This window comes from Schistocerca cancellata, chromosome 5 (genome assembly GCF_023864275.1).
Source record: "Schistocerca cancellata isolate TAMUIC-IGC-003103 chromosome 5, iqSchCanc2.1, whole genome shotgun sequence".
Classification (NCBI taxonomy): Eukaryota; Metazoa; Arthropoda; class Insecta; order Orthoptera; family Acrididae; genus Schistocerca; species Schistocerca cancellata.
In genome coordinates, this window is record NC_064630.1 from 356,948,525 (window position 1) to 357,192,317 (window position 243,793).

Consider the following 243,793-nt stretch of genomic DNA (forward strand, 5'->3'; position numbering starts at 1 on the left):
GCTGTGTCAGATTTTCGTGTGCGATAGCATTGGGGATCTTCTTGTCGGCGAGAATTGTTGCTCGGACTCGGAAGTTCCAAGATTGTACAAATTAGTGTTAACTGCATTACGCCCAAAACTTCTCAAAGATACGTGGAAACACTTCCCAGGGGCTGTTGCGTGCTACTATTGGCTGTTATTCCAGGTGCACAGAAAATATTTAGGCGATTATCTCGGAATGATTGTTCCTACGGCGTTAATTATGACAGATGACTTCATTCCAGAAAATGCCGTGACAGGCATAAAATGTATTGCTTATATCGCAGAACATTCTACTAAAGCAGATTTATACTGCCATGCAGAAGTTATGTATTCAGCAGTAAAGCAGTCTTTGGTTCACAAGAATCCACAAGTCGTTAAAATTGCTGTCCCATGCCTTGTTAATTTATTGGATAAAATTGAAAGAAACTATTTGAAAGATGAATGTATTACAGAGTGGTGTAAGTACGACGAAACTTTCGAAATCATACTTGAAAATCTTGAACTGTGGCAAAAAACAGACATTAGGGAAGCCTACTTGGAAACTTTACCTTTATTTCTTGAAAATATGCCATTAAGTCTTGTTAATTGGTCGTCTCGCCTTTTGGAATTATTCAGTAACAATATGGAAATGGGAGGCCATTCTAGTCCAAGTTTTTTGAAATATACTGTGTTGTCTCTTAAGGTTTATTTACAAAAAGTGTGGCCAAGAATCCAGCATCATTGTAACAGGCTGCTGAGGATGCTTTTTAGATTCCTCATAGATGTGACAGACATACTACACAGTCCAGATGATACAAAGTTGTCTGTCTGTACTGTAGCTATTTATAATGAAGCTCTGAAGGAGGCTAAAGAATGTTTGTTCATAGTTGGGTATTGTGCCCCTGAACAAGTGAAGACCACATGTTCCATACTGTTGGAAAAAGATTCATTCAGTGAAGACTTCCATAAAGTTATTCAAAAGATTGTTACATCTCTTTAATTGATTATCTTCTGTTAGAAAGTAATGATAAATGTATCTTGATATTTCCATACAAGAGGCAGGCAGATTGTTTCTGCTATCCCTTGTGGGAAGATACCACAGTAATGCTACTTGAACTGATCATCTTCAGCCTTTATTTCTTTATTTGTCAAACTTGGCAGTTAGAATACATACATCCTTAACATCTAGAAATGTTTGCTTTATGACTTGTGTCTTTTAAGTATGTATTTCTAATGCTATATCTGACGTGCTTCACACCACAATGAATAGCTATTCTTTTATATTTGCACTTATGTAATGTATATTGTATATAAGTTGTCTTTAGTGGACTTTACACTGAAACCATTTGCTGCAGTTGTGATTTGTCTGTTAAATATGTTTTGTTGTAATAAAGTAATGAGGTACATGTGATTCCTTAAACTTGAAAATCTTATGTGTTGTTGTTATGTTCTTTACTGTGCACATCAACCAGAGAAATACATTGTATTAAGTAGTACGGTGACAGAAAAAAATGGGAAAATGTTGACCTACATACTAACTAATCCCACTGTACCAAATATTAGCTGCCCCTTTAAAAAAGCACACTGGTCTCTTTGAAGCACTGCAAGCGATGTAGAACTTATACTAGGTAGTCATTTGATCATCCACAGTTGTTTTAACACATAGCACTGAAGAGGTGCATATGTGCCATTCGGTTGTATGGAACCAGCAGAGCAAGATGGACATGGGGACATGACAGAAAGGAACTATTGTGTTTGGATATGTCCAGTTTATTAGTGTGTCAAAGCACTCTCTCCAGTGTGTCTGTAAGAAATGGTGTACAGCTCACACCCAAGTAACAAGGTCTAATAACAGTCATTGTAAAAGTGTCATAAGTGTTAGGGACTGGAGAGTACTGCTGTTGTTGTTGTTGTGGTCTTCAGTCCAGAGACTGGTTTGATGCAGGCTTCCACGCTACTCTATCCTGCGCAAGCTTCTTCATCTCTAAGTAACTACTGCAACCTGCATCCTTCTGAATCTGCTTTGTGTATTCATCTCTTGGTCTCCCTCTGTGATTTTTACCCTCCACACTGCCCTCCACTACTAAATTCGCAATCCCTTGATGCCTCACAACATATCCTACAAACCTATCCCTTTTTCTAGTCAAGTTGTGCCATAAATTCTTCTTCTCCCCGAGTCTATTCAGTAACACCTCATTAGTTATGTGATCTACCCATCGAATCTTCAGCATTCTTCTGTTACACCACATTTAGAAATCTTCTATTCTGTTCTTGTCTAAACTAGTTATTGTCCATGTTTCATTTCCATAAATGGCTACACTCCATCTAGATACTCTCAGAAAAGGCTTTCTGACACTTAAATTGCAATACTCTGTGTTAGCAAATTTCTCTTCTTCAGAAACTCTCCCCTTGCCATTGTCAGTCTAGATTTATTTTTCTCTCTACTTCAACCATCATCAGTTATTTTGCTCCCCAAATAGAAAAACTCATCTACTACTTTAAGTTCTTTATTTCCTAATCTAATTCCCTCAGCATCACCTGATATAATTTGACTACATTCCACTATCCTCCTTTTGATTTTGTTGATGTTCATCTTGTATCCTCCTTTCAAGACTGTCCATTCTGTTCAACTGCTCTTCCAGGTCCTTTGCTGTCTCTGACAAAATTACAATGTCATCCACAAACCACTAATTTTTTATTTCTTCTCCATGGATTTTAATTCCTGCTCTAAACTTTCTTTTATTTCCTGTACTTCTTGCTCAATACACGGATTGAATAACATTGGCGATAGGCTACAATCCTGTCTCACTCCATTCACAGCCACTGCTTCCCTTTCATGACCCTCAACTCTTAAACTGCCTTTGGTTTTTGTACAGATTGTAAATAGCCTTCATTCCCCGTATTTGACCCCTGAAACCTTCAGAATTTGAAAGAGAGTATTCCAGTCAACATTTTCAAAAGCCTTCTCGAAGTCTACAAATGCTAGAAACATAGGTTTGCGTTTCCTTAATCTATCTTCTAAGATACGTCGTAGGGTCAGTATTGCCTCACGTATTCCAACATTTCTATGGAATCCAAACTGATCTTCACCAAGGTTGGCTTCTAACAGTTTTTCCATTCGTCTGTAAAGAATTTGTCTTATATTTTGCATCAGTGACTTATTAAACTGATTGTTCCGTAATTTTCACACCTGTCAACACCTGCTTTCTTGGGATTGGGATTATTATATTTTTCTTGAAGTCGGAGGGTATTTCACCTATCTCATACATCTTGCTCTCCAGATGGTTGAGTTTGTCAGGGCTGGCTCTCCCAAGGCTATCAGTAGTTCTAATGGAATGTTTTCTACTCCTGGGGCCTTGTTTTGACAAGTCTTTCAGTTCTCTTTCAAATTCTTTGCACAATACCATTCTCCCATTTCATCTTTCTCTACGTCCTCTTCATTTCCATAATATTGCCTTCAAGGACATCACCCTTGTGTAGACCCTTTATATATTCCTTCCACCTTTCTACTTTCCCTTATTTGCTTAGAACTGGTTTTCCATCAGAGCTCTTGATATTCATACAAGTGGGTCTCTTTTCTCCAAAGGTCTCTTTAATTTTTCTATGTGCATTATCTATCTTACCCCTAGTGCTATATGCCTCTACATCCTTACATTTGTCCTCTAGCCATCCTTGCTTAGCCACTTTGCACTCCCTGTCGATCTCTTTTTTGAGACATTTGTATTCCTTTTTGCATACTTCATTTATTGTATTTTTATATTTTCTCTTTTCTTCAATTAAGTTCAGTACCTCTTCTGTTACCTAAGAATTTCTGCTAGCCCTCATCTTTTTACTTACTTACTTGATCCTCTGCTGCCTTTACTATTTCTCCCCTCGAAGCTACCCATTGTTGCTCACTGTATTTCTTTACCCCGTTCTTAGCAATTGTTCCCTAATGCTCTCTCTCAAACTCTCTACAACATCAGGTTCTTTCAGCTCCCATCTCCTTAAATACCCACCTTTTCGCAATTTCTACAGTTTATAACCAATAGATTGTGGTCAGAGTCCACATCTGCCCTTGGAAATGTCTTACAATTAAAAACCTGGTTCCTAAATCTCTGTCTTACCATTATATAATCTGTCTGAAACCTTCCAGTGTCTCCAGGCCTCTTCCACGTATACAACTTTCTTTCATGATTTTTAAACCAAGTGTTAACTATGAGTAAGTTATGCTCTGTGCAGAATTCTACCATGCAGCTTCCTCTTTCATTCCTTACCCCCATTCCATATTAACCTACAACTTTTCTTTCTCTTCCTTTTCCTACTATCAAATTCCAGTCCTCCATGATTATTAAATTTTGTCTCCCTTCACTGTCTGAATAATTTCTTTTATCTCATTGTACATTTCTTCATTATCTTCATCGTCTGCTGAGCTAGTTGGTATATAAACTTGTACTACTGTGGTAGGCCCAGAGATCCGAATGGGGGAGTATTTTACCTCTGGATTATTTTACCCAAGAGAACGTGATCACCATTCAACCATACAGTAAAGCTGCATGCCCTCAGGAAAAATTACAGCTGTAGTTTCCCCTTGCTTTCAGCTGTTTGCAGTACAAGCACAGCAAGGCCGTTTTGGTTAATATTACAAGGCCAGATCAGACAATAATCCAGACTGTTGCCCCTGCAACTACTGATAAGGCTGCTGCCCCTTTTCAGGAACCACACATGTGTCTGGCCTCTCAGCAGATACCCCTCCATTGTGGTTGCAACTACGGTATGGATATCTGTGTCACTGAGGCACGCAAGCCTCCCCACCAGTGGCAATGTCCATGGTTCCTGGGGAGAGATGAATGTTTTACCCTTTCAATAGAAATCTGTTTCAAACTAGATTGACGTTGCTGTTGTCAGTGAATGTTGGTCCATTTCAACCAGATCCTGAGCACATATTGTGTGTGCAATGCATATTTGGAGTTGGATACCTCCCAAAAGACAGTTGCTCGCAGCAGCATGTACAACTTCTCCACACTAAGGCGATGATTTGCGCAGTTGCTGTCAGGAGCAGCAGGAGGCGTGCTTTTCCCCACATAAGGACTATCAAGGAGAGAGGAGCAGTGGCGGGAAAGTAGCGTCAGCTGCTTCCTGTGGTGCTGGCTCCATTACTCTTAACAATATGTATAGTAATACTTAACGTGTAGGGGCAGCTCAAGGTTGGCGGCTCTTTTATGTTTCTGGCTATTTGAGTAAAATCAGCAACTTCTCATGGACAAACTGTAAAGCTGGATGTTTTCAGTGGGCAAATTAAACAGTAGTTGAATGGAGACATATAGTGTGGTCTACTGATTCGCTGGTTTGCCTCTCTTTAAATGATGCAAGATTGTGAGTGCGTTATAGTTTCCATGAGGAATTTAACCTGCAATGTGTGGATGCTGTAGTTCAGGCCAGATATGATTCTTTTGGGGGTGTTTTTTGTATGATGACTTCAATGCACTCATTCTGGTTGCCATGAACTTGAAACAGGATAGTGATTTCAGCATTCTCAGTGCCTAAGTATTGCCCTTTCTTTCAAATTTGCATTGTGAGTACACTGTGGACACTACAATCTTGTGTAATGACAACATTCATGTTCACAGGGCTCCAAACATACATTCCTGGTTTGATGAAATCTCAGGGACTTTATCACATGTCAAGTGGTCCCTAAATCTGCCAACCTTGGCCCCATAGAAAATGTTTCAGATTATTTTTTACAGCATGTAAAAAAATAGCAGTCAACGCCCCTGGAATTTGGTAGTTCTAAGGGATCTGTCATCAGTGAGTGGTCTCAGCTGGACATTGCATATCTGGAGAAACTTTTGGACTCTTCTTCATGTTGGAGAGAGGCCATAATCAAAGCTAGAGGCAGTTTTATATGGTATTGATGTCTGCTGGGGTTGATTAATTTTTGTTCAGTTTGCTTATAATGCAGTCTGTTTAATAAGTTCCAGTCATGGTTGTAGCTGTGTATTTGCAGGGAATGTATATGGAAAGGAGGTGGGGGTGTAGCAGGATGGATGGTATCTTAAATATGGCTGTATGAAATTTCTTTTTGTTCTGTGCACATTTCACAAAACACTGTTAGCACTAATAGAAAAGGCATCATTATTGATCTCCTTGTAAAATATAAACTGACAACTCTATAAAATGTAGCATTCAATGTTTTCATTGCTCGCTTACAAGCGGTATTATTTTCAGAGTTGCCGTTGAGGACTGGCCATGTGTTAAATTGTACTGAATCTTAGAGGGGGGTCCAACAAAGGACTCCTTGATTTTAAAATTAAGTAACATGAAAATTAAGGTCAACAGAAGAATGCAACAAATGGTAAATTTATTATGAAAGCTATAAGAATCTTATACAGACATTCAAAATAGTAGTTACAAAAGCTGCTAACAGGTGGTTCTGTACAGCTCATACCAGCATGCATAAATAAATTTGTCCTCTGCAGGCAGTCTTTACAATCACATCACAGTCTTTTCAAAACGTCTACTATTCATATTATATAGGCGGTGCAAATGAACTATGAATTTTGCAACTTGAAGTGTCTCAACAAAAATGGATTCATTTGACACACAGACACTATTCTAGCTCATCCAGTGGCTTTAAATTCACCCCACAAAAAGTCGACACACGGAGTTAGATCATGTCAGTATGGTGGCCATCCCATTCTGGCATTTGTAAATTTGGAACAGTAGTGACTCTATTCTCATATTATTCATCATGAAAGTGAATTGCCTGTTCGTTGCAATGTGATTGGACCCCATCTTGGATGAATGATTTAATGTCTAGTTGATCCTTCAATATTTGCTGCATGGCACCAAAGTGTTCCAGAATAGGAATTTAATGTTCATTAATTATCAATTCTCGCATGAAAAAAAGGTCCAGCAGTGCCTCTGATGCATATCTTAGGCCCAAACAGTAACTTTGAGAGAATGCAGTGGTTTTGTTTCACAGAAATGGGGATTTCCAGAACCCCAAAATTGCCACTTTTGTTTATTCACAAATCCCTCCACATGGAAATGTGCTGCAGCTGTGAAGCAGATGGAGCCAGTGTCAAATCCTTCATTTTCCATAACTGCGAGAAACAGCTTTGCAATGTCAGCCCTTTGTCACACATGGCTTCAGGCATCACAATGTGATTTTGGAGTTTGAATGAAACTGTGCAGACTGTGTCTCAGTATTGTACGCATGCTACAACATTTCAAAACAGTTTCTGCAGCAATTTTTTCAATGAATATCCTCGGATTTTGCTGAATATGTCTACAAAAAGGTAGCTGCATTTTCAAGAATAACTACAGCTGGTCTGGGGCCAACATTCCCCGTTAGATAGTCAGCCACACTGCCTGCCCATTCAAATTTGGTGACGAACTTACAAATGTTTTCGCAGTAGGTCCTCTTGTAACTTTAAATCACATTTGAAATCTGTGCCTTGTTGCCGAATTTTGTGTTCTAACTAGTAATATTATAGTACCAGAAACACATGTTTTTCAATGGAATACATGATTTCAGCCTCTTCGGTGAGTACGCTAATCTCCTTTCACATTTCAGCAATGGAAATGCTTGCTCTGGACTTTGGAATATTATTTATAGGCACTGTGTATTGTGATTACAGCACAATCTGTTAGAAGGTTTTGTTAGTACTGCTTTGAAACACCTGTATATAATTCTTATAACTTTGACAGCAAATTTAAAGATTTCTGCAGTCTTCTATTGATCTTTGTTTTCATATAACTTAATTTTAAAGTTGTTTTAAGCTACTTCCGCTATTTGTTTTGTTAAATAATTAACAATTCTTCATTTTATCTGCAACAAATGTCAATACAGTTACAACTAACTTATGTTAATGTATATTAAATAGTGGCATCTCTGCAAAGACTATTAAAACTGTAGTTTTGTTCTGGTATCCTACACTAGTAAAATGTGTGCATAGCAGTACCTACACAACCATGTTTATTCTCAGTGTAAGCCTTTATAAGTGTATAAGCTCATATAACTTTAAGGATTGAATTATTAGTTATATTCATTTGAGCTGATTCATCATCTCATTCTGTTCCTCACTGTATGGAAGGTGCAGATAGACTTTTTCTGATAGCTTCTAGACATTCTTCATCCATCTAGTTACTTCTTTTGTCAGTGGTGTTAACTTAGTGACTGTATTCACAAATATTCATCACAGTCTTGAGAACAATTGCCATCACCTCTCTTGGCATTGTTTTGCCCTTAAACCTCAGAAATACTTCTTAGTGCAATTTTTTCACTGCTGTTTTGAATCTGCCTCAATTGAAGCTTATGTAGGACTAAACTGACTGCAAAATATACCATTGCAGTTATGATAACTTTTTGTGAGCTCTTACTCAGTGTGGTAATAGGCTATGAAGTTACTTGTTTCTTCTGGCAAAATGGACAGACACCTCTTCTACTCTCCATAAAGTGGAGCCATTTGATAATTGTGTTTTAGACCTTCACAATTTTCTTATTATTGTGATATATACTCTTTAATTTGCTAACACCTCACATTTCATTTGGGTGTGAAAATACCCTGTGGTTCATTACATTTATGTTCCAAATGTGCTCTGCATTTTACTATTAGCATTTATTCTTGTTATTGTGAAACGTTAATAGCTGTATACTTGAAATTGGCTGTAACAGTGCTGCATTCCTAGAGTGTTAAGTACAGCACTATGCAAAATTATGTGTATTTTATTCCAGTAATTAATTCTATCTAAATAAATGGCCACCTTTTCCACGAAGTAGGCAATTTGCAGCCCTATCACAGAAGCACTACTACAAGTAGTTATTACTAAACCGTCTACTACATTATATAATCTACTACCAATTTAAATTTACTGCACAACAGTGTGTTACAACATCCTCTGCAGTCATTGTTACAGTGACTGTGAACTTCACCCTCAAAGCTTGTATTTTCCATACTCATGTCTAGCCTGCTGGCAGTAGTTTATATGGCTGTTTGGTTAAGGGGTGCAGCATTTTATTTAAATTGCTCTAATACAGGAATTATTAAGTACAAGTAATCATTTTTTAAAGGAATTGTTAACATTAGACCTTTATTATACTTGAAACAAAATAAACTTTCAGAGATTATACTTTGAAGCAATCTTGGAAACAAAGTACTGCAGCACAGTCTCTTCAGTTTCTAGTAGTTCTATATAGAACTTTAAACATTTTTTTTCTTTCATGAAAAAAGGTTGTAGTTTCTGATTAATCTTGATTCTCTACTTTCTAACAAATATCTAAATATTGCATCAACATAGATATACCTCCATTTATCTGACAAAAGTTGTGTTGCTCTTCATCAACAGATGGCAAAGAAATATAGTTATTACCTGCAACACTACAGGTGGCAAGCTCACGATCAGGCTACTGCCAGTGCAAACAATTACAGAGTATGAGTGCATGTTCGAGATCCCCGACTTGATATGTTAACACTCTTTGTGCCTTATTGTACCAGCATTCATATAGTTTGGAGGTTCCAGGTTGACAGTCAGTGATTTTTGCCATCGTATCCCTCCACTGGCCAGAGTTTAATGGGTGACCTGTAGCAGCCATACACTTTCAGCTAGTGTCATTTATTTGTACTTATTTTCAATGCTTTGCAAAGTCATCCAATACCTTTCTAGGCATTGACTCTGTTAGGCTAGTACTGTATAGGCCATATTTCCATATCTTTAACTGTTTCGATTATATTTTTATTTGGCACTGCCTGTCTTCACCAGAGGCCAACTGGATATATATACATAGAGCACGCATATATTATATAAACATGATTTCTTTTGGCAGCACTATGCCTGAGGAAGACTGTTTTTCTGTCCTACAATTATATGGCTAGGGGCCATGGCCTCTAAGTAAGTGCACCTTTTCACATGTTAGCTTGGCTCTTAAATAAATTAGAATATTATGGTGTGACCGGCAATGCTGCGAAATGGTTTGAGTCTTATCTATCTAACAGGAAACAAAGGGTGTTGTTGAAAAATATCTGTGCAGTAAGCAGTCAGTCTTCATCTGATTGGGAATTAATTACATGTAGTGTTCCTCAAGGTCCCATCTTGGGTCCATTGTTTTTTTTTTTTTTTTTTTTTTTTTTTTTTTTTTTTTTTTTTTTTTTTTTTTTTTTAAATGACCTGTCGTCTGTGTCTGTTACATTGCCAGATGCTAAGTTTGTTTTGTTTGCAGATGATACAAACATTGCAGTAAGTAGCAAGTCAAGTACAGATTCAGAAATAGCTGCTAATCAAATTTTCACTGATGTTAATAAATCGTTTAAAGCTAATTCCCTGTAATTAAACTTTAAGAAGACCACTATATTCAATTCACATCCGGTAGGAGATTTCCTTCCAGCATACATATAATATATGAAGACATGCAGATCGACGAGGTTGACAGTGTTGAATCTGTGGGATTACAACCTGATAGTAAATTCAGTTCGGAAGGGCATACCACAGAATTGCTGAAACGCCTAAACAAGTCCGTATTTGCAGTGAGACTGATGTCAGATATGGGAGATATAAATATAAAAAAAACTTTCATACATTGCTTACTTTCATTCTGTTATATCGTACAGGGCAATATTCAAAGGTAATTCTTCAAACTGAGCAAAAGTTTTTAGGGTGCAAAAGCATGTGATAAGAATCATTGTGGTGTAAATTAAAGAACATCATGTAGAAACCTGTTCAAGGAACTTTGTATTCTAACCACTGCTTCTCAGTATATTATATATTGTTGAAAGTAATATCTCTCTATTTCCAAACAATAGCTCAATACATAGTATCAATACTAGGAATAAGTAAAAATATATGTTAGATTTCAATTTTGATAGCACTTGGTCATAACAGTCAAGATTAGGTATTTTGTGTATGACGAATTTATTAATAGTGCATTACTATATTTCATTCTGACAGCGTATTAATTCTGTAAGTATGAGGCGTGTTTTTTAAGTAAGTACCATTTTGAAATTAAAAAAAGACATGCTAAGATATCTCAATCATTTTATTTTTACGTGAAAGCCTGTACCTTAATCTACTTTTCTACATAATTTCCGTCAATATTGAGGCACTTGTCATAACGTTGTACCAGTTTTTGAATATCCTCCTCATAGAAGTCTGCCACCTGACTTGTTAACCACTGTATCACCACTGTTTTGACTTCGTCATCGTCTTGAAGACTCTGACCGCCCAGGTGTTTCTTCAAGTGCAGGAACAGATGGTAGTCACTGGGTGCAAGATCAAGGCTGTACAGAGGATGATCTAGAGTTTCCCATCAAAAAGATGTGATGAGATCTTTGGTCTGATTTGCCACATACGGACGGACATTGTCTTGCAGCAAAATGATGCCCTTGCTCAACTTCCATGGACTGTTGCTTTGATTCTGGTGCGATGTAGGCCACCCATGTTTCATCGCCCGTAGCAATTTGGCTTAAGAAATCATCACCATAGTTGTACCGCTCAAGGAAAGTCAATGCACTGTCTAAACGTTTGGTTTTGTGCACATCAGTTAACATTTTTGGTACCCAATGTGCACACAATTTTCAGTAATTCAAGTGCTCAGTCACAATGCCATACAAAACACTGTGGGAAACATTAGGAAAGTCATCCTGCAAGAAGGAAATTGTAAAGCGTCTGTTTTCTCTCACCTTATTGTCCACTTCCTGCACCAAACTTTCATTAACGACCGAAGGACGCCCACTCCGTTGTTCATCATGCACATTTGTGTGGCCATCTTTAAATGCTCTCACCCACTTTCTTAGCATTCCATCACTCATAATGTTTTCTCCGTAAACTGCACAGCTCTCACAATGATATTGATCGCTTTTAGGCCTTTAGCACTAAGAAATCTTATAACAGCCCGTACTTCACAGTCGATGGGACTCACCATTATTGGAGGCATCTTAAACACTCAGTGCACAACGCAAACAAGGAAGAATCAGACTGTAATGGCGTCAGTACGTAGATTAAGGTACAGGCTTTCATGTAAAAATAAAATTATTGAGATATCTTAGCACATCTTTTTTTAATTTCAAAACGGTACTTACTTAAAAAACACGCCTCGTATTAGCTATTCCAGTTTACTGCATTGTATTCACCTATTTTGACAAATGATCAGGGTATTAAGTATTATATTAAAATGTTTTATGTTATACTTTCTGACATGTAACACACCCACGAGAATCATCTCATTTTTTGGGTCTGTGTAACAAAAACTGAATCTATCTATCTATCTTGGAAAGTTATAATTTTAGTCTTTCTCGTACAATGCAAGAAATTATAAAAGTTCTTTAGAATGCATGAGAGATTGCTCATGGACTCTGCTGTAAATATAATATGTCACTTTCAATTTCTTGTGTCCTAAATGCTGGTTGAAAAATTATCTATTTAATTTTGTCAGAATTCCCATTATTTAAGCTGTAACATGGAGCTCACTGTAGAGAGTACTAATAATTACTGAAGGGATTCTGTATTTCCCTGTAACAATAAGCATCTCATTAATAAAGGAAATAAGTTTCTTTAATGAGTCTGTGAATGTGTTAATAAAGCTGTCTGGATTGCTTAACATTTTTTGTTATTATTATTACAGTATTTTGTCTACTGCCATCAACAGATCAAAACTTAGAACTTACCAAATTCCAGTGTCAACTGCAAATGAAACAAGCCCTGGTCTATTTATGCACATGTTTTATTGCAAGTGTCACTGAGCTTAATTTGACATGTCCGAAGGCCTGATCTGATGATGACAGTAACGAAAACCTCATAAAAAATGAAAATATAATGAGTGATCCGAACAACATTATTCCCAAAAATAAGCATTCTGAGAATGGATCTGTGACTGTGGCTTTGAATATTATCCCAGAGGAAGAAATCTGTGGAGTGAATATACTCTGCTGACAATATCTTAATCTCTGTTAGTACCGTTTTGTCTTTCCGGTAGTTCATGGAACAATGGTATATGGCCATTATGAGGATGCCAAGGTTTTATGAGTATGTATCGCTATTTTGATGTTTACTGCATCATATTCATCACAATTGTCATAATACTATTGGCCTAACTAAAGGGATTATTTAGTACTGTCTTGTCTTTTCTAAGACCATACCAATTTGGATTCAGTTCGTCTATCCTTTTGTAAGCCAGTAGTAGATTGCATAAGAGATTTTTAATATTTGACCTAAAGTATGTAACAAACACATTGGTCAGTATGATTTTACTACTGGTGGCCTTTTTTCCATTTCTTTATTATGATGCATTTGAATTCCATGTGCACAAAATTTCTGCCTTGGACAATTGACTTAAAATTCTGCCTTGGACAATTGACTTATGTTAAAATTCTTCCTGAGAAATTGTTTGCTCCCTTGCTTTATGGAGCACTTCTGTACAGATTCTATTTCAGTTCAATTTCTTCCACCTTATCAACACCACAATAATCATCGATATCCTTAGTGTGTGAAGAATACACCAATGTGCTCCGAACATTGTGGTCATTAGTTGAATTTAGCTCCATAAAGTGAGAGAGCAGCCTATTTCATCAAAACTTCAAGCTCACTTTCAAGCTAACACCTTTCCTATATAGGTTTGACAGATGTAGTAGAGTCTATCTGATCCCCTCCAGTAAAATTCTTATAGTATTGCATTCACATTTAATTTTACTTTATCAGTATTACCACCAACAGTGCTCCTTTCTTGAGTTTTGTGCCTTCCCCTGATAATTGCTCTTGATTGTTAATTCAGTGGCATGCATTTAAACCATTTCTCTGCCTGGACGTGATTTCTGATTTCCTATTTGTGTTGACTCTGTGTTTAGCAAACAGATTGCTACAGTCGTGCATTTAACCGAACCTGATGATGAGGATTCTGATGCAGAGACATGTTCCTCAGTGACATGCTTTGTTCTGAAAGATTCCTTACTCACCCACAAGATCATAAACAATTTATAAGCGTCCAGTGATGTTTGCAGCTCAATCTTCAACTCCTCTAGATAAGCTGTCGTCAGTATTGAATAATTCTGTATCCATCTGTATGAATGTGATAAGTTACTCATCGATGTTATTATCTTGTCCCGCACAACATGGCTGTAATTAAAGATCCGATATTGTCTTGTTAATGACCAACAGATTCATTTCATCTATTACCTTTTACAGTTCTCCATTGTTATTCTATTCTATTCTACAGAATGGGATTACAGGTTCGCACATTTATAGGAAGTTAACTTGGTGAACATACTCTGACATTATCTGTCAAACACTGCAATGATTTTCTTTTTGTCCCATTACAGGGGCTGTCATGAGCATGCTGATGGCAGACATTACTTAATACACAACTCTTCAGTATTCACTAACATAGTCTATGGCTTCTACCTCCCTATCACTGTCCAGTGGCCATTTAAATAATTCTGATTCAGAATCATTGCATCATGGGGATATAAAATCTCTCCATCCCCATCCATTTATTCATTCAGTAATCTACTTTACACGATATTCTTAGTGTTCCTTTCTGCTGAACAAACATTTTATGTACTTTAAGTTCACTGCCCCCAGGAGATAATTCCATTTGACCACAAAGTGAAAATATGCAAAATGAGCCAACACACTTGTCTTTAGGTCAACACAGTGACAGATGTTTCTACGGGAATAACATGCTCAACCGAGCTTCTTGGTTAGTTTCTGTGTCTTGGCTCCATTTTAATTTGTTATCCAGCCGGACCCCAAGAAATTTTACAAATTGTGCTTTGTTCAATGTATGACCATTAATTTCTACTTCCAGTGCTAAAAGGACATTATTGCTTGTCTGAAACTGCTTAATGTGAGTCTTTGTGAGACTGAGACAGAAACTGTTGGCTGTGAATCACCTGTTCAGCTATTACCTGAGCTGTGTGTGATAAGTCTGAGTTTCGAACTATGGTGTGTATGCTTGTGGCATCAGGAAACATTGCAATTTTTGAGCTGTCCTTTAAAGTCAGTGGAAGAACATTGGTATTGTTGATTCTCCTGCCCAGGATATTTATGGAATATTTTGAAACTGTCTTGATTTTGCTTAAAAATAACATTGGAATCTTACGCATGTTCCACGTACAGAAATAGAAATGGATACAGATCAAGGTCGACAGTGCGAAATCGGTTTGTAGTATCCGGATACCTAGCTGAAAATGACTTACAAGTTCATGGCGCCCTGCATCGGTAATGCTGGAATTCAATATGTTGGCCCCCCCTTAGCTGTGATGACAGCTTCCACTCTTGCAGGCATACATTCAGTCAGGTGCTGGAAGGTTTCTAGGGGAACGGCAGCCCATTCTTCACGGGGTGCTGCACTGAGGAGAGGTATCGATGTGAGTCAGTGAGGCCTGGCACAAACTCGGCATTCCAAAACATCCCAAAGGTATTCTGTAGGATTCAGGTCAGGACTCTGTGCAGGCCAGTCCATTACAGGGATGTTATTGTTATGTAACCACTCTGCCACACACCGTGCATTATGAACAGGTGCTCGATCGTGTTGTAAGATGCAGTCGCCATCCCTGAAATGTTCTTCAACAGTGGGAAGCAAGAAAGTGCTTCAAACATCAATGTGGGCCTGTGCTGTGATAGTGCCATGCAAAGCAACAAGGGTTACTAGCCCCCTCTATGAAAAACACGACCACACCATGACAGCACCACCTCCAAATTTTACTGTTGGCACTAAATACGCTGGCAGATGACATTCACCGGGCATTCGCCATACCCACACCCTGCCATCACATCACCACATTGTGTACCGTGATTCGTCACTCCACACAACGTTTTTCCACTGTTCCATCATCCAATGTTTATGCTCCTTACACCAAGCGAGGCATTGTTTGGCATTTACTGGCGTGGTGTGTGGCTTATGAAGAGCCACTCGACAATGAAATCCAAGTTTTTCTCCCCTCCCGCCTAACAGAGTACTTGCAGTGGATCCTGATGCAGTTTGGAATTCCTGTGTGATGGCCTGGATAGATGTCTGACTATTACACATTACGACCCTCTTCAGCTGTCAGCAGTCTCTGTTCGTCAACAGACGAGGGCGGCCTGTACGCTTTCGTGCTGTATGTGTCCCTTCACGTTTCCACTTCACTATCACATCAGAAATAGTGGACCTAGAAATGTTCAGGAGTGTGGAAATCTCGCATACAGACATATGACGCAAGTGACACCCAATCCCCTGACCACGTTCAAAGTCCGTGAGTTCTGTGGAGTGCCCCATTCGGCTCTCTCATGATGTCTAATACTGCTGAGGTCATTGATATGGAGTACCTGGCAATAGGTGGCAGCACAATGCACCTAATATGAAAAACATATGTTTTTTTGGGTGTCCAGATACTTCTAATCACATAGTTTTATGTAGAGTATTTAACAGTCAGTTTCTGAGCATTGCTGGTGAATTAAATAAAAACATGATATCATTTTATTTCATATAATTTGCTATCAAATGTACAGTTCAGTTTGAGAAGTGGCTTAACAGCTGAAAATGCTATATTCTCTTTTCTCTGTGAGGTACTAGATGGATTAAACAGAAGGCTTTGAACACTCGGCATCTTCTTTTTATTTTACTATAGCATTTGATTGTGTTGATCACAAAATATTGCTCCAGAGTTCGGACAATTATGGAATATGGGGAGTAACTCTCAACTGGTTCACCTCTTACTATACATGGGGTCTGAGTGGAGCGTGGTTAAATGGGGGGATGGAGGGGGGGTGGGGGTGGGAGGGGTACCCAAAGGATCAGTGCTGGGGCAATTCCTGTTTCTTATTTATATGAATGATATGCCCTCTAGTATTACAGGTGACTCTAAAATATTTCTGTCTGCTGATGACATTAGCTTGGTAGTAAAGGCTGTTGTGTGCAATGTTGGCACTGTTTCAAATTGTGCAGTTCGTGACATAAGTTCATGGCTTGTAGAAAATAAACTAATGTTAAATCACAGTAAGACTCAGTTTCTAACACACAGTTCAACAAAACACTGTGTTTTAACTTCATACAATGGGTCTATGATTAGTGAAACTAAACAGTTTAAATTTCTAGTTGTTCAGACAGACAGTGAACTGTCATGTAAAGCCCACATTCAGGATGTTATTCAGAGGCTTAATGTTGCCATTCATCTGAAGTAAGCGATAGTTCGACATGAAAAGTAGTCATTCGCTTATGACGTATGGTATTATATTTTGGGGTAACTCTTCCCTTTCTCAGAGGATATTTTTGGCTCAGAAATGGGCAGTTCAGACAATAAGTGGTGTAAGTTTGCAAACCTCTTGTTGACTCCTGTTCATTAGTCCGGGTATTCAGACATCGTCCTCTCTCTCTCTCTCTCTCTCTCTCTCTCTCTCTCTACCGTTTTTCTTGTTAACAAGATCAGCTTATTCCCAAGAATTAGCAGTTTTCACTCAGTTAATATTAGGCAGAAATCCAGTGTGCATTTGGATCACACTTCCTTGCAAAAAGGTAGTAGATTGCATAAGAGATTTTTAATATTTGACCTAAAGTATGTAACAAACACATTGGACAGTATGATTTTACTACTGGTGGCCTTTTTTCCATTTCTTTATTATGATGCATTTGACTTCCATGTGCACAAAAATTCTGCCTTGGACAATTGACTTAAAATTCTGCCTTGGACAATTGACTTATGTTAAAATTCTTCCTGAGAAATTGTTTGCTCCCTTGCTTTATGGAGCACTTCTGTGCAGATTCTATTTCAGTATACTGCTGCAGCCATTTTCAATAAGTTACCACAAGAAATCAAAAATATTAGCAGCAATTCACATGCTTTCAAATCGAAACTGAAGTGTTTTCTCATGGGTCACTGCTTCTGTTCCATTAAGGAGTTCCTTGAAAAATTAAACTGATTCCTGTGTTATACTGTTGACTGTGTTTACATAAACTTGTGTGTTGTCATTTTTTGGATTTATAAACATTTCAGTTAATCTGTTATTACTTTTATGTTGTAATTTCATGTATTGACACATTCCATGACTGTAGAAATTTGCTACTCAGTTTGGTCTTACAGAACTAGATGTGTAAAATACAAATAACTAAGTAATGGTTATGAAGATACTTGCACAGGATAGACTATTGTGGAGAGCCACATCAAATGAATCTTTGCACTGAAGACCACAGCAACAACATCAGAAATTAGGAACAGCACAACAACATCCGAAATTAGGAACAGCATCAACTACTAACAGTCACATTGTCTCTGAACAGCCATGAAAAATCAGTGTGCACCCATTTCCAAGGGTGTTCTGGTGTGGGTCACAGTGAAAACTATTGTGTGGTGGAGGACTGGTTTCATGAACATGCATGGCAAACTTTTTGTTTCATTTCATTGTCAATCAATAACCTGTTCCTGAAATATTGCCTTCATTCTGCTCACACCACTTCTGCTGCCACCACCACCATTACACATTCCCCACTAGGTCTGCATCTGTAAAGCCAGTCTCTGTGAATTATTGTCGTATCGCTAATTTCATGAATACCTGTCCTGCTGTGGTATGGGGCATTGGTCTCAGTCCAACTGGGTGTTGGCAGTTGCCTTAAAATTGCCACATATTCCTATAGCTGTGCTTGGTTTCTTTATCACTATAGCATGTAGCCCACTAACACATTAATATAAGAGTAATTATTATAATCAATTAAGATCTGCTTTTACTGTATCTTTCAATGTACTGGCTGTGCTCTATAAAAAAGCTGTTTTGCCAATGTTTCAAGTGTCAATTGCACATGAAGACTACTTGTTCAAACTAACACGGTTCAAGTAACGCTTGGTAATCATTCTACAGTTTTTCTAAATCCATGTATGGAATGCCCATTGGTACTAGGTCGCTTTGGTTTTCATTTTTGAACCCGTGTAATGTAATATCACCAAAGCCAAATTTGTTACTAGTCATAGGGGAATTAATGAAGAATAGATTAAAAGCTACTTGTAGTGTGATTTGGCTCGCATTGGGATCATCTGTTTATTGCAGGTGATCACTGACCACTGCAGTTGCTGTAACAACAGTGTGTCATTACATTGGTATATTTACATGTTTATGAGTAACACAGAGATCTGCAACATATCAACTGCCATTTTTTTTTTTTTTTTTAAGGAATGATGATCTAACCATTCTGGTAGTGCCAGATTGACAATTTTCTGTCTGCTCCTACATTAGAGTATCTCATGATGCTGTAGGAGTTACTAATATAACTACTTTACTGGCTTCTGTGCAAATCATTGCCTTGTGAAAGTGAGTCTGGTAATGATGATTATGATGATGATATAATTTCATCAGATGACAAATAACTGCAAAATTGTCAGTTCATGAAATACACTCAGTCAAATGTTTTATGCAGAAAAATAATTATTTCCATAGATTGGGCAATTTTGCATTTATTTTTACACTAGGATTGGAAGCACCTAATGCCCTGGCATGTACTTTATAATCAGAAGCAAATCGGTTGATGATTTCCCATTTAAGAAAATTCACATAGGAAACGTTGAGGAAAACAGATGAAGACAGAAAGAAAGAAACACCTGCCATTTAAGGTTGTGACTGGACTGTAGCCAACCAGTAAAATGCATTTTTGCTATCAAAAATATTTAAAAAAAATTATATACTGCTAGGTTCTACTTACCAGTGCAGTTTTTGGGCCACTTCTTATGGAGCGGCATTCAAAGAAAGCAGCTTAATTTGTTGCTGACTCAGCTCATTAATATTATTTACCTCTCAAAGCACGAAGTGATGAAGGTAAGTTGTAAGCATCTCAACAGATCATTATGCTGCTGCTCTGTCTGTCACTAATGTTTTAGTGTCATCTGCTGGTGTAGCTCGTGCTAGTGTTGTTGCAGCATTAACTCCTGCTCGCCCTACTCCCAGAACTTTGTACTCATAATGCATTGAAGACTGATTTGATGCAGCCTTCAATGCTAGTCTATCATATGGAAGCCTCTTCATCCCCGCATAGCCACAGGGACCTACATGCATTTACTGCTTACTGTAGTCAAGCTTAGGTGTCCCTCTACAATTTTTACGCCCCTCTCCCCCACCCACACATTACACTCCTTTACCAAATTGATTCCCTGCTGCCTCAGGATGTGTTAAGTCAGTTCAGAACCTCCACATTAGTTAAGTGATCTATCCATCTAATCTTCACCATTATTCACTAGCACCAATTTTCAAAAGCTTCTGTTCTCTTCTTGTCTAAACTATTTATCATCCACGTTTCCCTTCTGTACCAGGCTACACTCCAGACGAATAACTTCATACTAGACTTCCTAACATTTAAATTTATATTTGATGTTAATGAAGTTTTCTCTTTTAGAATTGCTTTTCTTGTTATCACCAATGTGCAGTACTCTACTTTGGCAATAGTCAGTTATTTTGCTGTTCTAATAACAAAACTCAACAATTAATTTTAGTGTCCTTTTTCAATTTAATTCCCTCAGCATCACCTGATTTAATTAGACTACATTTCATTATCTTTGTTTTATTTTTGTTGTTTTTCGTGTTATGTCTCTTTCTAAGACACTACCAATTTCATTCATCTGTCCTTCCAAGCCCTTTGTTGTCATTTTCAGAACTGCAGTGTTATCAGTAAATGTCTGAACTCCAATTCATTTTCCAAATTTCTTCTTTCTTTCCTTTGCCTGTTTCTCAGTGTACACATTGAACAACATGGGGAATAGGCTATGACACTGTTACTCCCTCTCCTCATCTACTGGTTTTCTTTCATGTTGTTTGACTATTATCACTGCAGTTTAGTGTCTGTACAAGTAGCAGATAATATTTTGCTCCTCATACGAGGGCAGTTCAATAAGTAATGCAACACATTTTTTTTCTCGGCCAATTTTGGTTGAAAAAACCGGAAATTTCTTGTGGAATATTTTCAAACATTCCCGCTTCGTCTCGTATAGTTTCATTGACTTCCGACAGGTGGCAGCGCTGTACGAAGCTGTTAAAATGGCGTCTGTAACGGATGTGCGTTGCAAACAACGGGCAGTGATTGAGTTTCTTTTGGCGGAAAAACAGGGCATCTCAGATATTCATAGGCGCTTGCAGAATGTCTACGGTGATCTAGCAGTGGACAAAAGCACGGTGAGTCGTTGGGCAAACCGTGTGTCATCATCGCCGCAAGGTCAAGCAAGACTGTCTGATCTCCCGCGTGCGGGCCGGACGTGCACAGCTGTGACTCCTGCAATGGCGGAGCGTGCGAACACACTCGTTCGAGATGATCGACGGATCACCATCAAACAACTCAGTGCTCAACTTGACATCTCTGTTGGTAGTGCTGTGACGATTGTTCACCGGTTGGGATATTCAAAGGTTTGTTCCCGCTGGGTCCCTCGTTGTCTAACCGAACACCATAAAGAGCAAAGGAGAACCATCTGTGCGGAATTGCTTGCTCGTCATGTGGCTGAGGGTGACAATTTCTTGTCAAAGATTGTTACAGGCGATGAAACATGGATTCATCACTTCGAACCTGAAACAAAACGGCAATCAATGGAGTGGCGCCATACCCACTCCCCTACCAAGAAAAAGTTTAAAGCCATACCCTCAGCCGGTAAAGTCATGGTTACAGTCTTCTGGGATGCTGAAGGGGTTATTCTGTTCGATGTCCTTCCCCATGGTCAAACGATCAACTCTGAAGTGTATTGTGCTACTCTTCAGAAATTGAAAAAACGACTTCAGCGTGTTCATAGGCACAAAAATCTGAACGAACTTCTCCTTCTTCATGACAACGCAAGACCTCACACAAGTCTTCGCACCCAAGAGGAGCTAACAAAACTTCAGTGGACTGTTCTCCCTCATGCACCCTACAGCCCCGATCTCGCACCGTCGGATTTCCATATGTTTGGCCCAATGAAGGACGCAATCCGTGGGAGGCACTACGCGGATGATGAAGAAGTTATTGATGAAGTACGACGTTGGCTCCTACATCGACCAGTGGAATGGTAGCGTGCAGGCATACAGGCCCTCATTTCAAGGTGGCGTAAGGCCGCAGCATTGAATGGAGATTACATTGAAAAATAGTGTTGTGTAGCTAAAAGATTGGGGAATAACCTGGTGTATTTCAATGCTGAATAAAACCACTCCTGTTTCAGAAAAAAAAAATGTGTTGCATTACTTATTGAACTGTCCTCGTATTTGAGGCTATCAGCACATAGTGGCCTAACCCCAAGCACAGTGGTTTGTGGGAATGGTCACTGGAAGATACCGACGTTTGCAGAATTGATGTGTAGTGATTGCGGCGTATAGCAATGATTGTGGCATACATAACGTGGTATGGTGTCCGGTAATTGGCTGTACGTGGAGTTAACCGTAATAGCATTTTTAGACCATTTTTTGTGCGGGTAGGGCCACTACTGTTTTGGCGCACTTGGCTGTAATACACGAAACATGTGGGATAGGTCATTATTGCTTTACAAACTGTAGTCGAACATTGGACAAGATACCCACGACGACGGCGTCCTCTTGGGTGAAATATTCCGGAGGTAAAATAGTCACCCATTCGGATCTCCGGGCGGGGACTACTCAAGAGGACGTTGTTATCAGGAGAAAGAAAACTGGCGTTCTACAGATCGGAGCGTGGAATGTGAGGTCCCTTAATCGAGCAGGTAGGTTAGAAAATTTAAAAGGGAAATGGATAGGTTAAATTTAGATATAGTGGGAATTAGTGAAATTCGGTGGCAGGAGGAACAAGACTTCTGGTCAGGTGAATACAGGGTTATAAATACAAAATCAAATAGGGGTAATGCAGGAGTAGGTTTAATAATGAATAAAAAAATAGGTGTACGGGTAAGCTACTACAAACAGCATAATGAACACATTATTGTGGCCAAGATAGACACGAAGCCCACGCCTACTACAGTAGTACAAGTTTATATGCCAACTAGCTCTGCAGATGACGAAGAAATTGATGAAAAGTATGATGAGATAAAAGAAATTATTCAGGTAGTGAAGGGAGACGAAAATTTAATAGTCATGGGTGACTGGAATTCGTCAGTAGGAAAAGGGAGAGAAGGAAACATAGTAGGTGAATATGGTTTGGGGCTAAGAAATGAAAGAGGAAGCTGCCTGGCAGAGCATAACTTAATCATAGCTAATACTTGGTTTAAGAATCATGAAAGAAGGTTGTATACATGGAAGAACCCTGGAGATACTAAAAGGTATCAGATAGATTATATAATGGTGAGACAGAGATTTAGGAACCAGGTTTTAAATTGTAAGACATTTCCAGGGGCAGATGTGGACTCTGACCACAATCTATTGGTTATGAACTGTAGATTAAAACTGAAGAAACTGCAAAAAGGCGGGAATTTAAGGAGATGAGACCTGGATAAACTGAAAGAACCAGAGATTGTACAGAGTTTCAGGGAGAGCATAAGGGAACAATTGACAGGAATGGGGGAAAGAAATACAGTAGAAGAAGAATGGGTAGCTTTGAGGGATGAAATAGTGAAGGCAGCAGAGGATCAAATAGGTAAAAAGACGAGGGCTAGTAGAAACCCTTGGGTAACAAAAGAAATATTGGATTTAATTGATGAAAGGAGAAAATATAAAAATGCAGTTAATGAAGCAGGTAAAAAGGAATACAAACGTCTCAAAAATGAGATCGACAGGAAGTGCAAAATGGCTAAGCAGGGATGGCTAGAGGAAAAATGTAAGGATGTAGAGGCTTATCTCACTAGGGGTAAGACAGATACTGCCTACAGGAAAATTAAAGACACCTTTGGAGAATGGAGAACCACTTGCATGAATATCAAGAGCTTTGATGGAAACCCAGTTCTAAGCAAAGAAGGGAAAGCAGAAAGGTGGAAGGAGTATATAGAGGGCCTATACAAGGGCGATGTACTTGAGGACAATATTATGGAAATGGAAGAGGATGTAGATGAAGCTGAAATGGGAGATATGATATTGCGTGAAGAGTTTGACAGAGCACTGAAAGACCTGAGTCGAAACAAGGCCCCCGGAGTAGACAACATTCCATTAGAACTACTGACAACCTTGGGAGAGCCGGTCCTGACAAAACTCTACCATCTGGTGAGCAAGATGTATGAGACAGGCGAAATACCCTCAGACTTAAAGAAGAATATAATAGTCCCAATCCCAAAGAAAGCAGGTGTTGACAGATGTGAAAATTACGGAACTATCAGTTTAATAACTCACAGCTGCAAAATAGTAACGCGAATTCTTTACAGACGAATCGAAAAACTGATAGAAGCCAACCTCAGGGAACATCAGTTTGGATTCCGTAGAAATGTTGGAACACTTGAGGCAATACTGACCCTACGACTTATCTTAGAAGAAAGATTAAGGAAAGGCAAACCTACGTTTCTAGCATTTGTAGACTTAGAGAAAACTTTTGACAATGTTGATTGGAATACTCTCTTTCAAATTCTGAAGGTGGCAGGGGTAAAATACAGAGAGTGAAAGGCTATCTACAATTTATACAGAAAGCAGATGGCAGTTATAAGAGTCGAGGGGTATGAAAGGGAAGCAGTGGTTGGGAAGGGAGTGAGACAGTGTTGTAGCCTATCCCCGAAGTTATTCAATCTGTATATTGAGCAAGCAATAAAGGAAACAAAAGAAAAGTTTGGAGTAGGTATTAAAATCGAGGGAGAAGAAATAAAAACTTTGAGGTTCACCGATGACATTGTAATTCTGTCAGTGACGGCAAAGGACTTGGAAGAGCAGTTGAACGGAACGGACAGTGTCTTGAAAGGAGGGTATAAGATGAACATCAACAAAAGCAAAACGAGGATAATGGGATGTAGTCGAATTAAGTCAGGTGATGCTAAGGGAAATAGATTAGGAAATGAGACACTTAAAGTAGTACAGGAGTTTTGCTATTTGGGGAGCAAAATAACTGATGATGGACGAAGTAGAGAGGATATAAAATGTAGACTGGCAATGGCAAGGAAAGCGTTTCTGAAGAAGAGAAATTTGTTAACATCGAGTATTGATTTAAGTGTCAGGAAGTCTTTTCTCACAGTATTTGTATGGAGTGTAGCCATGTATGGAAGTGAAACGTGGATGATAAATAGCTTACACAAGAAGAGAATAGAAGCTTTCGAAATGTGGTGCTACAGAAGAATGCTGAAGATTAGATGGGTTGATCACATAACTAATGAGGAGGTATTGAATAGAATTGGGGAGAAGAGGAGCCTGTGGCACAACTTGACTAGAAGAAGGGATTGGTTGGTAGGACATGTTCTGAGACATTGAGGGATCACCAATTTAGTATTGGAGGGCAGCGTGGAGGGTAAAAATCGTAGAGGGAGACCAAGAGATGAATACACTAAGCAGATTCAGAAGGATGTTGGTTGCAGTAGGTACTGGGAGATGAAGAAGCTTGCACAGGATAGAGTGGCATGGAGGGCTGCATCAAACTAGTCTCAGGACTGAAGACCACAACAACAACAACCCATGAGGTGTTAATGTTCACCATCCGTACCATCATTTACAGGGATGGTGTCGCCACGCAACTGTGCAGATGTCTTCAAGTTACAGTAATAGCCACAGTGCATTGGGGGTATGAATTGCAGCAAGGTCATTAAAGCGGTCTTTTTCAATGCACTGATAGCATGTCCATTGGGATGTAGTACATCCAGAGTCTCAATTACTTTTGACCCTGGTTTACCAAAACTGACGTCGGTTATTGGGACATATGGCTCATTGGAGTACTTATAAAGCATGATATGGGGATAGGATGCTTTATACTGAAGCCACTGAATATGGAAGCATTGCACCCTGGTATTTTGTGTCGACACTTTATGGTTGCAGTGGTAATGACATTCATCCAGTCAGAGGGTGTGTATATGTTCAGATGAAATTTCCTGTTCTTCGCTGTGATACTGAAGTCCTGGTCACATGGTAGGTATGAATGCCCACTGACTAGGAATTTATGGTGGATTACTTCCGATGTGAATTGTGCATGCAGAACCATGAATTGACACAGTAAGGCCATTTTTATATTCTGATTTTGCCCACAACATTGATCCAAGTACATAATCAGTTGCTTTGTTTGGACATTATGTTTAATGTAATGCATGAGACACAATCCAATTTCTTGCGATCCTCGGGATGCTTTGTCCTCACTCCATACATACATGGTAGGTTTCTTGGTATGTAGATCGTGTATTCCAAGGCAGGATGTCCACAATTGCCGCTTGTAGTAACAGATACCTGTCGTAAATACAAGTGTTGTTAAAGTCCTTATCAAATCAGAAGCAATCTCATTCGTATCATTGTTCTGATGCCTCCCTTCTGCTGCATCGTGATGCATTCCTGTCCACGCGGTCTCAGCCTTTCATCAATGTAACTCTCTTTCATGTTCCCATTTACCCTTCTCTTCCACAATGTTGGCTGCAGCATGTTTGATTTTATAGAGGTCACATTACGGCAGGAATCAGTTACAGGGGATAGGGGGATGAAAGGACAAATTAAATCTTGTATTAAATATCTGACCAAACATGTAGTATGAGACCGGATCAACATGCTTGTCTTTATGTAAATGGTATAACTTCCCCATGCTCAGGTCTAGTGACGAATACTTCCGACCACTGCTTCATTCATTTATGCATAACGGCTCCGATATTCTGGAAACCATTATATGAAGTTCTCTACCGCAACCATCTTTGCTATTGGTGTTTTGTTTTTAGCAGGACATGCACCTTGCTTATTGATGGGTGCAGTCTGGTGCTGCATTTTGTGCGAAAGAACCCTTGTAATCCTACCATCTGTTATTTGCAAAATGTTGTTAAAGAACGTCTTACACACCTTCATGTCCATTTCCTCTTCATTCTGGAAATGGTATAGGCGTGTTGTTACTCATGACTATGTAGTCCCAGAGGAATATAAGCATGCCGTAGGGACTATCTTCACCATAGCAAAAATATATGCCAACTGCAATTCGAAACTACCTAATGCATAGAATGAGTCAGAGAGATGTTGCCAGTGTTCCTTCTGACGCGCGTATGCTCTGAGGATGGGACATTTCTTTGGCACTATATTTCCCTTCACATTAATGTATTCTTCCCCTTTCGATCGATTTTCTTTTTGAATGTTCGGTGTCCACAGGTGTGCATTATGGACCCATTTTCTTCTTTGTTGCAGTGCAATTATGGTACCAGTACTACGATCCCCCTCCGATACGTCCATGGTTGACGTAGTGGGTGTGGTGTCCTTCGATGTATTGGCTAGATAGGGCTCTGCCAGCAAGACACGTAACTCATCCACTGTACCACTTGCACGCTGGCTGAATTGGCCAGGTGCACATTCCACATCTGAGGCATCGGTAGTAGTGTCCAGTCCAAATAGGTCTGAACTGGAAATGTTTCTTATCTGCACCGGTATCCATATCAAATCATATGAGTCCAATAAGGGAACGTAACACCATCCTTACCTCGCAATGCGGCTTCGACATCGTCATCAGAGCTACTCCACACACTAATGACCATTCAGCAGTATGTTGACCACAATACTGTGAGTTTATGCTTCAGCTGTGTCCTCCGCTGCCCGTCACGTGCTGTATGACGTATAGCACGCTGTACCACCGGCCTATTCGCTATGCATACATGGTACAATAGTGGCCTGTGTGGCATAGGCCACTGTTGCGTCCCGTTTCATATGGCACTGCACGGTGCATAAACAACATCTGACGCTGCCACATTGTCCATGGTGTCCGAATACATGTCCAGCGATTGTAGGATGTAATAGTAGGGTGTAAAGTGATGTTCTGTGTGAATATCTGATTTTTTCCAAAAATGTGGTTAAGGCCACTATTGCACTGGTAGCCTCTTTTAACCCTGCTACCTTTAGAATTTCATTGAGAGTATCCAGTCAACATTGTCAAAAGCTTTCTCAACATCTACAAATCCTATAAATGTCGGTTTGCCTTTCTTCAATCTACATACTAAGATACGGATCAGACTTCCTTGAGTGTTCCAATATTTTTACGGAATCCAGACTAATCTTACTTGAAGCTGGCTTCTACAAGTCTTTCCATTTCTCTTTTCTTTCTTTTTTTTAATTAATTTTTGTTAATACATGCAACCATGATTTTTTAATGACAGGTAAATGATATGGTCACCTGTCAATACCCACCTTATTTGGAATTGAAATTCTTACTTTTTTCTTGAAGTCTTAGGCTATTTTTCCTGTCTCATATATCTTGCACATCTGGTAAAATAGTTTTTTCATGGCTGACTCTTCCATAGATCTCAATAATTCTCAGGGAATGTTGTCCCGCTCCAGGTGCCTTGTCAAATATAGGTAAGATTCTTATTGCTCATTTTTACACAATAAATTCTTATTGATTCAGCTTCAATGCATTACAAAATTGTTCTGTAAGATATCAGCAGCTGACAGTGTGCAAAATATGTTAGCATTTTTGTGTGCAGTTCAAGACAGCAAGATGCACTTCTAATTGCTAGTCAGGCTGAACTGTGTTTTATGATCAGCATGTTCAAGTGCTGATCCCATCTCAGTTATCTGTCCATCCAAATGCCATGAGGGAGGAAGATTAGGTTTTAGCATGAAGTCGATGGTAAGGTCATGAGAGTTCGAGGACAAGTCTGAATGGGTCAAGGATGGTGAAGAAAATTTGCCACACCTTTTTTCAAGGAAACATACTGGCAATATCATAATCAATTTAGGGAAACCACAGAAACTTAAAACAGTATCGTCAGGCACGAAATTTTAAAATTTGTCGCCCCAAATATGAGTCTTCATGAAATGGTAAATGTCAAAAAATAACAGTCCTGAGTGGTTGAAGAGTTACTGGAGACAATGAATGAATGAGATTTTGACTTGCACAATTCGGAACTATCAGAAATTTCTGGTGAAGAAGATTCCTTACAAGATACAGCTAATAATGACAGCAAGTTGCAGTGATGACTTTGATGGTGGTAACAAAAAATGACATGATTTTATGACAAAATTAATTAAAAATTTGTAGGAAATAAAAGTAGTTCATGACAAGGAATCAAAACCAGAAACTGGTTCCAGGAAAGCCATTTTCAAATAATCTATAAAAAGACAGACAGTGGATAGAACCATACTGCCCAATTGACTATGTCACTGTGCTATTTGTGTGCCCGTCTTTCAAAGGTGAATCAGTTATATCAAAATGATTAAGTGAGGAGGCAAAAGTTTTCATATGAATGACAGCTTTGGTTGAGGAAATGATCAGTGCAGATAGTTGGTGTAATGAAGGAATGTTGGTAAAGCTTTAGTTTCAGTCAATGAAGAAACATTTTAAGTTGATAGCATTTGTTGAGGAAATGTTGAGTAGCAGACAGTTGGAGACCCTACAGGTGCTGGTAAAGGATGCAATTTCAGACAGTCAAGAAACATTAAAGACAATTTCAACAAGTAACATATATTTATGAACAAAGATGGCATACCAAAACAAGGCACAAAACTGCATGACAAATACTTCAATTTTTTTCTGCAAACAATTTGTATGCTTCCATTCCAGTGATGTGCAGCTGCACTGCTGGCAAAAGCTCTCAAACACAATATCTTCCACAAGTTTCTATTATTTTAGAAACCACTTGTATGATTTGCAATATTATCTACAGTAGAGTGTGGAGTCTGTATTCTTGAATGAACATGCCTAAGAAGCTATAATAAAATCTGATACATGAAACAGAGCACACACATATGTTTAAAAAAAGTTAAAAACATCTTCCATAGTTAGTTACACCTCCACTGCTTTTATTTTAGTGACCAAAAAAAAAAAAAAAAAAAAAAAAAAAAAAAAAAAAAAAAAAAAAAAAATCAGCTAAACACAGTGGAAAGCTCAGATGTTAATAAGATGATCAAATATGTTGTGAAGGAAATTTTCTATAGAATGTATAGCAGTTGCACAAATCATACGAATTGCTTGTTTTAGTCACATCATGCATAAACATGGAAAATACATTGTCAATCTCTGTAACTGCTATGACATCTCTCACAGGCATTGCAAGCCACGTGGCATGAGGTTTATGGCCTCATACTGTGTGAGCTGGTTGCCTGGACTGTTGTAAGCCATTTTGGTGTTCATGTATGTCCACAGATTAAAGTGACATCTGTATCCTCTTTATAACACATCCTGCAATCTTCAGGACAGTGTTTATTTTGGTTTTTGGACTTTCCTATATCTGCTACACTAAACTCATGTCTGGATGTGTACTGTGATAGGGTTTCTTCTCATGACTTGCCTGCCTGAGTCTATGGTGAATTTACCTGTTTCTTGTTTTATGAAGCCACATTTATTCCATGTATTTGTACAGAGTTTTATATGGAAATAAATGTTCAGTGATGTCTACAGAATCCAAAAGATCAGCTCGTGATCAGACATATGTACTGGTATTTTCAACTACAAAGTATGCTTGCAAAGTGCTGTGATGTACCATTGGAATGGCATCAAGTGAACTTTCATTTAGGAAGGCTAAGTCATTCAATGGTTACTCAAATAACAGCAGCAGCAGACAACGTTAGTATTAGGCTCCTAAGAGCAACTGCAGAAAGCAGTAACGTATGTCTCAGTTTGTCTCAAACAATGCAGAGGCATTGTATCAGTCTCATTATTTGTGACGTACCTAAATGTAAAATCTTTTCATAATGCAACAAATTTTATCTAGTTATTCACCAAAAACCTTTTTGGGCCAAACTCCAAAATGCCTAATCATACTTCACAAAGGCTCCTCGTACTGGGCAGTTACTTGTCAAATTTTCAATATTCAGTTTACAAGAGCATATTGAAAAGTAAAGCTTCTGAATTTTTTATGTGAAAACTCTTAAATCTTCTCAAGCAAAACAAATGTTATTAACATTCTACACTTTTATTTTTTATGTCTGCATATTCTCACCCTGATGACGAAACATTTCTCCCAACAAGAGAGGAGTTTTTTGATACTGGTGCTGTAGAATATTTGACTTTGTTGACAGTCACAATCTTATCTCTGCTTGCGCTGCTTCATCGCTATCAGAATGAAGTTCTTGTAGATGTTCTTTAAATCTTGGAAACAGTTGGAAATCGGAGGGGGGCCAAGTTGGGGCTGTATGAAGGATGATCGATGACAGTAAACCCAAGGTGTCAGATTGTTGCTGCAGTCATGTGTGTGTTCTGACATTGTCATGCTGAAGGAGAGGATGTTCCATGCAAGGACAAACTCTTCAAATTTTCGCCGTTTCTCATGCACCGACACAGTTACATTACACATCTCTATGTTATATGCTACAATTTGGAGCCATCTAGTGGTACAGGGCTGCAAATGTGTAGACATGAAGAATAAAGGTGTAGAATGTCAATAATGTTTGTTTTATTTAAAAAAACTTTAAGAATTTTCATGTAAAAAAATTGGAGGTGTTACTTTTCAGCATGCAAACTCATTGCAACGATGTTCCAAAGCAGATGCACTGTCTGTTTTGGCTATGGAACATGATCCAAACTTTCATAACCAGGAAACTTTGTTGTTGCAAATAAACCATCACATTGTCCAACCCTCAGAGAAGTTCCCTCTCCCGCGTTGGGATGCGCCCCTGTGATAAGGCAAGCTCCTACTCTCAGCCAAGTACTGTCTTATATGCAACAAGGTTGGTGAACCACACTATTGACAGCATAACAGACCAGCCTTCATATATTTGACGAAACAACACCAACCCCATGATTTCAAAGGAGTTACCCTCTTAACACCTGGAAATGAAGTGTAATTAATGTGGACACTACAATGTGGCAGTCAGCCACAAGTGTGAACAAATGAGAACTTAGACCACATAAAGGGTGGAAAAAAAAAAAAAGCCCCAGCTCTCTATTGCAGGCATGGCAGTCTACATGCACATTCTTTGCTTCTGGTAAAGCAAAACTGATACATGGTCGCAGGTGTTGCTGAACTGTTCTATGGTAAAAAATATAATGAACTGTGTAACTGCTGTGGTTGTACTTAGCCTGGGAGTTTATAAGCAGATTGTGTTATGTGAGAAAGTCATTATCCTGACACAGGTTAATTCTTTTGAATATCTTCCTAAACATGGGAATTAATAATATTGGCCTATAGTTAAAGACATCTTTCTTACTTCACTTTTCATACACTGGTTTCACAACACTCATTACATTTATGTAATGTTGCAATTACTCATGTAGGTAAGAGGTTTTGAGATTACTTTTGGGCACATCTTAGTAATTGCACTGGGTATGTCATACCATACAGATGAATTTTTTTTCTTTACCATTTGTGTTACCTTGCCAACTTCCTGCTCATTCACCTCCACAAATTCACATTCGGCACCTTGGGTGAGGTGATATGGGGTCTCAACCTGTGTATTTATAATAAGGGTTGGTTCAGTTACTCCCAGGATGCTATACTTATATTATCAGAGTGCTCCAGTGCTTTGTTGTTAATCTGCTTCCCTAAAGATTAGTAGTTTCAGTTTTAAAAGTTTCCTTTTTCTGGTTATACTTTTTCCTTAAAAATCAGTAGATTAATAGCTTCACGAAGCAGGTTTAGATTGTGTATACTGTACCTGAGCCTAATAAGACTTGGTGGGAGCTTCAGTCTAGGGTTACTTCCATGTTGACAATGCTTAACTACCTTTTGGGTTTCTGTGACAGAGCAGCAATAAACGTAATGTCTCAACAGGCTGGAATAGAACTCTTTCCATACATCATTGGACCATTTCACCTGGTACATAGAATGCTAGTTTATAATTAGGAACATTCAAATTTGATCAGTTCAGAGCCTGTTTCTGGAGAACAACCGTCACCATTTTTGGCACAAATGAATTTAGGTACTCTGACAAAAAACGGCCAGAGTAATGAAAATTAAGATAACTATAATCATCTTATCTATAGTATTTCTGCTGATTACAGCTTAAGGTATTTGTCTGGAGTATAGCCTTGTACAAAAGTGCAGTTCAGACAAGAAGAGAGTAGATGCTTATGAAATGTGGTGGTATAGAAGAAATACTGATGATAGAGAGAGAGAGAGAGAGAGAATGCAGTAACCAGGTTCAAATGGATGTATGTATGTAGCAGCAGTTATTCACAGGTGATGATACAGTAGCATTGAGAACCACACCTAACCATTCTTCACATTGATGACAATGACAATGGCAAGTTATGAGTTAATATGCAGAAGCAGCCATTGCAGGCTACTATCAACTGATGAGGAAATTTTTTGATGTGTGCTTTGAGGTTCTTGCAGTTGTGATTACATTCTTTTATTCTGCACTTTCTTAACTTTAGTAGCAGATACAGAAGACAGTACCACATAATACATACCTTGTATCATGAAGCAACATGCTCTTTTATCTGGTGCCCAATTTGTTTGTGTTACTCTACAGTAATTGAAACAATACTGAACAGCACTTTTTAAACAGAGAATCGTAAAATACTTACATTCGTTCACCTGATGGAAGTAACTAAATTTTTGCAGCTTTTTTTAATAATTAGTTGTAGAACAGTTATGATGGTTTCACTCACAAATAAAACTCAAGGAGAAACTGTTATGAACTTTTGTTTCTTATATGACATAATCCATTATAAACAGACACTTCTTTCCCACATGTCTCATGCTGGATAATTTCAGTGGTATCAGAAAATAGCACTATAATGTATTTATGTTTTGTGGCACAAAAATATCATGTAACAGTTATTCTTAAAATTGCCATACATTAGAAAACTCTAAAACAAGTCATGCATATTTTCCTTCATGCTGTTCAGTAGCATTAATACTTGAGAATTTCTCCTGAGTGCGTAAGTTCTTAAATGCAAGCCTATATCCAACAGACTGTTGTGTGTGATATACACCTCTGTAGCACTGATAATGAAACACACATGAAATGAAAAATAGTCAACTCAGATTAGTTCATTTATTTTATTTTTATTTATTATTTATTTATTTACAAACCTCCTCATACAAAAATTTGTCCTGTTTCTTAAATACCATCGAGGTATTGGACAAAGAAGTTATTTAAAGTAACCATTCTGTCCCAGAACCAACAGCAAACTCAATGTGAATCTTTGCAATATGTCATTTATACCAAAATAAAATTACCAATAAAACTGCAGCATAACAAATTAGCTTATTATGTTTTAAAAACTGACAAATCTGACTGACCACATTCTCCCCTCTCCACCCCTCCCCCCCCACACGAATGAAAATGGAAACTATATGATTAGAAGCAAATTTATTGCTATGTAACACATTAGTGTGCAACACTTGGGCGTTTCCCTTAAAGTTCCAAAAACTGATAGTATCACATGAAATGTTTTAAATCACTAGATGAACCAAAGATGTACAGAAATTACGAAGCCCCTTCATAATTTTGCATTACCATAAACATTTTAAAAGGTGTAAAACATCCGCTGGGTCAACAGAAGCGTCCGATCTTACCCGTCGGCTTTGACCCGTGACGTAAGCGTGTTGTGGTGTGTGACGTCATTACGGCGCGGAGTTTGATTTGCGATTGTGGCGTGTTTGTAGATGTCTTGTTTTTGTTTGTCGTGCTCTCTGGTGGTGTGTTCATGGTTTTCGTTTGTTTCGTTTGTTTCGTGTGGTGGGGTCAGTTTTCTGTTGCTCAGGTGTTGGATTTGAAGCGGAATTTCTATTAGTGAGTTAATGGTTAATTTAATGCTCATTGCTGTACGTACATGTACATGTACATGTATACGTAATATGAAGCAATTTGATGAACATATTGATCTGTAGCGTAGCCCACTTGAGGTTAGGTTGGGAGTTTTTTTTTGGAATGCGGCCGCGGCAGCGGCCGCCTATGATTCGAAAATATTGATTTGACACTAATGAACATGTATACGTAATATGAAGCAATTTGATGAACATATTGATCTGTAGCGTAGCCCACTTGAGGTTAGGTTGGGAGTTTTTTTTTGGAATGCGGCCGCGGCAGCGGCCGCCTATGATTCGAAAATATTGATTTGACACTAATGAAGCCTGTGGGGGGATGGGGGGGCACTGCAGACTCCCCCCACCGCATAACGACACATGATGATCAAATTTTGAAAAAAAATGAAAAATTTTTTCCGTACCTGCTAAACTGCATAAGTGCCGATGTATGTAGGTGTAAGGGAAGCTTTCGTTTCTTAGTTTTCTATTGGGGGATGTGATCGGTAGGTTCTGTTGAGCTATATAGGTTAAGGGAAGTGTTCCATTATGGATAGGAATGTGTTTTTTGGTATTTGGTCAGTTTTGTGATGTTGATTTATTTCGTTGTTTTGCGTGGTTTTGAATGGCGGTCGGTGGCTACATTTCTGTATATTTAGTTTCTCCGCACCCAAAAACCCCTAATTTCCCACGCTTGTCCCGTTACAGTCATTAGGCTTTTTGTGAAACTTGTGTATTTCAGTGTTTACAATACGTATGCGATGTTTTTATATCCGCCATATTGGAATTGTTTATAGTCGTTTCCGCGGTATTTGTGACGTCATGGGTCAAAGCCGACGGGTAAGATCGGACGCTTCTGTATTTCCCATCCGCTAAAATACTGTGCTGCTAAACTGTTTATGGGAAATCTCTCTTTTGGCATCATTCATACAATACTACTATGCCTTTTACACAACATTAGGCATATCGTGTATATAATTGTTCGGTGGACATTAAAGTATCCCTTTATCCGCGATGAAGTTATTCTATTGACGGTGAGAGAAAAGCAGATCCCAAAACGTAACAATCACGTACGGCACCTATAATTTTGGACGTTTTGTTCGTTTTCCTACGATATTTTAAGACAACGTTTAATGTTTGTAGTTATGGATAAATCGATGCAAATAAACTTATATGAAGAAAGAAGGGAGGGAAAATATTACCGACACACTGCAATCCTGCACTAGAACTCCCACATACCCACGCCTTCCTCATTACAAAATTCCTCATTACCGCGTCTCTAATCGCTCTTCGATACATGTATCTATGGTCAAAGATGTTATCACCTGTCTATATTACCAACATTAGCCTAGACTGGAAGGTTAATACATATCTTCATAAGCAACATTTGAACCACCGTTAAAAACCTCTTTTATGCCACTCTAATTTAACATGTAAGTACACTGCGTTATGTAGGAGTTTCTTTTTTGTAATGTTGGTATCACAACACTTTGCTGTCAAGCTCAGCAACGAACCTCTCTGATATAGCAGAATATAGTTGTTCTAGTCGATGAAGGTGCGAAATGTGCGGTGGTTGTTTGGGAGTCTAGGTGCTAAGTATACAGCTGACTTCGCATTGATGCAACTGTGTGCTTTAAATAAAGCCTCATGAGTGAAAACGCGTGTATACAGACCGAATTCCACATCAGAAGCCTCTTGAATGAGTGTCGCTGAAAGCTGACATGACCCTTGAAGATCCATTCTTTGTAGTCAAAGAGTGAGTAAATACAATTAACTATATCTTTTCCGTAGGTTACCTGCACTCACACTAATATGCATTGTTTAACAAAAATATTTGTTGTCTTCTAATTTCTTATTACTAATACAACATAAATTAATTATTGCATTGAGCCGGTGCTGCGGGAAAAAGTTTTCGAAATCCAGGGAAGAATCAGAATTTTGAAACTTCTCTGGTCTCTGTAGCGATCTAAAGCATTTCAGACGATAAAATTCTTTCCTTTTAGTAAATGTGCCTACGTGTTTAAATATTTATCCCAACGCAGTCGGTTCTTTACGAATCACTGAAGTTGAAAAGTTTCAGCGACAAAGCAATATACCTTACGGTATTTTACATTTCTGTCTGTCACATGTATATATGCAAGGAAGAAATAGATGCTTCTGAATTATTCTTCTTCTCCTCCCAATAGTTATTGTGCCATGCGTATAACAGTGCCCATCAAATTTTTTCGTTCTGTTTTCGACAATTTTTGTTTGCTAAGTCAAAAAGCGCACATCAGACATTTACAAAGACCTTTTTATGATTCAGATCGAAGTACTGAGAGTTTTTCTTCTATGGTATTCGTAAGGCAAAGTGAGTGTTATATCTGCATTGTTCCAGTAATTAAATATTGTGGATCTTCCAAGACAACGTAAAGTTCACTTTTGTACTTTTCCACTAAAACAATACAACACTTTACAATTTGTGTATTGTGTTAACACAGCATTGAAGAAGCCCAGGCACTTCTTTTTTCAAGTGTAAAACATTCATTACGAAGTCGTCGCTTATACTGAAGGTTTTTTTCCACCTTGGCACCCGAAAAAGATTTACTCTCACATTCCAGCCGCTATGCACCGGCTCGAACCCCGCGGCTTTGTCATTTATGCCCTGACAGTCAACAATGAGACGGATTCTTATCGTTTATTTTCTGTTTAAATGAGTCGCCTGACGTTAATCAGACGCCGAAGCATCTTGTCTATGCGCGACTGATAATGAGTGCGCCGAAGTTTGTGCTTTAAAAATACGGATAGTGACGTTCTGGAATTTCTTTTCACACTGATTCGAGAACAAGGCAGCGTCTTGTGTAAATAGCGTATGTTTAAATTCCTGAAAAATGTATGTTATTCGATTTAAAATGGGCAAAATAATGCACAGTGGAATTATGTGAAGCTTCTGCGACAAAGCAATTTCTGCCGTGTCAAAATGTCAGATAATAACCTGTCAGACAAAAAGAGCGAGCTAAATGTAGTAGTTGCGTAGAAGCAAAAGTGAAACAGGTATGTTCGATCAATATGACTCACGTGAACGCCTGCTTTCGTTGTACATGCTTCGATGTCAACGAATAAATGAACCATTGCATGTTATTTCACTGTTGCGAGTTTTAAATTAGACTAAACACGAGAAAGAAAAGCAACAGCTGTATGTAGATCTAACAATCGAATTTGTAATACCAGTGCTGAAGCCAACAGGCAAAAACAGTAACTTACCTCATTATATATATTAGAACTGAAAAATATTGAAGTGAATACGTCTGATAAAACTAGGAAAACCTTAACAGACGGAACGGAAAATTGAGATGCAAAAATAGTTTCCAAAATCTGTAAAGAAATACAAGGATCACGCATTTCTTTAATTGCCAGAGGTTATGTCTCACCGCCTTATTAGCGTGCGAAGACCAGCGACGTGTTGGCGATACGAGACAGTTTCTCACGAACCGGGGAGATGTTCGTGTACCTCATCCTGGTTCAGCTGATGGAGAAAAAATGTCATATGAAATGCAGACTGTCCATTTTTCCTCTGAGAGGAAAAAGTGCAGAAGAATTTTCTGGACCTAGCTTAGTTCCATTGTGAAACCCCTCGCTTTTCATGTCAGTGCTCCAGCAGACACACAAGCAAACATAGAGGCAACGACAGAACTACTTTGGGCGGAAAGGCTTCTTTAAAACTACTTTGGTGTGTAGGTAGTTGCTAAAATCAAAAGGGGGGCGGGGGGGGGGGGGCGAAAGATTCAGGCATCAAGAGTGTCTGATGTCGCAGGTCAATGAAATCTGTTATGAACGTCGATAACTATTAGAGAACTAAGCAGTCCAACTCTTTCTTCGCCAACCATTGAGAGAAACTCTTTCCCCTCCTTGTTTTCGGTGAACGTAAATGATGAGGGATAAGGAAGAAAGGAAAAACATGACTATTTATATGGCTTCCTTATGACAACGGGACATAATTGGACTCAGAACACATGTGGAGTTACAGAAGCTCTAGGAACAAGAAACCATTTTGCATGTGCTTACCAGAACCCATTTAAAAGCCATTGACACATCTAAGAGACTACTACCGTAGGCAAGATGAACTTACTAGAGAAGAGATTAAAGGCGGAGTGGATATGTTTGTCAGTGAAAGGTATCACTGTTTCCTAGGTCTTGCACTGGCTTTCAGCTGTTGAGGTTCCTGCACAAATAAAGATCACAGTGTGTTCTTTATACCTGCTACGATGTGATCCACTGGATGAAAAAGTACTTAAAGCGGTCGCGGAACTCCTAGTGGAAGACTTCATCGCGTTCTGTGTGGTATGAGGCTCAGTAACCGCCTGCCTCTGGAGTCGAATGACTGAAAAATCGTTCATGTAGGATCGCTTTTGGCCATTGATCTCTGTTCGTCAACCCCCACAGACACTACACATGGGAAAGTGACCAAAGGTTTGTATTCCAGTGACAATATCCCAACAGTGTCCAAAAGGAGTCAGCAAAAATGGAACATCTGAAAGGCAAATTTAACATCATAATGCTAGATGACTATTTTAAACGATACAGTAGTGTCCGGCAGATGGCAGATAATAATGGTAGTGCGGTTCAACAAACCACAGAAGAATCTATAAGTAAGACGGTCTTTCGACTGGTAAAGTGAAAAATAACACTTCGCAGTTGGTGATAGGTGTGCTTTTATGCAGAGCTTTAAATTTAATCAATCGGCTGAAAATGCTGCAGGCTTTCGAAATGTGGGATCAAATGCATGATGTATGGTGTGTGAGAAAAGAACTGAGACTGATTTATCTACCAAAGTTTAATTTTTCGAACGGTAGTTCCCCTTCCAAGTGTTGCCCTTTAGCAGCTATACACCAATGACGCTGAAAAGCTTAAGTTGCTGGTGGGGCCTTTTACATGTCGGTCACATTCTTTTTTATGTTCTCCAGAGTCCCAAAATGACGTCGTTTTAAGACATGTTTCAATTTCGGGAAAAGAGAAAAGGCCCAATGACTCAGATGAAGTGAGTAGGGGACCTGTGGAACATCAGGAATGCCTTTTGAGGTCAAAAATTCCGTAATGGAAATGGCCGTGTGACCTGGAGCGTACAGCCCACTTGTCAGCGGTGGCCAGTCATACTCGATTCACCCATTTCCTCAGCCTTTCAAGAACATCTTTGTAAAACGCTTGATTAGTTGGTGAAACAAATTGTTTCGACGCGATACCCCTACTATCAAAATAGTAATGATAACAATAAAAATTTAAGAACAGAAAACTAATCAGCATTGTTTTGATCTGCTCATTCGAGCTTTTTCGGTTGAGGAAATGTCTCTGTGTGCCACTGCTTCTCACTTTGCTGCTTTGTCTCAGGATCGTACTAAAAAATCCAGAATTCATCATCTGTGATCACACCACTCAACCATTCGTGGTCATTGGAAATCCTGTCAAGAAGAACAATGTACATGTTTCTTAAACTGCCCTTTTTCTCGGCTTTGAGATTTTTTCGGGATCAATTTGGCACAAACCTTTCGCATGTGCAAAATTCCGGTAAAAATTTGATATATGGTGAAAGTGTTTAACAGGTCACCCATAATCATTATTGTTAAACAACGGTCTGATGTCACAAGAGAACGCACACTTTCGACGTCTTCGTCGATTTCTGAAGTTGAAAGTCTCCCTGAGCGAGGTTCATCTTCAACATGTTCTCGGCTTTCCAAAAAAGTTGCGCTCTTGATAAGGAATGTTTCCCATAGGCCTATTTCAACTTTTCATAGGTGACACTCGTGGATTCCCCAAGTTTAACACAAAATTTGATGGGATAGCGTTGCTTTAAATTCCGCTTTTCTAGTTTCGGAACACACAACATAAACACAGCTTCACTGATGGCGCTATCAAAAATCACGTGATGGCTATAAGTAGCTGAAACTCGGACCGAACATTTGGAAAGAATGAATGCACCTATCTACCCAAGTAGAACAAAACAGCGTGCCAGATTTCTCGCAATGTTGTCAGTCAAATTACTTTTCTCACACCCCTCATATGTCTCTACACATAGAGCAAGGAAAGATCTTGGAATGAGTTTCTGAATTACATTAACTATTCCACAATGCAACTATTTGGAAGGTAGTAAGGACGATTTTGAGCAAGACATTGTATCTAGTCATATTGTCTTGATGAAATTGCCTTGAGATTGATTCATACATTGAGGGAGCAATTTTTTCAACTACAAAGTCTAACATTGCAAGCCATCGAAAGGTCTGTGGGGCTTGAGAGGTTAAGCTTCTTTCCCAGCAACGAAGAAACATTGTTTTGAGCATCGGAAATGGATCCTGCGCACTGTGGCTCCAAATTCAGTATACCATGGCTACTTATCTTTGTCTGGTAGCTGAAATCTGGTCTGTTAGTCAATGTACTGGCACAGAGATTGAAGCAATAATGAATCTTTATCGAATCTAGTAAGAATTACACCAGTCCATGCAATTACCAGTCTATTGCCCCCTCCTACGGATAATTACCCAGTACCTCGTATGGGTTCTCGAATCCTAAAACCGGTGGAGACGTATCCGCTCCTGATCGTTGTATCACTGATAACTTAATACTAGCGGGAGCGGGCATGTAAAAGTTTTTCTTACGTGTAAATCATTCATATGGTGTCAGTGTTCAAAAATTAGTTTTGCAAAGAATCCGACAACTATTCAAACTTTCTATACCTTCAGTACACGTTTGTTAACGTGTTAAGTGACTATTTGTAATAGACATAAATTGCATTGCATTCACAGTAAGGAATTCTTTTAAATGTTGGCTGTATGTGGGAAATTTTTTAATTTTTGACTATTCGTTTATCTCAACAATTGAGATTCAGAGCGGCAACTGACAAATGAGAAGGCTGGAAAAATGCACAGGAAGGCTGATTTTAGGGTTTAATTTTTTTTTTAAACAGTCATATCTCAAAATGGAGACAATACATCATGTTATGAGGAATTTGCACGGTTTGCAGGCGATATCAGTAACAAGAAATGAACCTGGTTACCACACCTGAAAGACCTACAAACAAGTGCGTAAAATCACAGAATATTTTAGGATTCACAACTTCTGGATGTACTACGGTGATGTTTATAGATCACCATGGGCCTACTGCGTCAAGACACTACATGTTTTCCACCATAAAGGCATTAAGGTTACGCCTGTCGGACCGGAATTGTCCTGAATCCATAAAGAGGTTTGTGAACAATTTCTGCGAATACAGACGAGAATGACACTGACAGCTTGCCGCAGTCACTGGCATTAAGTGCGGTTGACTATGGAAACTCTGAACGATACTTGATTGTCAGTCTTTATGTACTCAAGTATTGGTTCACGACAAATAGAATGCCCACATGTATAGCTGTCCAGATGAGATCGGAACAATACCTGTAAATTTACGCTGACGAAAATGGGAAAGTGTTACACATTGAAGCATCAGTCCGATATTGCTCTAACTTGTGGAGATGCTCATCACAAAACGTGTAATAAATGATTAAACTTTCATTCCATTCGGAACCGACGTCCTTCATCAACATCAATATCAGCATAGACAAGAAAACATTTTTGTATTCGTTGTGGCTTGGAAGCAAACAGCCTCAGAATGTCATCTAGAGGAGTTTCTTACCATGCCAGACACAGATGCTGTCAGTTCATGAAGATTTCTGGCTGGATGCTCGTATGGAAGTATATGTCATCTCGTCGCATCCCACTCATGATCTGTGGGTAACAAATGAGATAACTGGGAAGGCCAGCGGAGGAATCGTACGTTCTTGGAGGCGTTTGTTGTGTGATCTGCATTGTCCTGATCATTAACCTGCGGGAATGTGTACCATTTCTGCCACTTATTCATGAGCATGCAACTTCCCTTCAACAAGTACCAAATCACTCCTGTTATCATATTCTGTAGCTCTCCCCATAATTCCAGGAGTTGAAGTGGTACGCTTCTCGAGGATCTCTGCTTCCAGCCTATGGACAGGTTGGCGTCAATCTGACCACCACAAACAGAAGTTAGGCTCATCGCTGAGCACGAGAGGATGCTACTCATTGTCCCGGTTTTACTGTGGCCTTACATAAAAAAATGTTGCTGTTATCTGTGATAAGGTGTTAACGGTAAACGACCCATGGCAACTTGAGATCTCAACCCAGTTTCCAGTAATTTGTTCCTGGCGTTTCGTAGCGACTCTCTTCTACCACCCTTTACCCGTATTCCAGTTGTTGTCATCCAATAAAACAATATTCTCGTGGTATATTTCTTCTGGAAGAACCTGTCTCTGCTCTCTTTGTTCTTTGCCACACTGCTGTCGTGTGTCCATCTCGTCAGTACTCGTTTTTCAGTAATTCCAGTACAGTCAGTTGCATCTGTGGTCTGTCGGTACGATACTTCCGTGTTCCTCATGCCAATGATTCGACCTCTCTCAACGCCTGAAGCTGCTCGAACATATCCTTTCGGCATGCTGCATTGTGATTTCCGACTGAAAAGTTCCAGTAACGTTAGACACACCGAACAGCCATCATGTGCTCACACCATCCTTCATCTGTAAGAATGCCTTTTTTCTGTTCTGGAAATAAGCGCGCATACGAATGGGATTTTAATCAACAAATCCTACGCCATGAGCATAATACTGGAGTATTAGTTTGGTAGCGTCTGGTCAAGGTGATCATGGTCCAACACTTTCCATTTCCGTCAGTGCTGTTATTTCCAGGTAAAGAAACACATTTTATCTGATTATTGCGTGGATCGCATAACAGACAGGCTCTTGCATGTAGATTTTGTATCTCATTCCACGACAAAACAACTAAAATAAGGCAGTTAATGCTGTAGCTTTTATAGGTTGTAAGTTACTTGTAGCACACTGTTTCATTAATACTTTATCAATATTGAAAGCATTATTGTAATCAGACTATAAAAAAAAGGCCGAACTTAAATAGTTCTGTAATGTTCAGGCCACAAAATTTATAATACAGAAAAATATCTTAATAGCACTGTGAAACAAGAAAGTAAATGAACAGAGTAACTAAAACTGATTAACTATAGATTGACAGGAGTGAACATATTTGTCATTGCCTTAATATATATATTTTTTTACCTTAGAAGTAAATGATATATTTTCCATGTTTTGTTTAATAAAGTTATTTATTACAGTGAAGTATGCAAAGCTTTAAACAAAACGAGAGGATTGTATCGTCGTTGGCTTGAGCTACATGATGACCCAGGTAATAGTGTATCAAAAGATGAATTGGAATGGACTACAACAGAACTACGAAATGCGCTTCGCAGCATTGAATGGGATCTAGAAGATTTGGAAGATACTATTGATATCCTTTTTGAATGAATGAAGTTTTTTGGCAACGTGAAATAGTTTTAGTATACAGCCTTCCTTTTTCTTATAATTAATTTTATTGTGAGAGAATTACTAATGTCCGAATAGCGTTTTCTCTTCTGCCACAAACGTAGCATCCATGCTGTGACGAGATCTTTTGAACTAACCTCGAAAAATTCTTTTATATTGCGTCTTGCAATACAGTATATCACATTCTTTTGTGAAAGATTTGAAAAACGGTGTTTTCTCTTATTAACCGCGGTTGAGCGTAGAATATTTCAACGGAAGAATAGCGATTCCTGAAGCGATTGTTTAGACAATCATTGTGTGCAAAATTATAGTTCATTTATGGTCTTTAAATATTTTACGACTTCGTATGGTGACTAGAGACTCTGTAGTTTGCAGCTAGATTACCCTTGGTGTTTGCCAGTGTGCGGCGTTCATTTTATGTGATGACAGAAATGGAACAGAAAAAATGCTGTTGATGCATAATACCGTCATAGTGCCACAAGTTGAATGACAGTACGTAGACAGATGAATAATCGAGAAAGAGAGACAATAAATAAAGAGAATAGACTCATATCCCTCTCTCGAAGACCAAGCGAAATAGTTGAATGATAACGAGTTTTTAATATCGGCGTACTAATTTTAAGTATTCTGTCGTTTCCTCAGAGCACAGCGTGCGTTTCATCATCCAGTCCACAAAAGCCTCCTTCCAACCTTCTTGTCGTCTGATTCGCGACGACGGAACATCTAAACGAAAAACTGTAGTAAAGAGTAGAGAACAGAAGACGAGAGAAGAGGACGACCTGATGGAGATAATCTTAAGTGTAATTGTTTTTAAAAGCGTCACTTGCTTTTATTGCTTGTTTTCTTTTATCTTTGATGTGCACGGGACATAATGTAGCAGTTAACGATCCATACAGCGGACAGACCATTGTCGCCAGTTTTTAATCCAATTTATCTGACGTATATCAGGTCGTTGGAAGCTGTACGGGAAAACATTTCTAGGAGCCGCAAAGTACTCTGCAGTCATAAAATGACAAAATTTTTGCTGCATGACAGTAGGAAATACTTAATTATCCATTCTCGCTACCATAATCGATTTCGACGTTAGAGCCATTACGAATATGTTGTGAACTGAAATGAAATGCGGAAGTGGACATTATATTCCTACAGCTGAAATGTTCACCGAGCGAGGTGGCGCAGTGGTTATCACACTGGACTCGCCTCGCATTCAGGAGGACGTCGCTTCAAATCCGCGTCCGGCCATCCTGATGTAGTTTTTCCGTGATTTCCCTAAATCGATTCAGGCAAATGCCGGGATGGTTCATTTGAAAAGGGCACGGCCGACTTCCTTACCTATCGTTCCCTAATCCCATGGGACCGATGATCTCTTTGTTCGGTCCCCTCCCCTAAATCCCCCCCCCCCCCGCCCCCCACTGCTGAAATGTACGCATTTCGTTTCGCCAACCAAAGTGAAAACTGTGTGGTGTGGTGGGTACTGGATAGTTCTCGAACTTATTATATTGTTTCCCGTGTTTGCATCTTCTTAGGTGCTCTTCTTGACCATTCAGTTCCAGTCTACGTACCGAAGCACTGATTGATGATGGAAATAGTTTTGAGATTTCACGATGAATGGTTCTGAGTCCACTTGCTACGAATCATTATCCATTATATGCTCCGCCTTTCTTCGGGGTGATACGTCTACTTGTGTGGTAGAGCAGGATTAAAGTTCGAAGTATTTTTTTGTCTACGGAGGATGGGGGCAGTTGAAGTTTCGTCTCTTTTGATTCAAGGGTAAAGCAACCTGCTGCAAGCGTGATTCTTCTCTTACTGTTCCTAAAGGAACAATATGTAAGAGGTTCAAAAACATTCGTTGACTTCTATGTGGCAAGCAAACCTCGGAATTTTCGGAGTATGCTTTCATAGATATTTGGTTTATTTTTTCTTTTGAAGCGTCTGCTAGTTTAAATTTTGCAGCATTTGTTCCGTATCCTCTCGCTAGTCAAACCAGTCTGTGGTCATTCGCGGTGCTGTTCTATGTAGTTGCTCGATGCAAACTAGAGAACAGGGAAATAACGTTCCGAAACCTGAAAATTGCATTTGATGATTTGCTGACGCTTTGGGATCTCTCCTGCAGTCTCTTCACAGGGGACGGCAGTCGCGCGTGAAAATATACTTCAGCCTGTCGATCTGTTTATCGTACTTTGTAACTAGTCGTATGTCTTTTTTTTGGGGGGGGGGAGAGATTACATACTTACATATACTCACAAATTCAGAACATGGAGATGATCTTATTTAATTAATTGTATTCAAAAATTAGTACTGAGCGTTTGGGTCAGATACAGGAATCTCGCATTTCCGTCGTGGGCAAGAGTTAGTTTGAAGTTGTCTTATCACAATCAGTAATATGTAGAGTTCCTTGTGACGTGCGGTGGATGCATTGGGTGAGAGGAAGCAAAATTGTGAAACGCGGAGGCGGCACATAGCTTCGTTACTCTAGAATAACACCAAGCGTGGCCCTGAGATTAACGTTTCCATTCGAACGGATCACAATCAGCAGTGTAGCATGCTCCCACTCCATGGGACACTGCGAAGAGATTTGGCAGCCAAGAACGGTCATTGCCCCCATTTTTTAAAGATAAACAACTTTGCTGAGCCGCCACCTGTCTTACCTCTACAGGCCAAATCTGCTGAAAGTATCTTCCGCTACCATTAATAAAATTGGCTACTTCTGAGTCGAGTGCCAGCATGCTGTAGTGCGTTAACGTCCTCCGTGGGGAGGTGGGTTTGGGTTCGTAGTGTACAACACCAATAAAATATTTCTCCTAGACTTCCCTTGGTATCTTTCACAAACAAGTCAAAATAAACTTTCGTAAAATAACGTGCCAAGATTGCATTAACATGAAATTAATGTCTGTGTTTACAACTTACTATACTAAAACGTTTCAGCACGCGAGGAAACCCCAGCAATCGATGACGTTTTGTAACCTTGAAGAAAGTGTCTTTGTTAAAGATTTATGATTTATCAACACAACTAGAATCACAGAGAGTATACACGGCTAACGAAAAAAGTCAAGCACCCCGAAGACGTGGTTGGATGATAATGTAACTTCGTACACGTACATACCCTTGAAGTCTATGTAAATTATTACAGTTGCAGTTCTGTGTGACAGGTAGAACCGCCACCGGAGAACATTAGTGTTGCTCGTTTTTAGTGCTGTTACCATTCTCGTAGGGTAAGGGAGGCGCATGAAAGCGTTAGACGTTCAATGACAGTTGCGAAGGACCCAGATGCCGCGTACTCGTGTTAGACAGCATTATCAGCACCGGACAGAGTGTGGAAAATGCCGCATTGGGGGTCTCCATTTGGCCTGCTGGTCCAATTGTGCAGCAGTCATCTTTCTGGGGCATTCGGATATGTTAGTGGCCCAATGTTGGAACGCAGGGGAACGTAAGGGTCGGCATAGTCGTCGTCGATGCTCCAATCGATCATGTCTAATCTTGACGAGGTAGGATCGCCATACCGTACACGAAGCACATCATAACCTCTTGACATCTGCTCTTGCCATCCGAGAACAAGTAGTGGACTGCCAGCAACATTTTGTATTCCCGCACCATTGGTCGGGACTAGCATGTTTAGGATGCCGTTAACACCACAACACAAACGGCTGCGCTTGGAGCGATGCCGTGACCAGGATGCCGCTCCTCTCGGAAGGAGTCCACTGTTTTATGCCGTCTACGCATTGGTCATACCAGGCTCACCCATTGTTTCCTCCTGCGTAACGAACCACTCCTGCAGTGTGATTGTGGAGCCAGACTGACGGTGTCCTACATATTGGTGGAATGTCCCATTCTTTTGGCCCTTCGTGCTAAGTTTAGTCTTGCCGATATCTTATTTCTAATATTAGCAGACGATTAAGGAATGGCTGAACTGGTTCTCAGTCTCCTCTCTGAAAGTGGTTTTTATTTTCTCCTCTCTGAAAGTGGTTTTTATTTCTAGATGTAAGGTTTTGCCTTACTCCGGGAGCGGGGGCAGGGTGGTTGTGGTTGGGACCACTCTTCATGTCCTACCGGTCTGCAAACCCACGAATACTCTTCCATGGAAAGACCACCCTTTTTTCCAGTTTCTAGATTTGGTCTCACGTTTTATGCTTTTTACTGTGCGTGTTTTAACTTCATTATTTTATAATTTGACTCCCCTGATGATTAATCCACTTTTAGCGGATCCTCTTTATTCAGTAAGTACCTTCGGAATCGCGGGACTGATGACGTCGCCGTTTGGTCCCATAGACACTTTCAGTCAATCAGGAAGAGCGGCTCTGCATTATTCCGGATGACCGTCGTCAGCGAGTATGGCGGTAGCTGTGGAGAGGTCCCATCCTTCCAATGTTTCAGAGAGGCACGGCGGTAGTACTCTTGCCGTCACGGTGTGGGGTGCCATCGTGTATGATTTCAGGTCACGGCTGATAGTGACTGAGGAAACTCTGACAGCACAATGGTATGTCAGTGACGTCCTGTATCCTCATGTGTTACACGTTAATATCGTGGTGCCATTGTTAAACAGTACAGTGCTCACACTTGGCACGTGTCTTTATTAAGTGTCTGCGTGATGTTTAGGTACTACTGCAGCCAGCAAGATCCCCAGATCTGTCCCCAATAGAAAATGCGTTGGACCAGCTCGGTCGTCAACTCCGCCCTAGCGCCAGTACCCAGGATATCAAGGACCAGATACAACAGTTGCTGGCCAGCTTGCGTCAACAAAGGGTACGACAGCATTAAGACACTAGTCCCAACCTAGTCAGTGTGTGCATCTATGCCTTAGAGAGCGCACCGTCATATTGATATGTGGGATTATACTGCCGAGTTCTTTGTCAATTTGACTCGAATTTGTAATCAGAGAGATAACATAATGTACACTATGTGATCAAAAGTATCCGGACACCCCCCAAAACATACGCTTTTCATATTAGGTGCATTGTACTGTCACTTACTGCCAGGGACTCCATATCAGCGTCCTCGGTAGTCATTAGACATCGTGAGAGAGCAGAATGGGGCGCTCCGCGGAACTCACGGACTTCGAACGTGGTCAGGTGATTGCGTGTCACTTGTGTCACACGTCTGTACGCGAGATTTCCACACTCCTAAACATCCCTGGGTCCGCTGTTTCCGATATGATAGTGAAGTCGAAACGTGAAGTGACACGTACAGCACAAAGCGTACAGGCCGATCTCGTCTGTTGACTGAAAAAGACAGCAGATAGTTGAAGAGGGTCGTAATGTGTAATAGGCAGACATCTATCCAGAGTGCAACAGCATCTACTGCAAGTAGTATGACAGTTAGACAGGAGGTGACAAAACTTGGATTTCATGGTCGTGCGGCTGCTATAAGCCACTCATTACGCCGGTAAATGCCAAACAACACCTCGCTTGGTGTAAGGAACGTAAACATTGGATGATTGAACAGTGGAAAACGCTGTGTGGAGTGACGAATCACGGTACACAATGTGGCGATCCGACGGCAGGGTGTGGGCATGGCAAATGCCTGTTGAACGTCATCTGCTAGTGTTTGTAGTGCCAGCAGTAAAACTCGGAGGTGGTGGTGTAAGCGTGTGGTCGTGTTTTTAATGGAGGGGTCCTGCACCCCTTGCTGTTTCGCGTGGCACTATCACAGCACATGCCTACATTGATGTTTTAAGAACCTTCTTGCTTCCCACTGTTGAGGAGCAATTCGGAAATGGCGATTGAATCTTTCAACACAATCGAGCACCTGTTCATAATGCACGGCCTGTGGCAGTGTGGTTACATCAGAATAACATCTCTGTAATGGACTGGACTGCGCAGTGTCCTGACCTGAAGCCTATAGAACACCTTTGGGATGTTTTGGAACACCGACTTCGTGCCAGGTCTGACCGACCGACATCGATACCTTCCCTGAGTGCAGTATTCCGTGAAGAATGGGCTGCCATTCCCCAAAACACATTCCAGCACCTGATTGAACGTATGTCTGCGAGAGTGGAAGCTATCATCAAGGCTAAGGGTGGACCAACACCGTATTGACTTCCCGCATTACCGATGGAGGTGTAAGTGATTTTCAGTCAGGTGTCCGGATACAATTGATCACATCGTGTACCTCTCAACCTGTGAAGTTTCAATTCGTCACCTCCTCGTTTGGTGGGTGCTTCACTTTTTTTGTCACTATGTATCTCCAATGTAGGCTTTTCCTCTCATTTTAAAATGCAGGAAGGGATATGAAAACAGAGTGTTTCAGTGAATATTAATTTATAAGTGAAACGATAATAACTCCTTATCACAAAAATTTTGTCACAGTTTGATAGTACATGTAAATGAGCTGTGGATGGGAAGAGCTTCATTGCTAAAGACAGTCATCTTACAAAATACTGTAGCGGAAGGCGAGCAGCTGTGATGGAGATCGAAAGTAGAATTGTCGATAGCTAATTTCTAGTTTTTCATACTAGCTCTGTCTCACGGAGCTAAACTCTATACTCGTTTTTTATTCATTAAAATTTCCCCGTGTGGCTACTCCTCGTAAAATTCTTACAGCGAACTCGTACATTTACAATTCACTCTGGGTTTGTAAGATTTGTAATTAGTGGTAAAAAATTTGTGTAATTCTGCTCTGATATTACGAACTTCCTAATCTTTGAGGCATCTGTGAAACCAGGCGAGTTGTCCGTATCCGGAAAAGAGTGAGATGGTGCAGTGGTAGGACACTGGACTCGTACTCGCGAGAACGGTGGTTCGCATCCTTTTCCAGCCAGCCAGATTTAGGTTTCCGTGATTTCCCTAACCCTGTTAAGATCATTTCAAAAGCTACGGCTGACTTCCTCTTCCAATTCGAGCTTGTGCTTCGATTCTAATTACTTCTTCGTCGACAGGATATTGAACCTTAATTTTCCGTCCTTCGTTTCGTGTCCAGGAGTAGTAGTTTCCCAGAATGCATCGGGCAAAGATAGGGATGATATATTGATAACCCCGACATCTTTCTCTCGTTTCTGCTCAAATGAAATGGCACTCAGTCTTCAGTCACCTGCATATTGACAGATCTCTCTTCTAATACTCTTCCTCCATCTTGAATAAGGAATGCACCGTAGGCTATTAAGCGTATTATGTATATGCTCTTCACCTATAAGTAATTATAACCAATCTAATATTTGCAAACTTTGTCTATTCCAGGCAGCCTCCGCTAAAATATTTCTTTATGACAAATAGTTTCAAGAATTCGACTGTCACATGTCACTTGTTGCCTGCTTCACAAGAAGTGATCCTTGTGACATTTTAATTGTAGAGTGATTCTCAGCACTAGTTGCGCCATAAAGAAAAGCTTTAATCAATCTCAATGGAATAAATTCGTACCGTATTTCATTAGTCATGTGACCTACGTGCAAGTTCATCTTGATGTTATATAAAGCCCTACATCCTCGTATTATTAAACGTATGCAATCTACATCTGCATGGATACTCTGCAAATCACATTAAAGTGCCTGGCAGAGGGTTCAACGAACCACCTCCACAATTCTCTATTATTCCAATCTCGTATAGCGCGCGGAAAGAACGAACACCTATATCTTTCCGTACGAGCTCCGATTTCCCTTATTTTATCGTGGTGATCGTTTCTCCCTATGTAGATCGGTGTCAACAAAATATTTTCGCATTCGGAGGAGAAAGTTCGTGATTGGAATTTCGTGAGAAAAATCCGTCGCAACGAAAAACGCCTTTCTTTTAATGATGTCCATCCCAAATCCTGTATCATTTCACTGACACTCTCTCCCCTACTTCGCGATTATACAAAACGTGCTGCCCTTCTTTGAGCTTTTTCGATGTAGTCCGTCAATCCTATCTCATAAGAATCCCACACTGCGCAGCAGTATTCTAAAAGAGAACGGACAAGCGTAGTGTAGGCAGTCTCCTTAGTAGGTCTGTTACATTTTCTAAGTATCCTGCCAATAAAACACGGTCTTTGGTTAGCCTTCCCCACAGCATTTTCTGTGTGTTCCTTCCAATTTAAGTTGTTCGTAATTGTAATTCCTAGGTATTTAGTTGAATTTACGGCCTTTAGATTTGACTGATTTTTCGTGTAACCAAAGTTTAACGGATTCCTTTTAGCACTCCTCACACTTTTCTTTACTTAGGGTCAACTGTCAATTTTCGCACCGTTCAGATATCTTTTCTAAATCGTTTTGCAATTTGTTTTGATCTTCTGATGACTTCATTAGTCGATAAACTACAGCGTCATCTGCAAACAACCGAAGACGGCTGCTCAGATTGTCTCCAAAATCGTTTATGTAGGTAAGGAACAGCAAAGGGCCTATAACACTACCTTGGGGAACGGCAGAAATCACTTCTGTTTTACCCGATGACTTTACTACGAACTGTGACCTCTCTGACAGGGAATCACAATTCTAGTCATATAACTGAGACGATATTCCATAAGCAAACAATTTCACTACAAGCTGCTTGTGTGGTACAGTGTCAAAAGCCTTCCGGTAATCCAGAAATACGGAATAAATCTGAAATCCCTTGTCAATAGCACTCAAAACTTAATGTGAATAAAGAGCTAGTTGTGTTTCACAGGAACGATGTTTTCTAAATCCATGTTGACCATGTGTTTGTTTTCTTCGAGGTAATTCATTATGTTTGAACACAATATATGCTCCAAAATCCTGCTGGATAACGACGTTAATGATATGGGCCTGTAATTTAGTGCATTACTCCTACTACCTTTCTTGAATATTGATGTGACCTGTGCAACGTTCCAGTCTTTTGAGCGAAAGAATGTTCTTAACGTCTGGAAGAATGACCAGAACGTTGGCGACCACATAAGTGAAGGTAATAACTAACAAGCGAGCGAAGTTTCAGTGCGTACTCAACCTTCGGTATAACTAGTGGAAACAACCAAATTAATATTTCCATTAATAAGTGAAATATGATGCTGGTAAATATGCCTCTACCCCGTGTACCGCAAGTCTCTAGAGGAACGGAAGGTTCCAAATGATTGGAAAAGAGCACAGGTAGTCCCAGTCTTCAAGAAGGGTCGTCGAGCAGATGCGCAAAACTATAGACCTATATCTCTGACGTCGATCTGTTGTAGAATTTTAGAACATGTTTTTTGCTCGAGTATCATGTCGTTTTTGGAAACCCAGAATCTACTATGTAGGAATCAACATGGATTCCGGAAACAGCGATCGTGTGAGACCCAACTCGCTTTATTTGTTCATGAGACCCAGAAAATATTAGATACAGGCTCCCAGGTAGATGCTATTTTCCTTGACCTCCGGAAGACGTTCGATACAGTTCCGCACTGTCGCCTGATAAACAAAGTAAGAGCCTACGGAATATCAGACCAGCTGTGTGGCTGGATTGAAGAGTTTTTAGCAAACAGAACACAGCATGTTGTTATCAATGGAAAGACGTCTACAGACGTTAAAGTAACCTCTGGCGTGCCACAGGGGAGTGTTACGGGACCATTGCTTTTCACAATATATATAAATGACCTAGTAGATAGTGTCGGAAGTTCAATGCGGCTTTTCGCGGATGATGCTGTAATATACAGAGAAGTTGCAGCATTAGAAAATTGTAGCGAAATGCAGGAAGATCTGCAGCGGATAGGCACTTGGTGCAGGGAGTGGCAACTGACCCTTAACAAAGACAAATGTAATGTATTGTGAATACATAGAAAGAAGGATCCTTTATTGTATGATTATATGATAGCAGAACAAACACTGGTAGCAGTTACTTCTGTAAAATATCTGGGAGTATGTGTGCGGAACGATTTGAAGTGGAATGATCATATAAAGTTAATTGTTGGTAAGGCGGGTACCAGGTTGAGATTCATTGGGAGAGTCCTTAGAAAATGTAGTCCATCAACAAAGGAGGTGGCTTACAAAACACTCGTTCGACCTATACTTGAGTATTGCGCATCAGTGTGGGATCCGTACCAGATCGGGTTGACGGAGAAGATAGAGAAGATCCAAAGAAGAGCGGCGCGTTTCGTCACAGGGTTATTTGGTAACCGTGATAGCGTTACGGAGATGTTTAACAAACTCAAGTGGCAGACTCTGCAAGAGAGGCGCTCTGCATCGCGGTGTAGCTTGCTCGCCAGGTTTCGAGAGGGTGCGTTTCTGGATGAGGTATCGAATATATTGCTTCCCCCTACTTATACCTCCCGAGGAGATCACGAATGTAAAATTAGAGAGATTAGAGCGCGCACGGAGGCTTTCAGACTGTCGTTCTTCCCGCGAACCATACGCGACTGGAACAGGAAAGGGAGGTAATGACAGTGGCACGTAAAGTGCCCTCCGCCACACACCGTTGGGTGGATTGCGGAGTATAAATGTAGATGTAGATGTAGAAATTGTTTCTGTCGCTGTATATTAGGGGGTCTCGTCCTTGCCCTTTTGCAAGAGGTACTTTGCGAGTTTTGAGAACAACTGTATTCCGGTCCATGTAAGGTGGACATATGAGAGCCTAATACAGTCTAATCCGTTATTCCGAAATTCGCTATTGTGCGGATTACAAATGCGCTGCAAAAGTTCTTCATTGTTGTGCTTAACATGTCATGGAGCTGAGAAATCGGAGGGTTTGCGTTTGGATCTAGCAAGGACGGCCGTTAGACTTTGCCAGCACATCATGTATATTTTGAGGCATTGGCCACTGACCGTCATAAAGTTCTTACCACGATAGACTTTATACCTAGAAAATCTCCTGTCTATAGGTACTGCAACAAATAACTCGGTAACAGAAGGGTGAGTGTTGGGAGCTGTTAATTGTGGCTCAATAGTTTTTATTCTGGCGGGGTAGGGTCGATTTTCGTCGTCTGGAGGCCATATATGATTCCATCGATTAGAAGCCTGGGAAGAGGCCTTTATGTCCCGTGTGGGCCGAATTAGTTTGCACACGTTTACGGAAGGTGGATACATACCTTCAATCGCAACTGAAAAAATGTTGGACAGTTTTGTCAGACTTGTGGAGCGAGATTGAGAGAGGAGGCGAAAGACAAGCTGGTGTGGGACCTAGTTTCTTCACGACAGGCAGCCTGCTCACCGAGCGGCCAAAATTGAAGCATTCCTTGAGAAGACCCGAGTCGACACCTTTCCGCACCCACCTCAAAGCTAAGTCCAGGACCCATGTCGTCTCTCTGAGTACTCTCCATAACAAGACAAGCCATTATCAGCATCGATTTGAGTCCTCGGAAATGGGTGTATGCTTATAAATCATTATTGATTACTACATCTAAAGAGACATATCGTGGCCCCTCACTAAGTGGTTTGAGATTATTTGTTGCTGCATATCATCTTCAGTATAATTTGAGAAGTTACGAGTGCAAATTTCCTAACACCAGGAATGTGAGTTACTTTCTCAGAACTTTGAGTGATCCTCACGCTAACCAATAGACCTCTCACATATAATTATTGTTTTACATTTATAGCACAACACCTGTTAGTTATTATTGTACAAGTCTTTTGCGCTGTAATTAGATTTCAAAACACGGGAATTTTTTCTACGTTTGGAACATACATTTATCGCCACAAATGTCAGTTCTGTATAGAGTTGCGGACAAAACTCACTTTTGCCTCTTGTAGAAAACGAGTGCCAAGAACAGTAGCTACAGCACAAAACACGTGTTTTCCGATAGATTATCAGATGTCTTGCGACTTCATCATACAAGGCATATTCAAGTTGAATGGTCAGAGACTATCTTTCTAATAGACGCAGAAGAATTTGGCGGTTTTGTTTCGGTTTGTGAACAATACTCCTGGGGAGTAAGAAAAGATGCATTTGCTGAAACACATTGTTCGGTAGCAAGTAATATGGCTGAGAATGCGCTTCTTGGCCCACACGTCCTTGCTGCTGCGCGGACATTGGATTGCATTTCCCGTGAGTTGTACGTAGCACCATTTGCAGCGTTTTACCGCAAGGAAAGCTTAAGGTGATTTAGCCCGCACCAAGCATTCATTTCGCTCGGTCCCGAGCACATTGCTCCAGTGTGTGGACTTGCATCATCAAAGATGAAAACATTTCCACGAAACATTCCCGAGAAGGTCAGTGTGAATTTTGATGCGAGAAAGCATATCTACATCCAAACCACGCAAGCCGCTTTCAGGTGCGAGGTAGCGTGTAGGCTACTCATGGTACCACTATCAAGCCCCCCCCCCCCCCCTTTTTTTGTTCCATTCGCGAATGATGCGTGGGAACACAGACAATAGGTAGGTCTATGCATGAGGTCTAATATTTATAGGAAATAGACTTCGATGCGAGCTGTAGCCTAATTTGCCATTGTTTCTAACTCTGAAGTCTACTGGCGATTTGCCCCAGCTTTTTGTACACTAGGCGATATGTTATTGTTCGATTAACATTAAACTTCATTTATGTTTGACGAATAATATTTAGTAGGACTACGGAGCACAATTCTGCCGTTACCTTCAAATTTATGCCGAGAATTCTCCGACATGCATTTTAGTGTACTCCCAGTACAGTACCTAGAAACTCACCGAACCGTTTCTGAACCGTCTCCATTTATAATAGAAACATATGTCGCAATTTATTCGCCTATTTTAGTTTTTGCTGTGAATGCATCATTTGGGACGCTGCAGCGAAGTCGCAATTTTATGTCTTAACAACACTGTCACTTCCTGTTGGAGGATAATCAATATTTAAGTACGTGGACATTTTCGTCGTAGGGGGCGTAATACTTACTTCTATCAGCCGTTGAAATGGGGGAGATTCGAAAGAAACGCCCAGCATTTCGGCGAGGAAAAAGGTCCGAGCTGCACATTAACAAATTTTTTACTATTACTGAAAGTCTATCAAATGTTCATCTGTGGCGACGTTGTTTGCTCCGCTAACCACATGATGCTCTGGTAAAATGCTGAACTCGTAAATTCAGACGTAGCGGCGCTACCCAGAAACTTTTTTACATCATGAAATCAGGCTGATGACTGGATTGTTTATTTAGGAAAGGCCACACTCGCGTTCTTTTTTTTACCATCTGAAGAGACGAATCTTTCGTCTATAGGACGGTGAACAAAGAGAGAACGACGAAAATTGGCGTATAGCAACCACTGTTAGTAACACTGAGACTTAGGCCTGCCTGTCCTTTGGGAAAGTGTTTTTTCGGTATTTGGCAACGCAAATGCAATTTTAGATATTCCCTGTGAATCCTTCATCTTGTTTGAAGACCAGTCGCAAGTGACTAGTTGGCGGCGTTGTCTGGTATCTCAAGCACCTCAACCGCGTTGCACTCCACGCGAAGGCTACTTGATATATGGGTCGCGGAAACGATACGCTCCGCGGAACACCAGTTGCTCAAGAGAATGGGATTTCTGCAGACACGGAAAGCAAGCAAGCGTGACTATTTCCTTGTCTCGGATTTGCCCTTGAGTTTCCTATTATTGTCTCATTCATACGTGTTACACCTCAATGGAAAAGCGCGTGGAATTTGCATTTTCCGTTTGCGGCAGGTGTGTAGATTCTCGGCAAGGTATCAGCTAGACAGGCTGTCCTGATGTACGTCTGATATGTATTCTGCAAGTGTGCAGTGCATGGCGGAGGGTACTGCATACCAATATAGGATCTTCTGTCTTATTCCATTCACGTATTGAGCGAGAGAAAAATGGGCAAGGTATTCAAACACTGGAACGGTAATCTAGATTTCCCTTACAGGTGCACTGCACTTTCCCAGAACCCTTCCAATAAATCTTGCTTCTTCCATTCACCTTCCCGAATACTGATTTTACGTGATCGTCCAATTTCATATCGCTTCTTAGTAGTGTCCCTGTAAGATGCGACGTTCTCAAGAAGTTCGCCCCCTAATATTCTAATCCGGTACTATCGGATTTTCTCTTTCTTATAGGTATTACCTTGCAAGTATCCACAAGTAAAGAGAGCTGCTATTCATTACACAAAGTGGAAATATTTGGCTTGGTCTTTCTGTAGTTGTGCCTCTTCCCAATTTCTGTCTTCATCCTGAGCTATCATGCTTCTGTGCCCTGCAATGACGCATGACGGATAGTTTAGTGTGGTTGATGTTCAGTGCTCCTTGCACAATTTTACTGCTCATAGATGACACAAGTACCGTTGTGCCAAAGCAAAAAAGAATAGGACTATCTGTGTTGTCTAGCTGCAAAGAGAGAATGTAATTGTCAGTGCCCTGTTAGAAGGAACCACGCGGGAATTACCTTTTAACGAGTCAAGAAAACCACGGAACACTTAAATGTTGATGGCGGGACGGTGATTTGAACACCTCTCCTCCCGAATTCAATTTCCTAAGTACAAAGGCACTTTCCTCAGTTCCCTGCTATACATCTACGAAATTACCTCCCTTGAATTGGAGACCACACACGTAATTTTCACGAGGCTAGTAGGAGTCTCACGCGTGAGACAATGACCAGCTTTATTGGCTGTTTCTCGCCTGTTGTTGTTATCATTAGTAAATGCGTTTTATTGCAACTACTACCACCACGTAGTTGTCATGTGAAAAAGTCCTTGACCTGATCGTAATCATCAATTACGGAAAGTGATATTGTTTTTCATAGGGGATCCGTAGAGTTTGGTCAAAAATATGGAACTGCATGCTTTAACATAAATGCAGATGCTAGCCACCCCTTCAGGTTGCGCCGTTGTATTTGACCACGGACGGCACCTGTGCAATGCGTTCAATGCATTATGTGCGTAATCCGAGACAACAAGGCCCCTATCCGCAAAGCTCACATCGCCCAGGACTGGTTTTGTGAGAACGAAGATGAACTGTCTCATCTCCCCTGGCCAACAGTCACCAGGTCTCAATATTATTTAACCTTTGTGGCCAATTTGGAGAGAACGATATGCGATCGCTATCCACCTCAATCATCGTTATCTAAACTTGCCACTATTTTGGTAAGAATCGTGTAAGATTCCTTTGAAATCGGCATATAGGACCTGTATTTCCGAAACGACTGGAAGCTGTTTTTAATGCCAACGGGCTTCCTACGCTATATGAAGCCTGATAATGTGTTGTGTTTTTGATGTTTCCATATTTTTTATTTACCCTGTATGTTATATGTTGTAATGCTGTTTGCTGCTTATTGACAAAAGCGCTAACGTCGAACTTAGCCAGTGGCAAAAAAATTGCGATAAAAATTAGGACTGTGAGCGCAAAAATGACCACTTTTAAATTTCTCTTTAGTATCTTACCCTGGGAAAGTACGACTTGTAAGTTTCGAAACGGAAATGCTTGTTAGTACGGCAGTTGCGTTGCCAGAAAGGTGTGCGATAAGCGGCAAGCAATTAAGCACACCAAGGGGAGAAGTGTGATACAAGAGTAGATGTACCAGATCCTCTTGATCAGAAGAGCCAGATCTTTCAAGGTCCATTTAAGCATTAACACAAGTGGCGCTGAGGATTCGTAACAAAAGAAATGTCTCCGCTTTTTAGATATGAGAGATGTTTGTCAAATGTACACTCATGCTCATAAATGAAGGATAATGCTGATACATGGTGGAACAACGCTCTGGTGGGCGGTTTGCGAGTTTAAATCACCTAGGGGTATGACCATGCGGTACATTTGACCTGCAATCGTCGCACGGTGGCGCTGGCAACAATTCACATACGCAGAGGTGTGTTGGTGCATGTCAGAATACGGTGCAGCGAGTAAGTGTGCAGACGTTTTCAGACGTGCTAATGGTGACTGTGTGTTGAAAATGGCTCAAACAACACATTGATGACGTTACGTGGGGTACAATACTAGGGCGACTGGAGGCTAGTCAAACACAGCAGGTCGTAGCACGGCCCCTCCGTGTGCCACAGTGTGATCTCAAGATTATGGCAACGATTCCAGCAGACAGCAAGCGTGTCCAGGCGCTACAGTACGGGACGCCCAAAGTGTAAAACACCACAAGAAGACCGATATCTCACCATCAGTGCCCGCTGACGGCCACGGAGTACTGCAGGTAGCCTTGCTAGGGACCTTACGGCAGCCACTGAAACAGTTCTCCAGACACAGTCTACAGACGACTGAATAGACATGGTTTATTCGCCCGGAGACCTGCAAGGTGCATTCCACTGACCCCTGATCACAGGAGAGCCTGTAAAGCCTGGTGTCAAGAACACAGTACATATTCATTGGAACAGTGGTCCCAGGTTATATTCACGGACGAGTTCAGGTATAGTCTGAACAGTGGTTCTCGCCGGGTTTTCATCTGGCGTGAACCAGGAACTAGAACCAACCCCTTAATGTCCTTGAATGTGACCTGTATGGAGGTCGTGGTTTGATGGTGCGGGGTGGGATTATGATTAGTGCACGTACACACCTGCATGTCTTTGGCAGAGGAACTGTAACAGGTCAGGTGTATCGGGACGTTATTTTGCACCCGTATGTCCGCCTTTTCAGGGGTGCAGTGGGCCCCACCTTCCTCCTGATGGATGATAACACACGGCCCCACCGAGCTGTCATCGTGAAGGAGTACCTTGAAACAGAAGATATCAGACGAATGGAGTGGACTGCCCGTCTGGGGTGCTCTCGGTCGACGTCTTCAAACCCCTTAGACACTTCAGGAGCTCCGACAGGAACTGGTGCAAGAATGGGAGGCTATACAGCAGCAGCTGCTCGACCACCTGATCCAGAGTACGCCAACCCGTTGTGCGGCCTGTGTACGTGTGCATGGTGATCATATCCCATACTGATGTCGGCGTACATGCGCAGGAAACAGTGGTGTTCTGTAGCACATGTGTTTCGGGACGGTTTTCTCAACTTATCACTAATACCGTGGACTTACAGATCTGTGTCGTGTGTGTTCCCTATGTGCCTATGCTATAAGCGCCAGTTTTGTGTAGTGCCACGTTGTGTGGTACCACATTCTGCAATTATCCTTAATCTATGAGCAAGAGTGTATATCGTGAAGACGTTTCAACTTTTGCTGACCACTTTTCTGCGCCACTCACAATACAGCGACGCGCGCTGCGCCCTGAACCCGGTGATGCTGGCGCTGTTGTGAATAGTTATCCCCTGGAAATCTTAACGCGGGCCCCACCGCGGCAGCCGCAAAGTGCCGGCGAAACCTTAGGACGGCGTGCCGCCGCAAAGCGCCTTACCTACCGCCCGCTCCACACGTCTCACTTCTCGGCGCCCCTTTCTTGTTTCCGCGACTCACAGGATTCTCTGCCACGGAGACCCCAGACTATCGACAAACATGCAGTCCTCATTGACAACGCTACCACTTCCACCACTGGCCTTTCAGTCTGTTGCGAACTTTATGTATCATGTTGAATATATTCAATGAAATACAAACATAAAGTACACTACTGACCTTTAAAATTGCTACACCACGAAGACGACGTGCTACAGACGCGAAATTTAACCGACAGTAAGAAGATGCTGAGATCTGCGAATGATTAGCTTTTCAAAGCAATCACACAAGATTGGCGCCGGTGGCGACACCTACAACGTGCTGACATGAGGAACGTTTCCAACCGATTTCTCATACACAAACAGCAGTTCACCGGCGTTGCCTGGTGAAACGTTGTTGTGATGCCTCGTGTAAGGAGGAGAATTGCGTACCATCACGTTTCCGACTTTGATCAAGGTCGGAGTGTAGCCTATCGCGATTGCGGTTTATCGTATCGCGACATTGCTGCTCGCGTTGGTCGAGATCCAATGACTGTAAGCAGAATATGGAATCGGTGGGTTCAGGAGGGTAATACGGAACGCCGTGCTAGATCCCAACAGGCATCTTATCCGCATGGCTGTAACGGATCGTGCAGCCACGTCTCGATCCCTGAGTCAACAGATAGGGACGTTTGCAAGACAACAACCATCTGCACGAACAGTTAGACGACGTTTGCAGCAGCATGGACTATCAGCTCGGAGACCATGGCTGCGGTTACCCGTGACGCTGTATCATAGACAGGAGCGCCTGCGATGGTGTACTCAACGACGAACCTGGGTGCACGAATGGCAAAACGTCATTTTTTCGGATGAATCCAGGTTCTGTTTACAGCATCGTGGTGGTCGCATCCGTGTTTGGCGACATCGCGGTAACGCACATTGGAAGCGTGTATTCGTTATCGCCATACTGGCGTATCACCCAGCGTGATGGTATGGGGTGCCATTGGTTATACGTCTCGGTCACCTCTTGTTCGCATTGACGGCACTTCGAACAGTGGACGTTACATTTCAGATGTGTCACGACCCGTGGCTCTACTCTTCATTCGATCCCTGCGAAACCCTACATTTCAGCAGGATAATGCACGATCGCATGTTGCAGGTCCTGCACGGTCCTTTCTGGATACAGAAAATGTTCGACTGCTGCCCTGGCCAGCACATTCTCCAGATCTCTCACCAACTGAAAACGTCTGGTCAATGGTGGCCGAGCAACTGGCTCGTCACAATACGCCAGTCACTACTCTTGATGAACTGTGGTATCGTGTTGAAGCTGCATGGGCAGCTGTACCTGTACACGCCGTTCAAGTTTTGTTTGATTCAATGTCCAGGCGTATCAAGGCCGTTATTACGGCCAGAGGTGGTTGTTCTGGGTACCGATTTCTCTGGATCTATGCTCGCAAATTGCGTGAAAATGTAATCAAATGTCAGTTCTAGTATAATATATTCGTCCAATGAATACCCGTTTATCACCTACATTTCTTCTTTGTGTAGCAGTTTTAATGGCCAGTAGTGTAATAATAATAATAATAGAAATTAATACGTACGACAAATATTTATAAAAATTTATAAAACAGACAGGAAGATAAAAAATAAACAGCAAGCTACTTCTCTGAATATTATGTGGAGAGCCCAGTATTCGGTTGTTTTGATTATTTTGTTTGCTGCATCAAGATCACTGGCAGTATACGTATCCGGCAAGTTCCTGCAGACCAGTAAACGTTATTGGTACTGCAGAACATCACACTGACAAATTTCATCATCACTGCTGAAGTACATTATCTTAGGTTGACTTTGGATCATGACACGTCACTTCTCAATTTGTTCAGCGTCCTGCATGTCACATAATGCATGTGTGAACCTGCGGCTGGCTCCTCTGACATTCGTTCGGTGTGCTTCGGACAAAGAATCTCCACAAAATTCCGCGCGGCGAGTTCCGGAAGATAAGAGTTATATAGTTATTGGCATGAAGCTCTTGATGTGAGTCTTCGTCGTTGATGCTCGTGCCCAAACAAGGGATCCCTTGGACCAGTTTTCTGTGTCTCCCTCTCCACTTCTGAAGCTACTTTCCCGCGGATACCCAGTGGTGCCATACCCAGAATTTGGCACAGTTTATTGACAGGAGCCGGTCGAAGACAGAATGTCACACTGCGTCTCGTTGGAGGCTGTATCAGCCTGTTTGGCAAAGTGATGAATAATAAATCATTCTTAGTTAACTGTTAAAAAAGGAGTGTTTTTGCTGCTTTTTTACTAAGTAAGAAATAATGAGTTACTGAAGGGGTTGATTCTGCAATTTTCTAATAATGCTTTTCGATGAGAACGTAAGTCGCAGCGACATTCTTGGTTAAATGTTTCTCCGATTTCTTGCTGCGTCAGAAAGGTGTGTAAACCGAAGCTTTCAACAACTTTCTCTATCGTCATCGTAAGGAGTTACGTCATACGAAAATGATATGTGGTATTTTCGTATTTATTTATGTCATGAAGACGTCACGAAGTCATGAAATTTCCATATGGTACTATAGATTATGTCGATGTCTATGATGAACATTGTCGTGCCGATTCCGTTAGACGGTGGATAATTCTGCTTATTTCTCTTCACCCTTTCAGTACCGAGCGCCCGTTTCAAAGCGTCATTGAAGGTATACCTCCTGTCCTGGTTAAAGTGTAACAACAGGAAACACTGCCCATAGATCTTCTGGAATAGGAAACCGAGTTGGTCATTTTTAGGTTCAGGGCCTCTGGTTTCCACACAATGTTTTGTCTGCTGCTTCGTTGCTGGCATGAAGTTGTGAATCCACATTTCATTTACCGCAACAGATCGTCGCACAAAATTCGGAGGGATTCTGTTCAAAAAGGCCCATGCATTGCAGACATATTTTACTGTATTGGGTTTTGATGAACATTCGTAAAATGCGGAATTCATATCGAACATATTTCTCTTAGTTGATTCTTCAGGTCATATGTAACGTACTACTTTTTGCAATATGTCTGTGGCATCAGCTGTTTCATACACCTTTCATGGCTGATAGTCCAATATCATTTTGCACACTTTCTCCATTTCATCATCCGTGGTTTCACTTTCAGGGCGTCCTTCGCGTAGATGTGTTCAAGCGAAATAGGGCCACGTTTAAATTCATCCGCCAATTTATTAACTGTTGACAATGATGGCGTAGACCTTTCACCGACGTTGGTTAATTCGTTGATAAACTACCAAGAAAAAAGAGTTTTATGATCAAACGTTATTTCATTTTACACTTTTGAACGATACATATACAACACTACTATAAAAAGACGTTTAAACAAAACTGTTCCGCAGATATACACTCCTGGAAATGGAAAAAAGAACACATTGACACCGGTGTGTCAGACCCACCATACTTGCTCCGGACACTGCGAGAGGGCCGTACAAGCAATGATCACACGCATGGCACAGCGGACACACCAGGAACCGCGGTGTTGGCCGTCGAATGGCGCTAGCTGCGCAGCATTTGTGCACCGCCGCCGTCAGTGTCAGCCAGTTTGCCGTGGCATACGGAGCTCCATCGCAGTCTTTAACACTGGTAGCATGCCGCGACAGCGTGGACGTGAACCGTATGTGCAGTTGACGGACTTTGAGCGAGGGCGTATAGTGGGCATGCGGGAGGCCGGGTGGACGTACCGCCGAATTGCTCAACACGTGGGGCGTGAGGTCTCCACAGTACATCGATGTTGTCGCCAGTGGTCGGCGGAAGGTGCACGTGCCCGTCGACCTGGGACCGGACCGCAGCGACGCACGGATGCACGCCAAGACCGTAGGATCCTACGCAGTGCCGTAGAGGACCGCACCGCCACTTCCCAGCAAATTAGGGACACTGTTGCTCCTGGGGTATCGGCGAGGACCATTCGCAACCGTCTCCATGAAGCTGGGCTACGGTCCCGCACACCGTTAGGCCGTCTTCCGCTCACGCCCCAACATCGTGCAGCCCGCCTCCAGTGGTGTCGCGACAGGCGTGAATGGAGGGACGAATGGAGACGTGTCGTCTTCAGCGATGAGAGTCGCTTCTGCCTTGGTGCCAATGATGGTCGTATGCGTGTTTGGCGCCGTGCAGGTGAGCGCCACAATCAGGACTGCATACGACCGAGGCACACAGGGCCAACACCCGGCATCATGGTGTGGGGAGCGATCTCCTACACTGGCCGTACACCACTGGTGATCGTCGAGGGGACACTGAATAGTGCACGGTACATCCAAACTGTCATCGAACCCATCGTTCTACCATTCCTAGACCGGCAAGGGAACTTGCTGTTCCAACAGGACAACGCACGTCCGCATGTATCCCGTGCCACCCAACGTGCTCTAGAAGGTGTAAGTCAACTACCCTGGCCAGCAAGGTCTCAGGATCTGTCCCCCATTGAGCATGTATGGGACTGGATGAAGCGTCGTTTCACGCGGTCTGCACGTCCAGCACGAACGCTGGTCCAACTGTGGCGCCAGGTGGAAATGGCATGGCAAGCCGTTCCACAGGACTACATCCAGCATCTCTACGATCGTCTCCATGGGAGAATAGCAGCCTGTATTGCTGCGAAAGGTGGATATACACTGTACTAGTGCCGACATTGTGCATGCTCTGTTGCCTGTGTCTATGTGCCTGTGGTTCTGTCAGTGTGATCATGTGATGTATCTGACCCCAGGAATGTGTCAATAAAGTTTCCCCTTCCTGGGACAATGAATTCACGGTGTTCTTATTTCAATTTCCAGGAGTGTAGCTCAATCGCGACTTACGTTATCGCATAGCGGGCACCAACATTATAAAAAAAATCTGTTGGTATCAATGCTACCTCTGTGCCCCGCTGAGATTTTCCCCGCTTTCTCCTGTGTGGTATATTATAGATTCATATGTTACATAGATATAACAGAAACAGTCGTATTCTCATCGAGCGAGTAGAAGCAGTGGCAAGAGTAAGGACTCGTATTCAGGACGATAGTGGGCCAACTCCCTGTCCCGACAATCCATATTTAGGTTGTTGTTGTAGTGATCTTCAGTCCTGAGACTGGTTTGATGCAGCTCTCCATGCTACCCTATCCTGTGCAAGTTTCTTCATCTCCCAGTACTTACTGCAACCTACATCCTTCTGAATCTGCTTAGTGTATTCATCTCTTGGTCTCCCTCGACGATTTTTACCCTCCACGCTGCCCTCCAATGCTAAATTTGTGATCCCTTGATGTCTCAGAACATGTCCTACCAACCGGTCCCTTCTTCTCGTCAAGTTGTGTCACAAACTCCTCTTCTTCCCAATTCTATTCAATACCTCCTCATTAGTTATGTGATCTACCCATCTAATCTTCAATATTCTTCTGTAGCACCACATTTCGAAAGCTTCTATTATCTTCTTGTCCAAACTGTTTATCGACCACGTTTCACTTCCATACATGGCTACACTCCATACTAATACTTTCAGAAACGACTTCCTGACACTTAAATCTATACTCGATGTTAACAAATTTCTCTTCTTCAGAAACGCTTTCCTTGCCATTGCCAGTCTACATTTTATATCCTCTCTACTTCGACCATCATCAGTTATTTTGCTCCCCAAATAGCAAAACTCCTTTACTACTTTAAGTGCCTCATTTCCTAATCTAATTCCCTCAGCATCACCCGAGTTAACTACATTCCATTATCCTCGTTTTGTTTTTGTTGATGTTCATCTTATATCCTCCTTTCAAGACACTGTCTATTCCATCCAACTGCCCTTCCAAGTCCTTTGCTGTCTCTGACAGAATTACAATGTCATCGGTGAACCTCAAAGTTTTTATTTCTTCTCCATGGATTTTAATACCTGCTCCGAATTTTTCTTTTGTTTCCTTCACTGCTTGCTCAATATACAGATTGAATAACATCGGGGAGAGGCTACAACCCTGTCTCACTCCCTTCCCAACCACTGCTTCCCTTTCATGCCCCTCGACTCTTATAACTGCAATCTGCTTTCTGTACAAATTGTAAATAGCCTTTCGCTCCCTGTGTTTTACCCCTGCCACCTTTAGAATTTGAAAGAGAGTATTCCAGTCAACATTGTCAAAAGCTTTCTCTAAGTCTACAAATGCTAGAAATCTTTCTTCTAAGATAAGTGGTAAGGTCATTATTGCCTCACGTGTTCCAATATTTCTACGGAATTCAAACTGATCTTCCCCGAGGTCGGCTTCTACCACTTTTTCCATTCGTCTGTAAAGAATTCGCGTTAGTATTTTGCAGCCATGGCTTATTAAACTGATAGTTCGGGAATTTTCACATCTGTCAACACCTGCTTTCTTTGGGATTGGAATTATATATTTAGGTAATTTTCCTAAATCGCGAAAGGCAAATGGCCGGATGGTTCGTTCGAAAGGCAACAGCCAATCAATTACCTTCACCGTCCTTCCCCGTCCTGAGCTGGTGCCCCGCCTCCAATGATCTCGTCGTCTACGGGACGTTAAACTCCCAGCTTTCTTTACTTGTGATTCCTTTGCTCGTTGTACTGTATAAGCCAGGAACTGACGCATATTAGGTGTTGTAAATAGCTGGTAGCTTCATAACTATTCAATTAGCGTTAAGGTGGCATGTCTTTCGTGGTAAAGTTAAAATGAACGAAATAATTAAAAATACATTGATCTACTCGTAATCAGTAGCATACTGCAAAGCGCTGTGGATTAACCACTACTATTTAAAAAAACAAAGAAATAAACGACAGATATTTCAGCTGACAAATGTGACTGACGTCACTGGTAAATGGAGCAGCTCTCTTCACGCACGGGTGCATGTTGGTTATAATTAAAGTGCAACTGCTCACGTAAGGTCCATTGTGGACTGTAATTATTGTATGGCAGCGAAACGTAGTAGTTATGCTAATGCGTTAATGTGGGACCGATTTGCTCTGGAGAAAAATTAGTTCCAGTTTTGGCCACCAAGGTGCTAATATGACACTGTACTCAATTTGTACGATGATATGACATCCACCCAGTCATTTGACAAGCCATTACGTGAATCAGCGGTATGGCTGTCAAGAAAAGAGAGACGATGCACGGTTAGTGAAACTGTTTGATGTCAACGCCAACAATTACAGCACTCCATTGAGAGAATATCGCGGACTGAAAGGTCCGAGGTTTAAAGAAGACGATAAAGAAATTCGAGAACTGGGATGAGCTTGGTGTGGCACATGTAAGAGGGAAGCGTCCTGTCCAGGTGGAAGTTGTTGACGAGATTGCTGTTCTTGTAACTGAGCACATGCTTGTGCAGTGTCTCGAGAATTTTATATCTCACGGTCAACAGTACGGAAAGTTTTGCTGTCTACGTTACACTGGTACCCGTACAAGATGCAGGTGGTGCAGCAACTGAAACTTTGTAATCCGCAGCAACGTTCCTAATTTTCTCTTCGGTATCGGACACTCGGCGAAGTTGACGGCATGTGGCTGGTCAACAAGCACTTCTATTCTTGGTCCATCTTTCCGTGAAGAGAATACACACAAGGGCGTGTCAGGGGTACCGTGACGTCTGGACGTCATCGAGGCCTCCTTGTACAGCATGTGATTCCTGCATTGGAAGAGCGCAACTGTGCGGAAACTACTGTTTTCATGCAAGGTGGTGAAACACCTCACTCAGTGAACGAGCTGCTTAATGCAGCCTCCACGAACGTTTCATGTCCTGAGGTTTTCCAGATGCATGGCCTACAATAACTTCTGATGTGAATCCACGTGACTTGTACCTCTGCGGATATTTAAATGAACGCGTGTAGCAAGGACACGTTTGGTATCTGTCTGATCTCAAGGTCAGTAGACAGGAACACGCTGTCAAATTCCACCAGAACTAATGTCAGCTACCCTTTGAACACGCCGTTTTACAGATGAACTATCTCGTCGACGTCTCCTGTGCTCATCTTGAACAAATTGTGTAAGCAGCGGATGATAATAAAATCAACGTTATGCATTTCTCACTTGTCGACCTTTTCTGTCCACGCTCCACTCCTAACCCATTACATATGGAAACATTTTTATACGTCTTACTTGCATTCACAGAGCCAGATTTGCACCTAGTCTTCAAAATTGGAACTTCTTTTTTTTCCAGCGTAGATAGATTCCGCATTATCACATTAGTAGATTACCAAATTTCGCTGACATACGATAATTATAGCCCACATTGGACCTATGTGAGTAGCAACAGTTCAATTATAGCGACAGGGTTCTTGCTTAAAAAAAAAAAAAAAAAAAAAAAAAAAAAAAAAAAAAAAAAAGAAAGAAAGATATAATAAAATTTACACATTTAAGAGATGGCGCACACGGCAAGCAATATCACTGTGTTTAAGTTTCATTAATCCGTAAACAAAAAGCAAATAATAAATACGTCGTGATAGTTGAAAATCTGTGCCGACCAGTCTTCAATCCGCATTCGCTGCTTTTGGTAAGTAGTCATCATAACCATTAGACTCTCTGAGCGTACATCCACGACTGACTCAAACTTCCATTGTCACCGGACTGTCTTCGCTGGTGTGGTGTGCATGTAAACTTTAGGGAACGCTGTCGTTGGAGGATCTTGCCTGACCCTGCCACAAGGGCAGGATGAAATCAGTGAAGATGGAAAGACACGAAATCATAGCAGTGCAGACCGCTCAGAATCGCTGACCCTGTAATGTGTCGAGCCATCTATTTCATTTCATTACATTACTTTCTCATTCAATCCATAATATATAAATAAATGAAAGGAGACATAAACGCACAGAAAGAATGTATCCAGCACTTACCGGTGGCACACTTCTGTAACGTTTCTTAATGATTCGTTTCGCTCGCAGCAGTCCTCTCGTTAAGTGAATTGTCACGGCCTTCAATTAGTCTGGAAATTCTGAGTGCCTGCTTATACACTTCACGGGGAAAAAACCCGGACAGACTCAGATAAACTGAGAGCGTGAAGGGCAGACTGTTAGTAATGGTGTCTTGGCACGTGCTCAGCAGTCAATTGACAGTACATCATTATCCAAAAATTTTGAGGAATTATTTTAGAGTTCTATTTATCCCATCGAAAGTATTGTCATTTAAGTCCAAACGCTAGCTCATTTCTAGTTCATAAGGGACGAATTAAATGTCGCTTTAGTGGAGGAAGCATTTTAATGTTTAATGTTTGGATAAACCATGGAAATTCTACAGCTGCAGTGCATGTGGCAATTTGATTGCTGTTCTTTCTTAATTTGCCGGATATAGACTGGAAGACTCAAACGTTCATAACGGGTGGCAGGGACAAAGAATCCAGTAAAATTTTTTTAAGTGCTTTATCTGAAAACTACCGTGAGCAGTTAAACAGAGAACCGACTCGTGGCGATAACATATTAGACCTTCTGGTGACAAACAGACCCGAACTATTTGAAACAGTTTACGCAGAACAGGGAATCAGCGATCATAAAGCGGTTACTGCATCGATGATATCAGCCGTAAATAGAAATATTAAAAAAGGTAGGAAGATTTTTCTGTTTAGCAAAAGTGACAAAAAGCAGATTTCAGTGTACCTGACGGCTCAACACATAAGTTTTGTTTTAAGTACAGATAGTGTTGAGGATCAGTGGACAAAGTTCAAAACCATCATACACTCCTGGAAATGGAAAAAAGAACACATTGACACCGGTATGTCAGACCCACCATACTTGCTCCGGACACTGCGAGAGGGCTGTACAAGCAATGATCACACGCACGGCACAGCGGACACACCAGGAACCGCGGTGTTGGCCGTCGAATGGCGCTAGCTGCGCAGCATTTGTGCACCGCCGCCGTCAGTGTCAGCCAGTTTGCCGTGGCATACGGAGCTCCATCGCAGTCTTTAACACTGGTAGCATGCCGCGACAGCGTGGACGTGAACCGTATGTGCAGTTGACGAACTTTGAGCGAGGGCGTATAGTGGGCATGCGGGAGGCTGGGTGGACGTACCGCCGAATTGCTCAACACGTGGGGCGTGAGGTCTCCACAGTACATCGATGTTGTCGCCAGTGGTCGGCGGAAGGTGCACGTGCCCGTCGACCTGGGACCGGACCGCAGCGACGCACGGATGCACGCCAAGACCGTAGAATCCTACGCAGTGCCGTAGGGGACCGCACCGCCACTTCCCAGCAAATTAGGGACACTGTTGCTCCTGGGGTATCGGCGAGGACCATTCGCAACCGTCTCCATGAAGCTGGGCTACGGTCCCGCACACCGTTAGGCCGTCTTCCGCTCACGCCCCAACATCGTGCAGCCCGCCTCCAGTGGTGTCGCGACAGGCGTGAATGGAGGGACGAATGGAGACGTGTCGTCTTCAGCGATGAGAGTCGCTTCTGCCTTGGTGCCAATGATGGTCGTATGCGTGTTTGGCGCCGTGCAGGTGAGCGCCACAATCAGGACTGCATACGACCGAGGCACACAGGGCCAACACCCGGCATCATGGTGTGGGGAGCGATCTCCTACACTGGCCGTACACCACTGGTGATCGTCGAGGGGACACTGAATAGTGCACGGTACATCCAAACCGTCATCGAACCCATCGTTCTACCATTCCTAGACCGGCAAGGGAACTTGCTGTTCCAACAGGACAATACACGTCCGCATGTATCCCGTGCCACCCAACGTGCTCTAGAAGGTGTAAGTCAACTACCCTGGCCAGCAAGATCTCCGGATCTGTCCCCCATTGAGCATGTTTGGGACTGGATGAAGCGTCGTCTCACGCGGTCTGCACGTCCAGCACGAACGCTGGTCCAACTGAGGCGCCAGGTGGAAATGGCATGGCAAGCCGTTCTACAGGACTACATCCAGCATCTCTACGATCGTCTCCATGGGAGAATAGCAGCCTGCATTGCTGCGAAAGGTGGATATACACTGTACTAGTGCCGACATTGTGCATGCTCTGTTGCCTGTGTCTATGTGCCTGTGGTTCTGTCAGTGTGATCATGTGATGTATCTGACCCCAGGAATGTGTCAATAAAGTTTCCCCTTCCTGGGACAATGAATTCACGGTGTTCTTATTTCAATTTCCAGGAGTGTACAATATGCGTTAGATGAGTATGTGCCAAGCAAGATCGTAAGAGATGGAAAAGAGCCACCGTGATACAACAACCGAGTTAGAGGACTGCTGCGGAAGCAAAGGGAACTTCACAGCAAACATAAACAAAGCCAACGCCTTGCAGACAAACAAAAATTACGCGAAGCGAAATGTAATGTGAGGAGGGCCATGCGAGAGGCGTTCAATGAATTCGAAAGTAAAGTTCTGTGTACTGACTTGGCAGAAAATCTTAAATTTTGGTCTTACGTCAAAGCGGTAGGTGGATCAAAACAAAATGTCGAGACACTATGTGACCAAAATGGTACTGAAACAGAGGATGACAGACTAAAGGCCGAAATACTAAATGTCTTTTTCCAAAGCTGTTTCACAGAGGAAGATTGCACTGTAGTTCCTTTTCTAGATTGTCGCACAGATGACAAAATGGTAGATATCGAAATAGACGACAGAGGGATAGAGAAACAATTAAAATCTCTCAAAAGAGGAAAGGCCGCTGGACCTGATGGGATACCAGTTCGATTTTACACAGAGTACGCGAAGGAACTTGAGCCCCTTCTTGCAGCGGTGTACCGTAGGTCTCTAGAAGAGCGTAGCGTTCCAAAGGATTGGAAAAAGGCACAGGTCATCCCCGTTTTCAAGAAGGGACGTCGAATAGATGTGCAGATCTATAGACCTATATCTCTAACGTCGATCAGTTGTAGAATTTTGGAACACGTATTATGTTCGAGTATAATGACTTTTCTGGAAACTAGAAATCTACTCTGAAGGAATCAGCATGGGTTTCGAAAAAGACGATCGTGTGAAACCCAGCTCGCGCTATTCGTCCACGAGACTCAGTAGGCCATAGACACGGGTTCCCAGGTAGATGCCGTATTTCTTGACTTCCGCAAGGCGTTCGATACAGTTCCCCACAGTCGCTTAATGAACAAAGTAAGAGCATATGGACTATCAGACCAATTGTGTGATTGTATTGAAGAGTTCCTAGATAACAGAACGCAGCATTTCATTCTCAATGGAGAGAAGTCTTCCGAAGTTGTCTTGTGACAGCGAGAGCGAGAGCACCAGCAGCAGCACAGTACTGTTTGTATAAAGCGTTTATTTTGCATTTTGTTTACGACCTTCCACTAAGGAAGGGATTCTATTTGTGTTTATCTGCTCTGCATAGTAACTAACAGTTCTTGATAAAACTTTACGTAGTTTTCGTGTTAGATTTCTTAGTGTTTTCTTGATCGTTTAGAACAGAAAGCGCCCTAAAACCGTCTTTGTTTCGCGGCCGTTAGCCACTAGTCACTTGAATCAGCAGTTGTCTTGTGACAGCCAGAGCGAGAGCACCAGCAGCAGCGAGTACTGTTTGTATAAAGCGTTTTTGTACTTATTTGCTGCGCTTAGCTTTTAAATAGTTTTTCTGGGAAAACCTAGCGTAGTTTTCGCGTCTCGTATTTCAGTGAGTGTTTCTTGATTATCAGAGTAGCTCATCAGAAGATTATCTTGGGAATTTGTCATCGTATAGAGTAGGGTAAACATAGTCATGTGTAGGGACTGTGGTTGTTGTGAGCGGACGCAAGGAGAATTGGCCACTCTTCGGGGGCAGGTGGAGGCTTTGTCTGTTAGGCTCATCGAGCTCGAGGCGCAGGCGTCGGCTCGTAGTGGCGTTGGGGCAACTGTGGTGAGACCTATGCCTACTCCGGTGGCCTTGGAATCACATGGAACCCCTGATGTCGCTGCGTCTTCCGGCAGTGAGCATCTTACCGGTCAGCCATCACTCCAGGGTGAATGGCGGACAGTGGTGGGCTCTCGCGTGCCTGGCCGAAAGGCGAAGGTGGGATCTGGCCGCGTGGCAGCTGCCTTACCCCTTTCCAACAGGTACGGGGTGCTTCCTAGTGGTGATGACATCGTTTCCGAGCCACCACAGGATGCCTCGCCTGTTGGGCCAGTGGCCGATTCTCCGGCAAGGTCCCGACAGTCACAGAGGGCGGGCCTATTAGTTATAGGGAGCTCCAACGTTAGGCGGGTTATGGAGCCCCTCAGGAAAATAGCGGGTAGGTCGGGGAAGAATGCCAGTGTGCACTCGGTGTGCTTGCCGGGGGGTCTCGTCCGTAATGTGGAGGAGGCCCTTCCGGCAGCTATTGAACGCACTGGGTGTGACCGGCTGCAGATAGTAGCACATGTCGGAACGAATGACGCCTGCCGCTTGGGTTCTGAGGCCATCCTTGGTTCCTTCCGGCGGCTGGCTGATTTGGTGAAGACAACCAGCATCGCACGCGGAGTGCAAGCTGAGCTTAATATCTGCAGCATAGTGCCCAGAGTCGATCGCGGTCCTCTGGTTTGGAGCCGTGTGGAGGGTCTAAACCAGAGGCTCAGACGACTCTGCGACTATAATGGTTGCAAATTCATCGACCTCCGTTATTGGGTGGAGAACTGTAGGGCCCCCCTAGACAGGTCAGGCGTGCACTACACACCGGAAGCAGCTACTAGGGTAGCAGAGTACGTGTGGCGTGCACACGGGGGTTTTTTAGGTTAGAGGGACCCCCCCTTGGGCGAAACGATAAAATACCTGACGGCTTACCAGAGAGGACATTATCATCGTTGATAAAGAACGTCCGTCCTCAGAGACCAAAAACAGGAAAAGTTAACGTAATATTGGTAAACTGCAGGAGTATCCAGGGCAAGGTTCCTGAATTAGTATCTCTTATTGAAGGAAATAGTGCGCATATAGTATTAGGAACGGAAAGTTGGTTAAAACCGGAAGTGAACAGTAACGAAATCCTAGACACAGAATGGAATATATACCGCAAGGATAGGATAAACGCCAATGGTGGAGGAGTATTTATAGCAGTAAAGAATTCAATAATACCCAGTGAAGTTATTAGCGAATGCGAATGTGAAATAATCTGGGTTAAGCTAAGTATCAAAGGTGGGTCAGATATGATAGTCGGATGCTTCTATAGACCACCTGCATCAGCAACCGTAGTAGTTGAGCGCCTCAGAGAGAACCTGCAGAACGTCGTGAAGAAGTTTCGTGATCATACTATTGTAATAGGGGGAGACTTCAATCTACCAGGTATAGAATGGGATAGTCACACAATCAGAACTGCAGCCAGGGACAGAGACTCTTGTGACATTATCCTGACTGCCTTGTCCGAGAATTACTTCGAGCAGATAGTTAGAGAACCAACTCGTGAAGCTAACGTTTTAGACCTCATAGCAACAAATAGACCGGAACTTTTCGACTCCGTGAATGTAGAAGAGGGTATCAGTGATCATAAGTCAGTGGTTGCATCAATGACTACAAGTGTAATAAGAAATGCCAAGAAAGGAAGGAAAATATATTTGCTTAACAAGAGTGATAGGGCACAAATCGCAGAATATCTGAGTGACCACCATCAAACGTTCATTTCTGAGGAAGAGGATGTGGAACAAAAATGGAAAAAATTCAGAAACATCGTCCAGTACGCCTTAGATAAGTTCGTACCGACTAAGGTCCAAAGCAAGGGGAAAGATCCACCGTGGTATAACAATCATGTACGAAAGGTACTACGGAAACAAAGAAAGCTTCATCATAGGTTTAAGAGTAGTCGAATCATAGCTGATAAGGAAAAGCTGAACGAAGCGAAAAAGAGCGTAAAGAGAGCAATGAGAGAAGCATTCAACGAATTCGAACATAAAACATTGGCAAACAATCTAATCAAGAACCCTAAAAAGTTTTGGTCATATGTAAAATCGGTAAGCGGATCTAAATCCCCTATTCAGTCACTCGTTGACCACGATGGCACCGAAACAGAGGACGACCGAAGAAAGGCAGAAATACTGAATTCAGTGTTCCGAAACTGTTTCACTGCGGAAAATCGTAACACGGTCCCTGACTTCAGCCGTCGCACGGACGCCAAAATGGAAAATATTGAAATAAACGATATCGGAATTGAAAAACAACTGCTATCACTTAGTAGCGGAAAAGCATCCGGACCAGACGAGATACCCTTAAGATTCTACAGTGATTATGCTAAAGAACTTGCCCCCTTTCTATCAGCAATTTATCGTAGATCGCTGGAAGAACGTAAAGTACCTAGCGACTGGAAGAAAGCGCAGGTCGTTCCCATTTTCAAGAAGGGTCATAAATCAGATGCGAATAATTATAGGCCTATTTCGCTTACGTCAATCTGTTGTAGAATAATGGAACATGTTTTGTGCTCTCGTATTATGACGTTCTTAGATAATACAAATCTCCTTCATCATAACCAACATGGATTCCGCAAACAGAGATCATGTGAAACTCAGCTCGCCCTATTTGCCCAAGAAATTCACAGTGCCGTAGACACTGGCGAGCAGATTGATGCCGTATTCCTGGACTTCAGGAAGGCATTTGATACGGTTCCGCACTTACGTTTAATGAAAAAAATACGAGCTTACGGAATATCGGACCAGGTTTGTGATTGGATTCAGATTTCCTAGAAGAAAGAACTCAACATGTCATTCTTAACGGTTCAAAATCTGCAGATGTAGAGGTAATTTCGGGAGTACCGCAAGGAAGCGTGATAGGACCTTTATTGTTTACAATATACATAAATGACTTAGTTGACAACATCGGTAGCTCCGTGAGGCTATTTGCAGATGACACGGTTGTCTACAAGAAAGTAGCAACATCAGAAGACTCGTACGTACTCCAGGAAGACCTGCAGAGGATTAATGCATGGTGCGACAGCTGGCAGCTTTCCCTAAACGTAGATAAATGTAATATAATGCGCATACATAGGGGCAGAAATCCATTCCAGTACGATTATGCCATAGGTGGTAAATCATTGGAAGCGGTAACGACCGTAAAATACTTAGGAGTTACTATCCGGAGCGATCTGAAGTGGAATGATCACATAAAACAAATAGTGGGAAAAGCAGGCGCCAGGTTGAGATTCATAGGAAGAATTCTAAGAAAATGTGACTCATCGACGAAAGAAGTAGCTTACAAAACGCTTGTTCGTCCAATTCTTGAGTATTGCTCATCAGTATGGGACCCTTACCAGGTTGGATTAATAGAAGAGATAGACATGATCCAGCGAAAAGCAGCGCGATTCGTCATGGGGACATTTAGTCAGCGCGAGAGCGTTACGGAGATGCTGAACAAGCTCCAGTGGCGGACACTTCAAGAAAGGCGTTACGCAATACGGAGAGGTTTATTATCGAAATTACGAGAGAGCACATTCCGGGAAGAGATGGGCAACATATTACTACCGCCCACATATATCTCGCGTAATGATCACAACGAAAAGATCCGAGAAATTAGAGCAAATACGGAGACTTACAAGCAGTCGTTCTTCCCACGCACAATTCGTGAATGGAACAGGGAAGGGGGGATCAGATAGTGGTACAATAGGTACCCTCCGCCACACACCGTAAGGTGGCTCGCGGAGTATAGATGTAGATGTAGATGTAGATGTAGATGTAAGAGTGATTTCAGGTGTGCCGCAGGGGAGTGTTGTAGAACCGTTGCTATTCACAATATACGTAAATGACCTTGTGGACGACATCGGAAGTTCACTGAGGCTTTTTGCAGATGATGCTGTGGTATATCGGGAGGTTGTAACAATGGAAAATTGTACTGAAATGCAGGAGGATCTGCAGCGAATTGACGCATGCTGTAGGGAATGGCAATTGAATCTCAATGTAGACAAGTGTAATGTGCTGCGAATACATAGAAAGAAAGATACCTTATCATTTAGCTACAATATAGCAGGTCAGCAACTGAAAGCAGTTAATTTGATAAATTATCTGGGAGTACGCATTAGGAGTTCAAAAATGGTTCAAATGGTTCTGAGCACTATGGGACTTAACTTCTGTGGTCATCAGTCCCCTAGAACTTAGAACTACTTAAACCTAACTAACCTAAGGACGTCACACACATCCATGCCCGAGGCAGGATTTGAACCTGCGACCGTAGCAGTCGCGCGGTTCCGGACTGAGCGCCTGAACCGCTAGACCACCGCGGCCGGCGCATTAGGAGTGATTTAAAATAGAATGATCATATAAAGTTGATCGTCGGTAAAGCAGATGCCAGACTGAGATGCATTGGAAGAATCCTAAGGAAATGAAATCCGAAAACAAAGGAAGCAGGTTACAGTACGCTTGTTCGCCCACTGCTTGAATACTGCTCAGCAGTGTGGGATCCGTACCAGATAGGGTTGATAGAAGAGATAGAGAAGATCCAACGGAGAGCAGCGCGCTTCGTTACAGGATCATTTAGTAATCGCGAAAGCGTTACGGAGATGATAGATAAACTCCAGTGGAAGACTCTGCAGGAGAGACGCTCAGTAGCTCGGTACGGGCTTTTTTTAAAGTTTCGAGAACTTACCTTCACCGAAGAGTCAAGCAGTATATTGCTCCCTCCTACGTATATCTCGCGAAGAGACCATGAGGATAAAATGAGAGATGTTAGAGCCCATACAGAGGCATACCGACAATCCTTCTTTCCACGAACAATAAGAGACTGGTATAGAAGGGAGAACCGATAGAGGTACTCAAGGTACCCTCCGCCACACACCTTCAGGTGGCTTGCGGAGTATGGATGTAGATGTAGATATAAGTGCAGTTGCCCCACATCGGGTACATTTTTAAAGCTTGTCAACGGACTGAAGCCCGGCGAGGTGACGCGCTAGTATGACACAGGACTGGTACTCAGGAAGATGGCGGTTCCAATCCTTGTCGGACCATCCAGATTTAGGTCTTCCGGGATTTCCATAAATCGCTCGATTCGAAAGATGCCGGAATTGCTCCTTTGAAAGTGCTCGACCGATTTCCTTCCCACATCTGAGCTTCTGCTCAGCTTCTAATGAATCTTTGTCGACGAGTTTTTAAACCCTAATCTTCCTTCCGAGATAAATAAAAAATGGGGACGTGAGTAGATAACTCAAGATGGTCCACACGAACCTGGCAGCTTTCTGTTTGTAATAACAAAGGTAAACGTATTTGACAGTGTACTTGAAACTTCTCGACAGGGCCAGGTTTCGATCTGATACCCTTGTCTTTCGTGGACAGTGATCTTGCCGATTTTTAAAAGACAGACTTCACCGATGTGAACATCCCTCGACGTCTGTATTGCATATAAGAAGCTGTATGAACTGCTTTTCAGCAACTCGCCATCCGCTTTCACACTTCCGTCTGTCTCTGCTACCCAAGTTTCCTGACGATCTAGGGCCTGACGCACTGGAATTCTCACAAAAGAGAACACTCCTTGCAGAATAAAAGATTCACTGCGACCTGTGTACTTGTTTATAAATTTCAAATGGTAATACAATACCATTTGTATATTACAACCGATCTGATTCATTTTTCGAGCAGTGCATCTGTCAAATGTGCCCCACCAATCTCGAATACAGCTCGAGACTTCACTATATGTATAAGTGACTTTCTAGATGACGTCGGAAGCAGCACGAGGCTGTTCGCGGATGTTGATGTCGAATACAGAGAAGTCGCAACGCTAGAAAACGGTAGCGAAATGCAGGAGACTAGACAATTGGTTCAGTAATTGCAAACACAAAAAAGCGCAAAAAATAGGTGGAAACTGACGCTGTACGTTCACACAGTTGGTGAACGAGCATTGGAGGAGTTACACCCATCAAATATCTGGGAGTGTGTATAAGGAGCAGAGCGACTGGAAGTCGAACGATCGCGTAAGAAAGACAGAAGCTAGACTGAGATTTTTTGGAAGAATCCTCAGGAAATGCAGTCCACCCACAAAGAAGGTAGCTTACATACGAAACACAACCAATATACAATATTTCTTCCACTTTCGCATATTTCGCGAATGGCCATGATGGTAAGATATTCGAGCTCACTCGGGGGCTTACCGAACATCATCTTCCCGCGCTGAGTTTGCTACTGGAACAGGAAGAGGAGAAAAATAGTGGCACACAAATTACTCTCTGTCACGCACCTAAAGGTGATTTGCAGAGTAAAGACGCGGATCGTTAACTGGATAATGTTCCGAGTAATGCTTATGTACACATGCGATTTAAGATGCCCTTGAAGGAATTAGTCATCTAATCTCTGTATGTCCATCTATTTAGCGATGGTTGCAGGACTCGGCTATTCTATAGAGGATGTCAAATTAAATGCCTTTCAGCCGTCAATTTTCAATCTTATTTTACTGGGCAACCAGTTTCAGCGTTACACTACCATCTTCAGGCAGATGGTGGTCGAAGTGGTCACTGCAACAAATATCTACTAATACCAGTATTCCTGGCCCCTGTTTTGATCACAAGCGAAGTAGATTATTTCTACACGTCGGCCAGGGGCCTGGAAGATGGCATAGGAAAACGCTGAAACTGGTTGCCCAGTAAAATAAGGTTGAAAATTGACGGCTGAAAGGCGTTTAGTTTGACATCCTTTAGTCACCTAAGGTCACGTCTGGCGACGGAATGTCCCACGTGCTGGAAACATATCTTGCCTCTGGCAGGATGTGCTGTATCGCCGTCTCACTAAAATCATTTCCCCCGGCTAGAGATTTCACGGTGGCACTGAAGAACACACGAATATAGCACCCCCGTGTGCCGGCAAGGATTAAATGACAACCCTCCCACGCTTTAAAGATGTATGGACAAGGGCGTAGCCTCCTAGGGGTAGGGGAGGATAGCTACTCCCTCCGTATCCCTGTAAGGAGAAGAATCTATACATATTCACCAACTGAACTCGCAATTTTCCCCGCCAAACACCGAAATATCAGTTCAGTATCAGAGTGTAGCTAGCCAGAACGTTTAATGTGTAATGACTAGTAGCAATGTTACCCAGAGTCATACGCATGAAATGTCAAAATTATTTCGTCCTCTGCGAAACTAATATGATAGTTACACCTTCACTTTCTCTCCGCCACCCCCACCCCCATCCCCCTCCGCATTATTCGGAACCGAGCCGGAGTAGCGCGATGGTCAACATACTGGAGTCGCAATGGGGAGGACGACGGTTCAAACCCACGTCCGGTCATTCTCATTTAGGTTTTCTGTGATTTCCCTTAATCGCTTAAGGCAAATGCCTGGATGGTTCCTTCGAAAGGGCACAGCCACTTTCCTTCTCCATGCTTCCCTAATCCCAGCTTGTACTTCGACTCTAATGACCTCGCTGTCGACGGAACATTAAACACTAATCGACTTATCCTCCTCCCTCCTCCTCATTCGGATCCTGGGTGCGCTCTTGCTTTATGCGTGTATGGTGTATTTTCGCGAACTGGATTGTGAGGACACATGAACAGCAGCAACGGATTTGTTTCTGACCTATAAGGAATTTTTTTTTGTTTCACCTTACTCGATACAAGGTTACGGGTTTCTTCACTCATTGTAAGAACCGTGTCATAGCTCAGTTCATTAAGGAAAATCTCGCAGAATGCGTTACGGTTAGTTATGGCACAATTACATATCATCTATACTCCGTGAGCCACCTTGCGGTATGTGGCGGAGCGTACTTCGTGGACCACTGTCACTTCCTCCGTTTCCTGTTCCAGTCGTGTATCGTTCGAGGAAAGGACGATTGCCGGTAAGGCTCCGTCTGGGTTCGAATCTCTGTAATTTTGTCTACATGGTCTTTTCGCGAGATATGACCTACGTAGGAGGAAGTAATGTATTTGTTCACTTTTCCAGGAAAATATGCTCGCTGAACTTTTACAGTCAACACATCGTGATGCAGGATGCCGCTTTTCGTAGTGTTTGCCACTGGTGTTGGTTGGTCATCTACGTGACGCTTTAGTGCTTACTAAATGAATCTGTTACGAAAAGGCGCTGCTGTTCTTTGGATTTCTCCGTTTCCTCTATCAGTCCTATCTGATACGGGGATACCATGCTGCCGAACCACATTCAAGTATTGGTCGAGCGAATCTGTTGTAAGCTACCTCCTTTTTGACGGACCCTGTTCCTTGAGGATTCTTCCAGTGAATCTGTTTGGCATCTTCTTTTCGTGCAACTACTTTTATGTAATCGTTCCCTCCAAATCGCATACTCCTAGATATTTTATGCGAGTAACTGCTTCCAGTGATTGTTCTGCAAACGTGTAACCTTACAATAATGGACCTTTTTGTCTACTTATACGCAATACGTTACATTTATGTTGGCGGTCGCTTGTCCCTACCTGGACGAAGTGTCGATCCTGTGCAGGTCGTCCTGTATTTCACGCCGGTTTTCTAGCATTGCACTTTGGTGTATACAACAGCATCGTCCGCGAAAAGTCATAGAACTTCCGATGAACAATTATGGACCTATAACAGGCCCATGCGGCAAGCTAGAAGTCACTTTTACGTCTGAAGACTGAGCTCTTATATCACAGATATTAAAGTTCAAATACTTTTTCAAGATTTTGTGGAAAACTGGTACGAATTACCTGAATTGGGGCCTCATACTTTTCATATTGAGTGTGGAGAGCTTCTTATCAACGCATGCCTCAGTGGTCGATATTAATTGGACTTCGTACACATTTTATACGACGAGTTGGTTTCATCTTTTGAGTGAAAGCTGGGTCAACGGAAGGTGCTAATACAAAAGCTTGTTTTACAGTGTAAAAAAACTTAAAGATATTCTATTGAATCTACGACGGCACACCGCCATATTTTTATGATAGCTTTTATAAACTTGGACTGCGTTCGTTCCTAGCTTTTATAAAAGAATTGTCAGTTATCTTTGTGAGAGTAATACTGGCTAGAGAGATGCTGTATTGCGGCTAGTGACGCGACCGTGACGTGCAATATTGAAATGGCGACGGAACAGTAGCCGCATCTTCACGACGGAGGCAACCTACAAAAAAGAAAGGAAAAAACTCTACTATGAACACAGTGTGAGATTTCACTGGCGGATTACTACTAAAGTAACGTCTCTTATGTAAGCAAGCAGGAAGTATACTCAGCGGAAATACAGCAGTTTGGTCAGGCTACGAGTATTGTACTCAGCATCCTTTAAGGTTCCTTGGGTCTCACCTTGTGTACTATCTCAGTCTGAAGGAAAGTAAAATTGCAGTTGACGCATACATCTACTAGATCATCGGAAACACACAGAGTATGCCTTCCTTGCGGTTTCTCGTGAGGTGTGTGTGTGTGTGTGTGTGTGTGTGTGTGTGTGTGTGTGTGTGTGTGTGTGTGTGTGTTGCGAGCAAGATCGAATTCAGTGCCTGTTTCTTTCCTGTAGCAGAGTAAATATAGAAGGCCTGGACAACCAGCAAGCTGTTAACTAGTATGTTTGCGAGCACTGTGGCGTAACAGCGACTAGGAGAATCAGTAGTTTCCTGTTCCCGGCTGCACGTCTGCCTCACTGCACGACTGTCTCCCTTTTATGTAAGACGCATACGCCAAACCGGACATTAAGAAACGTCGTTTCATAACTTCCTTAACCCATTTCCTCAGTCGTACGTGTGTATACATAAAGAGGACAAATTCTTCTATTAAGGACGCATCAATATTAACGCACGCTATAATGCAAGGAGGTCGGCTCCACAGTACAAAGCGTGATCGCGCTATACTAAGTAGTGATACAAATTATCACCATTCAGTAGCCGCACTGGTTCAAAGATGACTTAGTGGTTTTGAAAACAGTCGGAAACTGATAAAACCCGCAAACGCCCATATTGAAGACTTGTCAGGTCCTACCAGAATTTGCAACTGAATTAGCTCGCCTCGTGACTGTAATTGGTTGCAGATTTCTCGAACAGAACACAGCTTTCTGCGAGCAGGAAAGGTCTGGGATCACTGTAATCTACAAAAAAGGCACCAGAGTGGATTCCACTCCCGTCATCGTTCTACGTCACTCACCTCTGCCTTCTGTAGCGTATTCTGATGTCAAGCAAAATGACCTACCTCAAGGGGAAAAACAGAGAAATCGGCGAATCAGACGACACTTTCTTAAGACAAGGCAATTAATTGCTGGTGTGGTACCACTGAAAGCACACCACAGATTTTCTTCCACAGTCTGAGCTTGTGCTCTGCTTTAATGGTCTTGTACACACACACTACAAAGTGTTCCACAAAGAACTCTGTATGTCCGAGAAGCTTTTGATTCAGTACACCATTAATAAAGAACATACGTTCGTGTGGGTTATTTCTCAGATGTGCGATTGTCTTTGATGAAATTATACCTGGCGTAAATTGCAGTAACATCTAATTACATGCTGATAAAATATAAAACTGTTGTAAATATTGGCATCTAGTCGGGGTTGAAACCCAAGTCACTTTGCAACGTTTTAAAGACTGTCTTGCTGTATCATCGGACAGTTTTGTAACCGAAGGCGTAGTTGAGAGGCTATTTTCTGAAGCCACGGTCCGACTTGGGAAGGTATCTTACACAATTTGTCATAACTTTAGCGTACAGCCGGCCGGAGTGGCCGAGCGGTTCTAGACGCTTCAGTCTGGAACTGCGCGACCACTGCGGTCGCAGGTTCGAATCCTGCCTCTGGCATGGATGTGTGTGATGTCCTTAGGTTAGGTAGGTTTAAGTAGTTCTACGTTCTAGGGGACTGATGACCTCAGAAGTTAGTCCCATAGTGCTCAGAGCCATTTGAATCATTTTAGCATACAGAAATGCATATACAGTAGTTTGTGAACTTGTATTAATGGTAATAACATTTTAACTCGTACACTGTTGAAGTGGAAGGGTACTCTTCAATGCTTAGCCCATGTAGGGAGTTCTTACACGTGTACAGAACACACTTGTCAAATTCACAATGGAAATATTTTTGAAAAATAGATTTACTCTCAGCTAGTTTACAGTCTTCCAGCACTGCAATGTGCTATTACGTAGTTGGCATAGAATATGAAAATGTGTTTCTAAGTAGTCAGTTATTTCTCGTTAAGGGTAAATACAAGCCGTAACATAAATTATTTTTGGGTAGGCACGGTCGCATTCAACTGCAGAATTTTGGCCACTATTTTCTTTATTAAAAAAGTAATTTTATTAGCTCAGCCAGCCAGCTATATAGCGTTAATTGCTAAGCGGAAGAATAACAGTCAGTTCGCCGATGAAAAAGGCGACGGAATATGCTTCCAGGATTATAAAGTGTTACAGAATGACAACTGGTAAAATACGGAACGTGAGATACCATGTGATGATGGGTGAAATTCCAATATTTTCTCCCAAGCGACGAAAGTACTTAGGTGTTCTTTTCTCGCAAGAGACAGAAGTACTTAGGTATTCTGTATAAACTACTCTACATAAAGGTGCTGAGAGATAACTGTCTCTGAGTACTATGAACAGTGTAGTCACTTGCTTCATCTCTGTATATTGCAGTTTTTGTATCACAGAAGTGGACTTTAAAGTTAGCCATGGGAAAAAAGACATTCTGTTTTACCGATACGATCCTGTTTCAAAGGTGCCAGAATAGACCAGCGACCAATTGCTAACAGCAGACCTTTGTTGCCGCTTGGAGCTTTACGATGAAAAATAAAATAGGAGTCCAAACGGCTATTGATTTACTTACATAAGACGAGCATTCACATAGTACAGGACGAGTGAGTGTTGGCAGAACGACAGTGCTCCTCAATGTTTATTTTTTCCGTTTCCGGTTCATTCAATAGACGAAATTTTGCAAAAATATGTTCTAACCAACTCCGACAGCTACTTTATCGTCCACTGAAACCCATAAAAATAAACATAATTCGAATCCTGTAAAAAATCAGGTGTCGTTTCAGATTTAAGTGCTTAAAAATAGTATTATGTCTGTCCACTGACACAGTTTTAGACGAAAAGCGCTATATCCTAAATAAATAAGTCAGAAATGCTGAAATGACTCGTATATTGCCGAACTATGGACCCTAAAAGATATCCCGCTAGACGCTAAGTACCTTAGCGAAGAATAATTACGGCCATCGGTGACCGAAGTGATGGAGGACAAATCCTTAGCCACAGATGTCGACTGCGGAATCGCCGTAGGAACTACTTGCGCACATACTGTCAGAGAAACGTGTTAGCAGCAAGACAGGAAGTTAGTCTTGTTTCTTTTCTTGTAGGAGCTTGCCAAAATTTTAGTAACGTGTACTCAGCAGCGAATAAAAACATTCTACTTGTAATAACAGTGGATGTATCTGGTTTATGCCTCAATCTTTCTCGCTCGCAAACAACACGGAGGTGTCACATTGGCTGATGTCAGACTTTTCCATCATCATCATCATCATTTTCCTCCTGCTTATTCTTCTTCTTCTTCTTCTTCATCATCATCTTCATGTCCTTATCGATCTCTCTCTTCCCTGCCCGTCTTCTTAGTATGTCGTGTTCTGCTCCTTACTGAAACCACAATCTGTTCTATGTGGGTCCATTCGTTTGAGATGACTAAACCACTCCAGCCTGGCTTCAAAACCAAGTGGTTGTTTGATATATAAGGCGCGCGCGCTTGTGTGTGTTTTCTGATATTGTTGTTGTCTCAATTTTTTAATCATAATTGTTAAGAACTCAATCTCCACCACTAGTAATTTGCTATTCCTTTGTTGGTTTGCGTACATATTTCTGGACGTCTTTGGTAACTGGTACGTGGAACATTTATACGTACACCGCCATATTTCTGCTAAATTCTGTATTTCTTGTATACAGCAGCTATGGCGACTATATGATCGTACGGCAGACATTAAAGTTTCAAATGGTGTATGCAACATAACCATTACCCTAAAGTGTCTACGTATCTGTTTAGTGCTGTGGAAGCAAGTGGGGCTGTTGTACACACGAAATCAACCAGACCACAGCTCTACGTAGATTTGAAAGACATTTTACAATAATGGACATGTGGTATACACCACTATCTAACTTAAAACTCTTGTCAGGTGATAACATACAATGTCGAAACTAGTTGTAGTAAAATAAAACCTTAAACAATTTTCTGCAGTGTGCGTATGAGATGTATTTCATCAAAGCTGTGAAGTAAGACCTAAAAAAGATTTAATAGAATAAAGAAGCTCCTGTAAATTTACTTTAGATTTTAAGGAAACTTTTTTATCCCAGTCAAGCTTTCTCGCCACGTGGCTAAATTATTGTCCAGGGCATAATCGACCAGGGATTTCAGCAGATGGTTGGTTATCAGTTATTGCTGCAATGCCAATACAACGGAACTGCCGTGCTTGTAACCACTTTTTCGCGCAGTGTGATAGTAGTACATATGTCCCGTTGGCTAACGGTAAAACTGCCGGTTTGGACTTACTTATTTTCAAAACAAACAGAATATTATATATATATCAATGTAATATTGAATATTATAATTGTTTAACATCTTGTTTGTGATCCTAATTTTCGTCCCCTGTTAAATTATCTGCAAAGAGAAGAACCTGAAACTCATCTTTGTTGTTGACTCTTTCGATTCTCTTATTTATTTCATCATTGTTGTGATGAATAAAATTGGGGAAAATGCATTGCCATGCTGCACTTTCTGCTCGATCCCTAGGCACTCGCTGCCATCATCTATTTCAACAAAACTATGGCAGTGTTGCGTACACCATTTTGACTCGATCAATTAAACAGTAGGGCGAGATATACTCTCAGTGTATTTCTAGATTTTATGTCTGTACTTTTCCCAAGCCGACTCAGTATAATCAAGGAAATGAAGATTACATATTGTCCTTTATCCCACTGCTTCTTCACGATCAACCTTACAGAAGATATCAAGCCTGTTTCTTCTAAAACCACACTGCTCTTGGAACTTCCTGGCAGATTAAAACTATGTGCCAGATCGGAATTCGAAGTCGGGGCCTTCGCCTTTCGCGGGCAAGTGCTCTACCGAATGAGCTACCCAAGCACGACTAACGGAAGTAAAGCTGTGAGGACGAGGCGTGAGTCGTGTTTGGGTAGCTCATTCGGTAGAGCACTTGCCCGCGAAAGGCAAAGGTCCAGATTTCGATTTTCTGGCACACAATTTAATCTCCCAGGATGTTTCGTATCAGCGCATACTGCGCTACAGAGTGAAAATTTCATTCTGCATACTGCCCTCCTTCAAGGTTCTAAATTTTCGTTCAGTGTTCAATTCCAGTATTTTGAGTCCATCAGACAGAAGAGTAATACCCATGTAGTGTTGGTATCCGTCTCTCTTCTTTAAGTTTATATTATGAGGTAAAAATATGAATTGTTTGCTAGAATGTAGGTTTCCTCGTAATTAAATTGCTGTAGAGCAGAAATCTGAAATAGGTGTTGGCTGTAGTCACGACATTCCCAGATTGTCGAAACTCTTTGTAGTCATGCACTCGATAGCGTGTTGAAAGAGGAAATTTCTTAGCAAATCTACATCAATGCTGGGATCACATTTTTTTAAGCAATTTGCACGGCATTGTGAAAGTCGACTCTGCTGCTGAAGATGTAGAGCGCCCCTGTATTAATTTACCCACCGATATCTCTTCCTGCGTGACTTCCAGATGTGCCGTAAGACAGCGTAGGCTCTTAGGTAGCAGTGCGTCTGTCTTCCGCCCTTCGTCGGACTATAACCTCTTGTTTGGAACTGCACACTATTCCTTTATCTCTGCCTTGCCTCTGAACTGAAGTTGACCCAAAGTTTGTCTTTCCGCTTGACCAGTTACTCAGATAACAGATCTAGACAATTCTGTATATGGATGTTAACCCAAGCGTAGCATTTCAGTGCGTATCCTTCATAGGTTGACTAATTTCTAAACCGTCATATATATTTACACACGCTTGCTGCCAGTTTCTCAATTGTTTCTCGTAACCACATTCGTATATTAATAATTCTTGCTGATTTCCATCAGTTGTTTTTCTAAATTACTTCCGTCCATCTAAATATTAGTAGTAGCGTGCGGTGTAGTAGAAACATAAGACAATATGTGTGATAAATATTGTAATTTATAATTAATATATAGTGTACGACGAAAACAAATAGTTGTAAATCGCTGTCATACTAACTTGTTAAATAAATGCAAACTTGAACTGTAACTATGTGTTTTTTTATCTCGGTGAACTGGACTTCGTGACCAAATAAATGAACTATCGTTTGAATGCTTTTTTGAACAATGGCTGAAATAAAAGTGGTGAATGTTTTCTCTTCAGCTAGTGTAATCTAAGCAGCAGTAAATATCTCTGTAACTACAGTGTTCTTTTTATCGGTCTGACGTTAGTCAGTGGAGGTATTTTTTCGGGTACTTTGACTCGTATCGTTAAAACATCGCTATTTTAAATTAATAGCTTGTAATGAAAAATTTACAGAATTTTCATCTACGTGTGCAAAATACATTTTTTTAAGTGCTTAATAGTAGGGTTCACGCCGTTATTTTTATTCTTTTTAAGGTTTGTTTTTTAACTTCCGAGCGAGATGATGCAGTGGAAGTCACTATTTCGCTTTCGTGAGGAGCAGGAATCAAAATCTCTCCGGTCATCCGAATTTAAGTATTCCGCGCTTTCCATTCTAGTTCGACAAATGCCGAAACGGTTCCTTAGAAGGGCACGGTCAGTTTTCATCGTCATCCTTGTTCATCCAGTGTTGTGCCCCGTCTTTAATAGTATAGTCATCAACTATTCGGTTCATGTGGGAATTCTCTTGAGACAAATATTTAGTTTTGTAATTTGCCTTAACAGTATCCATTTGCTCAAGTCTAGTTGTCATTAGTAGAACGCCGTGCCGTTTCATTACTCTCAGAAACAATAAAGAACTTACGCAACCTCGCCGTTAAGTCTCTGTTCAGATTTTGGACTCGCGTGGCGAACTGCTTCATTCATCGTTGCTATCTAATCTCGATTGAGATATGGGCACCGAATACGCCGTGTCCAACACTAAAGGCGAAGATACCCTTTTGGAAAAATTACTTCCACCTGCGGCTGTTTAAAATCCATAATACCACCTTTGGACATTGTAATTCTGTTCGTTGTGGATTACGTCTTACTCCACATTCTATACGGGAGGAAGTGCAGTACACTTATTGTAAAGTTACCATTATCTTATATTTCGTAAAATTATCGAATGTTACAAATTGTGCAAAGTGGCTGTTTGGGTGTGTTATCGTTGATGTATTTTACGATGCAGATACTGACGTAAGGCATACAGGCGAGTGTCAAAGTTCACGAAGAAAAGAAAAACTGTGGACGAAACGCTGTGAAATTGAGTCTTAAAAAAATCATATTTCGCACAATAATCGGTAAATAATCACAAGAAAGGTTCAGAAAGTATAAAAGTTTAGTCATCTGTGTTGTTACTGGTCTGCGGACATCAGAAATCGAAAGTTAAACATGTTCATTTCATTTTATTCTGTCGGCGCTAGGTATATGTGACATATCATCCTAGAATAAATCATAACACACACAGAACTTACTGATGTAAAACAAAATAGAATATTATAGATGACATATTCGTCCAAAGAGAATCAGCAACTGTATTGATATTTGAAACCATTTTCATTTACTCTTCTTTCTCATCGCACAAAGAAATGTGCAAATGAGACTGTATCAAGTAATTAAAATTACACGAGCTTTCGACCAAGTACTCCTTGGCCATTGTCAAGTGGTATGTCATAACACTTGACAATGGACAAGGGCTACTTGGGCGAAAGCTAGTGTAATTTTAATTATTTGATGCATTTGGTAACCTGAGAAGATAGTATTCAATGTTACCACTGCGAGACTCTGTATTGATACTGAATAATAAATGAGAATTATTTCAAAACAGAATAATAAAATAATAATGCGCCATTATGTTCGTGGATCGGTATGACAATAAAACAACATTATTACGATAGTAATTAATATTAGTATCACTGTTAACATTATTCTACAAATATTGATAAATGCCAAAGGAATGGGAACGTTTAGGCTATGGTGTGTTATTAAGCACTGTTTCGGGACTCCCAGAAACAACTTGGAAGTCCAATTCAAACATCATAGTTTTCCTCTATCAGGTAAATTTACCCTTAGTTTTATTTTCGAATCCATTTAAGCCTGTCGAGACTAGCTGTACGATGGTATATTCTTTTAAGTAACCCCGCCTAAGAAACCTCGGAGGGGACCATGAAAGATACTGGCCACCAGCGGTACGTACGTCTTGCTTTTCACTTTCCTTCCTCTCGAAAACGATATTCTGATTACATTTTATATGGCAGATGACAAGTCTCATACATGCACTTAGCTTCATAATTATCGGGCTGTTCTGTAACTTAAAACGGGATTAAACTTAACGTTAAGGAATTAAGTTCGTTGCCCTGATATTGTCCGTTCCGCGGGAGACAAAACGGAGTCAGTAATTAAAGTTCCAAACGGGAGTTTCACTACTGTATATATATATTAGGAAATAAAACTATTGAAGTCCGTCTCAAGTACGCCATATCGCACATTTTAATTATTTTGTTCTGTTATTTTACAGCTCTTTGGTAAAAGTCCGTCTACATTTCCTTTCTTCTTCTTCTTGTTGAAAATCATGCAAGCGTATGATTTTTCTTGTAAATATTTCTTTATTCTGAATATCTTTTATGTCTTTCTGTTTTTGCCCTCTTTGATATTGAAGTACTGAAAAATTAGTTTGGTTAATCTGTATTCTCCCATGCTTGTGATACACGCAAAAAACAAAACATGTCTCTTCCGTGAGTTTGAGTTGTGGGTTATTTCTTTAAAATTTCTTCGTTGTTTCTTAATACTTACTTGTTTTTGCTCCAGATAAGCCCGCATCTCGTGGTCGTGCGGTAGCGTTCTCACTTCCCACGCCCGGGTTCTCGCGTTCGATTCCCGGCGGGGTCAGGGATTTTCTCTGCCTCGTGATGGCTGGGTGTTGTGTGCTGTCCTTAGGTTAGTTAAGTTTAAGTAGTTCTAAGTTCTAGGGGACTGATGACCATAGATGTTCAGTCCCATAGTGCTCAGAGCCATTTTTTTGCTCCAGATTTTATCGAAACATTTTTCACTTCTTTTCGCATAATGTGTTCTCTTTGCCTTACTTTGGACAAATCATTTATTTGTATTACAACTCCAAGCTAATCAGTTCTTGCACTTTATTGACTTTTACAGACCACAGTTTTTAACGACTTGTGTGCTGTGCAAATGTTTGTCATGCACTTTATTTTGGATGTGGCGATTAGAAGGCTTGTTTTGTTTGAAATTTTTGCCAAAATATCCGTTTATATGACAGTTTTAGAAAAAAATAGGTACATTGTCTCTGAAGCGAGGCACTTAAGTGGACGACTTGATGTTTGGTCCTCAATTTGCTTTGGTTCTTTATTGCAGTTTCTGGCAGTTACTGTTCCCACTGCTGCATTTTTTATTTATTTTTTTCAGGACACATTTTTTTAAAGAGCACGGGCGACTTACGGTATGCCCCATTGCCAGAGTATTGTTTTCATTTCGATTAGTTGTGATATTTTTGCCAGAAACTTGGCTCACTATTTGTGTGAGAGTTTTTGATTCAATTCATCAGTTTGTTTCGTACTATACATCAGGTTGCATAGGGAACAGAATTGATCCATGACTCGAACGCTTCTTGGAAATACACAGAAGTCATGACAGTCTTCTTCGTCAATGTGTTATGTGTTGAGGTTGAAGATTTTCTCGATATACTTTTCGGAATGTTGCCCATAGCAGTAAAGCAAGCAGAAGTGTAGTGCAAGATTAACGTACTTCGTAAGTAGTAAAATACACACATATATTAATACAGAGGGTATAATAACTGTCTTTAACCTAAAATTACAGTAAAATCGTGAAACACGATGCGTGTAAACGTGTATATACTGTATGGGTCGCTTAAAGTGTAACACCCCCTTTGTCATGGACAGTTAAGATTTTTCGTCAAATAGTAGTATGCAGAGGTGCACTTAATTCTGGTGAGTGTTCGAAAGTCTTAACTGTTGTAGCAACCGAAATATTGGAGAAAGTATTTTTTTTAAATGGAATTATGTACTTTTAACGGCGTTCAACAGCTCTTGATATAACGCATGTCCGTATCAAGCTATTCGACTGTTTACTTGTCTGCACTGCAGAAGTAGCAAAAGATTCTTCCTGCAGATAATGACAGAGCTTTGCATCAGAGCTCCGTTTGGCGTCTTTACACTGAAATAGCAGATTTCGGCCGTCTTGCCAATTTTAAAATAATTCTAGGATCCCTTTACGCAAACATTTCAGCGCAGAAATTAACAAGATATACGCCGTACTCGTACTTTGTAGAGCTTATGACTACGCTCAGGAAGAAAAATACTGTTCCATTTAACAGCACACTTGATTCAGTACCTCGGTTGATACAACAGTTAAAAGTATTAACCATGTAACAAAAATTATGTGGCCCTCTGTGCACTATAATTTGTCTAAACCTCGTTCAGGTATCTTGAACCATTCACAAATTTAAAAAACTTCCGCGAATCACATTGTGTATCAGGCTACTGAAGATACCTCATATTAAATTGAGAAGAAATTGCATAAGGTAAAATATACAGGTTGTTTCAAAGTCTTAGCATCAAATGTCTAGGGGTGATGGGTTGTGTTAGAGACAAAATGTTACTTCCCGGCGATACTAGGCGTCGTTTTATTTAATTCACCGGCCTCGGGACGAAGAGATTTCACCGAACTAGCAGGATCTACTAACCAGGTGTGCTGCGTCTGCACACTACGCACCTCAGTAAATTGAAAAGAGCGGTTTTCAACAATAAAACTATAAGAACGGGTGTCCGTAAGCGGAGAAAAGTATTTTATAGGGGAATCAGGAAATCGGGATACCACTTTCGCAGGATATCCCGGAGCAGATACAGCATTATAGGCAACATACATTGCATGTGCACACTGCTACCACGTGAACAGCCAAGGCGTCGTCGGCATTAGCCGTAGGCGTCTCACATCTGAATATAACTCAAACTTAAAGTCGAAATCGGTCATAATAAATAAATAAATACGAGTACCATTGCGATCTAGACTGTTACTTTAAACAAAATATTACGACTCCTAGCGTCACCAGGAAGCGTCAGCGAAAATTTTGTTTCTAACAAAAGTTGTTCCCCATGACGTGAGGAATAACTATCCAAAGCTACCTTAAGTGGAATGACCACATAAAGCAAATAGTAGGAGAAAACAGGTGCCAGACGGAGATTCGCGGGAAAAATATTAAGGATATGTAACTCATCCACGAAGGAAGTGGCATAAGAGGCGATTGTTCGTTCGATTCTTGAATATTGTTCATTTATCTGCGGTCCTTGGGTTGGGTTTTTTGGGGGAAGAGACCAAACAGCGAGGTCATCGGTCTCATTGGATTAGGGAAGGACGGGGAAGGAAGTCGGTCGTGCCCTTTCAGAGGAACTATCCCGGCATTTACCTGGAGTGATTTAGGGAAATCACGGAAAACCTAAATCAGGATGGCCAGACGCGGGACTGAACCGTCGTCATCCCGAATGCGAGTCCTGTGTGCTAACCACTGCGCCACCTCGCTAGGTTCCAAGGAACAGCGGCGTTTAGTCACGGGATCGCTTAGTCGACACGAGAGCCTTACGAAGATGCTCAACAAACTCCACCCGCAGACATTACAAGAGAGGCGTTGTCGCATCACGGAGAGATTTACTATTCAAATTTCGAGAGAGCACTTTCCGGTAGGAGTCGAACAGCATATTACTTCCTTCCACGTACGTATCGCGAAATTATCACGCCGAGAAAATTCTAGGAATTAGATCTAATAAAGAGGCTTACCGACAATAATTCCTCCCACGCGCCATTTGCGAGCGGAACAGGGAAAGGTGGTTGAGTTTGTGGTACCGGAAGTACCCTCATCCACTCACTGATAGGTTGCTTGCGTAGTACGATGTAGATGTGGTCTATCGCTCTTAGACGTTTGATGTGAAGACTTGAAACAACCTGTACGTGTAAAATTGCATTTAATCATGTGGACATAGACGTAACCTCGGTGTCATCGATACAATGTTGCTACCAAAACCCCGAGGATTGACAGACCAGCGGTATTAAAAATATTTATCCCAGAAATTTCGATATCATCCTAGAGCTCTTTTGTCGTGAATTACAAATATATAACTGACCTCCTTTGCCTTACTGAATAATAATTTCCTGTTCACAGACATAGAAGTGCGGTCTTGTCAACAAGAATGAGCTGCAGGAATGCTACGTAGATCGCTGATGGCGACAAGATAATTGAGACAGAACGAAACGGGAAAAACATGCCCAGTACTTGAAGAAAGTTGGATGTGTACCTCTGACAGCTCTTTATAGAGACGTTGAGAAACTGCGGCTTTCGCGGGGATTCGCTCGTGTGCATACTACTCACGTAGCTGCCGGCATATCGCGAACATTTGTCTCTCCGTCTCCGCAACGGGCCTGCATAAAAGCGGGCCATTACCGCCGCCCCGCGAAAAAGCTTTTCCGGCCCCGAGAGGGCGTTGTGGCCAAGCACGCTTCAAAGAAGTACAGCATTGTCTACGCGCGCCTGGGAAGCTGGGCATATTCGCACAGCCTGCCAGTCTATAAGCAAGTGCTCCCTCCCTGTGGCAGCGCCTCCGTCGGTTCCTCCAAAACCATCAGCCGGAGAAACCATCTAGCTGACTGTGAAAGAGTTCCCAGCTAGAAATGTGGCCGTCCGGTGAACTTAGTTACATCGGTTTCGATGTACCAACGCTTTTCAGCACTTATTCTATGGTGTGGAAATTGAGTTATGATTGTTATACTTCCGGTGAGAATTTTTTGTACTTCTTTCTTGGATCAAAGTTTCCGAATGTGTAGAAATTGCAAAACTTCAGACAAATAAGATTATTTCGCAAAGATTCACAACTGAAGTAAACTCTCCCATAACGCAGCAGAAACCATAGCACCGTTGTTGAATGCTGTTTCCTTTAGTGTTCCACACTTGGAGTATTTTGTGCAAGTATCGGCGATGAAGAAAGGAAGATTATGGTTTAACGTCCCCTCGACGTCGCGGTCATAAGATACGGAGCACAAGCTCGGATTGTTTAATGGATGAGGAAGGAAATCGGCCGTGCCCTTACAAAGGTACCATCCCCGCATTTGCCGGAGTGATGTAGGAAAATCACGGGAAACTTGAATCTGGATTGCTGGAAACAAATTTGAATCATAGTCCTTCCGAAAGCGAGTGTAGTGTGCTTACCAGTGCGCCACCTCACTCAGTATCGAAGATGAAACAGAGTATTTTCTATCAGGAGACAACAGGCGACTCCTTGTGGGAGACGTAATTTCATTCTCGTTTACATGACTTACGTAAACCTTCATTAGCTTGATATATCAGGTTTTTCCCTTGTAAGTGCTTGGTATGAAATATTGTTTCAGTTCTTCTGTGTGCTGCGTTAGGCACACAGTGAGCTTACTACGTTTCTGTATTGGCTGGTACTCCATCTGATCCTCGGATCAACTCTCAGGAAATGGCGCTGAATTTATCAACATACAATAAACTATTTGCTATTTTCTCACTAATATTCGATTTCTTTGTGGTTTTTAGAAACTGAGAAAATTCTTGTTATGCAAATGTCGAAAACGAAAGGTTGGTAAAATACCCCTAAATGAAGATTGAACAGATGAAATTCATTAACTGTGCATAATTTCGTTCTTATCCTGGCGAAGAATTGATCATGTAATTTCACTTGTGACACGCATTTCAAGCAACATTCACAGGGTACCGGGAATGAATATTAATGGTCTAACGCCCCATCGACAACGATGTCAGTAAAGACGGAACACAAGCTCGGATAGGACAAAGTTGGGAATGAAATCGATAGTGTCCGTGTCCAAAAAACAGTCGCGGCAATTGCCTTAATCAGTGTACGGAAAGCACAAGAAACATATACGAATTAGGTGACCCGAACGGGAATTTCAACAATCCTTCAACGGAATGAAAGACCATTTTGCCTTAACCACTGCACCTTCTCGTACGTGCAACGTACGGGAACTCGAAAAACACTGTGCACCCAAGAATAAGACAGTGGTTTCGATATTCAAGTTAAACGAAAATACAAATTGAAAAAAAAATATTATTCTGTTGATTTACTTGTTACATATCATAGATACAGAAAACGGACAATATGTATACAGGGTGAATCATCTAAAAATTGCACCGTAAATACTGCGGAAATGGAAGGTGCTACTGATGAGAGGTTTTCACAGAATGAACTGGTATGCAGGGGCTCGTATTGTCAGCCAATCAATATATTGTAATGATACTTAGAAAGTGTTTTTTTGTGCAACATAAATTTCTTTAAAATTGGAGCAATGCCTATTGACATTAACAAACTAAAAGCAGTGTAAATTAGAATGTCATTGATGTTCGCTGCAGGATTCTAGCGCGAAGTCGTTTACGAGATATCGTACTTGGAAAAGTTCCCGCACCGACATTTGTACAACGCAAGGGGCACACAAATTATATGGATTCTGACCATCACAGGTTGTGTTCAGAATGACCACCGGCAGCGACAATATACGTTTCCAGTCAGGTATGGAACGACTGCTGCACACGTGCTGGCATTTCAGCGGAGATGCCCGAGCAGGCAGCAGTAAATAATAGGTCGTTGCATATCATCGGGTGAAGTTGGTATGTCCTTGTAGACAGCGTCTTCCAGCTTTTACCACAGAAAAAAGACTACAGGTATGAATTCCGGGAACAGGCCTGTCAAGGTTAAACTCCTCTGCGTCAAGTCCTACAACTTGGAAACAATTCGTGAAGACATGCTGTAGTACTCCGTGCATTAAGGACTAGACAGCCATCATGTTGCTAGCGCAAGCTCCTCTTAGCCTGCTGAGGAACGTCTTCTAGCATCCGTGGAAGATGGTCTATTCTATTGAGAGGCTACGATACTCCAGCGTGTTCAGTGTTTAGCCTGTGAAAAACGGGCCTATGAGCTGATCGTTCACTATGCCACACCACACCACACGTTTACACCCCGTGGTCGCAGGTATTCCACCTGAGGAAACCAACGGGGATTGTCAACAGACAAATAGTGCATGTTTCTGCGATTTACGTGCTTGTGTTTGGTAAATGTGGCGTCAACACTGAACGAGATACATGCTATATTTGGAGATGTCTTAATGCCCATGTACAGAAGTTAACACGATTCTCATAATCGTAATCGTGTAGCTCTTGATGGAGTGAGATGGGATGGGATGGAACCTATGTTGATGGAGAATGTGTAGGTCATTTGCCTGACTCATGCCACTTTCTTGTGAGATTGTGCGAGAGATAACGTGCGGATCAAGTGCAACAGCAGCAAGAACTTTAATTTTCCCTTCTGTCGTCACTTTTTTCCCGTCTTTTACGTTGTCTAGGTGTTACATTAACACTTTCACGTAATTGGTTGAAGAGGCTGATACCTAATTGCGAGATAGTTGACGTCTCTTAGGATATCTTGCCGCATAAACCGTACAAGAACGAGTAGTATTCTTCCTACACCATGAGCATATTGGCTTTTTCTGCAAAGATATGCCGGCCAGGGTGGCCGAGCGGTTCTAGGCGCTATAGTCTGGAACTGCGCGACCGCTACGGTCGCAGGTTCGAATCTTGCCTCGGTCATGGATGTGTGTGATGTCCTTAGGTTAGTTAGGTTTAAGTAGTTCTAAGTTCTAGGGGACTGATGGCCTCAGAAGTCCCATAGTGCTCAGAGCTATTTGAACCATTTTTGCATTGATAAATGGCATCGCCCACTCACGACGGGCCCCGCAATCCGTGACACGTTAGTGACGTGTACCTTCGCCAGAATATCGGCCTTCCTTACCGTGTGGCGTACCCGCAGCGCCACCAGATGCCGTTCAGTCTCACGGTGAGCGGGTGTCATAGTTTTTCCGTTCATCGTCGTATATTAAATTGAAGAGCCGCCCATACGCTTACCTGAGGTAAACTGTTATGCTGTACGCTCCAGCTATTCTTGCATGCCTGAAATTCCAAAAAAGGAGCGCCTGTCTTTAGCCACGAAATGAGTCTGTCAGATTCGTGCCAAAAATGTTAAACTTGATGCAAAAATAGTAAAAATTATTGCATCAAGAAATCATTTAACCCTGTTCAAGGAAACCGCAGATGGGTTACTTCCCAGTTATGGGTCTTTTGAATCAGAGATGAGTTCGTCTTTTTTAACCAACACGTAAACATCGGAGTAGGTGGATATTAGACACACGGCCTCCAGCCAAGTATTTGTGCTGAGACGAACTTCTAAGTCAAGGCAATACGACGATTAAATAATATTGTGCACGACTTATTCAGTTATGGGAGTCCGCAAAATCACAGATTGGTAGTGTCGCTTGTGGGGAAACTTCGTCCATCTGAAAAAGTGACGTGTGCTACCTTGGAAATTACATTTTGTTGACTAGTTCTTTAGCATAGAAATAAAAGGCGTAGTAAATACACGGTGTAGTTTAATATAACAGAATAGTGGCCTGAGCCATGCTGCAGTTTACATTATTTTGTTTCTTGTAATCGCAACTTATCCTTTCAAGTGTTGAGTGATAACTTTTTTGTACAAAATTGTTAACGCGTTAGTAGCGACTTAATGACAAACTGCCTGTTGGCTTCTGTCTCAGCTTCTTATCAAATAAACGTCGGCCGAAGAAACAGAGACAAGCCAACAAGCAATTTAACTTTTTTAATCGAATCCCGTCAATGTAGCATTGTGAGGTGTGTAGCAACTTTATCGGGGGATCGTAATTCCGTTTGCCCCCGTAGCTGTGGAAACGATAATTCGAAATGCAGCTGGATACACTTCACGAATGTGGCCAGTGGCCAGTACTAGCTTTTCCCCCATAGCTTTGAGCTTGCTCACGCTTGAGCGGTGCACATAAAGAAAAGTGTTCAATTAGAGCTAAGCTACCACTGGCCACTCTGTGTCTACATCTACTTACATACTCTGTAAGCCACAGTCTAGTGTACTTGTGGAAACGTCTTTTTCTTTTGATATTAAGTGGCATTTGATACTGATTGTTTTGATCACATTAATATCTTTCAGATACACAAGGTGGTCAACGTGTTTTGGTCAAGGTTTTAGGTTGTTAAATATTCTCAAGAAAGAGACACTAAAATAAAGTTAAAACAAAAAGGAAAAATCTTATATGCACACGAGGATTATCAGATTGATGCACAAAGTCTGCCTTGTGCAAATCGTTGGTAAATCCGCAATATTCGAGGAACTGCCAAAACAGTTCGAAAGGTAGCTATTGAACAACCGTAGGTAATGTGAAAAACAGCTTCCTGTGCATTTTTATCTAACTGTTCCTAGTACATCAACCGTTAGAACACAAAGGTTTACATTTACATCGTAGATGAAAAGTAGAATAAAGTTCGTCGGTTCTTAATTGCAGAAACAGGCACACTTGAAATTTGTCGATTGCAACACCATCTGCCACGAAAGCGAAAATGCGGTTTGAGTAAACCGTACATACTTTTTAGTGTAGATTCCGAATATGCAGTAAAAATGTGAGGCTCCCATTTTAAAATACAAAGCTGACCCGGCCCACCCTGTAGGGATGGTTTGGTGGCCAGTTGTAACACACAGATGTCGCCTTTGCTAATATTAAATTTTCACCTAGAACATTTTTCTTCATGCAATGCGCCGTTTGCGAGACATTTAGTTGTCTCAATTTAAAACAAATGCCGTACTTACTCCGCAAGTTTCTGCACAATTCGTGGCATTCCCGAACTGAGCGAGGGTGAGTGACTGTAGGTTCCTCTTATTCTCATGATCCCTACGGGAGATACACGATGGAGACACCAGAATTTCCATAAGGTCTTACTCGAATACACGTTCTTTAAATTTACGCATAAGGTTTTGCGAGTGCTATGTCGCCTTTCCTCTTAAAATTCCGATTTGAGGTTCCTGAGAATTTCTTTTACACTTTCATATGAGCTAAAACGACCTGTTACGATTCTGACAGCGCGTCTCTGAGTTTGTCTGTCTGTCGCCAGTGCGTACTTAATAAGTACTCCGACCACCGGAACAGTATTTCAGGAATGGTCGGACTAGTCTTTTAAGTCGTTTCCTTTACAGGAGTAGCGGTACTGCACTTTACCGCAACCCTTCCAGTAAATCAAAGTATTCCGTTCACTTTCCCTAACATTGATCTTACACATTCGTCCCGTTTCATACCACATCTCATTATTACCCCTAAATATATATACGATGGTGTGACCTTTCCTATAAATTCACCATTTCCCTTGTAATCGGATATACTGTCGAGTTCATTCCCTTTGTAACAGACATTATCTGAACACGTACAGTTTTGTGCTCTATAAAAAAAGAAAAGGATAAATACGGATCTGTTCAAGAAATTCTGTACAAAGCGATGACCTAATGCTCTATCCCAAGAGCGTACCCAGCGAGGGGCAGGGGAGGACAACCTGTCCCAGCCGACACGAAGGTTACCGGTATGTTCCGATCACAACTTCGTAAAGCAGCTCAGATTATCTTGGATGAGCGCGCAAACACACACACACACACACACACACACACACACACACACACACACACACACACACACAGTTCGTCGTTCCACGCTCCCACATTCACTGATGTCGGTACACTGGAAAATTAGAATTAAGTTGCGATTTAATACATATGCACTTTTGTAAGTGTTAGGTGCCGACTTATTCCAGGGAATTCAGAAAAAAATCCCAGGCAGGTGCCAGAACATGGCTTCGGCACGTTCCGGTCGAAAATAATCCGTGCCCTACGTTGTCCAATAAGTGATTGTTTATTTCATCACGGCAGTGGCATTATTTACGTAATTTTTAAGTGTTTCATCTACACCATACTCCGCAAGCCACCTAATGATGTGTGGCGGAGGGTACTTTTTGTAGCACTAACTGAGTTCTCCAACCCTGTTCCACTCGCGAACAAAACGTGGGGAAAATGTCGGTAAGCCTTTGTATTGGCTCTAATTTCTCGAATTATCTCGTCATGATCATTACGCGAGATGTATGTAGCGGGAAGTATCATGTTGTTCGACTCTTCCCGGAAAATGCCCTCGCGAAATTTCAATAGTAAACCTCTCCATGATGCACAACGCCTCTTGTAACGTCTGCCAATGGAGTTCGTTGAGCATCTCCGCACCGCTCTCGTACCGGCTAAACGATCCCGTGACGAAACGTGTCGCTCTTCGTTGGATCTTCTCCATCTCTTCTAACAGTCCTATCTGGTAGGGATTTCATGTAGAAGAACAAAACGCAAGAATTGGTCGAACGAGCGCCTTATAAGCCACTTCCTTCATGGATGAGTTACATTTCCTTAAGATTCTTCCTATGAATCTGAGTCTGGCATCTGCTTTACCTGCTATTTGTTTTATATGGTCATTCCGTTTAAGCTTGCTCTGGATATGTCCGAAAGAAGACACCATATCCATATAAATATACACACTACTGGGCATTAAAATTCCTACACCAAGAAGAAATGCAGATGATAAACGGGTTTTCATTGGACAAATATATTATACTAGAACTGACATGTGATTACATTTTCACACAATTTAGGTGCGTAGATCCGGAGAAATCAGCACCCAGAAAAAACCACCTCTGGCCGTAATAACGGCCTTGATACGCCTGGGCATTGAGTCAAACACAGACTTTTCAGTTGGTGAGAGATGTGAAGAATGCGCTGGCCAGTGCAGCAGTCGAACATTTTCTGGATCCAGAAAGGCCCGTACAGGACCTGCAACATGCGGTCGCGCGTTATCCTGCTGAAATGTAAGGTTTCGCAGGGACCAAAGGAAGGGTAGAGCCACGGGTCGTAACACATCTGAAATGAAACGTCCACTGTTCAAAGTGCCGTCAATGCGAACAAGAGGTGGCCGAGACATGTAACCAATGCCACCCCATATCATCACGCCGAGTGATACGCCAGAATGGCGATGACGAATACTCGCTTCCAATGTGCGTTCACCGCGATGTCGCCAAACACGGATACGACCATCATGATGCTGTAAACAGAACCTGAATTCATCCGAAAAAATGACGTTTTGCCATTCGTGCACCCAGGTTCGTCGTTGAGCACACCATCGCAGGGTCTCCTGTCTGTGATGCAGCGTCAAGGGTAACCGCAACCATGGTCTCAGAGCTGATAGTCCATGCTGCTGCAAACGTCGTCGAACTGTTGGTGCAGATGGTTGTTGTTTTTGCAAACGTCCCCATCTGTTGACTCAGGGATCGAGACGTAGGTGCACAATCAGCTACAGCCATGCGGATAAGTGCCTGTCATCTCGACTGCTAGTGATACGAGGCCATTGGGATCCAGCATGTCGTTCCGTATTACCCTCCTAAACCCACCGATTCCATATTCTGCTAACAGTCATTGGATCTCTACCAACGCGAGCAGCAATGTCGCGATACGATAAACCGTAATCGCGATAGGCTACAATCCGACCCTTATCAAAGTCGGAAACGTGATGGTATGCATTTCTATTCCTCACACGAGGCATCACAACAGCGTTTCACCAGGCAACGCCGGTCAACTGCTGTTTGTGTATGAGAAATCGGTTGGAAACTTTCCTCATGTCAGCACGTTGTAGGTGTCGCCAGCGGCGCCAACCTCCACTCCGTGTGACATTTTTCTGTTGAGACACATTAAAGATGTGTATGTACCCGCTGTACCACGTGATGTAGCAAAGCTCCGGGAGAGAATACGGACAACACCGGTCATGACCTCCTTCTTCTGTGCGGATGCACACACATTCCATGAACTCTTACGGGACCTGGTAAGAATGTCTTCCACGACTAATGTGTGTGTTGGGGTGGAACACTACGAATGTAGTGAGTGAACATACAAGGGGGGAATGTGGGTCTTGCGGGAGGCGTGCGCGAGATAGTCCCTGCAGTCGCGCTATCCTCTGTGCCCTCGGTGGCTCAGATGAATAGAGCCTCTGCCATATAAGCAGGAGATCCCGGGTTAGAGTCCCGGTCGGGGCACACATTTTCATCTGTCCCCGTTGATATATATCAACGCTCGTTAGCAGCTGAAGTTATTAATATGATTCTAATTTCGTTCTAGACGGCTGCAGGTCCTCAATGGTGTATGTTCTTTCGGACATGTCCGAAAAAACAGACACCATATCCATATAAGTGAATAATTATCGAGCGTGAAACATGTTCTAATTCTACAGCAGATGCACGTCAACGATATAGGTCTATAATTGTATGCATCTGTCCTACTACGGGAATAACGTGTGCTTTCTTCCAGTCACTCGGTACCCTTAATTGCTTGAGCGATCTACGATACATTACTGCTAGAAGTGGAGCAAGTTCTTTCGCATAATCTTTGTAGAATCTTCTGTGTTTCTCATCTGGTCCTGGAAGCTTTCCATTACTAGGCGATTGTAGCTGTTTTTCTATTGCGCGATCGGTTATCTCAATTTCTGCTATTTTGGCGTTAGTACTGTGATTGAAAGGAGGGACCGTGTTATTATCTACCGCGATGAAACAATTTCGGAAGTCCGAATTCATTATTTCGGCCTTCTCTCTGACAGCTTTCGTTTCGGTGCCAGTATGGTCACTGAGTAATGAACAGATGATTTTAACCCACTTATTGATTTTACATACGACCAAAATCTCTGAAGGTTTTTATTCAGATCAGTCGACAATGTTTTACTTTCAAAGTCATTTAACGCTTCCTTCATTGCCCTCCTTACATTCATTTTCGCATCCTTCACCTTTTGTTTGTCAGCTAGGTTTTTACTTCTCTTGAATCTAAGGTGAAGTTCACTTTGTTTACGTACCAGTTTTCTGACACAGCTATTATACCGTGGTGGTATTTCCCATCACTTAAGACCTTATTCGAAACATGTTTTTCAAGGGCATATTGCGCAATTCCTTTGAATTTTTTCCATTTGTTTTTCAGTTCTTCGTCCTCATCACCGAATATTTGATGCTGACTGCTCAGATATTCTGAAATTTGTATCCTGTCACTCTTCCTACCTTTCTTAACATTCTTTGTCAGACCCGTTGTCGTAGATGCTATCACAGCCCTATGATCGCTGTGATACCTTCCTCTACTGATTCGATAAGTTGAGTTTTTGTTTGTTGCCATGAGGTCTAACACGTTACCCTCACGAGTTGGTTCTCTATCTGCTCACACCTAATTTTTGGACAGGATATCCAGAACAATGTCACACGAATCCCTGTGTCTGGCACCAGTGTTGACAGTATGACACTACCAATCTATACATGGAAAGTTGAAGACACCCCCTATTACAAAAGTATGATCAGGAAAATTACTAACAGTATTCTGCAAGTTCTTCTGAAGCGCTCTACGCACTGGAGCTCCTTGCCCAGGCGGTCTATAAAAGCATCCGATAACCGTTTTTGACCGATCTTTGATACTTAACTTCACCCAGATTAATTCACAATCGGAATCTGTGATAACCTCGGTAGATTTTATCGAATTATTTGTGCAATAAACACGCCGTCACCATTGGCGACTAACCTATCCTTCTGATAAATATTACGATTCGAACTTACGACTTCGTTTATCCTTCTAATAAATATTACGATTCGAACTTACGACTTCGTTGTCATTAACGTCCGGTTTCGACCAACTTTCTGTTCCTAATAATAATAATGTCTTGTGGCGAGGGCCTCCCGTCAGGTAAACCGTTCGCCTGGTGCAAGTCTTTCGATTTGAAGCCACTTCGGCGACTTGCGCGTCGATGGGGATGAAATGATGATGATTAGGACAACACAGCACCCAGTCCCTGAGCGGAGAAAATCTCCGATCCCGCCGGGATCGAACCCGGGCCCTTAGCATTGACATTCTGTCGCGCTGACCACTCAGCTACCGGGGGCGGACTGTTCCTACTACTACCTGTGCTTTATAACATTCAGTAAGCGATACTAATTCTGGGACTTTCCTTTCCTGCAGTTTAGGCGTTTAATACTGAGTTTTCTGAGTATTGCATATATTTTAGGTACTTTTAACATAAATTGTATCCACTTTGAACATTTGCCAAAGTTTTAGAGAATCACACCATTTTTTAAAATTTAGTTTTTGAGTCTTTGTTTTATCCCAGAGCAGTGCATTCACTACCTATATAAACATTTCATTCATAAAATATAAGCTGAGGACTGAGGAGGTTAAGGCGTCCGAGTAAACGTGTCGGATGACGTAAGACAGGAATTAGTCAATCGATCAGCGGCCCCCTTTGAGCGGCAAGTTCGGTGCCTTCGTGTCCCCTGCCGTCCTCCCGTCCCGGCTGAGTAGTGTTCCGGCGCGCGCAGCGACTGCGTCACACAACACAGTAGGTCGGCGCCCGCCCGCCAGCCCGGCGACAATTTACGAAACGGGCTGCTGCTCCTTTGTATGCGCACAGCATCGACCGGCGCGATGCCCACTTGACTGTACGCTCTCAGGTTGCAGCCTCATTAGTCTACGGAGCGGGCGGTGCGCGGCTCCGCTGCGAGTATCGCTAGCACAGGCTATCCACCCGTGCGCTCACTTCGCGGCGGCGAGCTCCCATTCAGTTCCACGGACCCACCGTATTAGTTTTCGTGTTGCTGTTTCGTCACTTGCACCTTAAAATGTTGTAACAGTCTAGGTGGAGCAATACTAGAGCCTCTTCAGTGAATCTTACGTTCCAGTACTCGCGGTGCAACATCCCCTGGTTTCGCTTCGGCGCTAAAGACGCGTATACACTAGGCCACAACGAACAACACAGACTAGTTTCGGCCGAACGCTTTTCACCAATGCATTGGCGTTCGGCTTCTTATCCACACCAGATGAAGGGCATGGAGCCAAGGGATTCGGCCATGTTGGATGGAATCGCACTTCGCTCTGACGACGAAGTTGCTCACGCTTTGTTATTCTTCTAAAGTAGTGTTCCAGTTACAATTTCACAGGCCTATATGAGGGAAGAAGAGGATTTAGCAGTCGCCGCATGTGCAGCATTTATTTTACTGCAAGAAGCTGAGCGTCAGAAAAAGAAGAAGCGACCCTGGTTGACGACCTCTTTTAAAAAGCAGGGAGCAATGTGGTGGGACAAAGTTGTCTGACCTTAAAGCTTGATTGGAACGTGGGCTATTTCATAATTTTTTTCGCTAATGAAAGCTACAGATTTCGAATTTTTATTGAATTATGTAGGCCCTAAAATTTCCAAAGGTGACCCCTCTCTTTTAGGAGAGCTGTACCTGCAGCTCACTCCCAGTTTTTCTTTTTTTCTTTTTATCAGTGAAGAGTTCACTTTCTTTTCCACATCGTGCTTATCACTTTCTAAAAGCTGAGTGATTTCCCTCCAAGTGTTCAATCTTTTCAGTTTGTTTTTATAATCGCAATTCGCAGAGACCTATAAACATTCCTGTTTGCCATTAATTCTATCAACTTTATGGTTTCTTCATACTCCACTTTATACTTCGGTTTTTAAACACTGCAAATACGTACCGTTAGCCAGACCAGGCTTTGCTCACAGGAGAAACAGCGACCGTTGAAATTAAGTTTTCCAGGCCAGCCACAAGTACACTCGGTATGTTGTATTGACTGATTTCGCTCTTTAATCTGACAGCCAACTGTGTACCTTAAAATATAAGTTCCTGTGTTTCTGATGATGCTCTTGTTAAATTAAAGAGTGAAACCGGTACTGAAAGCATACTAAGTCCTGCTTGTGGCACTCCTGAGAAACTTAACTACACGCCCTTTCTAGAGGCACAGAAAACTGCTGCTAAACCAACGAACATTGCACCCAGCGTCTACAGAAACAGACAGGGGTACAACGCCAACCAGCTGCCAACACTCTGATGTTACCGCCAGCAGGCCGAACGGCAACCAAGCCTAACCGCTTCGTTGGCACCGATTACCGCCCGTACACACTATTCAAACCTCGGCCAACGAAGGGGTTGGCTGTTGTTAGATGGCCTAGTGAGTACGATCCTCTAAGACTACAGCTCTTGGCTTTACCGGCATACCCTACGCTAGGCAGTCAGTGTCAAATGACGTTCTAATCACAGCTGAGAATTTTCAGCAGCAGATTTAAAATGCAGGCCACTCGATTTTAAGTGACGCAATAATGGGAAATTTGTTAAAGGTATCGGCAGTTGGTTCGGCACCTGGGTATGCATTGAATAGCTGTTTATTTTTACATTGTTGGCACAGTTAGTATTCCCCAAATGCCTATAATCCGATTAAAATTGCTTCATAATTGACTATCACTTGCCACTACACTGTTGCCACACCCGCTGCCAGCAACGCGCACGATTATAGGCGAGATCCAAACACGGCGGGTCATCTCACAGGTGCTGTTAATGCATTACACGGAGCAATGTCGGAAGCTGCCGCCGCGAGGTATGACGGCAATGGGAGATGCTCTGTCGACAGCAGATTGTAAGTGCCCAGTGATTGAACTGTGGCAGACGACGGATTAGCCCGGAATCTAAACTCATATCCTAACCTATCCACAGTCTCGTGAAGTGCAGTGTATCCGAGAAAACGGTGATCAGCAATCTGCGGTAGAAATGAAATCACGATCGCTTTGTTCACGGCATTCGTGGTTAACATATGTGACCAAATTTAAGACAGAAAAAATTTGTCTGCATAGCCATCTTCCTCAGCAAAATTTCAGTTTTGGCGGTAAACGCAAATTGTAGTTTCTCACCGTCACTGACTACCTGAAATGAAACTCACACTGGCTACACGGGATGCCGCGTTACCAATCGATGAGCAGTCCTCGTTGGCACTTAGTTGCAGATTTAGGCGACACCGGCAGAATTCAGACGAAAAAAGAATAGGAAGAAAAATAAGAGCAAATATAAAAGTCAATACGACGCGGCAAAGTATCAGAAATAAAAAATTAATACAATTGAATAAAAATGATACTCAGTCTTTTGATTGGATTTAGAAGAATAAAAAGTTTTGCTGCGTTTGACGAGGTTCGAACCTTCGACGTTATACATATCAGGTTTATACGCTAACCACTATGCTACACCAACACACTGCAAAAGGCTCTTGTATTTATGACTCTGGTGTCCCAGACGCAACAACTGGTAACCTTCAAAAATTCGCCTTCACGCCATGTCGTGCGAAGCTTATCTAATGTAAGCAGATCACTGTGATTGTAATAAATTTATAAATGACGATGAATCGCGTCTTATGCAGAACAATTCAGTAATATTTGGTTAGAACTGTTTAAGAATGTGTGTATTTCGTTAGCATCGTTTGTGTGTGTGTGTGGGGGGGGGGGGGGGGGGGGGGAGCTGGCTATCATTTGTGATGAAATACGAACTAAAAGGACCACACCCACGATTCGAGATCCATGAGGGAAGAAAGCCGCGTAAGGAATTGTAGGAGAACTAATTATTGTGGCAATTTGGCGAGGGCGAACCGTTCGGGCGTGACGTTGAGTACTCTGGCTGCAGAAAATCAACTACAACGCATGAAGTGTCAACTATCAAGTAATTTTAATCAGACTATAGTGGGATCCCTCCAGTTAATTATTTCACTTGCGTAATTATCTCACAGGGTAGAGTGACTTCCATACCGCAACAGTGACCATCTCCATATTTTGCAAAGTACTAATATGTTCTGTGTAACTGATCGAACGCGCTCGATGGCCTCTCCCTCCCTTCTCCTCCCTCCCCTCTCTCCATACTGCACTCAGCAGAAGATAGTTAATTCATCTGACAAACTGAATATATGTAACTGTTTCATGAAAGTATCTGATGAGTACATGGACAGTATGCCCAAGGTGAAAGCAGCCTCGCGTATATAATACAAATGTTGTCATAGAAAAATGCCATATTATTTAGAAAAAATAAATACGTTTACAAATTTCAACAATTCAGAAATTTCAACAGATATTCAAATTGGTCGCCCCCTTTGTATTTATGCATTCTTGTCCTCTTAAAATCACATTCAAACTCACTGTACGCAGAACTAACATCGTCTGTTTCAGTACTTCGGCATACATTTTCCTTCAGCTGGTCTACTTTTTTAGGAGTGTTTTCGTACATTTTTCCTTTGAAACACTCTTATAGATAAAAATCATAGACAGGCACGTCGGGGGAACTAAGTGGCCACAAACTTTTGGTTACTGTGCGTTGTTCTGGGAAAAAAAAATAGTGGTAACGCGTGATAAGTTGGGAGTCTCTAAAGGCGGATTTTCAGTCGTATGATGCAAGTCTTTCAAGAGGGGTGAAAACTAGATTAAAGGTAGAATGATAGATTTCATGGTCTGACAAGGTTTCGATCCCGCGATCTTTCGGTTTCCAGGCATGATATTTACTTCTAGACCACCATCCCCAACTGTCCTTGTGCCGGCTTCACGAATACGGGATAGTGACTGAGGAGATGTGTGGCACGTAGATCCATCTTGTTGGGGAAAAGCAATCTATCTTTAAAGTTCCTGTAACTTAAAGAAAGAACTCTCCGTAGTTTAAAGATAAAAATACACTCCTGGAAATGGAAAAAAGAACACATTGACACCGGTGTGTCAGACCCACCATACTAGCTCCGGACACTGCGAGAGGGCTGTACAAGCAATGATCACACGCACGGCACAGCGGACACACCAGGAACCGCGGTGTTGGCCGTCGAATGGCGCTAGCTGCGCAGCATTTGTGCACCGCCGCCGTCAGTGTCAGCCAGTTTGCCGTGGCATACGGAGCTCCATCGCAGTCTTTAACACTGGTAGCATGCCGCGACAGCGTGGACGTGAACCGTATGTGCAGTTGACGGACTTTGAGCGAGGGCGTATAGTGGGCATGCGGGAGGCCGGGTGGACGTACCGCCGAATTGCTCAACACGTGGGGCGTGAGGTCTCCACAGTACATCGATGTTGTCGCCAGTGGTCGGCGGAAGGTGCACGTGCCCGTCGACCTGGGACCGGACCGCAGCGACGCACGGATGCACGCCAAGACCGTAGGATCCTACGCAGTGCCGTAGGGGACCGCACCGCCACTTCCCAGCAAATTAGGGACACTGTTGCTCCTGGGGTATCGGCGAGGACCATTCGCAACCGTCTCCATGAAGTTGGGCTACGGTCCCGCACACCGTTAGGCCGTCTTCCGCTCACGCCCCAACATCGTGCAGCCCGCCTCCAGTGGTGTCGCGACAGGCGTGAATGGAGGGACGAATGGAGACGTGTCGTCTTCAGCGATGAGAGTCGCTTCTGCCTTGGTGCCAATGATGGTCGTATGCGTGTTTGGCGCCGTGCAGGTGAGCGCCACAATCAGGACTGCATACGACCGAGGCACACAGGGCCAACACCCGGCATCATGGTGTGGGGAGCGATCTCCTACACTGGCCGTACACCACTGGTGATCGTCGAGGGGACACTGAATAGTGCACGGTACATCCAAACCGTCATCGAACCCATCGTTCTACCATTCCTAGACCGGCAAGGGAACTTGCTGTTCCAACAGGACAATGCACGTCCGCATGTATCCCGTGCCACCCAACGTGCTCTAGAAGGTGTAAGTCAACTACCCTGGCCAGCAAGATCTCCGGATCTGTCCCCCATTGAGCATGTTTGGGACTGGATGAAGCGTCGTCTCACGCGGTCTGCACGTCCAGCACGAACGCTGGTCCAACTGAGGCGCCAGGTGGAAATGGCATGGCAAGCCGTTCCACAGGACTACATCCAGCATCTCTACGATCGTCTCCATGGGAGAATAGCAGCCTGCATTGCTGCGAAAGGTGGATATACACTGTACTAGTGCCGACATTGTGCATGCTCTGTTGCCTGTGTCTATGTGCCTGTGGTTCTGTCAGTGTGATCATGTGATGTATCTGACCCCAGGAATGTGTCAATAAAGTTTCCCCTTCCTGGGACAATGAATTCACGGTGTTCTTATTTCAATTTCCAGGAGTGCATATACGAGTATTGACAATGGTTCAAAAGAACATCGGGCCGCTAATTCCGTTATCGTATTCTAGGCGTCACATTTTCAATACAGCTGGACGAAGATAAGTCTCACCAGATGTATAGTTGCGGTGTGTGACCTACTGGTAAGTCCATGTGTTTTATAGTGTCGTATTTGTGCTAAACCGCAAATGCTCGGTGAACGAACGTGAGAACGCGGGACTTTACCTCATTAAACCTGGAGCGTAAATTGGCCAATACACACTCAGCCTCTTATGCACATGAATGCTTATTGGCCAGTATGAATTCAAGGAATAGTACGCAGTAACCAGTCACGTCCTACGTCCATTCGTTCGTTCATACTGTATTGCGCCATTATCTAAAATTGTCCCAGTAAAAGGAAGCGATAGTGTGATGCCCTTGCAGTTATGTCAATTTACTCTTGTCGAAGAGCACGAGGAGACAAATGAAGTTTGTCAACGCCAAGCGAAAAAATCACATCACTATGCTCTTACGTTCTCACCCCATAATATACTAAGACGAAGTTTAGGATTCGGTACAGGACTCTGCCTCGACCTCCGATGACCGAGGAAAGCAAACACAGCTACGTGTTCAATTCCTCTTTGGCCATATTCTGAAGACGAAAATTTCTTCCATCGCCGTATTCGCGAAATTGCGACATTAGGCGCGATGGTTGCACAAGAGCTTCGAAAAAATAATTTGAATCTAACTTAAATGGCAAATGATATATGCAAGCATTAAAGAGCTACCACTTCCTCTGCAAGCCTGCGTCGTCAACAAGCTTTTGCACAGTACTTCCACACGTTGAAAAATTCTCTATCCATATTCCCAATATTTCGACTGGTGCTGAAGCTGATTATTTTTGTCCTTGAATGCAGACGATGAATAGAAGCTGTTTGAATTATTAAAATAAATTACCGATTTAGGGAAATCATACGATATCAAAATCTGAGTGCCGGACACGAATTTGAACCGTCGTCCTCCTGAATGAGAGTCAGTATGCTAACAACTGCTCCACCTCGCTCGGTACTTGATATCGAATCTCGCGCCTTGCCGATGTTACCTCAGCCCGCGGCGATACTTGACTATGCTGCAGCTTTCACTTTCCCTGGAAGTAAAAAAAGTTGACTGACAACCAACTCCCGCCCTCTATAGCGGACAGCGTATCGCAGTCACCCTGTAGCACAGCAGACTGCAGGCCTGTTCTGACAAGGAAATGAAATTCATGAAGCGTGGCGAATCAAAGGGTCATGGGCAACCTTACATCTGAACTCGGCAAGCGGAGTTAAGCAGTGCTCCAGAATTTTCCCCATCCATTCATCCTTGTGCGCGGCAATAAGCGCTCCAGTGTCTCTAATTTTACCCCAGTGGTCATTATGAGAATAGAAGTTTGAGGATGTAGTGAAACATGGCCACTCGGTATTTTGAGACTGAGTTTGAAGCACTGCACAGCCCTCTCTACATGTCTCCCGGGGGTTTGTCCAGCATTTCTGAAACTAAAAAATCTGCGACGAAGCGCGCAATTATCATTCGAATTTTCCGTCTCTTCTCCATTGGTTCAACTAGACAGACCTCCCACATATGGCGGGAAGTGGGAAAACGTAATGCATCCAGGGACACTGTCGAACACGATCATTTCATTGGTCCAGGTCGAATGGAGCGGGGAGGCATAAGTTCCATGGGAGTACTGACCTCCAAATCTATGAACACGGTACACTGAGCGATCAACGTTGTCGTGTCACTGTACTCATTCGCTATGCACTTACTCGTATTTTCAATGGGTGCATTCCGCCAGGCATCATTTTTACATGTGGCAATTCGGACCGCATCGAACAGCGCAGGTGGAGCAGCTTTTGAAGCCTGCCTTTCGCCCTACTTATACTGGCCATTAAAATTGCTACACCAAGAAGAAATGCAGATGATAAACGGATATTCATTGGACAAATATATTATACTAGAACTGACATGTGATTACATTTTCACGCAATTTGGGTGCATAGATCCTGAGAAATCAGCACCCATAACAACCACCTCTGGCCGTAATAACGGCCTTGATACGCCTGGGCATTGAGTCAAGCACAGCTTGGATGGCGTGTACAGGTACAACTGCCCATGCAGCTTCAACACGATACCACAGTTAATGAAGAGTAGTGACTGGCGTATTGTGACGAGCCAGTTGTTCGGTCACCATTGACCAGACGTTTTCAATTGGTGAGAGATCTGGAGAATGTGCTGGCCAGGGCAGCAGTCGAACATTTTCTGTACGGCATCCAGAAAGGCCCGTACAGGACCTGCAACATGCGGTCGTGCATTATCCTGCTGAAATGTAGGGTTTCGCAGGGATCGAATGAAGGGTAGAGCCACGGGTCGTAACACATCTGAAATGTAACGTCCACTGTTCGAAGTGCCGTCAATGCGAATAAGAGATGACCGAGACGTCTAACCAATGGCACCCCTTACCATCACGCCGGGTGATACGCCAGTATGGCGATGACGAACATACGCTTCCAATGTGCGTTCACCGCGATGTCGCCAAACACGCTTGCGACCATCATGATGCTGTAAACATAACCTGGATTCATCCGAAAAAATGACGTTTTGCCATTCGTGCACCCGGGTTCGTCAAGTACACCATCGCAGGCGCTCCTGTATGTGATGTAGCGTCAAGGGTAACCGCAGCCATGGTCTCCGAACTGATAGTCCATGCTGCTGCAAACGTCGTCGAACTGTTCGTGCAGATGGTTGTTTTCTTGCAAACGTCCCCATCTGTTGACTCAGGGGTCGAGACGTGCCTGCACGAACCGTTACAGCCATGCGGATAAGATGCCTGTCATCTCGACTGCTAGTCTAGTGATACGAGGCTGTTGGGATCCAGCATGGCGTTCCGTATTACCCTCCTGAACCCACCGATTCCATATTCTGCTAACAGTCATTGGATCTCGACCAACGCGAGCAGCAATGTCGCGATACGATAAACCGCAATCGCGATAGGCTACAATCCGACCTTTATCAAAGTCGTAAACGTGATGGTACGCATTTCTCCTCCTTACACGAGGCATCAAACAACGTTTCCCCAGACAACACCGGTCAACTGCTGTTTGTGTATGAGAAATCTGTTGGAAACTTTCCTCATGTCAGCACGGTGTAGGTGTTGCCACCGGCACCAGCCTTGTGTGAATGCTCTGAAAAGCTAAGGCATTTGCGTATCACAGCATCTTCTTCCTGTCGGTAAAATTTCGCGTTTGTAGCACGTCATCTTCGTGGTGTATCAATTTTAATGGCCAGTAATGTAACTCCCCTCTAGTACGTGTGGGACGCGTAAGGGAGACGTATTACAGTTAATCCACATGCATCAGCGATCATCTAGCAATTGTCAACCGCGCTTGTGGAGAAGTGGAACGTTGCAAGAGCTTACCAATCTTGTGGCAAGCTTGGGAGCACGTTGCAGAATATGCATTGCCGGCCGTGGTGATCACACACACAATTATTAAAAACCACGTCCTGCCTTTTCTAATGCCCAGAAGACCATGATAGGTTGCGGTTACATCAGTGCAATCATTGTATTTGAATAAAAGTGTCGTTTCTGTTATTTCGTGTTTCTTTCTGTTACCTTCTGTAATATGCTATAGCAGTTATGTATCAAGTAGTTACTGGGCAGTGACGCATTACGCGAAAGCTACTTTCGTCCTTGAATTTTGCACGCCAGTCGATAATTAAGCAGTTTACTAGACAGTCACTATATTCCCCTTTCGCGCCTTAATTTACATGTCTCTTGGAGTCGGTCCTCCTAGTCCTGTTACGCCATACTGAATGTATTTATGTCGTTGCAGGGTGCAATCCCATTGTTTTCAGGTCTTTATAATCCTACACCATGTAGTTCGGTGAATGTCCAGGGCACGCTTTCGGCTCATGTATGCCAAGTACAACGGAATGGACAATGTCCTGAAAGGAGGATATAAGATGAACATCAACAAAAGCAAAACGAGGATAATGGAATGTAGTCGAATTAAATCGGGTGATGCTGAGGGAATTAGATTAGGAATTGAGACACTTAAAGTAGTTAAGGAGGTTTGCTGTTTGGCGAGCAAAATAACTGATGATGGTCGAAGTAGAGAGGATATAAAATGTAGACTGGCAATGGCAAGAAAACCATTTCTGAAGAAGAAAAATTTGTTAACATCGAGTATAGATTTAAGTGTCAGGAAGTCGTTTCTGAAAGTATTTGTACAGAGCGTAGGAAGTGAAACATGGACGGTAACTAGTTTGGACAAGAAGAGAATAGAAGCTTTCGAAATATGCTGCTACAGAAGAATGCTGAAGATTAGATGGGTAGATCATATAACTAATGAGGAGGTATTGAATAGAATTGGGGAGAAGGGAAGTTTGTGGCACAACTTGACTAGAGGAAGGGATCGGATGGTAGGACATGTTCTGAGGCAACAAGGGATCACAAATTTAGTATTGGAGGGCAGCGTGGAGGGTAAAAATCGTAGAGGGAGACCGAGAGATGAATACACTAAACAGATTCGGAAGGATGTAGGCTGCAGTAGGTAGTGGGAGATGATGAAGCTAGCATAGGATAGAGTAGCATGGAGAGCTGCATCAAACCAGTCTCAGGACTGAAGACCACAACAATAACATGCCAAGTGCTTACTGTTCTTGTCATATGGTTTGGTTCACGGCGCGTGATATGCTCGTAGCAGCGTAGGCGATTCTCTTGTAACTTTTCCGCTTTGTTTGCCACCTTAAACAACCCTCGGACGTGGTCGTTCCTTATTCTGTCTTTTAGGATCACTCCTCCAGGCCTCCTTGTCTCCGCAACCTGGAGTTCCAGTTCCTCTGGTCTGCGCTTACCCCAGCATTTTGAACCATATGTTAGAGGTAGTCTTATCGCTCGTGTGTTCAGATTTCCTTTGACTTCGATAGGCATTTTCGTATTGCAGATGACTCTTATTAAAGTCCTCCATTTCAATGCTCCAATTCTTGCACGGTTTTCAGTGTCTTTATTAGTGGAAGCTGTGGATGTTATTACCGAACCGAGATACTCGAACAGATAGATTGGTGTTTGGAGAGCATTGTATAGATCTAGTTGCGGTTGCGAACTTGAGCCCGTTCTTGATAAGATGCGATACACTTACTCCGTTTTGGTCCCGCTTACTCTAAGTCCTTTATTTTCTAACGCCATGCACCAAGCATTAAGGTCGTCGTGAATTTCTGGTAGAGGTTTTGCTATTAGAAATACGAGGGTGACTCCAAAAGAAATTCACACTATTTTTGTAAAAATACAGTTTTCACTCTGCATGTGTGAAAGTTTTACTGTGTGTAGATACATCCTTCCCGCTTGCTTTCAAACTTAGTTCAACCTATTCCAGTGAGTGGTGCCGTCACATCATGTCTTCAAGATGGCTGCTACACTTGACGTTCGTCAGAAGCAACGTGCCGTCATAGAATTCCTGTGCTGTGAAAACGAGACAGTGGGAAACATCCACAAGATGTTGAAAAAGTTGTATGGAGATGCTGCTGTCGATCGCAGTACAGTTAGTCGGTGGGCAAGCAGGTTACGTGATGAAAGCGGACACGACAATATTGAGGTTTGTCCTCGCAGCGGCAGGCCTCGTACTGCACACACTCCAATGTACAGAGAGTTAACGAATTGGTGACTGCTGATAGACGCATCACAGTGAACGAATTGTCACGCTACGTTGGGATAGGGGGAGGAAGTGTTTGCAGAATACTGAAAGTGTTGGCGTTAAAAAAGGTTTGTGCCAGGTGGGTTCCCAGGATGTTAAGTGGCTCACAAAGAAACAGGAAAAACGGTATGCAGCGAACTTTTGGAACAGTACGAGAATGGTGGAGATGAATTTCTTGGAAGCATTGTGACAGGTGATGAAACATGGCTCCATCATTTTTCACCAGAGACGAAGAGGCAATCAGTGCAGTGGCATCATGAAAATTCACCCAAGAAAAAAAAATTCAAAACCACACCTTCTGCTGGAAAAGTTATGGCTACGGTGTTTTTCGATTCCGAAGAACTCTTGTTTGTGGACATCATGCCAAGTGGAACCACCATAAATGTGACGTCACTGAAGAAACTTCAAGCTCGACTGAGTCGTGTTCGACCACATCGGCAAAGGCAGGATGTTTTGATATTGCACGGCCACATGTCAGTCAAAAAACCATGGAAGCGATCATAAAACTCGGATGGACAACACTGAAACACCCGCCTTACAGTCCTGACCTCGCTCCATGTGACTATCATCTCTTTGGGAAAGTGAAAGGCTCTCTTTGTGTAACAAGGTTTGAAGATGATGACTCTCTTGTGCAGTGGCTCCAACAGGTTGCTCCAGAATTTTACCGTGCGGGTATACAGGCGCTAGTTCCAAGATGGCGTAAGGCAGTTGAGAGGGATGGAAATTATGTGGAGAAATGAAAATTTTGTTCGTAAGGGATGTATCTACACACTGTGAAACTTTCAAACATATAGAATAGAAGATGGATTTAAAAAAAAAGTGTGCATTTCTTTTGGAGTGACCCTCGTATATCGTGATGGTATAAAAGTCTCACGGAGTTGATTTCTGTAGATGTTCTGTGACATTGTTCTGGACCAGATTGAATAACGGTGCACTCAAAGCAGAGCCTAGGTATGTATGATTTTCTAGCTGTGCATATTAATTGCATTTAAAGTCTATTACTTTAATCGATTTGCTTTAAAACAAATGTGTGTACTTTTAACATCTTGTAGCTAAAAAAGCAGCAATATCTGCCGTTATCTGCCATTAAAGAAAGTAATGCGAATCGATGGATACCATTTACTTGTTGTAGAGCAGGAAGAAACGTTACCGATGGAGAAAATGCTCTGTGGGATACCTGGCGTGCTGGTTGCGGCATTGACTGGAATGCGAAACAATGCGGCTCGTGGCTCGTGAGTGCCACTTGGCTTTTTTTTCCGTCACGACTCAGCGGTCCCGGAAACAGAAGCGGGCGCGAGCGCAGGCGCTGCTTAGAAAGTGCTCACGAGGTGGGAGCAGCTAGCGACCGCGAATTGCTCCGGCGCCGAGCAGCGGTAAGGCTAATTTGCGCTCGCGGTTATCGGCACTTGTAACCGTGCGTCACAACAGGACAGAATCGTCTCACGTCAGTAGAAGCGAAGAGTAGCACACAGAATTCACTGGGCGACGTCAACGTTTTAAATCAGGCGTATCGACTGAAAGCACACTATCTGATCAAAAGTATCCGGACAACTTAGTAGACATTAATAGGGGTTTTTTCCACCCTTCATATTTATGACAGCTTGAAGTGTGATGCGGACGGTTTCAATGAGGAGAAATGGCAGGCCGTCCTTCCTCAAGAGCCGAAACGAGAGGGTAGTCATGTTGGACGCTGGGTCTGGAGCGAAAGATGTTCCATTGGGTTCAGATTCTGGCTAGGCCAGTTCATTTCAGAAATTTTAGTGTGCACATACCTCTGTCTCAAAGAGGCTGCTTCATGGCAGAGTATATTGTCGTGCTGATACAAGTAATCATCGTCTCCGAACTTTTCTTGTACTGCACGTATTACACAACACTATAAAAGGCGTTTACGTCTTTCTACAAGTTGCGTTTTCTTAAGCGCAATAAGTGGACCCCATCCTATCCTCGAAAAACATCCCCATACCCTAGCGATACGTGCTCCATATTTCACTGTTGGCACTACACATTATGACAGGTAAAGCTATCCACGCATTCGACAAATCCCAATCCTTCCATCGCACTGGCTCTGGGTGTAGCGTATTTCATACTCCAAATCCTCGTTCCCAGTCATCTGTTGCCCATTGATGTCGCTCTGTGCATCACCTAAAGCTTCGGTTAGCACTGACTACAGAAATGTGCGGCTTTTGAGGAGAGGATCGGCCATTGTACCCCATTATTTTGACCCTTTACGCACAGTTATTGTGCTAGCTGACTGTTGGTAGCACTTTGGAACTCATGGGTGATTTCTTCCGCTGATTTCATGCGATTCTTTTACAACCATCTAGTGCTCCACGGTCCGTGCCCGTCATGAAGTGTACTTGGCCTTTTGACAGTCTCGGCTCCAGCAGCTGCTGTTGGTACCTTTAGAAGAGTTGAAATGCGTTTGACGGTTTGTTACTAAGGTAATAGCGAATGAGAAGCAGCAACGTTCGAGGAATACATACTTCGCACACTGAGGCATTGAAATGTATAGATCTGGTATTCCAATACCCAACGCAAAATTCATTTGTACCGATCTACTGACTCTAGGTAAAATGAGAAACGCAGGAAAAGAGTGAATGTATGAAACGAAGAAAGTGGAAGATTGTTTCCCGAAAGTGAACTGTTACCATTCCTTCCAATAAAAATTTGTATTGTCCGCGTTTTTCGATCATGCGTGCAATCTCGGGTCCGCATTAGTCGGGTATTCAAAACTTGCTGTATTTGGTTTTAACTTCTGCAGTTAATTCAACTTATTACACTTTACTGTGTGAGTGGTTAGGGCCTACCTCTTGACTTTCTTACGAGTTTTCTATCGAAGATGTTCTCTATGTTGAAATAAGTGTCCAATTAATTTACTTTTTCCTCTTCTGTATGATATTAAAGTGTGACGACTTGTCCGGACAACCAGGAAAATCGAGACTTCCCCGGGGAAACTGAACTTACTGGAAACTTCAGGTAAATGTCAAGAAATAATGCAAGACTCAGATGTTTTTAAAGAGGCTATAGGGGGAGTTGAAGTGTTCGTTGACGAAAAGAAATATTCTGAGTCATTTTGTTACAAGTCACTGAGGGATTGTGTTATGTTCTTTAGGAACAGTCGGATGTGGAGTCGTGTGTACTCAGCAGTTTGTGACCTATTGGATAGTTGAAAATTCCTGACATTAAAAATGTGCGCCTGTGCGAGACTCGGTCGCCGACTTTCGCAGGCCGTTTCAAAACAACGTCCACGGCGATCCAGAACTGGGGTGTCCGACGTGCTAGCTTACATCGGCCACATTGGAAGAAGATGAATATTTTTGGGCCGCACGTAAAATACTTAACACTAATAATAACTGCTGAAGGGGAAAAAAAGAAGAAAGGAAATGGTATGGACCAATGAGAGAGTAGCTTCATGTGGCGGGAATTTCACACTGAAAAAATTCAGTTTATCGTAACTTCACAGAAACCGAATTCTGTGAAATTTATTTATATTTTACCGATCGTGTGATGGATGTTCACTTCTTGGGCCGCATTGATACTTGTTTTTGGCCGCGGGTTGGGCAACCCTGCTATAGAGAAAAGAAAACCCTCCTAAAAACCACACCTATTGTGTTTAAAGCACGCTACACAAGTGCAGTTAGAAATGTAATTAACTGTCAGACCATTTCGAGGCCTGATGAGTACACACACGATTCAGGTTTGTTGGTCCTTGGCTCAACGGACAATACTCTGGCTATACACGATTCCTCTATGACAATATAAGGAACTATTAAAACCAGGAAAAAATGTGAAGTTGTGTAAATAATGTTATTCAGCTATCAGCTCGTCATGAGAAATTATTTAATTTTGCATGCTTCAGCTCTAGTATCCTCGTGGCCACTTTCGATATTTGAAGATGAATTTCGAAGAACATCTCGATCATTCAATTAATTCAGCAGCATAAAGAGCAACAGCCTTGGTTCTTATATTCTAAACGAATCATTCCTTTACTTTTTACATTTACATTCTGCAAGTGGCGATCAACAAGTAATGCAACACGTTCTCTCTCTCTCTCTCTCTCTCTCTCTCTCTCTCTCTCTCTCTGTATCGGTTGAAGAAATGCGGAATCTGTTGCGGGACAGCCTCTATAGTTTGATAAAGTTCCAGTAGTTGGCAGCGTTATACGTAGCTTTCAAAATGGTGTCTGTAACGAAAGTGCGTTCTAAGGAGAGAGCTGTCAATGAGTTTCTTTAGGCGGAGAAACAGAACGTCGCAGATATTTTTCTCCCGCGTGCTGGCCGGCCGCACACAGCTGTGACTCCTGCAGTGTTCGAACGTTTGGACACTCTCAGTCGAGGTTTCCGACGGATCACAATCGAACACCTCGCTGCTCAATCTCTGTTGATAGTGCTGACACACTCGTCGGCCAGTTGGGATTCCCAAATGTGTGTGCCCGTCGGGTTCGTCGCTGCCTAACAGAAGACCGTAAAGAGCAACGAAGGACCCTCTGTGACCGCGCTGAGTAGCCGCGCGGTATGAGGCGCCATGTCGCGGACTGCGCGGGCCCTCCCGCCGGAGGTTCGAGTCCTCCCTCGGGCATGGGCGTGTGTGTTGTTCTTAGGGTAAGTTAGTTTAAGTAGTGTGTAAGTCTAGGGACCGATGACCTCAGCAGTTTCGTCCCTTAGGAATTCACACATTTGAGTCCTCTGTGCGGAATTGCGCAACTGAAGGGTGCACCACGCGGGAAGCAGTAAGTGGATGGTGGGAAAGTTGTCGATACAGCAGAACGTTGGCTCAGATGTCGACCAGTAGAGTGGTACCATTAAGACATAAAGGCCCTCACAATAAGGTGGCGTAAGGCCGTCGCATTGAACGGAGAATATGTTGAAAAATAGGGTATTCTAGCTAAAAGTGTGGGGAACAATTTAGTGTATTGGAATCCTGAATAAAATCTACCTGCTTTCAGTGTTGCATTGGTTACTGAATATAATTGCCTCTAACATCAATTTCAAAAACTAGCGAGCCAGTGGGTGTGTTGGACCTTCCATCGAGCTACGAACCCCCTTGAAGATGTCTCCCGCAGTCGGAGACGAAACGTTGAGAATCGACACAGAATTCATCAACCGACCACGGCATAACAGCCCGGATAATTATAATGGACATGATATTTCCGGCCGTGAAAGTCTACATTTTAGTACTATTCGGTTTGTTGACAACAGATTATATTTTTGCGATTACAATCTTTCTCGGCGTATTCCACTGATGAATTCTTCTCGGGTTATCAGCCGAGTGGTAGCGTCGTCTTGTCGCAACGTTTTCTTCGCCAGAAGATGATGGGTACGAAACTCATCGAAACGTTGCGACAAGACGACGCTACCACTCTGCTGATAACCCGAGAAGAATTCATCAGATCATATTTTTCACTTTTTTCTGTAAATATTGAATATGCCACCAGGTTTTTTTTCTTGTGATTGCGACCTACAGCGGGAGAAACGATCACCGTAATAAAGTAAGGAAATCAGAGCTCGCACGCAAAGATACAGATGTTCCTTTTTTCCGCGCACTGTACGAGATTGTAATAACAGAGAATTATTGTGAAGGTGGTTCGATTAACTGTCTGCCAGGCACTTACATGTGATTTGTAGAGTATCCATGTAGATATAGATCTTTGCATTTAACTTGGCAAAAGCAAGGCTGACTGCAGTAAATTTATAAAACTAACCTCTCGCGCATTTGCTTTGATTTGTGAAGCCATTCCGTTAACGCGCGCACAGCGCTTTACCTGAATCGCGTGTGCGCGCGGGCATACGCAGGTATATCGAATCCTTCTTTCTTTTCCGTAGCATTTATCCCGCCTAGTGCGGTGTCCGTTTTTTTTCAGGATCTGGCAGATTTTTATTCTGTTATTTAGCATTGTGGCGGCGCTCTGCCTGACGTCGAGGTAACCTAAAGGAAGGAAGTCGTGTGCGCCATCTCACTGTGAATTGTGTACACTTTTTTCTGTGATTTAATTATTTGCTTATCGTTTTTTCCAACGTGGAATTTGGGGACCACCCCAGCATGTATCTAATCGAGCGTCCTTAACCACTTAAACCACGCTTAGGATGGCCATTAAACCAGCCAACGTTCATTAGTCCTCTGCGCGGATTCGGTCAGGGTCTGGCTCACTTTGCTATCTCGCAAGCTACGACCTGGTGACCCGCTATAATTTACCCTGCGGAGGTAAATAACCCTGCGTGTTTGGCTTTCCGCAAATTCCGGTTTGACTGCATAGGCATGACTGCGTTGGTAAACCAGTTAAATCAATCAGAACGCGCATAGTAGCCTTAATCCTTTCTTCGTTCGTCCAGCAACATATGCTGCATCTGTGGGGCATGGTAAGTAGAGAAGGCGGACTGCAGAATTTGAAGTTCCGAAGACGAGTGGTGGGTCGCGCTTGGACACTTGAGTCGGGAAAGCACTCACCAAGAAGGGTAAAAGTTCCAGTCAGTCCCACTGCAGCACATTGTTTTAATCTCTTAGAAAACTTCACGGAATCGTACCTCCGCTGCAGAGTTAAAGGTTCATTCTGGGTATTGGTTTTTTCTTTTATTTATCACGTTTAAAGCAAATTAAAAGTATTACTAAAATATGTCCAATCAGCTAGCAAATGCAACGCAATTTCCACGTCATTACTCTGTTTTTGTCCTTTTTACCGAAACATGGCCACTTCAGTAGCGCACTGTTTTGCTGTGTGGAGGTTCTTCTTCAAATGCCGGTACATCGCAGTGGACGGTCTGTGGCCCGCTCTTGTCCGTGTACACACTCACAGTGTGGACTCCGCGCTCAAGCATCCCAAGCCTCAAGATTGACTCTGTTTTGTGGTAACGATCTCAGTGTGTTCCGGCTCTTCCAAACCACGCATCCTCTGGTTGTGTTGGAAGAAGCTTCCCATTCAGTGTCAGCAAATAGCGAAGGTTCGAAATGCTGGTTCACTAGTTGTTTTACTCCACGTGTTGGAGTAGTCAGGGGAAACCGTGGGCTTACGAAGAAAAGTATGTGTGTGTGGGGGGGGGGGGGGGGGGGGCACCATACAAACTAAGCTGCCATGTGACACGGTACAGTCACGTTAAAGTGCTAAGTGTGTGAGCCGTTATGTTGTAGCACAAGCACAGTTGTCAGTAAGAGGAACATCCTCACCAGCAGGTACGATTGTTTCCTTCTAACGTTATTAAATTGACAAGCAGAAGAAGAGTAGAGAGAGAGCCGATGAGAATGGTGTTGAAATGTGCTTCCAAGATATTGAGGTGGTATTAGGAGCCTTCATTTAAAACTTCCACCCTGAGAGGCTGTAGTTGATATCTATGGTTCAAATGGCTCTGAGCACTATGGGACTTAACATCTGTGGTCATCAGTCCCCTAGAACTTAGAACTACTTAAACCTAACTAACCTAAGGACATCACACATATCCATGCAAGAGGCAGGATTCGAACCTGCGACCGTAGCGATCACGAGGTTCGAGACTGAAGCTCCTAGAGCCGCACGGCCACACCGGCCGGCAGTTGATATGTATCTCGAACTAAAATTCAGTGAGGCGAGGCTTTTAGCAAAGACAATACGTTATCATGTTCGCGTGTGTAAAGGCCATAGAGATTCGTAAACGTCGCTATAATTTTAACTAAAAACAACAAGGCGTTAAGTTAGATAAAATATGGATGTCGACTGTACATCAGCAGAATGACGATCAATTACGTTTAATCGAGAACGATGATGACAACCAGAGATAATCACATGATCGGCATCGGCATCGTGGGCGTAATAATAAGGGGAAATTGCGTTACAGATTTATGCCGTACGTTACTTTCATGCCGGTGCCACACTGTTACATTCCCCAAAGTATAGCAGACTACTGCTTACGAATGTTTCTTGTTATTAAGTTCTGTCGTGTGCGCGCAGGAGTTATTTTAACACGATCGCGCCGGCGTGTACCACCACAGGCACACTCTGGATCCTCCCATTGCGCAGTGGCTCACCCTTGACTGTACAAATTATGCTACCAGCAATACAGCGACGCATGATGTATTACCTGTCAGTCAGGCGCAACGAATAGTTCCGAGTAAAATTTTGTGTAAGGCTTAAACGAGACAGCTTTCTCAATAAATGAGATGTCACGTAATTTGTCATTAATTTAGTGTTAAATTATTTTATGCGGTATGTCACGTTTTATAAAAATGGACTTAACACCACTTTCAAAAGAAAAGGTCAGTATATTAAAGTAGTAACATAAGATGTTTGAACATCACCGCCGGCCCACAGCAAGAACCAGGAAAAGCAGCGCCGCCAGGTGAAGGAAAGCTTGAATACGCGCGCCGCCCAACAGAGAGAAAAACAATTCTCAGAACAGGAGTGAACGTGTTAACTACCAGTAGAAAATTTTGGTGCTTTCGTGAGTACCACATGGTTATGAAGGCATTTTCTGGTCCTAAATACATATTTAATCCAGTAATACGACACATTTCGATCGTTAATGTGACTTTCTTTTTGTTATAGGTTTCTGATAACGAAGAAGAGACGTATGTGATATGGAAAGTCTGCTTTCGTTATTCAACATTTTGCATAATACGGAGTGACGAAACTCATATTCGGTGTACTTTCCAGTCCCGAAAACGCTGAGAACGTATTTTGCTATGTTTAGTCGTTTCCCGTCTTTCCTTCTCCCAGCGTTGATCCTTAGAGGTTTTCGAGTTGTACTGATAGAAAATCTATAGGCAAACGACAAAAAAAAAAAACACTCAGTAAAAGTAAACAACACAGTCAAAATACATGTATCTAAAAGAAAACGTCACATAAGAGTCCACTTCCGAATGGAATGTGATTCCTTTAGACTTCAGACTACAGTCAGAAAGTTTAGTATACCTGTAAATGATAGTTTAAAACCATTCCACTAGAAGGGATAACTAACATGGCGGGCGTCGGCTTCAAGTTCGTGACGTCGTGAGAATTTCACTTATTATACGTTCATGGTATCACATGACGAATGGTGATTCCCTCTTTGCAGCTTTATAAATCCGGGGTGCACTATAACCCTTGATGCAACGGTCCATAGCCTAATTGTCGCGAACATGAGCCTACCAGAAGATACATCATAGCAAGCATTCGCAGTCGAGAAAATTCAGCAAGAAGAACCGAAATGCAGGAAACGCCGCAAGGTCAACCCTGCAATGACCACCCATTAATAATAATAATAATAATAATAATAATAATGGCGAGCGGCCATTGATGCCACCACATACTCTAAGGCTGAAAGTTTTAACGGGATTAAACACACACTGTGAAAGTCTACATTGTCTGATTATTAGGGGAACTATTTTGTACATATATTCTTCCAGGTTTTTTTTTTTGCAGTTGACACTTCATTAATTCTTTGTACTGGGCCTGGCAGAATGAATAGTAGGATATAAAGAGAACATAACTTCGAAGCGAAATAACAAATTTATTGAAACACAATTTGAAAACAAAGAAAAATACATGCTGTTACATATTACATACGCTCTTTACTTTGTTTTGAATACAATGCCATCTAGATGGTCGCCATCGTGCTCCGCGCATTCCACAAGGTGGCGATCGATAGCTTCCACCGATTCAGAATCGTCGATGGGCTCTGTTTCACAGCTGTACGTATCCCTTTATTCGGTTCAGTCACGGTATGAGGACGTGTAGCGTACACTTGATTCTTATAGTATCCCCGCAAGAAGAAGTCGTGGGTAGTTCGATCGGGCGACCGTGCTGCCCATTGAATAACTCCAAATCTGGAAACTAAAGAAAATGACGCCACGCCGCGAGAGAGTCATGGACTGGTGAGCAGTATGAGCTTTTTCCCCGTCCTGCTGGAGCCATATAACGTTGTTCAACCTGTGAAGGAAGACGTCTTTTAACATTTGGAAATAACGATCGCTGGTAACATTTACTGTACGGCCATGAAGATCCTCAAAAAAATATGGACCGATGGTGCCAAACGAAGTCACGCCCTACCGCACGTTCACAGTGTACGATTTTCTCATGCTGATAGCGATAATTATCTTGGTTACGTGGCGCCCAGAACCTGTAAGTATGTTTATTTACACCACCATCTAGATGAGCAGGGACCTCATCTGACATTAGTATACTGTTTCCCATCGGCGGGTCAGCTGCTAAACCTTTCAGGAAGCGTAAGACGAAGGTTTGTCGGGTAACTTTGTTGTTCGTTTAGTTCCTGTAAGACCTGCAGTTTGTATTGGTGGAAGTGCAGGTGAGATGTCGCTATGAATGACCTGACGTTGTTAGCGCCAAGGCATGTCTGGCAGGAGAACGGTGGACTCCGGTCGAGTGCTTAGCGCCCTTGCTCAACTCGCTCCGCGGTCCTCTGCGTCCTGCTTCACCCTGGACTTCTCTTCTTTGCACAGATGCGGTAATCTGAACTGATGCAACCACCGTAGAATCATCGGATCATCCAGGACTTTATCCTTTCGTTTCAAATTGAAACAGTGACGAAAGAGTCGCTGAAATGTGGGGAAACGCATTATTTTCGAAATACCCCTCGACGGCCAATGATAGAGATTCTCAACTCCACAAAGTCATAATTAAAAATGGCTGTCCTTCCGTACTGCACCGCGCTCATAGTTATTTCACTCAAGCACAACAGCGTCTCTGTACTAAGTGACTGAAATCCTACTGTTCATTCTTGCGGACCTCTTCTTTGCATCGCGACGAGCTCGTTTCGGGAATTTTTGCCGTATTAAAGTGATCCTGTAATGATGTTACAGTTTTTATCTTATTATACGATAAAATAATGTTGCTTACGTCTATTGGTAATTGTTTGTTCTACAAGCAATATTTCTATCATATAATATTAGAAAAGATTGTATCATTATTGTAGGAACACTTGAGAATGACATATTGCCGAAATGAGCAAATCGTGATGTAAATTGCTGCAAAAACGTGGAAGAATATAATATAATATGCCGTTTTTGAACCTAATAAGTGCTGCGGGCCCAGCAAAAAGAAAACGTTAAGAGACTTAAGTTTTAACGTTCCGTCGACAACGAGATCAATAGAGGCATATCGTAAGTCCGGCTTGCACACAAGCATGGGAAGGAAAAAAGCTGCGTCCTTAAAAAAGAATTGTCCACGAAAAATACCGGATGTTTAAAATTAACGTGCAGCTACTCACAGAGATCCAATTTGGGCTGTAATTATCATATGGCAGCGAAAATTGGCAGATTTTCTAATGCTTTAAAGCGAAACACATTTACACTGGAAAAAATTTAGTTTCAATTTCGGCCACCGGGTGCAAATCTGGCAGTGTGAATGCAAGAAAAATGTATAGCAATGTTTTCATATATAATGGATCAGGGACGGGACGTGGGCAGAAAAAGGTCAAATAAGTGAGAAAGGCATGATGCTGATTTTATTATTAACCTCCGCTTACACACTTTGTTCGATATGAGCACCGGAAGCGTCAACGAGGTGCTGTACAGCCCCAGATTTGCACCTGGTGGCTAAACTGGAACTAATTTTTTTCACCGCAAATTGGTGCCGCATTAACGCATTAGCATATCTGCCATTAGATAATTTCAGTCAATAATGGACCTCCGTTAGTAGCTGCACTTTAATTCAACTACATCTACATACATACTCCGCAATCCACCATACGGTGCGTGGCGGAGAGTACCTCGTACCACAACTAGCCTCTTCTCTCCCTGTTCCACTCCAAAACAGAACGAGGGAAAAATGACTGCCTATATGCCTCTGTACGAGCCCTAACTCTCTGATCTTATTTCTGTGGTCTTTCCGCGAAATGTAAGTTGGCGGCAGTAAAATTGTACTGCAGTCAGCCTCAAATACTGTTTCTCTAAATTTCCTCAGTAACGACTCACGAAAAGAACGCCTCCTTTCCTCTAGAGACTCCCACCCGAGTTCCTGAAGCATTTCCGTAACACTCGCGTGATGATCAAACCTACCAGTAACAAATCTAGCAGCCCGCCTCTGAATTGCTTCTATGCCTCCCTCAATCCGACCTGATAGGGATCCCAAACGCTCGAGCAGTACTCAAGAATAGGTCGCACCAGCGTTCTATAAGCGGTCTCCTTTACATATGAACCACATCTTCCCAAAATTCTACCAATGAACCGAAGACGACTATCCGCCTCCCCAAAACTGACATTACATGCTTATCCCACTTCATATCGCTCTGCATTGTTACTCCCAAATATTTAATCGACGTGCTTGTGTCAAGCGCTACACTACTAATGGAGTATTCAAACATTACGGGATTCATTTTCCTATTCATCTGCATTAATTTACATTTATCTATATTTAGAGTTAGCTGCCATTCTTTACACCAATCACAAATCCTGTCCAAGTCATCTTGTATCCCCCTACAGTCACTCAACGACGACACCTTCCCGCACACCACAGCATCATCAGCAAACAGCCGCACAATGCTATCCACCCTATCCAAAAGATCATTTATGTAGATAGAAAACAACAGCGGACCTACCAAACTTCCCTGGGGCACTCCAGATGATACCCTCACCTCCGATGAACACTCGCCATCAAGGACAACGTACTGGGTTCTATTACTTAAGAAGTCTTCGAGCCAGTCACATACTTGGGAACCAATCCCATATGCTTGTGCCTTAGTTAGGAGTCTGCAGCGGGGCACCGAGTCAAACGCTTTCCGGAAGTCAAGGAATATGGCATCCGTCTGATACCCTTCATCCACGGTTCGCAAGATATCATTTGAGAAAAGGGCGAGTTGCGTTTCGCAGAAGCGATGCTTTCTAAAGGCGTTCTGATGCATGGACAGCAACTTCTCTGTCTCAAGGAAATTCATTATATTCGAACTGAGAATATGTTCGAGAATCCTGCAACAAACCGGTGTTAAGCATATTGGTCTGTAATTTTGAGGATCCGTCCTTCTACCCTTCTTATATACAGCACCTGTTATGAACTCTTCAAGCAGTACTCGCAACGCAGCACGAAAACAAAGCAGCAATAAAAAAAAGACGAAGAAGACACAAAACACAATATCCATTACTATAACGCCAGTGAGTACTGCGAGAATATATTAACTTCTGATGTTATCAGACGACGGTAAAGTCCCGCGGTTCTGCGCATGAGTAGTTTGCAGCATACCCCATGCTGGCCGTGGTAATTGATCATCGACATGACAGACCTATTCGTGACGTGACTGGCGCAAGATTTTCGCGGATGCATGTGACGCGCACCTGCCGCGAGTAGTAAGTTTTGAGTCGCTCGCGCAAAACGGGCTTAATGCAGTAGGAACTCGGTAGCCGTTACAGTGCCGCCGCGACGGCGAGCGTGAGCGGCCTATTGATTTTAAATGGCCGAGGTATTTGCAGCGAGCTGCTAATATCCGCTGCTGGACGGTACGGGCCGCGGCGCCTGTTCAGACAATTAGGTGGCGGGCCACGAGTAATTGGGCCGGCGCCATCTCCTAACGTAGGCTAGCCCAGCTGCAGCACTTGGCGGCGCCGCGGCTGCGCGACCCCCGGGGCCCGCCGTCGTTCCGGGCGCGCTCGCGCCGGTCGGGCCGCCGCGGATCGTAGATAATAAATTTTTCAAGGCGGATCGGAAGGCTATTTCGTTTACTCGCCTTCTCTACCCTGCGGAAGTAAAAGAAATTGCAGCCATAATCGAGACGTAGGTAGGTGGTATCGATCCAAAACAACGTACCGCTGGGGCGCTATATACCGCGTCGCTCATCGTACCCCGTCGCCTGCTCCCATAAAGACTTCATTTTAACGACTCAGATATTTAGCCAACGGGACACCGAAGTTGCTCGTCTGTAGCAAGACTGCGCTACATACAGAGATGTTACAAATGTTACTCTCGTACGACGCGGTTCTCCAGCGTTATCGAGGAAACGAAGTTAAAAGTTTTGTGACAGAGTTGAATAGCAGAGCGAACCGTAGAGCAACGGCGTTAGCGCAACTGGCTAAAAGCGCTATTCACACTGGCCGTCACGCACTGTCACGTAATGTTACGTCATGGCACCGTCACGTCAGGGTGTATTCGCGCAGTCCGTCACGTCAGGTCACATCACATAATCTCAACTCGCATGGCTGTCCTCAACTGTTTGCAGTAAGTACCAAATAGTACGAAATAAGAAAGAACCAATAACAAAGACGTAGAATAACAACTGATATCAGCCATGAAAACTATGACCTAACGAAAGGATGAGCGCATGACTGTATATTGGCAGAAAATGTGCTTGAAGATCACGTGATCAAGTACGGACGATGACGCCAGCCTTCAAAACTTTGTTCCGCAGAAACCTTGACGCTACCGTGACGTGACGTGACGTGACGGTCAGTTTGAATTGGCCTTTGTACGGACAGACTTATAGTCTGTCGTCTTGTCATCGATTCTTCTAGCTTCTTTCTAATCTTCAACCAATTACTTGTATGGTTACAACAAATCATGTTTCTTCGGAAATGAACAATAATGATGGTGAAAATAATAATAATAATAAGAAGAAGAAGAAGAAGAAGAAGAAGAAGAAGAAGAAAAGGCAATATATACAGTGAGACGGAAGGATTCATGATTGCAATACAGGATCAAACAATAAACACCAGATATTACAGCAAGCATATTATTAAAGATCCCAATACCACAACAGATAAATGCAGACTTCGCAAACAACAAATAGAAACAGTAGACCACATCATAAGCGGATGTACAATACTAGCAAATACAGAATACCCCAGAAGACATGACAATGTAGCAAAAATAATACATCAACAGCTTGCCTTACAACATAAACCAATAAAACAACACGTTCCCACATACAAGTATGCACCACAAAATGTACTGGAGAATGATGAATACAAATTATACTGGAACAGAATTATTATAACAGATAAAACAACACCACATAACAAACCTGACATTGTACTCACCAATAAAAAGAAGAAATTAACACAACTAATCGAAAAATCCATACCCAATACAACAAATATACAAAAGAAAGCAGGAGAAAAAATTGAAAAATACATCCAACTGGCTGAGGAAGTCAAGGACATGTGGCATCAGGATAAAGTTGACATTATACCAATTATACTATCAACTACAGGAGTTATACTACACAATATCCACCAGTACATCAATGCAATACAGCTACATCCAAACTTATATATACAACTACAGAAATCTGTAATTATTGATACATGTTCAATTACCCGAAAGTTCCTAAATGCAATGTAACATACACCGTACAGTTAAAAGGAAGTCACGCTTGATCAAGATCCGCGTCACTTTCCATTTTTAATCAGACATAACGTCTGAGAAAGAAAAGAAATAATAATAATAATTAGTAGTAGTAGTAGTAGTAGTAGTAGAAGTACACTTCCGTAGCAAGTCAAAAATTTCCTGCAGCAATTGCAGACTGTCTCTACATTGTTGCTGGACCTGAGAAAATTCTCATGAAAAGCCTGCACTGATCTTCAGTTCCTGTATGCGCATCAGTAAAATAGAGCAAGTGGAAAATGTTCTTAAAGACCGTTTTGCAGTTTTCAAAAACGCGTTTTCAGCACTGTTGTGTTGTTGATACTCAATTGAATGTTCCTAGACGTACTCCAATTGTCAGATCCTGGATAAAATGTTTCAAATTTTCATTACTAGAAAGTGAATTGTATTTGCGCCAAGCAGAGCTGTTTTTAGGACTTGCGTGCGTCAGCAAAAGCGAAGAACCCATTCCATGTAATTTCAATTAACACAATTGATGTGTTGGATTTACAAGATGGTACTGAAACATTGTCAGTGAAGGCATCTGAGATCGCCTTGTGCAGTATCGCTGAAGTGTATTATACTCATCTGCCTCAAATAGCTATAAAAAAATTCTTACTCTGAAGCACGCTAGAGGAGAGGAAAGACCAACTATGTTTCTCAGCTGGAAAAGAATGATCTGTTGACGATGTTGCCGTTCCTTCCTCAACAGGAGGCCGGCCGGAGTGGCCGAGCGGTTAAAGGCGCTACAGTCTGGAACCGCACGACCGCTACGGTCGCAGGTTCGAATCCTGCGTCGGGCATGGATGTGTGTGATGTCCTTAGGTTAGTTAGGTTTAAGTAGTTCTAAGTTCTAGGGGACTTATGACCACAGCAGTTGTGTCCCATAGTGCTCAGAGCCATTTGACCCATTTGAACCTCAACAGGACAGGAATTTTTGCAGTAAACTTTGTAACGTCTGATGAGAAGAATGGAGCTGTGTAAGAAACAGAAGTCAATGTGAGAGATTTGTCAGTTCTTTATACACAAATACATATTTACGGAATATGTATAATAACATGAGACTTGTCATTTAGAACCTGAAAGTTAACCACGTCCACTCTTCTGCTGACACCTCCGATACTCCTATCACCTTGAAATACGCATTGTTTGCCTTAAAAAATATTATATCTGAACGGTAATTCTTCTTAAATATTAGTGAGGTGTATTGTTTTCGCAGTCATTAATAAGAATAAAATGTGCTTGTCATAAACTGGCATTCATCTGCATAAATAAATAGCAAGCCACCGAACGGCGCATGGCGGAGGGCATCCTGTACCACTATTAGTAGTTTCCTTTCCTGTCCCACTCGCAGATAGTGAGGGAAAAAGACTGTCTTTGAGTCCGTATGAGCCCTAACTTCTCGTATCTTATCTTCGTGGTCCTTACGCGAGGTGTATGTTGGCGGCACTACGAGCGTTCCGCAGTCAGTTTCAAATGCCGGTTCTGTAAATTTTCTCAATAGTGTGCCTCGAAAACAACGTCTCTTTCCCTCCAGGCATTCCGTTTTGAGTTCCCGAAGCATCTTCGTAACACTTGCGTGTTGTTCGAAGCTACTGCTAACAAAACTAGCAGCCCGCCTCTGAATTGCTTCGTCGTCTTCCTTTAATCCGATTTGGTGCGCATCCTAATATTTGAATAGTGCTCAACAGTGGGTCACAATATGTCCTATATGAGCTCTCCTTTACAGATGAACCACACTCTCCTAAAATTCTCCCAATAAACCGAAGTCGACCATTCGCCTTGCCTACCACAATCCTCACATTCTCGTTCCATTTCATATCGCTTTGCAACGTTGCGCCCAGATATTAAAATGACGTGACGCTGTCAAGCAGGACTTTAGTAATGTTGCACTCGAACATTACGGGTTTGTTTCTGCTACTCTTCCGCATTAACTTAAATTTTTCTATGTTTAGTGTCAGTTACCATTCATCACACCAACTACAAGTTTTGTCAGTCGTCTTGTACCCTCCTACAGTCACTGAACGACGACACCTTCCCGTGCGCCACAGTATCATCAGCAAATGACCGTAGCAACTGCTCACCGTGACCGACACATCATTTATGTATATAAAAAAATAACAGCGTCCCCGGGGCTCTTTTGGCATACCCTTGTCTCACCGTCGAGGACAACATACTGGGTTCTGTTACTTAAGAAGTCCTCGAGCCACTGACATCGGGGAACCTATTCCTTACGTCCCTACCTTTAAGTCTGTGAAGGATATTGGTCTGTAATTTTGCGGATCCTTTCTCCTCCCCTTCTTATATTCAGGAGACATATGCACTTTTTTCCAGTCGCCTGGGACTTCGCGCGGGCCGAGAGATTTGCGGCAAATGCAAGCAAGGGGCCAGTGCCGTAGAGCACTCTTTGTAAAACCTAATTGGGATTGCATCTGGACCTGGCGACTTATTTGTTTTCAACTCCCTTATTCATCTAATATGCTTGTGCAAGCTTTCGCTTTGGTTTCATGCTTGATATCCAATCGCTGATGTCGGCGTACCAATGACGACGATGAATTATAATTGAAATGATTTCAGTGTAATAACTTTTTAGTGCGCGTATAAATATATAGACAAACGTCCATTTCGTGAAGATTCCTTATTATACCTTGCCACTAACGTAGCTTATCATTATTCTTATGGTTCCTTTTCGAAGAAGCACAATTTGTTGTAGCGATACAAATATGTAGTAACAGGTTAGAGGAGAAAAAAAAGAAAATGAGGGGGCACGAACGCAGTATGGATAGGCGTGTACAGTGCCGCCTTAAAGCGGTTGCAACTAAAGCCGCTGTTTGACGTATGGCGCTCTCGTTGGTGTTCTGCAGGTGCGGTAAATCTTTGAACCTCGATTGAGGGGCACACCGTACTAGAATGGCATTTGTTACATCTAAATATGTACAATAAGGGCACGAAAGAGGAGCAAAATCGGTAATGCATTGGGTGCTTGCTTTCCTTGTAAGATGAACAGCGTTCAAAAAGTAATTGGCATAATAAAACAAAATAATTATTCCTTGAAATTTTCAATTAATAGTGTATACAGCCAACCGGTTGCGTAAAGTTTTTTAATAAGCCTTGGGCAGTTCCTGTACCACTAAGGGTATCTTCTTCAGAAGGAATAAAGTCACATAACTTACATTACGTTAAAATTATAAGCACACATTACGAGCTAATACGCTCAAGTCAGACAACAGCAATTACGGATAAATTCCTCCATGGAAAACAGAAAAATTACTACGCGCGTAGAGCGTACATTGAACTCAGTAATTTTTTTAGAAATATTTGTATTAGTAACAATTATGAAACCACTAAATAACTAACAACAAGTGGTTTCTCAACCAGTATTTAATGACCTGGACGACGATCGGAAATAAAACACTCAGTAACCGATTCGAAACGCACTTCACGCTTTCCCCATAAACGATTTCAGAGGGCATTACGCGGCTTGTAGGTTCGTGTCTAGTAATGCACCATGCCATTCAAATCGAAGTATGAATTTATGACGGCTGTTTTAGCTTTAAAAAAATCGTAACATCTAGTTCGTCGTCTTTGCAGTAGACCCAGGTACCAGAAGCTGTGAACAAATTAAGTGGCAGTCAACTGTTTATCGGTGTGTCGTACAAGACATGGAAATATGGTCAAGCTTGTCTTTTCAAAATTATGAGCTTCTGTTTCATTAGCATTCTTTCCCCTTCTCTCCAACCAACCGCCGTCCTAGAACTACGGAGTACTTAGTAGTTAGCACCGTACACTGAGATGACAAATGTCATGGGATACCTCGTAATATCGTGTCTGACCTCCTTTTGCCCGGTGTACAGAAACTCGGCATGGCATGGACTCAACAAGTAGTCTAAGTCCCTTGCAAAAGCATTGAGCCATACTGCCTCTATAGCCGTCCATAGTTGCGAAAATGTTGTCGGTGCAGGATTTTGTGCTCGAACTGGCCTCTTGAGCATATTCCATAAATATTCGATGCGATTCAAATCGGACGATCTGGGTGACCAAATCGTTCCCTGGAATGGTCCAGAATGTTCATCAAGCCAGTCGCGAACAGTTGTGGCCCTGTGACATGGCGCATTGTGATCCATAAAAATTCCACCGCCGTCTGTAAATGTGCACATCGCTGTCCGATGACTTTTGCCACCGCGATATATGTCGCTTGCATTGCAGATGTGTTGAAGATCCTTCACATTAGCCAAGTAATTCCGTACAGCTGTTTCTCTTGGACTGATAGTATTTCTGAAGTTAATGCCAACATGATGCTATATGATGGTCCTACAGACCATTTCCGCCCTCTGGGGCTAGTGACTAGTATCAGGGCACAGGCTCTGATTGCGAAAGGGCGGAGGGTGAACTCGGCCGTGTTCTTTTCAGAGGAACCATCCTGCCTGTTGTCTTCAGCAATTTATGGATACTATTGAAAACCTAAATCTGGATGGCTGGAAGAGGTTTTGAACCGCCGTCCTTATGAATGCTTCCCCATTGTCTCGACCACTGCGCAGCCTCTCTCGCTAATGATGATGCTGGAATGTACGCTACAGGATGCTACACGATGGGCTCTCTGGCATAAAAACCAGACATACGGGGTGTGTTCAAAACATAAAGGAAGTTTTTTTTGGAAAGAATTTAATTTATTCTTCTACAACAATGTTAACTCCTTCAAAACAATCTTCATTAAATATTACACATTATGCGGGCGCCTTTCTCAATGCCCGAAACACTTCTGGAACTCGATCTTCTGGATAGCTTTTAGCTCTCTCGGTGGTGCATTTTTAATCTGATCTATGCTTGTAAAACGACCCTTTCAGGTTTTCTTGTTTCGGGGAACATTAGAAATCCTCATGGTGCCATGTTCGACGAATATGGAGACAGTGGCATAGTTACAGTATTGTGACTTAGTAAGTTTTCCCGACGGAATATGTTGTGATACTCTTGTAGAGTCTGCACCCAGACCTTCAAGTCACGTTGACGCAGTATCTCGAAGGACAGTCCGGCCGTTATCCTCAGCTGAGATACTGCCTTTGCTGAGCCTCGTTGATCCACTGCTGTGCTGGAACCGCCCCCTACAGGGGGGACATAGTATGGAAACATCAAAAACAAGACATATTACAACGCTTAATACGGTATAGGAAAGCCATACGCATTCTAAACAGCTTCCAGGCGTCTGGGAATGGATAAATACGTGTCCTCTATAGTTTTAAAATGAGGCTTATACCATTATTCTTGCAAATACTGGCAATTTCAGGTAATGCTGATGGAGGGTGGATACCGATCACACACCCTTCTCTTCAAAGCAGACCTCAAAGGCTCAAAAATATTACCTGGTGTGTGGTGTTCAGGGAAGATGCGGCAATTCATCCTCGTACTCACGAAACCAGTCCTGTACGGTGCGAGCTGTATGAACAAGGACCCTCTCATCTTGGAACACAGCATCGCTATTGGGAACAAACAGTGTACCAGACGATGGACCTGATCAGCGGAAATGGTGGTGGCTCACGCGTAGCCTTGATGACAGCTTCCACTCCTGCAGGCATACGTTCAATCAGGTGCTGGAAGGTTTCTTGGGGAATGGCAGCCCATACTTCACGGAGTGCTGCACTGAGGAGAGGTATCGGTGTCGGTCGGTGAGGCCTGACAGGAAGTCGGCGTTCCAAAACATCCCAAAGGTGTTCTATAGGATTCAGGTCAGGACTCTGTGCAGGCCAGTCCATTACATGGATGTTATTGTCGTGTAACCACTCCGCCACAGGCCGTGCATTATGATCAGGTGCTCGATACCGTCATTCGTCAGTCCACACAACGTTTTTCCGCTGTTCAATCGTCCAGTGATTACGCTCCTTACACCAAGCGGGTCGTTTGGCATTTACCGGCGTGTTGTGTGGTTTATGACGAACTGCTCGACCATGAAATCCAAGTTTTCTCACCTCCCGCCTAACTATCGTAGTACTTGCAGTTGATGCTGATGCAGTTTATAATTCCTGTGTGATGGTGTGGATAGATGTCTGCCTGTTACACGTTACGACCTTCAACTGTCGGCGGTCTCTGTCAGTCAACAGACGAGGTCATCCTGTTCGCTTTTGTGCTGTATGTCCCTTCACGCTTGCACTTCACTATCCCATCGGAAACAGCGGGTCTAGGAGTATGGAAATCACGCATACAGACGTATGACACAAGTGACACCCCATCACCTGACCACGTTCGAATTCCCTGAGTTCCGCGGAGCGTACCATTCTGCTCTCTCACGATATCTAATGACTATTGAGGTCGCTGATATGGAGTACCTGGCAGTAGGTGGCAGCACAATGCACGTAATATGAAAAACGTATGTTTTTGGGGGTGTCCGGATACTTTTGATCACATAGCGTATAATTCGTGACAGTAATGCGAACTTGCAGAGTATATACGTGGCCCATGGAATACCACGAAATGCTTACCCAAATCGCCGAACTCCGCCATGTTTCACTCTTGGGGCGTAAACTGGACCAGAAATTGGGAACAGTGTGAAATAACTCATCTGATCATAAGACTTTCTTCCATTTCTCCTTAGTCCAAGTTTTATAGCTTTTACTCTTAAGTTTTCCTGTTACTGGTATTTGCATCACTGACGTGTGATTTTGGAATTCCAGTTCGTCCTGAAATTCCCTGCCTATGGAGCTCCCTTGGTGTTGCTTTGGTGCTGACAGGGTTCGCGACTGCGACATTCAGTTCTGCAGCGACTTGTGTCCTCTCATTTTTCAGCACAATCCTTTTCAATGAACGTCCGTTACTCTCACTCAATGCACACTTTTGTCCGCGTTGTGGCATAGCGGATGGTTTTCCGCATTCCCTTTATGCAAGAATAAATCTTCGATACGGTACGTCTTCAAACACCGAACACCTCGGCTCCCTTGGGTACGGATGCGCCCATCATACGAGAACCAACAATTTGCCAACGTTCGATTTCACTAAGCTCAGGTATAATGAACTCACAACTGCACAGAACAATGTTCTGACCACGGCTGGCACTAGCAATGTATTGAAGAGATTGCACAGGCGTCGTTGGTGGTCAAATGCACCAGCGCAAGCCGCAGGCGTGGCTAACTCCTTGATTTATTTTCATGCATGCATGCATTTATCATGATGTTTCCATATTTTTCTCTAGCCCTTGCATTTGGGGCAGCAAAGAGCATTGAGCGCACCACCAAATGACGTCACTACTTTCCGCACTGCAAACGGTACTAGTAGCAATGTCGCCAGTGGTGAAGGTAGACAAGAACAAGATGTCGTTGCTGTAACTAGCTGTCACATTCTTCTGCCGATTGAGAACGAATATGCTTTAATGCAGGTCAGCGCAAGGTTCCACTAATTGCTCAGATGACAACCGTTTCCTTTAGCAACAGCTATAATTCAGCAACAGCAGCGTCTCACCTGAGGATGAAGCCCAGGTGGACGGTCGAATTATTGTGTCAACTTGTCTTGAAGATCTGGGTGCAAAAGCGCAAAGAGTATTACTAGTTACAGTATTGTTTATGCCTAAAATTTACAAACAAGCGACAAAGTGGTAGCAGGTGCATTATCGTGGTGCAAAAGCCATGAAGTCTTTCGCCACAGATACAGTTTTCTTTCGGACTGCTTCACGCATACGGCGTCGAACTTGTAAGTCGTACTCCTTATTAATCGTTCGACCTTGAGGCAAAAACGCGCGTTGCACAATGCCCTTAAAATCGAAGAATGCAATGAGCAAAGCTTTCGCATTTGACCGCACTTCGCCATCTTTTTACGGTCTTCGCGATCCAGTGTGCTCCCAAAGGGAAGAGTGAGCCTTATATTCGTCGTCATATCATCATGTTTCATCACCTGTTATAAGTTTCAAAAGTTCAAAATTGTTGTGAATTCATCTAGCGGCCCTGAGCAACTTGCTCTTTTTATTCAAAAGTCAACAAACAAGGTACAAATATTGCTGTCACGCGTTTCACACACAAACTGATATGCCAACATCGTCAGCAACTTCTCCACTTCTGATTCGTCTATCGTTCAAAATCATTTCTTTCACTTTTCATTATTTCATCAGTTTATTTGGTACAGCGGCGTCCATTTCGCTCGTCGTCTTCAACATATCCACAGTCTTCTTCGAAACGCTTCTGCCACTGGTAAATAAAAAACTAAACTCCGTGCGAACGGGACTCAGAAGGCCCAACGGCCCGGGTTCGATTCCCAGCTGGGTCGGTGATTTTCTCCGCTCATGGATTGGGTGTTGTGTCGTCCTAATCATCATCATTTCATCCCCATCGACGCGCAAGTCGCCGAAGTGGCGTCCAATCGAAAGACTTGCACCCGGCGAACGGTCTACCCGACGGGAGGCCCTAGTCACACGCCATTCACATTTATCCTCAGCTGAGAAGGATCACTGGATACGGATGTGAAGGATTGTCAGTTTTCGTGACCAGAGCTGCTGCTTCTTAGTCGAGTAGCTTCTCAGTTTGCCTCACAAGGTTTAAGTGCACCCCGCTTGTCAACAGCGCTCAACAGACCCGGACGGTGACCCATCCAAGTTCTAGCCAAGTCCGACAGCACTTAATCGGTGACCTGACAGGAACTGGTGTTACCACTGCGGCAAGGCCGGCGGCTATACCACTTACACACATTTGCTGTATCCATATGAGACTCACCAAAAGCAATATTTACAAATTTCTAAAACTATGCTGTCGTTTTTTGTGTTCTTATGGTAAAGTTCAATACAAATTTTCTGGTCAATTTTTATACAAAATTAAGTATCGCCGATACTACCAAAATACGTTAAACCTCTTTGAAAATGATAACAGACTAAATGTCTGATAGGTTTAACACTGTAGAGAGATTTTTCAGACATGTTTACTAACCCGACAACGAAAAAATCTTTCTTAATCTAATACAACACGCGAGAGTATAACGTTCCTATTACTTTTTGAACATATCTTATTTGTCGAATGTAGCTCTTACAAATGTTGTTCTGCAGTTCTGTTCAAAACTATATTATTGCCTCAAATTATCAGTGCAACAAACATGTACTTATACAAACGCTTAATAAATTTTCACCACTAGCCACTCCTAAATCCTTTTCGTATCGTTCCACAATTAGTCTTCAAGATTACGGTATTTTGAAACTTAGTCATGCAAAACGAACATAAAAGAATAAATCTGGCACAAGAATCAGTTATTTCCTCTGAGCTCTCCACGAACATGTCGCTTTTCTTTTCACGGTGCACGAGGTTTATGACCCACAACTGCCGCAAAGATAAGACAGCTATCACACTCACCGTACGAGAAAACTTTGAACTTTTAATGACTACTTGGGTTTTTACGGTGTCTTAAAACCAGGGAACACGTGGACTGTACGCAGGAGATCTCGGTCGTGAAAATGCCACAAGATTATCTCTTACACTGATGCTAGTGAAATAGTTAAGATTTTTGTGATTGTGAAAAGAGTCCAGGAATTGTCGGCCGTGTGTAGAGAACTTTAGCTGGGAAAAGTCTTGGCGTAGCTTTTGCTGCGTGACGCAGCACTACAGAATTTCAACGCATTTAGCGTCATTACAACGGGATATTTTAAAACTGAAGTACTTTCTTATATTGCGTGTGTTGTATGTGGGAATTAGAAAATCACAATTCCCATCCTAGGTAGGTCAAGTGGGCCACATTTTCGTAGCCGCTTTCGGATGTTTCAGCATTTCCCGTTGTCAGAATCGTAAAGGACTTGTTGGGACTGTATTTAACGCCACACCTTTTCCAAACACTTTTTCCAGTACTAATAATATGACTGATTCTGTTAGACATACATATACATCATGTAGAATTTTACCTTTAGGCTACACGTCACATTTGTGGATGAAATGTGGAAAAACTTTAAGTTATTCACAGATAGGAATGATGGTGACTGTCGTGGCTTCTATTCCTTTACTGTCTTAGCTGGGAATAAAGGGGTTGCATTCACTCAAGAGGATAATAACATGCTAAGAGAGTTACCTGAGATAAAAAGCAAAACCCATCACGGTAAGGCACCCATTTCCATGCGGTGGATTGTCGGAAAATGTTGCCACTTTTGACAGGTTGTTCGTGTACTAGACAGTGGCGAATGCTGCATATTTTTCAGTTAGTTTGTTTCCATAGGCGAAGATTCTCATTGTCTTCATTAGTCTAAGAAATTACAGCAGGTATGCTGATGAAATTGAGCTATAGATAAGTCTTCTCAGCATTACGACAGCTTTTAGTCTACTCCCATCCCCTACTACCAGACGCTTCACATCAACTGCTGGCTGAATGCCTTCTCTGCCTTTTACATGCTCTCCGGTCTTCAGCGGTACGAGTCGATGTCATTCCTGCACGTTTTATGAAACCATCTATTCACCTTACATCAACCCTAATTGTCGGTATTATTATTCTTTCGTGTAATTCAGCAAAGAACTTCCTTGGTCCGGTTACAATTCCGTCGCTTGCATGTCCTGTCCACCCCTCTTTCACTTTCAGTACAGAAATACGTCTTCCAGTCCATTTGTTTGTTTTTGCGCCTACCTAGTCCCACTTTAATAAGTGCACTTCTTTGTGTGTGTGTGTGTGTGTGTGTGTGTGTGTGTGTGTGTGTGTGTGTGTTACAATTACAAAGGATGGTCGCATAAGTTTACACCGAAATAAATTGATATTTTTTTAAAATCATGGTTATAAAAGGGAAAACAACATTTTCGGTAGATCCATCTGAGAAGTACAGACATTTGCATTTTTAATATCTCCGAAAAGTACATAGCTGGATTTATAGAAAAAAAGTCGTCAAGTGTAGTTAAATTTCTTGACAGATTGAACATTTGTACCGGACCGGAAATCGAACCTAGTTTCTTTGCCTTTTGCGGACAAGTGCTCTTGTGACTAAGCTATCCAAATGTGACTCACGACCCGCTGCCACAGTTTTAATTCCACTAGTAGGAGAAGAGTTACTCGCGGATGATGATATTTGGTTGTTTGACGCTCTGTGGTTATCAGCGTCCGCATCAAATCCCAATCTTTTCACAGTCCAGTCACGCCACTTTTCCCGAATCATGATGAAATGATGAGGACAAAACAACACACAGTACCCGTGCAGAGAAAATCCCCGATCCGGCCGGGAATCGAACCCAGGACCCCGTCATCCAGAGGCAGCAACGCAAGCCACTTTTCTTTTTCTTTTTTTTTTCTTTTTTTTCTTTTTGTTCGTTGTTGATCGTTGTGTTTGGCCGCTGCGGATGTCACATGACATCCGTTCAAGTTCGTTGTTGATCCTTTCACTCAGTTTTTTATTAGAGGCCAACCAGCTCTCTGACCGAACACGCTGAGCTACCGTGCCGGCTGCCATCAGACCGCGAGCTGCGGCCTGAGGTACTCGCAGAGGCGAAGCTGTTGAGGCGCCCGTGAGTTGTGCTCGGATATATCAGTCGGTCGAGCACTTGGCGAAAGGCAAAGAACAATAACCGTAACTGATTAGATTACAGTATTTTCAGAAGATGGGTATTAAGTACCCCCGCCCCTCCATCCATCCATCCAAGCCATCTTGGTACTGCGTAGGTTGATGAATACGAAGATATAAGCAGTTTACAGAAGAGACGAGCCCATTTCCATTTGTTCGGTTATGACAACAAGCAGAAGATCTGGTTTTGCACTCACGTGAATCCTAGAGAACAGCATCAGCAACCTCTCTGTGCCACAAAAAGTTGTGTTGTGCGCTGTGTCCGTATCAGCGATCGTAGAACACTGCTTTTCCGAAGCCGATCTATTCAGCCCCCCAGGGGGTCCACAACTCTTTTGTGGATACGTGTGTGGCGAGCACGGGGCCCCGAGCCATTGCAGCCTTCTTTCTCTCCTGGGCTGCATTTCCTTTTCCTTTCCCTTCCCCTCCTTTCCCCTCCATACCCCTTTCCCCTCGCCCTCTCCTCTCCCTCTATTGGTGTCCTTGCTTATGTTGGCCCTCGCTATCCTCCTGGTTCTGTTGGTTTTACACTCCGGCTTTGTTGCGTAATCATCTCCTCCTTTTGGCATTCCTTGGTCCCCCTCTGGGGTTTGACCTCCATTCCAAAATTTCTCTTCCGTAGTGTGAGCCATTTGGAGAAGAGCACCTTACCTAGTGTCTCCGACGTGTGCCCTTCTAGTACATTCCACCTTTTCTTTTACGTCGTTGTCTGATGCTAGGGTGCATAGCCAGCACGGTAGCCAGCCCGTGTGGTGGGGTCGCTATGTACCCTTTTGGTTGAGCCCCCTGAACACACAGGGATCACACTTCTGATACCTGAGCTGTGACCTCCTCATGCATGCCTTGGAGTGGTTGCTCGTCATCCTGGAGCATCAGAACTCCCGGCAATGGCCGCCGTGCCAGACGGCCCTTGCTGTGGCTGGGTGGCGCCCGTGAGGAGAGCCCCTGATCGGAGTGGGTGGTATCAGGGCGGACGCTATGCAGATGAAACGCATACGGGTCCAAACCTCTGGCCGCTCTTCTGCGGCCGTCTCTCTGCGTGGTACTGATTCCTCAAGTGCTGCTTCTCTTGCTCCTTCGGCCTTCCCTTCCGTGGCTACCCCCTGGGAGGAGGGTCAGGCCCGTCGTCTAGGGGCAAAACCTTTCCCCCGTTATTTAGTTTGCACTAGGACTGATGGAGATACTTTCACCAGTGTCAAACCTTTATTCTTTGTGGAACACATTGAAGACAAGTTCGGCGAAGTGGACTCCCTGAGCAAGATGCGGTCGGGTTCGTTGCTGATAAAAACTGCTTCGGCTGCCCAATCTGCGGCCCTTCGTGCCTGTACCCACCTTGGCACAATTCCCGTGTCCATTACCCCTCACCAGTCTCTAAATATGGTACAAGGTGTGATTTTTCACAGAGACCTCATCCTTCAAACTGATGAGGAACTTCGGGACAATCTCGGACGGCGGGGTGTTCACTTCGTCCGGCGTGTTCAGAAGGGTCCTAAGGATAATCGTATTGATACTGGTGCCTTTATCCTGGCCTTTGAAGGGGATACCCTTCCTGAGAAAGTTAAGATTATGGTCTATCGCTGTGATGTGAAGCCGTACATCCCACCTCCTATGCGGTGTTTTAAGTGCTTGCGTTTTGGCCACATGTCTTCTCGCTGTTCCCAGGACCCCCTCTGTGGTGACTGTGGACGTCCACTCCATGAGGGGAGCCCCTGTGTTCCCCCTCCTGTATGTGTAAATTGTCATGGTAGTCATTCTCCACGTTCAGCAGATTGCCCGGTCTATAAGAAAGAAAAAAAGATACAGGAGTATAAGTCCCTTGATCGTTTAAGCTACACAGAGGCCCGTAAGAAATATGCACGATTGCACCCTGTGTCCATGCAATCTAGTTACGCCTTGGTTACATCTTCATCCCTTCCTCCCCCTTCCTTACCCCCATCCCGGACCCCTCTCCTTCCCCCCTCCCCTGCGGCTCCCACCCCCTCTCCTCTGGGCGCTGCTCCCCCTCCCCAGCCGGAGAAGTGTCCCACTCCTTCGGCGTCTGCCGGTCAAGGGCGCCTCTCCCGGGATGCCCCTTCCCGGCACCTTCCAGGTCAGAGGTCTGCTGCAGCGCGGCGACCGCGAGAGCCGCGGTCTATCGGCCCCCAGGTCGCCCGGTCTCTTTCTGTTCCTGATCTTGCTGCAGCTGGCTCCATTATGCCACACAGCCCTCCTCGATCTCAGCCTGAAAAGAAGAAGAAACATAAGTCCCGGGACAAAGAGCCTCTGGTACCACCGGAGGTCCCTTCCCCGACTTCGCAACCGGATTCTGACCTGTCTTTTATGGACGTCGCCCCCTCCTTGTCGGTGACGGGTGGGGACCCGACGGTATGACTGGATTCAGCGTGTTCAGCCCTCATTTAAACCATCGTTCTGTGGTTCTCCAATGGAATTGTAATGGCTATTATCGTCACCTTCCGGAATTGAAATCCCTTCTCTCGTCCTACTCAGCAGCTTGTGTGGTTCTCCAGGAATCTCATTTTACTGATGCTCACTCACCGACCCTCCGTGGGTTCCGTGTTTTCTGTCGAAATCGGGTCGGACCCTTACGGGCTTCTGGTGGCGTTTGTACGTTGGTCCGTACAGACATTGCTAGCACGTGGATTCCTCTCCAAACTACATTGGAAGCGGTTGCTGTTAGGGTCCACTTAGACTCTGCAGTCACAGTATGCAATCTTTATCTCCCTCCTGACAGGACTTTCACACCTGCTGCCTTAACCACCCTTCTTCAGCAACTTCCTCCTCCCTTCCTCCTCCTTGGGGATTTTAATGCTCATCATCCTTTGTGGGGCAGTGCCTTTCCATCTAGACGAGGTCTTCTTATCGACCAATTTATTGCAGACCACGACCTGTGCCTTCTTAATGATGGCTCCCCTACTCATTTCAGTGCTGGTCCTGGTACCTTTTCTGCCATTGATCTTTCTCTTTCTTCTCCCTCTCTCCTCCCTTCATTACACTGGTCGCCACACGACGACCTTTGTGATAGTGACCATTTCCCGTTGATTATCACGCTCCCTTCCCGCTCCCCGATGGATGGGTTACCTCGTTGGTCTTTCCACCGCGCCGATTGGCCTCTATACACTGCACAGGTCGAGTTTTCTCCCTCTTTGTCGGGTTGTATTGATGACGTCGTACGTGACGTGTCTGACGCGATTGTTCGCGCGGCTACCCTTGCTGTCCCGCGCTCATCTGGCAAATTTCGTCGTCGGCCAGTCCCGTGGTGGAGTACGGCCATTGCCATTGCCATCCGTGATCGCCGTCGAGCTTTGCAACACTTCAAGAGGCACCCATCTGTAGCCAGCCTTTCTACCTTTAAGCGCCTTCGCGCTAAAGCCCGTTATTTAAGCAAACAGAGCAAGCGGATATGTTGGGAACGATTCGTTTCTTCCCTTGGTTCCACTGTCCCTCTGTCGCGGGTATGGGCTACACTTCGCTCTCTCCAAGGTTGCCATCGGCAGTCCACCCTCCCAGGCCTTCACCTCCCAGATGGCATTTGTACGGACCCATTAGTTCTCGCAGAACATCTTGCGACCCATTTTGCCATGGCATCGGCGTCGGCCTCCTATCCAGCTGCTTTCCTTCATCAAAAACAGCAGGCTGAAGCTGTCGCCTTATGTTTCACCACTTGTGCGTCAGAATCTTACAACGAACCTTTCACTGAATGGGAATTTCTTTCTGCTCTATCTTCTTCTCATGATACGGCCCCTGGCCCCGATTCCATTCATAACCAGCTGCTTCAACATCTCAGTGCTCCACAACGGCACCATCTTCTTCGGGTGTTTAACCGTATCTGGCTCCAGGGTGACTTCCCTTCTCAGTGGAGGGATAGCATTGTGGTTCCTGTCCTTAAGCCTGGTCAGAACCCCCTATCTGTTGACAGCTATCGGCCAATTAGTTTGACCAATGTTGGCTGTAAGTTACTTGAACGGCTGGTAGCCCGTCGGCTCACTTGGGTCCTCGAATCTCGGGATCTATTGTCCCCATACCAGTGTGGCTTTAGAGAGGGACGATCTCCAATCGATCATTTACTTCGCTTGGAATCCGCAGTTCGGCAGGCTTTTTCCCAGCGCCGCCATTTGGTTGCAGTGTTTTTTGACCTTCGCAAGGCCTATGACACGGCCTGGCGCCATCACATCTTACTAACCCTTCATCAGTGGGGTCTTCGGGGCTCACTCCCGATTTTTATCCGCCAGTTCCTGATCCATCGGTCATTCAGAGTTAGAGTTGGTACTGCTTTTAGTTCTCCACGGACCCAGGAGACGGGCATCCCACAGGGTTCTGTCTTGAGTGTCCTTCTTTTCCTCATTGCTATCGATGGACTTGTGGCCTCTGTCGGTCCCTTGGTCGCTCCTGCCCTGTATGTGGATGATTTCTGCATTTGGGTTAGTTCCTCCTCGATGGCATCTGCAGAACGGCAGCTCCAGGTGGCTATACGGCGTGCCTCTGCATGGACCCACTCACACGGGTTTCAATTCTCTCCTTTAAAATCGCGGGTGGTCCACTTCTGTCGCCGTACTACGGTCCACCCTGATCCAGAGCTCTATCTTGCTGCACAACAATTGCCTGTGGTTCCACAGTTTCGTTTCCTGGGTCTTCTTTTTGATAACAATCTCACTTGGCTGCCCCATATCAGACTCCTGAAGGTAGGATGTTTCCGTAAACTCAATGTCCTTCGCTTCCTTGCCCACTCCTCTTGGGGTGCGGACCGTTCCCTCCTCCTCCGTCTTTATCGTGCTCTAGTTCTGTCACGTTTGGACTATGGTTGTCAAGTTTATGGTTCAGCTGCTCCTTCCACGCTGCACGTGCTGGATCCGGTCCACCATCGTGGTATCCGTTTAGCCACCGGTGCCTTCCCTACTAGCCCTGTTGATAGTCTCCTGGTTGAAGCTGGGATCCCCCCCCTTTCTGTTCGGCGGTCCCAGCTTATGGTGTCTTATGCCCTTACTATCCGTTCTTCTCCTGCTCATCCTTCCTATTCTATCCTATTTCCAGACCATGGACGTCGCCCGCCTGACTCCCGCCCTCGGGCGGGTTTACCGGTTGGGCTGCGCCTTGCGTCTCTTACCCGTGATTTCCGGCTTCCTTCTTTGTCCTGTCTTCCTCGCTCCCTCCCCTCCACCCCTCCTTGGTTAGTTCCTCGGCCTCGAATTCGGATGGATCTCCGCCGCGGTCCGAAAGATTCCAACTCCCCGGTGGTGTTCCGTTCCTTTTTCCGCCAAATTTTATGGGAGTTTCGGGATGCTGTTGTTTTTTACACTGATGGCTCTAAATCTGCTGATCATGTTGGGTATGCCTTCACGTCCTTTGTTGGAACGGAAAATCATCTGCTGCCACCCTCATGTGGGGTGTTTACCGCGGAATTGATGGCCATATCCCGGGCCCTTACCTTTATTAAACAATCCCAACACAACCGCGTTTTGTTATGTACGGACTCGATGAGTGGCCTTCTTGCTATTGACCGGTGTTTTTCGCGCCATCCCTTGGTCTCTGCCATCCATGACCATCTCGCTGATCTTCACCGTGCTGCTTGTTCCATTGACTTCCTATGGGTCCCGGGCCATGTGGGTATCCCGGGTAATGAGCTCGCTGATCGTTTGGCTGGGGGAGCAGTTACTTACCCCCCGTTTTCTGTAACCCCTCCTGCAGCGGATTTACGGCTTCACTTCAAATCCCACTTTGCACAGTCATGGGCCAGTTCTTGGGAGGCTACTCCACTGTCTAATAAACTTCGTGCCATTAAGGTGAATCCAGGCCCATGGCGTTCTTCCTTTCGCCTCTCCCGCAAGGACTCGACCACACTGTGTCGTCTCCGCATTGGCCATACCAGGCTGACCCATGGTTTCCTTTTGCGTGATGACCCACCCCCGCTATGTGGTTGTGGAGACTTCCAGTCAGTGGCCCACATTTTGGTTGAATGCCCCCTTCTTTTGGCTCTGCGCGCGAAGTACAGACTCCCCCACACTTTACCTTTGATGTTGGCTGACGATTCCCGGATGGTCTCTCTGGTTCTAGGTTTCCTCCGGGAGAGTGGTTTTTATTCTCAGTTTTAAAGTTTTTAATCTCCCTCTAGTGTTGGGGCAGGGCGGTGAGTGTTTGGGTGTCTCCCACTGTAGGCGGTGTTCAGAGATTCCCGATTCACCTCCCTGCCTGGAATCCTTTTTTCTTTCCCTTTTACTCTGTTTTTACCCCTTCTTTTTAAGGCTTGGTTAGTTTTTCTATTCCCATCCGTACTTTCTGCATTATAGCGGTTGTCCCTTTTAAGTCACAGGTGGTCTTGCCTATGCTGCTTCAGCATAGTGTTGGGTTCGTTCTCTTGCCAACTTCCCTCGTTTGTTTTTACTAATGACAACGTGACTGCCCTTTTACGTTTTCCCCTTTTTCCGTTTTATTGTTCTGCCTTTTCTGAGATGTCCCGTTAGCAGCATGGAGTCTATTTGAAACAAGGGACTGATGACCTCGCTGTTTGGTCCCTTTCACCTCCAACAACCAACCAACCGATCTATTCAGCGTTGTGCCAATGACTTCACAAAGATACGCAAACATGTTGGAAAACTTTGACTCTACAACGTCCTAATTACGATGTAAACGTGGTGACATTTTTTCAACAAGACGGAGCAACCTCCCACAGGGCAAGAGAAAGCACGAATGTTGCTAATGCTTTGTATCTCGAAATGGCGATATCCCAATGGCCACTCCGTTCACCGGAGTTAACAAAGAGTGATTTTTTTCTTGTGGGGTTAGCTAAAGAATAAAGTGTGTCAGTATAACCCTCCCTCACCCCCACAAACAATTGAAGCACAGAAAGAACCGATCCGTTGGAAGGTGTTGTAAATGCCACTGGGAATACTGTAGAATGTGGTGATTAACTGCAGGACTCGTCTGTAACAATGTCTGTGCCTGAACTGACATCTTACTGGCTTTTTTTTTTAAGTAATTTAAGTAATTTACGTAATTTACTTAAATGCATGTTATTTAATGTGGTAAAAGGACTATTTGGAGAAACTTACTGATTTTTTACAGCATTTTCATAATCTTTTTTTATTGGGTTGGAGCATAAGTTAGTAGCGTTTTTCCATAAGTTTAATAAACACAACAGACACATGAAAGAGACTTTAGCCATGGCATTCCGTCTTCAGGCCACGAGTGGCCTACCGGGACCATCCGACCGCCGTGTCATCCTCACGGGAGGATGCGGATAGGAGGGACCTGGGGTCAGCACACCGCTCTCCCGGTCGTTATGATGGTATTCTTGGCCGAAGTCGCTACTATTCGGTCGAGTAGCTCCTCAATTGGCATCACGAGGCTGAGTGCACCCCGACAAATGGCAACAGTGCATGGCGGCCTGGATGGTCACCCACCAAGTGCCGACCACGCCCGACAGCACTTAACTTCGGTGATCTCACGGGAACCGGTGTAGCCACTGCGGCAAGGCCGTTTCCTAACAGACTGTAGCCATCTATAATATATTCTCTTTCACTGTTTACAGTAGTCTATCATCGCTGGGATAACGTTTCGATTCCGCGACTGTAGAAATCACATGGTTTTGAGGCAAAGAACTCGTCGAGCCATGTTCGGAGCGCATTTTCATCCGGAAAGAAAGTTCCTTGAAGGTTGTTCGATGGAGAGGAGGTGAAAACCTGAGGACGCGAGATCAGATGAATAAGATGGGTGCGGAATGACTTCCCAACCCAACTCCTGTAAAGTGTTTTTGTCAGTCCAGCAGAATGCGGGCAGACGTTATCGCGGAGTAGCATCACTTCTCGGTCTTCCTGCTCGTTGTTCTTGGATTGCTTCTGCAAGATGTCTCAGTTGTTGACAATGTCAGCTGTGATGGTTGCAGCTCAGGGAAGCAATTCGTAGTACAACACACCGTCGCTGTTCCACCAGACCCAGAACATATTTTTTGGATGCGTGCAGGTCTTTGTACGGGGAATTGCTGCTTTGTTTGGGCTCAACCATTCCATTCTGTTCTCTAAGTTAGCCTAAAGACACAGTTTCCCGTCAGCGTTAACGATATAGGTTAAGACTGGTCGAGGTTGTTCACGAGCCAATTGATGACGAGCAAGCAGAGATGCACACGTGGCAACCTGCTGATTTTTGTGATTTTGGCTTAGAGCATGTGGTACCCATACATGCGACTTTTTAACCTTCGCCGGCCGTAGTGGCCGACCGGTTCTAGGCGCTTCAGTCTGGAACCGCGCGACCGCTACGGTCGCAGGTTCGAATCCTGCCTCGAGCATGGATGTGTGTGATGTCCTTAGGTTAGTTAGGTTTAAGTAGTTCTAAGTTCTAGGGGACTGATGACCTCAGATGTGAAGTCTCGTAGTGCTCAGAGCCATTTGAACCATTTTGAACCTTCCACATTGCATGGAAATGATCACAGCTCATCACATTTGGCAGTTCTCGAGTACATTGACGTGGATCCTTGTGGATTAATGCGTGTAAACGATATTCATCAAAACCCAAAGGTCCTCCTAAACGTGGAGAGACACGATCCTCTTTAAAAAGAAAGAACTATTTTCTTGTCGTGTTCTGTCCCCATGCACGGCGCAAATGTTTCTGGCTGCCTCCGCTGCTGTTACCCCTTTACAGAATTCAGACAGAAGAATAAGTCGGAGATGTTCAGATTTCTCCACTTAGCGCTCCAATTTTCTAGCGCCCACAGCCCCACTCACTGTCTCCAAATGACAATACGTAATCTCAAACAGCAACAGTGCACTACAAATAAAAAAAGACCACGGATAAATAAACCCATAGCAACCGGAATACCAACATGCAAAACAATAACACTAAAAACTTATGCTTGAACCTAATACACTACTGGCCGTTAAAATTGCTACACCAAGAAGAAATGCAGATGATAAACGAGTATTCATTGGACAAATAAAACTGACATGTGATTACATTTTCACGTAATTTGGGTGCACATATCCTGAGAAATCAGTACCCACAACAACGACCTCAGGCCGTAATAACGGCCTTGATACGCCTAGGCATTGAGCCAAACAGACCTTGGATGGCGTGTACAGGTACAGCTGCCCATGCAGCTTCAACACGATACCACCGTTCATCAAGAGTAGTGACTGGCGTATTGTGACGAGCTAGTTGCTCGGCCACCATTGACCAGACGTTTTAAATTGGTGAGAGATCTGGAGAATGTGCTGGCCAGGGCAGCAGTCGAACATTTTCTGTATCCAGAAAGGCCCGTACAGGACCTGCAACATGCGGTCGTGGAATGTAGGGTTTCGCAGGGATCGAATGAAGGGTAGAGCCACGGGTCGTAACACATCAGAAATGTAACGTCCACTGTTCGAAGTGCCGTCAATCCAAACAAGAGGTGACCGAGACGTGTAACCAATGGCACCCCATACCGTCACGCCGGGTGATATGCCAGTATGGCGATGACGAATACACGCTTCCGATGTGCGCTCACCGCGATGTCACCAAACGCGGATGCGACCATCATGATGCTGTAAACAGAACCTGGATTCATCCGAAATAATGACGTTTTGCCATTCGTGCACCAGGTTCGTCGTTGAGTACACCATCGCAGGCGCTCCTGTCTGTGATGCAGCGTCAAAGGTAACCGCAGCCATGGTCTCCGAGCTGATAGTCCACGCTGCTGCAAACGTCGTCGAACTGTTCGTGCAGATGGTTGTTTTCTTGCAAACGTCCCCATCTGTTGACTCAGGGATCGAGACGTGGCTGTACGATCTGTTACAGCCATGCGGATAAGATGCCTGTCATATCGACTGCTAGTGAAACGAGGCCGTTGGGATCGGGCACGGCGTTCCATATTACCCTCCTGAACCCACCGATTCCATATTCTGCTAACAATCATTGGATCTCGGCCAACGTGAGCAGCAATGTCGCTATACGATAAACCGCAATCACGACAGGCTTCAATCCGACCTTTATCAAAGTCGGAAACGTGATGGTACGCATTTGTGTACGAGAAATCGGTTGGAAACTTTCGTCATGTCAGCACGTTGTAGGTGTCGCCACCGGCGCCAACCTCGTGTGAATGCTCTGAAAAGCTAATCATTTGCATATCACAGCATCTTCTTCCTGTCGGTTAAATTTCGCGTCTGTAGCACGTCATCTTCGTAGTGTAGCAATTTTAATGGCCAGTAGTGTACTTTGCTCTATCCTGTAACTGGAAAACACGATACGCGAGCGGCGCTTCAACGGCAGACCGATGTCCGTCGAGAGGAGTTAGTTCCGCTCGGAAATACGCTACAGTTGGCCGACAGGGGCTTAATTGCAACGGCGGTGGAGGACCTGAGTGATGGTAACGTGACGCCGCGTGCATTAGTCAGCTTCGTAGACGGCGAGTGCTGAGCGGCGTGGGAGCCGGCCGTGCCCTATGCGGCGCTGTGCTCTGCGGCACAATATCGCCAGCATACCACTGCACTCGGCTGCGGCGGGCGCGGGGCGCATTCCAGCGCTCTCGCCTCTGCAGGCGCAGGTTCCGCTGTCTGGCCGTTCCAGCGTTCAGGAGCGGCGTCTCGGCCGCTCTGAATATGTGTATAACCATACGAATTGCCGCTGCCACACACACACACACACACACACACACACACACACACCGGGAGGGGGGAAGGGGGGAGGAGAGGGAGGAGGGAGTTGTTGTCAAGGAATATTTCCGTGTCAGTTTTCCTCCTTTCTTCTTTAACCTGCTTCCCTGTCGGCATTAAATGGCTAAGTGAACCTCAACCGTGCACCAATCCAAGCAATAATCCGATTGGCCACCGAAAGACAAACCCGGGACCACCACGTTTGAAGACATCATAGCGTGGAAAAAGCACGTTGGGGAGTTCCAGAGCAATATCTAGCATGTCAGATATTCTGAACGCTAGTCTGAATGTAGACCAGTGAGCTAGAAGAACGCCACCTACGTCATATTAACGCCATCTTTCTTCAATAGATAGGCGCGAGACGCCATATTGGTTTCCATTTGGAGCCAATATGTATATTTGCCATTTCTAAGCACCAGCAAATTGAAGATCTTTCGAGAACCCGTCGTTAATTGTTTGATTTGTTGTAATTACAAGTCCGGAAACGTGATATTGGTGGCTAATGAGTTACTGTAACATGATTATCATGAAAGTGTGCCGTTTCTGTGCTACGACGCCGGCCGTTGTGGCCGAGGGGTTCTAGGCGCTTCAGTCTAGAACCGCGCGACCGCTACGGTCGCAGGTTCGTATCATGCCTCGGGCATGGATGTGTGTGATGTCCTTAGGTTAGTTCTAGGGGACTGGTGACATCAGATGTTAAGTCCCATAGCGCTCAGAGCCATTTGAACCATTTTTTTGTGCTACGGCACGTTTGCGATCCATCAAAAACGCATTGTTCTTGGTACAGTTTGTTTTAATTAAATGTCAGCCAGTCAGTCTGCGATTAAAGTTTTCAGCAGATTGTAAAACGCTTAGTATGGTCATAAATCATTCGTGGTCGGTCTAGCGTAATGAACAAGAGTCCTATAATTGTAAGGTATCAGGTGATGCGCGACAGGTCCGCATCTCATTATATCCAAGTACTTTTTACTAACTGTCGCGATTACTATTATCTTCTGATACTTTCTTATTAGTTTGATAAAAGTATCTTCTATAATATCATATGTTACGTAAATATAATGGCACTGAGCAGTTTGTTAGATTGTCTTACTCTACATGATAGCTTCTAATACTTGCAGTAAGATAGTTCAAAATATCTTCTTTCAAGTTGTATATTGCACTTGTAAATATTGTGCAACAGAATAGGAACAGTCATCAAGTATGCATGACCTTAGGGTTTTACTAAAGAGTGGGATTTATGACATAATTTTTATCTTAAGTGGAGATCTGTTTTAAATTAGTGCCGCACTATGTTATGGAACTTCTATAAGCCGATGTCCTTATTGATTCTACACGGCACTTTCCATTTTGCCTTAAAACATTTGCATGGGTATTGAAACTTTTATTCATGTATATTGCAGACAACGTGACTAGCATACGCAGAAAGGAGGAAATGTGCCTTTTAATAGAGCTGACGCAGTAATTTTACGCTCCTTCCATTTCGTAAACACTGTAATTTGCGAGCCACATACAGCCAACAACTGCCGCTGAACCGCGCTGCTATCGCGATTACCTTGTTGAGGTACATGTAGATGCACAAGCCACATCGTCTCTGAGCGTTCGGCGGCACTTTGAACTCGGTACGCTCAACGTTGACGTTCGGAAGCACGGCCTGTGTTCCGACTGCTTTAGAGACGGAACGCAAGCTCGAATCGGGGAAGGAAATCGTGTGTTCCCTTTGCAATAAGCGATTCGTGGAATATATAAATCTGGGTGTTTGGGTGGGGATTTGAACAGTCATCCTCTCGCATTCGAGTCCAGTGTTACCACAATGCCACCATACTTATCGATCACATAAATTACATCTTTTAGTGTATAATCAAATACACTTGTATGTAGTGCTCACTAGCACGTGTCTGGCTCCTGTGTTCGTATACCTACGTTGTGATTGTACAGTGCGGGAGAATTGATTGCCCTCCCTTTATTTCCACTGAAATGCTAAATTAGAACCCAAGACAGATTACATGATGCCTAACGCTTTCCGATCACTGCGCAGTTTCCTGGACGAAGACACGCGTGCACTCGCTGCGGAGTCTCAAAGTACAATCTCCTACCTGGGAAAAGGAACTGGATGCTCCAGGTAATCTCTCTGACGATAGACAGCAAATTATACTTCATGGGTTTAACTGCCTATCCGCAACATGCAGTACTACAATCCACTTACTTAAACTTCAGTGCTAATTAGCATATACACTGAGGTGACAAAAGTCATTGTATACCTCCTAATATCGCGTCGGACCTCCTTTTGCCCAGCGCAGTGCAGCAACTCGACGTGGCTTTGACTAAAGTCGTTGGAAGTACCTTGCAGAAATATTGAGCCATGCTGCATTTATAGCCGCCCGTAATCGTAAAAGTGTTGCCGATGCAGGATTTTGTACACGGGCTGACCTCTCGATTACGTCCCATAAATGTTCGACGTGATTCGTGTTGGGCGATATGCGTGGTCAAAACATTCGCTCGAATTGTCCAGAATGTTCTTCAAACCAATCGCAAACAATTGTAGCCCAGTGACACGCCGCGTTTTCATCCACAAAAGTGAAGTCCATGAATGGGTGCAAACGGTCTCAAAGTACCCGAACAAAACCATTTCTAATGAATGATCGCTCCCGTTGGAGCAAAGGACCCAGTCCATTACATGAGCCGGCCGCTGTGTCCGAGCGGTTCTAGGCGCTTCAGTCGGGAACCGCGCTGCTGCCACGGTCACAGGTTCGAATCCTGCCTAGGGCATGGATGTGTGTGATGTTCTTTGGTTAATTAGGTTTAAGTAGTTCTAAGTCTAGGGGACTGATGACCTCAGGTGTTACGTCCCATAGTGCTTAGCGCCATTTGAACCATTTTCCATTCCATGAAAAGAAAGCCCCCACCAGATCGCACAGTGCCTTGCTGACAACCATGGTCCATGGGGTCTGCGCCACGCTCGAACCCTACCATCAGCTCTTACCGACTGAAATCGGGACTCATCTGACCAGGTCACGTTTTCCAGTCATCTAGGGCCCAACCGATGTGGTCACGAGCCCAGGAGAGGCGCTGCAGGCGATGTCGTACCGTTAGAAAAGGCACTCGCGTCGGTCGTGTACTGCCATAGCCCATTAACGCCAAATTTTGCCTCACTGTCCTAAAAGTTAAGTTCATCGTACATCCAACGTTGATTTCAGCTGTTGTTTCACGCTGTGGTGCTTATTTGTTAGCACTGACAACTCTACGCAAACACCGCTGCTCTCGCTCGTTAAGTGAAGGCCGCCAGGCACTGCTTTGTCCGTGGTTAGATGTATTCCTGAAATTTGGTATTCTCGGCACTCTGTTTACACTGTGGATCGCGGAATATCGAGTTCGCTAACGATTTCCGGAACGGAGTGTCCCATGCGTCTGCCTCCAACTACCATTCCGCCTTCAAAGTCCGTTACTTTAAGCTGAGCAGCGATAATCACGTCGGAAACATTTTCACGTGAATCACTGAGTACAAATGACATCTCCGCCAATGCATTGCTCTTTTATGCCATATGTACGCGATACTGCCGCCATTTTTATACACGGTGTTCGGAAATTGCCGTTACAAAATTCTAGGGCTTGTATAGGGGACTGAGTAGATAATATGTCCGGAGGCGTGCCGTTTCTGTGCTACGACGATTGGAAAATGTGTTGGTAGTGCGAACGCTTTCGCGTTTAATTGATTAAGCGTGACCCAGTACATCACTTGTTTTACAGTTCCGCTCAATAATAACTAAAGAAATTGCTCGTGTGCTGATTTCTCTTCAACGGCGTTATCGAATTCGGGTGTGTGGCGTTTCTTTGGGGCACCATAGTTAAGCTTGCTGAAGGTGTCATTTCCCGAAGCCGTTCCATAATTGTGGCGAAAACGGTATGCGATGGAGTCATACGTTGTGGAGAACGATCTAGATAAAAGCGACGAGCAGCTCTTCCATTATCGCGAGCTTCGCCATTCAGAAGGATCATGTCGGTGTATTATGCAAACGTGTACCCAACCATGTTGCTCTAATGTTCAGAGACACGTGAATGAGGTTCGAACTAGGTCAGTGAAGTAGGGCATCAACTGATCGGAATTAACGGCCCGAACGTGATCACTCTGTTGCATATCTATCAAGCAAACATGTTTTCAAACGGCTGTCGACATGGGTTCCTATTCGAAATATTTTATACTCACTCCCCTCTACATGTCCTAGAAATTTGTGAAGGGATTTTCCGAGCACCTTATATGTGCGTATCGCTATCCCATGACTTGTCGGCGTAATGTAGAGACCATTGATTCCAGTAAAGCGCTACCTGTGAGCGAAAAAGTCACTACCGTCGCAATTAATTTTAGTATTTGTAAGGCACTGGTACACAACTTTAAAACAGTGTGATAGGCGTATCACCATAAGCCACTAGAGTTTGTATAGCGAGTTTGTACAGAACGACTGCTTTCGGTAGCATCAGCTTTCTCAGGAGCAAACGGAATACATTGTACCCAGTGGATGCCTGGAGATGCCCGAGACACTTCATACTCAAACGTCGATATGTGCATGCTTTCTGTGGAGTGCACACTTTGTGTAATGGTTATTGTGTAATCTTATTAGACAGTATGTGTCGTTTCACTATTGAAATCGACTACGTGATGATACCTCCTCACTCAGTGTCATCACTGCGGGAGAGGGGCAGGGGGATTTGCCTTAAGCCTCTTTTCAATTACAAGCCATTAGGTTTATACCTTCTTCTCTTTTGGGGTGTTTTTCTCCACGCCTGTATTTTGACTTCATAGTCTGCGTGAATAAGGAATATAATACCTATATGCACAGATACATATAAAAGTAAGGAACTTCGCTGCATTTTCTTTCCCTGGTCTCACATTTTAGACACCTCCATTGGATGTAATGTGCTGCGTGCTGCACTGAGATTGACTGCACAACAGAAATTAGTTTCTCAGTAAAGGTTATATTCTGTAGCAGCTAGCGGTGGTTCAATATCAAACTGTTTCAATTTCTACACTATTTTAAACATGACTTTTCTTTCTGTAAAAACCAAATTGCGCTACAAACAGTATACGTTTTGAATTAAATACTTTTTACATTGCCTATTACGATATGGAATGTAGTCGAATTAAGTCGGGTGATGCTGAGGGAATTAGATTAGGAAATGAGGCACTTAAAGTAGTAAAGGAGTTTTGCTATTTGGGGAACAAAATAACTGATGATAGTCGAAGTAGAGAGGATATAAAATGTAGACTGGCAATGGCAAGGAAAGCGTTTCTGAGGAAGAGAAATTTGTTAACATCGAGTATAGATTTAAGTGTCAGGAAGTCGTTTCTGAAAGTATTTGTATGGAGTGTAGCCATGTATGGAAGTGAAACATGGACGATAAACAGTTTGGACAAGAAGAGAATAGAAGCTTTCGAAATGTGGTGCTACAGAAGAATGCTGAAGATTAGATTGGTAGATCACATAACTAATGAGGAGGTATTGAATAGAACTGGGGAGAAGAGGAGTTTGTGGCACAGCTTGACCAGAAGAAGGGATCGATTGCTAGGACATGTTCTGAGGCATCAAGGGATCGTCAATTTAGTACTGGAGGGCAGCGTGGAGGGTAAAAATCGTAGAGGGAGACCAAGAGATGAATACACTAAGCAGATTCAGAAGGATGTAGGCTGCAGTAGGTACTGGGAGATGAAGAAGCTTGCACAGGATAGAGTAGCATGGAGAGCTGCATCAAACCAGTCTCAGGACTGAAGACCACAACAGCAACAACATTACGATATATCTGCTGTCTTTCTAACAGCGGATAGGGCTAAAAAGATATTCCAAACGAATCAAAGAGCGATTATTTCCTAATACTCCCAATGAGAACTATGAATATACTGCATCCGTATATGAACGATTGTTGTGGTCTTCAGTCCGCAAGTCTCCACGCTAGTCTAGCCTGTGCATGCCTCTTCGTCTCTACATAACTACTGCATCCCACATTCGTTTGAATCGGCTTACTGTATTCAAGACTTGGTGTCCCTCTATAATTTTTGCCGCGCACCTCTCCTCCATACTTCCCTCCCTTACCAAATTGAGGATTCCGTGTCGCCTCAGGGTGCGTCCTATCACGAGCGAAGGAAAAACGACTGTCTACATGCCTCTGTACGAGCCCTAATCTCTCTGACCTTATCGTCATGGTCCTTCCGCAAAATGTACGTTGGCGGCAGCAGAATCGCTCTGCAATCAGCCTCAAATGACGCTTCTCTAAATTTTCTCAATATCGCTCCTCGAAAACAACGTCGCCTTCCCTCCAGGGATTCCCACTTGAGTTTCCGAAGCACCTCTGCAATACTTGCGTGTTGTTAGAACCTACTAGTATCAAATATAGCGGCCCGCCTCTGAATTGCTTTGATGTCTTCCTTTAATCCTACCTGGTGCGGATCCCAAACACTCGAAATGTACTCAGCAATGGCTCGTACTCGTGTCCTATATGCGGTCTCCTTTACAGATGAACGACACTTTCCCAAAGTTGTCACAATAAACTGAGGTCGACCATTCGCATTCCCTGCCACAATCATCACATGCTCACACCCTTTCGTTACGCCCAGATATGTAATCGGCGTGACTGCGTCAAGCGGCACACTGCCAAAGCTGTACTCGAACGTTATGCGTTTGTTTTCCTACCCATCTGCATTAACTTGCACTTTTCTACATTTAGAGGTAGCTGCCATTCGTCACACAAGTGGGTATTATTGAAGTCTGAGGTTGTTTTGCTCGTCTGACGAATGTTGCACAGCATGTGCAATAGTTTTTTCATGACTGGCTCTCGCAAGGACGTCAATAATTCTGAGGGTGATCTTGTCTACTCCATGTTTCCGCTTGGATCTTTGAATGATCTATCAGATTCTTCTCGCAGCATCGTATCTGACACCTCATCTTCATTTACTTCCTTTCCCTTTTCCATAATGTGAACTGTACCGAGTAAAAAGAAAAACAATCTTCAAAACCATTTTTATGCTAGATATCTCGGGATGACACTAAATGCTTATTAAATTAGCTTTACTCATAGCTTTCGCTGCAGTTTCCCCAACTGCAGAGCTATCCTTCTCTTTATCTTTATTCCTGTATTCTGGGCTGTTTTGTCCATATTAAAGCTGATACACACTAATCGCTTTTGATAACACCATCTGTTTTTAAGAATCGTTTGAATTGTCTGTGGGAAGGAAACCAGTACACAGTAATTTCTCTTTGCCCACACAACGTGTGTAAACAATGTTAAACGACGCCCGACATCTCAGGCTAAGCTGTCTTGGTACCATTTGTTGCCTCGAAATGTATAGAATAAAGCTCACAGTTTTTGCTCGGCGCCACATCCGGCCGCTCGTCGTCGTGTTGTATTACTGGGCGTCTGTTTGCGGTTTGTGCGCACAGACGCACAACAGAGTTCTTGCTGCTGTCGTGGTTGCCTCTAGTGGTGATCCCCCCACTAGGCCGCATGTAAGCAATATGCTTTCAGCAAAGCCGACTACGAACACATATGTCGATAGGAAGAACTGCAGAACCGAACTTCTTCCTCGAGAGAAACTCCGACGCAACAGTGCAGTGCAGTATTCGTGTTTCCATTAACGTTTTAATTAGTTACGATTTACAGTGGCAAATGTGTAAGTCACTGCTGATAGGATCAAAACCGACATTTGTCAATTATTGTACGGAGTTTCTGTTGTGATGTTCCTCCTATATAACATATTCATATAAAGAAGTTTATATGCGTCTCCAGTATAGGGCTCCTTTTCACGAGCCGCATAAACTTGAGCAAAAAATCTGAGATTTTTTCCCCATAATTAATGGTTCCTATACTGCCGACATTTCTTATATAACGGGTGAATTGTTATATCGTTCATAATCTCCAACTTCTAAACAAAATAGACAGCTTTTGTAACACGAGTGAACAGCGCACTAGAACACACTTCTACGCGTACCTCTAACAAATGAAATGAAATGATATGATCGTATGGCATTGTTGGCCGGGATGTCCCAGTCGGGTTCGGCCGCCAAGTGCAAGCCTTATTTCAGTCGGCGCCATATTGGGCGACTTGCGGCCGATGATGAGGATGAAATGATGATGACAACACAACACCCTGTCGAAATCTCGAACCCGGGCCCAGTGCATGGGAGGCAAGCACGTTACCACCCAGCTAAGCAGGCGGACGACCTCTAACAAAGAGTGGTACCGATAGGTTGGGATCCCACTTTTGAACTCATCTATACGGTGATTCAGGTTAAGGTTCCAGGTATCACACCCTGCATCCATTCACCCTGGTGGGCCCTCATTTGCAAGTAATCGACGAAAGAAATCGGAATTTTGCATGGTTTTCTAGAGTCTTAAAATAGATAGCTCTCCACAGAGTGGCATTGTGGTGTAGCGGTTAAGGTACATACCTACAATGCAGAAGGTCTAGGGTTCGAATCTAGTCACGTCTTTCCAAATTTCTTATTTTCAAATTTTGATCATTATTCTTGTTTAGTTAACTAGTTTAAATGAATTTTAACATTTGTAATCCTTTAAAGCATCATTCTAATCATTATACTACTTGGTTCATTTACTCTTATTTTGTCTTAAAAGAAGAATGATTGGAACCCTTCTGTATATGATTTTAAGTAATTTGACTTATCCATCATAATACTTAACGCTAATGTGTTTGTTAAAAAAACAAAAGACTAAATAATCTATTTCTGTTTGTTCTGCAGTGGTGTTACGAACATATTTTCCGTTACAAGATACTACCTTTTTTTGTCATACAAACATTTAAAACATAATTTCTTGTTGATCTACGGACAAAATAAGCAATATGAAGATTTAAACGAAAGAAAGGATTATAAATAAAATTAAGTTCAAGCAACGAGAGGAATGCAAATAATGGATACAGTAATATGACCGGAAGTATAAAATGATAAAACGGAAGAAAATAGATCAAATATAATACATAAAAATAATTGAAATCACATGCACAAAAATTACAGATGAAAAAAGAATGATTGGAAGACAGAATACGAGGAAACAAAATAGTTTACATTATGATTAAAATGACATGAGAAAGGATTAGAAATTTACAAATAAAACGCATTTAAAATAATTAAATGAATAAAAATAGTGATCAATGTGATTTCGATACAAATTTGAAAATAAAAAGCTCTGAAGAAGATGAAGAGATTCGAACACACAACATTCAGTGCATCAGGAACGTACCTTAACCACTTTGTCGCAACAACGCTTCGTACTGTTATCGTTTTTAATGCTTGAGAATATCACGCGAAATTCTTTCTTCTTTCGTGGGGTACTCACCAACGAGGGACCACCAGGGTGAATGGCTGCTGGGTGTGATACCTGGGACCCTAACGTACATCAGCGTAGAGACGATTCCAAAAAGTCGATCCCGTCCATGATGACCTCTCTTTGTTAAGGAAAAAGCTTCCTGTCCACTGTCGTGTGAATGTTTCAAAAAATCGTGTGCGAAAATCGAGAGTTTTCTTTGCAAAGGAATCATCCCGGTATTCGCATTAATTGATTTAGGGAAAGCAGTAGAAAACCTAATTATGAATAGCTGAACAGAGATGTGGATGCAGCTCCTCTTGAATGCCAGTCTGGTAGGCTAACCGCCGCACCACCTCGCTGGGTAAGAGAGTGCCGTCGCCAGTCGATTAGGTTTAGCGTTCTAATGACATAGCTACGAATCTACATCTATATCTAAGCCCATCCGGTACAGACAATTCTGAAGGGTGTGGTAGAGACTACTTCTGATTGAACTAGTTATTAGAGCTTCCTCCCGTTCCATTCACGTCTGTAGAGTGGGAAGAATGTTTAGAGGTCTCTGTGCGTTTTGTAATTAATCATGTCCTCGCGATCCTTGCGGGAGTGAAAGGTAGAGTGTTTTAGTACGCTCCTAAATTCATCGTTCAATGCTTGTTCTTGGAACTTCGTAAGTAATGTTTCTCGGGGCAGTTGGCGTCTATCTTTAAGTGCCTGCTAGTTCAGTTCCTTCAGCAGCTCTGTCTCCCACAGGTCAAACAAACCTGTGGCCATTCGTGCTACCCTCCTCTTATACGTTCAATATGTCCTGTTAATTCTGTCTGGTGTGAGTCCCACAAACGTGAACAATATTTTAGGATGGATCGCACGAGTTATTTGTTAGCAATCTCCATTGTAGACTGACTGCATTTAACTGCTTTACCTTCGACTGAGCCAGTGTGTTCGATCCACTTCATATCTCTAAAAAGTGTTACACGCAGATATTTGTAGGAGTTAACCGGTACCAGTTGTACCTCCTACATAATGTAATCGTAGGATACTACGGCTTTTCATTTTGTGAAGAGCACACTTTTCCATTTCTGAACATTTAAAGTAAGTTACAGTCGTTCCACCACTTTGAAATGTTCTAAAGATCTATTTGTGTAGCTTTTTTTCCAGGCAGTACGTAATTATACGTAGCAGCATCGTCTGCATAAATTCTATTTGCAAGATCAAAAAAATGGTTCAAATGGCTCTGAGCACTATGCGACTTAACTTTTGAGGTCATCAGTCGCCTAGAACTTAGAACTAATTAAACCTAACTAACCTAAGGACATCACACACGTCCATGCCCGAGGCAGGATTCGAACCTGCGACCGTAGCGGTCGCTCGGCTCCAGACTGTAGCGCCTAGAGCCGCACGGCCACTCCGATCGGCCTGCAAGATCATTAACATACAACATGAACTGTAGGGGTCCGAACACACATCGTTGCACAGTCGATGTTACTTTGTCTGTTGATGATCCTCCATTCAAGATAATATGCTTCGTCCTCCCCAACAGCTTATCCCCAATCCAGTCATAAATTCCGTTTGGATGCCCCAAACGATCTTACTTTCTATATCAAGCGTAGGTGTGGTATTGATTCAAATGCTTTTCGGAAATGCAGAAGATAAGGTCGACTGAAGTATGGTTCATTCTCAATCCGGCGTATGTGTCAAGAATAAGTTTTCATTCGCCAGCGAAAGATAGCGGGCATTTGTTGTGATACTATTTAGAGTCATTTCATAGGTCGGTCGGTACGAGGAAGAGTCGTTGGGTTGTTTTCCGGATTTTAGGATCATCTTGCTTTTCACAGTCTTACATTGAGTCGATATGTACTTCACACACAGTGCCTCTGTCGACCTCGTCACTTTATTTATTGCTACACTCTTTTTCTTCTCTAATATTTGATATGAATTATATTTGGTTTTCGTCAAAGACGCTGGTCAGTGCAAACTAGTCGTCCTTCCAGTTAGTGACTAGTTCTCTAAGTGTTTCGTTGTAGTGACTAAACTCCGCCCGAACAGGCCATAAAGGCCCAACGGAACCGCCCGGCCGCCGTGTCGTCCTCAGCCCTCAGGCGTCACTGGATGCGGATATGGAGGGGCACGTAGTCAGCACACCGCTCTCCTGGCCGTATGTCAATTACGAGACTGTAGTCGCTACTTAGCAATCAAGTAGCTCCTCAGTTTGCCTCACAAGGGCTGAGTGCACTCCGCTTGTCAACAGCGCTCGGCAGACCGGATGGCCACCCATCCAAGTGCTAGCCCAGCCCGACAGCGCTTAACTTCGGTGATCTGACGGGAAACCGATGTTACCACTGCGGCAAGGCCGTTGGCTGGAATTTCGAGGATAGAAGCCGCTACCCTTTCTGAAGGTCTGCTATTCAGCGCAGTTTTCGCAATTACTTCCATTGTATTTTTTAATATTTGCCAGAACTGAGAGTAGTTCGTGTGGTTACACTTACTTTTTGCTCTTGGAACTGGCGAGTTGTTGCTTTGCTGAGAGCATTGAGTCAGTTCCGCACGGTGTTTAGGTGTGGTTCCTGCAATTGCTTGAAAGCTCAACATACACTCCTGGAAATTGAAATAAGAACACCGTGAATTCATTGTCCCAGGAAGGGGAAACTTTATTGACACATTCCTGGGGTCAGATACATCACATGATCACACTGACAGAACCACAGGCACATAGACACAGGCAACAGAGCATGCACAATGTCGGCACTAGTACAGTGTATATCCACCTTTCGCAGCAATGCAGGCTGCTATTCTCCCATGGAGACGATCGTAGAGATGCTGGATGTAGTCCTGTGGAACGGCTTGCCATGCCATTTCCACCTGGCGCCTCAGTTGGACCAGCGTTCGTGCTGGACGTGCAGACCGCGTGAGACGACGCTTCATCCAGTCCCAAACATGCTCAATGGGGGACAGATTCGGAGATCTTGCTGGCCAGGGTAGTTGACTTACACCTTCTAGAGCACGTTGGGTGGCACGGGATACATGCGGACGTGCATTGTCCTGTTGGAACAGCAAGTTCCCTTGCCGGTCTAGGAATGGTAGAACGATGGGTTCGATGACGGTTTGGATGTACCGTGCACTATTCAGTGTCCCCTCGACGATCACCAGTGGTGTACGGCCAGTGTAGGAGATCGCTCCCCACACCATGATGCCGGGTGTTGGCCCTGTGTGCCTCGGTCGTATGCAGTCCTGATTGTGGCGCTCACCTGCACGGCGCCAAACACGCATACGACCATCATTGGCACCAAGGCAGAAGCGACTCTCATCGCTGAAGACGACACGTCTCCATTCGTCCCTCCATTCATGCCTGTCGCGACACCACTGGAGGCGGGCTGCACGATGTTGGGGCGTGAGCGGAACACGGCCTAACGGTGTGCGGGACCGTAGCCCAGCTTCATGGAGACGGTTGCGAATGGTCCTCGCCGATACCCCAGGAGCAACAGTGTCCCTAATTTGCTGGGAAGTGGCGGTGCGGTCCCCTACGGCACTGCGTAGGATCCTACGGTCTTGGCGTGCATCCGAGCGTCGCTGCGGTCCGGTCCCAGGTCGACGGGCACGTGCACCTTCCGCCGACCACTGGCGACAACATCGATGTACTGTGGAGACCTCACGCCCCACGTGTTGAGCAATTCGGCGGTACGTCCACCCGGCCTCCCGCATGCCCGCTATACGCCCTCGCTCAAAGTCCGTCAACTGCTCATACGGTTCACGTCCATGCTGTCGCGGCATGCTACCAGTGTTAAAGACTGCGATGGAGCTCCGTATGCCACGGCAAACTGGCTGACACTGACGGCGGCGGTGCACAAATGCTGCGCAGCTAGCGCCATTCGACGGCCAACACCGCGGTTCCTGGTGTGTCCGCTGTGCCGTGCGTGTGATCATTGCTTGTACAGCGCTCTCGCAGTGTCCGGAGCAAGTATCGTGGATCTGACACACCGGTGTCAATGTGTTCTTTTTTCCATTTCCAGGAGTGTACATTTCGATTTCGTTTTCAATGTGCTTAAGTCTCCTGAGGAAACGAGGATTTGTGATTATTTTAGGAGTACCGTGTTTTCGAGCAGCTCTTTACCACTAATACATTTTGGCTCTGGTGGTTCCGCGTGGAAGATACCATTATGTTTATGGGCATAGTTTCTTGTAACGTAGAAATTTTGTTAGTTGATTTGTCTTTCTGTTGTGGACTGGCTAGAGTGTTAAATCGTTTCAGTGTTACAAAATCTGTAGTTCGGTCGAGCCTAGCATAGGGGTTAACAATGTAGGTGCTATGTTATTGTGAGTTATATAGTTCTATTTGTGGATATATCAGCTGACAAACCGGCGTTGGCAGGGTATTTATTTCGCCAATTTTCTATTAGACACGAAAACAAAAAATAAACTGTGTTCGTAGTTTAATACCGAAAAAAATCCATTTCCATGTATTCGTGAAAACACCTTTGAAATTGTGAAACTGTTTTTGTACGTTGAGCGCAACTGCTTCGCTTGTCTACAGTGCCATTTTGTAAACACCTGCCGGGCCTGGGTGGCCGAGAGGTTCTAGGCGCTACAGTCTGGAACCGCGAGACCGCTACGGTCGCAGGGTCGATTCCTGCCTTGGGCATGGGTGTGTGTGATGTCCTTAGGCTAGTTAGGTTTAAGTAGTTCTAAGTTCTAGGGGACTGATGACCTCAGAAGTTAAGTCCCATGGTGCTCAGAGCCATTTGAGCCATTTGTAAACACATCTATGGCAACGCTTCTTCATGGCTTTATAGACAGCTATTGTTTTCACCTACAGCCTCTTGCGCTTCGCAGTTGAAGGCTGTCAAAAGCGCTACCAGATGGCAAGGATTTCCTTTAATTGACTCGATTGTAGGAGAGCCTTAGTAGTAAAGAATAAATGTATTAAAACTTAACGTAGGATGCGACATTTTTCACGCATCTCAGTGTTTTATGACGTCATACTTCCTGAACTGTGATATGTAAATTGTTCTAAGCCTCCCACCCCCTCCAGCGATTGCTGACTGGTGGTAAGGGATATTTGTATCAAGTTTGGTTGCAATCGGTCTAGTAGTTTAAGAGACGTGGAATATACATGCATGCATCCATTTTATAATATGTATCGGTTTCGTGAGCTATTTGGTGTTTGTGTCGCCAAGTGTTGTGATGCAAGCATGGAACTAAACTGTTGATATATTTTAGGAATTAGACTTTAATATCCTGTGGCACCACCACCACCAGAAACAGCAACGTAAAATCTGTCATCGAAGCCCTAGGTGTGTACTCAGCATTAAAAAAACTCGAATCCTTGATTATGTTTGAATGTTGCAGAACATGTTCTGCTAGAAGTTCGATCCCTTTCTTGTTGCCTTCAACAACAATACAAAATTTATTCATCGCAGTATCATGAACAGTTGTACTAACGGATTTGACTGTCATCTCGCAAGGGAAAGGCAAACTGCAAAAGTGTCTCAAATTTTCTCAATAAACGGTACCAAGCATGATTTTACAGCGAAACCGTAGGCATCCCTTAATTTCAGCAGTATCAGCGAATTTATTGTCTTTCTTAGATTGCGAAAGGTGGCTAATTACTCAGAAGAGACATTCAACGCACTTGGCCGTGGTATAACACGTACAAGCTAGTAATATTGCGTACAAGTCATAACTCTGAACGAAAGCAGCGTCACCCACGCATTCACGTATTGTGTGTGAGTTTATTATTCTGTTCAGCGCAAAATATGTGACGATATAAATTTGTCATGCATTGAAACAATACAGAGAAGAATGAAGTTCATTTAAATTACGCAGTCCGCCCCCCACGGAATGTCACATTTCCGTTCGTTCTACCGTGTATTCGCTGTATGTTTTAGGGCTACATTGCTTTTGCTCTGCTAGTAATCTAATAGTACGGAGAGCTGTTGTCGTGACAGCCTACACGGAAATTCAAAACAGGAACTGTATAAATGTCGTGATTTATTGTGGAGCTACGTTCAAGGGGAAAAAAATTGTGAAATTTGAGTTAGTGAAATGTAAAGTAAGGAGCATAAAATTATTTTCTGTACGTGATCAACGTAGGGAGAAGAATAGCGCATAACAAGGGCAACAACTTCCTCACAGACAATGACTTAGCAGCGGGCAAACTCCGACAAGAGATGGCATAGAAACTATATTCGTTTTAAAACCGCAATTAAAAACAAAAATTGCGCCATAGGGTGTTGCTTCCTTGTCTTTTACCTTGGGAAAGTCCTCTAACGTAGGTGATCCGCGCCTACAATCACAATAAACCGCAAGCAAACATTCTGCATAGAACTCATCTCAAGGCAACAGAACTGGTAGATTGCCAGGCGTTGGTCTCTGAAAAACACTGTCAACTTCTCCCCGACTACAAGCGAAGGATTGCGAAGCCATTCTGCTAAGGCATACGCTTCAAGAAGAAACAAAACAGTCGTTACATCTTCTGTTCACGATATATTATAAACAGACGCATTTAGAACATACTGTTTAACACACCAACCACAGGCCGCTGAAGATACCAAGAATACGCTGCAGTGTCCAGCTATGAGCGTGATTGCGTGAGACACGAACTTGCCTGTGTGGGATGACTAGCACGGGAAGCAAATTCACTAATTTGTTTGCGGTAACCCTGCTCTTTGTAAGACAGAATACAAAATATGTGTTTTCTGTCTCATTGAACCCAACTTTTAGCTGCGCGTAAGTATGTCAGCACATCTCAATTTCTAAAATATTATGAATTGGTGATACTATTGACACTATTCGCTTGAAAAGAGAAATTCTGTTCCTATCAATCCTAAACTCTTCCGCACGCCCACTGTGTAATTTCGATGTATTTCACGCTGTATGCCAGAAAGACGCTAAGTTAGGCTACCTCGGTTTTACATCTACGTAAATATTCTGGAAGCCATCGTTCAATGCATGACGGAAGGTACTTTGTACCAATATTAGCTACCTTCGGCCCTGTTCCTGTGGTGTACTGAGCAAGGAATAATCAATGTATACGCCATGAGACGCACCACAGTGCCTCCTATGCCTTAATGAACACTACACCACTTATGAGATGGAGGCAGCAAAACTGGACAATTGGTAAGATAAGTTGCTGAATCTTCAACTTAAAAAAAAGAGTGACATCACAGAATGCCCAAAATTCAGTCCCAATACTTGCGACGCCCTCTCTGAAACAGTAGGTGATAGTAGTAGATAGCTGACTGTGGGTGGTCTCAGCTACCAAAATATCACACGAGTGAACTATGAGACGCTTTGCGGGGAGCATCGAGGATAACTTCGCCCCGACTAGCGACACAGGCGCATTGCGTTGGTATCTCAGATCTCCACTGCCAGGTTCATATGGGTAGCGTATCCTGGCGGGAACCTGACTGGATAATGTAACACGCTAGCCTTCGAGACAGGGAGCTGACCCACACTCGCAGTGAGTCCGCGTGCGGAGATTTAACGATCATGACTGTGCAACACCGGCCAGCCTTAGACATTAGTATGCTTTATGAAGAAATAAAAACTTTGAGGTTCGCCGATGACATTGTAATTCTGTCAGAGACAGCAAAGGGCTTGGAAGAGCAGTTGAGCGGAGTGGACAATGTCTTGAAAGTAGGATATAAGATGAACATCAACAAAAGCAAAACGAGGATAATGGAATGTAGTCGAATTAAGTTGGGTGATGCTGAGGGAATTAGATTAGGAAATGAGACACTTAAAGTAGTAAAGGAGTTTTGCTATTTGGGGAGCAAAATAACTGATGATGGTCGAAGTAGAGAGGATATAAAATGTAGACTGGCAATGGCAAGGAAAGCGTTTCTCAAGAAGAGAAATTTGTTAACATCGAGTTAGATTTAAATGTCAGGAAGTCGTTTCTGAAAGTATTTGTATGGAGTGTAGCCATGTATGGAAGTGAAACGTGGACGATAAATAGTTTAGACAAGAAGAGAATAGAAGCTTTCGAAATGTGGTGCTACAGAAGAATGCTGAAGATTAGATGGGTAGATCACATAACTAATGAGGGGGTATTGAATAGGATTGGGGAGAAGAGAAGTTTGTGGCACAACTTGACTAGATGAAGGGATCGGTTGGTTGGACATGTTCTGAGGCATCAAGGGATCACCAATTTAGTATTGGAGGGCAGCGTGGAGGGTAAAAATCGTAGAGGGAGACCAAGAGATGAATACACTAGGCAGATTCAGAAAGATGTAGGCTGCAGTAGGTACTGGGAGATGAAGAAGCTTGCACAGGATAGAGTAGCATGGAGAGCTGCATCAAACCAGTCTCAGGACTGAAGATCACAACAACAACATGGTTTCCCAGGTCCGTCCATGTAGGTACACTGTGTCGAACGGAAAGTACCGATACTTTTATCGTGGTATCGTAAGAGAGGTATCTTACTGTTAAAAATATTGAATGAAAAGTGTAGATACCTTGGGTATCGATTCTTGTTTTTGATAAAAAGATTAGTGTAGATACTATCTGTTGGCTCCAATCTCTCCCGCTCTGTTTTTAACACATGTCTATAAGAGAGAGAGAGAGAGAGAGAGAGAGAGAGAGAGAGAGAGTGTAAATTTTCGCAACTTTTAAACAGAATCAAACAAACAGTATTTTTATTTTCATTACAGCTTGCAGTTTTTAAAAGTTTGAAGCTTGAAGTATGAAAGTACAGGACATATTATGAGAAAAACAGCTGAAAAATGTCCAAAAGCAAATTAAATCTACCTAAACTTCATTATTATACCTTTTATCAAAAACAGCCATTCTATCTGCTGATTCAGTAATTCCTGCTCTTATACACTTTTTAAGGGAAAGAGTAGGTCGTATCGTGAAAATAGGGAGATTCCAAGTGAAGGAACTGCGAACGAAACCTTGTCGAAACCGTATGCCGGAGCGGGACTCTAACGTGAGACATTTGCCTTTCACGGGCAAATCTTGTACCAACCGAGCTACCCGAGCACGACAAATGACGCGCCCTCATAGCCGTGCAGGGTGATTAAAAAATAGCGAACAGATTTCAGTTGTTTATTACAGACGAAGACAAACTATAAAAGATAAACACACATTGCGCATGTGACTGGATAGAGGAAGGTTCAAAGTTTTTACACAGTTGCGTTGTTTGTTTGTAGCATTTTGGCGGCTACACCACAAGAGATCATTTTATGTATTTGAATTTCGCGCAGTCAGTCCAGTTGTTAAAACCGAACGAGGTGGCGCTGTGGTTAGCACACTGAACTCGCATTCGGGAAGACAATGGTTCAAACTCGCGTCCGGCTATCCAGATTTAGATTTCCCGTAATTTCCCTAAATGGAGGCAACTGCAAGGTTCCTTTGAAAGGGCACGCCCGATTTCTTTCCTCATCCCTGACACCATCCGAGCTTGCGCTTCGTCTCTAATGACCTCCCAGTCGACAGCACGTTAAACCCATTCTTCCTTCCTTCTTTTCCAACTGTTCAAGTCCAAAGTGCATTCCGCCGTCGATTCAGCAAGAAGCCGCCTCTGCACAAGCAGATTTATGTATGGCATAGAAAATTCTTGGAAGCTGGTTCCATATGCAAACGGAGGAGCACTGTTCGGCCACGCATAGCTGATGAAAATGTCGAATGTATGCGCTATGCGTTCACACGGAGCCCTCGGAAGTCCACAAGACGGGCATACCAGAATATTCGTCTTCCTCAGACGATGATCTGTTCTCAGACGCCGCCTGCATGTGAATACTCAAGAATTGCAGGTATTGAATAGTTGCGGGGCGCAATAGTTACGATCACAACAGAAGGTACGAATTTTGCGTTTGAGTTTCCAGGATGTGGCAGAGGACAATTTTTCCAAATGACTCATATTTTGGGATGAATCGACTTTCCAACTTTCGGGTAAAGTAAACCGCTGCAACGTAAGAATTTGGGGCACAAAGTCGTGCTGTCCTCGTCGAACATGAGACAGACTCACCGAAACTGAATGTGTCTTGTGCTGTTTCTTTTCACAAAGTTTATGGGCCGTTCTTGTCTGCGGTGGAAACTATGACAGGAATGTCATGTTAAGACATGCTGCAAAACTGGCTTGTTCGTCAACTTTACGAACATTCCAGTGATTTCATTTTTATGCATGACGGCGTTCCGCCTCACTTTCGGTTTGAGGTGCGGCGTTACGTCAACGCCATCATCCCACAACGCTGGACTGGGTCACCAGGACTTGGACCTTGTATGTTTTTTTTTTTTTTCAGTGGTGGTACATATAACATAGTCTTTGTACCACTCATGGCAGCAACGCTTCGGGATCAGATAAATCTAATTGTTGAACCTGTCGATTCAATGAACAGGGACCTGGTGAGTCATATGTGGAAGAAAATAGATTTCCATTCCAATGTTGCTCGAGCAACGCATGGCGCTCATCTTCGAGTATATGGTATAATGCCTGTCTGAACACAAAACTTTGAACCTTCCTCTGTCCAGTGACACGCGCAATGTGTTTCTATCTTTCACTATTCTTCCTTCTTGAATCACGCTGTATTTCCGGCCACTACCTCATTTCATACCGTTCAAACTTCATAGGAATTCTCCTTTTCATACGCTGTGGTACCAACACTCCTGTTTTGATATCAGCAAGGTGACTGGTTCGAGTATTGGTAGCTGCAACATTTTACCACTTATAATGTCCATATTTGTAAACAAACAAAAATGTTATTTAACAAATAGTGAATTAAAATTTTTATTAAGAAAAAGTTATTTTTAATTGCTGTTTGTATCAAACAAGATTAAAATTTGATACAAACACGTAAAATTCTTTATTGTAAATAAAAAATATAATGTACATCAATAATACTGTTCCATATCCGTAAATAAAAAATAGTATTTTATTTTTTAATTGACTCTTTTACGCCAGATTTTAATTTATCGTGAATATTATGTTGTGCTGTATTTTTAGACGGTCAGCAATTAAAAATAAAAACGTTAGTTTTGCTAAAAAAATTTGATTCATTATTTGTTAATGGATTTTTTTGTTTGTTAATAAATATTTTGCGCTCGAAAATCTTAAATGCGATTTTTCGTGTCTTTTTGAGAATTGCGTTGTACTGCCGTAGGAAACTGATGTCCTGTCTGTGGACTTCAGATCCTCTGACTATATAAAAAAAGAAGAGAACCCGTCAGCCGGCTGCGGTGGACGAGCGGTTGTAGGCGCTTCAGTCCGGAACCGCGCGACTGCTTCGGTCGCAGGTTCGAATCCTGCCTCGGGAATGGATGTGTGTGATGTCCTTAGGTTAGTTAGATTTAAGTAGTTCTAAGTTCTAGGGGACTGATGACCACAGATGTTAAGTCCCATAGTGCTCAGAGCCATTGGAACCATTTGAAGAGCCTGTCTGTGATGTCTTCTTGTCAGTAATTAATACATATGATATCCAACAGCTGTACTGTCTGCACTACGACATGTGTTTTGTGGGGTAACCCATTATTATTATTATTATTATTATTATTATTATTATTACTGATAAGGAGTTCTTGTGGTAGTGTTCCACGCCACCACCACCACCACCACACTGCTGGATGGTCAGTGCTACAGTATGTCTCGCCAACTCATCCCACATGTGCTCAATGGGATTATGTCCGCGGCAGGGGGGGTGGGGGCCATCCCTCATCGTTCACCGAATATCTTCTCATTCCAAGAGCTGCACCACCTGAGCATCTCGATGCGGTCGCGCATTGTCATCCACAAAAAGACACACGCAAGCACGCGCGCGCGCGCTATAACACTGGGACCACCACTACGATCATATTAAACACTTCCTGGGTGCATTTCATAAGTTCATGTGGCGAGAGGGAGAACACCCTTCGTCAGATCCCAGATACGAAGCATATTCGGCAAGTAACGCCTGTTCGGTCGCAAAATGTTTTATTTGTAACAGTTAGCTACTTCTGTACATAGTCACCGCTCCGATTTAGACATTTGCGTAGCGTTGTACCAACTTCCCAATAACCTCGTCATAGAAAGAAGCCATCTGTGTCTCCTGCCAATTCTCTACGCTGGTCTACAGCTCGTTGTCTGTGCCAGAACGTTGTCTTCATTGCTAGCTGTTCATGTGAGCAGAGATCAAACTCAGGTGTAGTCAATTACAGGCTCTGTTGTGGGTTGTCAAACGCTTCCTATCGAAAACGCTGCAGGAGCATCTTCATTGCCCCTTCAGCGTGCGGCCGAGAATTGCCATGCAGAAGAAAACGTATCGCAGTTATGTTATGTGGGCTGCATGACATCAGCTGAAATCTCACCAAGCCCTCATACTTGGCGGGAGACACTACTGTTCTAAGCATCTTTACGTGCTCACTGTGCGTTCAGAACTGAAAAGAGCTACGTGACGCGATCGACGGGCATACTGGAGACATTGCCCAAACCATCTGTGCGAAGCTTCATCGGATATTCACTGTGGTTTCCATTTAGCACCCCATGAGACTTTACTTTCCGAATAACCCTCGTATTTCGCGGTATAGTCCTTCTGGGATGACTCGTGCCTAAACTTCCTGCTACACGGCTGCCCTGAGTCCACCGTATCGTCACTCTCACGTTAGTGATTCGAAGTTCCTCAAAGGCGGAAAGACTGCGATAAGTTGCACATGCATGTGCACGTGCAGTTCCACGTCCATACGTGTTGCCATCATCACTTGAAGAATTCTAGTAACGTGACACACACCGTACCTCAAGTGTAGGAATGGCTTCTTTCTGCACTAAAAATACTTAATTAACCTCGTATAAGTATGAAATTGTAATCTAGATATCCCAAGGACGTGGAAATAGAAGCGCTCGGCCAGAGCGATCATTGTGTCACACTTTTCATTTCAGTCATTGTTCGAAATGGATCATTTGTAACAGACGTTCGTAAGAGTTCTTTGTAGTAATTCACGTTTATAATCTTGCTCTGGACATGTAATATTGTGTGAATCGTTTGAAGGTAACATTCTAACCATTCTTCATAGCTGTCGCTATTATCAGAGTGCACTGATTATGTGAATGAGGGTAAATAATGTCAGAAAAGGCAACTTCTGTCCTTACTGTCATCATCTTCCGGCGGCTCGCGACAGCGAGTTCACGTTACACAAGAAAATGAAAGGGGGGACTAATAGGCGACTATAATTTCATGGTCGGCAGTTGGAAAACTTGTCGCCCAAGGCCGACGTGGTCTAGAGTACAGGTTTACGTGTAACGAGACACGCCGGTAGTCAGTGTTAACCTGTCAACAACTGCACCGTGTTTTTTGCAAGCCTCTGAACGTTTACAGGTGTCCTGCGCGTAGGCCCCGAGTTCATCTTCAGATCAGTAAAAAGGACCACCAGCGTTTCACAATTGGCGTACAGCATTTAAGTGTCCTGAATTTAACGGCATGTGACTTTCAGAGTGCATGAGAATCACGAACTAAGAGGAAGCACAGTTCTGCTTTGCAAACATGAAAGTCATTGATGTGGCCTAAGGAGTCGCGCAGGATGTAAACGGTTGGAAGAATAGCTTCCGGCCATGAAAGACATTAATCGAACTTTACGAAATATCGTTAAGAGCTAATGACATGTTTCCTCCCATATGCCAAGATACGATAAGAGGAATGACTGTGCTGCATAAATGTATTGTCGTAACAAATGTGCAGAGGAAGACAGTAAAAATAAGTTTATTTACTAGCCAATCTAGGGGCTGGCGATTGGAAACTCCACGCGAAAATGAAGATATTGAAACTCATCCACATTTTGTGGGATGGGTTAGTTTGCAGAGATGCAAAAGTCTTCATTTGTTAGGCTACAGGGAAAGCACTGTTACTGCAGTACACAGACATCTTGGACTGACAACTTACTTTTTTTTTCCTCCCTTCTTGTACAACCGAGCGAGGTGGAGCAGTGGTAAGACACTGGACTTGTATTCTAGAGGACTGCGGTTCAAATCCCTTCCAACTATCTAGATACAGATTTCCCATAATTTTCATAGATCGCTCGAGGCGGATTCCGGGAGAAACGGCGTAGCCTGTTTTCTTCCCCCTTTTCTTCCAATCCGACTTTCTGCTCCATCTCTAAGGACTTTTTCACCGACAGCGTATTTAATCCTACTCTAACCTTCCTTCACTGCGGGGGATTAGCCGAGCAGTCTGAGGCGCTGCAGTCATGGACTGTGCGGCTGATCCCGAAGGAGGTTCGAGTCCTCCCTCGGGCATGGGCGTGTGTGTTTGTCCGTAGGATAATTTAAGTTAAGTGGTGTGTAAGCTTAGGGACTGATGACCGTAGCAGTTAAGTCCCTTATGATTTCACACACATTTGAACATATTCTACCTTCCTTCCTTCCTTCGTAATTTATGTAATCACCAATCTTAACTTAAGTTCTGTGTCAGGTGGAGATTTTGAACCTGTGTGGTGGGGTATTATTATCATTTTGTGTACAAAACTTGTTCTGAAGTGTAGTTGCTGAATTTGACTCATCTACATTAGCGAAAACTGATGTTTTCAAATAAAACGAAGCGAAGAAAGGATATTGCGGAGACATGGCTCAGCTACAGCCTAGGGGATGTTTCCAGAATGAGATGTTCTCTCTGCAGCGGAGTGTGCGCTGCTATGAAACTTCCTGGCAGATTAAAACTGTGTGCCGGACCGAGACTCGAACTAGGGACCTTTGCCTTTCGCGGGCAACTGCTCTACCTTCCTTTCTTCCAGGAGTGCTAGTCCTGCAAGGTTCGCTGAAGAGCTTCTGTGAAGTTTGGAATGTAGGAGACGAGGTACTGGCAGAATTGAAGCTGTGAGGACGTGTCGTGAGTCGTGCTTGGGTAGCTCAGATGGTAGAGTACTTGCCCTCGAAAGGCAAAGGTCCCGAGTTCGAGTCCGCAGGTCGTGGTCGTAGCGTTCTCGCTTCCCACGCCCGGGTTCCCGGGTTGGATTCCCGGCGGGGTCAGAGATTTTCTGTGCCTCGTGATGACTGGGTGTTGTGTGCTGGCCTTAGGTTAGTTAGGTTTAAGTAGTTCTAAGTTCTAGGGGACTGATGACCATAGCTGTTAAGTCCCATAGTGCTCGGAGCCATTTGAACCATTTGAACCCGAGTTCGAGTCTGAGTCCTGCACACAATTTTAATCTGCCAGGAAGTTTCATATCAGCGCACACTTCGCTGCAGAGTGAAAATCTCATTCTGGCATCAGACACATTTGTGGAGAGCATTAGTCGCAGGGTATGATGGACGGTATGAAACACAGTACATACGTAATGGAGTTGGAGTGGTATATTTATAGCGAAAAGTGGTACATATTTCACCTTTCGTGAAAGCAGGATGCTAGGAGTAAATAACATTCGTTGTTGTTGTTGTTGTTGCATCTGGAGGGCGCTCAACATCGTGGTCATCAGCGCCCGTGCGCTGACTGTGAGAGGCGAACGGGGCTATAGCACGCAAAATGAGGATAGCCTTAAATGCAACATAAGATCACATAAATATCGTTCTTGTTTGGCACAGGTGAGACTCCAAATATATAGGTCGATATCAGACTCTCGGTAAGGAACATGTCCTCCTCGGGCACTAATACACATTTTGCACCTGTTGTTCAAGCTGGCTACCCAACTGTAAAACAGTCGGTGTGGGATGTCGTCCCACACCTCTCTCAAGGCAGTTTTCAGGTCTTGCATGGTTCAAGAAGGGGATGTACGTTGACAAACACGTCTGCCAAAATCATCCCAGGCATGCTCTATATCAATAGTTCCTAAACTTCTTAGCTGTGCGGACTAACTACCTCGTAAAAAAACTGCTTAGAAGCCAAGTAACTAAATATGCAAGTCAAAAACATAGACACAAAATATAATTGTATGCGCACTTGTCAGTAGGTCTAATTAGTAAAAGACCAATGCAGAAAGGATTGAAAAATATTTGATTATTTTATGAAGTAAAAATCTGTATTGTATTCACTTAGCTGTCATAACTACATGAAAACTCAAAATCGAGTGGTCAGTGTCAAAAATAAGAGCTCTATGGAATTTTTGACCTTGTGTGTCCCCCATGAGAGAATAAAGATCTACATTAAAAGAAATTTTAACCTCACGTCTAATTTCAGCCTTGTTTTGTCTATTCCTGTACTTTTTTAAAATTGTTCACACAGATAGGTTCTCGAGAACCCCATCAAGTGGCTCAGTACAATTTTGGCAATTTCTGGATACTCTTGCCGAACACTTATGCAGAACGAGATCGATAGTGTTGTTTCAAAAAACAAGTTTGTCTTCTTCATTTGACGACTTTTTAGGTTTTTTATTCTTCTTCGAAAGGATTTCTGATCCATTGAATTTTGCCCACATTTTTTAGGGAAGTAGTTCCTAAAAGAAACATGAAAAGGCACAGATACTACTCTAGTAAGTCTAGTTATTTGATTTCTCATTATATGAATGAAGAACAAACTTTATAGTTTAAAACAAGTAACTAAAATAAGTTATTACTTTCAAAAATCGTTGCGTTGGAAAAATTAACTGTTTTAGAAAAAGAGACAGTTTAAAGGAAATTAGTATTTACAATTAGGCCTACTAAAAATATTCGCATAAAATTAAGGAAAGTATATAATTTTAAATTGCCTGTGGCGGTGGTCAAAGATTTGGGATGAGCTGTTATTTGATCAGTTTCGACTTCATTGGTCTCCAGAAAATCCTGTAAAAATGAAAACACGTCGAAGGGATCTTGTTCCACTTTTGAAGTCATTGCTGAAGTTTCAATATCATTACTTCTACTTTGTCTTGTATAAAAAAAACTTACGAAAATCCTTGCCCTGCAGAGCAGTTAAGGACGTTGAAGGCGCCGAAAACATCCATCAGATATGCCAACCGTGTGAACGAGTTTTCATCTGTCACACTCTAAGTAGGACCTTGCAAGTTTTCCGTCACAATCTCCACCCATAAGTAAAGTACTAACAAAATTGACGCCTCAGCAACCACCGAACTTCGCAGTGAAGTAGGTGTTTGTTCGCTGCCCATTTCATCACGCAAGACACCAACATTCTCGAGTTCTTAGGCCTTGCGTTAATAAAGTTGACTTCTTCTGATGCATCAAGAGCTATTTGGGACACTCGTCCAAACCTTTAACTACAACAACGTACGTATGCTGAAATGTGTCCACTTACCCAAAGAAGCAACTATTTTAACTTTGCCGACTGTTAGTATGAATACCAGACATAACACATGCCCCATCAGTTGACAAACGTTCACCCTTCGAGCAATCCATTTCATTCGCTTTCTCAAGTTCGTCAACAGATACGAAAATCTCTTCACCAGTTGTTTTTGTCGGAAGAGACTGAAAAACTACTTCTTCAGTATTGCCATAAAAGTCATAACGACCAAGTGATGCTAAATCAGAGTGGCCAGCAACGTCTTTACTCTCATCAAGCTACAGCTAAAAGTGTTCCCTTTGTTTGAAAGCAGTAATGACAGCTTCTTTCACATTTTCCTATATTTCATCAGTTCTTCTCTTCACAGCTGTATTTTCAAAGGAATTTCATTAATTTTTTATGTACATTTTTCATCAGACAAAACATATTTATTACTTCTGCTGCAGGTATACTAAGTTATTTTCCAACGGTATAACTTGACCCCTTCTTTGCAGTTAACGAACAGCTGATAATAAACTTTTGTTCGCCGCGCGGGGTAGCCGAGCGGTCTAGGGGGGTCTTGTCACGGTCCGCACGGCTTCCCCCGTCGGAGGTTCGAGTCCTCCCACAGGCATGGGTGTGTTTGCTATCCTTAGCGTAAGTTAAAGTTAGAGTACGTAGTGTGTAAGCTTAGGGTCCGATGATAAGAATTTTCCGTGGTGGATTTAGTCGAGAAAAATTTCTTTCTTGGACTGGAAAGAAATAGACTTTCCTACACATTCATGATGTTTAGATGACAGATGTCTTTCAATTTTGTAGTTTGATACAGATCTCTGTCACTGAGACATTGGCTTTTCCTCGGCACCACAATGCATACACCAGAGTTTTTGAAAATCAGATTTATACTTACAAAAATATGTTTCCGTGTTCTTTGCTATTTTGCTACTACTTGCAATCAGCTATTGACACTCTCTACTTATAGAATCTGATGTGACAGTTCCTTCATCACTTCACTGCTTAGTGTTACGGCAAGACCCCGTCCGAGCCGGCCGGAGTGGCCGTGCGGTTCTGGCGCTGCAGTCTGGAGCCGAGCGACCGCTGCGGTCGCAGGTTCGAATCCTGCCTCAGGCGTGGATGTGTGTGATGTCCTTAGGTTAGTTAGGTTTAATCAGTTCTAAGTTCTAGGCGACTGATGACCTCAGAAGTTAAGTCGCATAGTACTCAGAACCATTTGAACCCCGTCCGAAAACAAGGATCTACATTGACATAAAGTAGCACTAGGTAGTAGCTGGCACATCCCCACGATACAACGCACAGTCACTGACTAGAGGTGGATTTACACATGTAAGTGACGCAACAGTGCCGTGACTGGCCCGTGATTCCACCGGAATTGGACGAATTGTAGGAATTTAAATGGCAGTTTTCACACTCACCAGTGTTTTCACACTCGCCAGTGATGGGTCCTTGACCGTGACAGTGCAACCAGTGCTCTCGTCTCGGGCGCCGAATTTCCAAAATTTCTAAGGGTGCTCATCGATGGCGAAACGAGGTATGTGTATTCAGGGAGGCCTCGATATTTTTTTAAAAAGATTACCTTTTATTCGTTTGTCGCTAATGTACTACACGAACTGGCAGAAGGCACGTATTAGGATCCCTTTTTTTTACTGGACGTGGTTGTCACTATGTTCAGTGTCAGTAATATTCACCTGTGATGACTACGACAAGCAAACTGCTCGAATTCAAAAGTACATTAAAGAAGCAATGCTCAATATCGTGTTAGTTTTCCACAAGCGTCCACGTATCGTGTCCCATTGAAAATAGCGAAACTTTTTGCTCGCGGAAGAGTTTTACTCTACATATCCACTCAGTAGACCATCTTCTTTGTGCTATTACCACGGTAACGTCCCTTTTTTCTGAACATGGGAACTTCGTGGTCTAAATTCTAAGCTCCCGCTTCCTTCCATACTATTGTGTCTCGGAGAACAAGCAAGTCGATAACAATCAAGGTTACGTGAAAATACTTCGCATTAATAGTAAACCACACCTCTCTTATCTGATTGAAACAAAAGAAGGAAAGTACTGATGTAGTAGATCACAACTCCCATATTTTTCGGTTTGTTCTATCTCAGTATCGGAAAGTAGTTATTCTAAAACAATTGTTGTGAATGTAGTAGAGGGTATTGTAGTATCATTCGTCAGAAAACATCCGAGAAAGCCTAAAAGTTCATTCATAGTATGTTCCACAGTTATTGTGGGGATTGCCTTACGCTTGGCCAGAGACAGGCAAGGAAGGGGGGAGTGTCTTTAATGGTTGCCTTTGCACACTTTCGAAACAAACAGTTACGTTTTAGAGTTAGAAATTTTAGTTTCCACCTCAAAGTTTTAACTGCTTATTACTTTTTGATAATGGTAAGCGAGAAATGTTTGTTTTCTTTCGTTTTTGTCAAACTAAAAACCTTGCGTGCGGTGCACCCACATGATTACGTATGTGGGTGCTCGAGCCCTGGACCGTCTACATAGTCGGCGCGCATAGCTCTCGTCGTTGCCGTAGCCAGTTGTCACTCATTCTCTTAGGTTTCATGTTAACATAACCCTTCTTTAACGAATTTTCTTACATTATCACAAAAACTCTGAGTCATTGTTAGATGCATTCACACACTGGGAAAGAAAATAGTATTTCCAAGCCGCTACAACCTCAATCATTGCAGTCATCCACACAGTTTCCATTATGTCACTGCTGCTTCCAAACCTCATCAAATGAGCGTTTGCAAACAAAATACGACGGCGTTGATAATTCATTGCATTTTGTCGCATTTTTGTAGTAAAACTGTCAAAGACAATTAAAGAGACACAGCTGTGTCGGATCTCAGCTGTGACAGTGCATAATCAATACGGAGATTGACTTTTCGATGTATACTGAAATTTTACCTGTAAAAATTACAGGCACTATTCAGCAACTATTTTTTTTCTTTCTTTCTTTCTTTCGCAACGACGTAACTATAAGAATTATTGTAGATACCGAAATGTCAGTATCTCAGTATCAGTTCTATGTTGTTGTTGTGGTCTTCAGTCCTGAGACTGGTTTGATGCAGCTCTCCATGCTACTCTATCCTGTGCAAGCTTCTTCATCTCCCAGTATCTACTGCAACCTACATCCTTCTGAATCTGCTTAGTGTATTCATCTCTTGGTCTCCCTCTACGATTTTTACCCTCCACACTGCCCTCCAATGCTAAATTTGTGATCCCTTGATGCCTCAAAACATGTCCTACCAACCGATCCCTTCTTCTAGTCAAGTTGTGCCACAAACTTCTCTTCTCCCCAATCCTATTCAATACCTCCTCATTAGTTACGTGATCTACCCACCTTATCTTCAGCATTCTTCTGTAGCACCACATTTCGAAAGCTTCTATTCTCTTCTTGTCCAAACTAGTTATCGTCCATGTTTCACTTCCATACATGGCTACACTCCATACAAATACTTTCAGAAATGATTTCCTGACACTTAAATCTATACTCGATGTTAACAAATGTCTCTTCTTGAGAAACGCTTTCCTTGCCATTGCCAGTCTACATTTTATATCCTCTCTACTTCGACCATCATCGGTTATTTTACTCCCCAAATAGCAAAACTCATTTACTACTTTAAGTGTCTCATTTCCTAATCTAATTCCCTCAGCATCACCCAACTTAATTAGACTACATTCCATTATCCTCGTTTTGCTTTTGTTGATGTTCATCTTATATCCTCCTTTCAAGACACTGTCCATTCCATTCAACTGCTCTTCCAAGTCCTTTGCTGTCTCTGACAGAATTACAATGTCGTCGGCGAACCTCAAAGTTTTTATTTCTTCTCCATGAATTTTAATACCTACTCCGAATTTTTCTTTTGTTTCCTTTACTGCTTGCTCAATATACAGCTTGAATAACATCGGGGAGAGGCTACAACCCTGTCTCACTCCTTTCCCAACCACTGCTTCCCTTTCATGCCCCTCGACTCTTATAACTGCCATCTGGTTTCTGTACAAACTGTAAATAGCCTTTCGCTCCCTATATTTTACCCCTGCCACCTTCAGAATTTGAAAGAGAGTATTCCAGTTAACATTGTCAAAAGCTTTCTCTAAGTCTACAAATGCTAGAAACGTAGGTTTGCCTTTTCTTAATCTTTCTTCTAAGATAAGTCGTAAGGTCAGTATTGCCTCACGTGTTCCAACATTTCTACGGAATCCAAACTGATCTTCCCCGAGGTCGGCTTCTACCAGTTTTTCCATTCGTCTGTAAAGAATACGCGTTAGTATTTTGCCGCTGTGGCTTATTAAACTGATAGTTCGGTAATTTTCACATCTGTCAATACCTGCTTTCTTTGGGATTGGAATTATTATATTCTTCTTGAAGTCTGAGGGTATTTCGCCTGTCTCATACATCGTGCTCACCAGATGGTAGAGTTTTGCCATGAGTGGCTCTCCCGAGGCCATCAGTAGTTCTAATGGAATGTTGTCTACTCCCGGGGCCTTGTTTCGACTCAGGTCTGTCAGTGCTCTGTCAAACTCTTCATGCAGTATCTTATCTCCCATTTCGTCTTCATGTACATCCTCTTCCATTTCCATAATATTGTCCTCAAGTACATCGCCCTTGAATAAACCCTCTATATACTCCTTCCAACTTTCTGCCTTCCCTTCTTTGCTTAGAACTGGGTTGCCATCTGAGCTCTTGATATTCATACAAGTGGTTGTCTTCTCTCCAAAGGTCTCTTTAATTTTCCTGTAGGCAGTATCTATCTTACCCCTAGTGAGACAAGCCTCTACATCCTTACATTTGTCCTCTAGCCATCCCTGCTTAGCCATTTTGCACTTCCTGTCGATATCATTTTTTAGACGTTTGTATTCCTTTTTGCCTGCTTCATTTACTGCATTTTTATATGTTCTCCTTTCATCAATTAAAATCAATATTTCTTCTGTTACCCAAGGATTTCTATTACCCCTCGTCTTTTTACCTACTTGATCCTCTGCTGCCTTCACTACTTCATCCCTCAGAGCTACCCATTCTTCTTCTACTGTATTTCTTTCCCCCATTCCTGTCAATTGTTCCCTTATGCTCTCCCTGAAACTCTCTACAACCTCTGGTTCTTTCAGTTTATCCAGGTCCCATCTCCTTAAATTCCCACCTTTTTGCAGTTTCTTCAGTTTCAATCTGCAGTTCATAACCAATAGATTGTGGTCAGAGTCCACATCTGCCCCTGGAAATGTCTTACAATTTAAAACCTGGTTCTTAAATCTCTGTCTTACCATTATATAATCTATCTGATACCTTTTAGTATCTCCAGGATTCTTCCAGGTATACAACCTTCTTTTATGATTCTTTTATGGTTCTATAAACCAGCACAAATACAAAGTCTATTGGCGACCAAATATGAAAAAAAACTCGGTGAATGCTAATTCTGCATTATTTCCACGGGAACTGAGCGAGTTGATGTAGCAGCCAACACATTCAACGTGCATTCGAAACACCCGGGTTCCACTCTTGGATCGGCTATACAGACATCGGTTTTCTTAGATCACCCAAGCAAGTGCCGGTATGGTTCCCTAAAAGGGCCAAGGCCGCTTCCTTCTACTCCGATAGTAAGAAATCCGAGCAAAGCTCCATCTCTAATAGTACTAGCAGAGTATCTGTAGACGACACATAAAACGCCAATCTTCCTTCCTTCCTTCCTTCCTTCTTTCTTGTTGTGTCTGGGTATTAAATGAGCCTATTCGAATGAGTCATTCTTCCGAACAGCTGTGTCCGAGAAACTACCAACTAGACAAACTGCGATAGGATTGTGGCCAGTTATGTGTTTACGCCGTAGGCAGCCACCCAAGGCCGTGCATCAGCCCTGTAACGCAGTGTGTGTGTAAGAGTCTAGGCAAAAAAAAGCAGGGCAGGTTTCGACATGACAAAAAGACCATTACGTTGTGGATGATATAGGATAGCGATAGGGCAGTTCTACTCTTTATTTCATTCTGTACTCGCTCACCCTGACAACTGACGAGTGAAACCCCTGAAGCACCCGATAATTTTTATCTTGCCTTAGACTCCTCACCAGTGTTTATGGCCTGCGCTCCTGAAGTCGGCCGCGGCCAACGGGTTCGGAACCGCTGCTTCACAGGGTTTAGGTCTGGAGAGTATGCAGGCCATTCCATACGTTCAGTATCTTTTTCTAGTGTGTCGGACATCTCAGTGCTCCTGTACGGGCGGTCATTCTCGGCCAATAAACAAAAAGTCGGGACCTAGCGCAGCCTAAACAGACGTGCACGATCCAGAATCGTATCCCTGCAATACTGCTGTGCTGTAACGATACGTCAAGCAAAGATACCCAATAGTGTTCGGACATTGAGCATAAAGCCTGCTCATACCATAACGCCTACGCCATACCGACGACGTTCATGAATATTGTGTGATGTGTAACGTATTCCCCCTTTTCTCCTCTCTAACTGGCGGCCAGATTCACTTGCCACAGTGAAGCGACAGGGAGGACGAGGAAGAGGACATTAGTGTCTAACCTACCGTCGTCATCGAAGTCATTAGAGACGGAGCACAAGCCCGGGTTAGGGAAGGACGAAGGAGGAAGTTGGCCGCATCCTTTCAAAGGAACCATCCCGGAATTTGACTTAAGCCATTTGGGGAAAACACTGAAAACCTAAATCTGGATGTCCGGACGCGAGTTTATACCGTTGTCCACCCAAATGCCAGTCCAGTGTGCTAACAAATGATTCAAACGGCTCTGAGCACTATGGGACTTAACTTCTGAGGTCAATAGTCCCCTAGAACTTAGAACTACTTAAACCTAACTAGCCTAAGGACATCACACACATCCATGCCCGAGGCAGGATTCGAACCTGCGACCGTAGCGGTCCCGCGGTTCCAGACTGTAGCGCCTAGAACCGCTCGGCCACCGGCCGGCAGTGTGCTAACAACTGCGCTAGTTGTTAAGCGGTATACGTCGGAGAACATCACTCTGAACCACTGTTGCTGACTCCATCCAGTATGGTCCCTACACCAACGAACTGTTTCTCAACGATGACGTGGTTGACGTGGGATGCGTTTAACAGGCTTCCGAGCATTACAGGCCAGCCTGATTGAACCATTGCGAAATGCTTCTGGTAGAGACACGTGTACCGGTAGCGGTTGCAAGGTCTGCAGCGAACTGCATAGGAGAGATGACTGTTCCTTTTCACCACTAGAGCGAGGCATCGATCCTGTAGCAATGTGATGGTCCATCTACGGGCACCAGCATGGTTTCACATAGCATTTACATCTTCAGTGGCCTTTTTTGGTCGCGAAATGACACACCCATCACTGTTACAACCGTGGTGACACTTCCTGCGACATCGAGTCGTCCACGATCGGATGCACTCTGATGACGTCTCGCGGGCATGTTACGTACCGCACGGAATGTCGCACTAATCGATTCCACAACAACCTTCGACAATCACCACACTGCCTCAACTCTCGAATGCACAAAGAGCGTTCGTGCACAGGCTTCGTTGTGCGGTTAACCAGTCCCATTTTCTTTTACTGTCATTGGTCGGCTGTTTCTTACTAGTTGTCGGCTATTTGTTTCTTTGGCAGTGGGTCTTCAGTAGTTGTCACGTACATATACAGATATACCCCAGAATATTATCTTGGAGGGGATCATTTTTTGAAGATATGTTAACTTCCTGCTTTCTATGTCCCGAAAGTTGGCAGGTATTCTTAGGCAAAATAGCTGAATGAGGACGTTTCAGCCGGTGTACTATATGTAAATTGGAAATTTGTGGTAAGGTCCTGCGGGACCAAATTGCTGAGGTCATCGGTCCATAGGCTTACACATTACTTAACCCTTTAATTGCTCTGGACGTGTTAACGCGCGCGCATTTGTACCTGTCCCTGTGTGCTCTGAACGTGTTTACGCGCGGGGTGCACCAGTCCTTCTACCTGGTACTCTCAACGTGTCTAAGAGTACGCACGTTCAGAGTACCAAGCAGAAGGACTGGTGGCGCGTTTAAACACGTTCAGAGCACACAGGGACAGGTACAAAGGCGCGCGCGTTAACACGTCCAGAACAGAACAGATAAAGGGTTAATCTAACTTAAACTGACTTACGCTAAGGACAACACACACACCTATGCCAGAGGGAGGACTCGAACCTCGGACGAGGGGAACCGCGCGAACCGTGGCAAGGCGCTTAAGACTGAGCGGCTGTACTATATGGTTTTCCAAATTTAAGTTTTCATCAATCTGCACTGCCAAGAACTTAAAAGTTTCTACGCTGTTTATTATTGTTATTATTATTATTATTATTATTATTGTTGTTATTGTATGACGCTATCTCGTGTCCTCGATGTCTTATTTTGCTTTGATGTGACCATCAAATTGTTTCCATAGCTTAACTGGATACATTTGTGTGTCTCTCTGTCATGAAGGCCGTACTGAATGACCTGCATATAGTTACACATTTATGTTGTCATATGTACACTGGACAAAAACTGACTGCCCCAGCCGGCCGGTGTGGCCGTGCGGTTCTAGGGGCTTCAGTCTGGAACCGCGTGACCGCTACGGTCGCAGGTTCGAATCCTGCCTCAGGCATGGATGTGTGTGATGTCCTTCGGTTAGTTAGGTTTAAGTAGTTCTAAGTTCTAGGGGACTCATGACCACAGATGTTCAGTCCCATAGTGCTCAGAGCCATTTGAACCATTTTTGACTGCCCCTCTGTACTCTAAGGCCGACCGTCTGCACTATCTAGCAACACTGTTGCATGCGGATGTGTCTTGAGGAAGTATTGTTTTCAGCTCGAATTTTTACATTGCTGTATCTGTTCATTTTCTAATGGTAAACGTCGCTCATTGCAATGAAAAGTAGCGGGTTCGAGTCCACACATTCATTTTTTATCCGCATTTCGGCTGTCTGCTAAAGGTATCAGTCTAAAGGAACCTTAAAGATAATTTCATTCCCTTTCGAACCCACCAATAATAGCAACACCATTCACGAAAGAACTCGTGGCTGCGTCAAGATCAGAACAGTTCATAGTGGAAGGTGTCCTCGTCCTACAGCGGCCACTTAACGCTGGCGACCAGCAGACCAGGTGAACGGCAGTGGCGCATCTTGGGTGCCTCTCCGCTGTCGCACTGATAATCATAAAATTGTTGCTTATTGTAATTTGATTTTCAGTGCCAAATTTCGATAAACTGTTTACAGCATGCGTACGAATTGGTTTTTTCGTACGTATTATTGCGTACTTTATTATAGAAGAGGGTCGCAAGTGGAGAAATGTCTCACATATACGACATTTGTTCGCTTTAGTTTAATAGAGGGGTGAAGGCAGCAGAGGTACCTTGAAACATGTGTGTCATGTATGGGGCGAGTGTTATCCGACAAATCACGTCAGAAAAGTATTTCCTTGTTTAAAGATAGATCGTACTGGCACCACTGACGTTCCACATTCCGGAAATCTCGATAGTTAAATGTGACGAAATGCCACATTTGCATTCAGTAAACTAGAACGTCATGACTGATGTCACACATTCCGGAAGTCTGGACAATTAACATATGCGACAAAGTGCGACATTTGCATTCAGTAGACTAGGTTCAGATGCTGGGAGCAGGAGTAGTGCATGCTGTAATTCACAGCAAAAAGATCAAAGGTGTGACTCTTACTGCATTTTCGCTTGAACGTCGTCAATTCACTCATTGGGCATTCGTATGCAATATCGTTACTGTTGATTAGTTACAATGCCTTCGGGTTCATTTCTTAAGATTAATTTAATGATTGACCCTTAACGAAAGACATTGTAGCAGTGTGAACAAATAATACTTTGCATCTTCTGGAAAAAAAAGGGTGTTTTACACTTCGCACTCCTCTCCTGGGGTGTGTCCATCGCAGCTGGCATTTGTTGTCAATAATGATTAATGAGCGAACAGATGAAGTTTAAACAAATATGCGGTAATACTCGTCAGAACGATCTTTACTGAAACAAGGCCGGCCGATGTGGCCGAGTGGTTCTAGGCGCTTCAGTCTAGAACCGCGCGGCCGCTACGGTCGCAAGGTTCGATTCCTGCCTCGGGAATTGATGTGTGTGATGTCCTTAGGTTAGTTAGGTTTAAGTAGTTCTAAGTTCTAGGGGACTGATGACCTCAGATGTTAAGTCTCATAGTGCTCAGAGCCATTTGAACCATATGGACTGAAACAAGAAACTGTTTTTTTCCGACAGCACTCGCCACACACAAGGCATAAATGTTTCAAGGCGTCTAAGCTGCCTTCACTCCTCTATTAAGCGCAGAGCGAACAACATGTCGCAAATGGTAGGCCCTTTTCCAATTTGCAACTCTTTTATAATGCTCCAGCAATATTCACAAGATGCAGGTATGCAAAATTCTGTTTGTAGCTGAAAGACAAATACTATAACTTCAAATAAGAAAATGGCATTTGATAAATACACTCATACTAACCTACGCATGTTGTGCAATTGTCTGGTACTCACTCGACTTATCAATTTATTTCGCACGAAAAGTCTAACTACAATAACATCTTCAGTTGCAGTAGTAGAAAAATACGAAGGGCATTCGATAAGTAATGCAACACTTTTCTTCTGAAAGCGGGTTGGTTTTATTCATGATTCCAGTACACCATATTATTCCTCACTCTTTTGGTTACAAAACCCTATTTTTCAATATGATCTCCGTTGCGACGGCCTTACATCGCCTTAAGGGAGGGCGTGTATGTCCACTTGGTACCACTCTACTGGTCGACGTTGGAGCCAACGTCAGTAACGTCCGTCATCCGTGTACTGCTTCCTACCGAGTGCATCGTTCATTGGGCCAAACAGATGGAAGCTCGTTCTGATCTTCTCTTAGGCGGCGAGCACCTTAGTAGGCACACCCCTGTGACTACCCCTCTGGTGGACGAATGTGTCAGTAGTACCAACAGAGACGTCCAGTTAAGAGCGAGGTGTTTGATTGTGATCCGTGCATCACCTCGAATGAGTGTGTCCGCACGTTCCAGCATTGCAGGAGTTACAGCTGTGTGCGGCCGGCCGGCCCGCGGGAGATCGGACAGGTTTCCGCGACCTTGTTGCGATGACTACAGATGCCTCGCCCAACGACTCATCGCGCTTTTGTTCACTGCCAAGTCTCCGTAATTATTCTGCAAGCCTATCAACATCTGCGAAGCTCTCGTTTTCCCCCCAAAGCAACTCGATGACAGCTCTCTGCTTGGAACATACCACCTTTCCAGACCCAATTTTGTAGGTTGCACCTATAGGAACGTGATGGAACTATAGGGTCTGAAGCGGGAATATTCGACTATGTCCCACAACAAATTCCGCCTTTTTTTCAACCGAAACTGGTCAAGAAACAAAGTGTTGCCTTACTTATAGAACACCCTTCGTATGTTTTTCTACTTAATATTTGTATTATGCCTAATTAACGACACAGGTTGCTGAAACTTGTTGCAATAGATAGACACCTTGCGGAAGATGAACAAAATATTAACGTAATTATCTTAGGTGTTACACAGGTTTTGTATGCAGATAAGTAAGCAGTCCCGTATGTCGTACATGGCATGCGAGAAGCGAAGAGAATGAGAAACAGTTTTATGCTTACTAATGCACAAGCACAGACGTGCCCCAGATGTGCCAAGAGGGGCCACGCTGTATTCACCTCGTCCGATGGCGACTGGCGTCAAGCGGCCGGTGACGAGTGGCCAGTTGCCACTATAGGGCGAAGAAACACTCGACCATAAACTGTTCTGATCGTGACGCAGCCACGAGTACTTTCGTTGAAGGTGTTGCTCTTACTGCCGGCTTAGAAACACAAAGTGAAGCAAATTATCTTTGAGATTGCATCAAACTGATAACTTTAACACACATTCGAAATGCGGTTTAAAAAAAGAAATAAAGCCATGAGTTGCCTCGAACTCGCAACTTCGCGCCAACAATGCGCGACGTTTGCCATTAGACCAGCAGCAGATACAGCACTGTAACAGCTCAAGCAAAAAAGACCCTTCACTCTAGGCTCTTCAGCATCAGTATTGCAGACTGTGCATATAACTTAGACTTCGGAGGGGCGGCCAGTTTTTGTGCTGTCAAGGGTACTAGCCTTGCAAATATAATTCCGTGCCGGCCATTGTGGCCGAGCGGTTCTAGGCGCTTCAGTCTGGAGCCGCGCGACCGCTACGGTCGCAGGTTCGAATCCTGCCTCGGGCTGGATGTGTGTGATGTCCTTAGGTTTAAGTAGTTCTAAGTTCTCTGATGACCTCAGGTGTCAAGTCCCATAGCGTTCAGAGCCATTTGTTCACCATTTTGTAATTCCGTTTGTATTCGCCCCTTTTGAGAACATCTCACAAGGAAATGACGGAAATCTCAAGCAGCCATCATTGGTGTTTGAACTCGCAACGTACTAATTTTTAACAAGTAGTAACGAAACATGATCATAATAATAAATTAAATATTTGAGTCCCAAAATGCGCCGTAACACAAATTCCCTCCTATGTAGACAAGTTTTCCTGTTGTTCTTCCGTTCCAGTCCTCCATACCTTCCCTTGCACCCGCAGTGTAATGAAACTTATCTTCTAATTTACTGTCATCATCATTGCGAACAGCCATTCTCCTTTTTAACTATTTGTGCTACAGTCATTATAAGGTCTGTAAACATTATATTTGTGTGTCGCAGAAGAAGAGCGGATAATTACGGTTGATGGATAATCCCTCGTGGTGGAGAAAAAACTGTGGGGAGAAAAATGAAATTTCAGTAGAGGAAGGAGAATACTGGCATTTCTCTTCCCTATAAGAACCTCAATTCATAAATAAACCTATACTTAAAAAAACTCGCTGCCAAAATGAATATGCAGACTCCACAAGCTAACAAAACTTCTTGTTATATCATAACTGTGAATTGGCACCCAAATGCTGATCTTTGCCTTCTTAGGGGAGAGTTCTTGCAGATTTGACCAGTTAACCGTACTTTCAGGTATGCATGGATGGCCCAGCTGGTATGAGCGTTGGCTGTGTAAAGAATAGGTCTCGTAACAGTCCCGATTCAGCACGTAGTATTAATCTGTCAGAACTTTTCCAACAAACCAGTGCTTTGCCGGCAATAATACACTACTGGCCATTAAAATTGCTGCACCACGAAGATGACGTGCTACAGACGCGAAATTTAACCGACAGGAAGAAGATGCTGTGATATGCAAATGATTAGCTTTTCAGAGCATTCACACAAGGTTGGCACCGGTGGCGACACCTGACATGAGGAAAGTTTCCAACCGATTTCTCATACACAAACAGCAGTTTACCGGCGTTGCCTGGTGAAACGTTGTTGTGATGCCTCGTGTAAGGACGAGAAATGCGTACCATCACGTTTCCGACTTTGATAAAGGTCGGATTATAACCTACCGCGATTGCGGTTTATCGTATTGTGACATTGCTGCTCGCCTTGGTCGAGATCCAATGACTGTTGGCAAAATATGGGATCGGTAGGTTCAGGAAGGTAATACGGAACGCTGTGCTGGATCCCAAAGGCCTCGTATCACTAGCAGTCGATATGACAGGCATCTTATCCGCATGGCTGTAACGGATCGTGCAGCCACGTCTCGATCCCTGAGTCAACAGATGGGGACGCTAGCAAGACAACAACCATGTGCACGAACAGTTAGACGACGTTTGCAGCAGCATGGACTATCAGCTCGGAGGCCATGGCTGCGGTTACTCTTGATGCTGCATCACAGTCAGGAGCGCCTGCGATGGTGTACTCGACGACGAACCTGGGTGCACGAATGGCAAAACGTCATTTTTTCGGATGAATCCAGGTTCTGTTTACAGCATCATGATGGTCACATCCGTGTTTGGCGACATCGCGGTGAACGCACATTGGAAGCGTGTATTCGTCATCGCTATTCTGGCGTATCACCCGGCGTGATGGTATGGGGTGCCATTGGTTACACGTCTCGGTCACCTCTTGTTCGCATTGACGGCACTTTGAACAGTGGACGTTACATTTCAGATGTGTTACGACCCGTGGCTCTACCCTTCATTTGATCCCTGCGAAACCCTACATTTCGGCAGGATAATGCACGACCGCATGTTGCAGGTCCTGTACGGGCCTTTCTGGATGCAGAAAATGTTCGACTCCTGCCCAGGCCAGCAGTTAAGAGCGAGGTGTTTGATTGTGGTCCGTCTATCACTTCGAATGAGTGTGTCAGCACGTTCCAACACTGCAGGAGTCACAACATTGCAGATCTCTCACCAATTGAAAACGTCTGGTCAATTTTGGCCGAGCAACTGGCTCGTCACAATACGCCAGTCACTACTCTTGATGAACTGTGGTATCGTGTTGAAGCTGCATGGGCAGCTGTACCTGTACACGCTCTGTTTGACTCAATGCCCCAGCGTATCAAGGCCGTTATTACGGCCAGAGGTGGTGGTTCTGGGTACTGATTTCTCACGATCTGTGCACCCAAATTGCGAGAAAATGTAATCACATGTCAGTTCTAGTATATTTGTCCAATGAAGACCCGTTTATCATCTGCATTTCTTCTTGGTGTAACCATTTTAATGGCTAGTAGTTTATAAGTCTACGCTACCGCGCCTAACATGCACCACGCGTTCTAAACGCTTCCCCTGCGTAAATACCGGCTGTGGAAACATCGATGAGTTTTGCCGCTTTCTCACACATAACCACATAACCAGTTAACATGTAGGACACATTCGCAGGTTACCTAACACAGTAATGTAGCATTTCGACATAATGAACGGAAGTCGGCCTTCATTTCTATCAGCCAAAGGTTCACAGCATACTTCGTTGTTTATATTGACTACCTCTTCGTGCTATTGGTATGCAATGCTCAAAATTATATTAGTGTTTGGAGTACGGCGGATTGGTTACGTCATTCTGGTTCAACAGCAGGTATCGCAGTCACACATGTTTGTCGTTGGTCTACAGAAACCGTTAAAGTCTGTGTCAACAGGCGATTTAAATCTTATCTCTAACAGCTGCAGAGTTACAAAAGTACATATTTATGCTAACCTACGGCAATATACGTAGCGACACGCCGCATGAAATGTTCTTTCATTGCTGTCAGTTGAAAAGAGATTTTTGCACATTTTTGTTTACTGCAGCAAAACGGTTAAACGTAGACGTCTTCTGCAGGTTATTGGCAGTAACGATTAGCGTGTGGCTCTTCCTGGACGATTACTTCTGTCATAAACTTTAGTGTTCCTCACGTTTTATTTCAGCGCTGTTGAGCATAAACCTGCGGTAATGTTGTGTTACCCTACACGACTTTTAAAGTTTGTTATTTCTAAAAAAGAAACAAAGCGTCGGATATTATGACGCACATGGAGAAATTTGTCTGTCTGCACAAAGATGACGCCGATATCAGTGAAATTTTGTTTTTATTATGTTGGTACATGTTATGCCATATGTACATATAAATTTCAACATTATGTGCGTAATGATTGTTTGTTTATATGACTTGTTGGCGCGTGTGGGTGTTCCTTTCAAAAGAATAAAATAGAATGCATGCTGTAATAAAATTCCTTACTTGATCCAACAAAACTAGAAATAATAATTATTATTTGGCACATTAGTAGAAACTCGTTTAACCATAGGCATACATATACTTCAACCAATATGCATATTGTAAATGCACGAAAATACAGTTGAATGTTATTAAAAGATGACCTGAGTTTCAATTAAAAATAAATATTATAGGCAATATACTTTAAAGATTTTTAGGCATAGCAGGACCCTTACATATGTCGGCAGAGGGCAGCCCTTGTTGACCAGATGTAGTTGTTTACTTGTAGTATCATATCTACATACATACTCTGCAAGCCACCGTGAGGTGAGTGGCAGAGGGTACGTCCCATTGTTCCAGTTATTAGGGTTTCTTCCTGTTCCATTCACTTGTGAAGCGTGGGAAGAATGATTGTTTAACTGCTTCTGTGCGTGCAGTAATTATTCTAATCTTATCCTCACGATCCCTGTGCGAGCTATACGTAAGGGACTGTAGTATATCCCTAGAATAATCATTTAAAGCCGGTTCTTGAAACTTTGTTAACATACTTTTTCGGGATATATTTCGTTTGTCTCCAAGAGTCTGCCATTTCAGTTCCTTCAGTAACTCTGTGACACTTCCCATGGAGTAAACAAAACAGTGACCATTCGTGCTGCCCTTCTCTGTATTTGTTCAATACCCCGTGTTAGTCCTACCTGGTACGTGTCCTACACACTTGTACAAGTTTCTAGGATGGATCGCACGAGTGATTTGTAAGCAATCTCTTTCGTAGATTGATTTTTCCCCAGTATTCTGCCAATAAACTGAAGTCTACCACCTACTTTACCCACGACTGAACCTATGTAATCATTCCATTTCATATCCCTACAAAGTGTTACGCTCAGGTACTTCTATGAGTCGGCTGATTCCGACAGTGACTCACTGATATTACAGTCATAATATTCTACGTCTTTTGTTTTGTGACGTGCAAAATTTTACACTTCTGAACATTTAGAGCAAGTTTCCAAACTCTGCACCAATGTTGAATTCTTATCAAGATCTGACTGAATATTTATGCAGCTTCTCTCAGATAGTATTTCATTATAGATAACTGAATCATCTGCAAAAAGCCTGATTTTACTATTGATATTGTCTGCAAGGTCATTAATATACAAGATGACCAACAAGGGTCCCAACACACTTCCCTGGGGCACTCCCGAAGTTACTTCTACACCTGACGATGATTCTATATCCAAAATAACATGCTGTTTCCTCCCTACTAAAAAGTCCTCAATCCAGTCATAAATTTCACTTGATACCTCATTTGATCTTACTTCCGTCAATAAGCGTAGGTGCGATACTGAGTCAAATGCTTTTTGGAAATCAAAAAACGCTGCATCTACCTGGTTGCCTTGGTCCAAAGCTTTCAGTGTGTCATGTGAGAAAACTTCGAATTGGGTTTCACATGGTAGATGTTTTCGAAAACCGTGCTGGTTGGCATTGAGGAACTCATTCCATTCAAGATACCTCGTTATGTTGTAGCTCAGAATATGTTCTTAGATTCTACAGCAAATCGATCTTAAGGATACTGGACGGTAGTTTTGTGTATAACATCTACTACTCTTCTTGTAGACGGGTGTGACGTGTGCCATTTTCCAAGAACTGGGCATGGTTTTTTGTTCGAGGGTTCTATGATAGACTATAGTGAGAAAAGGGGCTAACTCAGCCACAAATTCAGTACAGAACCTGACGGATTCCATCAGGGCCTGGAGCTTTTTCAGTTTTAACGATTTCAGCTGTTTCGCAACATCACTGACACTGATATTTATTTATTTCATCTTATTCTTTTTCTGATGATCAGCTTCTTGCATTAAAATAAATGCTGCACATATGACGACTGCTAACTCCTTTTCTTCCTTCATAATATCGGCCGGTGAATTTGTAATTAAAACGCTACTTTCTAATAATAACGAAATGCGAGGAACATGGGCAAGTTATCAGAGCCAGCTACGATGCTACATGGCCGTATCTCTCGGCCCCAAGCCCTGCAATGGATACCAACGTTCGGCCGAATCCAGTCTCTGTCGTGCGTTGGGTTGGAGTGGCCTAGTATGGACGTGCCTTAACACATGTTGTCTAGGCCACTTTCGAGAATTGTAAGATTTTATTAAATTATTTTTATTTGATAGGTTACAAAACAGTTACCAGCCATTAACTTGATGATTTTACTTGAATACATTCTTCTTGCCATTACTAGTTCCGACCTTTTGTTTATCATATGGCTGCATTGTATTTACAGGACGAGCTGTTAATCAGATGTTGAATGCTTTGAATACCATGGTGCCCTACAGTGAAAATATTACAAAGAGATACATATTCTAAAATGAAATGAAAATAAAGGATAAATTCATGTCGGATATTACGTGATAAACATACAGAACACGTACTTAAAAGTGAATGCGTCCTAGTTGCTTCGAAGGCTTGCAGGAAAAGAATACAAGTCTTTAAAGCAACTAAGGTATATGCGCTGGAAACATGACTTTCAAAACATTGAATAACGTTTTAACAGTTCATCCTGTAGCCATCTGATGATGAACAATATGTTCGAAACAGTTAATCACAAGAAACAATAAAGTGTATTAAAGAAAAGTGTCACCTTAGTGGTTGGTGGCTGTATTTAGAACATACGTTACAACACAGCCACAGAATCATCTTAGTTTCAACTACAGACAAATAATTTTTATTTGACAGTTTGTTGGATTCGCAATACACGCAAGCAAAATTTAGGTACTAAATGTGATAATGGAACTAAAACGAATAAAATAACAATTTTCTGCTCGGATACTGTTTGTCCCATGCTGCAACTAGAACACAACGTCATTTTAGGAAAATCTGCGCAGTTGGGCTTCACAGCGGTAGAAACGTACAGGGATGGACAAAAATACGGAAACACCGCAAGAAATGCGTGCTTGAACACACATGTCGCTGCTAGTCAAGCCTGCATTCGTCGGAGCACAGTGCATTCGAACGTGGGCAAATTGTTGGTGCTCTTATGGAGGACGCTTCGGTGTGTCATGGTAGTCGATGAGTTTAGTGTTCCAAGAGGTACCATATCGAAGATTTATACTGCATACAGGGAAAGCGGAAAATCATCTTCCGATAAGTCTCACCCCGGGCGGAAGTATGTGTTGACTGATCGTGACAGAGGTCGTTGAAGAGAATTGTGACGAAAAATAGGCGACGATACCTGCAACCATGTCAGCACCAAAACGAGAAGGGAGCTGCGTGAGCGGGGAATTGCAGGGAGGGTTGGAAATCCAAAACCACTCATGTGTGATCCAAATACCGGTATCAGGAAAACGTGGAGCCAAAGCCATAAAACCTGGTCCGTGGAGCAATGGAAGATTGTCATGTGGTCGGATGAGTCTTGCTAGTTATGGGCATAACGCCCTGGTCCAACCGACAGTTCTCCGTCTGACGTTTCGTCTTCCACTGCTGGAGACTTCTTTAGAGGCCTCAACGACTCAGAAAGCTGTTGCAGACTCAAAAGAAGCTCAGCAAGCGGAACTGTTTACATGCATCCACGCAACGGTCGGTTCGTGACGTCATCAGACTACTGCCTAAGATCGCGGAGTCGCGCCTACGTAAGCTGTAGAGGGCCTGACTGTTTTATTTAGCAGTAGGGCCCACAACGTGTCCACTTTCAGTCCTCTTCCTTTTCTCTTGAAATTGTTTTTGTGCTTTTGAATTTCTGTGGCCTCTCTGTACATCCTAGCGTATTAATTATCAGATCTTGCTAAAACCACCATGTCAGAGAAATGAATTTGGTGGTTTCCCGGTCTTAGTTCGTGAATTCCTACTTCTGATTTATCCCTCTTGCCCAGGCGACAGTTGCTGTTGTGTTTCTTGTGGCGGATGTTAATCGTTGTGCAAGGGATTTTATGTACTTATTTTGTCGCAACCGGCTTACGTAAGTCATTTTCATTGTTCAAATATTCTCGCACCTTTCTTGTTGGTTTATGCACCGTATCAATTCTGTGTTTTCTGAGTACTTTGCCGGTGTGATCTGTGATAGTCTTTACAAATGGAAGGAAAAACTTCCCTTTGGCTCTTTCATTAGAAACTTCAGACCTTGTAGGATATAGCGCCGTGTTTCTCTCTTTTCCGAGAGTAGCCGTTTTTCTGAAGGCCGATCTTAAATGATCTAACACGTCTTCCAAGCCTACATCGGATAAATCCTGTTTCACACTGTTTCCAACTTCGGGCGGAGTTCAGTCGTACTTCCCAAGTGTGAAACATAGAGCGGGTTCGGTGGTGATTTGTGCAACCATCAGCTATATCGTGGTACTTCATGGTTCCCATGGCTACTCTGCAAGGTTGCATTACTACCAAGGTTTACGTGACGATTTTGGCTGATGAAGTCCATCCCATGACACACGATACAATCCTATGGTGATGCTATGTTCCAAGAAGACAGGGCCCCTGTCCACACAGCGTGCATGTGGCAACCACCGTCACCAGGTCTCAATATTATTGAGTCTTTGTGATCTACTTTGGAAAGAAGGGTGCGCAATCGCCATCCACCCTCCGTCATCGTTACCCGAACTTGCCACTATTTCGCAGGACGAATGCTAGAAGATTCCCTTGACAACCATACAAGACCTGTCTGTATACAGGGTGGTCCATTGATAGTGACCAGGCCAAATATCTCGCGAAATAAGCATCAAACGAAAAAACTACAAAGAACGAAACTAGTCTAGCTTGAAGGGGGAAGCCAGATGGCGATATGGTTGGTCCGCTAGATGGCACTGCCATAGGTCAAACGGATATCAACTGCGTTTTTTAAAATAGGAACCCCCATTTTATTACATATTCGTGTAGTACGTAAAGAAGTATAAATGTTTTAATTGGACCACTTTTTCGCTTTGTGACAGATGGCGCTGTAATAGTCACAAACGTAAAAGTACGTGGTATCACGTAACATTCCGCCAGTGCGGACTGTATTTGCTTCGTAATACATTACCCGTGTTAAAATGGACCGTTTACCAATTGCGGAAAAGGTCGATATCGTGTTGATGTATGGCTATTGTGATCAAAATGCCCAACGGGCGTGTGCCATGTACGCTGCTCGGTATCCTGGACGACATCATACAAGTCTCCGGACCGTTCGCTGGATAGTTAGGTTATTTAAGGAAACAGGGAGTGTTCAGCCACATGTGAAACGTCAACCACGACCTGCAACAAATGATGATGCCCAAGTAGGTGTTCTAGCTGCTGTCGCGGCTAATCCGCACATCAGTAGCAGACAAATTGCGCGACATTCGGGAATCTCTAAAACGTCGGTGTTGAGAATGCTACATCAACATCGATTGCACCCGTACCATATTTCTATGCACCAGGAATTGCATGGCGACGACTTTGAACGTCGTGTACAGTTCTGCCACTGGGCACATGAGAAATTAAGGGACGACGATAGATTTTTTTGCACGCTTTCCATTTAGCAACGAAGCGTCATTCACCAACAGCGGTAACGTAAACCGACATAATATGCACTATTGGACAACGGAAAATCCACGATGGCTGCGACAAGTGGAACATCAGCGACCTTGGCGGGTTAATGTATGGTGCGGCATTATGGGAGGAAGGATAATTGGCCCCCATTTTATCGATGGCAATCTAAATGGTCCAATTTATGATGATTTTCTACGTAATGTTCTACCAATGTTAATACAAGATGTTTCACTGCATGACAGAATGGCGATGTACTTCCAACATGATGGATGTCCGGCACATAGCTCGCGTGCAGTTGAAGCGGTATTGAATAGCATATTTCATGACAGGTGGATTGGTCGTCGAAGCACCATACCATGGCCCGCACGTTCACCAGATCTGAAGTCACCGGATTTCTTTCTGTGGGGAAAGTTGAAGGATATTTGCTATCGTGATCCACAGACAACGCCTGACAACATGCGTCAGCGCATTGTTAATGCATGTGCGAACATTACGGAAGGCGAACTACTCGCTGTTGAGAGGAATGTTACACGTATTGCCAAATGCATTGAGGTCGACAGACATCATTTTGAGCATTTATTGCATTAATGTGGCATTTACAGGTAATCACGCTGTAACAGCATGCGTTCTCAGAAATGATAAGTTCACGAAGGTACATGTATCACATTGGAACAACCGAAATAAAATGTTCAAACGTATCTACTTTCTGTATTTTGATTTAAAAAACCTACATGTCAAACCTACATGTTACTAACTGTTCGTCTAAAATTGTGAGCCATATGTTTGACTATTACAGCGCCATCTATCACAAAGCGAAAAAAGTGGTCCAACTAAAACATTCATATTTCTTTACGTACTACATGAATATCCAATAAAAAATGGTTTCCTATTTTTTAAAAAAACGCAGTTGATGTCTGTTTGACCTATGGCAGCCACCGGCCGGGGTGGCCGAGCGGTTCTAGCCGCTACATGCTGGAACCGCGCGACCGCAACGGTCGCAGATTCGAATCCTGCCTCGGGAATGGATATGTGTGATATCCTTAGTTTAGTTAGGTTTAAGGAGTTCTAAGTTCTAGGGGACTGATGACCTCAGCAGTTAAGTCCCATAATGCTCAGAGCCATTTGAACCTATGGCAGCGCCATCTAGCGGGCCAACCATAGCGCCATCTGGTTTATCCCTTCAAGCTAGACAAGTTTCGTTCTTTGTAGTTTTTTCGTTTGACGCTTATTTCGTGAGATATTTGGCCCGGTCACGATCAATGGACCACCCTGTATATTTATCCATTCCGAGACTACTGAAATGTGTTCCCAATGCCAACGGTTTTCCTATTTTCAATATTTTTGACCATCCCCTGTACGTACGAAAGTTTGTGTGAATGTCAAAGTTGGAGTGGGATTCGAGTTTTTGCAAATATGCGAACAGCGACAAGTGTGTCACAATCTTTCACGTCAATCGGAACTGCAATGTCGGGCCATCTCAGCGCGTGTCAAGCATTTTACCGTCGAGAAACCACTGTTAGCTTAGGATGCCAGAGGCTGGCACTTGGCGGTGAAGAGGACGACAGCACTTTCCTTTAATGTTTGGTCTGTTCTAGAAAGTGCACACATAAGCGTGCAGTGAAAGTCTTGTTCCCGAAGCTCGGTGTTAACCAGCGTCCATAGGAAACCGGTCTGTCATCACGTAATGCGGTTCTCCATGTCGGCGTCCCGTCTACAACAACCGGAAACACTCTGGCAATGACGACATACAGAAATTTCAAAAAATTATTCCTATTTTGTTGTGTCTCTGTGGAGCCTTTTCTTTAACTCTGTATAATGCTTTTTTCTACCAAACAAAGTCTTAAAGTTTCGGAAACGTCAGGGTCAATGGAAAAATGTAAGTTAATGCGGACGAGTAGGAAGAACAACCTCACAATGTTCGGATACAGTATTACTAGTGTCCTGTTTGACGAGGTCAAGTCGTTTAAATATTTGGTTGTAATGTCGCAAAGTGGTACGAAATAGAACGAGCATGTGGGGATTGTGGTGGGCAAGGCGAATGGTCGACTTCGGATGATTGGGAGAATTTTAGGAAAGAGTGGTTCACCTGTAAAGGAGACCACATATAGGACGTTAGTGCGACCTATTCTTGAGTCCTACTCGAGTGTGTGGGATCCGTAACACGTCCAATTACAAGAAGACTTCGAAGCATTTCAGAGGCGGGCTGCTAGATTTATTACTGTTAGGTTCAAACAACACGTGTTGCGGAGATGGTTCAGAAATTCAAATTGGCGACGTTCATATTGAGAAACACTACTGAGAAATCCAGAATGAGATTTTCACTCTGTAGCGGAGTGTGCGCTGATATGAAACTTCCTGGCAGATTAAAACTGTGTGCCTGACCGAGACTCGAACTCGGGACCTTTGCCTTTAGCGCGCAAGTGCTCTAACCATCTGAGCTACCCAAGCACGACTCACACCGCTTCCTCACAGCTTTAATTCCGCCAGTACGTCGTCTCCTACCTTCCAAACTTCACAGAAGCTCTCTGCAAGGTTCGCAGGAGAGCTACTGCGAAGTTTGGAAGATAGGAGACGAGATACTGGCAGAAGTAAAGCTGTGAGGACGGGGCGTGAGTCGTGCTTGGGTAGCTCAGACGGTAGAGCACTTGCCCGCGAAAGGCAAAGGTCCCGAGTTCGAGTCTCGGTCCGGCACACAGTTTTAATCTGCCAGGAAGTTTCACTGCTGAGAAAATTTAGAGAACCGGTATTTGAATCCGACTGCCAAACGCCTCTACTGCCGCCAACATACACTGCACGTAAGAACCACGAAGACAAGACACGAGAGATTACGGCTCACACGGAGGCTTATAGACGGTCGTTTTTCCCTCGCTGCATTTGAGAGTGGAACGGGAAAGGAAATGACTAGTTGTGCTACATGGTACCCTCCACCACGCAACGTACGGAGGCTTGCAGAGTATGTATGTGGATGTAGAATGAATGCCCTTCCGAGACCGGTATCAACGATGAATATGGCGATAAATGAGAAAATGCTGCATACAGTCTGCAATAAGGCCGCTAAACGTGTATCACTGAATCATTAAAAACCCCAGTTAGAACCAACAGTATGTCGTATATTTGGAATTGTGCGAAAGACGCAGTTTGTTCAAAGTTCTGAATATTCGGTGTACATCCTGTTCGCACTGTACATAATTTTTTTTTAGATAAAAAAGTATCTAATAAATAATATAACATTTTAAGGAATCCGTAATTGTTCCATATGACGTACACAAAAAATAAAACCTTAAAACAGCACGAACATGTTCTTAAAATATAAATTGCTCATCCCAAAAAGAACGGCTTCCCTACGAAGTCTGAGCAACACATTTTTCTACTGACTGGATAGTGTTGCACAGAATCAAAGTGCACGTGTGGGTTCCAATATAGTTGTCAAAGCAAAGTCATCTTTTCACATTCAACATCACTTCTGCACTCAAGCAGTCCTACATCAAACGTCACACTAATAACATTTTTAGTATATGGTATTGGTATGTCAGTGTCATAACCTGCCTTTTGCCAAGCATAATTATTGTAACATAGACTTGTCAGATGTACATCGTCAAAACTTTTCTTCGGAGCGAACAGAGTTCACATTCTAATCGGCCAGTTTAGACTGAGGTTATCAAGGGTTTGTGCGAATATTCTTTCCAAAAAATGCTTTCGTTCCTTCCCGCCTTAGTGTTAGAAGTGAGCCTATTCTCAGTCTTTTAGCTGGCAGGTATCGCTTTAGGTTCGTGCTGAGATATTACGCTACGCTACGAATCTCCGAGCAGAATAGAGGTGCGCATGCAGAAACAGAATTGTAAATGCTGGTAACAGTGTAACGACAGGTGTTCAGCTCGCGTGTCTTCTCCATCAAATTTTTCGCCATTGTTTGCAAACTCTTGCACCTGTTAACAACTTGTTCTGCAGCCGTACCAACTCGAGACTGACTCTTCGAAAACACTTGTCTGTGGGAATGTAGGGCAACTGTAGTCTTTAAAGTTTGTCAGTCAATGCTCATATAAAAGTAATGGATGTTTCGACAAAATAGTTGTCATCAATAGCACAATCAATGAGAAAGAAACAGTAAAGGAGACATATAACAATATTTCATTTATTAAATAAATAAGCAAGCTTACTACATGAAATTTAAAAGTGATACCATAACGCTTTTTATTCGATTTTTACCGACCTCTTTTGTTAACTGCCTTCCTTCTGTTACATGTTTTTAACCGTTGTTGTTTATTAGTTTTTAGTTTTGAATTTATTTTTAAATCCGTTATATGTCGTAATTATTTAATATTATGTACATGGAATGGAATCCAGTATGTAGTATTGAAATATATGAGGGCTATCCGGAAAGTAAGGGATGCTCGGAAAAAAATGTAACAAGACGGAAAAACCAAATTGATGATACACATTTTAAAGGTACTCTCTTAAGTTACTTATACTTAATCGCCATTCAAACTGAGACACTTATCATGCCGTGGCACAAGTTCTTCAGTAGCGTCTTTGTGGAAATCTGTCGTCTGCGACTGCAGTCACTGGTTTATACCAGCATGCCGTTCAGCGTCAGTACCAAAACTGTGTGAAGCGAGTCATGTCTTCCATTGCTCGGGTAAGGTGGTAGTCGCTCGGCGCCAAATCCGGGTAGTATGGTGGGCCATCAAACACCTCCCGTACTAAACTCCGTAAGAGATCTCGTGAAGGATTAGCCGTGTTTGGACGTGCGTTGTGAAGGGAAAAAAAACACAAAGTTTTCCCCGACGCTTGTTTTGCATCGCCCGCCTTAAATTTGTTAGTTTGACAATATCTGTCTGAGTTAATTATTGTGCCACGTTCAAGGAACCCAATGAGAATCACTCCTTTAGAGTCCCAAAACACAGTAGCCATGATTTTTCATACCGACAGTGCAAATACTTCCTTGGTTTCTTGGGACAATTTGTGTGTCCCCATTCCATCGACTGCCCATTTATTTCACAGTTCACATGCTTCACAGAAGTCTCGTCCCCAGTTATGATACGACCGATAACTTGGTTACCATTTCTCTCGTCATCTTCGAGAAAGGTCATTGCTGCTGCCGTTCTCTTGTTTTTTGTTGTCCTCAATTAGGATCGTGGGAACCCACCTACCACAAAATTTGTGGTAACCAGAACACTCCGCCACAGCTTCATGCACCGAACTCCCTTAGCCGGCCGATGTGGAAGATCGGTTCTAGGCGCTTCAGTCTAGAACCGCGCGAACGCTACGGTCGCAGGTTCGAATCCTGCCTCGGACATGGATGTATGTGATGTCCTTAGGTTAGTTAGGTTTAAGTAGTTCTAAGTTCTAGGGGACTGATGACCTCAGACCCATTTGAACTCCGTGAAATTTGCGGAAAATGTCGCAAAAGTTCCATAATAGTGAAACGATTTTTGTCGTTGATTTTCATCACCAGTTCCTCAGTCACAAGGCTAGACCCACCATTACGTTCACCATTGTGAAAATTGGTACGGAGATGTTTAAAGTCAATGCACCGTTGCCTCATTCGGCTTTCGCTCATTATTCCTTTACCTACAAATCACAAGGTCGCGATAAATTTCAATTGTTTGCTGTGTCTTAGCAACAAAAACCTGATCTGACGCACCTCACAAGTGGCGAGATTTTCCATTGCAGCGCCCATCTGAACACGTCACAGAAAGCAAAGCAGCAGAGTCGCAGTCCACACGCTATCACCCATGGATGCGTACTGAGTGAAGGGAAGTTATTGTACTAAGATGGCGGGTGTAGCGGCGCTTACCGCCGCGATAGACCAAAACGTGTGTTCCGGAATCCCCTTGTACAATCCTCGATCAACAACGCTCTGCAGCCCAACGTTAAGGAGATCGCGTAGCAAATTTCGAAGGGGAACTTCGCTGGATTGTCCTCAGTATCTCGACGACATGGTCGCTTAACAACACTATGCGTCCTGGCAGCGTAGAAGTAGCGTTCATTGCAAGCAGTTGATGTCAACTAAATTTACCAAGTACCTCGATGATTTCTTCATTGTGACCTGAAAAAGAACCACTCACCTGTTTTGTCTTTGAAATTACGTCAGCTGGTTATTCGCTATTGAAGGGGACTTCCAGAGATGTGGGGACGCTGTAAAATATTTATAAGCCACTTTTTAATCGTTATCGAATAATTGACAGCCATGGAAAATCGTAAGGGACCCTTGTACGTTAACTTATTAACACAAAATGAAATAATGGTCGTGCAGGTGTAAGAATGTGAGTAAATTTCTACCAGCAGCATAGTGAACGCATTATCGTGACCAATATAGACAAAAAGCCAACACCCACAGCAGTAGTATGTTTACATGGCAACTAGCTCCGCAGACAATTACAAGATAGTAGAAATGTGTGAAAAACAAAATAAATTGTTCGTGTAGTTAAGTGAGACGAAAATTTATGATGGGGGGACTGGAATTAACGCAGAGCATAATTTAATCATCATCAACACTAGATATAAAAACCACGAAAGAAAGATGTTTGCATGTGAGAGACCTGGCGACACAGGAAAGGTTCAAAAGAGTACACAATGTTAAAACATTCCGAAACCAAATTTTAAACTGTAAAACATTTGCACATATCGATATGAACTCTAACCATAATTTATTGGTTATGAGCTGAAGATTAAAAATTAAGAAATTGCAGAGGGGTAGTATTAAGTAAATGAGAACTGAATAAGTTAAAAGAACGACACAGTGAGAGTTTCAAGGCAGTATTAGGCAACGATTGATTGAAAAAGTGGCAAGGAAAGCAATAGAAGACGAATGGGTAGACGTGATAGGTCAAATAGTGAACGCTGTAGAGAATCAAATACGTAAAAAGACAAAGCGTAATAAAAATCATGGGCAGCCATGACTAAGAGATACAGACTGACGAAAGAGGAAATGAGAAAAATGCAGCGAGTGAAGCAGGCAAAAGATAATATCGAAGTCTAAAAGACGAGATTGATAGTAAGTGCAAAATGGCTAAACAGGAATGGCTAGACGAGAATTGCAAGCATATACTTGTAAAAACGTGCACAACTAGGAGCAAGATACGTGCCACCTGCAGGTCAATTAAAGTTACTTTTCGAGGAAAGAGGAGCACCGGTATGAATATAAAAAGCTCAGATGGCAAGGCTTACTAAGCAAAGCAGGGAAAGCTGAATTTAAATTGATATTATAGAAAGTGAAAATTAAGTAGGTGAAGATAAGTTGGGTGATATGATACTGCGGGAAGAATTTGACAGAACACTGAAAGACCTAAGTCGAAACAAGGCCCCGGAGTGGACGAGTTCCCTCAGAATTAGTGAGAAGCTTGGGAGAGACAGCCACGACTAAACAGTTCCACCTGGCGTGCAAGATATGAGACAAGGGAAATGTCCTCAGATTTCAAGAAGAATATAATAATTCCAATACCAAAGAAAGCAGGAACTCACAAATGTGAATATTACCGAACTGTCAGTTTAATAAGTCATGGTTACAAAATACTGACACGAATTGTTTACAGAAGAATGGAAAATGCCGACCTTACGGAAGATTAATATGGATTCCGGAGAAATTTTGGGGGCACGAGACAGTACTGACCCTACAGCTTAGTTTAGAATCTAGGTCGAGGAAAGGCTAATCTATATTTATAGTATTTGTAGATTTGGAGGAAGCTTTTGACTATGTTAAATGGACTACACTCTTTGAAATTTTTAGGGCCACAAGGATAAAATACAGGGAGTGAAATGTTATGTAGAACTTGTACAGAAACAAAAAGCAGCTATAAGCGTCGAAGGGCGTGGGGAAGCAGTGTTGGGAAGGGAATAAGAGAGCGTTGTAACCTATCCCCAATGTTATTCAATCTGTATATTGAGCAATCAGTAAAGGAAACCAAGGAGAAATTTTGAGACGAAATCAAAGTTGAGGGAGAAGAAATAAAAACTTTGAAATTTGGGGATGGTAAGTTTACAGTAATTTTTTAAGAGGCAGCAAAGGATTTGAAAGAGCAGAAGTGGCATGGAATGTGGTCTAATTATTAGGAAATAGGACACTTAAAGTAGTAGCAGAGCAACTGATGATGGCTATAGTACAGGGAATATAAAATGCAGACAGCCAGTAGCACGAAAATCATATGTGAAGAAGAGGAATTTGTTAACATATTAAGTGTTAGGAAATTTTTGATAAAGGTATCGGTCTGAAGTGCAGCATGGAATGGAAGGGAAACTTGGTGACAGTTCAGACAAGAAGAGAATAGAAACTTTTGAAATGTGGTGCTACAGAAGAATGTAGGAGATTAGATGGGTAGGGTAATAACAAATCTGAATGTACTAAATCGAGTCGAGGAGAAAGGAGATTCATGACAGAACTTGACAAAAAAAAAGAGATCGAATGATAGAACACATCCTTAGACATAAAGAAATCGTCAGTTTGGTAATGGAGGAAAGTGTGTTTTACACCCGTTATATGCAATCTGAGCAGAGAAACCATTAGCAGAAATCTTTCTTATTAAATAAAGTCCGAAGTTGGACAGAGTCATTAACGAGCCTTGATTTCAGACCGCTTAAAAGGCGCATCGCAGTGAGAGAGAAGTCTACGTTGAAACTGTTCATTACAGATTTCTTACGACATAGTATCTCTCACCCTGTAAATTAATAACCTGAACGCGCTTGAATGACCGTGACATATAAAATTATATGTGCGCAAATTTCTGTTCGCACTAGCAAATCGGACTTGGTTAATAGTAGACAAGCAGATTCTATGTAATGTATGTAAGGAAAACTATCTTAATGTAATGCCCACAGTGGCGGCCGAACAGATCGCGGCCAAGCCCCTTAATTCTAATTACAAAAACTCACCGGTTATCCCATGAGATGAGCTACTAAAATGTAATATTGTGATTAAAATAAATGACCAAAATGTAAGTAGATTCCTTTCTACCTAAACTTGTTACTCAATAAGTAGTTTTGCATGGGCCGTATGTCCTTACAGATACAATCCAGAAGAAAAGCATGAGAACAGATAACATGAAAAGAGTGTAAAAACGAGTGACACAAAAGTGAAAAAGATTTTCCTTTCTTGCTGTCAGAGATAATAGCTAAATCAGCGTTACTGTACTGTATGTCCTAATTGTATCCGAGTCCGATTCTCGTAATAACAGTATTATTTCCCCTTTAATGAAAGATCACTGTCTTTAAGTTATCCAGCCACGAAAGAACAGAAACATGTAATTTAGTCCTTGGGCTTTCAACTGTGAGAGATAAAAATTGTAGAGACAGAACAAGGGATCAATATAGTAAACAGGTTCAAATGGAGGTAGGCTGGAGTAGTTATTCAGAAATGAAGTAGAAATGTTGACTCCTGCAGTGCTTTTACGCTGCGTCGTCTGTGGAGTGCTTATGGTATAACTTTTAAATTCTATGCAGTGCACTTACGTATTTATTTAATTTCTTAATGTAATGTCGATATATGCTTTCCTGTTGCACAGTTTTTATGGGGTATATGATAGTGATTAGCTAGTAGAGACAGCTACAGCGTGAGGAGTAACTAAAATAAATTTGATACTTAAAAATTATGTACTTACTGATGGTCTATGCCAATGACAACGCAAATATGAACGACTGTAGTCTTATTTAACAGGATTAAACCGCCTCGGTAAACGTAACGTCAGCTTATTTCTTTTCAGACAACCATCGTACTCTCTCTTCGCTTAGGCTCTATGAAAGTACCGATTAATAATCTACGTAATTCGCCGCTACCTGTTGTTCAATATATAAACAGATCCAGAAGTGTGTCGCTCTTGTCAGTCACAGCTGCTGAGGAAGCGGCGAAGCTTGTCTGTCGGCTGCTGAGAATAGCTGTAGCGTCCGTATTTTGGTAACTACCGGAAGAGCAGCAGGAAGGCGTCTGTGTGACGCCCCTTCCTGCAGCTCAAGCCGAAAATTAGCAAAGACGACCGGCGTTTAGACTTCTCCTTTGGCTACAAGGGGACGGCAGTCTCGCTTCGGAATTCGTATTAAATGTGCAAAGAGGAAGGGTCTGAAATACAGCAGAGATCACAGCACATATTACATTCTCTTGCGCAGGTCAACTGTGCCCCCGTCCTAGCTGCCCGCATCCACACATCCCCTCTCCAGCAGAGGAAGAAATAAATCAATAGAAGAGACTGTGTGAAATGGAAGGAGAAAACGGCTTAACGAAGAAGAAGATGGAGCGTGTCAAAAGGCGTAACTGAGTCAGTATGCTGCAGTTATTAACATGTGTTTGATGTGTATGTGATCAGCTGAAATGTGAAGTATTCTGTGATAAATTATATCAGTGCAATAAAAACAAAATATGGTTAAAAGTAAGGGATAATGATATATATTACAAGAGAGACAACATATTGGAAATAACGAGAAAATCAGGGAGTAAGTACGACAGGATTAATAAAACATTTTTTTCAGTTTTTGAAAAAGGAAATCTAGACAAATCTAAAAAGAAACAGCATTCACAGATGATAAATGACGAACTGTTTTAAAAAATAAATACTTAAAATACAAGATGCGGATACATAACAAATCTCGAGCATCATGTACGGAAGGGAAGAAAACTGTCAGGAAAGATGATGAAACAATATTATTATAAAAGGAAACAAGAGAGAAGTACAGATAAAGAATTGAAGCTGTGACGTGAATAAGTCACTTACTGATTAAAGTGGGAGATGTACTGAAAGCTGACGCATCACGCGAGACAATGATATGCAGATTAAAGCTACAAATAGCTTATTTTACGTGCCCCATGAGTCTTTAATTCTATTCTCAATAATTCTGAGCTGTTAACGATTGCCAGGCTCATTTGACTCTGTGACTCCAGTTCTGCTTTTTTATACAGGGTGTTACAAAAAGGTACGGCCAAACTTTCAGGAAACATTCCTCGCACACAAAGAAAGAAAATACGTTATATGGACATGTGTCCGGAAACCCTTACTTTCCATGTTAGAGCTCATTTTATTACTTCTCTTCAAATCACATTAATCATGGAATGGAAACACAGAGCAACAGAACGTACCAGCGTGACTTCAAACACTTTGTTACAGGAAATGTTCAAAATGTCCTCCGTTAGCGAGTATACATGCATCCACCCTCCGTCGCATGGAATCCCTGATGCGCTGATGCAGCCCTGGAGAATGGCGTATTGCATCACAGCCGTCCACAATACGAGCACGAAGAGTCACTGCATTTGGTGCCGGGGTTGCGTAGACAAGAGCTTTCAAATGCCCCCATAAATGAAAGTCAAGAGGGTTGAGGTCAGGAGAGCGTGGAGGCCATGGAATTGGTCCGCCTCTACCAATCCATCGGTCACCGAATCTGTTGTTCAGAAGCGTACGAGCACTTCGACTGAAATGTGCAGGAGCTCCATCGTGCATGAACCACATGTTGTGTCGTACTTATAAAGGCACATGTTCTAGCAGCACAGGTAGAGTATCCCGTATGAAATCATGATAACGTGCTCCATTGAGCGTAGGTGGAAGAAACTAAAATGAGCTGTAACATGGAAGTTAAGCGTTTCCGGACACATGTCCACATAACATCTTTTCTTTATTTGTGTGTGAGGAATGTTTCCTGAAAGTTTGGTCGTACCTTTTTGTAACACCCTGTATATGAAGAGTTCCGAATCAGTCCGTGCCTGACAAGTTGGTGTATTTCTACGGCATGCTTAAATAGTATTTTTTTATCGTTGGATCATTGCACATAAAGAATAATTCTTGATTATACCATTAGTGAAGTAAGTAACAAGCAAAAAAACTTAGAATCTTGATGCATCAAGTAATACTTTACACCCCTTTTATTTCTGCAGAAATTGCCATTTCTTGTGTAAATGAGTTGCTCAAACTTAAGTTGTGTGGTAATTGCTAAAACACACAGTGTTGACTGAATGTGATCCGTGTCTTGAGGCAACGTAATTGAGTACTCTGACTTTATTCATCCACTATTTGAGAATGAGAACTTACCAAGTTCCCACAAACTTCACACACATTTCAAACATTTACGAAACTTTTTTCGCCGCTCCCCCTCACCCCCCTCACCCCCCCCCCCATTTCACACACACACACACACACAAATGATGAAAGGGAAAAAAGTTCACCGCTTACTATATTTTCGCTGTTCGTGCAGTAAAGCGTTTTAATTTATTGCTTCTTTACTACCGACTCTATTCGCAACACAGTTTGCAGACAGTGTCCACAGTTATACCATTGAATGTAACAGAAAAATTGCCATTCTGCGATGCATAGTTCAGGAGATATGCCGTCATAAACATTTAGATACGTAAAAAACTTGCTTTTGCTTAAAATGTAGCGGAAATTATCCAGCCTATATTCATCCAGTGTTTCATAATGAGAACACTCATAACAAACTTCAACATAATTTCAAACCTTTTCCAGACTACTTCTCGCTTACATGCTTAACGTCAAATATTAAACACATTAACGTTCAAAGCTGTTTTGTAAATGGGAGTTCGTTAAAGAATCTGGTGTTTACTGGTAACTGGCTAATAGAGAGGTTTAGCGGAATCGGCCGGCCTCTGGTGGCCGAGGGGTTCTAGGCGCTTCAGTCTGGAACCGCGCGACCGCTATGGTCGCAGGTTCGAATCCTGCCTCGGGCATGGATGTGTGTGATGGCCTTAGGTTAGCTAGGTTCAAGTAGTTCTAAGTTCTAGGGGACTGATGACCTGAGATGTTAAGTCCCATAGTGCTCAGAGCCATTTGAACCATTTTTTAGCGGAATCGCGATAAATCACTTCTGGAAGTGTATGAAAACACTCTCATGAACAAAAACGCTTTACTCCATATGCCAGGCGTTCAAGATACCTAAACGATGTTTTCTGAAGATAATGGTACGCAGAGAAGTTCGTAATTTTGTTGCATTTTTGTACTCTCCAACTTCAGTATGGACAGAGGCATTGATGCAAATACCTTATTGAATTGATGTATATAGTTTTTGTCAGGGCTCGGAATAGAAAAATACGACGATATAACGCTTTTCGATGTTGTCGCAGAAATTTTCACAATTGTAGTGGAGAAATGTGCCCAAATTGGAAGTATTGCGGGATAAACACTCTCAAGTTGGGCTGTCATGCCAGAACGTGAGATAACAACTGGGTGGTCTGAAACGTACACCGTTCATGACTAGTTGTGCCCTGGAATCACGGAGAACTTGGTTATGTTGCTAGACAATCTCGCTCCACGCTGTTGGTATGCGGCACATTTTTCGTCTATATAACCGCGCGCATCTATGAAGCTGAGGGAGCCGCTATACGAACGTCTGATTCTTCTCAATCGAATTTCTGTCGGAGAACAGTGAAACTACTTCGGCGAGAAAATTTTTCGTTTCTAAAAAGGGATATGATGTCTTTCTGTACATCTTTGTAGAAAGACAAAGTTAGTCAGTACAGTACTTCACTTCTCAGGGTTCCGTATCCCGAGAGGTAAAAACGGAACCCATGTAGGGTCATTTTGTCCGTCTATCTGCCTGGCGGCCTGTTCGTTCGTCTGTCCATCCGTCCGTCCATTCATCCTTCTGGTAAGGTCCCTTTTTCCCCAGGAACGTGTAGATGTATAAAGTTGAAATTTATGCCAAATTACAAGGTTTACGGTCCCCTGGCGGCGTAAATAATTCAAGCTTTTAAGCCATTACAATCAAAACATACAACCGTATATGTCCATATTTTACATTCGCAAACTCACCCATCAAACCCTATCGATGAACTATGTACGGACATGCCTGTCGGGCCGGGTAGTCTAGCGGTAAAGCGTGTTCCTGGAAACAGAGGTCGCGGCATCGAGTCTTGGGCGGACTACGGATTTTTTGGTCGTCCATTTAATCTAGCCTTCAGCTCTCAACGATGTGAGCAGCCGCCTGAAACAAACGTTATTCATATTCTACATTAAACGGTACATCCCCTTTCCACGGTTGGAAATATGGCGTTTGTTAGGCACACGCAAGTCGACGAAGTGGCGTCCAATAGAAAGGCTTGCACCAGGCCATTGTGCCATTCGAAATTGTCCGATTTTTTCACCTTTTCTTTGCCTTTTAAACCCCACTTCCAGTGCCTCAACTTTTGATGCTAACTTCTTGTTGTCCTATGGTTAATAGTTAGTAAGAGAGAGCTAGTGGTTCTGTCCCTGTTGTTACGGAATGTTTCGAGAGCACGTACTGCAAGTTATTAGCCGCGTTGCGCCGCCAAGCACAGGCTGACAGTGGCAAACGACGCTTGAATGTGCTCGTCCGTATGGGAGTCTGCATTGTCTTACAGAACTGCAGCAGGTTTGTCTGTATTCTGCTGTAGCTTATTCTCTCGCAGAGATCCATACACGAGATTCTGCGTGGTATACTGTCGCCGTCCCCTCCGCGTCGCTGAATGCTACCAGGAGGTGTCTCATTGTAGCAGGGAGTAGCACCCGTGTCTCGTATATCCATGCATATTGTAAAACTGGATGTATGTATGTTCGTATCTTTCACATCTCCTCCTATACCACTGGACCGATTTCAACCAAACTTGGTACACACATCCCTTAGCGTCAGGCAAAATCGCTGTGGGGGTAAGAACCCCCTACCTATCATGGGATGTGATGTCATAAACAACGTGACGCAAAGAACTGCCGCGCCATGCATGACAAAAAATTTGTTACTTCTGTGATACTAACTCTATTCACAATAAATTTCTCGAACAGTATATCTACATATGCCTCTAAACGCACCTACAAAGTTATATCATGGTACCACACATAGTTCAGGAGATATGACGTCATAAACACTGACATGCGTGATAACTGTTGCATTCTACATGATGTTTCAGTATAATTAATTAGTGCTGCAGAATTTCAGTGTGTTTAGAGAGCGGCATCATAGAACCATCAAAAGCTGCTGTAACGTGCATTTCCTCACAGACACCCGGTCTCGGTAAAGCAACCGTCTGCATGTCACGGATTACCATTACATCAGGATGAGGAACATTCCTTGGCGTAAAATACATAATCATCATCAGTTCTAGAATCTAAATGAAATAATAATAAAAGCAGTATGCATAAAGACATTAAAAGAAAGATTCTTTATCATTTAGCTACAATATAGCAGGTCAGCAACTGGAAGCAGTTAATTCCATAAATTATCTGGGAGTAGGCATTAGGAGCGATTTAAAAATGGAATGACCATATAAAATTAATCGTCGGGGAAAGAAAATGCCAGACTGAGCTTCATTGGAAGAATCCTAAGGAAATGCAGTCCGAAATCAAAGGAAGTAGGTTACGGTACACTTGTTCGCCCATTGCTTGAATACTGCTCACGGGTGTAGGATCCGTACCAGATAGGGTTGATAGAAATAGAGAAGATTCAACGGAGAGCAGCGCGCTTCGTTACAGGATCATTTAGTAATCGCGAAAGCGTTAGGGAGATGATAGATAAACTCCATTGGAAGACTCTGCAAGAGAGACGCTCAGTAGCTCGGTACGGGCTTTTGTTGAAGTTTCGAGAACATACCTTCACCGAGGAGTCAAGCAGTATATTTCTCCCTCCTACGTATATCTCGCGAAGAGACCATGAGGATAAAATCAGAGCGATTAGAGCCTCCACAGAGGCATACCGACAATCTTTCTTTCCACGAACAATACGAGACTGGAATAGAAGGGAGAACCGATAGAGGTACTCAAGGTACCCTCCGCTACACACCGTCAGGTGGCTTGCGGAGTGTGGATGTAGATTACAATATGTGGTATGCGATCACTGATAACCCAGAATATTACAACCATCTTCTTTACGCAGTGTTGGTTCACACTTGGAAAGCAGTATAGTAGCTATTGTGCGTGACATGGATCTGACAAGCCCTTGGCAGTATTCTGAAGGTATGTGTTTACACACGTCACAAAATTCCCGTTAGTTACGGGCCAGTAGTTTGTGGGCGCAGAACTAGCGCCCGTTAGCGTCCCATACATGTTCGTTGAGTTCACATTAGGCGAATTTTGTGGCCAAGACATCCTGCTCATAAGACTAGTATAGGACAATTCTTGTGACTTGGACTGTTATCCTGAAGGAAAATGGTATCACATGAAAGGATGCAGGTGGTCCGCAGTAATGTTTACGTAGTCCACAGATGTCATGGTGCCTCAAAAATGGCTCTGAGCACTATGCGACTTAACTTCTGAGGTCATCAGTCGCCTAGAACTTAGAACTAATTAAACTTAACTAACCTAAGGACGTCACACACATCCATGCCCGAGGCAGGATTCGAACCTGCGACCGCAGCGGTCGCTCGGCTCCAGACTGTAGCGCCTAGAACCGCACGGCCACTCAGGCCGGCATGGTGCCTCCAGCAACTACCAACAGACCCCATGGGAGTCCAGGTCAACGTTCCCCAAAGCATAATACTAGCTCCACCAACCTTCGTCCGTGGCGCTGTGCATGCTTCGAGCAGCCATTCTGCTGGATGATGGGTATCTGCATACGACCATCGATATGGATCAGGCGTTGTATTTCCATTGATCCACGGTCCAGTCTCCATGATCATGTGCCCACTGCAGTCATAACTGACGATATCGTTGGGTCAACATGGAACACGTAGGGCCATGGTCGGCCACTGGCGGACCGCGGAAGGTCAGAAACTGGAGCGCCAAAAATTTTTTGCAAGCATAAATTACTCAAATTAAGTACGTTGCGTTCCTGCTTTGCATGTTGGTATTCCGGTTGCTATGGGGTTACGTATCGATTGTCATTTTTTATTTGTAGCTCAGTATAGCTATTTGAGTTTGCAGATTGCTAATTTGTCATCTGGAGATATTGATTGGAACTGTGGACACCAGAAAATGGAATGCCAAGTGAACAAATAGGAATATTTCCGACATATTCTTCTCTTTGTTTTCAATAGAGGGTTGACGGTAGCAGAGGTAGCCAGAAACATTTCGGCCCTGTAGGGGGATATTCAAACATTATAAATCACCTCGAAGGAAACTATCTATTGATACGTACGTAATCAGCATGGTTTCAGGAAACATCGTTCTTCGCACGAAGTAAGGGCCGCTATCGACAGGGGATCTCAAGTTGATTCCGTATTTCTAGATTTCCGGAAAGCTTTTGACACCGTTCCTCACAAGCGACTTCTAATCAAGCTGCGGGCCTATGGGGTATCGTCTCAGTTGTGCGACTGGATTCGTGATTTCCTGTCAGGAAGGTCGCAGTTCGTAGTAATAGACGGCAAATCATCGAGTAAAAGTGAAGTGATATCAGGTGTTCCCCAGGGAAGCGTCCTGGGACCTGTGCTGATCTATATAAATGACCTGGGTGACAATCTGAGCAGTTCTCTTAGGTTGTTCGCAGATGATGCTGTAATTTACCGTCTAGTAAGGTCATCCTAAGACCAGTATCAGTTGCAAAGCGATTTAGAAAAGATTGCTGTATGGTGGGGCAGGTGGCAGTTGACGCCAAATAACGAAAAGTGTGAGGTGATCCACATGAGTTCCAAAAGAAATCCGTTGGAATTCGAATACTCGATAAATAGTATAGTTCTCAAGGCTGTCAATTCAACTAAGTACCTGGGTGTTAAAATTACGAACAACTTCAGTTGGAAAGACCACATAGATAATATTGTGGGGAAGGCGAGCCAAAGGTTGCGTTTAATTGGCAGGACACTTAGAAGATGCAACAAGTGCACTAAAGAGACAGCATACACTACACTCGTTCGTCCTCTGTTAGAATATTGTTGCGCGGTGTGGGATCCTTACCAGGTGGGATTGACGGAGGACATCGAAAGGGTGCAAAAATGGACAGCTCGTTTTGTATTATCACGCAATAGGGGAGAGAGTGTGGCAGATTGATACGCGAGTTGGGATGGAAGTCATTAAAGCAAAGACGTTTTTAGTCGCGGCGAGATCTATTTACGAAATTTCAGTCGCCAACTTTCTCTTCCGAATGCGAAAATATTTTGTTGGGCCCAACCTACATAGGTAGGAATGATCATCAAAATAAAATAAGAGAAATCAGAGCTCGAACAGAAAGGTTTAGGTGTTCGTTTTTCCCGCGCGCTGTTCGGGAGTGGAATGGTAGGTAGATAGTATGATTGTGGTTCGATGAACCCTCTGCCAAGCACTTAAATGTGAATTGCAGAGTAATCATGTAGATGTAGATGTAGTATGCCAGTGGACAGAGCACGGCAAGAAAAATAGTTTTCTCGTTTTAAGGGGACCGACATTAGTGATTCTCCACGTTCAGGAGGACCTTCGAGTTTTGAAGAAGGTCGTTTAAACGCATTAATCCACAATTATCCATGTCATTGTACTCGAGAACTGACAAATCTGATCATTCCACCATCGTGCGACATTTGCATGCAATGGGGAAGGTTCAAAAATCTAGCGTATGGGTACCGCATACTCTAAGCAAAATCACAAAAACCAGGAGGTGGTCATTTGTGCATCTGTGCTTGCTCTTCTCAGTTGGCTCGTGAACAACACCGATCATTCTTATATCCTTTGTAGTTGCTTGTGTCAAGAAACATTGTCTTTATGCTAACAGGAAAAGAAAGGAATGGTTGGGCCCAAACCAAATAGGAACTCTCAGTTCAAAGACCTGCGCTCGTCCGCAAAATATTATGTTATGCATCTGGTAGAACAGCGATGGTGTGGTGTACTATGAACTGCTTCCTCGAGGTGTAACCATCAATACTAACATTTACTGTCAACAACTGAACCATCATGCAGACCAGTCCAAGAACAATGACCAGGAAGACTGCGTGAAGTAATGCTACTCCACAATAACGCCCTCCTCCACTCTGTTAGACTGACAAAAAAACGCTATTCAGGATTTGGGTCGGGAAGTCATTTTCTAACGCACCTTACTCATCTGATTTTGTGCCCTCAGATTTTCACTTTTTCCGCTCTCTATCGCACAACCTTCAAGGAACTTCCTTTACGGATGCAAATGCGTAATTTCTACAGTCGCTGAATAGAAAAGTTCCCCCAGCGGTGGCAGAGAATAGTGAAGGAGAATTAATAACCAGCGTAACCGCCAGAATGTTGAGTGCAAGCATCCAGACGTGCATGCGTTGTGGTGTACAGGTGCCGGATGTCAATTTGTTCCATGCCTACACCACTTGGTCGGTCAATACCGGAATGTTTAACGCTGTCTGTGGATGACACTAGAGTGGTCGACCGATGATGTCCCATATGTTTTAGACTGGAGACAGGCCAAAGTAACATGTCGACACTATGTAGAGCATGCTGAGTTGGAACAACGCTATGTTGGCGAGTGTTATGGTTCAAATGGCTCTGAGCACTATGGGATTTAACATCTGAGGTCATCAGTCCCCTAGAACTTAGAACTACTTAAACCTGACTAACCTAAGGACGTGACACATACCCATGCCCGAGGCAGTATTCGAACCTGCGACCGTAGGGCTCGCGCGGCTCCAGACTGAAGCGCCTAGAACCGCTCGGGCACAGCGGCCGGCTATCCTGTTGGAAAACACCTCTTGGAATGCTCTTGTTGAATGGCAGCACAACAGATCGAAACACCAGACTTATGTACATTTTTGCTGTCAGGGTGCGTGGGATAGTCACTATAGTGCTCCTGCTGTCGTACGAAATCGCACCCCAGACCGTAACACCAGATGTAGGCCCAGTGTGTCTAGCGCGCATACGGATTGGTTGCTGGCCCTCAATTGGCCTCCTCCTAACCAACACACGGCCATCACTGGCTGGCAGAACCAGCTTTCATCAGGAAACACCACAGAACTCCACAACAGAGACCATGAAGATGCTCCTGCAGCGTTTTCTATGGAACGTCTTTGATCACCCTTAATACAGCCCGTAATCGGCTTCCCCTGAGTTTCATCTCTAGTCACACGAACCGCTGGCTGTGGAGCCAACATTTTAGCACGGACAACCGAGGTGTAGACCAGCATAGAGAATTGGCAGAAAGCGCAGGCGGCTGACTTCTATAACAGGGTATTGAAGAAAAAAAGAAAAGTTCGTACAACACTACGACAGACGTCTAAGTCGGAGCGACGACTATGTAGAGAAGTAGCTGTAAGATATAGCTAACTTGCAAATAAAACTTTTTTTTTCTCGATTCTCACAGTGGTGTCCATTTTGCGACCTGTCGGAGCTTACTTTCCGAATAGCCCTCGTAGCTCGTAAACGGCGCAACGTATCGATTTTGTTCTTAACAGTTATTTCTCAGCACAAGCTCCACTGCGAGACCCGTACAAGCTTTTCAGGATCTTTCTGCTCACCGTGTGTACTTTCCTCACTGCGTCACGTGCACACAACGCCAGCAGGCGGCAGTCAATCTCGCTTTGGGCAGTGGTCATAATATCTTGGCTCATCAGTATACGTATATATGTATTATAATGTCTTTACGCATATTATTTTTTAACTCTTTCTTGTCGATGCTGCAACTGTTAACAATTAGGTATTCAGCGACAAAGAACCTTCCCTTAACCTAAGGCAACATCAGTCCGTGACTTGAAGATGATCGCTTGACCGAATTTGGTTGTCTGTAAATAAATGCGTCTTACAGCATTTTTTGATGGTCCCATGGTACCGTTCTGTAAGTATAGGGAATACTCGCGACCTCCTGACAGAGGATTTCAGTGGCCAGCTCGATAGACTCGCATTCTGCTAGACGGCGGTTCAAACCCCCGCCCCCCATCTGGCAATCCACATTTAAGTTTTCGGCAAATTTACTTAAGGCAAATTCCGGGCGGATATTTTAAAAACGACGTGGCGTATGCCCCAATACTACCGTGTGATCCCGTCAGCTTTTAGCCCCAATCTTCCTTTCTAGAGTTCACGAAGTCAATCTGTAAAAACGGGACCATTATAGAATCACTTCGTAGTCTGTCTCTAGATTTGTCTGTCTGTCCGTCAGGTTGTTAAGTATCAAGTTGAAATTTATGTCGCGTACTAAGGTCTACAGTCCCTTTACGGCGTAAAAAGTTGAAGCTTCTAAGTCAGTGCAATCAAAATATACGGTCATTTAGGTCACATATTTTAATACTAGGAAATTCACTCATCAAAAGCTATAGGGCATTCCCGCTGACGTAGAATCATGAAATTTGGCAAGAAGCAAGGCTACACGGTGCAAGTAAAGGAAAAATCATAAAATTGTTACACAGAAAACACACATATGTTGACCACAAAATAGAAAGTGCAAGTGATATATGCGATGTGACAAGAGTGGGCGAAATAACGCCATAAATCAGCCAGCTGGAGCATCTAACCTAACAAATACGTCTCCAGGACAAGACGCATGAGTTAACAGCGTTGGAAATCGCCACTGAAGATATTTGCCAAATAAAAGAAGCGAAAGGTGTATGGCAATAAACAGTCTTCAATTAGTTGCATGGACGGAACATACCTCCACGAATTTATAGCAACTAAGGGAAAATCGGAAAACAGAAAAAGACGATAAAATTGTTAATTTATAAATATATCCCACGAAAAAATTCTTTCGTCATTTATCTGACGTCCAACTTGAAATTAAAGCATTCTCGAAAGTCTTCAAAGCCGTGACACCGACATATTGCCAGCATCAATGTCGATAACAGGCAAAAAGCGCCGAAAGTCTCGATTCCCAGAATCATTCTGTATTCATTGGATTGTTTTGAAAATCAGCCTTATGCAAACACAAATTGTTTGTTTTTGTATTTACCCATACATGTTCGGATACCTGTGTGTCATCTTCTGTGGGTAAAACCTTTATTTCTTTAAAGTACGCTATCAGATTTATAATAATTTAATTGTAGTAGGCCTAAGAATTACAATATGTGCCATTTGTTTTGTTTAGACGCTCACCTTGAAATTTCATCGCTAGATGAACTGCATTATCATACACCGGCTTTTGCCCTCTTTTTCGTCGTTTTCTTGACAGCATGTCAGCTATAAGCTAGCGATGAAGAAAATTAATGCGTATTTATCAAGAACTGTTTCGTGGGTAGAGGTTATATGCTTTTCTGTACTTAAATACTCTTTTTCCGTACTGTTGCGTGTCGAGACACCAACCAGACACGCAACAGGACGAAAAAAGGTACAGAAACGCACATAACAACTACCCACGAAACAGTTCTTGATAAATACGCATTAATTTTCTTCATGGCTAGTTTGCAGATAACATGCTGTCCAAAAAAAGACGTAAAAGAACACAAAAATGGGTGTATATTAATGCAGTTCATCTAGCGATGTAATTTTAAGGTGAGTGTCTACACAAAATAAAAGCAAATGGCACATATTGTAATTCTTAGGCCTACAATAGTTAAATTATTATAAATATGATATTATACTTTACATAAATAAAAATTTTACCCACAGAAGATGACACATAAGTGTCGAAACATATTTGGGTAAATACAAAAATAAGCTAATTCTGTTTGCGTAAGGCTGATTTTTCAAAACAATCCAATTTTAAATCGCAAACCTAGAAGAACATGAAGAGGAGCTTCAAACCTTAGAAAAATGAGTATTCTATATTCATACTTACATTTGTGCGGAACTCTCACTACTCTTACTCGTACCTGGCCATTTTTTTTCTCTAAACGTTAGGCATCTGTCGCTCCCATTCTCGCCACTTTTTTTTTTCTTTCGGTTCTCGTGGTTCTTTATTTCGTGTATCTATGGTAGGCAATGAAAACCTCGTACTTCCAGCAACTAGTAACTCCATAATCAAAGAGAGATTTGAAAGTGCAAGGACTTTTCTAATCTGCAAATTACTAGGCTTCTGCTACACGTTTACACATGTAGCAACTTTCTGTTCCACTTTATATTATTTTTTAAAAAACTTCTTTTGATTCACCTGCAAAAATTAACAAAATGGAGTTAAGAGGTTTCCATTGCCTTCCATCTATATGTGATTTTCTGATGTCAACTACCTGCTCTCCAACGGCATTGAAGTTACCTTGGAAGTCGGAGTGCTGTTCAACAACGTTTTCAGTGAACCTTATCTGGAGGAAAGGCACATATGCACCAAATGTGGGAGCCATGACAGTGGTGCATATACACGTATCTCGCTGTCAAGCGTGGAAAATCGGGTGAAACTGTACTGTTCACGACTTTTTTCGAAGATTTGTACTGTAAACTTCAACGATTGCAGTATCGTTATGCTCATTTCAAGGACTCCCAAATGCCGTGGTTTCCTCTGCCATCACTTCAGACAAATGCCCGGATCGTTCTTTTGGAAACTTTCTTTTTACGAACTTAATTCCTTCGAATACCATTTATAAATAAGTAAGTGCAGCTTAAAGTACAATATACTGGATTCAACATTTCAAAACAATTATAATTATCATTAATTGCGCAGCAAAAAAACTTATCCTTCTGCCGAAAACCATGTTTCAATATCTTGTACCGCGTATGAAGTAGTATCTCAGTTTTTCGTAGCATTTTAATTACTAATTCGTATCTACGAACTGTCAAGTTTGTCTGTTTCGACTCCAGCAGCTGTTTGAGTGATTTTCTCTCCCCGGGGCTCGCTGTTGACATTCCCGGAAGCACGTGCGAAGCAAGGCCAGCACGAGCCGGTCGCGGTCTCAGCTTTCGCCGCAGGGTGCCAGATGCGTCAAGATTACAAGCGGGTTAATCTGCTCGGAAACTAGCTGTCAACTCAATTTAGGCCCGGTGACGCCATTACGCGCGCAATTTGCGGCCCCGCTGTCGTTCTGTGGATAACTCGCTGTTGCTGCCGGCAACTATCTTCCTTGCCAAATTCGAATGAATGGTTGCGCATCGCTTGACGGTGTAAGCTTTCCAAGGTAACTAAAAAACTAATCTTCTTAAGAAACTTTGTATGCTAATTCATAACAAGTCTCGTATCCGAAATATGTAGCATTTCACTGTCTACATAAGTAAAAATGTAAATCAAATGAAACTCTATGGTTCCAGAGACCTTTCAAAGTCTCAAACATCAATGTTCTACATCTACATTTATACTCCGCAAGCCACCCAACGGTGTGTGGCGGAGGTACTTTATGTGCCACTGTAATTACCTCCCTTTCCTCTTCCAGTCGCGTATGGTTCGCGGGGAGAACTACTGCCGGAAAGCCTCTGTGCGCGCTCGAATATCTCTAATTTTACATTCGTGATCTCCTCGGGAGGTATAAGTAGGGGGAAGCAATATATTCGATACCTCATCCAGAAACGCACTCTCTCGAAACCTGGACAGCAAGCTACACCGCGATGCAGAGCGCCTCTCTTGCAGAGTCCGCCACTTGAGTTTGCTAAACATCTCCGTAACACTATCACGCTTACCAAATAACCCTGTGACGAAACGCGCCGCTCGTCTTTGGATCTTCTCTATCTCCTCTGTCAACCCGACCTGGTACGGATCACACACTGATGAGCAATACTCAAGTATAGGTCGAATGAGTGTTTTGTAAGCCACCTCCTTTGTTGATGGACTACATTTTCTAAGGACTCTCCCAATGAATCTCATCCTGGCACCCGCCTTACCAACAATTAATTTTATATGATCATTCCACTTCAAATCTTTCCGTACGCATACTCCCAGACATTTTACAGAAGTAACTGTTACCAGTGTTTGTTCTGCTATCATATAATCATACAATAAAGGATCCTTCTTTCTATATATTCGCAATACATTACATTTGTCTATGTTAAGGGTCAATTGCCACTCCCTGCACCAAGTGCCTATCCGCTGCAGATCTTCCTGCATTTCGCTGCAATTTTCTAATGCTTCAACTCCTCTGTATACTACAGCATCATCCGCGAAAAGCCGCATGGAACTTCCGACACTATCTACTAGGTCATGTATATACAGACTGAAGCAACGGACGCAAATTTGTGACAGTCTCCTGCTCACTGGTCAGGTGCGCTAACCACTACGCCACCCTGGCAGCGTGGTTTTGCATAATTGCACGGACTACGCTAGCCTCCCTCCTCAATCAAAATTCCCATTCACGCATGAGCCAACTTGGTATTTCCCCTAATCCCGAACAGCCGGCCGGAGTGGCCCAGCGGTTAAAGGCGCTACAGTCTGGAACCGCACGACCGCTACGGTCGCAGGTTCGAATCCTGCCTCGGGCATGGATGTGTGTGATGTCCTTAGGTTAGTTAGGTTTAAGTAGTTCTAAGTTATAGGGGACTGATGACCACAGCAGTTGAGTCCCATAGTGCTCAGAGCCATTTGAACCCTAATCCCGAACAGAATTGCAGGGCCTCTCTAACTGTATCCGAACAGCCCCTCAGCATCGAACAAAACAGGGGATCCTGTCTGAAACCGAGCAGATCATTTGGGTTTGAATCCCAGCCTTGCTAAAAAATTTCATTCTTTGCTTCAGTCTGCATATATACATCAAAGATGTTTGAGACTTGAAAAGGTCTCTGGAAGGATAGAGTTTAATTTCATTAAAGCACCTGTGTCTGGATTGCAGGCAGGATCCCCCCTGTTTGTTCGATGTTGAGATGCTATTCCAGTACAGTTGGAGTGCCTCTGCAATGCTATTTGAGTTTAGAGGGAATACCAGGTGGGCTGAGGCGTGAATGTGAATTTGGATTGAGGGAGGAGGCGTTTTGGGGTAATCCGTGCAGTTGTGCAAAGCCACTGCGCCTCGGTGGCGTAGAGCTAGCGCGTCTGCCTAGTGAGAAGGAGACCCGGGTTTGAGTCACGGCCTTTGTATAAATTTGCATTCGTCGTTTAGTCTTCAAACATGAAAAATGTAAATGATTATTTATTCGAAATCGTAAATCTTCGAAAGGTCTTACCGATTGCTTCTAAATTTTGACACGACGTTGCCTTCCAAGCAGCACATGTTTTTATGTACCATTTTCGTAATGTATGTAATACATAAATAAATACTTAATACTAGTTAGTTCTAACTGAACTTTTCCTACTTAACACGTTGTAACACAGAAACTAATTACCGCACGAGTACCAGACTTGGTAGCATTAATGTCAAGGATATGGCGAAGAGAAATAATGCAGAATCAATACGAAACATGTCCGTCTGTGTGCTGGCTACCTCTCTTGAGAAACTGCGCTTCAGATTGTGAATGTTTCCCTGGTCAACCCTGTCCTTCAGGTAGCCCCACAACCGGAAATCACAGGGAGTGAGACCACGTGATCGTGCCGGCCAAATATTTGGAAATGATCGGCTGATAGTTCGATTGTTTCCAAATGTGTTTGGGAGAAGCCTTCTCAAGTGATGTGCTATGGGTCCCCATCCTGCATGAAAACTGTCTAGTTCAATAAGTCTCTCTCCTCTTGGGGCGGGTATGACATGCTGTTGTGGCAAAACATTGTTCCCGTACTGTACCGAAAGTCTTAAATGAATTTCTGCCCCTGATACGCCTTCCGACCACAAAAAAAAAAGTTTCACTGAACGTTGCTCTTCTTTGGTGCAAATAGACTGCTGAGTAGCCATGATAAACAGCACAGCAGCGATAACGAAACTAACCTTGCCGCTTGAATATTGCAAAGACATAACAACAAATAAACAAAGCATGCGTCATCAACGTAAAACGACAGTACTACCAAAATAAACAAAAATATAACTAAATTGCGGATAGTAATTGACTTACCCTCGTAGTTTACATGCTTCTCTAAACTCAACTTCCATGCCTCCATTATCTACGCTGCTTCTTGGCGCACGGGCTACCTACTTCTGAATCAGTAGAACACGTAGGACCAAAAAAGTGTTAGTGTTTTATGTCTGGTCGTTGCCAAACATAGTGATCATACAATGTTGTGGTACTGTGGCAGCCATTGTAAAACGTTATGTTACGTTCGAGATTTTGATGCTACGAAAACAAATACCTGGTCCACGCAGGCACTAACTAAGATTCCTCCTAGGAAAAGAAATCTAACATTCATAGGTGCACTAGCCACACCACGTGGACGACCGAGATAGGACTTGATAAGTTCGCACAGCTCCTCATACATCATCAGAAAATACGCACTGCATGCATCCTCTGCCGCCTGTTTCGACTCCCTCTATGTCTATCTAACCCCCTGCGGTCTCCAACCCCTCGCCATCTCTGCCCTCCATAATTCCCCATTTCCATCCTCCATCTCCTCGTCACCCCCCCCCCCCCCCCCCCCCCCCGTCGCCCGTCTGCCCCGAGAGCCGGGGGTTATTCTCAAGGTTGGAACGTGGTCTCGGAACCCATTTATATTTAAAACGTTTCCCTCAATGTTCTCCAAAACCGTTCTCTTTGTGTTGGGTGAAATTAATGAACAATAATGAACACCAGTAACTGTGATATGCACTCCCTTGCAGATTTCAAGCTTGCCTGTGCTGGAATAAGACATAACACTTTGTCATATAAAGTGCAAGTTATAAGAAAATAAAGGCAGATGAAAAAAAATAAGTAACCTTTTTATTTTTTCAGATCTGAATGCCATAACTGTTACTACTTTTTTCCACTGTAAGACGAAATGGTCAATTTACTTATTTCTTCCATTTGTCTCATTTTCATGTGATTGCCCCTTAAATAAGACCAGTGAGCTGAACAGTTGTTACATTGTTAGCAGCAGTCTACAATCATGTTGCTGTATGCGCATCTGTATTTTGCTCGGAGATGTGCAATAGAATACCTAGCACAATACTTTGGCTTGAGCCTACAGCAATATCTGCGAGCTAAAAGACTGGACATTGGCTCAGTTGTGACACTAAGGTGGAAAGGAACCATGTCAGCATATTTTTGGAACAAATATTTGTAAACCCGCGATGATGTCATTTGAAATCACCTGAATAGACTATGAACTCTGTTCATTTACATTTTAAAGAAGAATTTTGATGATGTGCATCTGACAAGCCTAAGTTACAATACACTGAGTTTACAAAAGTCGTGGGATACCTTATAATATGTATCGCACCTCCTTTTGTCCATGCAGCAATTTGACCTAGCATGGGCTTAAAAAGTGATTAAAAGTCCTCTGCAAAAATGACCCATGCTGCCTCTTTAATGATTCATTATTGCGAAAGTGTTGCCAGTGCAGGATTTTATGTGTGAACTGACCTCCTGATTATGTCCCATAAATTTTAATGGGATTCATCTCGGGTTATCAGGGAGGACAAATCTTTCACTCAAATTGTCCATAATGTTCCTCACACCAGTTGCGAACAGTTGTGACCTGGTGCATTGTAATCCATAAAAATTCCATCATTGTTTGGAAACATTAAGTCCATGAATGGCTGCAAATGGTCTCCAAACAGCCAAACCGAATCATTTCCAATCAGTGACTGGTTCAGTTGGACCAGAGGACCCAGTCCATTCTGTGTAAACACAGCCCGCACCATTATGGAGCCAGCACCAGATTGCGCAGTGCCTTGTAAAAAAAACTTGGGTCCATGGCTTCGTGGGGTGTGTCACCCATGAACCCTACCATCAACTCTTACCAGCTGAAATTGGGACTCATCTGACCAGGCCATGGTTCTCCAGTCATCTGGGGTCCAACTGACATGTCTCAAGGCCAGGAGAGGTGCTGAAGGCAATGTCACGGTGTTAGCAAAGGCACTTTCATCAGTCGTATGCTACCATAGCCCATTACCACTCATTTTTGCCACACTGCCCTAATGTATATGTTCGGTTATTTCACACAGTGTTGCTTTTCAGTTAGCACTGACAACTCTACACAAATGCAACTACTCTCGGTCATTAAGTGAAGGCTGTCGGCCACTGCATTGTCCATGGCGAGAGGTAGTGTGTGAAATGTGGTATTCTCGGCACACTCTTGGCACTGTGGATTTTGGCATTCCCTAATGGTTTCCAAAATAGAATGTTCTATGCATCTAGCTCCAGCTACCATTCCCCATTCAAATTTTTTTAATTCCCATTGTGTGGCCATAATCACATTGGAAACCTTTTCACATAAATCATCTGAGTACAAACGACAGTTTCATCACTGGACTGCCCTTTTATACTTTTTGTATGCAATACCACTGTCATCTGCATATTGCTATTGCATGACTTTTGTCACCTCAGTGTGTTATATATATGTGTGAAAACAGCTATTTGTCAAACTTTGTTAATTACAAACATAATGCAGAGCAGGGAATGGAGGAAGTGAACTCCCCTTAGCATGTGTCACAGGGGTAGAAATGGTGTGTGGGTCAACAAGCCCCAACTCCCCCCCACCCATTGCTAGTATTAACCAGATGCTTTGCGTTGAGCAGCTATCAAACGAGAAATGACGTCATTTTACTGCACATCGTAACTCACCATCTCAGAGAAGAACTAATTTTGGGTGTACCCAGGGAAGTGTGTTTTCACCCTTCTTGTTTATGTTGTACATTGATCTTGCAGGCAATACTAATAGTAGCCTCACACTTTTCGCAGATCATGCAGTTATGTGTAATTAAGAACTGCCTGAAAAAAGCTGTACAGGTATTCAGGCAGATCATGATAAGCTTTCAAAGTGGTGCAAAGATTGGCAGCTTGCTTTAAATGTGTGCTTTTTACGAAATGAAAAAGCATAGTGTCCTATGACTATAGTATCACCGAGTCGCAGTTGGAGTTGATCAACTCGTACAAATACCCGAGTATAAAACTTATATAAAAAACTTATATATATATATATATATATATATATATATATATATATATATATATATATATATATATATAGGGAAACATGCCAAGTAGGAAAAATATATCTAAAAACAAAGATGATGTGACTTACCAAGCGAAAGCGTTGGTTTGTTGATAGACACACAGATAAACACACACACAAAATTCAAGCTTTCACAACCCATGGTTGCTTCATCAGGAAAGAGGGAAGGAGAGGGAAAGACGAAAGGATGTGGGTTTAAAGGGAGAGGGTAAGGAGTCATTCCAGTCCCGGGAGCGGAAAGACTTACCTTAGGGGGAAAAAAAGGACAGGTATACACTCGCGCGCACACACACGCATATCCATCCGCACATATACAGACACAAGCGGGCGGGTGCCCACACACACACACACACACACACACACACACACGTGGAATGTTCCCCTCTACATATAACTACATCTACATCTATACTCTGCAAATCACATGTAAGTTCCTGGCTAAAGTGTCTAGGATCCATTGCTGAACTGTGTGGAATCCGTACCAAATAGGATTAATAAAGGATTTTGACTGTATGCAGAGAATGGCAGCATGAATGGTCACAGATTTGTTTGACCTGTGGAAGTGTGTTGAAGAGATGCTGAAGAACTGAAAGGGCAGACACTTACAAAGTTTCAAGAATAGGCTTTAAATAATGACTCTAGGAATATACTAAAACTCCCTTATGTCTCCCTCATACAGAGACTGTAAGGACAAGATTAGATTAATTATAGAATGCAGAGAAGCAATTAAACAGTCATTCTTCCCACACTCCACCTGTGAATGGAGCAGCAAGAAGTCCTAATGTCTAGTGGCTAGCGCTGCTGCCTCTGTATCACGAGGTCCCGAGTTCGTTTCCCAGCCAGGTTGAGGTCTTTCTCTGTGTGGGGACTGGGTGTTTGTGTTGTCGTTGTCACCATCATCATCGTCATCGTCATCATCATTCATGACAGTGGCTAGATTAGATTGTGAAAAAATTGGGACTTTGTGTGGGCTCTGATGACTGCACAGTTGAGCACCCCACAAAGTACCCTCTGCCATGCATTTCAGTGGTTTGCAAAGTATGAATGTGGATTGTAGATGTGGAGAAGTTGTAAATGATACCCTGGTTGACCTGCAATTGCATCATCAGTCGTACTGGAGTCAACAAATTAGAAACATAGCACAATGTTTAATATGTAATGCATACTACACACATTATGGCTATTGTTAGCTCCATAACATTAGCTGTGGCTGAACATAGAAGACTTGCTGCCTGAAGCCATCAGATTGGTACTATTTAAAAAAAAACATTAAATGGCACAATGCTCAAGGAAAGTTTGACAAGCTGTGGTGAGATCTGATGTGTAGTCTTTGACAGAGGGTAGCTTTTCTTTACAGTGGGTAGAGGGACTTGACCTGCTGGAAGCCTGATTGCTGATTACTATTTGTGATACAATTTGGCAGTAGGCCCAGTGGCACAGTATATGTCAGCCGTTTTTATTAGTCCTACTAACAGTGGAGCCCAGATAGACATAACAGGTATCTAACATTTAAAACAACAGCAAATTAATATGTTAAAAAGGACTGTTTAATATTTGATCCTAAAGCAGCAATGTAGTACATTTGTTGAAGAATAATATTAATTTATATCTGAGATTGACATCTTATTTTGGAGTGAATATGAGCTGAGATTAAAGTGTTTTGTTACAGTTTTGGTAATGAAAAATATGCATGTTCTTTAAACTAATTGTATATTATGTGGCATTTGGCAAAAGGCAGTTTAGCATAACCATCTTGCAGGTAACATTACCATTATTATTATTATTATTATTATTATTATTTAGAAAAAGTTTGGTGAAAGCTGCAAGAGCTATAGAAATGATAAATATATGCCTGTGGGGAAAAAAAATTGACTGCTGCTTTGTGGTTCAATAATCTATGTACTGTGTGGTATTTTCTTATTATGTCTTGTAAACTATGGTTGCAGCCTTAACTTTTTCACGCATTGTTGAGAAAAATCCAGGAAAATTTAAAATTGACAACAAGGAATTGAGCAGCAGAAGGAATTTTATAGACCAAACACGAGACGAAGTGAAGGTGAGAAATTTTGTTTGTGCTTTTTTTCCAAATATTAATTACAGATTGTCAGCTGTTAGATTGAATGTCACTATAAAGTTGTTAACATACTGCTGTTTACAAAATAAGTAATTTTCTGTTCTCGTTTGATGTCCTCTCTAGACAATGAAAGACAAGATGAACATTTCAAGAGGTAGAGACAGGGATCGCACTGCAAGACAGGTAATATTACGTTTAATCCCAGTCCCATTCCACAGCTCTTTGTTTAATTTTATGTAAGTCACTTTGCATGATTATCACATAACAGTCTAATAACATATCAATATTTTACAAGATATGAATAAAAATCCCCAAAATAACATTACAAGAATGAATGTACCGTAGAGCGTCGATTATCCGAACGTCGGTCAACCGAAATACCGCTTAACCAAACTGTGTACTCGCTCGCACCTGTTACTCTCCCACCCTAACGTCCATCATCCCCCTCACTCCCGAACCAAGTTTCCCACAGTAGTCACCGCACTGGGCCACCGCTGGCGGAACATTGCTTCTAATGGGGCCTTCACAAGGCGCTGCTGACCGGCTAAGCCGTCAGTCACTGTGTTTCAACAATCAGCACACTTCTGTCGGCTTGGCACTGGCAGTAGAAGTAGTGGCAGTATCAAAGCTGTTCACAGCAACAGCTGCGCCAGCTTAGAGTTGAGGCGTGCCGCTCCGCGCAGTTTGGATTGCGCGCCCCCAAGAAGAGCTTCTCATGGTGCAAACAGTCACCTTCTGTTCTCTGTTACGACCACTTGTGTGCTGCTGCGTGAAGAAGTGAACTTGACAATACAAAATTCTTAAACGTAAACTTGTTGTCCTTTCTGTGAGGGACAAGTACGAGATTATTAAAAGGTTAGAAGAAGGTGAATCTGCAACCACTTTATCCAATGAGTACAAGGTGGGGAAGTCGACAATTATGGATATAAAAAGCAAAAGATGAGCATAACAAATTTTATAGCTATACTTGATTCTACTGATGGATCAACAAGCCGTAAAACTAAGAAGCTCGCCACTAACACAGATCTAGATGATGGTTTTTACAAGTGGTTTACACAAAAGAGATCAGAAGGAGAACCTATCTCAGGTCCCATTCTGTGTGAGAAGGCAATGCAGTTCAACTAAAAACTTGGAGGGCCTTCGAACTTTAAAGCGAGCACGGGCTGGTTAAAACGCTTCAAGTCAAGACATGGCATTCTTGAGCTTACAATACAGAGATGCCTGTTTTTATGAATAAATTTACTGTACAGTACTTCCTTTTGGCAAATAAACATGTACAGTTCGATTATCCGAACAAACCAGTTTTCCGAACACCCATGTCCCCCAATTACTTCGGATAATCGACGCTCTACTGTACTTGGAAAGAATCTTCTTCTTCTTGGCTTCTAAGTGTCTCTAAGGTCCCATGCTAATCTCACATACTGCCACCAAATACTTTTGTCTTGTGCCATTTCTTGCTAATTACTTATACCCAGCCAGTTGCATATTGTTTTAATTTCATTTAGCCATGTATTTCCAGGTGTCTCCATTGAGCTTTTATGAAATGACTTCATTCCTAAATATTCTTGAAACCACTTGATCCTCTTTCATTTTGTTGAGATGGAGTCAGAACCATGCTACATTGGTTTGAGGAGCATTATAGTGAATTCACATAGATATCTCAGCAACCAAATTCACCTGATGTAAATCATACGGTACCGACCTCGGTTGCTGTTGGGTGTCATCACCATGTATGCAAATCAGTGGCCTGTTATTTACGCGAATTACATGATCTGTGTGTAGTTTAGTTTTAGTTTAGTTTAGTTATCTCATGTTCCATAGATCATTTTCACGATTATTGTATCGATAATATTAATATTGCTGAAATTTTTTAGCTACACATGCAACTACATTTAGAGGTACAATTCTTTTTTTACCAGTTTTGAAACAGAAACTCGTCCATGGAATAGAAGGAGTTGTCCAAAAGAAATGATTTTAAGCTAGATTTAAAACTTGATCTGCTACCTGCCAGACACTTTGTTGTTTGGCAAATGATCAAGGATTTTTGTTGCTGAATAATGTACTCATTTTTGAGTAACTGACAGCTTCAATAATGGATAGTAAAGGTTATTTTTCCCTCTAGTGTTGTACATATCAACATCACTGTTCTTTGCGAATTGAGATGGATTATTTATAACGAATTTCATTAGCGAATGTATGTACTCTGATGGTGCAGGTAAAATACCCAGCTCCTTGAATAGATGCCTGCATGATGTCCTTGGGTGAACATAACTAATTATTCTCCCTGCTCTCTTTTGTGCAATCAATACTTTATGTCTAAGTGATGAGGTACCCCAGAAAACTATTCCATAAGACATTATTGAATGGAAATATGCAAAGTACATTAGGAGGTTGATGTGTTCATTACCAAGACTCGCAATTGTATGAAGAGCGAAAGAAGCTGAACTTAATTGTTTGAGACACTCAGTAAAATGCATCTTCCTGTTCAAGTTGTCATCAATGTGAACACTCAACAATTTGAAGAAATCTACCCTGTTAACTGAGCCCCATTAATATGCTACATCAATTGTCAGTTGACTCTATTCGGTGTTCAAAACTCGATATAGTGAGTTTTTGCAAAATTAAGGGAGAGTCAATTTTCTGAGAACCACTTAATAATTCTTTGAAAGACATCCTTAACAATATCTTCATCTGCTTTTTCAGAAATGGGATTTATTATAACATTCATGTCATCTGCAAAAAGTACTAGTTCTGCTTGCTGAACGTTAAGTGAGAGGTCATTCACACGAATAAGGAACAGCAGAGGACCCAAAAGTGAACCCTGTGTGACTCCCTTTGTGATAACTCCCCATTCATTAGAATTTACCACCCTCCCAATGTTATTTGTGTTATTCAGCACAACTTTTTGCTTTCTGTTTGTTAAGTATGATTTAAATCAGCTGTGTGTATAGCCTTCAATTCCATAAAACCTGAGTTTTTCTAAGAGTGTGACATCTTGCTAGAATGCCCACTGGCTACCCCACTGCATTTCCCCCCCCCCCTCTCCCCTCCCAATGAAAATACTTTGGAAAGATCCCACATTGAAACCCACTACTTACAAACTTAAGACAATGCCCATACATCTCACTCATGGTAAAATTTTAACAGGTAAAGGAGACATTTAGTTTTCTCAGTAATTAAGTTCAATTACAACAGTAGAGCTATTTAACCAACTAACAATAGTGGTCTCGAAATTCTCTCTCCACTACGAAAGCACCAACTTTTATTATTACTACTACTAAGCCACATCTAATACCAATACCACCAAAACTTCACACAATTTCTTAGCTAAAACCAAAAATTCAAGTGGCCATTGGAACACTCAACGAAATTAAAATAGTGAATGAAAATTTTACTGAAATATTTCACTAGACACAATAAGAAATATCAGCTGAAAACCACTGCATGAAATTTGCTAAACCGCTTCAACACACAGAAAAAAAGAGGTGGGAGAACATTTGCAAAAAGTTTATTAAATCATTATTTCGCCACAAGCAGTATGAATCACCATTGAAAATACTAAATTTAATAACTGGGTAACAGTGCACAATCAATTTTGTCAGAATTTAAGAACCACTACAACTACAACTGCAATTGCATGCCACGAAATCTAAACACACTGCTAATATTTGGATGAAAGATTGAAAACTACTAAATTTAATATTCGAATATAGTGCCGGCTGGTGTGGCCGTGCGGTTCTAGGCGCTTCAGTCTGGAACCGAGCGACCGTTACGGTCGCAGGTTCGAATCCTGCCTCGGGCATGGATGTGTGTGTTGTCCTTAGGTTAGTTAGGTTTAAGTAGATCTAAGTTCTAGGGGACTGATGACCTCAGATGTTAAGTCCCATAGTGCTCAGAGCCATTTTTTTTAAACAAACCACATCTAGATCCCCTTTGTACCACATTGGTAGTGGTTGCTGTCTGGGTCCCTGGGTCCACTTAGGCTCTGCTGTCAAAGTGTGCAACCTCTATCTCCCTTCTGACAGGACACTCACAGCATCTGCCTCAACTGCTCTCTCTCTCTCTACAACTCCACTGTCTCCTCCTCTTTATAAGGGATTTTAATGCCCATCGCCCTTTGTGGGCAGTGCTTTCTCATCTAGTTGGGGTCTCCTCATAAACATTCCAGGAGGAATCTTCCATCCTGTGCCGTCTTCCTATCGTCCATATCAGTTGACCCATGGTTCTTCACTCATGAGTGCCGCCCCCCCTCTTTCCCAAATCAGCCTACCAACAATAGGGTGTTTATTCTAACTTGAGACAACTAACTCTATTCAAAATAATGCATCATAAGAAAAAAATGAGCTATGTGAAAAGTAAATATTAGTAAAAGGGTCATCTACCTATGCTGCAACTGGCTACTTCCTAACCACCCCTCCTGTGTGAACAGGTCAGCCTTGTATTTCCAAATGGGAACCCCCATTTTTATTGTATGCTCAGGTTCTGCATAAAAAAATATGTATGGTTTACTCAAGCCATTGTTTTCCACTGAAGGTGGATGACGTTGTAATTGGCAAATATCAGGTTTCCCGTTTCTCCAATTAAGAACCAACGCACATATTCATACATTTCTTTTGTGATGTAAATGTAAACCTTTGTGTTCTAATGGTTGATATTTATGTTTGAAATTTACTGTGCTGTTTCAAATTTGATTGTAGCATACAGTATGGTTACCTGTTTGAAGATCTGGTTAGAAACTACATTTTGCATGATCCAAGAACAATGATGTGGATGTAACAGTTTTCCTTTCCGACTGGGATGCTGGATACGAAAGCTTTACCTTTATATGTGAATTTCTCCTACTGCTACTTGATAAGTAGATTTTTCATCTAGCAAGTTACATTATATATAACCTCCTTCCCACCTCTGTGTCTGAACTTTTTCAGCCACTTTCCTTTTTACCACTGTCCCTTTTTCCTTCTTTGAATTTGTCATACGAGATTGGTTGTATTGTAGGTTCAGCATTTCTTAATGGATTTCACTGATGTAATTTCAGGGAGTGTAAGTTAAATGGCCAGTTAGTGTGTTCATTACTTAATTTTCTGATTATTTACATTTGGTCACTGTTTCAGTTTCTTTAGTATTTACGTATATCAATCCAATTAACTTTGGTGTATTTCACAGCCTCTTCTTGAGAACAGTCCTGTGAGAGTGCCATCTAGTCATGGAACAACAAAATATTCAAAACTGGAAAATGAACTGGACAGTCCCAACAGACAATTCTTAGATGATACTCTGCAGCAACAGAACCATATGCTCCGTAGTCAAGATGAACAATTGGATATAATCAGTGACTCTGTGGGAACCCTTAAAACAGTATCCAGGCAGATTGGAAATGAACTGGATGAGCAAGCAGTGTAAGTATTCATCAGAACTAATATAGAGACTTTTAGAAGTCAGATGTATTCTTCCGTAAATATTAGCCACTCACTTAGATTTGTTTCTTGTCGTAATATCCTTCGCACTGTAATGAAACTTCTGTTTCCAAAACAGGGAGATTTAAATCCTTTTTCTTTACATAATTCATTTTTCTATTTCACTTGTGTATTTTTATTGCATGGCTAGTTTCAATGACACTCAAACATCTTCAGATCTATGTAGTAGCTTATCTGATGTATAGTTCACATACAGGCACGATGGGTTACTTACGCAAGTACATAAATCTAAAAATGATTGTGTGTGATTGAAACTAGTCACATTGTAAAAAAAAAGTGCAACTAAGATGGAAAAACAAATCATATATAAAACAAATTTTAAAAATCAACACAGTTGCAGAATTCTCTCGCAATGAATAAGGTAACCATAGTCACAGTGAGACTTCATTTTATGAGTACATTGATTAAGATTTGCAAGAACATAATAATTTTTATGAAAATTTGATGGAAATATCTTTTCACAGGATGCTTGATGAATTTGGTAATGAAATGGAAAACACTGATTCAAAACTTGACTCTACAATGAAAAGAGTAGCTAAGGTTTTCCATATTTCAAATGGTATGTCTTCCATTTTTTTCATGTCTATAGTTCTATTCTTAATGACCATGCATAGTAATTGTAAGACAAGCCTTAAATCTTCTAACCCATATTCAACATCACAACCCTGTACTATTCCTGACATTATCAGGTTAACTATGTCTGCATGCTCAAAACGAAAATTTGAGTACCCACTAAGGAGAGCCCTTGTCCACAGCTAGTATAAGAGATTAAGTTTAAAGACAGTTAAATGCTGCATGGTAAGTTCAAGTACCAATGTTTTGGTTTAAAATAGATCCAGTAATTTATGAAGCATCATATGTAGATAAAACTACTTAAAATGAATGTGTTAATTTGTCACTAAAAAAGCAGTCATCTTCAATATACCTGCTGGTGATTTTTTTCCACATTGTGATATGGGTAATGCAGTTCAATATTTCTTGTATCCCTGACAACAGAAATATAAAGTACTTAAGAGATTTCGTGTGTGTGTGTGTGTGTGTGTGTGTGTGTGTGAGAGAGAGAGAGAGAGAGAGAGAGAGAGAGAGAGAGAGAGAGAGAGAGAGAGATATCTGAGTGCAAGTGCAGACACATACTATGTCCTTTTTAACTTTTACATTTTTTCGTAGATCGAAGACAATGGATTGCTATTGGAGTACTGTCGGGAATAATGGTTATTGTCATCATCCTGTTCATCTTTACATGAGGAGACCTACAAGCAGATTTGTGACAGTGCATGAATTTGTGTTTTATTTTCTTTATACTGCTGCATGCAAGAAGAAAGAGAAATTTTGGCACTGAGTGTGTAACATTCTTTGTGCAATAACTGTTACAAAATAGTTGTAAATCATTGTTATATACATTGTTGATTAACACTGGGGGAGGGGGGCTAGGATCACACAGTTAAATTTCTGATTTTTCATATGAAAGTATTACTGAAGGGGTGCTTTATTATTTATACAAGGTTTTTATTCATAGCTTATAGGATTTTATAAATTAGTTTTACTGTGCGTGTGATACAACACTTTACCTAACATTCAAAATATGATCAAGAAGTAAAACTGTACTTACAGTGTGTTATTACAAAGTACATACTGAGATTTAAATAGTGAGTCAGCAGTTTTGTTTGCAGTTTAAATTTATTTTCTGTAAATTCGCAGGTGATGCAAATAATGTATAATGTATATAATAGAAATAAAGAAAATAATTCTAAGTGCTGTGTTATGCATAAAGTTGCAAAACATTTTATTAACTCAAAAGACTATTTGGTGCCAACCATCAACTTAACCTTTAATTCTAGAGATAATCATCTGGTATGTGCAAAAGATGTAGATGACAGGTAATATAAAAACTTAATGTACTGGAATTATTAGTGTTACTTATATGAAAAGAGGATTTTCACAATTAATATAAGAAATATACCAGTAGACATATATAGATAAGGTGTGCATCTATACCATCTGCTTGGTAATGGATTTGATGAAAGAGAGATAAGTTTCTATGTCATAATTTTGTGTTGAATTACTTGCAAATAATAAGAGACTTTAATCATAGCAAAAGAAAAGTTCGAGATAGAATAAGATCCGCTCCCAACAAAAATCAAGTGGGACATGTTACTCAGAAGAGCTTCATGATATAAGTGAGAGCTTCAAAATGTAAATAATTTCACATTGTCACTTTGAAAGATGGCACAAATTTCAGAGGGTTATTTGTACGGGGAGAAATTAATTTGCATTCTCTGAATGTTCCATGTACAAATAAAATGTATGGACTGTGTTACTCCACTTTCCTTAGGTACTTATAAGTCTTTTAATAGTATGTAAGATTTTATTTATGCTTGTCTACTACAATATTACAATAAAGTAAATAGTTAAAACTGATCATTTTCAGTTATCCTCTAGGGAACAGCTGTATTATATTTTAATAATTTAAATTTATGGTGCTGCTACACTGTATTGTTATGCACACTCTTTACTGTTCCTTTATATTACAGTATTCTGTAGTTAAGTTTCTTTCAATGATACTTCATGTAATTTTGTAAATACCTCATTTAGTTGTGATTTATACTGGTATGAACATTGTGTAAAAGACTGACTGACATTTGCCTGCTTTAAATGTGTATTTGCATATGCTACTGGCATAAAATTTTCATTGTTTGTTTCCAGTACAAATGAATTGTTCATAATAATTAATTTTGAACTGTGGGTGACAGACTGCAGAATTTGACAGTGTCAAGAATAAGGGCAGTATCACACAGTAAAATAACAATTTGTAATTTCAAAATAGTGTATCAAAATCATTTGTTTCGTACAGTAAATCCACCAGAGAAAGCATTCATATTGCAGCATTTTTTTACCTCATCTAATTCAAAAATGAAACAAATTATACTTTACTAATGAATGTGTCGCATTCTTTGTAATTACTGTATAGATTTCTCTTTGTCAGCAGCAGCAGTGATAGGTTGAATGACTGTACTGCTGTTAGAGATAAATGGCATTTATGTGGACAATCGTTAAGTTTCTGAGATTCATCTCAATGAAACATGCCACTTGCAATAGGGTTGACACTAACAAAATGTTAATTATTAAAAGACACAGCTGTGTTAATATAATAGAAAGTGGTATCAGACCTCTTCTGTAAATACACTGGGTTTATATTTTGTGATGGTGATATGAAACTGAAGGTGCACAATTGAAATTTATTGGACTGAATTTCATAAGAAATGCACTTGGACCAGATAAGAGAAAATAAAAAACAAATGTATTGAATATTACAAGTATTTTTTGATTACAGAACATCTTTGGTTGCTAAATATTTATCATATTTTCAAAAACAAAAAGTTTGCTGAAAAGGAGCAAACAGTATTTGAAACTTAGATATTTGATAGGTAGTCTAACATTTCTTTATGTGAAAATACACAGAACACAGTTTATGTATATGTTAAAATTTCATTTATTTATTTGTGGTCTGGATTAAAAAAAAAAGCAGACTTTACTATATGTGCAATAAATTTACAAATATAGTCAGTTATTTTCAGTTTTATCCAGTTAATGATCCATTAACCTTAACAACGAGAACTGATATACTGTGTAGACAAAGGTGCAATCGATTGATACATGAGAATCATGAAATTTATGTTGTTGTTTCATTCATAAACAATGTACATAGTAGCTGCACATGACAAGTGTGCCAGTTGGTTGGCTGTGTCTTTTTTCCCCCTTTATACATACAAGTAACAAAAGATTCTCTCAAATTCAAAGTCTTATAGAACTGTATTATTGTGTTCTTAAGCTTTTTAAATAAATGTAGATTTGAAACTGTACATAATAGTTTAAAATAGGCTCTAAGGATTATTGAAGTGTACATCAAAGGTGCAAGCTTATGGTGGTTCAGAAGACAAAACCCCTGTATAATCCTACTGATGGTCCCATTGTGGTGAACAACATGTGTCCTACAACTACATTTTGTGCGGAAATGTTAAGTGAACAGTTACTCAATTGGGGTATTCACAGAAACTGAACTTTTTTGTCTTCTTATTTTATTTTGTCTCTCATACTGCTTATCAAAGTCAACTTTCTTCTTGATAGAAAAATGCGGAAAATTTGAAAATATCAAAAATCAAAATGGAATCGATTTTTAATTTCTGTACCATTTCTGTTAAATTCTATAATAAATTACAGAATGAACCTATATGGGCTTTTGTGAATAACATTTCATTTCTTTTCAGTTTGTGACAGACCAGCACTAATAACAGTTGCAACAAGGTGATGGAGTCAGTTTCCATAACCGGTAACTTGTGAGTGATTCCATACATCTCAGCAGTCTTACATGAATCAAATCTAAAGAATATCTACATAACTTAAAAAATGTGCTAATACATAACTT

General features: G+C 42.7%; 2 protein-coding genes across 2 annotated transcripts in view; both read left to right on the forward strand.

Moving 5' to 3' along the window:
- Nucleotides 1–1,433, forward strand: part of LOC126187535 (TELO2-interacting protein 2-like) — a 2,048-nt gene extending 615 nt beyond the window's left edge. Inside the window, exon 1 of the mRNA XM_049928676.1 lies at nucleotides 1–1,433. This exon is cut by the window's left edge and continues 615 nt beyond it. Within this exon, the coding sequence (XP_049784633.1) occupies nucleotides 1–1,000 (1,000 nt within the window). The 3' untranslated portion in view covers nucleotides 1,001–1,433.
- Nucleotides 1,434–36,145: 34,712 nt separating this feature from the next.
- On the forward strand, nucleotides 36,146–243,549 carry LOC126187831 (syntaxin-6). The gene is made up of 7 exons (XM_049929133.1): nucleotides 36,146–36,369; nucleotides 43,774–43,946; nucleotides 233,784–233,878; nucleotides 234,020–234,079; nucleotides 239,060–239,292; nucleotides 239,835–239,929; nucleotides 240,538–243,549. The coding sequence occupies exons 1-7, from the start codon at nucleotides 36,335–36,337 to the stop codon at nucleotides 240,612–240,614; spliced, it is 768 nt and encodes a 255-aa protein (XP_049785090.1). The 5' UTR covers nucleotides 36,146–36,334; the 3' UTR covers nucleotides 240,615–243,549.
- The last annotated feature ends 244 nt before the right edge of the window (nucleotides 243,550–243,793 follow it).

What these genes read in the sequence shown, in the direction of transcription:
- LOC126187831 (XM_049929133.1), top strand. Translation starts at nt 36,335, where the DNA reads ATGACCCTTGAAGATCCATTCTTTGTAGTCAAAGA. An exon ending in CCATTCTTTGTAGTCAAAGA is followed by an intron (nt 36,370 to 43,773) that starts GTGAGTAAATAC and finishes TATTTATTACAG; the next exon opens with TGAAGTATGCAAAGCTTTAA. An exon ending in GGGATCGCACTGCAAGACAG is followed by an intron (nt 234,080 to 239,059) that starts GTAATATTACGT and finishes TGTATTTCACAG; the next exon opens with CCTCTTCTTGAGAACAGTCC.